Here is a 242,479-nt window from a genome sequence, read left to right on the forward strand (position 1 = left end):
CGGGCTCGTTAGGCCGGGCTCCCTGGGCCCAATTAGAGGTTCCAGGCTCACCCTGGGAACAGCTGAGTTCCTCCCACCCCACCCCAGAGGAACGTGAAAGAGCGCTACCTTGTGGGAGCTACAGCCCCACCCAACACCACCTGGTCCCCCGGGACCCCAAACCGCGCCTGGGTTTAGGACGGATGTGCAGCTCGCCTGGTGGAGACCTTCACCAGCCCTGAACTAATGCCCCCCCAGCTGTGCCCCACCCGATGCCCACCTTCTGACCCGGGGGACAGGGTCACAGAGGAAGGGGCACGGCCCCTTCTCGGCCTCTATTTAGTTCCTTTAGTTACTGCAGGGCCCCCAGGAAGTAAGAAGGGACAAAGTGGAGGAGATGAAAATGCTGGGGGGAGGGGTGGTGTTCAGGGTGCCATGGCCCCACAGAAACCCTGCCCTGAGCTAAGGCCGGCTCACCCCTGTCCCCCGGCATGGACAAGTCTCCAAAAGCAGCCCTTTCAGGCAAGGGAGTCCCCAGGCCGTATTCATCCCTGAGACAGGAGCCTGGGGCTGACAGGTGAACCCCCTCCCAGCACTTTCTCCTCTCGAGTTAAGACTTCGGGATTCCTGACTGAGGAGCCCCGCATGAAGTAAGAACAAGTACGGTGATGTCCACCATTCAACATTCCTGCTCCCCTTCCCCACGACCCCCGGCATGCAGCCCCTACCCCAGCCCGGCCCACAGCACCTGAGTTCATCGGCTCTGCTGACTCTAGCCCAGGGATCCAGTGTCCTGGACCTGCCAGCTGTCCACTGCGCCACAGGAAATGCACAACCGAACCCAAATCAGTCATGGGAAAAATAAAAAGGGTATTACTTTTTTCTTTTTTCTTTTTTTTTTTTTTGCTTTTTCAAGTCCAGTTTCCCTGAATGAACACAAATATATAGATATATATATCCTTTTCCTAGGTTTGATTCCTCCCCCAAGAATAAAATAGAATATTTACAAAACAAAACCCCCGAAACCTCTTAAAAACCCTACAGACTCTGAAGTTCACTATTTCTTTAAAAAAAAAAAAAAAGTTCCCGAAAGCAACAAGAAAAGAAATTCAACTGATCTTGGCTCAGGGGTTTCATTCAACGCAAGGAGCTGGGTGTGGTGAGTGTGTAATGAAGAGGGGAAAAAAAAAAAAGGGAAAAAAACAGATAAAAATGAAAAAACACAGTGCAGGGATGTATGAGGTAAACAGGATTGGCCTGTCCAAACTAGACACCAGTCCACGTGGGTCCACCAGGGCTGCAGGAAAGCCCTAGGAGACATCTGCCTCTCTTGTTTCTCATTTCCTTTGCTGCTCTCACAATTCGTCTCTCTGAATGTCCGAAACCTGAGTAATTCAAGTGTTCCTTGGTTTTCCCCTGTTTTATTAAATTTTCTTTATATATATATATATATATATATATATGTATATATATATTTTCTTTTCTTTTTGGCGTTAGCTGTCGCTCCTTTGTGGATACCTCCCCTCCCCACCCGTATCTCCCGCCATCCCGGCCCCTGCTTGGCCCACCTGGACCCCCTGCCCCGTCTGGTGGGCTCCCAGGGTGAGGAGTGTAGCGGTTAAGGCAATGAGTTATTTGAGGTAGAAGATGCGGGGGGTGCAGACAACCCCGCTGGCCCCGCCTGGCTGCCCGCGCTGCTGCTGGTCCCGCTGTTTGCTCCCCGGCTGCTGCCACCTCCGCCTTTGCTGGGAGCCGAGGGTGGCGTGGGGGCCGGCGGCTGGGCGAACAGCACTCCTGGTGCAAGGACAGGAGACAAGTCATGGAGAATTTAAAAGATCATGTGACAGGTGCGAGGGATTCCTGAGCGCTGACCCCTGTAAAGAGCGTGCCCGCCCCCCTACCCCCGGCTTCCAGGTCACCACCATCTCCTCAGCCTCCCCCCATGGCGGGGGGGGGGGGTCTTTACAGCAACCGAGCTGTTCTGTGTCAACATCGCCACCTGGTGGTCTATAGGAGCCATGGGTCTGATCACATTTTTTTTAGAACGAACCTGGAAACATCGTTTGCTATAAGATATATAACACAGGATATGTATTTCTGAGCACTTACTCTGTGCTGAGCTCCATGCTAAGTATAGGACACAGACTATCTCGCTTGAGTCTCATGAGGGAAGAGGTCTGGGCTCAAGAAGCCACATCCCCCCGGGGGGGGCAACCAGGACTCGGGAGAGAGAGATGTGGTCAAGGTGGGCATGGGGGCTGGGTGGTCCTACCTGTGTACATGATTCCATTAATCTCTACTGACATGCTAATACTGTTGCTGCCATTGGTGTTGGTCAGGTTTGCAGCCGAGTCCTGGCGGCTCTCGGAGCCTGCAGGAAGAAGAAAAACCACCCTTTGTAATCATAAACCCACCTATGCAATGATCTGGGTCACATGGGTCACCCACCAGACGTGAAGCTTCACGAAGCGCTGGACAGGATCTCTCAGCAGCGCACACAGTAGGTACTCAATAAATACTTATTGAATAAGAATGAATTTGTCTCAAGTTTGCTTTTTTCTTGATAACAAGTATTTTTTCTTTTTCTTTTTTATAATTTTTACTGGACTATAGTTGATTTACAGTGTGTTAGTTTCAGGTGTACAGCATGATTACAAGTCTTAAGCGGTGTCCCCACACCCAAATCATGTCATTCTTTTTTTTTTGGCTGTGCCACGTGGCTTGTGGGATCTTAGTTCCCCGACCAGGGATTGGACCCAGGCCCTCGGCAGTGAGACCATGGAGTCCTAACCACTGGACCGCCAGGGAATTCCCCATGTCATTCTTTTTAATGACCACAAAGTATTCCAGACTTGATTCATGAATTCCCCTACTGATGGACACACTAGTGACGTCATGCAAATAACTGCAGTGAACATCCTTGAAAACCTGTGTTTCCTTGTTTCCCTACATTAGTTCTGCTCTAGATACCAAGCAGAATCACCCGGTCATGGGGCAAGCACATTTTCTATTTTTAAAAGAGACTGCCAAGTTGCCACCTATTTACGTTCCCACCAGCAGGACCGATGGGGCCCATTTCCGCACATCCTGACCAACGTTTGATATTATCAAACTCTGACGGGTGAAAAATGGTATCTCCTTGTTAACTTGCAGATCCCCAACTAGATGGAGTTGAACAGTTTTTCCTATGAGTTTACGAGTCACAGCTGCCCATTTCTTCTACTGGTTTGTTTGCCTTTCTATCTTATTGATCTGTAAGCACTCTTTACACATGGTGGCTACGAGGCCCTTGTGTGCATGCAGGAAGCACAGAGGGTCTGAGCGCCAGGGTGGTACCTTGGCTGTTGATCCGGATGCTCATAGGCAGCTGGGCCGTCATGGCCAGAAAGTTCTGCTGTAGCGCTCGCTGCATGAGCCTCTGCTGTTCCTCTGCCACCAGGGCCATCTTCTTCTCAGGAGGCTCCCCAGACTCCAGCTTCTCCCGGAGCTGCTCCAGGGCGGCTGCCTGTGCCGCCACGGCCGCCTGGGCCGCTACTGCCTGGGCTGCCACCACAGGGTGACCCGCCAGGGAGACTGGCAGGCGGCCGGGGACCGTGATGGGGATGGCCGAGTCCTCCTCTGGACAGGAGAGAAGAGGGGTTGGTGGCCAGAATGGAACAGAGGTGGCCCACTCCCCACCTCCCATCCAAGGTAGGAATGTGCCCCCTTGAATACCTCCACCGATGGGGCGCTCACTTCCTTTCCAGGGAAGTGGACAGGTTTTTGAAAAGACACAAGTGCCATAAGATCCTTTCTAGTATCAGGCTGACATCAGATACCAGCATAATGGTAATATAGGTCATGGTGACAATACTAGTTACAGTGACAGTATCATAGTAGTATTTAGCATTAGTGTTATAGAGAGACCACAATAGCACATATTACATATAATACTAGTTACGACAAGAGCTCATCACATGTCTTGTCTAAAGCACTTAACGTGAACCGTCTCAACAATCCCATAACCACCTAGTCACCCTTTTCTCCACTTTACCGCTGAGGAAACCAAAGCCCAGAGAGGATGGATAATTTTCCTGAGGCCACAGACCTGGAGAGAGGTTGAGCTGAAATGAAACCCATGCAGCCCAACTCCAGAACCAGCTCCTAACCATTCCCCTGTCCTGTGGTTGAAACAAACGTCCCCGTGGGTCCCACCCACTGGTCCCACTGTCTCCTCTTCTGACTCTCCCTCCCGTGTCTATCCCTGGTGGCCTGGGGCTGCCTCTCCAGGAGGGTCCCCACTCCAAACTTTGCAGTTGCCAGGCCCTCTGCCCTGGAGTCTCTGTAGCCCTTTCTGCTTGCCTCCCTCTCAGCTGAAAAGAGCCCCTGGGACCCATCAGAACCAGCTTTTCCTGGCCCCCTTAGTAGCTCCATTAGGTCCGAACCTCTCTCTTATCCGCCCCCGTCCTCCCTAGCTCCAGCACAGGACCTCGCATGCAGCAGATGCCTAATGACACTCACGGGTATCGCTGCAACTCCCCAAGGCTGGGGGGTAAACTGAGGCTCACAGAGGCCGGAGGGAGCTGACACTGGTGAGACCCCATTCACCTTAGATCTGACCAGCCCCAAATTTTCAGGGCGCTGTGAGGATCACCTCGGATCCCCGGGCCAAGCTTGGGAAGTAGGGAGTCACAGCTCATGTGGCAAATGAGAAACGGAACCTCGGACAGGTGCACCGAACTGCTTGAGGCTGGGCCACCACATGTGCTGTTGGTGCTTCTGTGTTAGCGAGGATTCAGAGACTTGCTGGAAGAGGGGACTGTGATCGGCTGGTGATGTCTGCCATGGATGGGGACTAGGGGTGGGGGGCTGCCAGCTACCTGCAACCCCAGGCCTGTTGCACGCTGGGCATTTTACACACTGAAGGCTCCCTAACACCCCCACAGAGAAGGCATAATTTCCCCCACTTTACGTGTAAGGAAAGCTGGGCTCAGAAAGGGGCAGTGAGCTGCCCAGGGGCACCTAGCAATAGCTTCAGGGGTGGTTAAAGAGTCCATTTGATGACCCACACGACACCCTTGGTGTCTGGTGGGTCAGTGCGTTCAGGAGGATTCTAAAGCTCAAAGGGAAAAGAACACAGTGATCAGCTAGTAATGTCCGCCAAGTGCAAGGGACTAGAGAGAACGACAGCGATGAAAAGCATCAGCCTTGGACTTCCCTGGTGGCACAGTGGTTAAGAATCTGCCTTCCAATGCAGGGGGCCCAGGTTTGATCCCTGGTCAGCGAACTAAAATCCCACATGCTGTGTGGCCAAAAAATAAATAAAAAATCAAAAAAATCATAAATAAATAAATAAATAAATTAAATAAAAACACCAGCTACAGGCAAGTGGACTGGGCCAATGCTACAGTAAGACAGTGATTAATTAGTAATGTCTGCCACGGGTATAGGATAGGAAAATTGGGTTTGATTTGCCATGTCTGCCTTGGCATAGAACTGGAGGAAAAAATTATTGATTGGTGATGTCTGCCGAGGGCACAGGTTCAGGGGAAATGAATTGATTAGTGATGTCTGCCTGCTAGGGACTTGGGGCTGGAAAAATGGCAATTGATTAGTAATGTCTGCCACAGGCACAGCACTAGCAGGTTGGCCGCCCTCTTACACACCAACTTTGGGGTCTATCATCCCGGTTACCCAGGGAAGGGAGAAGGCGGCCCCCTCCCTGGGACACACTGCCAGGCTGAAGCTGAGTCAAGATCGGGCCCCAGGCCCCATGCAGCCCTCACCTTTCTTGATCTTGGGGGCTGGGGTGATGGAGCTGCCGTTGGTGCTGGCGGCCAGGCCCAGGGAGGACACAGGGAGCTTGGGCGAGGAGAGCATGCTGTGGGCCCCGCCCGGTGAGTAGGCGAAGAGGGAGCCCCCAAAGCTCTGGCGCCGGCCCTCCCTCCGGTTGCTGTCGATGGCCGCCTGGAGCTCATTGGGGTTGCTGAGGCCACGCTTCTCACACTCGTAGGGGTACAGGTACTTCATGTACCTGCGGGCAGGGGCAAGGGGACAGGATGGCACCTGGGATGTCTCTGGGGTCTGCATAAAGCCAAGCCCCGCTGCAGCACCAGCTCCCCATCCCCATCCCACAGCTCTGCCCGGAAGCACCCGGCAGCCCTCCAAGCCGTTGTCCTTGCCGTGCTGTTCCCTCTGTCTCCATGCCTGTCCTGTGACATGTCCCCATCCCTGTCCCCACATCGACTACCTGCTATTCCTTCAACACTCAATTTGCATAGCCTCAGAGCCAGGACATTCCACCCTCCACCCTGTGCTCTGGCCGCCCACTCCCCCCACTCCTCCCCGCCTTGGGTCCTTTCTGCCCAGACGCCGCGGGTGGGCACTCACTGGGTGCGCAGCGTGAAGGCGGCGCTGGTGATGGACGTGGGCAGGTTGAGGCCCTTGGTGATCTCCCGCCACAGCTTCTTGTTGATGACCTCCACCAGGCCGCCCTTCTCCGTTACCAGCACGTACAGCATGAACAGGTCGAGCACCTGCTTGGCCATGATGGGGATGCGGTTCACGGGCGTCCCTGCAGGGAGGGGGGGTGCTGTCACCTGGGGTGGTGCCGACGCGTCGGTGAGAGCGGGTCCCCTCGGCATAGCTGAGCTGGGGCGGCTCACGCTCTTGGGGGCCGTCCCGGACGCTGTGAGGGGAGGAGCAGCCTCCCTGCCCCACCCACTGGATGCCAGGAGAGAAGCCCCCAGTGTGACCTCCACAGCTGTCCCAGGCGTCACCCAGTGTCCCCTGGGGGCAGGGTCGCCCGGGTGAGACCCCTGCTTGCGAGAGCCCTGAGGAGGCAGCTCTGCCTCAGTCTCTCCATCAGTGATCTGGGCTCATGCTGCTCTCACCTGGGTGGGTGAGGGGGGAGCTGCAGGGCCAACCTGGGGGCCCAGCATGAGAAACACAGCCGTTGTTATTCCTCCTACAGACACGACAGCTGCCAAAACAACTCTGCTGCGTTGGGGGCTTTGCAGTGGGGGAGGGAGGGCTTGATTAATCCACTTTGCAGCTTAGACAGTGGGGAGGTGGGCCAGACCTGGGAGGGAGGCTGGGGGTAGCCCAGCCTCAGGAGGGGGCTCCTCCCTAAAGACAGCCCTGCTCCCATCTTACGCCCACCCTGATGCTCCAAGCCCCTGCACACGCCATCTCCCTGTCACCCAGAAGCCCCAGCCGTGGGAGCCCTTAGGTCTCAGCTCAGCCTGCCTGGCACCATCCTGGCTGAGGGTGGAGAAGCCCCCACTTAAACCTCTCTCCCTGGCAGTGAAAGTACGGGTTTACTGTCTGTGGCCCCCACCTGCTGTCCTGCTCGCATGGGGTCCCCCGGCGCCCAGCCTGGCATACAGCAGGTGCTCAATAAACAGTGAAGGTTGATGGCCCCCATCCCAGCCCTGGGGGCATGCTTGCCGCCCCTGCAGAGATGGCAAAGGGAAGCTCCAGGATGTGCTCCTGCTCCCTGCCCCCGCCCTGGACGATGCCCTGTACCCAGGACCCTGCTTCCTGGTCCCCCCTCTACAAGCTGGACATCCCGGAACCACCTCCTGCCGACCTTGACCACTGCCGGGCCCTTCCCGGGTTGCAAAATCCCCAACGAATGAAGACCTCCTGGAGTGGGTGGAGGAAGATGGGCCTCAGACCCCCACGCTACCCGCTTCATTTTCCAGCCCAGGAAGGAGAGAGAAAAGCAACGCCAGGTGTCAGCAGCACACCCAGCCCCAGAGATGCGCCCACAGCGGCCACCCAGCCCACCCAGGACGCTGGTTTAGGCTCTGCATTGGGAAAAAGAAGGAATCACACCAAAGCTCCTCCTGGGACCCTGCGCCCTGGCTCGGCAGCCAGGCGGCGGATGTTTATAGAAGGAGCGGGGCTGGGAGAGCACAGAGAGGCATTGATGGAGGCAGGCAGGGGTGGGGGGGGGGCGATAAGGAAGGGCGGAGAGGTCATCAAGGAAACTGCAGGAGGGTGGGGTGCAGGCAGGACCCCTCCTCCATGTCCAGCCCCCAGAGAATTCTGAGAGATATCCAGTTGGAGGTTTTTACTTTGTGATGTGGGGAAAAGACTACTTTATTATGGAATGCAGGACATGGTATCCAGATTCTCAGCCCCAAAGCCCCCGACTCCAATTATAGAGGGGAGGGTTCAAGAGGAAGGTAGGGAAGAGAGGGCCTTGGAGCTGGGTTTTGAGGGTTGCATAGGAGTTTGTTGCTTCCTGTCCTCCAGGAGCACCTGGCTTGGTGAGGGAGACAGGGCTGGACACAGACCCTTGAAGCCCTGTGTGGCCAGGAGCTGGGGTCCCCAGAGGACTCCAGCCTCACCACTCTGGGGCAGCTCACCATACTTTCTCTGTGCCTCCAGGACACCAGGAGCCCAGTCTGGGGCAAAATGGGTGGGCTCCGGGCCTGGGAGCTTGGAGCCCCATGGTGGGGGGGGGGTAGTGGGGGGCTCAGGTAGGTGTGGACAGGATGATAAAGGGTGGGTCGATCTCTCTGACCACATGGGGGGGTGGGGGGGAGGAGAGGGGGGGCAGCAGGCCTGGCTGGGTCTGGATTCCTCCACCCCTGGCACAGGAGGGGTTAACGTGGAGGCCGCAGCCCCCTCCCCTTTCATCTCCTTCCCTTCCGGCCTGGGCCTGGTTGGGTCTGTGTTTACAGAAGCTGCTGGCAGGGAGGGGCAGCCAGGGGCCCTGGACAAAGAAGCCGCCTGGCTGGCCCCTGCAACAGTCATAGCCCATGCAGCTCCCCTGCCCGCCCCACCCACCCCCGCCAGCCCCGCCCCGGCCCCGCCCCTTCCTGCCTCTGTGGCTCAGAGGCCCTCTCCCCTCTCCAGGCCTCAGTTTCCTTCCCTGAACAGTGGGGGTCGTGATAACCCTGCTGGGGGTGTGTGGGGGGAGGAGGTATCAAGGAAATGAGCCCCACCCGCAGTGGGTGCTCCTGGGACCCCTGGCTGGCTGGCAGCTCTGAGGGAGGGCCCTGGGGACCCTCTGGGTGCCCTCCTCCCCCATCCTCCCTGGGCCTGGCTCACCCTGAATGCCCCCGACATTCCCCAGCGTCTGGGCCATCCGTTTCCCCACCTGGACACCCACCCAGACCAGTCCCTGCTCCCCAGGCCTGGCCTCCGTCCCTGGTCGTCTCGCTGTTCTCAAGGCCGCGTCTGGCATCCGCCTCACCCCAGACCCCAGGGCGTAGGGGAATACAGGTGGCTTGGGCCTGGTACACTGTTGGCGCATAATAACTGTGGACCTGGCACTCAGCGCATCTGGGGCACTGCCACATGGGGGGGATGGTGGCCCACCTTACAGATGGGGGAACTGAGGCCCCAGGTGGGAGCAGGGAGGGGCCTGGACCCAAACCTCCCACCAGTGGCGGTAGGAAGGCCAGGCTCTAGCCTGTGGGGAGCTTCTGTCCTGCCACCCAGCGCCCGCCCGCCTGCCTGACTGGGAATCCAGCCCTGCTCCCCAAACAGGGGCAGCCCCGCTGCGGGGGATCCGGGGAGCCAGGACCCCATTGCGCCCAGGTCTCAGCAGCAAGGGAGGAAGCCTGGACTGTCAGTTCTGGGTTGGGGCCCTGAGACCCGCCCCCCCCCCCCCACCCAAGGACTTACCCCTCAGACTCTCACAGCTGTGTCTCCCCTATCAGACCCTCAGGGCTGGGCTGTGTCTCCTGTCAGATACCCATGGCAGGATGGTGCCACTTCTCTCAGACCTCCCCCGCCACCATGGCAGGGCTGTGTCTCCCCCCTCAGGCATCTCTTGGATGCCTCCGGCCACAGAGAACTCACTCACAACCTCACTGACACACCTGCCCCGGGCAGTGGCCAGCAGGGCCCCCCGTCCTGCGTGCTCACATCCGGGACTTCCCGGCGGGCAAGCCTCACCTCGCTTCTGCATGAAGCTGAACAAGTCATCCAGGAACTCCTTCCTCTTGGGGTCCCCGTCCAGTTCGTAGAGCTGCGACGGCAGGGAGGGGATGGATTAGTTGGTGCCAGAGCTTGGGTGCGGGTGCCACGTCCACATGGCACGGAGGGCCAACCGAGGGGTCCCGGCCCCAGACCCCCCGGCCCCCCACAGTCCAAACATCTCCTGAGGCCTGCCCCCGCCACTGTCAGACAAGGACCCTAAGATACCTGTCCTGGGGCGGCCGTAACAGCTGACCGCACACTTGGCTTAAACCACACAGATTTATCCTCTCCCGGCTCTGGAGGCCAGCCGTCTGAGATCAAGGTGTGGCAGGGCTGTGCTCCCTCCAGAGGCTGGGGCGGGGGGCGGCTGCGGGGGGATCCTTCCCGCCTCTTCCAGCTCCTGGGGCTCCAGGTGTCCTGGGCCTGTGGCTGCATCACCCCGGCCTCTGCCTCTGTCTTCAGGCGGCTTCTCCCTGTGTCTCTGTGTCCAAATCCCCCTTTTCTTATGAGGCATCACTCACTGGCTTTAGGGCTACCTCATCTCCACCCGTAACTAATCACATATGCAAAGACCTGATTCCCAAATCACGTCCCGTTCACAGGTACCTGGAGCTCAGACTTGAACATGTAATTTTGGGGGGCACAACTTATCCCACCTAGACCATCGCCACCACGAGGATGGGGGACGTCCGGCATGGTCCACCGAGTCACACGCGTGTGCTCCTGAGAGGCGGCCCATTTTGTAGCTGAGGCACAGAGGCAGGCCTGAGCCTGGAGTCAGGATTCTCGGGGACTCTCAGCACAGGCTCTGTCCTGCGCACCTGCTGCCTGGGTTCACCAGTCACCAGGGCGGGGAGAGGGCCTCGGTCTGGGCTATCAGCGGGGCAGGGGGTCCCCAGACTCAACCCTCAGCTCCCAGGTGCTGGCAGGCAGGGGAAGCCAGCAGAGATAATTAGAGAGCAAAGTTGGGAGGGGGATTTGCCGGGGGTGGGCAGGCTTCAAATTAAGTTTTGGGGAATGCAGTCCCCATGGCCACCTGGACACAGAGCAAGTGGGACTGTGTGGGGCCTTGAAACCACCAATTAGCCCCGGCTGGGATAATCCGTCATCAGGGCCCAGGAACACACTGATGCCCAGCTCCTGCGGTATGGGACATCCCCGGGCCTGGGGAGGCAGGGTCCTCGGGTTGGCTACCCCTCAGCCACCTCGCCCCTCTCTGGGCCTCAGTTTCCTCATCTGTGTAATGGAGAGAAAGTGGCGCCCGCAGGGTACAGGCTGGGGGGGCCAGGAGCCCAGACCTGGGTGGTCGAGGCCGGGCCTTTGTCTCCACCCTGCCAGAGCCAGGCTGGCCAGCTGCATTCCTGCACTGATTTATGGTGGCCAGGGAGGCCCCGTTTTTCCCCCTGCCTGAGGGGTGTGGGGCCTGCAGGTGGACCTTCCCATGGGCACGCACCCGCCTGGGCCGCCTCCACCGCCCCTGCCCCATCCCCATTCCCCCTGCCCGCACGGCCCCCAGCACCGTGTGCGCCCCTCGCCCCCCTCTCCCCTCAGCCCCTTCATCAGATCCCCATGGTTCACAACCTGGTCCAGTCTCCTGTCTGTCTGCCCGGCTAGAACGTCGGGGATTTTGTCTGTTCTGTTTTCAGTGTCTAAAATGGGGCTGAGCACACAGCAGCTGCTTAATAGATGCTCGTTAAGTGAACCCTGATTTTCTCGGCCGCAACGTGGGCCAGGCTGGGCAGAGAAGACCAGAGAGACTTGTGGGGAATTGCCCTCAAATTCCCATCCACCCGGAACCTCAGGATGGGACCTGATCTGGAAATAGGGTCTCTGCAAATGACATTAGTTACGATGAGGTCCCAGAGTAGGGTGACTGGTGTCCTTATGAGAGGAGGAGAGACACAGAGACACACGGGGAGATAGAGGCAGAGACTGGGGTGACGCCTGGAGCCCCCAGAAGCTGGAAGAGGCAAGAAGGACCGTCCCCTGGAGCCTGAGCAAGGCCCAGCCATCCCCTGACCCCAGACGTCAGTCCTCCAGAACTGAGAGTAAATCCCTGTTGTTCTAAGCTGCCCAGTTTGTGGTCATTTGTTATGGCCGCTCCAGGAAGCTGACAGGGGACCACCGAACCTCAAGCCCTTCCTGACGAGGGGGCGACATCTCCTTCCTTGAGATCCCGACCTTGGTGGAGGGGGATCCACCCGGCATGAACCCCTTCCTGGGCCCAGCTCCCGCAAGAGAGCCCAGTGCCCCTCCTGCCTCAGTTTCCCCATCTTTCAGAGACAGTGGGTGATAAACACAATAGCTTCACCCTGAGCTCCTGGAACCATCAGCACCTCCGTATTCCAGGTGGGGAAACTGAGGCTCAGGGCAGAGAACAGCTGCCGGGCAGAGAACAGCTGCCGGGCAGAGGCGGGCCGGCTTGGTAGGGGGCCCGTTAACTCCCAGGCCAAACGGTGGGCGGGCTGCCGTGGCACGGCCAGACCCCCGAGGGGCCAGGGCATTGTGCGAGGCCATAAAGGGGGTGGGCAGGCTGCCGACAGAGAAGGAAGCTTTAATGGCTGTTGCTGTGGGCAGTCGACAACAAAGACGGGCAGTAAAGGCCGCCCCAGCTTTATGGGGCTCTGGGCCCAAGTTCCGCACCCCTGCAGGGTGTGTCCTGCCCTGGCCAGCCGGCTAGGGCTGCCCACCAGGCCTCAGGGATGGGGGAGCTGGGGGCGGTGTCCAGGCCCCCTGTGGTGGTGTCCGGGGCCCCCCTCGTGAGCCCCTGGGCCCGGCTGCCTGTCCTCACAAGGCTCTCAAGCCACACAGCTGGGCCACAACACATCCTGAGCCACGCCCAGGCCTCGGGCCCACCTGGGCCCTCTGGCTGAAACCCTGTCCCTTTCTGGACGGACCAGGAGGCACTGTCATACCCCGAGCCGCAAACCCAGGCTGGAGGTTGGGCAAAACCTCAGGAAACACCCCCGCCTTGGGCTGAGGCCCCAGATAAACTGCCCCACTCTCCCCTCCCCAGAGCCTGATTTCCCCGGGGCCACTGCGCGCTCTGATCACGGGGCCACCTCCACCTCCCGCCAGTTCTGAGGACACCCCGCCTCTCTGCGGCCACACGTCCCAGAAGACCTGCCAGGGCCGCTCCCAGCTGACCTCTCACCAGCCTTCCCGCTGCTTCTCAAACCCGCCAGGGGCCGCGGTCCCCGCTCCAGGCCTTTGACCTGGCAGCTCCTCTCTCGGAATGCCGTCCTGGCTCTGCCCTAGCTCTGTCCCCGCGGGCTTCCCCGTCGTCGCCCAGGTCTCTGTTCCCACGTCGTCCTGGAGAGAAGCCCCGCGGCACATGCACCGATCACGGGCGACTCTCCTGTGTACCCCACTCCCCCGCACCACCAAGCCGCATGGGTTTACACACTGGTCTGATCTCCTGTCCACATGCCCTGGTAGGGTGTTCGGGATTTTGTCTGCTTGGTTCCCAGTATCTAGAATTGGGCACCCAGCAGCTGCTTCATAAATGCTCGTTAAGTGGACCTTGATTTCTCAGTGCAACGTGGGGGTGGGACCCCCTATCCTTTCCCAAGCCCGAGACGTGTCTGTGCACAACCCACGCTTCGGGCCACCTGCGTCCTGGCATCGGGCAGACAAGGGTCTTGGGGGCACTTGGAGTCTGCCCTGCTGGGTTCACATCCTGTCCTCCCCAAGCCGCATCTGTGAAGGCGGTACAGAACCCCGAGGATGTGGGTGTGGACATGCGGGCCTGGGCTGGGGGCTCCCACAGAGGCTCCCAAGCACACACCTCCCTTCCCGTTTTCCACCTGCCGGGCGGGGTCACCGGGACAGGCCCCGCGCCCCTCCGCCGGTCTCTGCTGTGGCTGGGCCCCTACCCGGCGACGGAGGGCGTGCATCCGCTAGTTACCGAGGCTGGACTGCCCGCGTGTCCATCTTCCCCCTCCCCAGCACCACCCACTTCACAGACGGGAAACTGAGGCACAGACCAAGCAGAGCCAAGCCCCCACCCCTGCTGAGCAGCCAGAGGGGCCTTCCCGGGCAGCCAGGGCGAGACTCTCCCCTGCCTTACAGTCTCCCATGGCTTCCCATTGCCCCCATCAAGGACCTCACTTCCCCTGCGGTCACTGCTGGCCTGTCACCTCCTTGCCCTCACCTCCCTCTGCTCGCCCCCGTGGGCCTTGTCACAGGCCCTCACCTCAGGGCCTTTGCACCTGCTGCTCCCTCCTCTGGAATGCAGTTTCCCGGATCTCCCCAAGGCTCCCTCCTTCCCCTCCCAGCCCCTCCTCACCCTCTGACCCCGGCCTCTGCCTCAGTTTCCTTTGCAGCAAAGGCGCAACCCAGCCTCATGCCACACATGGATTTCTCAGTGGACACTCGACCACGTTGGGAAGATGATGAGCATGAAAGGCCACCTGCCTCGCTCTGGGTCCAGCCCAGGTGGGAGGGGGAGGCTGGAGGGGAAAGGAGGGGGTCCCGCGGAGGGACCCCGTCACCCACCCTTCCGCAGAGGGTGGAGGGGCCAGCCTGCAAGGAGGAAGCAGATAAAGCAGGGCAGGCTCGGGGTCAGGTAGTGGGCGGGGGAGGGGCCAGGGAGGAAAAAGTGAGATAACCTCCCCTCCCCCAAGTGCGCAAGGGGCAAACAGGAAATTCTTGTTTGTGGCGAAAGGTGAGCATTTTCACTACCACCAGCTTCGAGGAGCTCCCAGCCAGGTCAGTGGGTTGTGCTGCTGACCAGGCCTCGATGACCCCCGGGGTGGGGCCCCCTCCCCCAAAGCCGCCCTGCGGGGACAGCAGACCCCTCGGGAGCCAGGGCACCATGCATGCCCTGGGCCCACCTGCCAGCCTGAAAGAGGAGGGCAGGCCAGTGGCCTCCATCAAACCACAAGGGGGGGACCTGGTGCAGGGGGGAGGGGCGCCCCCAGGGCCGCCCACACGCGAGAGACCCCTCCCCGGCACCGTGTCCCCAACTCCAGCCTGCACGGGGCCCAGGGCGGCAACCAGCCCAAGGCCGAGGGGCCCCAGCTGTAAAGAAAGCACCCGCTCCAGGGCCCCCAGGAGGAACTTTGCCCCCTTAACGGTGTCTGCTCAGCCCCCCTCCCGACACCCAGGCGGCTCCAAAGTCCGCGGGGCCCTACCTCGGATGCACGAGGCCACTGGGCGGCAGGGGGACTCCAGGAGTGAGGCCGTGTCCTTGGACAGCATATACAGGGACAAAATCAGGAGAAACCAGGAGCATTCGGGGGACTGGCAACCCCCAGCCCCGGAGAAGAACAACCTTGTCCCTGGCAGCCACCGATGTGGCAGGGAGAGGCCCACAGCTGGGAACAGGTGGAAAAGGCCCCCTCGTGGTTTTTTTCTTTTTTTGGCCCCACCGTGTGGCCTGTGGGATCCTAGTCCCCCGACCAGGGATTGAACCTGGGGCCCCTGCAGTGGAAGCCCCAAATCCTAACCACTGGACTGCCAGGGAAGTCCCGAAAAAGGCCCGTTTTTGCACTTGTGTCCAATACGGCTCACGGGCAACCACAGAAGGATGGCTTCCCCCACGGCCAGAACGGCAGGAACAGACACCGTCAATGTGTGGGGACCATGGGGACCCCGCTGGAACCCTGGCCCTTGGAGGGGGTCTGGGAACGGACAAGGATGAACGGTGGAGTGAGGCGTCAGGCAGGGCTGGCGCCACCCGGGAGCCTCAGGGCCTTAATCTCACCTACCTGGTCCTGGATCGTTAAAAAAAATATTTATGGAGGTGAAAGTCACGTAACACAGAATTCACTGTTTTAAGGTGAACAATTCAGTGGCCTTTGGTGCATTGAACATTGTTCTGCAACCACAACACCTATCTAGTTCCAGAACATTCCATCACCCCAAAGGAAGCCCCGTCCCCATCAGCAGTCACCCCCCTTCCCCTCCCCAGCCCCTGACAACCAGGAATCCACTCTCTGTGTCTGTGGATCTGCCTGTTCTGGACGTTTCCCATCAATGGAATCACACCCTGTGTGTCCTTCTGTGTCTGGCTTCTCTCACTGAGCACCATGTTCTCAGGGTCCGTCCACGTCGTAGGAGTGTCAGGGCTTCACCCCTTTTCATAGCTGAGTGATGTTCCCGTGTGTGGATGGACCACATTTGTTTATCCATTCACCACTGATGGGCATTTGGGTTATTTCCATTTTTTGGCTATTATTACGAATCTCACTATTTCTATATTCTTTGGGCTTTGGACAAGAACTGATTCATTGTAACTCCTGTAAGCAAAGTGAAACTGCACTGAAAGAGCAGAGAAGCCCGCACAGCTGGTTTTTATCCCTCAATGTCCCCCCACAGAACGCCCAAAAGCAATAGGATGACACTTCCTCCTTGCAGCCCCCCAGGGTGGAGAGTCCGGGGAGCTTTTAATCTTTACATCGAGATCAGCCTGTGTCTCCCCTGCTTCGAAGAGGCCCTTGGCTCCCTGTTGCTGTCAGGAGAAGCCAGACCTCCCGCCTGCCAGGCTGGGGTGTGGTCCTGGCCCCGCAGATGCCTGCACCTGGTCCCTCCCCGGCGCTGGCCCCTCGCTGCTCCCAACCTGGTCCTGCCTGGGGCCTCTGCATTGCTGGTCCCCCCACCTGGGTCCCCCTCCTCCACCCTTGCCCTCTTTGGCTCCTGCTGACCCCCAAGCCAAGGCAGTGCCCCCAGTGACATTCCCTGCCCCTCCCCCAGCATCCGTCACGGGTCACGTGGTTCTGTACTTATTTTGGGGATGGTTTCCTTCCCTTCTTTCTTCCCACCCAGATGAGAGCCCCCAGGGCAGAATAGGTAACAGTGGGTAGGCACAGTATACAGCAGGTGCTAAAGAAGGAAGGGAGGAGAAGGCACACCGGGCTCTGGCCCCTGGTTCACGCTCCATCCCAGCTCAGCCCTGGTGTCCCCCTCCTGGCGGCCCCACCCCAGCTGATAAAGCCCCTCCTCACATTATCGGGCCCTGGGAGGCCCTGCGCCCCGATGACTCAGCGCTGGCAGCCGTTGCCCAGGTGGGCAGGGGCCGGGTCCCTGGGGGCCAACCAGCCTCCCCCATTCACAGAAACGCCCACGCGCAGGGCTGGGGGGCGGGGCAGGGCACGGGTGGGGCAGGGGCGGCACCCACACCCCCCACGGCCCCTCCCCTCGTGCCCACTGAGGCGGGCAGGGGCTTCCGTGCGCACCTGGTGACCGGGTCTCGGTCCGGCACTGGTGCCGCCCCGCTGTAGCCCCGCTTAACCATCCTCTTCTGCAGCCCGGCCCAGAGGGTGCGCTCCTGCCCCTTCTCGCCCCCTCCCCAGAGACCCCGGGGCAGGGACAGACAAACGGATGGATGGATGGATGGATGGATGGATGGATGGATGGATGAAGTCTGGCGGGAGGAGGCCGGGTGGGGCGGAAGCACCCGGAGTCTGGAACCTTCCTTGTCAGCCCTCGGGGCTGTGGCCAGGTCAATCAATTTTGCATCCATGACTGAGCACCTTCTGTATGCTTTTCTTTTTTTTTCCTGGGCTGCACTACACCGTTTGCGGTGCACGGCTTGCAGGATCTTAGTTCAGGGGTTGAACCCAGGCCCACAGCAGTGAAAGCACGGAGTCCTAACCACTGGACCGCCAGGGAATTCCCATCCTTCTGTATGTTAAGGCCTGTGCTGGATGCTGGGGATGCAATGTGCCCAAGAGAGACCCAGACAACCCTTGGGAGCCCCAGGCCTGCGAGGGGCACAGCAGGAGTCACACACAGGCAGGGGGAGGTGGTGAGGGAGCGGGGGCGCCTTTGAAGCCAGCCATCCCTGCAGCAGGATGGGGGAAGGGCAGGCTTGCTTGCTGCTGCACACAGTAGGGGCTTAATCAGTGTTCACCGGGCGACCTCAGGCTCTTCCCACAAGTTGCCCTCCTGGCGCACCTGACCCCTGGGGCCACCCACCCCAGCCAGGCGCAGGGCCACATGGCCCTTTCATTTCCCGTCAGCGCTCCAGGGCTGCAGGGGCCCCCACTGGGCCTGCAGGAAATTGGGGAAGTGATTCTGGGCCAGGCAGAAACATCTGCCAGCTTGGCCACCCCCGCCCCCCCAACAACCAGCATGTGCCCCCTCTCCGAAAAGACACGGCACACCCACCCACGAAACAGATATTAATAAAAGTTCCAGAAACAAGTCATAGAGCCTGACCACGAAGCTGACGATTAAAGGCGCTTCTTTCTGGATTTCCAGATGGTGAGGTTCCGGGGAAGTGCCCTTGTCTCTGGGTCAACCTTTCATGTAATTGGGGTCTCCTGGAGCCTCAGTCTTCCCACCTGTGAAGTGGGCAGGGTGCACCTGGGTCATCCAGGTGGGGGACGAGGGAACCATGGGAGCAGATTGTGCAGAGAGAAGAGTCTGGCTCCAGGAAAATGGGCCGGGGGTTGGGGGGCAGGGAGGAGGAGCCACCTTGGTGGCAGGACAAGGCTAGTCACCCGCCAGCTCCATGTCACAGCTGGGGATGCCAGCAGGCCTGGCACTGAGGACGCACTCAGGATGGGGAACAATGAGGAGAAACTTCTAGGAAGGCAGCTGCCCCGCGGCATGCAAACGACATGCAAATCCGGGCGGGCAGCCTCCCATCCACCTGGGAGCCCCCACCCACAGGCCTGGCTCTGAGCAGACTGCTATCTGCATGGGAGCCCATTTCACAGACAGGGAAACCGAGGTGCTGAGAGAAGGCCGCAGAGCTGGACTCGAACCCAGTACTGAGCCCCTCTGGACCACCTCAAAGCCTTGTGGGGTTGGGGGTGGGACCCTGCCCGAGACCGCCTGGCACTCAGGGGGTACCGGGCAAATGCTTTGGAGTCAGACAGCCAAAAATCCAGAATCTTCTCCCTCTTCACTCCCTCCCTCCCTTCCGCCAGCAATTATGAACCCGACGTTCCATGCTGCTCTCAGGGCATTTCGTTTGGGGGTCCCAGGCCCCCAAAACCCAAGGACGATCATCTAGCTACCACTTAGCCGCTGGCTCAGGGTTCTGAGCCCTGCACCCAGGGCCTGGCGCCCGGGGATTAAAACTCCCACCATGGGGTTTCTTCTGAAAGGAAGCAGCCCTGTTTCCCTGCAGAAGAGCCGCCGGCAGCTGGGAAAGCACCAGAAGGGACTCTCCTAGCGGTCCGGCTGTTCATAAAGATCCACCTGCCCAGGGAGCGAGGTCCCCGTCACTCCCAGCCCAGGTTCGCTGAACGGAAGTGCAGTAGCATAAGAGAGATCGCTGCCCCTCCCTGGCTGTGCTGACCGGGTCCCCACTGTCCCCGGGCCTCCCCCAGACAGAGCAGGAAGGAAGGGGGGTGCTTCCCGCCTCCCACCCAGGAGTCAAGAGGAAGGGGCCCCGGACGGTTCAGGGCTGGGGGTTCCCGCCCGGCACACCTGCAGGAGCCTCTGCCAGACTCCAGGCCGACGGTAAAACAGAGCCTGCCCGTGGTGGCCAGCGGGCTCAGGGTGCCAACAAACCTACCCGCCGACTGCAAGGGGGGGACCCTGTTCCTGGAACATCCCACCTCCCAGGGAGCAGCTCCTGCAGTGAATGAGGAGGAGAGACGAGACCCACGCTGGGCGCCCGGGGGCCGAGCTGGTGCCCACCACGCCCGCTCTCCTCCACCAGGACCCTCGGTGACCGGTAACCAACAATGGTGACAAGAGAACACCAGCTCAGACACTGCCCCTGTTTTCTAGACGGGGAAATGGTGCCCAGAAGGAGGGTGTCAAGAGCAGCTGCCACCTGCACCCCAGCTTGGCTGGGCTCCCCCCAGATGGCAATGGCATCGAAGAAAAGAATAACGCTCGGGAATTCCCTGGTGGTCCAGTGGTTAGGAACCTGCACTTTCACTGCAAAGGGTGCGGGTCCAATACCTGGTCAGGGAACTAAGATCCCGCAAGCCGCGCCCCAGAGGTGCCCTCAGGCCCCACTTCTCATCCAAGAACTGGGCACCCTGTTGGCGGATGCATGGACCAGCTGGAGGACACAGGGAGGGGCCGGGCGGGCCGTCGGCCGGGCAGGGTGCCAGCTGAGGCAGGGGCCGCCAGGCCGGGAGAATGTGGCAGCCAGGCCCATGCACGCCGTCCACTGGGCACTCACGGGAAAAGGGCAGATGGGAGTAATCACAGGGTGATGGGGGCAGGTGGGCAGATGAGGGTGGAGATCGGAAAGAAGAAAGGAAAAGGACAGAGGGAGAGACAGAGAGAGATGTGAGGGAGAGAGAGAAACCAGAGACCTGGGGACAGACGGACCCGGCCAGGTTCCAGGCCCGGCTCCCCCATGCCAGGCAGGGTGGCCTGGGCGAGTCACACCGGTTCCAGCCTCCAGCAAGGCCCCAGGCCCAGCCAGAGCCCCAGGGAAGAACGTAACGGGGCTCGTCCTAAAAGGGGGGATACAGAACAGAAGGAGCGGGCGTCCCACCCCGCCCAGAGTTGGCAGCCCCTGGGGCTGGGGGCGCCCCCCTGGGTAGGGGCCTCACAAGCCCGGAAGATACACATTGGAAGCCATGGGGTGGGCTGGGGGACATAACCTAACAAGGCAGAGGCTGGGGTGGCCACGGGGACCCTCAGAGACCCCTCACGGGGCAGAAAGAGAATGTGACACAGCCCCAGGGCCCACGGCCACTCCAGCCTGGACAGAGATGCCACACCTACCCCAGGGACACTAGGAGTCACACCACCGCCTTGAGAGAACCCCCGGCCCCGCCCAGACAGACCACATGGCCCCCCGCCTGGACCTCTACGTGGCATGGACCCGGGTCTGCCCCATGGCTGCACACGGACCCTCCCAGCCCTATCTGGACGCATGCTCCCACCCCGACACGTGGACCCTCAGCCTGCCCAGACGCAGCAGGTCCCACCACCCGGAGTGGTCTCCAGGCGCACATGGACACGCCCGTCCAGCCAGACCCAGACACACAAACACAGACACACCCTCGTCCGCTGGCTGGCTCTCAGATAATGGCCCCAGACGGCCCGCCCTCGGCTGCTGCACCCACCCGGCCCCCACTGCCACGTGGCCACAAGGGTGGCCACTTCTGTCTGCTTTGTTCACAGGTGCATACCTGGTGCCCAGAATGGGGCTGGTACACAGCAGGAGCTCCACACGTCCCTGTGGAAGGCCCAGACTCAGACACACACGCACCCGGGTGCCCAGCCTGGCCTTTGCGCCGTAAAGCAGTCCCATGACCCCGTGGACCACACGGTCAGGGTCCCCTAAGGAGGCTCTATGAGAATCTGCCCGGCATTGCTGAGCCCCAAGGATCGGGGACCCAAAGCCCTCACTGGATTTTGTATTCATTTCCTGGGGCGGCAACAGGCCGGGGGGCTTGGCACAGGGATTTGTTCTTCCACGGCTCTGGAGCCCAGACGTCCAGAATCCAGGTGAGGCAGGGCTGCGCTCCCTCCAGAAGCTTGGGGGAGGGTCCTCCCTTCCTCATCCAGCTTCTCGGGGCCTCTGGGCTTGTGGCTGGCTGCATCACCCCAGTCTCTGCCCCCAACGTCACACGGCCATTTTCTGTCTCTGTGTGTCCCTCCTCTTTTTCTAAGGGCACTGGTCACCCTCCTCCACTATGGCCTCATCTTAACTGCATCACACCTGCAAAGACCCTATTTCCAAACAAGGTCCCCGTTCCGAGATTTTGGGCAGACGTGCCCATTCATGCCCCCCGATAGGTTTCTTCCTGGAATTAGGGTTTCATCTGTTCCTTGCTCATTGTCTGGAAGGCGGGGGTGGCGGCAGGCGGCGCTGACTTTGTGCCCGCCACACCCCTCGGCCCCACGAGACCCCCGCTGGCCCTGACGAGGGGCAAGGCTGCGTCCCGAGCTGGGGCCTTCAATAGGCAGATTGGTTACCGTTTAACCCCGTGACCCCCAATTGTCCTCTGGCCGAGCGCAACTGGGCGAGCAGAGGAGGGCGGTCCGGCCCCGCCCCCACGTGTGCCCACCCACAGCCCACAACCCCAGCTGCCCCCGGCCCCGCCCGGAGCAGTGGATGGCGTCTGCAAACGGGGTCGCTGGGCCTTCCAGAGGGCCTGGGATGCCCCTCGAAGTCACCGCAGGGGGTGCTGGCTCGAGATCAGAAGGCTCGGCGGGTTGAAGGGTCTTTGTGTCAGGTGGGGAAACTGAGGCACAGAGCAGGTGAGCCCTGCCCAGCATCCCCCGGCTGCACCTCTGGATCAGAGAGGGCGCACCCCTGTCCAAGATCACACAGCACGTGAGGGGAGGAAGGGATGGAACCTGGCGGTGGGACCCCCTGCAGCCCCTGAGGCCCTGGTCACACCTCGCGGCTCCCTGGGGCTGCGTCAGCAAGGCGGCTCGGGAAGCCACGCGGACGGGCGCGGGCGGCTGACCTGTGCCCGGGCCGCCGATTCAAGCCACTGACTGGGGCAACGTGACTTTCTGGCTAACGGTTAATGGGCCCCACCGCACGCTCAAGATTCCCGAGACACGGGGCCAGCGGGGGGCACGGAAGGCTCACACACGGGCACACGTGCACGCACACACGTGTGTGCTTGCAGACCCACAAGCATACAGCCACGTGCACACAAAACAGCCACGGGAAAGGGTCACCTGTCATCCACTGTACAGACGTGTGGAACAGGCACAGCGCTGGGATCGACACACACGGATACACAAGCTCAGCCACCCAGACCCCAGGACACACTCACAACACGCCCACACATGTCAGGGCCACGTCGCATGGGGGTGCACGCAGACGTACACAAACACTCCAGACACGGGGACACACAAGCAGGCGCCTGAGGTGACAGATACACACACAAGACGCTGCAGATGGGTCCACATGGCCCCAGACCGTGCACACAGACACACGGGAGAGCCACGCCAGCAAACGCATGGTCACGGACACCACAGGAGGGGGTCTCAAGATGCCCCCAGAGACCCGGCTCTGCAAACACAGACCCCGACACACACAGGGTCCCTCGAGACGGGAACCCCCAGCCCACAGGGACCCCACGTAGCCACCACGTCCCGACGTACACGCGCTCGCCCACGTCAGCGGGTTGGACCCCACGTGCGCCCCATGCCCGCCGGGCACCACGCCCTCTGGCACCATGCGTGTCATTAGAAAGCGTGGGGAGGGGCCGGGTGCTTGGCAGTGACCACCGGGGTGGGGAGCAGCGGTGGGTGTGGGGGGCCAGGCCACAGCGGCAGTGACCCCTCGGCAGTGACCGGGCAGCCGGGCGGCGGCGCCGGGGCCAGATAAGGCTCTTCCGGCTGAGTCAGTGTGGTTCCCAGGGCTGGCACGGGCGGGGGCATGGTGCCAGGGCTGCAGGCGGCATCCTCCCCGCGCCCGCCACGGCCCATCTGGCTCCATGCCAGCAGCCGCAGTAGCTTTGATGAGGTGGGCGCTGTCCCGGGCGGGCAGGGCTGGGCTCCCGGGGGGCTCCTTGGCACAGGTCCCGCCCCCAGCACGGGGCCCAGGGACCCCGGCGCCCCAGGAAGACGCCCGGCGCCAGAGGTGGCCTGCAGGACCCACGGGCCTGGGCCCAGCCCACACTGCCCCAAGCAAACTGGCTCAACGTCATTGGGCTCAGAAGCCAGTGCCTGACCTCCAGCCTGTGCCCAGAACACACTCCACCAAAAAATTCTCCTCCTCCTTCTCCCTGGTCCCGCAGGACTGGCTGTAGCGCTGGCCTCTTCCACTCCTCCCTGGACTGCAGAGCCCAGAGGGTTCTCCCAGAATCCCTCTCTCTCCCCCAGCACTAAACCATGCTAAGGCCCCCCTCTGAGCCCACCTTTGCTTTGCCCTAATGTCTGCCCACCCCTACCCCTCCCACTTTATGTTCCAGCCACGCCATTCCAAGATGCAGGCCCTAACCCTTCTCTCTCCATCTGGCCAACTCTGACATGTCCTGCAAAGCCCCAGCTCCAAAGCCCATTCCTCTGGGCAGCTTTCCCTCTAGCCCAGCCCTGACTCTTCAGGGCTGAAGTGCGTGTGTCCCTCTCTGGGCCCCCAGTATCTGGGGGCTCCCAGGTAGGATGAAGAAACCATCTGCCACCTCTTCCCGGAGTCCCGGCAATTCCTGCTCCCTAATCCCACCCCATTCAGCTCCAAGCAACTCTCATGAGCCCAGAGATGTTCACTGCAGTGTTGTTTACAACAGGGAAACAGGAAAACAGACCAGCGTGTTGGTGTCGGCTCCACAAGGGAACCCGCAACAGCTGAAAAGAACTCGGCTACTTGAAACACTCTGATAAAACAGACAGATGCAGAGTGAAAATGATGAGAAAAAATGAGAAAAGCAGTGCGTCCAGCTCAGCGTTTGGCAGATCCTGGCAGCTCCCCCACCACCACCACCACCACCCCCCCCCCCCCCCCCCCCGCCCGAGAGACCACACTTCGATACCTTATGCGTCACATTTCCGTGTAAATGGACAGAGAAAGGCCTGGGAAAACCATAGCTGCTGCCAGCTAGGTCACAGAGGGGGCTGGCAGGTCTCAGGCCTCACTGGAATCCTTCCCTTTTTATCCCCCACCGGAATGGTGTCAAGTGTCACTTCTGGCATCAAAAAAGGACTTTGAAGATGTATATACGTGTACCTCCCATAATTTAAAAAAATCGAAGTGAGGTGAAAGGAGCAGAAAAGAAAAACCAAAATGTGACCCCGGCCTCTTGCTGAGGCCCAGGGCTTCACCCCAAGTTGCTTGAACCCATTTCCAGGGCCACACACGCTAGGGTGGAGGAGGACACCCACGGGAATTCAACAGGCCCCAGGAGGCCCAGGGAGGGGAGAGGGGACAGGCGGGGTCCACAGCAAGGCCTCAGCAGCCCCGAGAGGCCTTTCCTGCCTGGGGGCCTGTGTGTCCAGGCACCGGCTCCTGACGCCCTGCTGTTGGGCCCTGGACCAACCGCCTCCGTTTCAGACGAGGAGACCGAGGCTCAGAGGGCCACCCGGGCTCCCCCGAAACCTTCAGCCAGGGGGGGCTTGCCCCCTGCCCCTCACCATCTGTCCACTCCTCCAGTACACCCTGGGGCCAAATCCCAGCTCTGACACCTCCCCCGTGTGACCGTGGGCAAAGCGGCTCGACGGCTCCGTGCCTCAGCTTCCACAACCGCACGACGGGGCAAATGCAGCGCCCCCCCACCCCACCACGAAGTGAAGGTACACGAGACACACGTGAGACGCTCCGTCTGCTGCCTCTGCATAGTTGGGCGACAAATACCAGCTAGAACTGTCACCTCTATACCTCTGAGCTCATTTACAAGTTGTGGGGAGCAGACACGACCTTGGAGAGGAGGGAGAATAAAGATCCCGACCTTTAATGCAAATCAGAACCACAGTGAGACTGCACGCCACCCCACCAGGACGGCTGGAATCAAAGTCATAACCACAAGCGTCGGCGAGGACATGGAGAAACTGGAAGCTTCGTGTGGCTGGCGGGGACGCAAAATGGAGCAGCCGCCGTGAACAGCAGCTCTTCAGAAGGTTAAACACAGGGTGACCACACGACGCAGCACCTCCACTCCTAGGTACATGCCCGTGAGAACTGAAAGCACGCGTTCACGCACCAACTTGTACACGCACGTTCATAGCAGCCAAAGGGAGAAACGACCCATTGTCCATCGGTGGACGAATGAGTAAATAAAGTGCAAGATATACGTGCGTATAATGGAATATCACTCAGCCACAAAAAGGAGAGAAGCCCTGACACTCGCTACCACGTGGACGGACCCCGAGAACACGATGCTCAGGGAGAGAAGCCAGACACGGAAGGACACACAGGGTGTGATTCCACGGATGGGAAACGTCCAGAACAGGCAGATCCACAGAGTCAGAGAGTGGATTCCTAGCTGTCAGGGGCTAGAAGAGGGGGTGGGGGTAAGAGCTAAAGGGTACATTTTAAAAGGTTTATTTTTGAGGTGATGAAAATGTTCTAAAATTGACTGCACAACCCCGTGAATGTACGAAAAACGACCAAATCGCGCTTTCAATAGGTGAGTTATGTGCTAGGTGAATCTCAAGTCAATAAAGCTGTTAATAAAAACCCCAGCGTTTGAGTCATTGAGACTAAAGATTCAAATCCTTAAGTGGCTGAAGATCTGCAATTAAAGACTCTGCTTGCTTAAAATCCCACGATGGCACAGCCCTGCTGGTAACAGGAAACCACCAGGATTTTTCACCAGGATGCCATACCTGACGGCAGCAGGCTGAGATCCTATTCGCTCCCCGTGACACACTACGATCCCAGCCAGTGCTGGCCTCCATCAGCATGAGTCCCTGGGGCCCCACGGCAGCGAGGTTCCAGGCTTTCAAGGAAAGATTCCGTGGCCCTGAGCCCGCTGCTCCCGGCCCCTCCCCAGCCTGGCTGCCCCCCAGACCCTGTAGCCGGCGGCAGAATTTCACGGCTGTCGAGGGTTTTCGGGCGGAAGTCAGGCCCAGGCCCTGCCAAGACCGGGGAGGAAGAGGCAGTGATGGTGCCAAGCAGGCGGCCGGCCGGCCCGGCTGCCACGTGCCAGGAAGGGGGTGGGGCAGGCCCCAGAGTCAACACAGCCCCCGACATCTGCTGGGCTGGCTGGGCCCGGGCCACTGTTGACACTGGCCGCACAGATGCCTGGCCAGCTGGGCGGGAGGGCAGTGCTGGCAGCTGGACCTGCCACAAACAGGCAGGCACAGGATCCTGGCGCTGTAGGGCAGCCCCCCGGCTGCCCACAACTTCCCTTAGCCCCCACCGTCTTGGAATCCAATTCCATCCCCCGCGGGGCCCAGCCGGGCGGCGGCGTCTAGCCTCCACACACAAGCCAAGCTGCATCCTACCCCGGGGCCTTTGCACGGGCTGTTTCCTCTGCCTGCCACACCACCACCCCTCAGTGTGAGGGCCCAGCTCCTTCTCCGACCAGGCCTGGAGCAAGTGCCACATCCCGAGAGGCCTCCCCACATCCCCAGTTGGATGCCAGGTCACGTTTCCTCACCCCTTCCTTCCCATTTGTTTACGGGCCTTCTCTGCGCCCAGCAGAGGAGCTGCGTATCCAGTAGGTGCTCCATAAGCATGAGACTGACTGTGTGACCTGGGTTCCCTGGGCCCCTTGGGCCTCAGTTTCCCCACCCGTGCCCTGACCCTGGGAGTCCTCGAGACATCATCATTGTGTCCAAAGACCAGCGGGACAATGGCCCCTGGAGGCCCTTTGTTCCTGATGGGCCGAGGGGGCTTTGTGGCCAGGACACCTGATCCCTGGACTCCGCCTGGCCTGGCCACCCAAGCCCCGTCTCCCGCCAGTGTTGGGCCAGTGTTGGGCCACGCAGCAGAAGCTGCTGGGCGGGGCCAGGGCTACCTGTCGACCCCCAACCCCACAGGGGCTGCGGCCCTGTCCCTTCCTCTGGCCTGGCCGTGACCCTGTGAGGCGGGGGGTGGGAGGTGTCTGGCTCTGGCCCCCAGCCTGGGGCTTCCTGAGGGTTGGACTCAGCGCAGATGGCAAATATTCGGTGAGTCCATAAATATAACTCGCCCATGAGGTTCCCGTTTGTGTTATTTTGACCCCAGCGGACGTCAAGAGCTCGGTTCTGGGAAACCCGTCCCCCACCCCCAATGCCTCGCCCCTGTTTTCTTATCTGCAGAACTAGACAGACAGCAACCCAGCCACAAGCGGCTCCTCAAGAAGAGGAGGGAAACTGAGGCAGGGAGCGGGGGTGGGGGGGGGGCCTGATCCCAGGCACTGGCTCAGGCTGGGGTCCACACGCAGAGGAAAAGCCTTCAGGCGGGAGGGGGCAGCCGGGGCCACGCGTGGGAAGCGGCCAGCCACGCCCTAAGGAGATGACGTCTGCTGGCTGTCATCCCACCCCTTGGCACTGCCACCCGCGTGCCAGGACCCAGCCGGAAGCCAGGCGGCCCCACCCAGCCCGAGATGCCTGGGCAGGGGATTAACCTTCCTGCCCATTCCTCAGGCTGGCCTCCTGCCTCGGGGCCGCTGCCCTGGCCGTGCCCACCCTGCGGGCACTGTCCCCTTCTGCCTTTATACCTGCCCCGTCACTCCCATCACAGCCCCTGGCTTGTTCGTCTCACACTGTGTGTCCAGTTTCCAGCTCTGTACTTTATCTGAGCTTTCTGAGGGTGGCCAGGGTCCCAGCGCCCTTTTCCCACATGGCGGCTGGACCTCATGCTCCTTCCAGGAGGGTCCCACTGCCCGTTCTGGAAGCCAGCATGGGGGGAGGGTGCCCCAAGGCCATACACGGCCACCTCCCGGCTCCCATGCGCCTGGCGCGTCCGTAGCCTCACATGAGGCTCGGGCGCTGGGCCTGGGAGGCTAGGTCCCCACCGTCCACTCTCGGAGGTCGGGGCAGGGCCCAGCTGGCCTCAGGCTGGAATGCAAGCCCAGCCGGCCGCCCCGGCCGCCATCTGGTTTCCATCTGCCCAGCCCAGCGAGGCCCAACTTCAAAGGATCCCCCGCCCGGCCACTTCCTCTGCCCTGGCCGCCCGCGGGGAAGGCACCAGGACGGCCCGCTTCCTCCCCACCCCTCCGGAGCCCCCAGGAGCTGCTTGGCCGTCCACACCAACGTGGCCACCCGCTGCTCAACCCCCTCTCCACAGCCACAGGCTCAACAGACCAGACTCGACGCCACGGACAAGGCCTCTGGCCCTGTGTCCCTGAGCCCCCGCCCCTGCCCGCCCGCCGGCCACACCCATGAGCCCCGTGGAGCCGCGTCCAGGCGCGCGGCCTTTCCCAGGGCCGGTCCCTCTGCTCAGAACCCCCTCCTTGCTCTCTCTCTCTGCTTGTCCTCTGGTGCAGATGGAGCCCCCTGAACTTGCCCCTCGTGTCCCCACATCCATGCATTTACCGGCCAGCCCATCCCACCCACAGGACACAATCCCACACTGTGGCTTCCACGAGATGCCCAGCACCCGGCAAGCGAATGCCTGAACATCGGGGGGCGGGTCGGAAGGACCCCGGCAGCGACTGCCCACAGCCCCGGTGAGGACGCGAGGCCCACCTGCTTGAACTGCTCCTCGTACGTCCACTCCCCGTGGTCCGGCGGCTGCAGCTGGGGCACCGCGGGGGCAGCCCCTCCGGAGAGGGCCAGGCCAGCCCCCGGGCGCTCCTGGCCACCCAGAGCCCGGGGCCCGCCGTCGCCGCGGAAGGCCTGGAGCGGCTGGGCCTTGCGCGGGAACAGGGCTGCGGGGCCCAGGCCGGCGGAGCCCGGGGGGCCGAGCCCCTCCTCGTCCTCGTAGTCTTCGTCCTCCTCGTCGTCCTCCTCGTCCCCCAGATCGTCCTCCAGCTCCTCCTCCTCCTCCTCCTCCCATTTCGGCTTCCTGGGGCAGACACAGGGCGTGGGTCAGGGGAGAAGGCAAGGCCCGCGCCTCCTCCGCCTCACTTTCCCTGTCTGGACGCGGGTGAGCAGCCCCATGTGCTCTGGCTGCCGAGAATGCCCGTGGGGAGACCAGCTTAGGTCGTGGGCCTTACTCCCCTCGTTCCCAATTAGCCCAGAGAAACTAGAGGTGCCCCTTTGGCAGAAAGCCCAGCCCCTGCCCGCCTGCTAACCCCGTCTCCCCTCCCGTCCCCTCCATCACACAGGCTTCCTTGCTGGGCCTTGAAAATGCCAACCCAGTTCCGGCCTCGGGGCCTTTGCTAAGGCTGTTCCCTCTGCCGGGCATGCTGTTCCCCGCTCCCCCTTGCCCTTCCTAGAGGCTGTCACCTCCGCAGGGAGACCTTCACCCACCACTGCCCGAAGTTGATCCCGGCCCCAGCCACCCCCCTCCCCAAGATCCCTGCTTTATTTTCTTGGCAACTCCGATCGCAGCCTGCAATCGCCCTGCTGCTTTGCTCGTTAAACGTCTTCCCAGAAGGATCCCACCGGAGTTCTGCCAGCGCCCAGCTCAGGGCCTGCATCAGACCCCGGGGAGACGCATCCGGGGGCCAATGGATGCACACTGAGCAGGTTGCACCGGGGCTACGGACTCCACCTGTCCCCGCCACTAAATCTACTACAGCCTCGCCAGGCAATGGGGGCCATTGGCCACGTGTGAGTAGCTCCATTTAAATCAAGATGAAATAAAGCTACACAAGCAGATCCCGGCCGCACTGGCCACACTTCAAGTATTTGTCAGCCTTTTGAGACGGGTGGCCCCGATCCTGGGTGGTGCAGGTGGAGAAAGGTCCACCGTCCCCCAGGAAGTTCTAAAGGATGGTACATCCTGGGTGGTCAACAGGACAGGGGTTTTGTCCTTCCTCTATGGCTGTGTCCCCAGGGCTGAGAGCCATCGGCACATGGCAAGTGCTCAGCATGGGGCGCCCACACACCCCAACTCACAGGTCATCGTCGGAGCCCTCGAAGTGGCCGTCACCTTCAGGGAGGCCAGTCGCCTCCCTGCCTCGGCCGGGTGCGGGGGGAGACCCTGGTGCCCCCTCTGGGGCCACGTCCTCGTCCTCCGAGCCGGGGGGCCCATCCTCGGAGCTGCCGGGGCTGGGCACGTGGCCGAGGCCGGCGGCGGCGGCTCGCATGGCGGCCAGCGCGGCCATCTGCGCCCGCTGCATCCGGGCGCTCTCGGGCTCCCTGTCCTCGTCCGGGGCGGCCCTGGCACGGGCCGGGGGGCCAGCCGAGGGCTCGGGGGGTGGCGGCGGTGGCTGCCGGGCCTCCAGCTCCTGGCGTGCCCGCTGCTGCCGCTGCAGGAGCGTCTCCATCACGGCCTGCAGCTTCATGGCCCTGCGGGCCGGGCCGCCCCGGGCACCAGGGCGGGGCGGCGGCGGGGGCGGCCCCTGGGGGGAGGGGGCCCGGCCGCACTGCAGTGTGGGGGCCGCGGGGGAGCCGGGGCAGTGCAGGGTGGCGGGTGGCGGGGGGCAGGGGCGGGGGCCGCCGGGCTCAGGCTCAGGGCTGGCGGGGCATGCCAGCGGCAGGCAGGCGACGCCTCCTTCTCACACCGGGCACTGGGGGGTGGCGGTTGGCGGGTGGCTCATTCACTTGTCTGCAGAAACCTGGGGGTGACAGGAGAGACCGTCAGATCACGCCTGGGCTCCTTCCCACTGAGGTCGGACCTCAGAGGCCTCTGGGAAAATCCTTTCCATCCACGTCCATCAGGGTGCAAACCTGGGGGCCTCCTTGGAGGTGGAGGAGCACGTTTGTCCCATCTGCCCCCACTCTGTCCACCCTCCAGAGGGCTGGGAAGCAGGGTCACCCCGCACTGGACTCCCGAGGGCCTTGAGTCGGCCCCCACCCGTCTGGGCCACAGAGAAACACTTAGTGGACGACAGCACCCAGGGGAAAGACCTCGGATTATGGCTTCATACACAGAAACAGGGGGACAGGGTGTTTCTGGCTTCTGATTGGCTACAGCCAGCTACTGGGCACCAGAGTCCTGGGGTTCTGGGTTCCGGTTCTGAGTTCTAGGTGCTGCTCACGGCCATGCTGGTGCAGCCTGGCCCAGGGGGCTCCGGGCATCTTACAGGCATGACGGCCGACCCAGATTGAGCACCTGCTGTATACAGACTAAAGCTCCCCCATTCATGCTCTCACCCCATCTCTAAACCTCAGTCTCTCTAGGCCTCAGTTTCCCCATCTGCAAAATGGTGCCCGAATGGCACCCACCTCGCTGCACCCAAGCAGGGATGAAGCGAGTGTGTGATGGTAAAGGCGGGAGCACAGCAGGCGCTCGCTGGACTTAGGGAAGGAGGCTGGATGGTCCCCATTTTACGGATGGGGAAAACTGAGGCTCGGAGCTGCCCTGCTGGAGGACACACAGCAGGTTCCAGGCAAGGCTGGGAGTTGAACCCGGGTCTGGGTGACGTCAGAGCCTCCCACACGGCCCCCATGTGCCTTCTGCAGGGAGTTCCCCTGCCCTTTGGGACCCCAAGTGGGGCCAAGGTCCCAGAAGGCAATGCGCTCTGCCCCCAGCCCGGGGTACCTTTGGACCACCGCCAACCCACCTTGCCAGGGCCTCGGGCGGGCTCTGGGTACAAATGTCCCAGAGCCCGGCACAGCTGGGCACCACCAAGGACAGGAGGATGCAGGTCCCACCCCAGCCCCACTCACCCAAGCCCAGGTCACACCCCCACCCGCCCAGGCCGCCAATAAAACAGACTAGGCAGAACCCAACAGGCCCGGCAGTGACACCCCAGATGGTACATCACGGGAACACAGGAGGGTCCAGGAGCCACTCCAACCAACAAATGAATCCCCAAAGGCTCCTGAGCAGCTCCTGGGGCAAAGGGGTCCCACACACAGGAGGGTCCAGCGGCCAGAGGCTCCTGGTAGCGGGCGGACACTGGGTCACCAGGCTGGCCGCCCTCCCGGCCCCTCCTGTGACCTGGTAAGAGAAGCCTGACCACCCACCCCAGGGGAGTCTTGCAGTGTAGACCCTCCCAGCCTCCCCAGTCATGGGAGGGGCCCTTTCCCCAGTGCCTGGGTCTTCCAGCAGGATAGGTGAAAGGGCAGTGGGGGGGGCAGGTGGGGGGGTCCCTGCGGGAAAGTAGGGAGGGACCCTACTTTCCCCGAAGGGCCTCAGTATCTAGCAGGGGCAGGGGTCCCAGGGCACAAAGACCCTCTCAGAGGCCATAGTGCTGAAGAATGACCAGCACAGCCTGTCCTTAGAGGCAGCAGGATAGCACCCAGCCCCCACCCCCGGGGGACAGGCGGTCACCCCCCCCCCCCACCAGCCCCAAGAAATGCTGAGGGGACACTTCTCACCCAGTGTCTAGTCTGGTCTGCTGCCCCTCCCCCACCTTTGACAACTTCAAGACAAGCCCCCCCTCCCCACGGAAACGCTCTGGGCAACGCCCCCCCTCTTTGGGGGGCAGAAGGAAGAGGCCAGAGGAAGCCACGCCCCCTCAAGCCACCACCCCCCCCCCCCCACAGGCCTGCTGGGTTTAATGACCCTTCCGGGTCCACGGGTGGGGGAGGGGAGCAGGGCAGGCCTCCACGTTGGGGCTGGTGGAGGGGGCAGGTGGGAACCCCGGAGCCCCCCTGGGCTCTAGCCTGGGCCCCCCCCCATGGCCGCCATTAACCCTAAGCTGGTGACGCCCACCCCCTCCAGACCCCTCCCCCCCAAGAGCCCTTTGTCCTCAGGCCCTACCCCCACTTTATGACAACCCTAGGGGAGAGGCATTCCCTGGCAGGGACCGGGCGGGGATGTGGGGGGGGGGGTGCTGGGTGGCCCTTGGGACCTGGAGGGGGGGGGAAGGGAGGGATCTGGGGCCACACCCTCCCCCCCCATGCCTCCCGGAGAGAGAGGTCACCCGCTCGGCCCAGGGCTTGCAAAACACGGTTATTTAAAGAGTTGTGCAAGGCTGGGGCCCACGGGTGGCGAAAGGGGGCCCTCACTTCACGAAGGGAAGAGGAGGGGGAGGGCGGGTCAGAAAGCTGGGGAGGGGGCTAGGAGAGTCCGGAGGGGGCGGCCCGGAGGAAGTGAGAAAAGAAACACTGAAGAGAGAGAAGAAATAATACGACAGAAACCCCAGTCCGATTTCAAAGGCTTCTTGGAAAGCGGCCGATTTGCATGGGGGTGGGCAACCCCTCCGGGCCGGGCGACTGAAAACGGAAGATTATTGACAAACCGGCCGCCTGGGGTCCGCGGAACGTTGGAATTGACCAACGCGCGCTCCCCGAGCTTCCTGCGCCCGCTTTTGTGTCTGGGGGGGGGCACTGAACGGGGCAGGGGGCGCTTTTCCCGGGGATCCCCGCCAGAGAGTCAGGGCCCGGGCCGAGCCCACCCCGGCCGCGGGCCCCGTGGTGTCCCCTCCAGGGGCCCCTTTCTGCCCCAGAGTCGACACTTTATAAATAAACCATCCAGGCTGGGGAGGGTCGCCAGGGAACTGCCCTCCCCACCCGGCGCTCCCACTCCCCTCGGGGCTACCGAATAAAACACCGATTCCAGCGGGAGTAGATGAAACAACCCCGACCACAGCCCCCCGCGCGCGCATAGAGACCACTTCCTTCCGCTGGGAGGGGGCACACACGCTCGCGACCCCCGGTCACCCCCGCGCTCGCCCCCGTACAATATGGCAGGGGGTGAGATCTCCAAGGGAGTCGCAGAGAAAACCACACCAACTCCGACCCACTGGGATCGCCTTTCCGGCCCTGGACCCCCACCCACGTCCCTGACCAACTTTGGGGACCCCCCTCATTGGCTTCCAGGGCGCGCGGCGCCCACCCGGGACCGAACGCGCGATTTAAAAGTCCGGCCCACCCCTGCCCCAGCCTCACCGCGCGGGGCCCGCTCGGGGGGCGCAGGGCCCACTCGGGGGGCGCATGCCCCACGCCTGGCGTCTGGCCCTGCCCCGGCCGCGCCTGGCCTCCGGCCCGGGCCGCGAGCTGCGCGCTGCTGGCTCCCGGCCACCGCCGGGTTTGTGCCGCGCGCCGACTCACCGAGTCTCCAGCCGAGTCCGCGTCTACACCCCCCACCGACCCGATTGGTAAAAGTCTCCCCGCGCGCGGCCTCCCCCGCCCCTTCCCTCCCCCCCCCCCCCCACCGGCGCGCTCACCGCCCCGCAGACAAATCACCGGGTGACAAATCGCTCTCAGATGCAAATACCTCGCCGGTGATTCAGCGCCGCGGCTCGGGACGCGGGGAGGGGTCTCGTGAGGCCCCCTCCGCCTTCCCGGACGCCCCCTCGCCCCCCGCGCTTCGTCCGACTACGCTCGACAAGCACAGGGGTGCTGGGGAAGGGGAGAGAGTGGACGGAAATTCTCAGGTCGCGGCCCCTTTAAATGATAATAAATAATAAAAGGGAAGGGGAACAGGGACGCGGTATACCCCGCCCCCTATCTAGGGACAGTGGGCAAAGTGCGCGCCGCGGGCCCGAGCGTACATGATGCCGAGGGCTCAGGCGGGGCTGGGAGCGCCCCAGGGGGAGAGGGAGGGGAGGAGGTTGGGGCTCTGTCTGGATGGGATTTGGGGACGCTAGCCTGGTCCGGGACCCCCCTCCCCATCTTACCGAGCGCCTAGGATAGACCTACCGGGCTCAGAGTTTCACCCCCGCCCCTTAGACTAAGCAACTCGAGACTTCACCCCGCCAAGAGTGGTGCCTCGGTTTCCAAGTCTGTAAAATGGGGATTAGAGACTTGATAAAGGAAGGAGCTGCGGCGACGGAAAAAGAGAGCGGGGCGGGGTCGGAGGGAGGGAGCCAGGGCCCTGCGATGGGGGCGCTACACGGTGGGGAGGGGTCTGGGAGAGGGCGGGGCTGCCAGGCGCGGGGGCACCGCACTGGCAAAGGCGTGGGGGTGGGGAAGGGCGTCCAAGATACCTAGGAGGGCTCCTCGCGAAATCCTGTTGACCCCTACCCTCCCACCCCCACCTGAGGTTCCCATGACCTCTTGGGAACCTGACTACCCACACCTTCTAGAAGGAGAGACAAGATTATCTTCTTGGTAATAATAGTTCAACAACAATTTCCACGTTTTGAGCGCTCGGTTGTGCGGCCATGTGCCCAAGGGATGAGGTTCACATTTTTGTGTAGCAGAGACTCTTAATGTCCCCATTTCAGAGAGCGGGAAACTGAGGCCCAGAGTCGGTTGGGGGAGGTGGGCTTGGGGTTGTGGACTCAGGTGGGAGGTGTGAGCCCCTGAGGCCGCGCCTGCGAGCTAATCGCAGGGGCCCAGGCTCCAGCTCAGATAAGAGCCAAGTGGAAGCATTGGGGGGCCGGCGGGGGCCACCCAGAGGGCCCTCACAGAGAGGGGCCAGAGTCCCTGATCTTTGGTGGGGGGGTTGTGTGCAGCCCCCCCCCCCCCCGCAACACACACACAGACAACGCACAGCATTGCCATCTTCTGTGGGTAGTCCCCCTCTGGACATCACCCGCCCCCATCCGCTCTCTGGGGAATTCCCAAGCCCATGGGATGGTGCAAGGGAGCCACCCCCAGCCCAGGGCCAGAGTCTGCCTGCCCCTTTCACTAACCCAGCCTTCCAGCCCCTGGGCTGCCCGTAGCCTAATGACAGCAGGTGGCAGGGAGGCCTCCACCTTGAGGCTATTAAACCACCAACCCCAGCTGCCTGCCCCGCCCCTGCCACCAGAGGGGCAACAACTGCCCTGCCCGAGGAGGGGGGAGAGTTTGGAGACCCAGGTGAGCTGGAAGAGGGAAGCCACCCTTTAAGGCCCAGGCCCCAGATCAGTTCCAACGTGCAGGAAAGCCCCCTCTCCACCAAAGAGCCAAATCTCAGAATGCAACCCCTCCCCCACCCCAGGCAGGTGCATGGGCCTCCCTGTGTCTCAGTTTCCTCCTCTCTAAAATGGGCCAATTTAAATTTATTCCTCCTACAGTGGTTTTGAGGATGACATTCCCCTCTGGTCAAAGGGAAGGGGGCAGGGAGGGGTCTCCTGAAGGGCAGGAAGTGTGCCACTCTGTCCCCCATTTCCCAGAGGGAAGTGGTTGTCTCTAAGTAGCTGGGTGCAACTTCCCAGAGGTGCCTGGCCCGGAAGGGTGAGGAGCTGCAGGATTCCCAGCTGCCTCTAGTGAAGGGGGTCCTATTTTTAGCCCAGCAGGGAGCTGGGAATTGATACCAGATTTGCTGGCTCTACCAGGGACGGGCAGAAGGCCTGGGTTGCACCTGGGTCCTGGCTGTGTGATTTTAGGTTAGTACAGACCCTGCTCTGGTCTCTGTTTCTCAAGATGGGAAATGGGTACAGCGACCCCCAGCCCTCTAAGGTTTCCTGGCCAGACCAGCTTGTGGGGGTCCTGTAAAAACTAGCCTGATTCTCACTTAGCCCCTCAGACAGTCACTCCTCCTGCCCTCCATTCAGGCTGGGGGGTGCGGCATCTTTTTAAAAGTTCTGGGACTTCCCTGGTGGCGCGATGGTTAAGAATCCGACTGCCAATGTAGAGGACAGGGGTTCAATCCCTGGTCCGGGAAGATCCCACATGCCGCGGAGCAACTAAGCCCACGCGCCACAACTACTGAGCCTGCGCTCTAGAGCCCGTGAGCCACAACTACTGAGCCTGCGAGCCACAGCTACTGAAGCCCCCACACCTAGAGCCCGTGCGCTCCACAACAAGAGAAACTACTGCAATGAGAAACCTGCGCACCTCAACGAAGAGTAGCCCCTACTCGCCCCCGCCTGCCGCAACTAGAGAAAAAAAGCCTGAGGGCAGCAACGAAGACCCAATGCAGCCAAAAATAAATTAAAAAATAAAATAAAATAAAATAAAAATTCGCCCAGATCCCAAACTGCCCTCCTTCCCACATATATTCCCCCTGAAACATATTTCTGCCTCAGGGCCTTTGCCCTGGCCATTCCCCTGCCTGGACCACCCTTCCCCAGCTGTGCCTTTTCATTCAAACTGGAACCTCACATCACCCTGTTTTATCTTCATCCGGGCTCTTCTGTTCAAAACAGCTGCAGTTGTTTAACCTCCTTAGCCTTGATCACGGCTGGTTGCATCTCCAATCCTGAGGTTGGGCCTGACACATAAATGTTGGTTGAATGAATGAATTCATGGGTTCCCTTCTGTCCTCCCTCATCCCATGGTGTTTTTGGAGTCTGTCTACACAGAGGTGGAGGGCAAGTTAACTATTCACCATCTCAATCTCAAAAAAAAAGGAAATAAAAAGAAAGACCTGGAGGGGATGCTGGGCCCAGCCCCAAATCCCAGAACCCGGACTAGCCTCCAGGTTGCCTTGTCCCTGTGAACCGGGGTCTATGAAAATGTAATTATAACTTCTTTTAAAGTAGGAAGAAAAAAGCGAGTATAATTATAAGGAATAGATAGTCATGAATCCAGCCTAAAGTAATTCGTCGTTATACCAACGCAGCTGCAAAATAGAATTTTTAATATTTTTTCATAGAAAGGGCCCAGGAGACCCAGAACATTCATAGTGCGGCTCTGCTTGACCCATTTTGCAGCAGGGACACTTTGAACCGCGGGTCCAGGTTGCGATACGCGTAAGCGACTCCCCCTAGACCCTGGGGTCCCTTTGTGGGGTGGACCCAGGGAAGCCAGGACCATCCGCGGGGTGCGCGCGCCCCCTGCCGGGCACCTGTGGACTGCAGCCGGGGGCGGGGCTTCCGCCGGAGGCCGCCAGGGGGCGCCGTCTCACCTGTAAAGGAGCTTCCCGGGTCGGACGGGGAAACTGAGGCCCGCCGAGCCCTTCCTGTGGCTCCTTAGAAATGCTCCAGGGTAGAGTTGCCTGACAAAATACAGGACTTGCAGTTACATTTGGATTTCCAATAAACAACGAATAACTTTAAATGTATCCCAAATAAATATCGCACAGGACATAATGATACTAAAATTTTTTCACTGTTTATCTGAAATTGGAATTAACACCTCTCCCGACCCGCCCGGAACCCCGGGGCTTATCCCCATGCTGTGGCTTCGGGTCCCACCCCCCACCTCACCCCCTCCCAGTTCAGCTGCACCGGCTGTGCCCTCCATCTGGTATGCTCTTCCCTCACCTCTGAGCTCAGGTCACACTTCCTGGTCGCACCTCCTCCAGGAAGCCTTGCTGGAATCACTGCCACCAAGGTCAGGCTCACAGTTACTCACAAAGGGCACACATATCTCCTTTGTAACCTTTTTCACTGCTCTTATTTGCATCTCTCTAGGTAGTTCGCCACTCACTGGCCCCTTTGCCAGCTAGACAGGGGCTCTGTGTGGGCAGGGGTCAGAGGGTGCCTCGTACACAGAGCCTGGCAAGCAGAAGGGGCTCTGAAAACTGCCCAGCTGAACAGACTTGAGGATAAACCAAGGGTCTGCAGTTTTGGAACGATGCCTCTTCCTGGATGTCCCTTTAAACACTTTAACTTCATTTTTTAAAAACTTTTTCGAGATCATTGTACATTTTTTTAAAAAATATTTCTTTATTTATTTGGCTGCGCCGGGTCTTAGTTGCGGCATGCAGGATCTTTAGTTGCGGCATGCAAATTCTGAGTTGCAGCATGCATGTGGGATCTAGTTCCCCGGCCAGGGATGGAACCCGGACCCCCTGAATTGGGAGCGCGGAGTGTTAGCCACTGGACCACCAGGGAAGTCCCAAGATCATTGTAGATTCTAATGCAGAGATATCTCCCTCATACCATTCACCAGGCTTCTCCCAACAGTGACATTTTATAAAACTGTAGTACCACATGGAGATCAGGATATTGGAATTGCTACATCCCACCCATGGATTCGTATTTCCCATTTTACTTGTACTCGTGTGTGAGTTTTCTCTGCAATTCTATCAGCTGCGTAGGTTTGTGTCTCCACCACAGTCCAGGGGCAGAGTGGCTCTGTCATAAGGGTCCCTCATGTTGCCCCTTTCCTGTCATCTCCTACCCTGGCCACCACTCATCTGCTCTCCGTTCCCATATTTTTGTCACCTCGAGGACATTACGTAGATGGAATGGTACATCATGTAACCTTTGGGGACTTCCTTCCTACACTCAGCGTCATTCCCAGAGATCCACCCCGGGTGTGCGTGTATCGACAGTGTGTTCACAACTCAGACCTGCTGAGTGGGTGTGGACGGACCACGGGTGCACCTGTCGAAGGATGGCTGGGTCACTTCCAGTTTGGGGCTATCACAAATAAAGCTGCTATGATCACATGAGTACACGTTTTTGTGTGAACAGAAGTTTTCATTTCTCTGAGATAGGTGCCCAAGAGTCCCTCTGGAACTGTGTTCGGTTGTTTTTGTTTTATTTTGTTTTTTTGGCCGCACGGCTTGTGGGATCTTAGTTCCCCAACCAGGGATCAAACATGGGCCCTCAGCAGTGAAATCATGGAGTCCTAACCACTGGACTGCCAGGGAATTCCCTGTTTTTTGTTTGTTTGTTTGTTTGTTTCAAATTCCTTTTTCACAGGAAATCCTGCCACTCATTCCCTGAGTTGAGTTTTGGGGGATGGGGCGAGGAGAGGGAGGGAGGTGGGCAGGGTCTGTGGGCAAAGGGGAGATTTCACCCTCATGCCCGGCCTGGTCCAGAGACCAGGACTTGAAGACCAGAACAAGCGAGCTTCAGGCCAATGTCTATGTCAGAATGGAATGGCCTCCCCTTCTCACATAACATCTTTGCAAATTTGGGCTCTTTGGAGACCTAGGATGGCCCCAAATAATTTGGGAGGACGGGGGCCCTCCAAGAGATGGGCGGTTGTCCTTCAGGGTGACTAAGCCTGAGGCCTGCAGGGCCTCACCCTAACCCTCCCCCTGCCCAGCAGGCACACGCAGCTCAACCCACCAAGAGGTGGGTCTGTTCCCCCCACCTTGAATCTGGGTGTGACTCTGACAGCACCCAACAATTCAACGTGGAAGGAGTGAGGCTCTGCGGCTCCCACCTCTACTTGGAAGTTTACGTCAAGGCATAAGCCTGACTTTCCCCAGACTGCCATGTTGGGAGGAAGCCCAGGCAGCCTGTGGAGGAGTGCTTGGTTGCCAGCGTGAGACCAAAGCCTTCTCCGGCCTTCCTGGTCCAGCTGCTAGGTCAGCTACTCACTCAACACCACATGGGTCACAAGAACCGCCCAGCTGAGCCCACTCACCCACCGAATCGTGAGTGGTAATACACTGATGCTGTTCTACGCCTCTCTGTTTTGGGGTGGTTTGTTACGTAGTGCTAATCCTCCGTCTCCCAGGAACAGCTCTGTGCACTGTGCTCCAGGGAGGCCTTATTTATTCAATGACACCCATTATTTTCCAGCCAGGATTCTGGACGCTCACCTGGTAGCAAGAAGAACACCTTTTTATCAATTTTAAGATGCACATCGTGTTCACTTTTTAACATCTCTGAAAATGGCATGAATCTTACAATTTTACAGTCAACTGCAAGGCAGTGTGTGAAAACGTCTATTGATGCTTCCTTGAAAGTTCCAGGAAGTGCCATCAGCAAAGCATCTTCAACTTCAGGAAACACAGAAATAATAATTACAATATCAATAGTGGCAAAGTTGTACAAGAGCGCAAAACATTTTCACTATGATGAACATGGACAAAAATAAAGACATTAATAACAGAACTACAGCAGCTGCTGTTTAAGCAGCTCCTGTTCCAGAGGGGCTCATCTTGATTCCCCCAGAGAGGGCTCAGAGGGGGGCAGCGTGCTCCCTCAGGACACAAAGCCTGCGCGGCCCCAGCCCACCGCTGCCTGGCTTCGGGGTCCTGGCGGGGGCCTGGTGGACGGTCAGGCGGTGCAGCTCCGTTTGGGGGGCGGCCGGGTCCGAGGGTTCCGACCGGCGGGGCCGCCGTGGAGCGCAGGGGCAGACGCGGCGGAAGGCCTGACGGAAGTGGGAGCCCAGGAAGGCGTAGAGCAGGGGGTTCAGCGCCGAGTTGCTGTAGGACATGCAGTGCGCCCAGATCTTGAGCGCGTAAGCTGCGTAGCTGCGCGGATGCCAGGCGCCCGCCGGGCCCAGCGCCTGCAGCACCAGGAACAGCTGGATGGGGCCCCAGCAGGCGGCGAAGAGCAAGACCACGGCCGCCACCAGCCGCGAGACCTTGGCCCGCACAGCGCCCGCTCGCTCCGCCAGCAGCTGCCCCTGGGGAGGGGGGGAGGGGGTAGGAGGGAAGGCGAAGGACCGGCGGGGGCGACACCCAGGGCTCTCCGCTCCTTGCCCCTCTTAAATTCGCTCCCCCGCGCCACCCCGCTCAGATGCACCTCACTCCCCCGCACTGTGCCATCCCCCCACCCCCTGCCCTGCCGCGCCCCCATCCACCCAGCCGCGCACCTGCAGGGCGCTGTCGCCGGGCGCGGGGCGCACGGCGGACCGGCCCAGGTGGCGCAGCATGGCCCCGTAGCAGGCGCAGGTGGCGACCAGCGGCAGCAGGTAGAGCGCCAGCAGGTTGTAGAGCGCGAAGGCGCGCTCGAAGGAGCGGCTGGGGAAGGCCTCGCTGCAGTAGGTGCGCGGTCCGGGCGAGAGGCGATGTAGGGCGAGAACCGGCGCGGACACGGCCGCGGAGCCTGCACCACAGGCCCGGCTGAAGACCTGGCCCGGGGGACGAGGGGCGCGAGGGGGCCCGGGCCCTGGTCTCCCCGGTGCCTCTTACCCTGGTTAGGGTTAGGGTTAGGGCAGCGGACATTGAGCGCCTCCTAGGCGCGCGTCTGCCCGGGTCCGCGCCCTCAGTAGCCCTCGCAGGGAACGCCATTGCGTCCATTTCCCAGATGCAGGAGCGAGGCCCGGGGAGAGGCAGTGAGTGTGTGTGTGGGGTGTGAGCCCAGGGCACGAAAACTTGTCCCCCCCTACCCCGTGCGGCCTCCGCGCTGCACTCACCCGCCCAGATGCTGAGGCTGACAGCCAGCGCCAGGCGGGGCGTGCGGCGGTGCAAGGCGCGCAGCGGGAACACAGTCACGTACCAGCGGTCCACGCTCATGGCGGTCAGGGTGGCGCACGTGGCCTGCACCGAGACCTGGGAGGGCCGGGAGCCCAGCGTTGTGCCCCCCTGCCTGGTCTGGACCTTTCCCTGTCTGCGCCCTCCTTGCGGGTCCCCCACTGTCCAGCCACTCGAATACAGGCAGGACCTGTCCCGGGAGGGTCTCCAGGGCCCACAGGTTGAAGGGGAGGAGAGAGGGGGATGTCAGAGAGGAGCCCAGGGTGGTGGGGGAGGGCGGAGTCATTAGGGGTAGGCTGAGGACCCCAAGACTTGAGACCAGGGGAGGCAGATGCATCCTAGGATCCCGAGACGGGTGGGGCAAGAAGTAGCAGGGCTCCAAGCACCCGCCACCCCACTCCCCGCCCAACCCCCATTGCCCCCGTCTTCCTCCCTCCCACCCAGTCCAGGCTCCACCTGCCCCAGCCCCACCCACCCACCTAGACTCTGTCCCTGCCCCGCCCACCTCCACGCCCAGCAGGAGGTCCGGCCTCGCCCACACCGACTCCTCCCCTGGCTCGCGAACCCCTTCCCCCAGCCCACGCACCTGCTGGATGTAGTTGAGGAACTTGCACATGAAGTCGCCCAGCACCCAGGCAGGCAGCGGGTAGAGCAGAGCGGTGAAGGGCACGCAGCACAGCAGGAACGTCAAGTCTGTGACCGCCAGGTTGGCTGCAGGGGGGGGACGTGCGGGTGCTAGATGTGGGGTGCATCTGCCTAGCCGCCCAGCGCCCTGGCCCAGCCCCCTGGGCCTCGCCTTTGTCCCAGTGACCAGCAGGGTGGCTCGGGAGGCCCCCAGAGAGGTCCCGGCATCCGTGGGCAGAGAAGTTGGGGCACCCTCCTCTCGCCCTTTTATATTTCAAACACCCCCCAGCACGGGCTTCATAGCTGTTCAAGCAGCAGTGGACCCTGCTCACCCCTGTGGGGGTTGCGAGTAGGCCCCCGCCCCTCTGAGCCTCAGTTTTCTTACCTGAAAATTGGGTAGAGTGGTGTTGCCCAACAGCCAACATAGAATGGAGAACACTGACCGAGTACTCAGCCAGGTAGGGCACCCCCATCACACAAATGTGTAAACTGAGCCTCTGGGGCAGAGGGCGCAAACTGTGGGCCCGCGGGCCACGCAGTCTTTCCCCCACTCCTTTTATTCATCGGACACCATGTTATAAGAACCACATTTCAATCGGACATCTTCCTTGAGTGGCATGGCCAGCGCTCCATGGGCCACACTCTCCAACCTCCCTTTTAACTACTCCGGCCACCGTGGAACCCTCCAACGCCAGAGTTTGCGACCTCCAGCCTAAGGTACAGGGACAATAGGGAAAGAACAGGGAGCCCTGCAGGGGAGAGATCCCTATCTGAGAGGACTCCGACGCACCGCTAGGGGCGCCCCTGGCCACTCTGCCCTCGTGGCGACCCCCGGGATGGCCCGCAGGCACCGCGCAGCGCCTCGGCGCTCACCGATGTAGAAGTTGGTCACCGTCCGCATCTGCTTCTGGCGGCAGATGACGAAGATGACAAGCGAGTTCCCTGCCAGGCCCAGCAGCATCAGCGCGCCAAAGAAGAGCGGCACTAGCCAGGCGTCCACGGGCCACGGCGCCGGGGCCGGGCCGTCCGAGTCGTTGGCGCCACAGCCGGGACAGCCGGATGCGTTGGCCAGCGCCCACCAGGACGCGTTGGGCCCGGACGTGGCCAAGGCGCGCATTGCCGCCCTCTTCCTCCCAGCCGCCCTCCGGGATTGCGCCCGGGGATGGGGCAGTGACCCTCCTCCCGGCCGCCCTCCTGGGATGCGCCACAAGGTCTGGAGCGCGGCTTCGCTGGGCTCCGTGGATCCTCCGCTGGCGCTCAGCCGCCGCGCGTTTATACCCCGCATCCCACCGTGTCCCCGCCTTCCCGCCTCTCCGGCAGCCGCTGGCCACTCCCTCCCCTGCCTGTGCCCCTGCGGTTCACCAGCGCAGCACCCTTCTCTCCCATTCCCTCCTCCTCCCACCTTTGGGGTCAGGATAAGAGCACAGGAGGAGGGAGGCTGGAGGAGGGGGTTGGGGCGGAGCAGGGGTGGGGTAGGCTTCCCAGAAGCTGCTGTGGACCCGGGAAGGACCGATCCTACCCCAGGGGAGGGAAGGGTAGAGACCCACCATCAGGAAAAGCAGGGGGACAAAGCCACAGAGTCCAGGGAATGAGGCAGAGGCCATGACTTTGACCTTTCATGGGGCTGGGGCTCCGGGTGGGTGGGCCCCGGCTGGCGGTGAGGTCAGCCCTCAGAGGTCCTCAGTATCTGCTGCCAGGGTTTGCCCCAGGACACTGGCGAGCCATGGAAGGTTCAGGGCAAAGGAGGGATGCCCAGGATCTTGTGGTTAGAAGATGCCTGTTCTTAACCTCAAACAAAACAAAAGAAAAACAAAAACGCAACCAAAACTCAACCTCCTCAGGACTTTGCTGCGAATCAAACCCCTTGAGAGTGTCCACCTCCCACCTAACGGGCACTGATTGGCAGATACCAGCACTGGGACACAGACACCTGTGCTGCTGGTAGTGGGAACCAGGTGGAGGGCAGTTTATAAAGGTTAATGTTGATCCCCAAACCCACACCCAGAAATGTACCCCAGATACTAGCCTGTGAGGCATGAAACAGGGCACTGGGATGTTCTAAGTAGCAGAAGAAAAGATGATGCCATCCGTGTAAAAAAGACTAAAAGGGGGAAAAGAAATGAATAAATATGCATGGGCATCAAAATGCATCAAATATCTCCAGAAGGAAGCACAAGGAGCCTGCGGGGGGAGACAGGCTTCAACATCATTCTTTTTTTTTTTTTAAAGCTAAGCAGTCCATTGCTAATTATTTTTCTTTTTTTTTTTAAATTTATTTTATTTATTTATTTATTTATTTTTGACTGTGTTGGGTCTTCGTCTCGGTGCGAGGGCTTTCTCTAGTTGCGGCAAGCGGGGGCCACTCTTCATCGCGGTGCGCGGGCCTCTCACTGTCGCGGCCTCTCTTGCTGCGGAGCACAGGCTCCAGACACGCAGGCTCAGTAGTTGTGGCTCACGGGCCTAGTTGCTCCACGGCATGTGGGATCTTCCCAGACCAGGGCTCGAACCCGTTTTCCCCTGCATTAGCAGGCAGATTCTCAACCACTGCGCCACCAGGGAAGCCCTCAACATCATTCTTGACAATGGCCTAAAAATTCAGAAAAGGAAAAAAAAAATCCCTTCGGGGTGGTAATGAGGGCCAGGTTAGGATAAGGAGACCCAGGGATACTCGGTGGGCATGGAGGAACTGTCCCGGGGAGGCTGCTGAGTTGAGTGGGCCTGGGAGAGAACTCAGCAGGGGGCTGGACCTTGGAGGGGGGCTTGGCGGGAGGTGGGGTGGGGTGGGGGGTGGTGATTGGCAGCAATGGCTCATGGACTGGCCCAGGGTCTGGGAGGGTGTTAGGAAGGTGAGGACAGGGACTTGGCGGTCCAGTGGTTAAGACTTCCCGCTTCCACTGCAGGGGACACAGGTTCGATCCCGGGTCGGGGATCCCACATGCCGGGCTGCGAGGCCAAAAAAAAAAAAGAAGGTGAGGACAGGAATGAGTGAGGCCCAAGAATCAGGGCAAGGCCCAGGCTGCATCCTGTAGAGTTAGCACATCTATTGAGCAGCTGGTCATCATGGGCCAGAGCCGCAGACCAAACATCCCGGCCCCTAGAGCCCCCACCCAAGCACTCTCCCCAGAGGTACCATCACCCAAGTTGTATCACCTTGATTCTTTCATATTTATCTACATGAGGCCACACACTGTGTGCTTTCTTGGGTCTTGTAATAGTTCCTCCTCCTTTTTCTTTCTTTTTTTCTTTTTTCCCCCTCTTGCTCTTTATATGTTAAAGCAACTGGGTTGTTTGTCCTGTACAATTTCCACCAGGCTGGACTCTTATCGTGGTCCTAGTTCCCCACTTTTCTTGTAGAATGAAGGGTGGATTCTAGATTCTAGAGCAGGTTTAATTCTCTGTTCTTAACCCTCGGGTCAAAAACCAGGTCTGGGGCTTCCCTGGTGGCGCAGTGGTTGAGAATCTGCCTGCCAATGCAGGGAACACGGGTTCGAGCCCTGGTCTGGGAAGATCCCACATGCCGTGGAGCAACTGGGCCCGTGAGCCACAATTACTGAGCCTGCGCGTCTGGAGCCTGTGCTCCGCAGCAAGAGAGGCCGCGACAGTGAGAGGCCTGCGCACCGCGATGAAGAGTGGCCCCCGCTTGCCACAACTGGAGAAAGCCCTTGCACAGAAACGAAGACCCAACACAGCCATAAATAAATAAAAATTAGAAAAAAAAAAACAAAAAAAAAACCCAGGTCTGTCATCAAATGCCCCCCCCGCCCCCCCCCCCACCCCGTCTCATCGGTCTGCCCCTTCTCCTCCACCTCTATTCTGCTCCTCCCCCCTTCACCCAGTACCCTGCTCTGGCCATTCTGGATGCCCCAGGGCCTTTGCACTGACAGTTCCCTCTGCCTGGCACACCCCTCCCACTTTTGCAGGCTGCCAGTCTCCTTTCCAAAGGTCTCCTCTTCCCTAGCCCATGGCGGGGAGGTCCTGTTTGATCACTGCTGGGTCCGGAGAGCACAGCCCCCATCCCAAGGAGAGTGGGCATTTGCTAAATGAATAAACTCTAAAAGGCAGAAGGAGGTGAGGTTAGCTTTGTTCTATTTTTAGAGAAGAGTAGACTGAGGCACCCAGCCAGGACTCCGGAGGCTGCACTTTACGGAGGACAGGGAGGGGTCTGGTGGAAGGAAAGCCCTGTTGGTGCTGGGTGGGGGTAGCATGGGTCATTTCATCTGTCCAAGCCTCTGAAAAGGACGTCCGCTTCCTTCCTCCCTCCCCAGGCCTCAATTTCGCCATCTGTCCCCCTAGGGATGGGTGCCGTGCCCACAGCCCCGCCTGGGCGCAGGACAGGCGCGGCCTTCTGCCCCGGTTTCCCCGGGGCTGGGTGCCCCCGCCTCAGTGTCCCTGTCCGTGCCTCGGGGCTGGGTGTCCCCCGCCTCAGTGTCCCCGTCCTTGCCCCGGGGCCGGGTGTCCCCGGCCCGCAGCTCGGGTCCGGCCGGGACGTGGCCGCGACCCCCACCCGGCGCGTCCAGCCTCCAGGCTCCGCCCCGCCCCGCCTCCGGGCGCCCGTCACTTCCTGCCCGGCCCCGAGAAGGCCTTGCCGGGCGGCGGCGACAGCGGCGGCGGCGTGCAAGCTATGGTCGCGCTGGAGAACCCGGAGGGCGGCCCGGAGGAGGCGGCGGCGGCGGCGGGGGTCGCCCCGGGCGGGCGGCGGACGCTGTGAGCGCGGCCGGCGGGCGGGCGGGGCGCGCTTCCGGGCTCCGGGGCCCCCTCCTCTTACCCCCTCCCGGGCTGCAGCCACCGGCCCGCCCCGCCCCCTTTCCTGGGGGGTACCCCACTCGGGTGGAGCGGGGTGGTGGGCTTTGTTGTCAGTGGGTGTTTCCCGGGGAAACCCCATCCCCGTACTCCCGGGTCTTTGCCGGGGCGCAGGGGGCACCCCCGTGTCCGCGTGTGCGGACCCCCGGCGCTGAAGTCCCCGAGCTTCGGGGGTCCTGGGCGCCGCGTCGGGTGAGGCAGTGCCGCTGCGCGCGGTGTACCCGGAATCCGCGCTGGTGGTGTTCTGGGTAGTTACCCACTTGCGGCTGTTCCTGTCCCCCAGCCGGGGGTTTACCCCCGAGCCAGTCCTGTGTACCCGGCGGGGTTGTGAGCCCCCCACCTCCCGGTGGACGCGCTCTTTGTTTTTCTCCGGCCCCATATGGGTATGCCCCCCTCCCCCAGGTTCGCAGATCTCTTTCTAACCCGAGTGTTGATGCAGAAACCCAGGTGGTCCACCCTGGCTGCTGGGGTTTCATTTCTGCTCCTTCGTGTGCCCGTCCGAGTGGCCCCGGGCAGGCTGTTACCCCTTCGGTGCCTCGGTTTCCCCATCTGAAAATGAAATAACAGCGGCCTTCTCTTTGAGGGGCTGGGGTCAGTGACCCTGCACTTGGAGGTGCCCAACAAAGTGGAGTGTCCATTCTTTAATAATTATCTTAAATAGTTTACTATTGTAGGTGTTTTATTATTTTAAAATAATTTTCTCATTTTGGTATTTTGTGATTGCTTTATTATTATTATATTTGTTATTACTTTATTGTTATTATTACCCAGAAGCTGTACTGGTCTCTACAGATGTGGTTATCTACCCTCTTTTAAGGGGCCTTAACCACTCAAAGTGGGTATTTACCTGCCAGGTGGGTCCCTCCAACCTGCCCCCATCCCCCCTCACCTCCATGCCCGGGGGGGGGGGGGGGGGGAGGGGGGTTGCTGCTCCTCCTGTCTGCCCACCCCAGCCTGAGTCACCTCCGCTCTGAGCCCTCCTTGGTTTCCTGCTAGAGAAAGTAGGTTCCTCTTTGGCCTGTTCCTGGGGGAGGGGCAGGTGCCAGAGAGGGGGTGTGTTTGTCTAGGGGAGTGGGTGTCAAAGGCCCCATCTCAAAACCCGCAGGGAGAATTGGGGGAGGCAAAGGAACCTGTCCTCCCCAAACTCAACCTGACTTAGCAGCTGTTTCCACTGTCGGGCCTGTCCGCCTCTGTTGGACGCTGGCCCCTGCCATGGTGCAGACATTTCCCAAGGCCTGCTGGGTCCAGGAAGCCTCCGGTGCCCCGTCTGGGCGGTCAGTTTCCCCATCTGTAAAGTGGTCTCTTTGGGTGGCTGGGGAAGCAGATGAACTGGCCCTCGTGAGTGTGTAAACAGAAGTTCGGGTATTCATTCAACAAACAGCTATTGAGCACCTGCCGTGGGCCAGGTGCTGGGGACACAGGAGCGGCCGAGAGGGACCCTGTCCTTATCGTGCGGGTTAGTGAAGGAGGTGAGAATCAGGAGTAAACAAGTATGAGGACCAGCTGGTTTCTGATGCCAATCGGTGAAGCCGGAAACGGGGCTGATTGGGCTAGTTGCGGGGTGGGGCAGTTTCTCCCAGGAGGTAACTTTTGAGCTGGGACCAGAAGGAGCCAGAGAAAGGGTTCTTCAGGCAGGAGGCTGAGCACATGCAAAGGCCCTGAGGCGGGCCGTTCCAGATTGCGATGCAGTAAAAGGGCCCTGTGCCTGGAGCAGGGGCCATGAGGCAGAGAGAGATGGGTGTTGATGTTCTGATGTGGATGTATTTTATATAAAGTTTATGCTGTCCTCCACACCTCCTCCCCAACGTTCATTACAAATCTGCTGCCCCCTCCACCTGCCCTCTCTGTGGCTCCAGGCTCTGCAGTCTGCCCCAGGCTCCTCCTGGAATCTGCTGGAATCCGAGAGGGTAGTGAGGCCCCAGGAGGCCTGTGGGACCAGGCACCAGACCTGCAATGCCAGGCCAGGGAGAGGCTGGGCGTTGTCCTGAGGGTGCTGGGGAGCCACAGGTGATGGTGGAGCAGGTCTGGGAGCAGCTGGATCTTAGTCCAGTGGGCTGTGGTCTGAGGGGTCCAGCGAGACCTGAGTTTGATCCCCTCTGACCACTGTGGCCCCAGAGGGAAGCGGGAGGCTGGATGGTTCAGGGGAGTGGTCCTGTTCAGACCAGGTTCGAATCCTGGTTCCACCCCGGGTCCCGAGGTGACAGGGAGCCCCATTTCTTGGAGCCCCACGTCCTGAGGGCCCGAGCTCTCTCACTGAGTCCCACCCTGCTCTGAGGTTCCCCGACAGCTCCCCCCGGATGTGGTCCTGTTATCTGCCCTGCCAGGCCACTGTCCTGGCCTCCGTCCAGCTGCGGGGTGGAGACACAGGCCCTGGAGCCACAGCGAGGCCACGGCTGAATCTGGAGCTTGGGGTGGGGGTGCCTGGGCCTCAGGAAGGTTGCATCCAGCCTCAGAGTTGTGGGCTCTGTGCTGACTTGAGTTGCCCTGCCCTGTCCCAGCTGCCCTCTTTGCAGCTGTGGGGTCTCGGGGTAATGACTTTGCTCCTCGGTTTGCAAATCTGTATAACAGGCATCAGAACAATAGTACTTGCCTCCTGGGGTGATGGTGAAGGCGATCGCTTAACCAGGCTATGATCAATGGTGTGGTCCAGGGGGTGAGCTCCCAGTCACAGGAGGAAACCAAACAGGTGGCAGCTTGGGGAAAGGTATGTGTCCTGGTTCCTCTTGGCTCTGAGTGCCCCTTTCCAGACCAGCAGGGGCCATTGTTATCCCCACTTTGCAGAGAAAGAGCTGAGGCTCCAGGTCACACAGTGAAGTGTCCGTCGTAGCTGGGATTCAAACTCAGGGCTGAGCTTCCAGGCTCTACCCCTGCCTGCGTGTCTCCTAGTCTCCTATTTTTTTTTTTTTTTTTTGCTGCACTACGCAGCTTGTGGGATCTTCTTTCCCCGACCAGGGATTGAACCCTGGCCCCGGCAGTGAAAACGCCGAATTCTAACCACTGGTTGTGTGTCTCCTATTGATGGGTACTTGTGCCTGCATGAGTTTACCCATCAGATAATTTTTCATAGATTTTTGCCTGAAGTGCCATCCATGGAGCCTGCCCCACTCCGACCTCAGACAGGGCTGAGGCTCATCAGCCTATTTGCTTCGTGATCAAGATGTAACAGCCTTTCTGGCCGGGGCAAAAAACTTAAGGCTGGGGACTCTTTACATATGTATAGACTTTGGTGAGTGTGGGCTTCAATCCTAACCTCTTTGAGGCACCTTGTCCCACTGTCCTAGGGCTTCATGGCGTTTTCTAGTGCCTGTTTGTGGGGCAGGGGTCATGCTTTTCTGTTTAATTTGTGTCTTGGGAACTTTGAACACTAGGAAAGTTTGGGTGGAATTCTGGACTCTGGGTTCTACTCAGTCTTGGAATCGTGAGATTTTGCTGGAGACCTGATTGGGCAGTTATTTTTTTGAGCAACTACGGTATGCCAGGCAGGGCTACAGTGGACACCAAACCCTGCCCTCATGGAGATCACGGTGGGTGGTGGGCAGGGTGGTAGAACGTGTGGCCATCAGGAGAACAGAGCAGTGAGGGGCCGGGGTCCCCCTGAGGAGGTTTGAGCAGAGGCCAAAAGGAGATGGGAGTGAGCCATTCGGAGCCTGGGGTGTGGGCACCAGGCGGGGGCGCAGCTGGTGCAGAGGCCCAGAGGCCGGGCTGCCTGGCGGGTTGGAGCAGAGGCGCAGGGTGAGGAGGGGGAATCCTGGCACCCTAGACCCTCTTAGGCTCAGAGTCCACCACTGGCTCCCCAGCGTGAGGGTTTCTGAGCCGGGTGGGACCCTCCTCTCAGCCTGTGGTCAGGGGCTGACCGGGGAGGACGCCCTGCAGCTTCTTTCCCGGAAGTTTCCATTCAATATCCCCCCCCCCCCCCCCGCGTGGCCACCTGCCGCCTGGCCCTCGGGTCCCCAGCGAGAGGCCTGCCTGGGCCGCTAATCCGTCTCCAGGATTAGTGCCCGGTGCTCGGGGTGGGGGTGGGGAGCCACTCTGTCCGCCTCCCCCATCCAGCAAGGGGGCCCCTGGGGCATGAGTCAGGTGGGCGGGGGCATCACCTTAGCTCCTGGGGGCCGTTTTCTGGGTTATCTTCTGTTGGAGGCATGGGGTTGGGGGTGAGGGAATGCTCCATCAAATGAAGTCTCGAGAAACTCCCAGAGGAGGGAGACTCTGGGCCTCACCAGCTTGCAGCTCAAACCTGGAAGCCTGGGGGAGTGGGCAGCAGCTTTCTTGGCCTCCCACCCAATGTGTGGCTCCCCTTCTCCGAGCCTTGGTTTACTAACCTGTCCTCCACGGTACCTGCTTCCCGGGTGATGTGACGATGAGACACAATGACATTTTAAGGGCTGCACATGTGATAGGGGGTGAGCTTCCCATTGTGGAGGGAGACCAAGCAGGGGATGGCTGTGAGAGAGTGGCGATGGTAGGGTTGTGCCTGGGCGTCCTGGTCTGTCTTGGCCCTGAGGACTGCCCCCCAACACCCGGCCCACAGGCCCCTTCCGGGCTGCCTGCCCGCTCTAGCTGGCTCCCAGGTGAAGAGGCTCTCGGCCTCCAAGCGGAAACAACACTTCATCAACCAGGCTGTGCGGAACTCAGACCTCGTGCCCAAGGCCAAGGGGCGGAAGAGCCTCCAGCGCCTGGAGAACAGTGAGCGGGGGCTGAGGGGCGCCTCCTGGGGGCTCCTAGGCCTCAGACAGCAATGGTGTGCATGTTCTGTTATCTGAGCCTGGCCCTGAGCTGGACAACGAGAGGGAGCTCTGGGCATTGGAGCTGGGGCTTTAAAGGAGGTGTAGGAGTTCAACAAGCCAAGCCTGGGAGAGGTAGGAGGAGTTCTGGAGGCTGGACGGTTCCTGTGCCTTCTGGGAAAGACAGCTGGAGCGTGGAGGAGGGGAGGCTGGTGAGAGTAAAGGCCCTAAATATAGAGGTGTGGGGGAGGAAACATGGTCCTCTGGACCCCATGGAGCCTGGTGGGGGGGGGGCCCGAGGGGAGGGGGCCTGAATGCAACCCCCAGCCCAGAGACCGTCTGCTTCCATCTAGCCCAGTACCTCCTGACCTTGCTGGAGACAGACGGAGGCACACCTGGCCTGGAGGATGGGGACCTGGCGCCCCCTGCAGCACCCAGCATCTTTGCAGAGGCCTGCAGCAACGAGACCTATGTCGAGGTGGGGCCCCGTTTCCTGCCCTGGGTTCCCCCGCCCACCACCAGGCACTGCCTATGCTGGACCCTGTGCCAGGAGCACCCATCCCCTCCCTGGTTCCTTGATGAACGCCCCGGGGTCTCCCTCCAGAGGCCTGAAACCCACCCACCCCAGAACCTTCCAGCACCCATGGTTCATCTGCTTATCACACTTGGAATTACTGATGTGATTGGGGGTGTGTTTGGTTCATTTCGGTTCCCCGCCCCACACAGGTGGGTCCGCAAGTGCCCCACGAACTCCTGGCCGGCCCAGTGGTCACATGTGTGCACAAGGAGTATTTCTGTGCACTTGTGGCCCCCCCAATGTGCATTAGCCAAATGGGGAAACTGAGGCTCGGGGGCTTGCAGTCATTAGTCAGGGCCTGCCTGCCTCTCTTCCAGGTCTGGAACGACTTCATGAACCGCTCTGGGGAGGAGCAGGAGCGGGTTCTCCGCTACCTGGAGAATGAGGGCAAGAGCAAGGCGCGCAGGAGGGGGCCTGCCCGCGGGGAAGACCGGCGGAGAGGTGGGCCTGGGTCGGGGTTGGGGGTGTGGGGCAGAGGTATGATGGGGGGCCCGGCCTGGTGTGGGAGGGCGGGGCCGGGGCAGGTGGGGAGGAGCCCGGTGTGTGGGTGGGGCCGGGCAGGTGGGAGGAGCCTGGTGTGTGGGCAGGGCCTGCGGCTCACTCCCATCTCTGCCCCACTGCATGGACTCTTGCAGAGGACCCGGCCTACACGCCCCGCGAGTGCTTCCAGCGTATCAGCCGGCGTCTACGAGCCGTTCTCAAGCGGAGCCGTATTCCCATGGTGAGTACCAGGCCCGGCCTTGGCCTTGTCTCTTTCCACTTGCCTGGTCTTTTTTGAAGGCCCTTTTTCTCAGCTTCTCAATCAGGGGCGGAGTGAGGGGAGACCAGTAACCCAGTGAACGTGGTGTGATGGAGCAGACAGGGCAGGATACAGACTAGTGAGATCCGAGTGCAGGACCCAGGGCTGGGCAAGGGTTCTCCTTGAGGGTGGGAGGGACAGGGACAATGAAGGTGGGTATTGAAGGATGTGTAGGAGTTCACCAGGCCAAAGACTCAGAGATTCAAAGGTGTGGATGTGTCTGAGTGCCTGGTATCCTTGGAAACGGTTAAGTAGCCTCATGTAGTGAATCAGAGGCCACATTTGGACCCAGGGCTTCGGGCTCCAGAGGCTGTCATGGATGTGGGGGGCCTGGACATCTTGGCTAGGGTGCCACAGTCGGCCTGACCCCTGGGCCTGTCTCTCCTGCAGGAGACGCTGGAGACCTGGGAGGAGCGGCTGCTGAGGTTCTTCTCTGTGTCCCCCCAGGCCGTGTACACGGCCATGCTGGACAACAGGTGACTGGGTGGGTGGGGGTGGGCGCGGTGAGCTCCCCCGGTGTCTGGCTCTGGCCACTCAGCATCCATTCCCTGCAGCTTTGAGAGGCTCCTGCTTCACGCCATCTGCCAGTACATGGACCTCATCTCAGCCAGTAAGTGCCTGGCGGCCCCTGGGACCCCAGTTGGCTGATTCAGTCTGGGGGAAACCAAGGCTGGGCTTCCCCGGGGCCTGCTTACCCGGTGGCAGGCTTTGGAAGAGGAGGGACAGCGTGAACACAGAGGCGGCAGTGCGATGCTGCCTTAATTCATCAGAAGCACCTGTACCTCTGGCCCCACGATGGATGACGCTGTGCACACAGACACCCCTCCATCTGCATCTTCAGGGCTGGGGAGAGAGGGGCCTGTGTGGGTCTGATGAAGCTGGGCCTCCAGGGACCCCGAGATGAGATGAGGGGACCCCGATGTCTGCAGAGTTCGCATTTAGCTATAGCCCCCCTCCACTGTGCCACACATGTGACTTCTGGCAAGTCCCTCCTCCAGGGGCCTGTGTGCCCCTTTTACGATGGAAGTGATCTTGGGACACAGTCCCCCCCATGGAGGGTCCTCGCAGACCCTCGCTGGCCCTCGGCATCCCATCGGGTCCTCTCTCTCCTCGCCCGTCTCTCTGCCTCCTGCCTGGAGTTGCTGAGGAGACAGTTTCCATGGCAACCCCAGGATGGTTCCTCTCAGGCTGCCTGGGAGGGAGATGCAGCCCCCACACTTGCTTTTGTTCCCACTGACTCGGGATGGAGGGGCTGCGCTGGGGGTGCCTCTCTGCGGGTGTGGAGCCGTGGCCTGAACACAGGAGGCGGGGCCTGGCAAGATGGGGAGCAGGGGAGAGGGAGCCGCCGGGCCAGAGGCTGGGAGGTGGGCCCAGCTTGGGTTGTGTATGGCTATGGTTCAGGTTTTGGGGTGACGGGAGGTGGGTGAAGGGAGGTTGGTGGGGCCTGGGCCACCGGGGGCCTAGGTGATTCCCTCTGAGGGCAGGGATGGAGGTGGGAGACCAAGGGTCAGGGCGGGACCCTCGTTCAGTCCCCCTGGCCTCGGGCCAGTGTGTCTCGGTGGTGCGTGCGTCTCTGTGCCCGTAGGACACGGGATAAGTAATGGGAGAGGAAGGAACAGCTCGAGCTGCTCTCAGCGCCTGGCCTGGCACCTGGGGGGTCGGGGCAGCCCAGCTCGTGGGGACCCGGGGCAGGACAGGCCGAGGGCTGGGCTCCTGTGTGCCACAACCCTCGCCTTCCTCCGTGTCTTGCCTGTCCCCCGGCAGGTGGTGACCTGGAGGGCAAGCGGCAGATGAAGGTCAGCAATCGGCACCTGGACTTCCTGCCTCCGGGGCTGCTCCTGTCCGCGTACCTGGAGCAGCGTAGCTGATGGCGGCCCTGCCCCCGGCCCCGCCTCCCCAGTGCCAAGACCTCCCGTACCGTCGCTAAAATATCTTTATTATTTTTAGAATTTTCCTTTGGAAACGTGCTCTCCCCCTTGGGGTGGCTCCCGCACCCCACCCCTTCCCCGCCCAGCTTTCCGGGTTAAAGCTGGCGGCTGGGCTGCCCCGCACGAGCACAATCCGCCCTACTCCCGCCCCGGGGCTTAGACTCGGGAGGAGACACCCGGCCTGGTCACTTCCCTGTCCCTTCCTGGGTCAGCGTTTTTGGCCCCGTGTGAAGCTTAAGCAAGGAGGGAGAGGCTGGGTTTTTATCATTTTTAATGAATTTGGCGTGATTTGTTGTAGATTTTTAAATTTCCCTTTTGAGAAAAAAACCCAAAAACTCGCCCCAAGTGATAAATTAGGGGGCTTCATTCCAGTCCCTGCTTGACCCTCTCCCAGTTTTGGCTTGGGTGGAGGGTCCCCTTGCCCTGGGAGCATTTCGTTTTGTGCGCGTGTGCGCGTGTGCGTGTGCATGTGTGTGCCCCGCAACCCAGGATGGAAGCTGCGTCTTAAAGGCTGGTGTCACCCTCTTTTTGGAATGTGTGTTGCCCTCCCCGCTCCCCTTTGGTGGCTGTTAGGGCCCCGTCTGCTCTACACACCCTGCTCCCTTCATACTGAGGATCTGGGACTTCCAGCCAGAAGCCTCCACCCTCAGACTGTCCTGTTCCTTTCTCCATGTCCCCTTGCCCCTGCCCCCAGCCTGGCTCTGGGGTGTCCTCGTGCTGGTCACCCCGGCCTGGCACAGGAAGCAGGGCTGGAGGCTGCACCCCTGCCCTGCACCCCCGTGTGTGTGGCTAGTTGTGCTTTGGGAAAAGTGGAGCGTTCAATAAATTTCTGGTGCTCTGGTCTGCTGCTGTGGGGTTTTCCTTTGGGGCAGGGCTGGGGGCACGATGGGCACTCACGATGCCCTTGTGTCCTGGTCATTGAGGGTTGCAGGCCTCAGGGGATGAAGCTTGGTTCTGAGTGACACCCCCCGTGGAGGCAGGTGTGTGGGGAGACTCTGCTAGGAGTGGCCCGGCCCTTGGCTCTGCTGCCCTGGCTGGTCCCCTCCCAGGTGCCCAGGCTCAAACCCCAGCTCTGCCACCTCCCAGCTGTGTGACCTCCGAAAAGGTCACTTGTGGGACTTCCCTGGAGGTGGTCCAGTGGTTAAGACGCTGCACTTCCACTGCAGGGCTGCGGGTTCGATCCCTGGTTGGGGAAATAAGATCCCATGTGCCCTGTGGCATGGCCAAAAAAAAAAAGTCACTTGTGTGAGCTTCCTGGGTGGCTGAACAAAATACACCACACTGCAGCTTAAAACCACAGGAGTTTATTGTCGCCTGGTTCTGGAGGCCAGAAATGCAAGATCAAGGTGTGGCAGGGCCATACTCCCTCTAGAGGCTCCAGGGGAGTGTCCTCCCTGCCTCTTCCAGCTTCTAGGGGCTCCGGCCTCCCCTGGCTTGTGGCTGCATCCCTCCAGCCTCTGTCTCCATCTTCACGTGGCCTCCTTCCCGTGTCTTCCTTCTGTGTGTGTCTGGGAACGGCTGTGCATCCTGCAGGATCCCCCAGCCTGGATTATCTGCTGTTCTCCTGTGATCGCGCTGAGGGAAGTTCCCTTCTCACCCGGCCACCTCAGGGGTCCCTGCTGCCCACAGGGCTCCTCTCTACTGACCTCACCCCTGATCTCCTCCACCTCTCTGAAGGCGGAGTATCTATGTTGATTACTGGAAATTCTACAGGGGAGATTTGCCTCTTCCCCTGTGTATTTGTTTATTTAACCATTTATATCAGTACGGACGCGTGGGCATTTACTTTCTAGTTTGGGTTATAATCCAATATTCCTTAATTTTATTCCTCAGGTTGTTCCAGATTCGGCTGCTGGGAGCCCTTTCAGTGGCTCCTGTGTGTCACTGAGGCACTCCCATAGTTGCGGGGTTTTATTTATTCGAGCACCCTCCAGCACCCTCCTTACTTTCTGCCGCTACAAGGTGCACAGGGCTCCTCTGCATATTCCTGCTTCGTCCTAGAACCAGCCGTTTCGCCAAGGAGCCTGGTTCCTTTCCCTGGGGCACCGTTTTAGAAACCAAGATCTGGGTGCTGGGTGTGCTGTCTTCCGTTTTAACAGGCATTTAAAAAGTTCTACACATAGATGTTAAATAACGGAAATCCCAAGGGCTCGTACGGAGGACACAAGGAGATACTTGAGTAACCCGCTTGGAGGCTCCCACCTGTGGAGCGGACCGAATTGCCGGCGCCCACAGGACGGGCTGGGGCTCCGGGCGCGGGTGTCGGGTCTCTGGGGGAGTCCACAGCCTGTCTCCAGAACCGTTCAGGCGAACTGCGTCCTGTCCTGGCCCCTGGCTGGTGCGTGGGTTTTTTCCCCCACCCCGCTACTCCAGCCGGGCCCCCCGAGAGCCCGGCCCCCCGACCTTTGCCCAGGCGGTGCCTGTCCCCCGGTGCACTCTTCCCTGCAATCCTACGAGGTCTTTCTGGAAAAGACCTTTCAAACTGGGGGGAGTCCGACACCAATAGAGCCAACTTTTGCAGGAGGAATTGCGGATGGGGGTGAAATCCAGAGAGACCCTCGATGCGTTAAGTCGCTTATAGAGCCCAGTTATAACACCGCGGATAACCAAACGAAAAAGGCAAAATATGGAACGCTTCACGAATTTGCGTGTCATCCTTGCGCAGGGGCCATGCTAATCTTCTCTGTATCGTTCCAATTTTAGTATATGTGCTGCCGAAGCAAGCACAGTACGACATTTGACCCCAGAGCTATTTAGAGTGCACAGGATATACTCTTTTACACTAAGGGCGAACTCCATTAGAAAAACCGATTCAGCAATTCGTCTCTTCTTTTATGATATTAGTGCAACAATACCTTAAACAAATGGGGTCATTCACTGAAATTGAGAAAGTGATTTTTGTTCTACCAAATATGACTCAGGTGGCTGCTGGGAATCCATGGTCGCATGCAAATTACACCGGAAGAGGGGCGGAGCCGGAGCCGCTGCCGTCCCAGAAGTCTCCGGGAAGCGGCTGCGTTGCGTGGGCGAATCTTTGCTCCTGGGAAGATGGCGGCGGCGGAGCCGGGGCATTAGGGCGAGTGCAGGCTGCGGCCACCCGCTCGGCTGGGCGCACAGGCCGGCCCGGTGAGTGCGGGGCTGGGAGCTCGGGCGGTCGGCCGGGCTCCGGACGGCGCCGCGGCAGCGGGGAGCGCCGGCCGGGGAAGGCGGTAACTAGCGGGCCCGGGGCGGGGCCTGTGGGGTCAGAGGGCGGGCCTGGAGAGCAAAGGGTGCTGGGTACGCGGCCTGAGTGCGCTGGGCGGGGTCTGGGGGTCGTGGCGGAAACTTGGGGGGACCTGAGGCGGCCCGGGGGTCGGGGCATCCGGAGCAGGGGGAAATCGGGGCGGGGCCTGGAACGATCGGGGGCGGGGCCTAAGGTTATACCTCCCCGGGGAGGGCCTGAGGTGCGTTGTGGGGAGGCTTGGGGGCGCGACCTGGAGGGCCAGGTGTATGGAGGCGGGGCCTTGGGGTTGTTTGGGAGACCCTGGGATGAAAACAGAGTTTGGGCCGGGCCTGGGGACACAAGGGGCAAATTGGGAGCGGGGTGTGGAAAGCAAATACTGTAGGGGCCGGGGCCGGAAGGCTTTGGGGGCAGAGCTTAAAGACTGTTGAAGGGGCTTGTGGGCGGGGCCTCGCTGTTCCCGGGCAGGGCTTGAAGAAGCCTGGGGCCTGGGGGTCGTGATTGAGGAAGACGGGGCCGATCGTACTCCCAGTCTCACTGCGCTTTGGTAAAGGTGAAAAGAAATAACCTTAATCGATGCCCGGCGCATGGAGCGCGCTGAGGAAACGTTCACTGTTCCCGTTGTTACAGTTACCTGTGGAAGCCCGGCACCAAGCTGCTGCCCGGCCCCCTCCCAGCCTCTGTCAAAGGCAGCCCCACCGGTGCTCTTGGATGTCCGTGGACTCCTCCTTAAGGATAGACCCGGGTCCTACCCTGTCGCTCCTCACAGGTTGCACTGTCCCCAACTTTGTTCACCTGGACCAGTGCAGTCACCCCAACCCTGTCCCCCAGCCTCGCCCTCCAGACAGTCAGAGTGGCCTGTGAAACATAAACAGGCCTCAGCCCTCCTGGGGCTGCCACCTCCCTCAGGGTGAAACCCCCCAGGCCCTGCACAACCTGTCGTGTCCCCTCCCCACCCTTACTTTGCCCCGCCCCCTCACTCACCCTTTTCCTGCCCCCGCAGGGTCCCATGCCACTCCTTGAGTGCCCAGACTCAGTCCAGCCTCTGGTTCTTTGCACTGGCTTTTCCGTCCACCTGGAATGCTCTTCCTTCAGGCTGCTTGCCTCGATCCCTCACACCTCCACCAGGGAGGCCTCCCTGGCCACCCATGAGTAAAATGCAGCTCTCCCGCCACGTGTGGGGCAGGGGTTGAGTCCACTTTGTCCCCCGCACTAGCCCAGTGTCCAGCACTGCCCTTGGGGTCCTGCAGGTGCTGCGTGAACATCGATGACAAGCCAGTCCTCCCTGCTGCAGGAGCTGGTGACTGTCCTCCGTGTGTGACCTTGGCAGGTGGGCACAATGGACCTGGCTTACATCTGCGAGTGGGAGAAATGGCCCAAGAGCACCCACTGCCCGTCGGTGCCCCTGGCCTGCACCTGGTCCTGCCGTAACCTCATCGCCTTCACCACGGACCTGCGGAGTGATGACCAGGGTGCGCCAGCTGCCCCCCCCCCCCCCGGCTCCCACAGGGTCTCCTCCTCCAAGATGAGGGGTGGCGAGGGGCTCAGAGGGCCTGGAGCCGGGGGCGCTGGGAGCACCCCGTGGGATGGCTGGGGCCGGGGGTGGGTGGCCCCATGCAGCTTGCTGAGGCTCCTGCCTGAGTTTTCCAGACCAAACGTGTCACCACCTGGCTTTGAGGTGCACTCTGCCAGCCGGGCCTGTGTTGTCTCTGCCACTGAGTGACGTGCACTCAGGAGAGGGAATTAGAAAAACACAGAAACTTAGGATGAGGGAAAGAACCAGCCGTTAGTTTCCACGGAGAGACGCCCAGTGTTAGCATTTGGGGTTTGTTTTCTTCCGGTGCCGTTTTCTACGTCTCCTTTGCCCCACTGGAGGCAGGGTCATGGGCCGCTCCATCTCTACTCGGGCCGCCGGCGTGTCAGCAGCGGCTCCTGAGTCCCCGTGGCCGGGGCTTTGCTGCTTCCTCCCCGATGCCCCCAGGGGGGGTCGTCGGGCACTCGGCTGTTGTTGCCGTGTTGACCGCACCGTCCCTCACAGACCTGACCCGCATGATCCACATCCTGGACACCGAGCACCCCTGGGATGTGCACTCCATCCGCTCGGAGCACAGCGAAGCCATCACCTGCCTCGAGTGGGACCAGTCAGGTGAGGGCAGCTCTCCTTGACCCTGACTCCCAGGGCCACCTGCTCGCTCTTTTCCTGGTCCTGGCCCCGGTGTCCAGAGCTGGGACTCTAAGCCTTGACCTGTGGCTTTGCAGGCCCTGCTCTGCCCACTCCTGCTGTCCAGAGTCCTTTCCGGACTCGCCTGTGCCCCTTCCTGCTCTACTGCCCCCAGGCCGGCCTCTCCCACCCCGGCCCCTGATGGACAGTGAGGGGGGGGCTTGTGACGCGGGTTTGCCCCCCGCCCCACCCCGCACAGGCTCGAGGCTGCTGTCGGCTGATGCCGATGGGCAAATCAAGTGCTGGAGCATGGCTGACCACCTGGCCAACAGCTGGGAGAGCCCCATGGGCAGCCTGGTGGAGGGGGACCCCATCGTGGCCTTGTCGTGGCTGCACAACGGTGTGAAGCTGGCCCTGCACGTGGAAAAGGTGGGTGTCCCACCTGGGGGCGCGGCTCCTCCTCTTGTGTCACCAACACTCTTTGGTCTGCCTCGCCCGGGCCCGGCCCACACCTGCCGTGCAGGGTCAGCACCCGTGTGGCCAGCAGCCCCCGTGTGACTGACGTTGTGAGATCTCAGAATTCCTGCCTGTACCCCACGGTTCAGCCCAGTGTCCCCTCGAGAGGGGAGCCGCCTGGGTGCAGGGTGCTGAACTCAGATCGCGATGCCACGCCTCACCCGTCGCTCTCCTTACCATCAAGTGGGGCCGCCGCTGGCCGTGGTGAGGGTTCAGCGCGAGAAGGCTTGAGAGGGCTCGGTGGAGCCGTGGGGGCGCACGTGGCTTGCTCTGCCGCTGCTCCGCAGAGCCAGGAGCCCCTCCTGGGTTGGTGCTGTGGGAAATGGCTTTTCTCCCATTCCTTCCCCGTGTCTGCTCCTTGTGCCCAGTGCAGGGCCTGGGGACAGTTAACTGTCCACATCTGGCAGCAGTGCATGCGCGCTGGCTCCAGGCCGCTGGGGGCGGGGGCGGGGGCGGGGGCGGGGGCGGGGGCGGGGGCAGGGGGTGCGTGCTGCCTTCCCTTTGTCTGCTCTCTTTTTTCATGTAACAGCTCTATTGAGATACAAGTCGCTTAGTATGGTTCACTCATCTGAAGTATACAGACTGGTGGTTTACTTAGTATCTTCACAGGCTAGTACAACCATCACCATAGTCAATTTTAGACCTTTTTTTTTTTTAGTATCTTCTTTCTTTATTTCCTTTATTCGTTTATTTCTGGTTGCGTTGGGTCTTCATTGCTGCGCGTGGGCTTTTCTCTAGTTGTGGCGAGCGGGGGCTACTCTTCGTTGCCATGTGCTGGCTTCTCACTGCGGTGGCTTCTCTTGTTGCGGAGCACGGGCTCTAGGCGCGCAGGCTTCAGTAGTTGTGGCGCACGGGCTTAGTTGTTCCGAGGACTGTGGGATCTTCCCGGACCAGGGCTCAAACCCATGTCCCCTGCATTGGCAGGCGGATTCTTAACCACTGTGCCACCAGGGAAGCCCCAGACCATTCTTTTCAACTCAAAGGAAGTCTGTCCCCATTAGCCTCACTCCCCTTCCCCACTCCAGCCCCTGGCAACCATGAACCCACTCTCTGTCTCTGTGGGCTTGCCTGTTCTGGGTGTTTCCCATCAATGGAATCACACACCATGTGTCCTTCTGTGTCTGGCTTCTCTCATTAGCGTCGTGTTCTCAAGGTCTGTCCACGCTCTTGCGAACATCAGGGTTACTGTTCTTCTTACCACATACCTTTGTCTCTAAATTATAAAAGACGTATGTGCTCATTTAAAACGCTCGGGCATGCACACGGCTCTCGAAGCCCATGATGTTGAGGTCAGGCGTCTGTCCCCTCTCCCCTTGGTAGGGATTCTAACTGCAGGCCTTGCTGCCTAACCTTCTGGACCTTTCTCTCTGTGGGACGTTGCTTTTTCAAACTGCCAGCGTCTCCCCTCGGGGGTCATCTGGGGGCTTTTGCTTCTTTCTTTCTAACACTGCCAGCACCCCCACGTCCGGAAGACTCTGTTGGGGCCGTGGTCAGCCCTGCCCTCCCTGAACGCCTGGCCCTGTGGGTCTGCTCCCCAGACAGAGAGGGCACATACTCTCCCACTGCCCAGAGAGCCCTGCTTAGTCTCCAGCTCGTGCTGATTCAGTGACAGACGTGTTGCACGGATTGAAAGGAACCCGGCGCGCAGGCTGCCCCTGGGTCCACCCGGGTGGAACGCTGGGAAAGGCACAGCCGGGGACAGAAACCAGGGCCCGGGCGGGGGTTGGCTGGGGGCCCGAGGGCCCCTCCGAGGGGAGTGGAAACGTTCCTGAGCGGTTTCCACAATGGGGTGGTTGTCAACTCCTTGAACTGAAAGCCGAGAAGAGGTGGGTTTTGCTGTACGTTAATTGTAACTTAAACCTGGTTTGGAAAGGTAAAATAGCAGTGGCAGCTGTACTTTGCAGCACAGCCGGAATGCTTTACCTCCGGGGTCTGTAAACTGCAGCCTGCTCGCTCGCCCACTTTGTAAACAGTCTCGCTGGTGGCTGCTTCTCTTTGCTGCAGACGCAGGGAAAGAGCTAAGTGGTTGCAGCAGACCACTTGGCTCACAAAACCAAAAATACTGAGTGTCTGACCCTGTGAGGAAAACATGGTGGGTCCTGTTCTGCGCGTGTTGAGCCGTGTCATCCTCACCACAGTCCTCGGATGTACAGATGAGGATACTGAGGGTCAGAGAGGCCCATGTCACACAGTGCTTGAGTGGCTGAGGCAGGATCTGAACTCAAGTTCATGTTCTCGTGGCTTCTGCCACGTGGTTCCTCCATGTTCCCAAGGGTGCGACTCCCAGAAGGGCGTCCTGGGGTCACAAAGGCAGACCCCTGAAGGCCAAGCATGTGCCTGGGGCTGGTGCTGCCCCGAGCTGACCCCTCCCCCTCCCCCCCAGTCGGGCGCCTCCAGCTTTGGCGAGAAGTTCTCCCGAGTCAAGTTCTCGCCATCGCTCACGCTGTTTGGGGGCAAGCCCATGGAGGGCTGGATTGCAGTGACGGTCAGCGGCCTGGTCACCGTGTCCCTGCTCAAGCCCAGCGGGCAAGTGCTGACCTCGACGGAGAGCCTGTGCCGGCTGCGTGGCCGTGTGGCCCTGGCCGACATCGCTTTCACGGGCGGCGGCAACATCGTGGTGGCCACGGCAGACGGCAGCAGCGCATCCCCAGTGCAGTTCTACAAGGTGTGCGTGAGCGTCGTCAATGAGAAGTGCCGCATCGACACCGAGATCCTGCCCTCGCTCTTCATGCGCTGCACCACCGACCTCAACCGCCGGGACCGGCTCCCCGCCATCACCCACCTCAAGTTCCTGGCCCGAGACATGTCAGAGCAGGTGTGCCCGCCCGGCCACCCCGTGGCAGGATAGCTCGGGGCTAAACCCACGCGTGGGCAGGGCTGGTCCTTCCGGAGGCTCCAGGGGAGCATCAGTTCCCGCCTTTCCCAGCTTCTAGAGGCGCCGCATCCCTGGCTCGCGGCCCCTCCTGCATCCTCACAGCCAGCAGCGCAGCATCTCCCGTCTCTCTGCCTCTGACCCTCCCGCCTCCCTCTTATAAGGACCCTGGGATGACGCTGGGCCCACCAGGAATCCAGGGTCATCCCCGTCTCAGGGGCCTTAACTTAATCCCACCCGCAAAGTCCCCTCTGCCCTGTGAGGCGACACATCCACAGGTCCTGGGACCAGGATGGGGACATTTCTGGGGGCGAGGTTCAGCCAGCTGCACCGGGGTCCCCTCATAACCTTGCACTGATCAGCCCCCAGCTTCACGAAGTCCCAGTATGTTTCCCCGGCCCCCTTGCTTCCCGCCGGGGGTGCCTTGAGTGACTGCCTTCCCCAGGGGAGGCGGGGTCGTGGGGGCAGGTGCGGCACCGGCTGGGTGTACCTGGGTCGGAATCAGTGGCTGTGAGGCGGGTGCCGATGTGAGCCCCGTGGAGCAGCCGGAGGCCCGGAGAGGCCGAGGGGCTGGTCCAGGCCCCTCACCGAGCCGCCCGCCCCACCCAGGTGCTGCTGTGTGCGTCCAGCCAGACCAGCAGCGTGGTGGAGTGCTGGTCTCTGCGCAAGGAGGGGCTCCCTGTGAACAACATCTTCCAGCAGCTCTCGCCCGCCGGTGAGTCCTGCTCCGGCCAGCCAGGGACACGCAGCCTCCCGAGAACCTGGGGTCCTCTGGGAGCCCTCGGGTAGAGTGGGGCGCGGGGGTGACCTGAGTTTGCCAATAACGTGCCCGCCACTCCCTTCCCTCCCTCTCTGTCCCCACACCCACGCGGAGCCCCGAGTCCCCCGCCGGGACTGGCCCCCCTCCTGACACCTGTGTGGCTGGGAAGCCAGAAAAGCTACTTCCCTGGAAGCCGGGGGTGAACCTGCAGCCACACGGGGCGTGTTCCCGCTGATGGCAGCACTTTTGGCCCTGGAGTGGCCGAGGGGCCGTGTCAAGAGGCCCCTTGAGGCTCCGTCTGCCCGCAGGTGGTTGCCTAAGCTGCTCGATGTGGCCTCAGAGGAACTAAATGTGAAGAAGGTCATGCTGCCTTTCCTGAGCGACCCCGCGGGGCGGCAGAGCCACAAGGGGTCCCAGCCCTTCCCTCGTTCTTCCTCTGTCCTAGTAGCTGTGGGCGCGGCCGTCAGGCGGGTCATGGCCCCCACGCACACCCTGGGACCTTGTCACAAGCGGGACCACATCTCATGCGAAAGGGCCGTCACCCCTGTCAGCTGGTAGAGCCTTGTCCTGATGCAGATGTCCGAGTGCCGGCAGGGTCTGTGCTGAGCTCACCCACACCTCCTCCCCCCACCCCGCCCCTCGTCCTAGCTTCGCACGGCCTGCGGGCTCTTGGATCTGCCTCTTGTCCTACCTCCCTGCCTTTGCCCTAAGCGCCCCCCGCCAGCCCATCCTCCCCCTCAGGCCCCCCGCTCTGCCAGCCACCGTCCAGCCCGTGCTCCAGGGGTCGGCCTGACTTGGGTGGACGCGTGGGTCCCGGTGGACTCGGGCAAGCAGCTCAGCCTCTGACAGCGGCCGCTCCCCCTCTGACAGCGGCCACTCCCCTCTAAGCTAGGAATGTCCGGGGCCGCCAGGCTGCGTGTGGGTGCCTGGCCCGCTCGCCCTCCCTCCCTGGGCATCGCCGCAGCTGTCGCCGTTACAGCTGTGCTCAGCGTCGTCCCTCTCTGGGCCTCGGGCTCCCAGTGGGGTGACGTTTGCCAAGAGCCCCTTTGTGCTGGGCCATCCAGGGAAGAGCTCTCAGGGCAGGTGGGTAGAGGCGTGCTGTCGCAGCCAGCTTTGCCGCGTCACACACCAGCCCCAAACTCTGGCTCAGAACCACAGCCTGGAGGGTGCTGGGCCAGGCCGCCTCCCCTGCTCCGTCCTGGTTCCCTGTGTCTGCTGTCGCCCCAGGGCAGCTGGGGTGCTGGCCGCTGGCTGGGCGCCCGGGCTCACCTCAGTGTCACCTTGGAGTCTAGGTGCACGGGCACCGTTGAGCCTCTGCTCACATCACGCCCGCAGCGCCGGGGGCCAAGCCCAGATTGACGGGAACCACCCCACCCCTTGCTGGGGGGCTTCATGATCACACCGAGGGTGTGGGCGCAGGGAGGGGCCCGTCTTGGCCACCTTTCGGTCCAGCTCATGGGGAGAGCTGGGGTTCCACCCAGGACCTCTCAGACCACAGAGACAGAACCCCGCGTAAGCCGGCCGAGTCACTAGGGAATTTTGGGGTTTGTGTGGTGGCAGGGTCGGGGGTGGGTTCCCCTTCTCAGCACGTTGGCTCCTTCGAGGGGACAAGGTGGAGCCGCCCCCGCCACCTGACAGCCTCGTGGCCCAGGCGGGTGCCTCCTCCTGTTCCTGTGAAGGCCCAGGACCGGATCCTTTGGGGTGCCCCGCCCTTCCCCCCCCAAGTCATGTGAGCTCGCTGGGTCTCCAGGAGGGGCAGGGTGCTGGGTCAGGTCCACCCTTGTCGTGTTTGTCTTGTTTTCTTTTTTTAAGTTTTTTCTGTATTTTATTTATTTTTTTATACAGCAGGTTCTCATTATCTATTTAACATATATTAGTGTATATATGTCAATCTCAATCTCCCAGTTCACCCTACCACCACCCCCCTGTCTTGTCTTCATTTTGTTGCTCTCTGTCCGTCCTCACCTCCTTTTAGTTGGTGACAAACAGCCCACAATTCTCAAATGGCGGATCCTGTCAGCCACCAACGACCTGGACCGTGTGTCCGCCGTGGCGCTGCCCAAGCTCCCCATCTCGCTCACCAACACTGACCTGAAGGTGGCCAGCGACACCCAGTTCTACCCCGGCCTCGGTATGGTGTCTCAGAGCCCCGGGGGGAAGGGGGTGGGCCCTGAGCTTGGGCTTCCATCACAGGGTCCTGGGAGCCTGGCCCCCAGCCTCACGTCAGTCCCAGTGGGGCCGAGGGTGCTGCTTTCAGGATCTGATGGGCTCAAAGGGCTGTGAGGCCACCGTCAAGCTGTGCTCTTTACTATGTAGAGGGCTGTTAGCAGTCCACAGGGGAGGCTGGGAACTTGGGGAAAACTTTCCAGATAAGCTTCCCTCCCATGCCCACCCCCACCCCTGTTGTAGTACCTCATGTGGAGGTTCTGGGTTTGGGCCCTGGCGTCTGTGACCCTGGGTGAGTCAGGCTGGCCGTGTTGGTGCCGGCCCAGGGCAGCCCCCCAGCCCCCTGCTGTGGATTACGGGCTTTGGGTTCTAGGAGCCCCTGAGCTCACTGGCCTCCGTTCCGCCCCGAGGCCCTTTGTGTACATCAGGCCCAGGCCCTTTCCATCTGCTGTCCTCTCCGCCTGCCCCTCCCACTTGTCCTCCTGGAAGTCACCTGTTGCCTCACGTTGGCCAAACTTAGTGCCGGCCGCAGGGGAGCGGGGCAGAGGTGCCCAGACAGGGTGCAGTCTGCGCCACCGATTCGGGGGCCGGTTAGCCAGGACTGGACCCCACTGGGGGGTGGTGCACCCCGGTGGCTCGGGGCTCACGCCGCTCCTTAGCACAGCCTCTGCTGGGCGTGGTGGCAGCCCCTTCCCATTGTCCAGAGCTGGGTTCGGCCGCCTGACCCTACACGTGCCCCCAGGGCTGGCCCTGGCCTTCCATGACGGCAGCGTCCACATCGTGCACCGGCTCTCGCTGCAGACCATGGCCATCTTCTATAGCTCCGCAGCCCCGCGCTCCGTGGACGAGCCGGCTATCAAGCGCCCTCGGACCACAGGCCCCGCCGTCCATTTCAAGGCCATGCAGCTCTCCTGGACTTCCCTGGCCCTCGTGGGCATCGACAACCACGGCAGGGTCAGTGCTGTCCCGGGGGGACCGAGGGTGAGGCGGGGTCCCCGTGCTGCTGTCTGTGGGGGGGGGCCGCGCTCAGGAAGTGGGGGCCCTTAGGGTGCTGCTCTGACGTCAAGGAGTCCTAGGCCCCCAGTGCGCAGCAGGTGCTCTGCGAGTTGGCCTCCTGGTTCCCAGGGGAATCTGTCTGTGGCCTGGCAGGAGGGCGGGCAGCCTCACAGCCACTCTCACACACTCACGCTTTCGCTTACACCTGCCCGTGTGTTTGCACGCTCATTCACACCCTTGTACGCTCACACCTCACATTTGTCCTACTGGCACGTTCGCACACGTGCACACGTTTGCACACTCACACCCACGTGCGCGTGCCCCCCCGCCCCCCACAGTGGGCTCCTGTGAGTTGCTGTCGGGCACCCTGTGATTTCTGTTCCGGCCCCATCCTCGGTGTCTCTGGGTGGTGGGTTGGGCTTCTCGGGAGCACGAGGTCTGTGTTCCTAGGGTTCCCCAAGTGGACCTGCAGGCCCCGTCACCCGACAGGCGCCCTGCCGGCGAGGAGGCCTTTCAGACCCTATGTGGGAATCGCCACAGCTATGGAAACCTGGGGCTTGTGGCCCCCATTCACGCCACGTGGCTGGGCTGTGGCTCTGCAGCCCTCCCGTGTGACAGGACAGCGGGCAGGCCTGGGCCCCGCGCCGGCCGTGCCCTCCCTGCCCCCAGCTGCCCCTCGGGCCCCGCCCCCTCACGCCCCGCCCTCTCCTCCACAGCTGAGCATGTTGCGCATCTCGCCCTCCATGGGCCACTCGCTGGACGCGGGGCTGGCCCTGCGGCACCTGCTCTTCCTGCTGGAGTACTGCATGGTGACCGGCTACGACTGGTGGGACATCCTGCTGCACGTGCAGCCCAGCATGGTGCAGAGCCTGGTGGAGAAGCTGCATGAGGAGTACACGCGCCAGAAGGCCGAGCTGCAGCAGGTGCCCGCCCCCCTTGGCTGCTGCCTGGTCCCTCCGTCAGGGTGACCGCAGGCCAGACGGCGCACCTCTCGCTGCTGCCTCAGCCCAGGAGTGCGTGGCTGTGGGCCTGACGCCGCCTGCCTCTGGGTGGCTTTGGAGGCCTTTGCTTGTGCGATAAGAGCAGTAAACGGGAGTTTTACAGACGGGCGAGCCAGGGAGAAGTGATCGTTCAGACGCCATGGTGGCGCGCCTGTAAAACCCAGAGCCCCCCCACCCCGATTTCAGTGGGGTAGCTGTAGAGGTCAGCGCTGCTAAGAATCTGAAGTTGTCCTCTGGGCCAGCCGTTGAGGAGAAAACAGGAAGGAGAGCTCCCATTCCCATTAGCAACCTGCTGAGATGTGAGAGTGCTGGGCCTGACCCGGGAGCATGACCCGGGGAACAGCACAGGACGGAGCTGGGCTCAGAGCCAGGGACGCCAGGAGTGATCAGATCTCTTGTTATCGGGCAGAGCTGTGTGCAAGCATTTTTGTTTTTTTTGTTTTTGGCCGCACCCCTCATGCCTTGGGGGATCTTAGTTCCCCCGCCAGGGATTGAACCTGGGCCCTCCGCAGTGAGAGCGCAGAGTCCTAACCACCGGACCACCAGGGGGTTCCCTGTATGCAAGCATCTTTATGCTTCAAGTCCTCCAGTCATCCTGGGAGACAACAGGTTTCAGGAACTGTGGGGGGTGGAGCTGCATCTGTGGCCCCACCCACTTCATGCCAGGAGCGCCCCCAGTCGTGAGGTGTCCCAGGCGTGGCCCTCGGGCCCCTGGGGCACACGCGCCCGCAGGTTGAGACCCTGCCATCCTGTGAGGAAGGTCCTCCTACCTGGTTCCGCCATGAGGAGGGCGAGGCCCAGAGAGGGTTTGCGGCTTGCCCGGCTGGCCCAGCGCCTCGCTCTCCACGGCCCCTCAGGCGCATGCCCCGCCCACTCACATCCTCCACCCCCCAGGTCCTCTCTACCCGGATCCTGGCCATGAAGGCCTCGCTCTGCAAGCTGTCGCCCTGCGCAGTGACCCGCGTGTGCGAGTACCACGCCAAGCTCTTCCTCATCGCCGCCAGCTCCACACTCAAGTCGCTGCTGCGCCCGCACGTGCTCAACACGCCCGACAAGAGTCCCGGCGACCGGCTGACGGAGATCTGCGCCAAGATCACGGACGTCGGTGGGTCCTGCCCTGTCCTGCAGGCTGCCCTGGCTGCAGAGGACCCCTCGGCCGTCGCGCGTGTGTGGGGTGTTGGGGACACACGGTGGGCGTTAATGGGAACAAAGATGACCCAGCCTGGGGATGGCATCACCAGGGGCACTGCCTGTGTGGAGGCCTGGAGGCCGGCGGGAGCTGCAGGGTGCCTGGCACAGGGGGTCCGAGGGGCGGGCAGAGCGTTCTGAAGGCCAGCGGTGGACACCCAGAGCCCCTCCCTCCAACCCCGCCCTCCAGGGTCCTAGGCTCAGCCAGGCCCATCCCTCATTTGCTTGTTCACAACGTCGGCCTGTGGGGGTGGGCCCAGCTCACCGTGCGTGCTGATGGGCACATGTGAGGTTTTGACTGCCCCTGACTGCCTGTCCCCTCCCAGACATTGACAAGGTCATGATCAACCTCAAGACGGAGGAGTTCGTCCTGGACATGAACACGCTCCAGGCGCTGCAGCAGCTCCTGCAGTGGGTGGGCGACTTCGTGCTCTACCTGCTGGCTAGTCTGCCCAACCAGGTGCGCCCGCACTCCTGCTTGGAAGCCCCACCCACCCAGGAGCCCCACCCCTGGCCTTGTCCCCTGAAGCCCCACCTCCCTGCCCCTCCCAGAAGACCCCTCCCCCCAGGCAGGACCTGCTGAGGTCCTAGGATGCTGCACACGCTGAAGGAAGCCACCTGAGCCCTTCTCCCCATAGGGCTCCCCGCTGCGGCCCGGCCACAGCTTCCTGCGGGATGGCACGTCGCTGGGCATGCTGCGGGAGCTGATGGTCGTCATCCGCATCTGGGGCCTGCTGAAGCCCAGCTGCCTGCCTGTGTACACGGCCACCTCTGACACCCAGGACAGCATGTCCCTGCTCTTCCGCCTGCTCACCAAGCTCTGGATCTGCTGTAAGACGCCCAGCTCTCTACTGTCGTTCCGCCACCAAGATACAAGCCCTGGCTGAGTCCCCCCAGCAGAATATAAGCTCCCACAGGTCAAACTGGCTCTGTCGTGGCCCCCACTGTTCCCCCAGCACCCAACACAGGTCCAGGCACAGTGTGTGTGCTCGTTAACATCAGCCACTCTTAGGCACCTGTTTGCCTGTGTCACCAGGTCGTGTGTTTCTGTGGCCAGGCTCTATCGTTGTTACATCCGTGATGCCAGGAAGGGCACCCAGTGTTTGCTACATATTTTTTAAATGAATAAGTGGGTCCCCATTTTACAGAGGAGAGGACTGAGGCCCGAGAAGGGGAAGGAGCTTCCCAGGGCCACTCAGGAAGTCGGGGCAGGGCTGGGGCCTGCGCCTGGTGCTCTGTGAGCTCTGAGGAGGCCATGATGCCTCCTGGGTGGGCAGCGCTCTGGGCAGGGCTGCTGAGCAAGATGTCCCCGTGGTCCCCTCCCCGCAGGCCGCGATGAGGGCCCCACGAGCGAGCCGGATGAGGCGCTCGTTGACGAGTGCTGCCTGCTGCCCAGCCAGCTGCTCATCCCCAGCCTGGACTGGCTGCCCGTCAGCGACGGCCTCGTCAGCCGCCTGCAGCCCAAGCAGCCGCTGCGTCTGCACTTCGGCAAGCCTCCCGCTCTGCCCGGCAGTGCCACCAGCTTGCAGCTAGACGGCCTCATCAGGTGCGTGCCCGTCTCTGCCTCGGGGCCTTTGCACGTGCTGTGTCCGCTGCTTCCTTCCAGCCTGACCTCAGTGCTGCTCCCGAGACTCCCCCACCTCCACCCTCTCTCCCCTCCTGGTCACTTCCCTCCATCCAGTCGCCTCAGCCTGTGCTGATCTGTGCCCTCGGTTGTCTGGGTGACATCATCCTCCCTCTGGTCTGTCACCGCCTGCCTGGAGGGCCCACGTGGCTGACCTTGGTTACTTGGGCTCCAGCCCTTTCAGAGCTCAAGCTGACGCCCCAGTCCCCCACCGTAAATCGCACTGTAGCCTGGACTGCCTGGTGGGGCCGAAGGCCCCAGGGAATCAGAACCCTCTCAGGCAGACCTCCCAGGGCTTAAAGGTGACCTCAGGAGCCATTCTTTGGAATGTGTGGGGTCTGGACAGCCCACCCCTGCTGAGTGAGCTCACGACTGCCCAGCAGTGCCTTGGGGTGGGGGTTTGTCCCCATTTAACAGACGAGGAAACTGAACCTCAGAGATGCAGTCAGGAGGTAGCCGGCCAGGACCCAAACCCAGCACCCCACAGGCCGCCTGCCTGAAATGGTGCTCGAGCGATGAATCCCCAAGCGGAGGTTCGCGTCCCCGCCTCCCCGGGAAGCGCTCTGGGCCTTGCTTCTCCACCTTCCGCATTTTCTTGCATGTCTCGCCCGTGGGAGGAACAGCCCGATGAATCACACGCTGTGGTTTGTGCTTGGGTTTCAGAAAAAACTTTACAAGGAGAGGTGGCTGGTTGCACAAGGGGTTTCACACTCTCAGAAGTTTTCAAACGTGTGATACGAGCATAACAGGCCGCCCCGCCCCAGCCCCAGGTCCTCTCTGACGGGCTCTGGGTGCCAGGCTCTCAGACGTCGCGGCGGTTCTGGGCCGCCACCCCGACCCCGGCCGGGGGTCTGTGGGCGGAGGGCGTATAGAAGCCCCGCTTGCGGACTCTCCCTGTTCCCCGGCGAGCGTGCGTCACGCACGCTTTGCCTTTAGGAGAGGGACCTGTGCTGGCGTGTGCGTGCGTGTGCGCGTGCGTGTGCGTGCGTGCGCATGCGTGCGTGTACGCCCTCGAGCCACTCCCATGCCCCTCTCCGTCAGGGCGCCGGGCCAGCCCAAGATGGACCACCTGCGGAGGCTGCACCTGGGTGCCTACCCGACGGAGGCCTGCAAGGCCTGCACCAGGTGAGCACTGCAGCAGACGCCGGGCCCGCTCTGACACCGGCGGTTTCCCGCCTGGGAACGGGGGTCCTGGAGTGCCTCCCTTGTGGGGCTGCTGAGCGGGTGCCCCAGGCGGTCTTCATAAAGGGCCGAGGTGGCCCAGCGGTGAGCGGCTGACCCGAGCCTGCCCTTGAGGGGCTCCCAGTGACCTGACAAGTGCAGACATGAAGGAGTGACTGCAGCAGTGCTGTGCTTTGCAAACGTGGCCCCGAGTGCTGCCAGACGACCCCAGGGTCACACCACTAGGGACGGGCTGAGCCAGGACTCAGACCCACAACCCCTCCTCTGTCCACTGAGGGAGGTGAGGGGGTGGTATCTGAACTGGGACGGAAGGATGTGGAGGAATTAGATCAGTGTGGGGGGAGTGGGGGCTGCAGGGAACAGCATTCCTGGGGTGGAACAGCATGTGCAAAGGCCCTGTGGCCACCACCCAACCCTGCCTAGTGCCCCACCCTCCCGACTCTGCCTGCAGGTGCGGCTGTGTCACCATGCTCAAGTCACCCAACAAGACCACGGCTGTCAAACAGTGGGAGCAGCGCTGGATCAAGAACTGCCTGTGTGGGGGGCTCTGGTGGCGGATGCCCCTCAGCTACCCCTGACTGCGCCCAGGCCCCTGTAAGTAGATTCTTTTTCTTTTCTTTTTTTTTTTCTTGTCTGGTGAATATGGTCTTTAATTATTAGTTGGATAACTTCTAAAAATTTCATTGTAGTTGACTTACAAGGTTGTTAGTTTTTGGTATATAACACAGTATATAAATTTATATATATACATATGTGTACACACACACGTTCTTCTTCCTACTCTTTTCCATTATGGTTTATGACAGGATATTGAATATAGTTCTCTGTGCTATACCATAGGACCTTGTCATTTATCTATTTTATATGTAGCAGTGTGTATTTTCTAATCCCACACTCCTAATTTATCCCTCTCTCCTTTGGTACCCATGAGTTTGTATTCTATGTCTGAGTCTGTTTCTGTTTGGTAAATAAGTTTATTTGTGTCATATTTTAGATTTCACATGTAAATGATATCGTATGATGTTTGTCTTTCTCTTTCTGACTTACTTCACTTAGTATGATAATCTCTGGATCCATCCATGTTGCTGCAAATGGTATTATTTCATTCTTTTTATGGCTGAGTAATGTTCTTTTGTGTGTGTGTGTGTATATATATGTACATATACCACATGTTCTTTATTCATTCATCTGTCGATGGACATTTAGGTTGTTTCCATGTCTTGGCTATTGTGAATAGTGCTGCTGTGAACATTGGGGTGCATGTGTCTTTTTGAATTATAGTTTTGTCTGGACATTTGCCCAGGAATGGATCATATGGTAGTTCTATTTTTAGTTTTTTGAGGAACTTCCATACTGTTTTCCACAGTGGCTGCACCAATTTACATTCCCACCAACAGTGCAGGAGGGTTCCCTTTTCTCCACACCCTCTCCAGCATTTGTCATTTGTAGACTTTTAAATGATGGCCATATTGACTGGTGTAAGGTGATACCTTGTTGTAGTTTCGATTTGCTCTTCTCTAATAATTAGCGATGTTGTGCATCTTTTCATGTGCCTGTTGGTCATCTGTATGTCTTCTCTGGAAAAATGTCTATTTAGATCTTCTGCCCATTTTTTTGATTGGGTTGTTTGTTTTTTTAATATTGAGTTGTATGAGCTGTGTATTTTGGAAATTAAGCCCTTGTTGGTCGCATCGTTTGCAAATATTTTCTGCTGTTCCGTAGGTTGTTTTCGTTTTGTTTATGGTTTCCTTTGCTGTGCAAAATGTCAGTGGATTCCCGATGGGTTTAAAGGAAAGGCACGCTGTCCCCTTGCTGGTCACAGAGCAGCCACGCACTCCAGACCTTCATTGGGTGCGTGAGACAATGCCACCCTTGAACTATGCTTTTGGGCCCTTATCAGCTGCGCCAGCACCTCTGTAACCGGCAGGGCAGGTGAGGACACGGCCTGAAGCCTCAAGTTGGCACCCTCGGCCCAGCGGGCCCTGCTCTTTCTTCCTCGGAGCCTACTGGCGGATCCGGGTGGAGGGCCTGGCCGCATGGCCTCCATAACAGGTGGTGACTGAGACAGGCCTGGGCCTGCCCTGAGGATCTCACTGCCCCGGGTAGAGCCACGGCTGTGTCCCGACCCCTGGGACCCCAGAGCGCAGTGACCGCCCCGGATTTCCCAGGTCCCAGCTCAGAGGGTCCAGGACAGCTCAGGCCTCTGTCCTTCAGAACATCCCACATGAACCTGCCGGGTGTCCAGTGGCCACTGTCAGTGACACCAGCCCGGGCGTCTGCTTCGGGTTCCTCACCTGTACCTGTCACTGCTGAGCCCTCGCGACCGCCGTCTCTGACCTGGGCAGACCAGTAAACGTCCCCACTGGGTGGCTGGTGTCTTGTCGGTGTCCTGGGCGCCACCCGGCAGCCCCCTCGCCCCCGGAGCCTCCCTCCCTCTCCACAGGCATGTGGTTCTGCCCCTGTGTGTGCTGCTCTCCTGCTCTGTCAGCATTTATTGAGCACCTAGTGTCTGCCAGGCACAGGGGTCCCTGCACGGGGGAAGCAGTGGGCTGGACATGGGTGGGGGCTGCTCCCCGCCGCCTGGGTTCCTGCGCACATGAGTGTCTCTGTCTCTGCTTTCCCTCTGCATCCCTCCCCCTCCCCTCTCCCCTGGGTTTCCTGAGCTCCGCGGCCCCCAGGGGTCCTGCTTCGCCAGCAGCCGCTTCCACCCGTTATGCCTGGCTCTCCGCAGGCCCCTGGCACAGCGCCTGCCTGTTAAGTGGTGATTGCGTCTCTTGTTTTCCTTCTGGAGGCCAAAGGGAGGGCAGGCCGGCCGGGCGCCCCGCGGAGGTCAACACGCGGCAGCGGTGTCTGTCGGGCTTTCAGGGGCTGGCAGCGCTCCAGGGGCCCCATTACCTGGGCCAGGGGCCGCTTCCCCGCCGGCCCGCCCACCTGCGGCAGCAGCACTTGGCGTCTAGGTCCTGCCGTCCGAGAGGTGCTTCTGCGGGGACCTGTGGGGACCCGGAGCTGCTGGCTGTGCCGGGAGGGGTGGAGACACCCTGCCTTGGACTCACCTCCCGTGCTGCTGCCACCGCCTTCTGTCCCCTTGGGGAAAGGGGACCCAGGGCTGCCTCCCTGGTCGAGGGGCATGTGGTCCACGTTCCTACATATTTTTTCTCAGCCTTCTACCCCATTTGACCATGTTTTTTTAAGCAACTTGTGTTTCTCAAGTCATTTGAAGTCTTTAAACCAGTTATTTGTCTTAGGAAAATGAGCCTGTTTCTTGCACTCATGTTTCATTGGTTAAGGTTAAATTGTGGGCATTTACACCCCGGCCACCATCTTCGGACGTTCCCTGGAAGGTGGGTCCGCATATCCTCCCCTTGGGTCTGGGGCTCACACCTGTTCCCATCTGTCCTATGCAGGGGAAGTGGCCCCGGGTGACCCTGAGGCTGGTGGGAACCGGCCTGGCTCCTGGGCCCTCATCCTGGAGCCTCCAGGCCTCTGGTCATCTAGGTGGTGGGACAGGGACATGCGCCCCTCCCCCCCCACATCCTTGTGACCCGGACCCGCACAAGCTGAGCGCAGTGAATGGCGAACGGGGATGGCTCTGCGTCGCCGAGTTTGGGGCAGTTTGTTACGCAGCAGCAGATAACCGGAATGCTCCGTGAACTGCTGTGACAAGCCCAGGGGGCATAAGCGGGCCCGGCTGTCCAGAAGCGTCGGGCTCATCTGGGGGCCATGGGGGGGCCACCTGCTGAGGGCCCTGCTGGAATGTTCCTCCAGGTTGGGAGGGGATTTGTGGGTGGGGATGTTCCCTTGCCCCCCGTCCTGCCCCCACCATGTGTCCACACGGGTCCCCCCCTCTGGGGTCAACAAGGGCAGGTGTTACTGTGACAGGAAGAGGCAGGTCAGTCCGTCGGGCTGCGTGTCCACTGTGCCCTCAGCCTCCTCAGAGCCAGGTCCACGGGTCCCAGCTGCAGGTGAGGAGGCCGAGGCCACCATCCTCTGGAAACAGAAGCGGGAAGCTGCCCTTGACTCCCCATGGCAAGTGGGCTGCCGTCTGCAGTGGGGGGGCACGGCCACGTGGGCCACCCTCCCTGTACGCTCCTCCTCCCCTGTGGCTCAGGGTTGTCCCCTCCCCCTCCCACCAGCATCTGTGGGGAAATTGCTAGAAGAGGCCCTGCAGGGTCACAGGGCTCTCAGACGGCTGTGTCACAGGGACTTCTGAGTTTTCATGTGACTGCAGAAACCCCCCATGGGGTAGAAAGCATGGAGCCTATGTCTCCTGCCTGGAGACCCACAGACCCCTCCCCCTCTGCCCGCCCCACCCACTCCATCTGGTCCTGCTCTGACCTCAGGGCCCCCGGCTCACCAACACGGACAGCCTAGTCTGGTCTGTAGCCCCCACTAGTGGAGCCAGGTAAAATGCAGGACGACAGTTAAATCTGAATTTCAGATAACAGTGAATAAATTTTTTAGTCTAAATCTGTCCCAAATATTACATGAGATATAAAAAGTATTTGTTGTTTTCCTGAAATTCCCATGTAACTGGACATGCTGTATTTTTATTTGCTAAATCTGGTAGGTAATCCTACCATGCCACCTCCTGCCACCTCCACAGTGGATCATTTCAAGGCCACTTCCTGGTGTCATCGCTTCATTCAGAAAATACCTATGGGATGAATGAGTCTGTGATGGCTGAATGACCAGCAGTTATGTTTCCCTTTCCCCACTCATTTAAATGTGAACAGCTTCTTAAATTCCACACGAAATTCCTGAGTACGCTGAGGAGAACCCCAGGCCCGTCTTCAGGGTGACTCATGAGTTCCATCCTGTGCAATGGAATATTTGACCCGGTTCCTGTGAGCAGGGCTGGGTCTCAGCTGTGTCTACACAGTAAGCACTCAACTAGTGCTTCCATATGAATGAACGCTCCACAGCAGAAAAACAAAAACTGGCCATAGGTTCCAATTCCAATCCCTGGTGGCGCACACGACCACCTCTCAGACCCTCAGTCTCCTCGACCGAAGAGAGGTCAGAGACCCCCTTTGTGGACCAGGCTTAACACCTGGGGCCTAGTAGGTGCTGGGCTTCAGTGGCCCCTCGTCCAAGTGGGAGAGAGGGCACAGGGCCTCAGGACCTGGGTTCTGCCCTGTCACCTCCCAAAAGGGTAAACAGACCCAGGAGGACAGTGAGTCCCCTGGGCCTCCAATCAATGGAGCTGCTCTGGGACACCAGTCAGCTTTGTTCAGTGAACCGCACAGCACCTGGGGATGGCCTATGAACGCAGGCCCTGTGGCTCTGGGCTCATTTCCATCCAGGCTTTGCTCAGGAGCTTGTGTGTGACCTCAGGAACTTCTGTGTGATGTCAAGAGAGTCGCACGGCCTCTCTCAGCCTGTTTTCCCATTTGGGACACGGGTCCTAAGAACACAAGTTCTCTGTGTACCTAGATCTCAGCCCAGAGCAGGGTCTGGCACACAGCAGGCCCTCACTTTCTGCTCGGGAAGCAAGGACCAAGGGAACACCCACCCCCACTCGTGCCCCTCCCTGGGTCTCCGGGCGTCTCTCCTATTTCCAGGGGAGAGTAAGGGCGCCACCGCGTGGCCGAGACGTGAATCGACTCCTGGCAGCTCCAGCCCGGCTTGAAGGGCGTGGGGTCTCCGGACTTTTGTCCCCGAAGATCCCTCCGCCAGGCACGCCGTCTCAGCCTTTGGGTCACCTCCTGGCACCGCATTACCAGGACGCTGCCGCCCCCCTCAGTCTGGCTCGCCTCCATCCACTCCCTCACGCAGCGTGCAATCTGTAAAGGCGGACCGGGCGCAGGAGTGGATGACTTTATTGCTCGGGCCCCCGTGACCGCCGCCCCTCAGGTCCTCCTCAGGCAGCTGAGCCCTCAGCCATCACTCCGTCTATCCAGGCCACGTAGCTCGCCAAGCGCGTGTAGATGCCGGGCTTCTTGCGGTTGCCACAAACACGTGAGCCCGAGGTGACCACGCCCTCGGCCACGCCGCCGCACACCAGCGGGCCTCCAGAGTCACCCTGCAGGGAACGATGTCATGAGGTCCGGTGCAGGGCCGCCGCAGGCGTCCGGCCTGCCCTTCGGCGTCCGGCCCTGCTCCACAGGCGCCTGCTGCAATCCCCCTCAGCCCGCCGGTCCCAACAGTTCCCTCGCTCGTCAATCTCAGGCCCCACCTCCGCCGGCTTTCGGTTCCGCCCCTCTCCGGGCTCCAGTCCGAACTCCGTCCCACGGAAGTGGAGCAGCCCCCTACTCCGACCCTGCCCCACTCCAAGCTCGGGCCCCAACTCGTCCGCACCCTCTTCCAAATCCCACCTCTCCTCCCAACCCTGCCTGGACCTCAGGCCAGCCACGCCCACCCAGTCTGTGTCATTGACCCTCCCATCTCAGGCCCCACACCTGCCTCAGGCCACGCCCACTCTCCTGGTGGGGGGCACTCTGCGAGCTCCCCCGCACGACCCGGCCTTTCCATCAGCCTCGCCTCCCGTATTCCCGCGCGCCCCGCCCATTCTGTTGGCTCCGCCCCCAGCAGGCCGGCCCCCCCCCCTCTGCCCCGCCCTCCCGAGGTCGCGGCTCCCACCCCTCTACTGGCCCAGCCCCGCCCTTGCACCTTGCAGCTGTCACGGCGGCTGCTCTCCGCGCACATCATGCTGTTGGTGATGGTGCCGTCATGGTACTTGCGCAGGTTGCAGGTGGCGCGGTCGAGCACCGGCAGGAGTAGGTGCTGCAGGCGGTCGGGCCGCCGGCCAGTGTGGCTGACCACGCCCCAGCCGGCCACGTCGCAGAGCGTGCCGGCCGCCACGTCGCGGTCCTCGCGCTGCCAGGGCAGGGGCTGCACAGCGGGGCCCAGCACGGCCTTCTCAGAGAGCTGGGGGTTGGGGCGGAAGGGGATGTTAGCGTCGGGGCGGGGGCGGGGCGGGGGCCCCGGGGCAGCACGGGGGACTGGGGCTAGACTCAGCAGACCTGCAGCAGGAGGAGGTCGTGGTCGATGGTGTCCGGCCGGCTGTCCGGGTGGGGCACTGCGCGTAGCACGTCGTACAGGCGCTTGGAGGGCTCCGGCTGTGACAGGGAGTGCGCGCCCAGGAGCACCTGCACCTTCCCGTCGGCCCTGGGAGTGGGGTGGACCCACATCAGAGCCACGTTCCCGCCCCACCTCACCCCATCCCGTCCCGCCCTTTGCCCCAGGCCACTCACACATCCTCCAGGCAGTGCGCTGCGCTCATCACCCACTGCTCGGCCACCAGGAAGCCTCCGCACACGTGCTTGCCCTTCACCTGCACGGATGCCATGTAGGGCCGCGAGTGGGACATGGCCTCTCGGCCGCCCAGGATCCTGCCACGGGGCTGAGCTCCTGGAGGTAGTCAGGTCAGCGTGAGGACTTCGGGGGTGACTGCAGCCCCCCGCTAGGATTCCATCTCTATCCCGAGGCGGCTCCAGCACCCCTCAGACCTGGAATTCCATCCTTACAATCCTCCCCCACAGAGTTGCAAACTCCGGGGGGCCCAGGGAGGAATGCCCGAGAAGACAGATGATAGGGAGTGACGAGTCTGGGGCAAACTCCATACCTACACATTGGGCCTGAGGCTTCAATTTAAACATAAGGAAAGCCGGACTGTCCAAACCCAGCACCCCTGCCAGCCATTTGCCCCTCAAGCTGCCGGTTTTCCAGTGTGTGGAAAGCTAGGTTCAAAGTTTTGAGAATTCCTCCTGGTGGTCCAGTGGTTAGGACTCGTTGCTTTCACTGCCGAGTGCACGGGTTCAATCCCTGGTGGGTGAACTAAGATCCCACAAGCTGCACAGCCCGGCCCCCTCCCCCCCCAAAAAAAAAACCTCACCAAAATTGTAAGAATTCCTTGGTTTTCAGAGCCTTCTGTTCACGTGAAACCTGCCCCCCTCCCTGCCCACTTAGGGGGCTGGAGGACAGTCCTGTTTGACGGAGCAGGCCCCCTGGCTGGCCGCCCTGCAGGCTGGTGGCCCCCAGCGGTCACCGCAGGCCCAGGTCCACTCACCACACACGGCCGCCCCGAGGAGGATCAGAGCCGCCAGGTGCAGGGAGCGGTCCGCCATGATGCTGCCGTGGCCTTGACACTGACCCAGGCCAGGCCCTGGGGGTGCTTTTATGAGGGTGGAAGGGGGCGGGCGCTCCCACAGGTCCTATCGGCCGGGTGAGCAGCAGCCCAGTTGGGCAAGGGGAAGCCGCCTGTCCACCCTCCCCAGGGGTGTGGTTGTCTTCCACGGACTTTGTACCAAGAGTATAGACAGGCTGCTGGGCGTGCGTCCCGCCTCTGTGAGCCTGGCCCAGGGCTGGCCCCGGTGTGGGGAGCAGCCCCTCAGGACTGGCAGCAGGCAGAGCAGAGGGATGGACCTACACCCAACCCCACGGCCCCGTCTCCCCAGAGTGCCTTTGCAGCCCCAAAGTTTCACAACAGCAGCTGGAAACCACAGTTTGTAAACAACCCACTTCCTCATTTTCTGCTTCTCTCTTCTTTGTCTTCCTCCTGCAACTTGGAGAGGAGGTCGGGTGGGGGTAGGGGAGAGGTCATCCAACACCCTTGTCCCTGTTGCTGTGGCTCTGGAGTTTGATACCCCAACATGTAGAATATTGGAAAGGTGGTGTGTATGGGGCAGCTGGAAAGACTGTTGGATACAAGTCACAGAAAAACCGAGGCAAACTGGGTGGAGCCTTCTACAAGGAAATTACGTGGAAAGTTCATGGGACTACCTTCAGGTGTAGCTTGATCCAGTTACCTGCACAAGGTCAGGTTTCTGCCTTTGGTTCCTCCTTTCCTCCTTGATAGCTTTTCTCCTCACCAGGCTCCCCTGTTGTGACTCCAGGGGCCCCAGACTCAGCCCAGGAGCTCAGTCAGCCCCTCTGCAAATTCCCCATCGCTCTAGCCAGAATCTCAAGCCTGCCTCTGACTGGCCGAGCTTGGATCTCATGCCCCTACACCGTCACTGTGGGCAGGGGATGGCAGGTTCTGAGGAGCAGAACCTGGGTCACGTGGCCCTCTGTAAGTTCGGGATGGTGGGTCAACATCTCATGAACCTACTAGGGGGAGATGCTGCGTGTGACCAGAAGGGCGGGGAGGACCTCAAGCTGTTCCCAGTGGGAACAGTGCACAATCTTTTCCCCTCTACTTCTTTTCATGGTGAAAAGAAAAATAGAAAACAACATAGCAAATGCGATTTGTTAGATCCCAACATGTTTTCTTACTCAAATCAGAAACTCTGAAACGAAAGCCCATTCGCATGTGGAGTCCAGATTATGTAAGTAAGAGTGTTGGAAATTGCAACAAAATTTGGAAATGACCCAACAAGACAAGATGGTTCAATAAATAACCCTGCATGTCCCCGGATGCTTTGTTGACATGGAAAGACCGCCAGGGTGTAGTATTAAGTGGAAAAAGTGATTGCAGGGCAGTGGGTCACCTTTCTGAGCCGCTGGCACTTGGGGGGAGGTGTGCCCCGGTGACAACCTGCGGGAAGAGCTGGCAGGCAGAGGGAACAGCAAACGTAACGACCTTGAGGTGGGACCCCCGGGGGGGGGGTGCTGCAGGGATGGGGTATTTGAGGATTTGGCACGAGGGGACAGAGAAGGAGAGATTTATCCTGGCCCCCTGGTGTGAGGTCCGGGGTGGGGTAAGGGGTGTTGCCTGATGTTACTTCTCTCATTTGCTTGCTTGGGTGATTGTTTCCCCCACCATCAGACTGTGAGCCGAGTGATGGCAGAGGCCACATGTGTTGTGGTCCCCACCTGTGGCCCCAGGAGGTTCCTTCTCAGGCTCAGAGGCAGAAGAGGGGTACAGGCTGGTCGTCTCCCCCAGGGCTGTGACTCCTTCGGGGCTGGGTGTTTCCTTGTAAAACATCTGATCGGCTTTGCCCCCCGACCCCTGCCAAGGCAGAAGGCTGGGGAGGTGGGGGAGGGATTGTCTCCCCACCCAGTGAGGCCAAGGCTGGCCTGGGACCCCAACCCCTGGCTGGGTCCTTCCCAGATAGCGCCTCACTCTTCCCCACAGGGAAACAGGCTCAGAGACAGCAAGCAAGTTGCCCAAAGTCACAGAGCTGGGACTCAAACCCAGGCTCCTGAGCGTGGCTTCACAGCTCTCTGCACCTCCACTTCCTCATCTGTAAAGTGGGGCAACTCATAGGACCTGCCTCGAGGGTGGAGAGGACCAGTTGAGTGAATACTTGCAAAGACTCAGAATGATTTCTATGCCTTGTAAGCACTCATGAACACTTGCTACAGTGCTTTTCATTACCGCCACCTGCAACATTAGTTTAATTATGCTTTATAGGAGGAAAAACCAGAAACGGCAATCAGTATCCTTTTGTAGAGGGTGGGGATGGGACTTCTTACCCCAATGCCCTGAATTAGCTGCCACCTGGTGGCAGCGTACTCGTGACATGCCCAAGACATTCTCCTGAGGACTTTCGACACTCGGTTGCACAACCAACAAACACCCAGACACATCCTACAAAACAGAATGTTTTTATTGTGCCAGGTGCCGCATGATGCTGCATGGGAAGGGCCCGGCCAGGGGCAGGTGAGGTGGGGTGACAGGAGAAGCCCCTTCTAGCAGGTCCTGCCTGCAGCATCCCTAGGGTGGAGAGAGGGGCTGTTATCGTCACCGTAGAGGTGGATGATGGAGTTGATCCAGTCTGCAAACTTGGCAACGGAGACAAAGGTGTCTGGGAAGATCCCAGAGCCGCAGCCCCCTCGGATGAAGGAATCGATCCCATGGACCAGCCCGTTGCAGACCAGGGGCCCGCCGGAGTCCCCCTGTGGAGCCAGACAAGTTCGGGAGGCTGGGCTTCCAGTCCCCACCCTCACACCCCCATCCACCCCCTTCAGGGTCGGGGATTCCTTCCACGGGTCTGGCTGTAGTCCTGGTTGCTGCAGCCTGGATGGGAGTGGGGTGGTGGCTCGAGGGGACATGGGGTACGTACAAAGCAGATGCCAGCATGCTGGCCTGGCACCAGGGTGCACACGTTGGAGGGGCGGCAGAGGGCTGTCACCACGGTCATGTTGAGCTGCTGCAGGACTCGGGGCGGTGGCCGGTTCGTGTCCAGCTGGCCCCAGCCCATGGCCACACACTGCACCCCTTCACCCACGCCTTGGTCCTGGGCGGGCAGCCGGGCCACCTGCACGTTGGTGTTGATGGTGGCCATCCCACTGAGCTGCAGCAGGTGGGACGGAGCAGTGGCATGTCACAGAGGGTGGGGAGTGACGACCCTCGCCTCTCTGGGCCCTGGTTTCCCCAACCGAGGCTCCACCATGGTCCTGGGATGTTTCAGAGCAGGACACCCGCCCTGCAGGGTGCCTCCCACTTCAAGCCTCAGTTTCCCTGTCTGTAAAGTGGGAGCAGTCACCGTGGCTCAGGGCATCCCTGGATCTGTCTTGAGTGCAATAAACAGTAGGTAATAAAGCAAACTATGGGCCACAGCAACGACCATAAAACCCTTCTTCTAGAACATTCCCTGAGAATAATCATAGCTGGGCAAACAGAGGGGAAAGGCAGGTTTCTCCTTCCAGTCTCCCACTGGCTCGAATGTGGGGAATTTTGCCCCATTTGGCAAAGAGGGAGACTGTCCCTGCCCTCCACCAGCGGGCACAAAAATACCTTTCTCTCTGTCACCTCATCTAATCTCTGACAGCCCTGCACGGCGGGAGTGAGGGGGGGGAGTATTTCTCTGTTTTACAGAGGGGGAGACTGAGGCACACAGAGATGGGGACGACACCAGGTCTGCGCCCGCCAGCCTTGTCCCCCAGGCTCCTGCCCCTCCCCCGCCCTCCCCAAGCCTCCCGCGGGCCTTTGCACCTGCCCTTCCTGCCTCGCCCCCGGCCGCGCACCTGGAGAACCGTGATGTCGTTCTTCAGGCTCAAGGGGTTGAAGCCGTTTTCAAAGACCCGCTGGACCCTGAACGTCTGCCGGGTCCGCTCTCGCCGCCGCAGGTTATGTGCCCCCAGCACCACGCGCACCGACCGGAAGTTCCTGGGGCGGGGGGACAGGAGGTGATTGGGGCGCCCCCGGGGTCGGGAGCGGCGGGGAGACCCCGCCCGAGCGCAGGAGGACCTGCAGACCCTCGCGCCTTCGCCGGAAGGCCCCACCCCGGGCCCGCAGCACGGCCCGCGCGACCCTCGCGCGGCGGGCGGACTGGAACCCGAGATGGGGACGCGCGGGGACACTCACAGGTCGCTCAGACAGTGCGCGGCCGACAGCACGAAGTTCCGCGCGATCAGGGCGGCGCCGCAGAAGTGGTGTCCGCGCCTCTGCAGGGACGCCATGAAGGGCCACGCGTGCGGCCTGGCCGGCCGGCCCCCCACGATCTCCGAGGCCAGCGCGGGGCCTGGGGGCAAGGGCGGTGGCGGCGGTGAGCGGCGCGGAGGAGCCCCGCCCCAGCCCGGGAACCGCTCCTCTCCCAGGACCCCACCGGGTCGGGTTCTTGGCGTGCTTGTCGCCCAGAGAGGGGAGGGGGCCTGCACGGTCCCCCTGCCAGGGCGCAGCTAGATCTGGACTTCACCCGCTGGGAGTCCCCAGAGACCCCGCTGTTCAGACCTCACCACTCAGGACCTCAGCGTCCTCCTTATCCCAGCTGTCACTCCCCATGAGGATGAGGGGGCCGGGAGGGTCCCCAGCAGGTGGAGAGGCAGGAATGGACCCCAGGGACAGACCCGGGCTCCGCTCACCGCCCAGCAGCACGGCCAACAGGACAGCGGCCAGGGCAGGGCTGGAGGGTCTGCAGCTTTGGATCATGGTTGGGCGGGAGCTCTGGCGTCTCTGCCCTTTGTGCCCACCTGCCCCTCTTATAGCCCCCATGGCCGGAGGCCGTTGCAGTTGCCCGTGGGGGGGCCTGGTGCCCCCGCTTCCTCTCCCCATCCTGGGACGTGGGGGATGAAGGGGTGATGGGAAGAACAGCGGGGAGAGGATGTGTGCAAGGGGCGGGGCTGGCTCCAGGAGGGTCCCCAGATCAAACTCAGGATGCACAATTAAATTGGAACATCAGATAAACTTTTTTTTTTAAGCATAAGTATATCCCAAGTATAAGCACAGGATGTACTTACGTACAAAGTTAGTCTTTGTTTATCCGACATTCAAAGTTGGCTGGGCATACTGTATTTTTGCTAAATCTGGCCACCCCGGCCCAGAGGAGTTGGCTGGGACGCCCACGTGCCTCAGTTTACCCAGGGCAACGGCAACCACCTGCACGCAGCCCTGTCCTGACATTTGGGAGGCGTGGCAGGGGCCCCCCCATGAGCTGCCTACCCAGTGACATGGTGGGGGAACCGGGCTTTGAACCCAGGTGCCCACAATGCACAGCTGGAGGGAGACTTGGTGCCTATTCCTCAGCCTTGGATCTCCCTCTTGGAGCCCGGACTTCCAACCTCTCTTTGGTTGTTGCTCCTAACGGGGAACTCACTCCCACCTGGGACCTGGTCAGTCTCTGGGGGCCCTCAGAGGTTCTGGGAAGGAATCCCTCCCACCCCCACCCCACCCGCACCCCTCTGAGCTTCTCTGAACCCCCTTCCAGCCTGAGGCAGAGGAAAAAATTCCCGCCCAGGCCTGGAGGCTGGACCATGGATCTCCAACCAAGTTTGAGAACTTCAGCCTGGACCTTGGAAGAACTCAAGCCGAACAATGGAGATGGGGTCCACCAGGGCCAGTTCCCAGCCCCGTGGCCCCCGTTCACCTTCCCACTCCCCACCCCCCAGCCCTGTCCCAGGCTGTTCCAGCTGCAACGGCCGTAGCCAAGGCTGTCGCAAGAAGCAACGTTCCCCTGGCTCGGAGCAGGGTTCAGGGGAGGGAACCAACGGATCCATCTGCAGGAACAGGCGGGCGGGGGCCCTCAGGGACACCCAGAGGTGGGCTGGGGCTGGAGTCCAGTTTGTCCCTGGGCTCCTCCCTGGTCTGTGGCCACAGGCAAGCAAACCCCCATCTCTCCCCTCTCAGTGGGGTCCCCACCCTGTTGAGTTAAAGTTACCATAGAGCACTTGGTAAGCACCTGCTGTATACACAACACTGTTTCCAGTGGGGGTGGGAAGAATGGAGGAGACCATGCCTCAGGCAGGGAGACCGGATTTAAACAAAAGCTGCATCTATATTGAGCACCACCTGTATGCTGATTCCTCGCAGGTCATGGGGGCTAAGCTTGTGGACTCTGGGTTCAGATCCTGGAGTGGCCACTTGCCCACTATGACTTCAGGCTATGGATGTAACCCCTCCATGCCTCAGTTTCCTCGTCTGTAAAATGGAAGTTATAGGCTCCCATCTCACATTTAATCCCGAGGATTAAATGAATGAACTTTTGTAAAGTTCTCAGATGAGAAAGTGCCGTCCTTGAGGGCTTGTTAACCATTAACCGGCTCCCGAAGGGCACGGTGGTGATTGGCTTGGGGAGCAGGGCTGGGCATCTGGGGGAATTCTGATTCACAATCAGAGCCGTGATGCCACGGGGAGTCTCTCGCTTGATCCCTGTCACACCGCAACAGGAAAATGATGCTTTGCGTGTCCTTCCCACGGCTGGAGGCTGGGGGACCCCTGCGCTGTTGGGAGCCGCCCTGCTCTCCCCGAGGTCCCCCAGGTCGTATCTGCCCAACATCCTGTTTATGATTCCTGTGGGTCTGTCCCCTGAATCTCAACAACCCCGGCCAACCTCCAGCAAATCAACCCAGGCCCCTATATCCCCCAGCCTCACCTCCCCTTCTTGGATCTGATCTTTGCTGTGCAGAACTTTCCTCTGTCACACACACATGTACACAAGCTCATAGAAAATAAAAAACGGGCTTCCCTGGTGGCGCAATGGTTAAGAATCCGCCTGCCAGTGCAGGGGACACGGGTTCGAGCCCTGATCTGGGAAGATCCCACATGCCGCGGAACAACTAAGCCCGTGCGCCACAACTACTGAGCCTGCGCTCTAGAGCCCGTGAGCCACAACTACTGAAGCCCGTGAGCCACAACTACTGAGCCTGTGCGCCTAGAGCCTGTGCTCCACAAGAGAAGCCACCGCAGTGAGAAGCCCGCGCACCCCAACGAAGAGTAGCCCCCGCTCGGCAACTAGAGAAAGCCCGCGCGCAGCAACAAAGGCCCAAGGCAGCCAAAAAAAAAAAAAGTTTAAAAAAAGAAAGTAGAAAACACCTGGGGCTGTTTTTTTCTGGGTCTTTCTGTTCCCATCAATGGGCTCAATCCAACATTCCCTCCAGCAAACCTCATTTACCCCCAGTGCTGGGCACCAAAATCCCTCTGGGCTTTTTATAGAAACCACTTCCCTGCCGCTGGCCCGTGGGAAATGCGGAAAATTCCCTGCGTTCCCACAACACTTATCAGCGTGCGTTTGCCAGGATTTCGGCTTTGTCCCAGGTCTCAGCACACCCTTGCTCCTGCTGAAGCGGAAAACCAGTCTCATCTCCTCCCCTGGGTGGTCGGCTGAGGTGTGAAACAGTTAAAAAGGGGGCAGCCCTGGGGGTTCTGGCTCCAGCTTGAATTCGCATGCTGCCACCAGATGGCGGCAGAGTAAATCAATAACAAAAGAGCTGCCTTCCAACTCTGGTGTGTCCGGTGAGCTGGTTGGCCCCTCTCTCTGAGCCTCCACTGCCTCATTGCCATGGCCACGTGCCCTCTCCACGGCTGGCCAGTGACCCCTACCTCTGCCTGGCCTCAGGCCTCTCCTCTAGACCCCAGTTCATTCTGTGGCCCTGCATGCTCCAGCCCTGCCCCCTCCCTGACCTGCTCTCCTTCCCCCACACGTCATGCCTTGCTGTTCCTCACACCCCCAAGCTTGTCCTGATACAGGGCCCTTACACTGTCTGTGCCTTGCCTGGCGACACTTCTCCTTTTGTTCGTATTCAGGCATTGCTGCCTCCTTCAAGAAGCCTCCCTAATAGCCCTTCTGCCTGCCCCTGACTGGTCAGGAGCCCCACAGGCCCTGGGCACCCCATGTTATGAGAGCTTGGTCCTCAAGTGGCCCCGGAGCTGGGAGACACAGAACTGGACAGGACACCCCTAGCCCTGAGGGCCAGGGTAGGGCTCCTTGGACACTTGGGAAATGTCTGGAGTGAGTCCGTTTTCCAGATGAGGAAACTGAGGCACAGAGAGGGGCGGCAACTTGCCCCGGGTCACACTGGCGGGGCTGGGTTAGAACCCACATCTGCGGGCATCTGGGGAGTGGGATCCGCTGTGACATGCGCCCTCCTCCGACTTCCAGGCCTCTGTTCCCACCCCCACCCCGAGCTCGGGGTTTGGGGACTTGGACGCTGAGGACCCTGGGCCACTCTCCCCCACATCTCCCCGTGGGAAGGACACACAGGAGCCAGGGGGATGGTTCAGCTTTTATTGACGCACCGTGGGTCTGCCTGGCTCCCAAGAGCCGGGGGGGCAGGAAGGGGGGCACGGGCGCAGAAGCAGACCCGCCGCGTCTGTCCACAGCATGGCCTCAGTGCCCGGGGGTGCTCAGGGGCTGTCCTCACCCCCCGCGTTGCTCAGCACCGAGCGGATCCAGTCTACGTAGAGGGAGACGCGAGCAAAGAAGTCGGGGTACTGGTTGGTGGCGCATCCCCGGATCACAAAGGAGTCCACGCCCTGGATGACACCGTCGCAGACCAAGGGGCCGCCCGAGTCCCCCTGGGGAGGGGGCAGGTCGGTCAGTCACTCAGGCCAGGCCAGCAGCCAGACGAGGCTACCTCAGGGGAAGGGGCCACGTAGGGGTGAGATGTTTCCAGCCTAGAATTTTCTTTAAAGTATGTGGGTGAGACAGGGAGGGGAGGCCCCTCTGGAGGAGAGCGGACATTTATTGGCCCCCTGCTATATACCTGGACCCCAGAATTCTGGGTGTGGCCCCCGGAGTGGGGCTAGGGCACCCACCCAAGGTGGGCTGCGGGGTGGAAAAGCCCCCAGACCCATGAAGGCCCCGTCACCCCCTCACGATGGGTGTGCTCACCTTCCAGATGGTGTGACAGAGGCACCCGCCTGCCTGCCCTCCCTCCCTCTCCCGGCTGTCCCTGCAGCCACTGAGCTGCAGCCCCCAGTACATACAAAACAGATGCCAGCGCTGCGTTGGGGCACAAAGGTGCACACGTTCTGTGGCTGGCACAGGAAAGTGACCACGGTGACGTTGAGCTCCTGCAGGACCTGGGACGGTGGCTCAAAGGTGCCCAGGCGGCCCCAGCCCATGGCCAGGCACTGGGTGCCATGGGGCAGCAGCTGGTTCTGCTGAGGGAGCTGGGCCACTGCAACCTGGGCGTTGAGGGTGGCCGGGCGGTCCAGCTGGGGCAGAGGGCGGTTGGTGGGCAGTGAGTCTCCAGGACCCGCAGCCACCCATGGACGATTATCTCAAAGTGCCTCCTTCAGGCCTTTGCACATGCTGTTCCCTCCGCCTGGCTCTACCTCAGGGGTCGCCTCCTCCAGGGAGGCTGCCCTGATCCCCCTCCAAACCTGCCAGGGCTCAGTTTCACATTCCCCGAGGCCAAGAGACTCCCCTTTGCAGCATTGGTCACTGTTGCATTCATTCACTTACAAAGCACTTATTGAGCACCAACTGTATGCTTGATCCTGGGCTAAGCCCTGGGGATCCTACCTCTGCCTTCTGGGAGCTGATCTTTGGGGCTGGGAGGGGCCAAGAAGAGAATGGCAGGTGGCACAGTCAAGGGAAACATAGCCCAGTGATGAACAGTGTATGGGGGAGGGGTGGCTGTCACTCAAGTAGGGTGAGGGGAGGCTTCCCTGAGGAGGGGAGGCTGGTGCCAAGGCTGAGGGTATCTGGGAACAGCGCAGGGAGCAGGGAGGGGACGCAGCCGGGCAAAGGCTGGGGGCGGGGCATGGGGGCATCCCGCGTGCTCAGAAGGTGGTGACTGGCTCTCTCCCCACCAGGCCGTGTCCCACGCCCGCCGGGGCTCCTGTACAGTAGGTGCTGGAAAATGAATGAACAGGGGTCCCTGGGCCCTGCTGGCCCCGCCCACCCACCTGCAGGAGGAGGACGTCGTTCAGCTTCTCCTGTGGGTCGTAATTGTTCTCAAACAGGCGGCTGATGCCGAACCTCTGCTCGGTGGGCTCGGAGGTCTGCAGGCGGTGGGCCCCGAGCACCACGCTCACCCGCAACGGGTTCCTGAGGGTCAGGGCGTTCATCGCTGGGACCCCGACCCCCCCCCCCCCACGTGCCCCCCACCCCCGTCCTGAGGCCCAGGGTGCAGCCCCTCGGAGACTGCCCACCGTCCCAGGAGACCCCCCCCCGTCTGCATCTTGCCCCCGAGGGTTGAACCCCTGGCTTGAGCTAATCCTCCTGGGGTATCAGGGGGTCACGTCGGGCTGGGGAGCAGGGCAGGTGCGCGCCTAGTTTGGGATGAGAGGGTTGGGCCGATAGACGGAGGGGCTGAGACCAGGCAAGCGGAGGCAGGCCGTGCCTCGCCCCCTCGGACCCCCGGGGCAGCCCCGCGCCCCCTCCCTCGGAGCACCGCCCCCTCCCCAGGCAGGCCCGCACCGCGCAGGCGCACTCACTCACAAGTTGCTCAGGCAGTGGGCTGCGGTCAGCACGAAGCGCGGGTGGATCAAGGTCCCCCCGCAGAAGTGGTTGCTGGGGAACAGCTGCAGCGACGCCATGTAGGGGCGCGAGTGGGGCTGGGCTTCCCGCCCGCCCACTATCTCCACGGCCCGGGCTGCACCTGGGGACGCCGGGGGTCAGCGGCCGTCGCCTTGCCTAACGCCCTCCACGGCTCCCTGGACGGGAGACCGACCCCACCCCACCGCCCCATCCCCCGCCCAGGGAGCCCAGACGGGGGTCGGGGGACGAGGGCAGAGCCACTGTGTGGCCTCCACCAGGCCTGGGACCCCTCAGAGCCTCCGTTTCCCCATGTGCAAACTGGGGGTCCCATAGCAGCACAGGGGGGCTGGGGGCTGTGGAGGGAAGAGGCCTGGGCCCGGGACAGTTAGCGCTGGGGAGATCCCGGTGGTCATTGTCATTATTATTTCTGAAGGCTCCCAGGAAGCAGCGGCGCCCAGTCCTGAAGGTCAGGAGGGGGAAGAAGCTGGCAAGATGACCCGTCTTGCAGATGGACAAACTGAGGCATGAAAAAGCCTCATCAGGATGAGGGCGGAGGGGTTCCCTCACTCCGGTTTTTCCTCTGACACGTGCGTCATTCACCCAGTGACACATTCGTTCGTGCGTGCACACTTACTTACTGAGTGCTTGCTGGGTGCCAGGTGCTGTCCAGGGATTCTGGTTATATTGAGTCCCTAGGACACCTCCCTGGGCAGGAGGCACTAGGTTTTGCCCATTTTACAGATGCGGAAACAGAGCTGCATATCCCAGGCCCCCCCTTTCTCTCCTCCTCCCCTCCCCTTGAGGCATTCATCCCAAGCAGCCAGTCGAGCCGGGTCCTGCTTCACTTTCCCCATCTGAGCCGTGAGGGCGTGGGACAGGCAGACGGACGGACGGACGGACGGACTTGGGCCCCACTCACCACCCAGCAGCACAGCCAACAGCACTGGGGTGAGGGCAGGCCTGGAGGGTCTGCAGCTTCGGGTCATGGTTGGGCCGTGCCCCCTGCCTGCCTGCCCCCTCTTATAGCCCCAATTCAGAGAGGCCATTAGGGTTGCCCCATACCCGGGCTGGGCGTCCCCACTTCCTCCTTCCAGCTCGAGGGCTCGGGAGCTTGGGGGTCAAAGCTGCACCCCAGGAAGCCTGCAGGGGCTTCAGGCTCATGCTCGGGGTCCCGGCACCCCAAGAGATGTAGGAAGCTGGCTCCCACCCACCCCATGCTGGGGGTCCTCTGGACAAGGGGGCTTGTGGCCACAGCCCTCACAGTGACACACACCCCAGCTTCCACACCCCCAAGGGGGCACTGCCTGCCCCCAGAGGGTCCCTGTAGCCCCAGCAAGGTGAGATGTGGCCGACGTGTGCAGGGGTGGGATGAGTCCCACTCAGCGGGACAGAAAAGGGGGTGAGGGTCTCAGAGCCCTGCGCCTCCTGAGACCCACAGTTTCATCTCCCGGCCCTCACTTTGTCTGGGGGATTCACTCTTCCCTCTAAGGCAGAGCTCTCACCTGGGGCGATTCCTCCCCCAGGGACACCTGTGGTCATCACGACTGGGGAGCTCCTGGCATGCAGTGGCTGGGACCAGGGATGCTGCCCGACACGGGAGGGGGCAGGGGGAGACCCTGGTGCCGGGGAGACATTTATTTATGTATCTATTTATAACTGACTCATTATTATGAAAAACTTAAACCTACAGAAGCATAGATAGAGGAGCTCACGGAATTTGGGGGCCAAAAAGAAAGTTTTTAAGCTTTTCATTTTGAAATCATTTCACGCTTACAGCAGTCCGCAGAATTCCCGGATGTGCCGCCCCAGCTTCCCCGGGGGCCACGTCTTGCACAAAGTTTGCCCCCTCACAGGCCGCCTGGATTTCACAATCAGCCAGTCTCTGGTCCAGGATCCACCCCCCCGCCTCCCCGAGTCTCCTGGGCTCTGGGGCAGCCCCTCAGCCTCTCCTGGCCCTCGTGCCGTGTCCTTGGTGGCAACCTGGCGGGTTTTGGGGGGAACGTCCCTCCGAATGGGCTTGTGCGGGGTCCCCACACGGAGATGGGGTCTGTATACCGAGTGGCGGTCCCCAGGACGTGGGGTATCATCTCTGAGGTGCCTGCGTGTCCCTCCTGCCGAGTCACACTTTCCTCTTTGGAATGAATGAACGTCTCTGAGGCAGAAACACCTGCTCTGAGTTTTGCCCACCAATGACTCCTGGTGCAGCCTGCGTGCCTCACTGCTTCCCGCCCCTCCTCCTGCAGGCAGTTGCCCCTCTGCCGATGCGTTTTTATTTTTTATCTTTTAAATTTTATTGAAGTAGAGTTGATTTACAATGTTGTGTTAATTTCTACTGAACAGCAAGGTGACTCAGTTATACATATATATATATTCTTTCCCCCCACCCAGGCTCTGTTTTTTAAATTAATTAATTTATTTTTTATATTCTTTTCCATATTCTTTTCCGTTATGGTTTATCCCAGGATAGTGAATATAGTTCCCTGTGCTATACAGTAGGACCTTGCTGTTTATCCATCCTATATATAATAGTTTGCATCTGCTAACCGCAAACTCCCAATCCATCCCTCCCCCACCCCTCTCCCCCTTGGCAACCATAACTCTGTTCTCTATGTCCGTGAGTCTGTTTCTGTTTTGAAGATAAGTTCATTTGTGTCATATTTTAGATTCCACGTATAAGTGATATCATATGATATTTGTCTTTCTCTTTCTGACTTACTTCACTTAGTATGATCATACCTAGGTTCATCCATGTTGCTGCAAATGGCATTATTTCATTCTTTTTTATGGCTGAGTAATATTCCATTGTATAAATGCACCACATCTTATTTATCCATTCCTCTGTCGATGGACATTTAGGTTGTTTCCATGTCTTGGCTATTGTGAACAGTGCTGTTATGAATATAAGGGTGCATGTATCTTTTCAAATTATACTTTTGTCTGGGTATATGCCCAGGAGTGGGGTTGCTGGATCATATGGCAACTCTACTTTTAGTTTTTTGAGGAACCTCCACACTGTTTTTCCACAGTGGCTGCACCAACTTACATTCCCACCAACAGTGTAGGAGGGTTCCCTTTTCTCCACACCCTCTCCAGCATTTGTAATTTGTAGATTTTTTGATGGTGGCCATTCTGAGCGGTGTGAGGTCAGAATTCACACCTCATTGTATTTTTGATTTCCTCTTCTCTAATCATTAGTGATCTTTTCATGTGCCTGTTGGCCATCTGTATTGCCAACGTGTTTTTAAGTCACACATCACAGCCCAGTCACTCGGGAAAGGCCGCAGCCCTGGGTGTGGCCCTGACATGTCTCCACAGAAACCCGGGGCTGCTGTGCCTTTTGCTTTCAGAACTGGTTTTTCTCGTTTGACAAGAACATCTCTGCGGACTGGCACTGTCCGGTCCAGCGGGGCAGGCTGCTTGGTGCCTCGGTTTCCCCACCTGTACAGTGGGGTGATCGTACTAATAGTCCCTCCCCCGGGGCGACAGCAGGAGGATTTGATAAGTTGGAGTATTGGAGTGTGTGGGCGCGCAGTGAGGTGAGGTGAGCACAGGTGCCAGCCCTGTCGCTGCCACCCCACCACTCCCTTCCTTTTTCTGCTGTGCTTCTCCCCGTCTCAGCCCATCCTCTCGGCGGCTGGGCCGGGTCAGCATGTGCCTCTCTCAGATCCAGGCTCTTCTGGGAGCAGACGCGGGGCGGGTACACCCCAGGGTCCGGAGCCCCTCGCCTGGGTTCACATTCTGCTGTGCTTTGTGATTCTGGGCTAGAAACGCCACCTCTCTGGGCCTCGGTTTCCCCATCTGTTAATGATGGGGAGTCATGAGAACAACCCCACCTCAGGGACTGACTTCCCTAATACAGATAAGAGCTTGATGAACCATCAGCTGATGAAAGGGGGTACGCACAGGGGAGCATCACTCAGCCCTGAAAAGTAGAGAGACACTGACACTCGCTACAGCGTGGACGGACCCTGAGAGCACGATGCTCAGTGAGAGAAGCCAGACACAGAAGGACACACAGGGTGTGATTCCATTGGCGGGAAACGTCCAGAACAGGCAGATCCACAGAGACAGAGAGTGGGTTCCTGGTTGTCAGGGGCTGGGGGAGAGCATGGGGGTGAGTGCCCTTGGGGACAGGGCTTCTTTTCAGGGTGGCGAGAATGTTCTGGAATTAGAGGTGGTGGTTGCACAACCCTGTGACTATACTAAACGCCGCTGAACTGTTAAGCGGGTGGGTTGTATGGTAGGAGAAGTACATTTCGATAAAGCTTTAACTGAAAAAGAAAAAGAAACACACACACACAACCTTGCTAGGTAACTGCCCACGGGGTCCTGGCCAGAAGCTCTCACCCCCCAGGGAGCCTCCCGGGGTGGGGGTGGGGTGGGGAGGGGAGTCACAGCATCAGATGAGACAGGGGGATGGCCCGGGGTCCTCCTCTCTGCTCCAGGCCTGGGGTGGGGGCAGGCAGGTGAGTGCAGGGCTGGGGGGCTGCCTGAAGGCAGAGGCTTGGGAAGGCATGGGACTGGGTGGGGAGCTGGGGACACCGGGAGCCCTGGGGGTTGTAACTGGGAGGGAGGGAACCATCGGGGGCCTCTGGGGGTCGGGCCGGCAGGTGGAGGGGAAGTGGGGCTGGAAGCTGTGGCCTCGGCCCCTTCCCGCTCCAACTGTGGCTGGTGCAACAGGCAACGGCCTCGCCGGGAACGCGGGCTGGGGCGGGGTGAGGGGGCAAGCGGACCCGAGCCGACCCACCCAGGATCGAGGGAAGGAGGGCGGGAGAGGCTCAGTCTCTGTGTCTCTGCCTCTTTTTCCTCTTCTCTCCTGAAAAAAGAAAAACACTCCTTTCTTGAGGGGGCCAGTGTTGGGGGCTCCAAGCTGGGACCATATGCTCTTGGACCCCAACGCCCTAGGGCCTCAGTTTCCCCATCTGAACAATCATCAGGCGGGGCCCCTGGGACCATTCTGGGCTCCTGAGCCGCTGACATTCCTCTCTGGGCCTCAGTTTCCCCTTCTATAAAGCAGGACCAATTCTGAACCCCCAATTCCACTCCTGGGTACAAACCCATAGCATTGAATATCGATGTTCAAACAAAACGTGTACACAAATGTCCACAGCGACGTGATTCACAATAGCCAGGGTGGAACCAACCCAGATGACCATCGACAGACGATGGATATACATCCCTCCACACCTGGGAACATCACTCAGCCGTGAAAAGGGGTGAAGCGCTGACACTCACTACAGCGTGGATGGACCCTGAGGACACGATGCTCAGTGAGAGAAGCCAGACACAGAAGGACACACAGTGTGTGATTCCATTGATGGGAAACGTCCAGAACAGGCCAGTCCACAGGGACAGAGAGTTAGTGGTTAGTGGTTGTCAGGGGCTGGGGGAGGGGGAGGAGAGGTGACTGCTGATGGGGACGGAGCTTCTTTTGGGGGTGATGGAATGTTCTGGAACTGGACAGCGGTGAGGGTTGCACAACCTAGTGAAATACACTAAAAACCACTGAATTGTTCCCTTTAAAAGAGTGAATTTTATGTTATGTGACTTTCACTGCAATAAATTATGAAAAACAAATAAACAGACCCGGGACCCACAGACCAGGCCTGTAGGATGGGATGAGGGCCTGGCATGCAGCTGGTGCCTAATAAGCGCCAGCAACGCCAGTGGTGATTGGAGCTCCCTGGGCCTCGGGCTCCCCATCTGTAAAATGGCTTAATGGCAACACAACTAACCTCGGTGGCTGGTGTGTGTGGGCCATCTCTGGGGGCTTCTGGGGCAGTGAGGGGGTGGAGGGCGCGCGGTCAGGGCAGGGGGCTCGGGACCGCACAGACCCCAACACCACCCGGCTCAGGGCACAGCGCCGCCCCTTCGAGCCCCTCCCCTCCCCTGCGTGTTGGGGCGTCAGCAGGGCCCCCAGGAGAAAGGGCAGAGCTGGGCATCTCCATTTTGGCCCCGACGCCGGCTGGGCTGAGCCTCTTCCACAGCTGTGTGCTACCCGCCCGCCCCGGGCTTCTGTGGTCTCCCCACCGCCAGCCCGGAACACTGGATCCTTTGCAGCCTCTTTCTCTCGAGCCACATGGCAGGACCTGTTCCCATCTCGTGCAAGGTGACACGTGGGCAACCCCCAGGGCGGCACCTGGTTCGGATGCCCGACCCGTCCCTGCCACCCCGCCCCCCGCCAGACGAGACACCGCAGATGGCAGGCTTTGTGATCACCCCCCTGGGTGAAAAGCCCACCTCCCAGGAGGCCAGCGGGCATTTCTCACGCACTGGGTGAGGGGCAGTGTTCCCACATCGTCAAGAGCCTCCTGTGTTTCTTTGCTGTGAACTGTTTACATCCTTGACCCACTTTTTTACTACTGGGCTCTAATTTTTTTCCTTACTGATTTTAGGTGCACATTATATGTATTATATTATAAATTTATAAGATAAATATATTATAAATATATACTATAAATATTAATGTATAATATTTACACAATGGATTTATTATATTTTATTATGTGTTATTAAGTATATATTTTTAAAAATACAAGTATAATATGTAATAAGTACTAATATATAATGTAATGTATGGTTTAATTTTTATTTTTTATTTTTTAAAAATTTTTATTTATTTATTTATGGCTGTGTTGGGTCTTCGTTTCTGTGCGAGGGCTTTCTCTAGTTGCGGCGAGTGGGGGCCACTCTTCATCGCGGCGCGCGGGCCTCTCACTGTCGCGGCCTCTCCCGTTGCGGAGCACAGGCTCCAGACGCGCAGGCTCAGTAGTTGTGGCTCACGGGCTTAGTTGCTCCGCGGCATGTGGGATCTTCCCAGACCAGGGCTCGAACCCGTGTCCCCTGCATTGGCAGGCAGATTCTCAACCACTGCGCCACCAGGGAAGCCCTAATTTTTATTTTAACGAAACAATTTTATTTAGTTTAATAAACTATATTATGTGTATTGTTTTATATATCATTTATGTAATTATTTTTATTATGTTTTGTATGTTATACGATTATGTTTGTCATGTTTTATATATCATTTATATAAATATATAAATACATATATATATAGTTTGGCTGCACCACGGGGCATGTGGGATCTTATTTCCCCCACTAGGGATCCAACCCGTGCCCCTTGTGGTGGAAGCGTGGAGTCTTAACCTCTGGACCTCCAGGGAAGTCCCTATAAAATTATATTTATTATTTAACATTTATATTTTAGTTCCTTTCATATTAGGCTCTTTAACCGATTCAAGTGGCAAATAGTCTAAGCCAGTTTCTCGTGTGTCTCTTGACTTTGCTGCATAATATGCAGCCGGGCCTCCGTATCCGCGGGTTCCACACCCGCGGACTGAACCAACCTCGGATTCAACCAACCACAGATCAAAAATATTTGGGAAAAAAATTTCCAGAAAGTTCTAAAAAGCAAAACTTGAATTTGCTGTAGGCGGGCAACTATATTTCCACAGCATTTACATTTTATCAGGTATTTTAAGTCATATAGAGATGATTTTAAGTGCACTGAAGGATGTGCGTAGGTTACTTGCAAATATTACGGCATTTGATATAAGGGACTTGAGCATCCGCGGATTTGGGTATCCACCAGGGTCCTGGAGCCCAGCCCCTGCAGATACTAAGGGGTGACTGTATTCTCGACCAAAATGAGAGACGTTCAAGGGGGCCTGGAATCTCACAGATGTGGGTTCAGAGCCCACTCTGGCTGTGTGGCCTCAGGGTAGTCACCCAACCTCTCTGAGCCTCGGCGCCGCCTCAGGTGGAGATAACAAGAGCCCCTGGTCCTCAGGGCTGCGAGCGGATTCCGTGAGTGGAGGCCCCTGGGGTGGATGCCACTCTTGCCGGAAGATGTCCCTGCGCTCGGCACCCAGCCCCTTCCCGCCCCCGCAAAGCAGAAATCAGGTGCTGTGGACAGAATGGGAACAGATCTTTTATTAGTCACAACCGCGCGGGCCAGGGTGGGGCTGCGGGATGGGACAGAGGCGTGGGGGGCTGGGCTCCGTGGCAGCTCACACGCCCCCCACCGGCTGGGCTGGGGGTCCGTCAGGCTGGCGCACGTCCGCCTGGCTGGTTTATAACCGAGTCAATCCAGTCCCTGAAGAGTGCCACGCGAGCGAAGAAGTCGGGGCCCCTGCCGCAGGGCCCCCGGGACCAGGAGGCCACGCCGTGCGCCAGGCCGTTGCAGATGAGGGGGGTGCCCCCGTCCCCCTGCAGGGCGGCAGGAGAGTCAGGGCATCCCAGGCCCAGCCCCCCTACTCTGCTCCCACCCAGAACCACTGCTCATGCCACCCGCAAATCCTGTCCCCGCCCCTGGCCCTTGGCACGTGCTGTCCCGCTGCCTGCACGCTTTTCCCTCAACTTTGCTGGGTTAACTCCTACCTGCAACTCAGGTCTCAGATGCCCCCCAGGAACTCCCTGCTGCCCCGGGCTGGGCCTGTCCCGTGCACGCCCTTGTCTTGACACCTGACTCCCCCACCCACAAGGTCTGGGAGCCCCTGGCTCCAAAAGGGCAGACCCTACCCTGTCCTGTTCCCTGTCGTGTCTCCAGCCCCCAGCCCAGAGCTTGGCACTTGTCCTTGCTTTTCCCACCACCTGGAGCCCACCCCAGGTCACGCCCAGCCCGTACCTGGCAGATGCCGCCCCGGCGGGTAAGGACGCCGGTGCACACATTGTTGGGGCGACACTGGTCCGACGGGGTCACAGTGACGTTCACGACCCTTGGGACTCGGGAGAGACGCCCTGTATGCTGTCGGGTGCCCCAGCCTGCGACCTGGCAGTTGGTGCCAGCTTCCACCGTGGCATTCTGTGGGGGCAGTGGTACAACTGCCACGGCGCTGCTGGTGAGGTTGGCCTGACGGTCCAGCTGGGGAGGGAAACTGAGTCAGGAGAGGGCGGAGCTGGGGACCAGAGCCTCACGGGGCCCAGCTGGGAGCCAGAGCGGCAGCGACGTGAGTTTTGGTCTGTAAAGTGGTTTGGGTCCTGGCCAGTTTAGGCAGTAACTAGCCGTGGGGGGTCCTGGCCAAGTGACTTTACCTCTCTGGGCCTCTGGTTCCTCCAGAGAAGGAATCAATCGTTCTTATCGCAAAGGTGGTTGAGAGACCCTGAAGGTGAAGAGCTTGCCCAGGAAATGCAGATAAAACAAGGTACCATCCCCCATCACAATTGACAGAAAATTTTTAAAAATCATATTATGCAGTGTCAGTAATGATGTAGAGAAATGGGCAGTTGTAAATTCTGCTGGTGGGAGGGAAAGTTGGCCCAGCTCCTGTGTCCAGGATCCGGAGGATAGGTAAATGGATTGTGCACTTGGCTGTACGATGTAACCACAGGCTCCGTACACGTGGCTCGTCCCTCCTTAGCCCCCCAGGCCGTCATCAGCCCCCCCACCCCTCTCCCCACCTGCAGCAGCAGCACATCGTTCAGGTTCTCTTGGGGGTCATAGCCATTCTCACTGATGCTCCTGATGGAGAACGTCTGCCGGGACCTCTCCCGCCGCCTCAGGTTGTAGGCCCCCAGCACCACAGTGGCAATCCCGGTGTTGCTAAGAGCAGGTGGGGGCAGACACCAGGCTGGGGCAGTCCTGGGGGCTTGTGGGGAAGTCCCCAACCTTCCACACCCACCCCAGGGCCCGGGCATTGATTGGGAGCAGGCTTGCAAATAAGGCAGGGAATTACTAGCCCACTGAACCACAGCCCAGGAGCCAAAGGAAGGACAGCGGTGATGGTCAAGCCTCTTTCCTTCCTTCTGCAGCCGTATCTCCCCTCCGTTGCCAGATCGAGACCCTCCTGGGCCCCCTTCCTATCCTGGGTCCCCCATTTCCCTCTCCAAGCCCCTCAACCCTTCCTAAGGCCCCTCCCCCTTGCCAAGCCCCTCCCCTTCTCACCTACCAGGCACCGTCCCCCCAGGAATCGCCAGAGCTCTCTCCCTCTCCGAGCCCCCCTCCCCACCCTGTGGCTCCCTCCTCACCGGCTTTGGAAGCAGCTGGCGGCTGTCAGGATGAAGCCGGGATGGATCAGGGCGCCCCCGCAGAAGTGCCGCCCTTGAGTCTGAATGGAGGCCAGAAATGGGAACTCCTGTGGCCGGGCCTTCCTGCCACCCACGATGTCCGCCAGGGGTGCCGAGCCTGGGGAGAGGGTGCATTGCAGCTCCCCCAGTTTCAGCCCCATCCCTGGGGAGACCCCGGCCTCCCGCCCCCTTGTTCCCCAAAAGGACAGGGGCCCACCCTCCCAGGGCTAGTCAGGGCCAGCCTGGCTGTGCGACCTGGGCTAGGTCGCTTTCCCTCCCTGAGCCTTGAGTCCAGGGAAGCAGGGGCTGGCGCCCGCTGGTCCCTCCCACCAGGGCCCGTCCCCTGCAGCTGGACCCCTGCATAGATGGGGACATCTGGCCTGGGGCAGGCACTCACCGGCCCTGGAGGTCGCCAGCAGGCCGGCCAGCAGGCCCAGGAGTCTGAGTGCCGTCATGACGGGGCCGCTGGGGGTGGCTGGGATGGTGGCGCCCTTATACCCGGGGCCTTGGCCATCGGCACACCCCCGACCCAGGGCCTGGCCCCTCCCGTCAGGAGCAGGGGAAGTTGCCCAAGGCCTCCAGAGCCAACCGCTCCTGGGGCCTGCCTGGGCCCTCCAACTGCCCACCCTGTGCCCCGTCCTCCCCTCTGTACGGTAGGTGACCCCTCAGATGTGGGTGAGGCTGACACCCAGCCGTGCCACTCACGATGGGGCCTCCACTCAGCTTTCCAGCCTGAGTGCTGGGCGTTCCACCACTGCCCACCTGGCCTGGGATTGAGTCCTGCTGGCTTTTGCATGTGTGTGTGTTTTACTGCTCTTTATTTTTTTTAAACAGCTTTATTGAGATATATAATTCGAGTGCCACACAATTCATCTGTTGAAAGCGTGCTATTCCATCGTTTTTAGTATCTTCAGAGTTACGCAGCCATCACCCCAATTTTAGAACATTCCATCACCTCAAAAGAAGCCCCGTCCCCATCAGCAGTCACTCCCCCTCCCATCCCCCAGCCCCTGACAATCATGAACCCACTCTCCATCTGTGGATTTGCCTGTTCTGGACATTTCCCATCAACGGAATCACACACTGTGTGTCTTCTGTGTCCAGCTTTTCACTTACAGGGTTTTTATCTGTGGGCACCTGGCCGGGTCACTCGCCCGCCCTCAGTCTGTGCATCTCTAAAGTGGGCAGGTGCGGCCATGGAGTCCCCAGAGCCAGGTGGTCCTGGAGAGGTTGTCTCCCCTTCCCTGTCCTCAAAGCAGGGTCTTCAGAGGTTTCAGGCACTCAGAACCTGGGCAACAGATGAGGCCAAGGGGAGAGAAAGACAGGGTTGAGTATCCAGAATATATAAAGAACTCTCACAACTCAACAACAAAAAGACAAACAATCCACTTAAAAATGGACAAAGGATTTGAATAGACATTTCTCCCAAGATACACAAATGGCCAACATGCCATGAAAAGATGCTCAAAATTATTAGTCATCAGGGAAATGCACAAATCAAAACCACAGTGAGACACCACTTCACACCCACTAGGATGGCTGGAATGAAAAAGGCAGAAAAAATACAGCGTTGGCGAGGAGGTGGGAAATTGGAACCTCAGACAGGTTGGCAGGGATGTAAAATAGTGCCGCGGCTGGGGAAGGTCTGGCAGCTCCTCAAAACGTTAATCACCGAATTATCATATTACTCAGCAGTTCCACTCCTAGGTGCGTGCCCAAGAGAACCAAAGACAGGGCCTCAGAAACCTGCACACGTGTGTTCACAGTGGCCAAATGGTGGACGCAACACAAATGCCCTTCAACAGACAGACGTGTCCCTCCACACATGGGAGCATCACTCAGCCGTGAAAAGGGGTGAAGCACTGACACTCGCTACCACGTGCATGGACCCTGAGGACACGATGCTCAGTGAGAGAAGCCAGACACAGAAGGACCCAGAGTGTGTGATTCCACTGATGGGAAACATCCAGAACAGGCAGATCCACAGAGACAGTGAGTGGGTTCCTGGTTGTCAGGGGCTGGGGGGTTAGGGGGTTAGGGGAATAATAGCTGAAGGAAATGGGGTTTCTTTGGGGGAGATAGAATGTTCTAGAATTAGCTGGCTGCACAACTCTGTGAATGTTCCTTCCAAAAAACAGTGGATGTGATACTTTAAGATGGCTGATCTTATGTCATGTGAATTTCACCTCAGTTTTTTATTTTTATTTTTACTTATTTTTGACACCTAAATTTAAAAAAAATAGGATTTATTTCCAAGATGACACCAAGAGGTTGGGGCTGGTGGTGGACCCCACGTCTCAGGACACTAGGACACCAGTTTCTGTCTGGGGCCCTGGGGGGGCTCTTCCAGGGCAGGACTGGGGAGGGTGGCGGGAGCAGGGGTCAGGGTGGACTTGTGGTCCTCCACCCAGCCCGAATGGTGGGGTCCTGGGGCTCAGGCCTGGTCCCTGCCGAGTCTCACGGTCCCACCGCCCAGCCGTGCCCCCCGCATGGCCTCTGCCTCAGACCAGCGTCCCCCCAAGTTTGCCTCCCGTCTCCACTCTCCCTGGATCCCACCCGCGCATCCTTCCTCCTGAGGCCCCAACTTGCCGCCCACCCTGTCCTTGCCCGTGAACCAGGCTGCTGTCTTGCACAGAGCACAGCTGGAGAGATGGGTGACTCCAGAGCCCACAGGTCCATCCCTTCCTACTTGGGTGACCTCAAGGGCCCCTCTCTGGCCCTGTTTCCCTGTCTGGGTACCAGGACGTGAACAGTTCCCCCCCACCCCCAGTAGAGCTGTGGTGAGCATCGAGTGGGTTAATATGTGCAAGAGTCTTTGAGCAGCACCTGGCGTGCTCAATCCCTCTTGCCTGCTCTAAACTCTGCCATGGCTCCCTAGTGCCCCAGAAGCAAGTCCAGGCCCCGCTGCTGGGCCATGTGCCATCACAGCCGGGCCTGGCTCCTCCACCACAGGGGATCGACAGGAAGAAGACCCCCACCCCTGCTCCTGATATTCCCCCAGACCCTCTCCTGGTGCCCTGAGCTGTCAGGAGGGTCCCCCAGGACACCCCTTCCTGCTCCTGCCCCCCAGGATGCCCCCAAGAGCGATTGCCCCATTTTCCCCTCCTCCCACCTCCTGAGGGCTGTTTGTGGTCACCTTTCAACACCAGGATTCCCAACGGCTGCCCAGCCCAGGCTCCACCCCTGGCTGGCAGGGAAACCGAGGCCCAGTGGGCATCAGGCCTGGGGAGGCAGGACAGACAGCTCCGGTGTGCCCCATGCGCAAAACGGCCTTGTTATGCCCATTTCCAGGTGAGCAAATGGAGGCCCCAGTGGGATTCAAACCCTCTGGGCCCCACCCTTAACCGCACATACAGTCATCTTTGAAGACACATGCAGCTGAGTCTCTTAAAACAAGAAGGGCCACGGCCAGGACCAGGTTGGAGTGTGAACGGCTGCGTGGAAATAAAGCCCAGTGGCTGCACACACCGGGTTATCCGTTCGTGCAGCCCTCACCCCCGACCTTAACTGGACGCTTAACTGCGGGATTGATTTTTGGGGGTCTGTCCCAGTTGTCAGCGGCTCCTCCGTGACTGTACAGGGCCAGGTATACAGGAGGTGCTCAGGAGACGGTGAAAAAATGAACCGAATAAAATCCTGCCGTTTGGGGCCTGGAGACCGTGGACAGAGACTTAAGTTCCCGGGGCCCTCAGTTTCCCCACTTGTCAAATGACGGTCAGCTGGTCCCCACCCCACATGGCTGTGTGTGGAAAAGAAGAAACACCTGCAAAGAGCAAGCGCTGCCTAAGTGAGCCTCACGTGAATTCACCACGAGGGCCCTACCGCCGCCCGCGCATCCCGGGGCATCCAGGGCGGTGCGTCCTGGATGCTGTGGGCCCGGCGAGGGGCCGGGTTTGGACGAGCGGAGGGAGGACCCCGGCGGGGCGCAGGGGGCAGGTGGGCGGGGCGCGGTGCGGGGGCCCGGGAATGAGGGCGGCCCCCCCCCCACCCAGCTTCTTTTGTCTCCCGAAGGCCCGGGCGCCCGGGAGCTCGCCATGGAAACGCGCGCCGGGGAGGGGGGCAGAGACGCGAGAAACCCGGAGACCAGGACACTCTCCCCGCGTCCGGCCTCGATGGGGCTCCCCGGGCCCATCCGAGAGGTCCGGGAGGGGAGGAGCCCGCAAACCCTGGCCCATACCCGCCCCCGCGGGAGACCGAAACCCTGGAGACCCAGAGTCGGAGGGCGCGGGAGCAGCGGGGGCGGGGACGGCGACGGACGCGCGCGGCGCCCCCGACGCGCCGAGACAAAGAGCCCCCGCCCCTAGCGCCGCCTGTAGGCCGCCGGGCGCGGGGTCTCGGGCCGGGCGGGGCCCCTCCCTCCCCGCCTCCCCTCCGCCCCCGCGGGGGAGGGGCTGGCTTTGTGCTCGCCGCGCCGCAGCCCCCGCCGCCGCCAGCTCCGCCCTCAGAGCGCCGGCGCGCCAGGTGAGGGGCCTGCGGGCTGAGCGAGGACCCCACCGTTCCTCCGGTCCCGAAGGCCCCCGCCCTGACGCGCGGGACGGACCCCGGCCCGGAGGCCCCTCGGTCAGGCCGTCCCCGCCCTCTCTGCCGAGCCCCCTCCCGGCCCCCCATCCGGATTGGCAGCCGGAGCGTCGGGCAGGGCCGCAGTGCGCGGGGGGAGGCCGCGGGCTCCCCTCTCCCCGGCCTCAGTTTCCCTGGGCGGTTCCTGTGCATCCTGGCCCGCCCTTCCTCCGCGGGCGCCGGGCACCGCGTTTCCCCAGGGCTCAGTCTGCGCCCCTCCCTCCTCTAGCGCGGCTTTGTCCCCTCCCACCAAGGCCTGTGGCGCCCCCGGCACCATGATCTCGACCAAGGAGAAGAATAAAAGCCCGAAGGACAGCATGACGCTTCTGCCCTGCTTCTACTTCGTAGAGGTGAGTGGGGGGGTGGTCGCGCTGGTGGGGGCGGGGCAGAGGCATCAGTTCCGCCGGCCCTCGGGGACCCCCACGCCGAGGGACGGGCACAGGTCGCGTCAGCCTCGGGTCCAGGCACAGCTAGGGTGCCTGGGGGTGGGGGTGGGTCAGAACACTTGGGCTCTGCAGGATGAGTAGGAGTTGCAGAGACGCAGAAGGATGTTCTGCAGGAGCTGGGCAAATGCTGGGAGGCGGGACCTTCAGTCTGGGGTACGGGTCAGCAGCTCAGATGAAGGGGCTGGAGCAAGGTGCTGGGGGCCATGGGTGGGGGGGGGCGCGGGGTATGGATGCAGTGTCTTCCTCCAGCGTGAGGGCCGGAGGCCTGAAGGTCTGAATTGAAATCCCTCCTCTGCTAATGGTGGAGGCTCCTGCACTTCGCCAAGCTCTGATAGGACAGGCTGGGCACATAGTGAAGGCCTCGTGAGTGTTTAAGAAGTAAAAGATGGTAAATGCAGCCACCGGGCACATACTAAGCGCTAATGAGTGCAGACAACGTGTAGCCACACTTAGATGGTTAGCACCTGGGTTGCCCACAGTGCACCCTGCTTGCCGTGCTGGGAAGCGCAGCTCCAGCGAGGGGCCCAGATAAGGTGTGGGTGGAGAGGGGGAGCCACCAGACCTGAGCAAACAGCATCCCCCGCCACCCTGTGCAGGGTCACCCAGGCTGGTGGGTACCTCCCCAACGGGCAGGAAATCTGATGATTCTTCAGATTTGCATTTGAATCCTCATTACAGTAGGTTGTACCTTCTCAGTGTTCTCCAGGCCTCACGGAGGCAGCACTCCCCGGCTCCCCAGGCGCCTTCCCCCCTCCACTTCCCACTACTCTCCCCTGTGTCCCCTCCCAGAAAACCTTTCACACCCATTTAAGTCCACCAGATATGCAGCCTCCCCCCACCACCTTTGCAAGCACAAGTTCCTGCCCTTGGCTTTTTTCTAGCGGAGATCGTTGCTTACCATCGTCCCAGGAAATGGTACCCCATCCTTTTTCACTGCCACGTAGTACTCCAGCGCTGGGCCCCAGCCCCAGGGAGTTGGGCACTCGGGTGCTTCCTAGCCTTTGTGTCTCACAGACATTCCTAGAAGGAGACTCTTTAAGCCCTTTGGCCTGTGTCACCCCGCACAAGTGTGCAGAGCTTATCTGCAGGGTACCTCCCTGGGGAGCAGGGTGTGGTCACTCGGGAAAGACCCCAAAGTCCTCCCACGGAGGCCCCCACGTGTGTGCCTGTTTTCCCGCAGTTGCGTCTGCCCCGAGCGTTAGGGGCGTCTGGATTTTGACCCACCCAGGGGGCACAAAACCATATCCCAGACCCGGTCTGCATTTCCTTTACGGCCAGTGTTCCATTCATTTTTTTTTTCTTTTTTTTTAAACGCACACGCCCCCAAAGCCAGCAAGTTGGCTCGACATCGTGGGTGTGTGTGAGTGATCTTCCTTTGGTGCGGAGATATGCACTGAGGGGTTCCTGGTTTTCAGCCGAGGGTCTCAGGAAGCGGTGAGAGGCCGGTGGTGGGATTCCGGAGGCACTTACAGACCCTCAGGTGGTGGCAGGCTCCGGCGGGGGACCTCCAACCTGCCACCAGGGGCCGCCGGTTCTCCCTCCAGTCTGGTCCGGCGGGCAGATGCAGGCAGAGGCTGGAGGAGAAGCAGGGGAGCCGGCCAGGCGTTATAGCCAACACCGCCTGGGGCTTGGAAAGTCGGGGGGGGGGGGGTCTTCAGCACGACCCTGTCGCGGAAAGATTTGGTGCTTTTAAGGCGCTTCCCAGTCCCCACCTAAACCCTCTTTGTGGCCTGACGCTGTCTGCCCGCCGAGCCAGATGACACTGACCGTGTAATCACGGAGGCAGCCGCTAACTGCTGCTAATACCGCTACAGGCTCCACGTGCGTCAGACTCTAAGCGCTTTCAGTGTATTTGCTTATCCAGTCCTGCATTGAAGCCCTGGGTGGTGGCCACTTTATTGGTCCTGTTTTCAGCTGGGGAAACTGAGGCACCGGGAAGAGGTGGAGCCAGGATGCAAGCCCAGGCAGGTGGCTTCATTTAACTGCCTTGGGCCTCATGCCTGCATGCAGCAGGCACTCAATAAACGCTCCTTGCACACCAGCCCAGCTCCTGCAATCCCACCTTTGGCACTTCCCCTCTGGGAGCCCCCGGCCAGGGCTGCAGGGAGGGCCGAGACCCCTCTCAAGGCGCCGTACAAATCGAGTGGAGGTGGGGGCTTCCCAAGGCAGCTGGGCGCCGTTAGGGGCCCGCCTACTCTCTGGTCCCCAGATGTGCCAGCCCCACCTGGGCCTGGTGGGGGTTTGAGTTTGAGATCCTTGGACCAGAAGGGGAGGCAGAGGACACCGGGAGGTTCTGCTTGCATAAGAAGGTTCCACTGGAATCTGCTCAGTAGCTTTGCAGCACGAGTGGGTGAGTGAGTGAGGTGTAGATCCTGCCCCCTGCCCTCCTCGGGCGCCATGTCTGCGACTTGGTCAAACGCAGCTCAGTTTTCCTGAACCTCAGCCTCCTGCCCGTTCATCACGGCTGCTGTGAGCAGGAGGAGCGTCATGTGTGCTGTGTGCCTATCACCTGAGGACACATGATCAGGGTGTGCAGAAGGACAGTTGCACAAATGAGTGATTCAAAGAATTCGTTCATTTATTCAGCACCTGCCATGGACCAGATGCCCATCTTCTCAGGGCTGAGTGTGAAGTTGGCACATAGAGGTACAGGGTGCAGAGGAAATAAAGCAGCGCAAGGGATGGAGAGACTGGTGCCAGGAAGGGGGTCTCCGAGCAGGGCCAGACACCCCAGAGGAGTGTCTAAGTGCATCCTTCTATCCCTGAGAGGAAAGGCCCAGAGGCAGGAACCTGTCTGTTGTTTCTAGGTTGTTCAAGACAGCACGGGTAGCTGGAGGAGAGAGATGAATGAAGTGGTGAGTGGGTGGATGGATGGACTGATGGATGGGTGGGTGGAATGATGGGTGGATGGATGGATGGATGGATGGAAGAAGGCAAGCATGAGTGGGTGGATGAATGGATGGTGGATTGGTAGATGGATGATGGAAGATGATGTATGGAGGATGGATGGAGGATGGGTGCTCGGATGGATGGATGGAAGGAAGGGAGGATGGATGGATGGATGATAGTTGGATGGGGGAAATGGGTGGGTTGATGGATGGATGGGTGGGTGGAAGAAAGGAAGGAAGGAAGTATAGGTGGATGGATGGATGATGGGTAGATAGATGGATGGGTGGGTGGGTGGGTGCACTGATGGATGGATGGATGAATGGATGATTGATGGATGAGTGGAAGGGTGGGTGGGTTGATGGATGGATGGGTAAGTGAAGCAAGTATGAGTGGACGGATGATGGCAGATGATGGATGGATGATGGATGGGAGGATGGATAGGTGGATGGCTAGATGAATGGAAGGAAGGGTGGGTGGATGAACAGATGGATGGGTGGATATTGGATGAATGGATGCTTGATGGATGAGTGGATGGGTGGGTTAATGGATGGATGAGTAAGTGGATGGATGGATGGTGGATTTATGGATGGATGATGGCTGGCTGGCTGGCTGGGTGGTTGGCTGGATGGGAAATGAATAAATGGATAGAAGCATATTGGAAGTTGATGGACAGAGGGATGGGTGTTTGAATGAATGGATGATTGATGGATGAGTGGATGGTTGGGTTGATAGATGGGTAAGTGGATGGATAGTTGATTTATGGATGGATGGATGGGTGGGTGGATGGAAGGAAGGCTGGGTGGATGGATGAGTGGTTGGGTGGAAAGATGAATGGATGCATGGGTGGGTGAGTGGATAGAAGGAAGGAAGGAAGGAAGCACGAATGGGTGGATAGATGGATGGATGATGGAAGATGATGGATGGATAGAGGTGGACTGATGGATGGATGATGGAAATTAATGGAGGGTTGGATGATGGATGGGTGGATGGATGAACAGATGGGTGGGTGGGCGAGTGGTCAGATGGATGTAAAATGAATAAATGGTTAGATGTTGGAAGTTGATGGATGGAAGGATGGGTATTTGGATGCATGGATGATTGATGGATGAGTGGATGAATAGGTGATGGATGGATGGTGGATTTATGGATGGATGATGGTTGGGAGGAAGGATGGATGAGTGGATGCATGAATGGTGGATTGATGGATGGATAGGTGGGTGGAAGAAAGGAAGGGGGAAAGGAAGGAAGTGTAGATGGATGGATGGATGAATAAGTGGATGGATGGTTGGATGAATAGGTGATGGATGGATGGATGGGTCGATGGGTGTGTGGGTGGATGGATTAATGGATGAAAGGAAGGAAGGATAGGTGAATGGATGGATGGATGTTGATTGATGGATGGGTGGGTTGATGGATGGATGATGGAAGATGATGGATCAATGGGTGATGGATGGATGGGAGAATGGATGGGTGGGTGGGTGGATGGATGGATGATGGGTGGATGGGTGGACAGATGGGTGGTTGGTTGGATGGATGGAATAAGAATAAATGGATAGATGGATATTGAAATTGATGATGGATGGGTGTTTGGATGAATGGATGATCGATCGATGAGTGGATGGCTGGATAGACGGACGAGTAGGTGGATGGATGGTGGACTTATGGATGGATGGATAATGGATGAGTGGGTTGATGAATGGATGATGGATGGATGAGAGGATGGGTGGGCTGATGAATGGATGGATGAATGGGTAGGTTGATAGATGGATGCACAGATAGATGAGTGGATGGGTGGGTGGGTGGGTTGATGGATGGATGGGTGAGTAAGTGAATGGATTTATGGGTAGATAGATGGAAGGAAGCAAGCAAGCAGGAGTGGATGGATGAATGGATGGTGGATTGATGGATGGATGATGGAAAATGATGGATGGATGGGTGAATTATGAAAAGGAAGGAAGGAAGGAAAGGTGGATGGATGGTGGATTGATGGATGGATGATGGAAGATGATGGATAGATGACAGGTGGGTGGGTAGATGGATGGACAGAAGGACGGAAGCAAGCAAACAAGGGTTCATGGATGGGTGGGTGAAAGAAAGGAAGAAGGGAAGGGAGGAAGGAAGTGTAGGTGGATGGATGGTTCGGTAGGTGGGTGGATGGATGGATAGATGGGTGGGTGGGCAGATGGATGGATAGAAGGAAGGATGGATGAGTTGATGGTAGTTTGATGGATGGATGATGGAAGATGATAGTTGGATGGTTGATATATGAATGGGTGGGTGGATGGGTGGGTGTATTGATGGATGGGTAAGTGGATGGGTGGGTGGGTGAGTGGAAGTAGGAAGTGTGGATGGATGGATGGATGATGGATGGTTGGGTGAGTGGATGGAGGTGGATTGATAGCTGATGGAAGATGATGGAAGGATGGATGATGAATGGATGGATGATGGATGGATGAATGGGTGGGTGAGTGATGGACAGATGGGTGGGTGGGTGGGTCGATGAATGGGTGGGTGAATCTGTGGATGGGTTGATGGATGGATGAAGGGGAAAAAGGAAGCAAGCATAGGTGGATGGTTGGACGTTGGATAGAAAATTGGGTAGATGGATGGATGGGTGGGTGGGTAGATTGTGGATTCATGTATGGATGATGGAAGATGATGGATTGATGGATGACAGATGAATGGTTGGGTAATGAGTGAAAGGAAGGAAAGAAGGAGTGAAGGAAGGAGGTGTAGGTGGATGGATGTATCTATGGATGGGTGGGTGGTAGGATGGAATGATGGATGGAAGGAAGGAAGGATGAGTGGGTGGATGGATGGATGGAAGGAAGGAAGCATAAGTAGGTGAATGAATGGACAGTGGATTGATGAATGAATGATGGAAGATGATTGATGGATGAATGGATGGATGGAAGGAAGGATGAGTGGATGGATGGATGGTGGTTTGATGTATGGATGATGATGGAAGATGATGGACAGATGATAGATGCGTGGGTAGATAGATGGAAGGAAGCAAGCAAGCAAGCATGGGTGGAAAGATTGGTGGGTGGAAGAAAGGAAGAAGGGAAGGGTGGAAGGAAGTGTAGGTGGGTGGACAGATGATGGATGGGTAGGTGGAGGGAAGGATAGGTAGATGGGTGGGTGGGTGGATGCATAGGTGGATGGGTGGGTTGGAGGAAGAATGAGTAGATAGATGGATGGTGGATTGAGGGGTGGATGATGGGAGAGGACGGATGAATGACAAATGAATAGATGGATGAACAGGTGGATGGATGGGTAGTGTATGGATGGATGGAAGGAAGGATTCAAGCAGCATGAATGGGTGGGTGAATGGATGTAGGATTGATGCATGATGGATGGGAGGATGGATGCGTGGATGGATGGATAAATGGATGGGTGGGTGGATGGTTTGATGGGTGTGTGGGTGGGTGGATGGATGGGTGTGTGGGTGGGTGGATTGATGGCAGGCTGGATGTATGATGGATGGATGGAAGGAAGGGAGGATGGGTGGATGGATGGTCAGATGGGTAGGAGGGTGGTCTGATGGAAAATGAATAACTGGATAGATGGATGTTGGAAGTTGATGGACAGGATAGGTGTTTGGATGAATGGATGATTGATGAATGAGTGGGATGGTGGATGGATGGAAGGAAGGATGAGTGGATGGATGGTGGATTGATGGATGGATGATGGAAGATGATGGATGGATGGGTGGGTGGATGGGTGGGTGGAAGGGTGGGTGGGTGTGTGGTTGGATGGGTGGATGGAATATGGATGAGTAAGTGGGTGGATGGATGACTGATGGGAGGAAAGATGGGTGGTCAGATGTATAATGAATAAATGGATGGATAGATGTTGGAAGTTGATGGACAGAGGGATGGGTGTTTGGATGAAAGGATGATTGTTGAATGGGTAGATAGGTGGTGGTTGGATGGATGAGTGGGAGGGTGGGCTGATGGATGAATGGGTGAGTAAGTGGATGGATATACGGATAGATGGATGGGTCGATGGAAGGAAGGAAGCAAGCATGAGTAGATGGATGAATGGATGGTGGATTGATGGATGGATGTGCATGGATGGATGGATGGATGGATGGATGGGAGAAAGGAAGGACAAGTGGATGGATGGATGGTGGATTGATAGATATTGGAAGATGATGGGTGAATGGAGGGATGATGGGTGGGTGGGTTGCTGAATGGATGGATAGGTGGGTGGAAGAAAGGAAGGAAGGAAGTGTAGATGGATGGATGGATGATGGATGGGTAGATGGATGGATGATGGGTTGGAGGCTGAATGGGTGGGTGGATGGGTGTTCAGATAGATGGATAATGAATAAATGAATGGATAGATGTTGGAAGCTGATGGATAGGTGTTTGTGGATGAATGGATGATGGGTGGATGAATGGATGGATGGGTGGACGGGTTGATGGGTGTGTGGGTGGGTAGATTGATGGATGCAAGGAAGGATGAAGGGATGGATGGGCGGATCAAAGGAAGGAAGCATGAGTGGATGGATAGATGGATAGAGGTGGATGGATGGATGATGGATGGGTGGGTGGGTGGGTGGATTGATGGATGGATGAGTGGGTTGATGGATAGATGGTTGGGTGGACTGGTGGGTAGATGTATGGATGGGTGAGTAAATGGATGGATAGATGGATGGAAGGAAGGAAGGAAGCATAAGTGGATGAATGAATGGATGGTTGATTGATGAATTGATGTTGGAAGATGATGGATGGATGGAAGGAAGAATGAGTGGGTGTATGGATGGTGGATTGATGTATGGATGATGGAAGATGATGGATGGATGGGTGAGTAGGTGGATGTATGTATGAATAAATGGATGGAAGGAAGAAAGGAAGCAAGCAAGCATGAATGGTAGATGTATGGACGGTAAATTGATGGATGGATGGCTAGATGGAAGGATGAGTGGATGGATGGATGGATGGTGGATTTAGGTTAGGAATAGGTGATGGAAGATGATGAATGGATGGTGGGTGGATGCTGGATGTATGGATGATGGCTGGATGGATGAATGGAAGGAAGGATGAGTTGATGGATGGTTGGTGGATTGATGGAAGATGATGGGTGGTTGATGGATGGGTGGGTTGGTTGATGGATGTGTGAATAGATGGATGAAAGGAAGGAGGAAAGCAAGCAAACAAGCATGAGTAGATGGATGAGTGGATGGTGGATTGATGGATGGATGAATTGGTTAATGGATAGATGGAAGAAGGAAGGATAAGTAGATGGATGGTGAATTCATGGCTACATGATGGATGGATGGATGAATGATGGATGGGAGGGATGGATGGATGAATGATGGATGGGGGTGAAGGATGGATGGGTATGTGGGTTGAATGGATGGGTAAGTGGATGGATGGGGTGGGTGGGTTGGTAAGTGGAGGGTAGTAAGTGTGGGTGGATGGATGGATGATGCATGGATGGGTGGGTGGATGGATGGAAGGAAACATGAATGGATGGATGAATGGAGGTGGATTGATGGATGGATGATGGAAGATAATTGAAGAATGGATGATGAATGGATGGATAATGGATGGATGAATGGGTGGATGGATTATGGATGGATAGATGGGTGGGTGGGTGGATGGGTGGTGAGTGAAGCAAGCATGAATGGATGGATGAATGGATGGTGGATTGATGGATGGATAATTGAAGATGATGGATTGATGGATGGGAGGATTGGTGGATGGATGGAAGGATGGGTGGGTAGGTGGGTGGGTGGCCAGATGGATTGAAACTGAATAAATGGATAGATGGATGTTGGAAGTTGATGGATGGAGGGATGGGTGTTTGGATGAATGGATGACTGATGGATGAGTGGATGGGTGGGTTGATGAGTGGATGGGTGGGTTGATGGATGGATGGATGGATGGGAGGATGGATTGGTGGGTGGGTAGGATGGCCGGCTGGAAGGAAGGAAGGGTGGAAGGGTGGATCAATGTGTGGGTGGATGGGTGAGTGGTTGGGTGGAAGCATGAGTGGATGATGGATGAATGGGGGTGTGGATGATGGATAGATGGTTGGGTGGTTGGGTTGATGGATGGATGCCTGATGGGTAGGTGTGATGATGGATGGGTGAAAGGAAAAAAGGAAGCAAGCATGGGTTGATGGATGGATGATGAATAGATGGGTGGATGGATGGATGGGTGGGTGGATGGACAGAAGGAAGCATGGGTGGATGGTTGGATGATGGATAGATGAGTGGGTGGATGGATAGATGGGTGGTTGGATTGATGGTGGATTGATGGATGGATGATGGATGGATGGGTGGGTAGGTGAGTGGAAGGGAAGAAGGAGGGAAGGATGGAAATGTAGGTGGATGGACATACCTATGGATGGATGGATGGGTGGGTGGGTGGGTGGGTGGATGAATGGAAGGAAGGAAGGAAGCATGAGTGGGTGAGTGGATGGGTGGGTGGGTGGGTGGATGGATGAATGGAAGGAAGGAAGGAAGCATGAGTGGGTGAGTGGATGGATGGGTGGGTGGGTGGGTGGTCAGATGGATGGATAATAAATAAATGGATGAATGGATGTTGGAAGTTGGATGGATGGATGGGTGTTTGGATAAATGAATGATGGATGGATGAGGGGATGGGTGGGCTGATGAATGGATGGATAGATGGATGGATGGGTGGGTGGGTAGATGGATGGATGGGTGAGTAAATGGATGGATAGGTAGATGGAAGGAAGGAAGCATAAGTGGATGAATGGAGGTGGATTGATGGATGGATGATGGAAGATGATTGATGGATGGATGGATGGGTGGGTAGGGTTGATGGTCGGATGATGGACTGAGGGATGAATAGATGGGTGGGTGGATGGGTGTGTGGGTTGATTGATGGATGGATGGATAAGTGGATGGATGGATAGATGGAAGGAAGGAAGCACGCGTGAACAGATGGATGACGGATGGATGGATGGATGGAAGGAATGTTGACGGATCGGGTGATTAGCGGATTGATGAGTGAGTTATGGGTGCAGGAATGGCTCTGTTGGATGGACGGATCTGTGGATGTTACACAGATGGGTGGTGGGTCGCTGGATTGCTGAATGAGCTGATCCGTGGGTGAACGGCAGCACGGACATATGGATGGCTGGATGAATCAGCGAAGGGACTGAATTCATGGGCGGATGACTCCGTCAACGAGCGTGGCGTGACCCTGGCCAGTCCCGTTTCTGCAGCTGCCCATAGTGGCGTCCTCCGTCGTGTCTCTGTACTTTCTGGAGCTGACCGACCTCTTCAAGCCGGCCAAGGTGGGCTTCCAGTGCTACGACCGCACGCTCTCCATGCCCTACGTGGAGACCAGCGAGGAGCTCATCCCGCTGCTCATGCTCCTCAGCTTGGCCTTCGCTGCGCCCGCGGCCTCGGTGAGTCCTGGTGCGGGGCGGGGCCAGCTGTGGGCTCCGCGGCCGCGAGCCCGACTGAGCGCCTCCCTGTCTGGCAGATCATGGTGGGCGAGGGCCTGCTGTACTGCTTGCAGTCCCGGCTGTGGGGCCGCAGCGGGGGCCCGGGCGGGCCCGAGGGCAGCATCCACGCCGGCGGCTGCAACTTCAACTCCTTCCTTCGGCGGACGGTGCGCTTTGTAGGTGAGTCCCCCACGGCGTCCGCACGCCGAGGGTGGCGGGTCTGGCCCCAGCTCCCGCGCCCGGCCCTCACCCTCCCACCCCGCAGGCGTCCACGTGTTCGGCCTGTGTGCCACAGCCCTGGTGACCGACGTCATCCAGCTGGCCACGGGCTACCACGCACCCTTCTTCCTGACGGTCTGCAAACCCAACTACACCCTGCTGGGCACGTCGTGTGAGGCCAACCCCTACATCACGCAGGACATCTGCTCCGGCCGCGACACCCACGCCATCCTGTCTGCACGGTGAGCGTGTCCAGTCCCCGTCCCATGGAGCATGCAGGGAAACTGAGGCAGGGGCCCGGAGCTGGCGGGGCTCACCCGGGTGCCTCTTGCAGGAAGACCTTCCCATCCCAGCACGCCACTCTGTCCGCCTTCGCTGCTGTCTACGTGTCGGTGAGTCCCGGCCGGCCCAGCCCCATGCCCTGGACACCCCACCGGGACCGGCTGCCCTGACCGCCCGGCCTGCCCCGCTGCAGATGTACTTCAACTCGGTCATCTCGGACGCCACCAAGCTGCTGAAGCCCATTCTGGTGTTCTCCTTTGCCATCGCGGCGGGCGTCTGTGGCCTCACCCAGATCACGCAGTACCGCAGCCACCCCGTGGACGTCTACGCCGGCTTCCTCATTGGTGCTGGCATTGCTGCCTACCTGGTGAGGGGCTGAGGGGAGAGGCCCGGGTGCCAGGGGGAGGTCTGAGGGGGGAGGCCAGCCCCACCCTGGGGGACTCTGCTGAGTTTTGTCCCTTGGTAGCTAGAGGCAGAATCTCATGGGCCCAGACCTGCCAAATGTGCAGCGTGAGCGACCTGAGGCCAGAATTTGTCCCATTGGGAGAAAGGCGGACTTCCCCTCTCGGACCCCCATGGCAAGTCTGTGGCTTGGTGGGGACCCTGGTCTCTGGCTGCCAGCCCCACGCCCAGCCCGTGTCTCATCCGTAGGCCTGCCACGCTGTGGGCAACTTCCAGGCCCCGCCGGCAGAGAGACCAGCGGCCCCGGCGCCTGCCAAAGATGCGCTGCGGGCGCTGACCCAGCGGGGCCACGACTCGGTGTACCAGCAGAATAAGTCCGTGAGCACCGATGAGCTGGGCCCCCCCGGGCGGCTGGAGGGTGTGCCCCGGCCTGTGGCCCGCGACAAGACCTCACTGGGCAGCCTGAAGCGGGCCAGCGTGGACGTGGACCTGCTGGCCCCACGCAGCCCCATGGGCAAGGAGAACATGGTGACCTTCAGCCACACGCTGCCCCGCGTCAGCACGCCCTCGCTGGATGACCCCGCCCGCCGCCACATGACCATCCACGTGCCCCTCGATGCCTCGCGATCCAAGCAGCTCATCAGCGAGTGGAAGCAGAAGTCTCTGGAGGGCCGCGGCCTGCGGCTGCCGGACGAGGCCAGCCCTGCGCACCTGCGGGCGCCAGCGGAGCCCATGGCCGAGGAGGAAGAGGAGGAGGACGAGGAGGAGGAGGCGGAGGAGGAGGAGGAGGAGGAGGGGGAGGAAGGGTGTCCAGCCCCGCCTTCACTGTACCCCACAGTCCAGGCGCGGCCGGGGCTTGGGCCACGGGTCATCCTCCCACCGCGGGCTGGCCCACAGCCGCTGGTGCACATCCCCGAGGAGGGGGTCCAGGCGGCGGCAGGCCTGTCCCCCAAGAGCAGCGCGGCCGTGCGGGCCAAGTGGCTCACGATGGCAGAGAAGAGCGGCGCCGTGGTGGCCGCGGCCTCCACGCAGCCCCGCGTGGCCAACCCGCCGCGGCTGCTGCAGGTCATCGCCATGTCCAAGGCCCCAGGCGGGCCGGGCCCCAAGGCGGCTGAGACAGCCTCATCCTCCAGCGCCAGCTCCGACTCGTCCCAGTACAGGTCGCCGTCAGACCGTGACTCAGCCAGCATCGTCACCATTGACGCGCACGCGCCCCACCACCCCGTGGTCCACCTGTCTGCGGGTAACGGGCCCTGGGAGTGGAAGGCGGCGGGCGGCGGGGCCAAGGAGGCCGAGGGGGAGGGTGGCTACGAGCTGGGGGACCTGGCTCGCGGCTTCCGTGGGGGACCGAAGCCCCGGGCTGTGTCCCCAGGCTCCTCTGTTAGTGACGTGGACCAGGAGGAGCCGCGGTTCGGGCCCGTGGCCACCGTCAACCTGGCCACAGGCGAGGGGCTGCCCCCACTGGGTGCAGCCGACGGGGCCCTGGGGCCGGCCAGCCGGGAGTCAACGCTGCGGCGCAAAGCGGGCGGCCTGGTGCTGGGCGAGCGGGAGGCTGCGGAGGCGGAGGCGGAGAGCTACTACCGCAAGATGCAGGCAGCCCGCAGGTTCAAGGACTGAGGGGGGGGGGGAGGGGGGGTCTGGCTGAACGCAGACGTGGGGCCCCATCAGACAATAAAAGGCGATCGTGGAGCGGGGTGCGGCTTTTTGGAGTGAGTGAGTCATTTCGGTCACAGGACCCAGCAGGCAGACCCGGCCTCCGGGGACCGTGCGTGCGCGCCTGAGGGTGGGGGTCTGTCTGGTGGAATGCAGATGTGGGGCCCCATCTCCAGGCCCCCTGAAACCCCCAAGCCAGAAGTGAGGGGAACAACACGGCTGAGTTTACACAGAGGAGGAAACAGCAGTGAAACGAACAGGCCCAATAAAGAGGGAAATCAAGTGCAGGATACAGAGAATTTATTCAGAGTCCAGTACAGACTGGCCAGACCACCTCCTACATGTGGACAGGAAAAAAGAGCCTACAGAAAAGGTAGGAGTTGTTATAAAATTGCTTTAATTCAGTTCTCTCCGCATTACAAGCCGGCAGCGGGCAGTGGCCTGCCATGCTCCTTACAATACTGAGCCTGTAATTGCTGTTATCAAAATATACATCTGTGTCACCATAAAAAAACCGCAATTGCTGCCCCTCACGTCTTACAACAGGTATAAAAAATTATAAATATTTACACCCTTGTTCCACCCCGACATGGAAACTTGAGGCCCAGGCCCTAAGGAGGGCCGGCCAGCACAGGGCCTGCGCGGGGAGCCCCTTGGACCCGTGAGTGCAGGACAAGGCGGTGAAGACCGGAAGGTAGGGCTGCTGTCCCACCTCCTGGGGTCCCAGCATTAGAGGCAGACAAAAAACAGAAACAAAACTTTGGTCCAAAATTTGCAGGAAAAAAGAAACCCTGAAAGTTTAAGAGCACTTGTCCTCCGGGACAGAGGACAGTTGTGAGTAAGGCATCGGCAGGTCGCAGACGCGCCGGCCCCATTGTGTCTGCCCTGGAAACTAGATCCTGCCCTGCGACTCAATGACAAGGAATAAAATAAAAGTACAGTATACAAAAAGTCATACCACGAGGAGAAAATTTAGGTTACACTCATACCATTTTTATCATCTTGCTATATAAAAAGTTACTTAAAACTATTTTTTGCATATAAATGAAAAAGATTAGAATATTTGGTCAACTGGAAATATTGCTAGGCACAGGTGTCTGCAGCTGCATCGAAGCATAATACAGAGATTACAGTGGAAACAAAGCTGGAGAAGCGACAGGGAGGGGCCCTGGGGCTGGGGGGGGCAAATCATACACATGATACAAGGATTGGGGGGCGGCCACACCCAGCCACCCATGGTCTACCACCGCGGCAGGCACACGATCCCATGGGAGGCTGACCCCCCCAGGCCCCCAAACCCCTACACGTCTGCTACCCCAAGAAGGCCCTGCCAGAGCAGCGGGTTTAAGGCACAAGAAAGCCAAGTGGAGGTTTGGGAGCGCCCGCCACGCAGGTTGCAGAAGGCACGGGCGAGGGGCCGGGCTGGGCCTCCACGGTCACCAAGAGCCTGAGGGTGGCACCCCACCTCCCCCAGGTGAGCAAGTGAATTCGATTTAATTTCTTTTAAAAACAGGTAAACTGATTTCTCTTTAAAAAAATAAAATCTCTGGTCTTTTTTTAAGGTCACTTCAGCTGCTTTTTAAAGTGGCTTTTTTTCTGGAATGATGGAAGTTGTCGCCGGGTGCCCGGCAGGCTGGTCCTTGGTGGCGGCCTAGATGGTGGACTTGGAGAAGGACACCCGCAGGTGGTGGTTCTCACCCAGGTCGTGGTTGTGCAGGTCGATGAGCGCCTGGATGGCCTCCTCCACGGAGCCCATCTGGATCAGCGCCATTTTGCGGTCCTTCCTGCAGGGAAAACGGGAGGGACACAAGGAGCCGTGAAGGGCCGGGTGGGGCAGGGCAGGCCCAGGTAGGGCAGGGCAGGCCCAGGGGCAGCGGGGCGAGGGGGTGGGGCCGGGCTCACTGGAAGAACTTGAACCCTTTCACGATCCCGCCGTTGCTGGAGAAGAGAATCTTGAGGTCGTCCTCGGAGATGGAGGGCCTGCAGGGGGAGAGGAGGACCTGAGCCAGTCTGTGGAATGTCAAGGCCATTCCCTCAATACAGCTGCTGAGTGTCCAGGGAAGGGTGGGGTCTCCAGGAGCTTTTTAGAGGCCCCAGAAATAGGTTATCAGAAAATGACCGTGAGCATCTGAAAGGTGCGCTGGAAGCAGAGAACTCACTCCCCTGGGCCTCCAGCAAGGCCTCCCTAGGGTCTGTGGAAGCCCCTGGAGATGGGAGCGTCACAGGAGACCTTTACAGGCACTCACGGGATATTGGAGAGGTGCAGGGTGGCCGAGGGTGGGAAGATGTTCTGGAAGTTCTTGGAGCCGGGCTTCTTGAAGCGGTGCAGGGGCGAGTTGCCGTAGTCCTTGGTCAGGCCCTGGTCCTCCTGGCCCTCACGGGGCAGCTGCACGTTCTGGTGCTTGGAGAGTGTGATGCGCACCGGCTTCCCGTGCAGCTTGTGCCCGTTGAGGTGGCTCATGGCTGGGGGGAAGACACGACAACACAAGACCCATGTGACCCAAGGCCCCTGGGCACCGGCCCCGCAGCCCCCGCAGCCCCCGCGGCCCAGCGGCCCCGCAGCCCTCACCCAGCTGGGCCTGGCTCCCGTCGGCCATCTGCACCAGGGCGTTCTCCTTCTTGTTGAACAGGATCTTCACCCGCTGCACGTCGCCGTACACGCCTTCAAGGGCACAGGGACAGACTGCTGAGCCGCCCGGGCCCCGCGGCCGCCTCCCCGCCGGCCCCGCGACCCGCACTCCCGCACAGGGCTGGCTCTCCCCGCAGCTCTGCTTATTCTGCCTCTGAGAAGCTGTCTAGTCACAGGGAGTGTTACCGGGAGGGCTACCTTCAGCAAAGAAGCCCTGAAATCCAGGAAAGGCCAATTGCCAAGAACCATCCTGCGGCTGCTACCGACACATCTACTCTGCCAATAGCATGCGGGGCCGTAAACCATGCTCTGGAGTCCAAATCAGTACGCAAAGCGCAGCCCGGACCGCACGCTCGGACATCTCAGAGCGTGACAACCACCTCAATTACACGAAAACAAGATAATAAAAGTGGGAACGATAACATACCGAAAAGAATAAAGAGGCTTTGGGGTGTGACTCTCTTTAGAGGACAGCAGAGCAAGGCAGCGAGGGACAGGGAAAGGGAGAGGTCAGGGGGCGAGTTGGAATCGTCCACCACGAGGAGGCAGCCCCGCAGGCGTGCAGGTTGATGGATGATGAAGTTGTCAGGATGTTAATATTCAAGGGCAGGTTGGTTTCCGGAGAGCAGGGTTTGAGGGGAAATTTTGTTTTTATTTATTTATGGTTTTGTTTTGTTTCAAGCAACAACAGGAAGCAGAAGTACCGTGCAGTCAGTTGGCAAAGAAATTCCGGATCAGGGCAAGAAAAAAAATTGGGAAAGGGGAAGGGGAGAAAAGAAAAAAAGTAGCAAAAACACAGGTCAGTAAATACATAAGAAAACACGCGGCGTCCCATCAGTCAAGACCACACACACTACGAGCCACGCACCGGGCGGACAGCAGGAGCGCCCCCCGCGGGGAGGAGACGGCGCCCACCCCCACCCCTCACTCCCCCAACCAGGCCCTCCAGGAACTGTCTCCCCGGGGCCCACACCAGGGCCTCCAGTCAGGCTCGCTGGGGTGGCTGTTAGCGGAGAGCTTGGCTAGAGGAGCTGGGACAGGGCTTGAGAGGCCGCGAGTCACACGTGCTCAGACAGGCAAGAGAGCAGCTCGTTAAAATAAACAGGAACCCCGTCTCTCAAGAATCAAAGTATCTCGAGCCTTTATCATTTCATCCCAGCTCCCTGAGCTGAACTTGGCCACCGAGACAAGCACAGGCCCGGCTGCCACCTCAGGGACCATGGCTGGTGGCCTTGGCTTGCACCCCCTCCCCAGAGGCGCCCCGCAGGCCCCTGCAGACCGAGGTTGGTTGGGCTCGAAATTGCAAGACTGCTCTCGTGGACACAATACTTCAACTCTCAGCATCATGGAATTAGGAACGTACATTGAGATGTTAAGGAAAACAGGAGGACTCCAAGCGCTGCGGAAAGGACGCAGCAGTGAGTGACGTCAGTGCAGAGAGGAGGACAGCATGACACCTGCAGGCACTGGCCGGGCCAGGGGACCCGGCTCCAGGGGCCCCAGTGCCTTGGGGGAGGGGCTCAGTCTGCACTAGGACCTGAGAGCAAACTCCCGACTCCTACTTCCGGAAGGACAGCCTGGAAGAGCCACGTACCTCGGGGTTGAGGTTGCTGACCAGCAGGACAGCGTTTCCTGCCCCTGCCAGGCCCGGGATGGCGATCCGGCCTGCTGCTGCCGCTGCCGCTGCCGCCGACGGGATGGCCAGAGGAGCCAGGGCCCCGTGCACGTTAGGGACGGAGAGGCCTGGAGGGAAGAGGCGGTCAGATAAGCAGCGGCGCCCACCTTCTCCACTGAGACAGAAATATGGGTCCTGCCCATCCTCATGCAAACGGAGACACGTGGGGGGGTAGGGTGGGGGGGGAGGGGGGAAGCGGCTGGCCCAGCAGCACGCCTGCAGCTCCTCCACGCTTCTCGTGGCACAGACCGTGCTGGCTTAACCATCTACATGCGCCAAACAGCACAGAAAGCTCCGGCTCCTCGGATGCAGGATCGAGCCCAGCGGCCTCGGCCGTGCTGACATGCAGGTGCCCGTCACCATGCAAATGGCACGCCGGGCAGGACAACAGGCTCAGAACTGTCACGTAGGTGGGCGCCTGGCCCCCGGGAGGGATGCTCAGGTGTGCCCGCCCAGCTCACGCCGCTCCGCTTACCAGGCCACTTAAATGCATCTACTAGGGGCACATCCCTCCAACCACTGTGCGCTGGTCCTCACTGGGCGCTTGAAGGGAACCAGACCAGAGACTGTGGGGTTAGCGGGCTCTCTGCACGGCCCTGCCCTACAACTGCCCTGTCCAAGCTCCGTGGGGAACCTGGAGGCCTGCGCCCAGGAAGGTGGGCTCCCCCCGTGACTGCGCCACGTTGGCTGCCGTGGAAGCAGAGCTACGGGAGAGGTGTGGGCATGCAGAGTCGGTGGTAGGGACGAGTGTTTGAATACCTGCGGCTTGAGGAATTGCAAAGGTGGGAGGGAAACCAGCTCCTGCATACGGAGAGGCTGACATTATACCAGGCGCACCTAGAAACAAATGAGACACTAATCATCGCACCCATGGGTGCGAGCCGGCTGCCAGTGCCCCACCCGGCGGGTTCTGGGCTGGTGCTGTGTGGGCATCCGGGAGACAGGTGCTGACCTCCCCAGGTGCAGAGCCGGGCGCCTGGGACTGAGCTACGTGTCCTGCCCCCCACCCCACCCCGCCCCGCCGCCGCTGTCCTGCCACCGGGCATCTTACCGAAGGCTGCAGCCATGGTCTGGTCCAGCGAGGGCTGACTGTCGCCGGAGGGCAGATCGGGGCGCGTGTAGTCGCGGCTCTTGTCGTTGTTGTACTTGACGTTGAGGCTGGTGAGCTTGGAGAAGTCGATGCGCAGGGTGCAGCAGGCGTTGTAGATGTTCTGGCCGTCCAGCGACTGCGGGGACAGCGAGAGGGCTGTGAGTGGAGGCCTGGCGGCCGGCGGCGCAGCTGCCCCGGGGACCACTCACCAGCTTGGCGTGCTGGGCGCTCACGGGGTCGGCGTACTGCAGCAGCGCCTGGAACTGATTGTTCTTGGTGAAAGTGATGATCTTCAGGACGGTGCCGAACTTGGAAAAGATCTACAGGAGGAGGGCGGCCGGGTGGGGTTGGCCTCAGCCCGGGAACCGGCCCCCACCCACAGGCCAGCACTGCCCCGCCACACCCCGCCTCACCTGGTGAAGCACGTCCAGGGTCACCGGGTAGAAGAGGTTCTCCACGATGATCCTGAGCACCGGGCTCTGGCCGGCCATCGCCATCCCCGCGTCCACCGCCGCAGCTGAGGCGGCCAGGGCCAGGTTTCCCGACTGGACTGAGTTCACCGCCTGCAGGGCCGCCTGGGCCCGCTGTGGGGGCAGAGCCGTGAGTCCCACAGGCCCCAAGGCCACCACCCGCCCCCGCCCCGCCCCCCAGGACACACACCGCCTGGTTGGGCGAGCTGTCCGTCTTGAGCTCCTTGTGGTTGGAGAACTGGATGTAGATGGGCTGGCCACGCAGTACGGGCGTCACCGACGTATAGTAGTTCACCATGGTGTTGGCAGCCTCCTCTGTGTTCATCTCGATGAAGGCCTGGGGGCGGGGGTCGCGTGTGAGCCAGGCCCGGACCCAGGAGGCCCAGTGACCACCCCAGAGAAGGCCTAGGCCTTGTACCTGGTTCTTCCCTTTCAGCATCAGGAGATTGGTGACCTTCCCGAAGGGCAGCCCCAAGGAGATGACCTCCCCCTCAGTGACGTCACTGGGCAGCTTTCGGATGTGGATCACCCTGGAGGGCACGCCTGTGCTCCTGTTGTCCCCCTTGAATTTCTTGCTGTCGTTTCCATTTGCTGCAAAAGGATGGTGTGCGTGGCACAGAGCACTTCCCGGCTCCCCTAGAGCAAGGGATCCCTCTCCTGGCATCGGCTTCCTCCCAGCTCTGGGAGGCTGCTGGGACGGGGAGATCTCCACACCTGGCTCCCAGGGAAGTGAGGCTCAAGGTCACCAAGGCCAGGCCCAACCAACCCCAAGTGCGCTCCTCAGAGCCACAGAGAAAGTGCTCCCAGGTAGGGCCGCGGTTAGGGTTACCTGTGGAGGCCGAGTTGCTGCTCATGATAAAGGGTCCGTTAGTGACACAGGCAGAGAAGAGCTCGTCAGATCCCCGCTGGAAGAGAGGGGCTGGTTGGAACCGAGCAGCGTCTATGCTGCAGCGCCCCCCAACCCTCCCTACGGGGGCCCAGTGGTTCTGCACCCAAGACACAGCTCCTTTCCCCACCTGCGGAGCCCCTGGGGGTCTTTCCCCAGGCAGGGCCAGCGTCTTGTCCCCTACAGGGGCTCAGCGTGTCCCGTCCCCCCCCCGCCCCGTGTCTGGGGTCTGCACGGGCTCAGGCTGGCTACCCCGAGGCTCGGCCGTCGTGCTCTCCATCACGGCAGAACCACTCAAGGCCCACGAGGACAAAGCCCCCTTGTCACACACACTGCAGCCACCCGCTCAGCCACAGGAGTCTGTCCTACTTTCCAGTCTGAGGAAACCGGAGCCCAATGACCAGAAAGGCCACCTCTCCAGGCAGCGGGCACCTTGGTGACAAACAAGCAAGAAGCTCCCAAAGTGCCCAGCCCATTCTCTTTCCAGAAACGACTAGTTGACTCATTAATCTCAATCTAATTGAATCAACTCCCAGAACCAGGTAAGACTGAACCCAGGGTGAAGAAGCAGACAGGGAGCCCTCCTGCCGGGCGAGGACAAAACCCCACCCGAGGAGCAGGGAGCCCCCACTGGGACCAGGAGGCTACCCTCTAACAACTTCTGGACACGAAACCGGTGGCCTGAGAAGAGCTTCCCTGCCCTAGGTGCCCCACAGCCTCCCGGCAGGAACAGCAAACACCAGCCGTTCTCACGGCCAGACCCTCCAACTGCCATTTTCGCCAGCTCGTCCCTCCTCAAGGACACCTTATCTCTGCCCTTCCCTCAAACCAGCTTAACTGCCACTTACACAAACAAGCACGCCGGACACCCAGGGGCCTCCCCACCTTCCGGCGGTCTAGCCCTAGAGCTCTAGGTGCCCTAGAGCCCCTTCGGGACACTCACACCCCACCCTGCCCCTCGAGACAAGCTGAAGGAAGTCAAGGAGGTTCAAGGTCTGCCTCTCAGGACAGGAATCGGGCACATGCCAACACTGCTAGGCGCAAACAGGATGCTCTGGGCCGCCCTGGCTGCTAGGCCACCTGCTATGGGCATGACCCTGAACCCAGACCCCACGCCAGGCGGGCATCTGCAGGGGCCTCCCCACCCCATGGCTCCCCAGGGCTCAGGGCTGAGATGGATGCGCAGAGGGCCAGCACCTGAGCCCGTGAAGAAACTGCAAAGGCTCAGACCCCTGCCTGGTCTTAGAGTCCAGAAAAGGACCCAGAACCGCAGACCGCTTACGGGCTGGAATTTGTCATAATGAAGCAAAATGTTAAAAACCCCAAGCACTCCAGGCTGACCTGACCCGTCATGCCCCAGCTCACTTTCCCCAAGTGGACCTGGGCGCTTCAAGGCTCAGAGCAGTAGACCAGCCCCAGCCGTGAACGAAGGGCCACATGAGAACCCAGGCAGAATGCCCCTGAGCCACCGAGGACGGAGTCCCCCGGCCTAAGTGGTAGGAACGTGGACTTGGAGCCCTGACCCGCACCCCCGGCACACAAAGGCCCCCCGTCCAGAGCTGGACAGGAACGGGGCACCCGGGCGGCTCCCACACGCCGGCTGCACAACCTTAAAAAGAGCATCTCGCCTCCCATCTTTGACAGGTGACAAGCAGGGCCGGGATTCCCTCAGGAATGGGGCGTCCTTGGCCCCAACCATGTTCTCACAGCAGACGGCCTGGCACACCTACATCTGCAGGGTCTGTGGGGCAAGCCCTGCCCACCTGGCCGCCCATCTCCCCCAGGCCTCCCTCCCGGACACCGCCCCCTCCCCCAGCACGGGGGGCGGGGGGGGGGGGGGGCAGGTGCACGTGGTGACCAGTGGCTCCACATGAGACAGCCCACTGGGGCACAGCCACTCTGTGGGGTAGAAGCCTGGGGGGACGTGGGCCAGTCCACGCCACGGGGGAGCTCTTCCCAGCTGCTGCCGCAGGCCCCTGCCCTAAAAGTCAACTCAGCACCGACAGCAAACAACCACCTAAGCGCGCTCGCTGCCAGAAACAGTGCCTAGAGCCCCCCTCGCTTCTTCATCGATAGCTTACGCACCAACACTCCTGATGCCTCACTTGGGGCCCAACTTATCCTGAACCTGAGGGGGAGGACCAGGCTGCCCTCACGGTGGGCCCCCCGGTGCACGCCCCCTACAGGCTCAGGGCCTCCGTCCTGTGCAGCTGATTCTAGCAGCCAAAACCCCCCGGGCACGGGACGGAGGAGACAGCCCCTGGAAGAGGTGCTCCGGCTGAAGTGGCCCCCAGAGAGGCAGGGGGAGGGTCCCCGTGCCAGTCACAGCACTCCGGATGAAGTCCCTCTCCCTCCTCCCGCCACCAAACAAACAGGTTTTATCTGCAGGAAGATCGGGACAGGCGGCGTGCGAAGACGAGTCCACCTGGGAAAACCGAAACCAGCCACCAGACCAGAAACCAGCTGCTGCCTGCTCCTCAGGACACCCGGCCACCTGCGGGGCTCAGGACACACGGCCCAAGGGGGGACACTCTGCCCCCGACGTCCCGTTTCTCTGAGCAAAAATTATCTGAACGAGGACAGCCTCAGGAGCAGCCTGGAACCACCCCAGAGCCCCAAGGAATTCTCTGGTCCCGCCCCCACCCAACAAGCTGCTTAAGTTGCAAACAAACTTCAACTTTACCCACACGAAACTGAGGACAGACATCCTGTCACCCCGCCATGCATCCCACCTCCAACCGTAAGCCGTTTTGAGCTCGAGGGCAGGGCAGGGGGTCCCGAAATCAGACTGCTGAGGGGCCACCCACCCCCCGCCCGAGGCAGGCTGTCCACCCCAGGAGCACCGAGCCGGGCAGCCCATGGTGGGAGCGGGCGGAAGGAGAAAGCAACGTCACAAGTGCCTACCTTTGTACCAACTGCTATGTCTGGGACGATGCTGCGGAGAGAAAAAAGGAGACGTCAGCCAGGGCGCCCGCCACATCCCGGCGCACGAGCCCCCGCTTGAGGCCTTCGTCAGCTAGAAGGCTGGGGCAGGGAAGCGAGCCGTCCGCCCTTTAATCGCCACTTGAAAAGGAGCCATCATTGTCCTCCGGCTCCCTCCCGGCAGGACCCCGGCCCCGCCTCTCGACCCGTCCAAACACAAAGACACCCCCTCCACAGGCCCTGGGAGAGACATTTGATGCTGGTTAAGGTTCAGGTGCTGCTGTTTGCTTTCTAGAAACTGGTAGTGCTTGGGGGACGTTTCCAGCAGAAGGCAAGCCGATAAAAAAGCAACTCAAGGGCCCGAGATTAGAGCTCCGGCCCTACGGAGCCGAGAAGGGGGCAGCTCGGTGGAAAGGATCAGATAGAGCTGACACGAGTTACTCATCAACCGGGCTCCACGTGAGCGGACTTTCTCCCCCCCCACCCCCCCCCGCCCCGCAGAGCAGGCCCCGCTAGGAAAGGCGGGGCCGGGGGAGAGCACAGCTGTCCCGGACTCCTGGGTCCTGCAGCCCAAGCCCCCCGGGAAAACAGAACCCTCCGAGGGCATCTATGTAATAAACAGAAACCGGCAACAAACTAACGACTCCTGAAATATCAGTTCAGGACACAACTCAGCCAGCAACGCCCCTCACAAGGTCACCTGGCCGCCAAGGCCTGGCGGTCCCGTGACAAGAGCCTCTCATGATGTCACACAACATGTCCCCCGGCCCAGCCTCGGGCCCGGCAGAGGGCACCGGAGCCGCCGCCTGCAGGATCCCCCTCGGGCTCTCAGGGAGGTGGCTCCCACCACAGCCTCGGCTCAGGCCCTGCCCCATCCTCACCCACCGCCTCTGCGGCGGAACCCCCACCTCTTCCCCGCAAAAACCTCACGGGCCAGCGACAACGACTTTTAAAAATCTTAATGAGTCAAAAAAAACTTCCCAGAAAAACAAATAATGAAAAGCACGCAGTTTCCCAACTGCTAACCCAGGCCGCCTGGCGGCTTCCTACTCCCAGGGAGGGCTTCGGACACAGGAAGTGTTTTACGTAAAATGGCCTTTCTGGGAAAGGTTTTCCGACCTTCCAAAAAGACGGCAGGCCAAACAGGAGCTGCACCCGGAGGCCAGGCCCGGCGGCCTAGGTAACCACACCACCGACGAGAAGCTGCAGATGCGCCCCCAAACCACATTACGGGGGACAATGGAGGAGACAAAACTCGAGAACTTGACCAGACGGCCAAGAAAACCGAGCACACGGCCCGCTGGCTCGGGAATGGGTTCTCTGGGCAAGTCCACCCCAGCCAAAGCGGAAGGCAGACCAGGAGGAGATCAAGTTCCTCTTGCTGCAGCAATTTTTCTAAAAGGTTGGCCTCAATTCAGGTTGAAACCTATCATTTCAAGCCCGAGACACCAAAGACACGTGACCCTCCGGGCACTTTTAACCGCCCGCCCCGCCTGGTCAAGCCAAGAGAGAAAGGAGAGCTGGTTCGAAGCTCCCCACCACAAAATTCCCGCAACTGCCCCTGAACGCTTCCCAAGGGGTGCCAGACGGGAGAGCGCAGCTCCACCGACTCCCACCCCTTCCCGAGAACCTAGGCCCCGCCGCCGCGCGGCCCGGTCCTCCCCCACCCCGACACCTCGGCACGCTGGGAGCGGGCTCGGGTCCCGAGCCGCCCCGCCCCCACCGCGCCAGGGGCGCCACCCCGGGACGCCGGGCTGGAACAAAGGGGGCGGCGGAGGGCCCGCGCCCTTCCGGGCGGGAGGGCGGCGTCTCCGGCCGCGCCCGGGCCCGCGGCGGGCGGGGCAGGCCGGGGCAGTCCGCGCGGCGGGAAAGCCCGCGCACGCGCGCCAGAGCCGCCGGGAGCGCGCGAGGCCGCGCACGCGCGCGGAGACCATACACGGCGCGCGGAGACCATACGGGGCGCCGGAAGGGCCAGAAGACTCTCCAAGGGCGGCGCGTGCGCGCAAAACCCGGACGGGAAGCGAGAAGGGCCGCGCGGCCGCCGCGTGCGCACGGGACAGGCCTCGTGGGCACCGGAAACGGGCAGGGCTCGGCCCGGCCGCCCCCTCCCCCAGACCCCCGCCGCCTCGCGCCCCCAGCGGCCCCCTCCAGGGCCGCACCCGCGCCCCAGGCCGGGGGGAAGGGAGGGAACCGGGCGGCGCCCCGGGGCCCGGAGTGGAGGCGGAGCGGCGCGCCAAGACCGTCGCCCCGAGGAGGCCGGGGCGGCGACGAGAAAGAGACCGGAGCGCGAGAAGGACTGGGGGTAGAGCGAATGAGTACTACTCACCCGTCCATTGCACACACAGGAGACCCGCGGGGGACGGAGTGGAGGCGCCGGAATAGCAGGAACCGACCCAACGGCTCTGAGTTATAGACTCACAAAATGGCGGAGACGCCCGAACACGTCCCCCGCGCGCTCTGCCCATTGGCTCCTGCCGCGCAGATGGGCGGGGCGAGCGCCGCGGGACCCCGCCAGCACCTCCCAATGGATAGGAAGTCGCTCGAGGGGTGGGGCCAAAAACAGTGGCAGGCGGCCATTGGGGAAGATGGCCGTCCTTCAGGGCTCGAGGCGGAAACGACCGGTGGAGTCGGGGAAGGGGCGAAGAGGTGAGGCCACGTGATTGCGCCAGAGCCAGTGAGTGAGCTGCCCTCCTGCGTGGGGCTTTGCTGGAGAAGCCATCTTAGGAGTGGGTACGTGGCGGGTCAGGCGGTGGGAAGCGTGCTTCCCCCTGGCTGTCGCCATCTTGCAAACGGGCAGAGTCCACCTCCACCTCGGGCGTGAGAGCAAAGGGAGGCGCGTCGCCATCTTGAAGTAGGGCAGGAAACCTCCAGGGCGCCACCTTGCTTGTGGGCACCTGGCCGAAGTCCATTTCGAACTCAGACGTTACGCTTAGGTTAGCACGCGGAGCAGTGGCGGCGGCCTAACGCGTCCCAGAGGCGCCGGGGCTGTTTCCACTGCTGGCCAGCAAGCCTGTGGCACGATGTGGCCACGGGTCGCCCCTGACTGTCCTTTGTTTGCCCCAGAGCAGCGAAGCCCGACCACGGTCTCCTTGCCTGATTGCAGGAATGGGAAAACTGAAGCCCGGGGGGCACGGCTGACGCCGCCCGGCCTGCCTGCAATGGGGGGAAAATGAGGCCGGGGGCGCACGGACAACCCCGTCGTGCCTGCCTGCAATGGGGGGGAACTGAGGCCCGGGGGCGCACAGAGCAGACTTCGCTGTCAAAGGACGTTCAGGACTGGACGGGCCTCCATCCCAGCAGCAGAACACCCCAAACTTATCCCGGAGAATGCTGATTCCAAAGACAGTTAAACAGGGTTGTGGGTGATAGGGGAACCCCGGGAAAGGTGCCGGAAAACAGGGCCAGCTGGGTGGGGCGAGTGGGGGTAGGGGCAGACGGAGTCAGGGAGGCCGCGGCAGTCCGGTACCCCAGGCTTTTGGAAGCATCCAGGAGATGATGGGCATCCCGGGCTTGCGCAGTTCCCAGCGTGGAGCAGACGTTCAATAAATAGAAGAAATTATCCTGAATATTGTTTGCTATACGTCTCGTGCAGAAAAAAGGATTTTTTTTTTTTTTTTTTTTTAGAAAAAAGGATTTTTAATTGGCACAAGCCTAGAGAGGGAGAATGACACTTGTCGTTTCCCTAAGTCGAGGTCAGGCTTTTGCTCCCGCCTCTCCGGTCGGTTTTAGCTTGGGCGGAGTCATGGCAACAGCGTCCATTTTAGGGCCGCGCGGGCCTGGACGGGGCCCAGAGACCGGGGCTCCCGAGCCAGAGGGCTTTCTCGGATTAGGGGCGGCTGCCGATTTTCACGGAGGCCTCCGCCCTGCGGTCCTTGGCCCTCTCTTTCGCCGAAGGCCACCTGAAGCCCAGGAATGGCTGGCTAATCAGGAGTGTCCTGGTGGATTTAGGAGAATCCCCAACGCATTCCTGTGGATTTGCTCCCTCTAGGACTCCCGTCGCGCTCCGCTCTGGGTACCACCAGGGGCAGTTGCTCATCTCTGTTGCCTCGGTTACTGGTGCCAGGGATGGGCCCCCTTGACAGCAGGGAGGATGGTTGGAGACATGGGAGTGTCGCAGCCCAGAGGGAGAGGAGGGGGCAGCGACGTTGGTGGACCCTCCACCAGGTTCCTAGCACGGATCTAAATGGTCGCAATCTATTAAAAGCCATTTCTGCTCACCGCCCTCCGGGCTTTGCTCAGAGTCAAAGCCCAAGTCGACCTCGTGGCCCCACAGACCTCACACTCTCTGCCGCCTTTCTGGTTTCTGACCGCATTTACACAAGCCTCCTTTACGAGGCTGTTCCCTTCTGGAAGGTTCCTCCCTAAACCCACTCCCTCCTTTACTCCCTGCCCTGGGGCCTTCGCGCAGAGGCCCCCTCATCAGAACAGTCTCCCCGACCTCTCCCTTAAAACGGTTGAGGATTTCTTTCTCGCCTTCCACTGGAACACGAGGGAGAGAAGACAGCCCCTGCCCGGATCGGAATCCACGCTGTTACCACCCTAACAAGGGCCACAAACCAGGCGGCGTGAAACAACACAGATTTATTCTCGCTCGGTTGTGGAGGCCGGAAGTCAGAAATTGAGGTGTCAACAAGGCCGAGCTCCCTCCAGAGGCTCCGGGGGAGGGTCCTTCCTGCCTCTTCCGGCTCTGGGGGCCCAGGTGTCCTTGGCTTGCAGACAGGTCCCTCCAGTCCCTGCCTCTGTTGTCACATGGTTCTCTTCTGTTTCTCTGTCTTCCTGTGTGTGTCTCTAAAAAGGACCCTTGTCCTTGGATTTAGAGACCACCGGGATAATCTCATCTCAAGGCCCTTAATCTCACCTGCAAACACCCTTTTCCCAAACAAAGTCATGCTCACGGGTTAGGGGATTAGGATGTGGACACACCGTTTTGGGAGCTGCTCGTCAGCCCAGGACCCCACCTGGACCCTGGACCAGCCATGAAAGACTGCTGGCAGGCCTTCCATGTCTGCGGGGTGGGGGGGGGGGGGGTCCAGGGAGCCCCCAGGCCCTGCATCTCAGTTGGATGGATGCCCTGGTTTATTGGAGCAACCCGGCTCCCCTGTCTGTCTGCTCCCTGCTCAACCCTTCTGCCTGCCGGCCAGCTGGCTCCCTCATCAATGATTTAGGGTGAACGTGGGTGTGTGATCCCCTTGCAACTGAGAATTTTGAAAAGGATATCTTCTGTGGCAGGGGCAGGGGAGGTGGGTGGCAGCCAGATGGGGGTGAAGGGCCAGCATCCCAGGCCCTGGCAGGGGCGGGTGGGGGGGAAGGCCGCTGGGTCTTATTTCTCTTTACAGATCTGATGGGGCTGCCTCAGTATACCCCTTGGTCAAAATAAGGGGCAAGTTTAGGCCAGTGCCCCCTTCCTTCCCATGGGCTTTCCCTAGTGTTTCAAATGAAAATGGCTTAATAGTTTCGGAATACTTGTTCCCTGTGTTTGTTTATTCATTGCCTTGATTACAACAGCCGTAGGGCCTGGGTCCAGGGTGGGTGGGGGCCTGGGTTCCACATCTCCCCTCCCCTCAGAGGCCTCCTAGCCTCTCTGACCCATTTTCCAGATTTCTGTGGGACTGAGCTGGGGGTAGGGGGTGCCAAAGAGGCTACCCGGCAGCCCCTCCAAGCTGGAGCCCCCCACCCCAGTCCCCAGCTGAGGGACAGAACGGAAACGGTTGGCTCAGTCCTGGGAATATTCACGTCGGAATCTGTCTCCCGCCCCCTGATGGGGTCCTTGGGCAACAGCTGACTCCCCAGCCCCAAGCCCTCAGGCCAAGGTGCAAACCTTAGCTGCCCAAACCAGCAAGCCAGCCTCTCCCCCCAGGACCCACTGTGTCCCCAGGCCCTGCCCGGAGAGGGAGCTGTCTCTCTGCCCTAAGCGCCTCCACACCCCCTGCCCGTCCACACCCTTGGGAGCTCAGCCTGGGCTGGGTACCTCCCTCCAGGCTCCTGTTTTAACTCTTGGATCCTCTGAGTAGGAAATACTATGTCTCCTTTTCCCAGAGAGCCCAGAGAGGCTGGGTGAGCTGCCTGGGCCTCTCAGCCAGGAAGAGGCCCCCCCTGTGCTTTACCCAGGCTGCTCCGCCTTTACGGGGGCACCAAGGAGGGTGGGCAACAGTCTGGCCGGTCCTCAAATGGTCAATGTAGAGTTACCACCTGACCCAGCAATTCTCCTCCTTGGTATCTGCCCAGCAGAAATGAAAACACATGTCCACACAAAACCTGAACATGCACGTCCGCAGCAGCACAATTCACAACAGCCCAAAAGTGGAAACAACCCAGGTGACCATCGACAGATGAAGGATAAACACCACGTGTCCCTCCACACATGGAAAAGTCACTCAGCCACGCAAAGGGGTGAAACACTGACACTCGCTGCAACGTGGACGGACCCTGAGAACACGACGCTCAGTGAGAGAAGCCAGACACAGAAGGACACACAGAGTGTGTGATTCCATTGACGGGAAACGTCCAGAACAGGCAGATCCACAGGGACAGAGAGTGGATTCCTGGTTGTCAGGGGCTGGGAAGTGGTTGCCAACGGCTGGCGTTTCTACCCCCGTGATGAAATGTTCTAAAATTGATCGTGATGATGGTTGCACAACTCTGTGAATAAACTGAAAAACCACTGAATTGTGCACTTAAAAACTGGATGGGCAGTGTGGTTATGTGAATTATATCTAATAAAGCTGTTTTTAAGAAATCATTAGGATGAAGACCGGAAATGCCAGCTTTGGCAAGGATGGGGCAGGGGGAACTCTAAACGCCGCTGGGGAGGGGGAAGCCGTGCAGCCGCTTTGCAAAACAGCTTGGCAGTTTCTTAAAAAGTTGCCAGTATGCCTCCCCTAAGGCCAGGCACTCACGCTCCTGCGTGTTTACACAAGAGAAACGTGTAGAAATAGTCAACAAAAGCCTGGACGAGAATCTCCATAGCAGCTTTTTTTAAAAAGTACGGAACAGACAAACACTGGAAAGAACGGAAGTGAGCGCTGCGCAAAGGATGGAGACGTGCTGTGTGGAGGGTCTCCGGCACAGGGGAATCCACGCGGCAACGGAGAAGCACAGAGACCAGCCGGGTAGACCTCTGTTCCAAGTACACAAATGAAGTCCAACAGCAGGCAAAATGCACCGACAGTGCCAGAAATTGGGATAGGGCGCTCTTGGGGGTCAGTGGCTGAGAAGGGCAGGTGGGGGGACCTGGGGACTCACAGGAGTTCAGTTCGCAAAATGCTTTGTGATTGGGGTGCTTTCCTGCATGTAAATTGCAGCTCAGTAGAAAGTCTGCTTAGAAAATCCTGTTGAGTCTCATCATTCTCACACTCAGGGTCTGTGAAATCACAGCAAACGCTGGGTTGGGGAGCACGGAACCCCGGCTCCTGGGGGAAATGCGGGTGAGAGTCCTGCCAGCCTTTGGTCACAACAGTGTCACCAACCCGTCACATGTATCTTGTGTCCCGCCAGTTTCTGTTTGCAGACTCCTTATTTAACATATATTGATTCAGTAGGCAGCAGGGCTGTAGAACAACTTATGGCAAATACTCGTATTTTATCCAAAAGGCACATCACAGCCTTCTTGTGCTCAGGGACACTTGGGGACCAAAATCACCCACAAAAAGCACTAAATGTAAAAACTTTTAGTGCCCACCTTCTCACCGGCCAGAGGACATCGCTGTGGTCACAGGAGGGGCCAGTGGGCCAGCCTGGGGGACAGCTGTCTCTGGGCACTTCTTTCTGCTGCACCTCTTTGCAGGGCCAGAGCCCCCCCTTCCCAAATGCCCCTCGCGGCTTCTCGAGCCCCACACATGCTGTGGCCGGCGCTGGGCACAGAGCTGAGATCCAGCCACACTGCGGGTCATCTCCCCGCTTCTGGATGTGACTGTAGGGAGAGGCGGTGGAGGACGGAGCAGGGCCCTGCAGGGACCGGAGGGGGATCCGGGAGGGCTTCCTGGGGGAGGTGTGTCAGATGTGGTGAGCAGAGGGAATGGCACTGAGGGAGTAGAGGGTCTTAGGGTGAGGCGGGGGCTGGCTGGGCTGCACATGGATTCGGGGAGGGCAGCCACGCAGCAGGGGTGAAACACCCAGACACGAATTTACAACTTGGCAACAGACAGTAAAACTCTGGAGCCACCCTGTGTCCCCGCCGTGCACCCCTGACCAAGGGAGTGTCCCTGGGGGTCGCCAGGCACTGAAACTGCCCCAGTGCAGTAACAGGTGGGGATGGGGCCTGGACCACCCTCCCAGGCTCTCTACCTCTGCGGAGCAGCCAGGAAAACCGCAAACATTAAAACAATTTTTTAATTGAGATAAAATTCATACTATAAAACTGTACATTTGAAGAGTCCAATTCAGTGGCATTGAGTGGCCACTGAATGGCCATTGTTGTCTAACCATCACCTCTATCTAATTCCAGAACATTCCATCACCCCAAAAACAATCCCATCCCCATCAGCAGTCACCCCCACCCCCTCCTCCAGCCCCTGACAACGAGGAGCCCACTGTCTGTTCTCTTCAGACTTGCCCGTTCTGGATGTTTTCCATCAATGGAATCACACCCTGTGTGTCCTTCTGTGTCTGGCTCCTCTCACTGAGCATCGTGTTCTCAAGGTCTATCCACGTTGCAGCAAGTGTCAGTGCTTCACCCCTTTTCACGGCTGAGTAATATTCCTGTGTGTGCATATGTGTATATACCACATTTATTATTCATACATCAACGGAGAGTCGTTTTTTCCCCCCACTTTTATGCAGTTGTGAGCGTGTGTGTACAGGTTTTTGCATAGACGTACGTTTTCGTTTCTCTTGGATAAATCTGTACTGGTTTCCAGCAGCTGCCGTAATGAATGATGCAAATGGGGGCCTGAAACCACCAAAGTTTATCCCCCTGCAGTTCTGGAGGCCAGGAGTCCAAGATCAAGGAGTCAGCAGGGCTGGTTCCCCAGGCCTCTGTCCTGGGTCTGTCAATGGCCATCCTCTCCCTGTGTCCTCATGTGGTCGTCCCTAATCTCTCCTTTTTATAAGGACACCAGGAATTAGGTATCATGTTGGATTAGGACCCAACCTAATGATCTCATTTTAATTCAATCACCTCTGTAAAGACCCTATTTCCAATAAGATCTCATTTACAGGTACTGGAGGTTAGGGCTCCAGGATATCTTATTTTGGGGAGGGGGTGGAGAGCACGACACAATCAGCCAACTATAGACCCCCCGGAGTGGAGTTGCTGGGTCGTATGTATGATGATTCTGAACTTAACCTTTGGAGGAAGCATCAGACTGTCCAGAGTGGCTGCCCCAGCCTACGTGTCCAGGGCTCTGATTTCCCACGTTCTCGCCATGTCTGTCTTTATCGGTGAATTTCCTCAGTTTGTCTCCACGTCGTCTCTGTCCAGGACCCCCGCGGTACCAGGCCCCCCCGGGCTGTGCCGGTCTCACCAGCTCTCCTGGAGGGGGGCCCTGGGCAGTCGTGGGGAGCCCGGGCTGGGAGTCCTGCAGGATGTCCCCAGTCTGGGTTTGTTCAGTGTTTTCTTGTGGTTGCACCGGGGCCAGGGGTTCCCCGGGGGGAGACGTTGGAAGGGAGGTGCCCTTCTCATCCATCACCCCAGGGGTCCCTTCTGCCGACCTTGACCTGACCTCCTGGCTGCTCTATGGAGGGGAGGGGGGGTTCTTTCCCCTGTATGCTGTCCTCCTAGGAAGTGTCTCTGTGTGCAGCCCTCACACAGGGTGGGCCCGGGGTCTCTCTATCAAGTGATTGGTGGTGGAGACACAAGCCACAGCCCAAAAGGCCCGAGGGCCACTGCTGGGCACCAGGTGTGCCGAAAGCCCGGGCCTCCGGGAAGGTGAACGACAAACCCATGACTGAGGGCAGCAGCAGGAAACGGGGTGGGGGGTGGGGGGCGGGCAGGAAGGGGCTGGGACTTCACTCAGGGGCCACATCTAACGGGGCGGGGGGAAGGGAGGGCGGTACTATGAGGGCTGGGCCCAAGTGTGGAGGAGGGACCCACAGAGACCCCGTCAGAGGCTGAATCGTGGTCCCCAAAAGCTGTCTACATCCTGACCGCCAGCACCCGTGAACACGACCTTATTTGGAACCAGGGTCTTTGCGGATGTCATTTGCTGAGTCACCCCAGAGTAGGGCGGCCCTCGTGCAAGGGCTGGTGCCCTTCTAAGAAGAGGGGACACAGAGACACGGGGCGAGGCCATGTGACATGGGGGCAGAGATGGGGTGATGTGGTCACCGAGGTGGCCAGCTGACGCAGGAAGATGGTCCGTCAGAGCCTGCAGAAGGATCCGGCCCGCCGGCACCTTGACCTCAGACTTCCGGCCCCCAAACTGTGAGGGAAGAAATGTGTGTTGTTTTAGGTCACCCGCTGTGGCTCTCGGTGGCGGCAGCCACAGGAAACTCACTCTGCCTCAGGGAGGTGGGGGCCGGGCGGGCAGGGAGGGCGGCTGGCTTCCACGGGCTTGCAAAATTCATGACAGGGGCGATGTCTCGATACGGAGGGAACGTGAGCCGGGCTGTAAGCGATCCCGAGGCCGCCTCTTCACCCGCTACCCGCCTGTCCTCGGGGTCATGGAGCCGCAGGCACCGGCTGGGTCAGGGCTGCCCGGGGGGGTCCCGGCCAGGTGCGGGCACAGGGGGAGCTGCAGACCCACCTCCTCGCTCACCCAGGACCAGAGACCCCAGACCCAGCCTGGCAACCCCTGGGGCTGCCTCGTCCGGAGCCTGTTCTGGGAAAGTCCGTCCCCGCCTTGTCCAGACCTTGGCCTCTGACCCTGGGCAGGTGTGAGGCGGCTCAAAAGGCCCAACCAAGTTGAAGTCCAGAATTAACTACAGGAAAGCAGCCACAGAGGATGCTCGGAGCCGAGGAGACTGGCCCAGACCCTTTGGCGCTTTTGCATGTTCTCTGGGGCCACGGGGACCTGCAGGGGGATGTCGGCTCAGATAAACGAAATGCTCTGGGGTCTCTGCAGTCCTGCTCCCTGGGGGCAGGGGGTATTCTGGTAAGAAGTTAATTCTGGAAGGATCCAGTAGGGGGGAAGGACTGTGCCCCCCCCAGGCAGGCCGTGGGACTCCAGGACAGAGGAGCAGCAGCCCTCGGGTTTCATAGTAGGTAACACACGAGACCTGTGAACCTCGCGGGAGTGACATCACTGGCATCAATAGTTTATAGCGGGCAACGGACACTTGATCCCGTGTTGTGGCCAGCTGGCTCAGGTGCCTCAGGGCCGCCTGCCGGGGAGGCCCCTGATGACCCACCCGGGGGACAGGATGGGCCCCTTCTCAGTCTGAACACACTAGCAGGCGTTTGGTGCCATGGTTTTCAAAGAAGGCTCCCCTTCCTGGAGTGGAGACATTATGTCACCAATTTGTTCTCGTTTTGACAGGCCACAGGGTGGGGGCTGCTTGGTGCTCACCCAAAGGGGTTGGAGCAAAAGCACTGGCCCCAAATTCCTCTGCATCTCTGCACGGACATTTCTGCAAAGAAGACGGACAACCAACCAACAAGCACATGAAAAGATGCTCAACATCATGAGGGAAACGCAAGTCAGACCACAGTGACACGGCACCTCCCGTCCACGAGGGTGGCCACCACCCACACAGCAATCACCACCCACCCACGAGGATGACCGCTGTCCACACGGCGGTCACCTCCGGCCCACGAGGGCGGCCAATGTCCCCACGGCAGTTACAAGTGTGGGCCAGGGTGTGGGGAGGCTGGAACCCCTGTCCACAGCTGGTGGGAGGTGAAACGGTGCAGCTGCTGTGGATGACAGTGGCCGTTCCTCCAAAGGGTAAAAATAGAGTTACTGTATGGCCAGCAATCCCATCGTAGGAATTCCACTCCAGGAAAATGAAAACAAGTCCACATAAATACCGTACACAAATGTTCACGGGAACGAGATGAACGGCAGACAAAAGGTGGACCCAACCCGAGTGTCCATCATGGGACAGATGTGTCCCTCCACACACGGGAACATCACTCAGCCATGCACGAAAAGGGGTGAAGCCCTGACACTCCCTACCATGTGGATGGACCCTGAGAACACGATGCTCAGTGAGAGAAGCCGGACACAGAAGGACACACAGTGTGTGATTCCACTGATGGGAAACATCCAGAACAGGCAAGTCCACAGTGACAACGAGTTAGTGGTTGTCAGGGGCTGGCGAGGGGATGTGGTGACTGCTGATGGGCACGGGGCTTCTTTTTGTTCCTGAGCATTTTGTATGTATTTTTTCTTACTGACTTTAAAATTTATGTATGTTAAATACTCATTCTACACAATTAGACAACCAAACAGAAGAAAACTAAAAATCGCCTGTAATAGCCGCCCCCGCCCCAAGTCAGCAATAATTGCCTTTAACATCAGAGGTTTGGGGCTTCCCTGGTGGCGCAGCGGTTGAGAATCTGCCTGCCAATGCAGGGAACACGGGTTCGAGCCCTGGTCCGGGAAGATCCCACATGCCACGGAGCAACTAGGCCCGTGAGCCACAATTACTGAGCTTGCACGTCTGGAGCCTGTGCTCCGCAACAAGAGAGGCCGCGATAGTGAGAGGCCCGCGCACCGCGATGAAGAGTGGCCCCCGCTTGCCGCAACTGCAGAAAGCCCTCGCACAGAAACGAAGACCCAACACAGCCATAAGTAAATAAATAAATAAATAAAATTAAACAAAAAAAAAATCAGAGGTTTTCCCTTCAGAATACTTCCTGGATCTATTTATGCTGTACGGGAAACGTGTACGTGTGTAAACATAGATGTGCATATACTTACATATCTGTACATATGTATGTATATATATAATACATATACATCGTATACATATTTTTATATATATGCATATATATATATATATATATATATAATTGGGATCACGCTAATATTTTCCAAAGCTTGCCTAAAAATTACTAAGTGTCATTGTAGCAAGTTCACACAACCCTGGAAGAATAAAAAATAAGCGTGCAAAGCTCTTCTTCTCTCCTGGTCCTGGCAGATTCCTGCTGCTCCAAGCTCACGCTGTTCACTTCCAGGCATTTTCCACATCCCAGAATCTGGGGGAATCATACGATCATTTTTCTATTTTATAAGGTGGCACCATGTTCCTGGCTGTTAGGCAGTTTCTCTCCTGTGGTCTTTAAATGGTCCTCAAGTCTTTTGTATCCATTTTTCATTGAAACATTTAAAAACCAGCTCGGGGAGGGGGTCTCCCAAGCTTAGGCAGGAAAACATTTAAAAATAGAGTTGATGCAGAGAGGGAAACAAGTATCCCAGGAATCCGGAGGTAAAACTGTTAACTGTTGTTACATGGAGCAGGTTTTTAAGTTCTTACTTTAGTTTTATTCTGTTAACCAAGGAGAGAGATATATCTCCTTGTTAAGACGGTTCCCCTTCGTTTTCCTTTCCACTTATTTGATATCCTGAAACTTTCCGGATGATACTAACATTTCTTCTGAAACATCGTTTTTGTTGTTGTTTTAATGGTGGTAAAAGAGACAGAACATGAAATTCACCATCTTAACCATCATTAAGCGCACAGTTCAGTGGCACTAAGCATATTCACATCGTTGGGGAGCCATCCCCACCATCCATCCCCAGAACTTTCCGGAAACATCTTTTTTTTTTTTTTGCCGCACCCTGTGGCTTGCAGGATCTCAGTTCCCCGACCGGGGATTGAACCCAGGCCATGGCACTGAAAGTGCCGAATCCTAACCACTAGGCTGCCAGGGAATTCCCTGGAAACATCATATCTAACTAGAGCTGGATCATGGTTGAGATGCCGCACGACCTTGGCCAGCCGTCGATGTGGGAGCCCCTGCCGAGGCCACGTCCCTCACGTCCTTCCCTGGCCCCTCACGTGGGTGGCTGAGCTGGTTACCCTGAACTCACTCGGGACTTGTGGGTGCGCCCAGGTCTGCACACTCTGGCTCTGTGCCCCCCAGTCCCCCAGCCTGATGTCCGGGAGCCCCGCCCCAGCCCTGCTGACCTGGGACCTGCTGCCTCCCCCAGGGTCCTCAGCAGGACCCTGCAGCCAGCCCGCTGCCCCTGGGCCTTCCTATCAGAGCATCAGAGCTGGACAAACAACCAGAAAAACCCAGAAAGCCTGGGGTGATCACCTTTCCTTCCCTACGATCCAACATACTTAGCTTTTTTTTTTTTTTTTTTTAAACAAATTCACATTTTGCAACCCACCCCCACCCCAAGCTTCTCTGTGGAGCCAACAGGGTTTAAATTCCCGCCCATTATCCTGGAGGAACATTCTAGAAGCAGTTGGGCCAAGGAAAGCCCCACCAGCTTCCATCACCCCTGTTTTCTTGGCGATTTCCTTTTTGCTGAAGATAAAATAGGTCCCAATAATAAAAACAAACGTACCGAGAGGCTTGTATTTATCTCCAAAGCACGGCCTCTGGGCTCCGGAATGTTCTTGTGTCATTTCCAGATATTGTATAGGGTTCCGGCAGAGACACGGGGACACAGCCGGGACAGACCAGGCCAAGGCTCTAATAGAAACACAGCTTTTAAATCCCTGTATGCCACTGACAACCTGCGAAGTTCACGGTTATTTCTCCCTGTGAAAATTTGTCTCTGGAACCTTCCACGGGGGTTCTCCTACGCCCCAGACCTTGAAGAATTCCAACCACCAAGGACTCCCCGCCCAGACCCCCAGGTCCCTTTACAGGGAGGCCGGCAGGATCACAGAGACCTTGACCCCAGACAAGGAAGGAAAAGTCCTTTGGTTCCCCAGCACTGTCTTTGATAATTTTCCCCTTTTTACTTCCGGCTGAGGAATGAGGTATTAAGCCAAAGAATGAAAGAAAACCAGGGGGAGGGTTTGGGGCAGTTTTAATTGCTTTTCCAAGGTTGCTAATAATTGTATCTGTTGCCTCGTGGAGCGCAGAGGCTGGGGGGAGCCGGGGTGGGCCGGGGGTGGCCTCCATCCCTCAGCGGGTCCTGGACTGAAGGCTGCAGGCCCAGGGCCCCACCCGCGAGCGGGAATGGCCGCATTCCTAGCATTCCTTCTCTCCTTCCCACATTGTTTGTTTGTTTGTTTTAAATTAGACGCCGCCAGGAACTCCTTCTGCCTTTTGGATTCTACTGTCCTAGAACCACCGCCTGGCCGAGCCACAGAACCTTCCAGCACCCTCCCAGGCCCACCCCCCCAGAGACACCCACGCTGTGGGTTATTCTGCATCTCAGTGTGTGCGGGGGCCCGCAGGACCTCAGGCCCACGGAGCAAGCGGCCTCCCCTGCCCGCCCCGACCTCCCCGTCAGGACCTCCGTCCCCCCCACCCTTTACGCCCCCCACGTGGCTGTGGGCGGGAGGAGGGTGGAAAGGAGATTCTGCCGCTTGCAGAGCAGGCTGGGTCACGGAGGACACCGAGGCCTGGACACAGGGAGGGGGCAGAATTTCAGACGCCAGGTAGTCAGCTGACATCCAGCTTGCCTGCGAGAAAACCCGAAGCAGGGGTTACCACCCTCAGTCCGGCGGCCCCTGCAGCCCCTCCACTGAGTCCAGGCTCTGTCCCCAGCACCCACTGGGCACCTAAAGAGGGCCAGGCTGACGGCGGTGGGGCCGTGGGGCCGGCGGGCGGTTTGGGAAGCTGTTTCACTGCCCTGAGCCTCAGTGGTGTCACCTCTAAAACGGGGGCAAGGTTCGCCCCTCGTGGAGCTGCGGTGCTCTTGTCTGCAGACTCCGGCCCTTGCAGTGAGCAGAAACCCCGCCTGTGTGACCTTGCCCTCCTCTTGGAAGGAACAGTAAGACCAAACCGGGTAACACCTGTCAGGCCTCAGGGGGCTCCGGCACTCAGGTGGGACACCAGCAGAGTCAGCGACTGCTGTTGTAGAAATGGGATTGTTTCCAGGAAATTGGAGAATTCTGGGCAGGTTCACGCGCACAGCAGGTGCTCATGCTTGGGGCCTTTATTATTGCCCCGAGCCTATCACCTCTGCCCAGCACAGGGCGGGCACACAGCCAACGGAACTCTGACACCGAACAAAGGAAACCTCATTTACAGTGGAGGTTTCCCTGCCCCTGCCCCTCACCCCCACCCCTGCAGACTCCAAACATGAGGAAGGTTATTGCTTCTCACCAGCAGAAGGAAGCGTTTCTCCCTGCACGGCAACAGCCCAGCCCAGCCAGCCAGAAACTTCACACCCCAGCCAATGAGAGACCATCACAACTCAGCCAATGAGAGACCACCACAGCCCAGCCAATGAGAGACCATCAGAGATCAGCCAATGAAAAGCCACCACACTCCCAGCTCCGCGTTTCCTCCAATGGGCTCTCTGTTTACAACAGCCCCGCCCAACTCCCTATTCTCTATAAAAGTTTCCTCAGCTTTCTTCTCCAGACTTGCCTGTGGCTTCCTGGATCGGGTATTCGGAATTGTACCTGTTTGCAGTTCCCGAATAAACTCGTTTTGCTGATAAGATATCTGGTTGTTTTAGATTTAAGGTCAAGTTTATGATCAGGGAGATCCCATCTGGGGGTAAAGTTGTTTTGGGCATTTTTAGTCTTTTTTTTTTTTTTTGCCACTCCGTGCTTCTTGTAGGATCCTAGTTCCCTGACCAGGGATCAAACCCAGGCCGCGGCAGTGAAAGCTAACCTAACCACAGGACCTGGCGGTCCTAACCACTGGACCGCCAGGGAATTCCCAGAATTGACCATTTTTAAGTGCACAATTCAGTGGCAGTACATTTGCAATGCTGTACAATCATTACCTCTATTTAATTCCAAAACATTCCATCACCCCAAAAGGAACCTGGTCCCCATCAGCAGTCTCTCTCTACCCGCTCCCCAGCCCCTGACAACCACCAACCCACTCTCTGTGGATTGGCCTGTTCTGGACGTTTCCCATCAATGGAATCACACCCTGTGTGTCCTGTCTCTGGCTTCTCTCACTGAGCATCGTGTTCTCAAGGTCCATCCACGTGGTAAGGGGTGTCAGGGCTTCACCCCTTTACATGGCTGAGGGACACTCCCGTGTGTGGAGGGACCACATTTGTGTACCTGTTTATCCATCAATGGACACTTGGGTTGTTTCCACTTTGGGGCTGCTGTGAACAGTTGTGAACACATCTTTGTTGGAACACCTGTTTTCAGTTATTTGGGGTAAAGGCCTAGGACTGGCATAACTGGAATGGATGGTAACTCTGTCTGACTTCTTGAGGAAGTGCTGTTTTCCACAGCGGCTGCCCCGCTTTACTTCATTCCCACCAGTGAGCAGGATTCTTCATCTTGTGGACAGAACATGAGCCCCGGGGCTCAAAACAGCAGACTCTGGCTTCTCCCAGTGGCCCCCGAGGCTGCGCTGGGGTGGGGTGGCGTCAGGACATGGGAAGGTACGTGTCAGACCACATGGGAGTTTCCATCATTTGAGGGCTGTGTGCACAGGAGGGAAATTGGGAAATTTGGACAAGTTCAGGCAGCCCGACGGTGAGTTACCACCTTGGACTCCGTGGGCCAGAAAAACCTGCTGGGGACGTTTGGTGCCCCACTTTCCCGAGTCTGGAGGCTCCCGTCTCCGAGAAGCAAGGATTCGGGGGGCACTGGCTGTCCACCGTGGCTGCCCCGCTGGCTGCTCCCTAGCATTTTCTGCCTGGAGCAGGGGAAGATGAAGGGGGGAGAGGGGAGAGGGCGGGGACGGGGGAGGGGAGGCCCCGTGCCGGCAAACCCCTTGGCGACCTCCCTCCAGGCCTCATGAAGCTCAGGGCAGCCTCTGAGGTCACTCAGCTTGGTGGGACTTGGAGCGGAGTCTGCCTAGCCCCGGCCTCCAGCCGCCCCCAGGCTCAGCTCCGGGGCCAGCAGGAGCAGTAGGCCATCGTCCCTGCCCTCACGCGGTTGCTGGTGGCGGTGGACATCGGTCCAGAGCTCCAGAATTCAACGAGACCGTTGCATCGCGTGGCCTGAGCTCTGAAGAGGTAAAATCAGGTGATGCCATCCACACAGAAACTTGCACACCGGTGTTTATAGCAGCTTCATCCGTAACTGCCCAGACAGAAAGCAACCAACATGCCGTCCAGCAGGTGGATGGATGGATAAACGCTGGACGTCCAGACAATGGAATGTGACTTGGCGTTAAGAAGAAATGAGCTATGAAGCCACGAAAAGACTCGGAGGAACCTTCAATGCACACGACTAAGTGGAAGAAGCCAGTCTGAAAAGGCTACACACACACTGTGATTCCAACTCTGGGACATTCTGGAAAAGACAGGACTCTGGAGCCGGGAGAAGGATCAGTGGTACGGGGCTTGGGGGGAGGAGGGATGGATAGGAGGAGACCAGAGGGGTTTAGGGCAGTGAAACTACGCTGTGTGATGCTGTAACGGTGGATACGGGTCAGTGTACATTTGTCCAAACCCACAGAACATCCAACACCAAGAGTGAACCTGAGTGTCACTACGGCCTTTAATTAATAATAAAGTATTGATATTGCTCATGGATTGAAACTCTTGTAGCACACCAACACCAGACGTTCATAGCCAGGCAGGAAACAGCAGGGAAACGAGGGTGAGGGTGTGTACGCAGGAACTCTCTGCAATTTCTGCTCAATTTTTCTGTAAACCTAAACCTGCTCAAAAACTGAAATCTATTTTTTAAAAAGGGGTGGATGCTTGTAAGGGCAGGGCAAGGGAGGTCCAGATGCGACAACAGAATAACAAACAGCCTGGTTTTTTAAAAAAATGGGCAGAGGATCTGAATAGACATTTTTCCAACAGGTACATAAAAAGATGCTCAACATCGCTAATCATCAGATAAATGCAAACCAAAACCACAGTGAGATATCACTTCACACCACTCAGAATGGCCATCATGAAAAAGACAACAAATAATAAGTGCTGGTGAGGATGTGAAAAAAGGGAGCCCTTGTGCACTGTCAGTGGGAATGTAAACTGGTGCAGCTACTGTGGAAAACAGCATGGAGTTTCCTCAAAAAATTAAAAATAGAATTATCATATCATCCTGCAATTCTACTGCTGGGTATTTATCTGAAGAAAACAAAAACACTAATTCAAAAAGATATCTGCACCCCCACGTTCATTGCAGCATTATTTACAATAGCCAAGACATGGAAACAACCTAAGTGTCTGTCGACACTTAGGTTTAATGCATAAAGAAGATGTGGTACCTATATATACAATGAAATATTATTCAACCTTAAAAAAGAAGGAAATCCTGCCATTTGTGACAACGTGGATGGACACAGAGGCCATTATACTAGGAGACAGAGGTCAGATGGGGAAAGACATACTGCGTGATCTCACTTAAATGTGTACTCTAAAAAAAAATCAAGCTCATAGAAGCAGAGAGCAGAACGGTGGTTACCAGGGGCTGGGGGGTGTGGGTGGTGGGAAGTGGGGAGATGCTCGTCAAAGGGAAAAAGCTTTCAGTTATAAGATGAATAGGTCCTGGGGGTCTAAAGTGCAGCACGGTGATTATAGTTAATAATATTGCATTGTGTACTTGACAGTTGCTAAGAAAGTAGATGGTAAAAATGTTCTCATCACAAAAGCATAGGTAACCACTTGAGGCGATGGCTGTGTTAATTAGCCTGATTGGGGTCATCATTTCACAATGTAAACATATATCAAACCATCACATGCTGCACCTTAAATGTACACAGTTTTTATTTGCCAATCACACCTCAGTGAAGCTGAGGGAAAAAAGTGTTTGCTCCTAGAGAAATGGCTTGATGGAATTACGTGAAATGATGAGTTGGGACAGGCTTTTAGAAAAAATTATGCCCTGCTGTATTGTATAAATTAATTTGTGCAAAAAACTAGTAAAGATATTTTTACATTATGCACAGAAAAATTAATTATACAATTCAATGCTTTCTTGTATATTCAGAGTTGTGTGACCATCACCTCTATCCAATTCCAGAACATTCCATCACCCTAAAAGGAAGCCCCATACCCATCAGCAGTCACCCCATCCCCCTCCCCAGGCCCTGACAACCAGGAACCCACTCTCTGTCTGTGGATCTGCCTGTTCTGGACGTTTCCCATCGATGGAGTCACACCCTGTGTGTCCTTCTGTGTCTGGCTTCTCTCTCTGAGCATCGTGTTCTCAGGGTCCGTCCACGTTGCAGCGAGTGTCAGGGCTTCTGTCCTTTTCATGGCTGAGTGATGCTCCCGTGTGTGGAGGGACCACGTCGCAATCACCTGTCGTTGGTGGATGGGCATCTGGGTGCGACCACCTCTTCCTGTAGTGAATGATGTTGCTCTGGATGTGGGTGAATTTGTGTGGACTCATGTTTTCACTTTATTTCCACCCAGGAGGGAGACTTCCGGGTCACATGGAAATTCCACATTTGACCTTTTGAGGAACAGCTGGCCAGCAGTTTTCACGTCCAAGGGCCGTTCAGGGCTTGGAGGGGGTGAGGCGGCGCCTCCTGGCTGCTCCCTGGGGTGCAGTCTTCATCCTGGCAACGACTTATTGATGAGAGTAGCTCGGTGAAGCCAGGAGAACTTTCCATGGGTTCCCATTATAAATAGGGCTGGTGTGCCGGCCGGCCACCCTCTCCCGAGGCTCAGAACCGGGCATCCCGCTCAGACCAGCCACCTGGGTGTGGTCAGGGCCACTTTGGTCCCCAGCGCCCAGCCTCCCCAGCACCAGTCCCTCTGAGGGGCCGGGGTCAGCCACCGGCCTCTGGACAGATGCCCTGTGGGATGCTGCCCACCTGTTCCCCCCCCCCCAACGCCCCTTCGGGCCCCTCGCCGTCCTGCTCTTCCCTCTTTCCTTGTCCTGAACCGTCCGTCCCCAAGCTCAGGGCGGGGCCTCCATCCTGGCAGGGCGTCCCTCACCGGAGCCCCCAGCACAGCCCTGTCCCTCCCAGCCCCGACCCCCTGGGGGCCGCGGGCATCCGGGTCCCCCTGGGTCTCCTCCCGGCCTGGGGGACCTGTCCTGTCTGCCTTCTAGGGAGGTTTATAAAGACCAGAGCCCACGGTGAGACCCCCCCCCCCCCAACACACAAACATGATGGTCACCACCACGGTCAGAGTGTCTGTTCTCTCAGGTCAGACTCTACCTCCATTGCCCTGTGCCCACCTGGTCCCTTCCCTCCTGGCTCCTCACCGCAGCGGAGATGGGACCCCAGCTCAGCTCCGCCCCGTCCATTTCACAGGCAGACACACTGAGGCCACGGGGGGTGGGGGCGGGGTGCTCCTGGGGGGCTGCATCTGCGGGGAGGGGTCAGGCAGACTGGGGGACGCCCCCCACCCCGGGGAGACTGGCCTTTCCACAACACTCTTAGGCAGCAGCCACGGTGTCTGTGGGGCGACTGGGCAGCCCTGGGGGAGAGGGCAGGGATGCGGAGTGGATGCCCCGTGCTCGGGGTTGGGGGGCGGCATTGAGGCCATGAGGCCGGGGGTGCCCGCAGGGACCCATTGAACGCTCGGTGGCCGCTGGCCAGGGGGACCGAGGTCCTGCGGCGACTCTTGCCCACCGGTGACTCTACCACCGTCCAAGGGGCCAGACTGTCACCCACCTCCCTACATGGACAGTCTCGTGAGGATTCAGCGCCCTAAGGCGCCCGCTCCCCCTCCTCGGTTTCCCCGGCGCGTCCCGGGAAGGGCAGGTGGAGGTCCAGTTTCAGCAGGGCTCTGAGCCCCAAGGCAGCCAGCGGAGCCACCAGAACCAAAGCAGGTCATAGCTGCACATCCATAGTTACATCCATCCAAACCCTCGCGTGTGTACGATGCGTAATTACTTCTCGAAGGATCCCGAGGTCCGCGGTGGGTCCTGGGGATGAGGGCCCCGAGGCGGGCGGGAGGGGGGGAGACACTGCAGATTCTGGGCTGGTTAAGCCATGTGTGTGGCAGTTTTATCCTACGACGCATTGCAAAATCCCGATTCTAAGCACAGGGACCTATACTCAATACCTTGTAATAACCTAAATGCAAAGTAATCTGAAAAAAAAAATATATATATATATGTATATATATATATGTGTATGTGTATATATATATATATATATATATATATATATATATATATATATATATATATATATATATATATATATATATAAAACTGAATGACTTTGCTGTACACCTGAAGCTAACACAGTATTGTCAATCAACTAAACTTGCAAAAAAAAAAAAAAAAAAAAAAAAGTCCTGATTCTGCTCTGCTGTTGTGACCACGATGTCACGGGCAGGCCCATGGGAACATCGCAGGGCCGCTTCCAATGTGGGCGCCCAGCTGAAGTCACTCACACCCGACAAAGCAGCTTAAAAATACCTATAAGAACTCCAAATAAAAAAGAGAGAGAGAGAGAAAGAAAGGAAAGAAAAGGAGGAAAAACCGGTGTCCTGCGGGGGTGTGGGGATGTGTCCGGCTGGGAAGCACCTGGGCTGAGGCTGAGGCTTGGGGTGGGGCCTGGACCGCCCTCCCAGGCTTTCTACGCCTGCGGAGTTGACCTGACACTAACACAACCTTGTAAATCAACTATACTCCAATATAAAATTAAAATTAAAATTAAAAAAATACTAATTGAGATAAAATTCACATAAAACTGTACATTTAAAGTGTACTATTCAGTGGCATTTAGTGCATTCACACTGTTGTACAACCATCACTTCTAATTCCAGAACATTCCATCACCCCAAAAAGAAGCCCCATCCTCATCAGCAGTCACTCCCCATCCCCCTCCCCAGCCCCTGACAACCATGAACCCACTCTCGCTCTCTCTGTGGATTTGCCTGTTCTGAACGTTTCACATAAATGGAATCACACACTCTGTGGCCTTTGGTGTCCGGCTTCTCTCACTGAGCATCGTGTTCTCAGGGTCCACCCACGTGGCAGCGAGTGCCAGTGCTTCACACCTTTTCGTGGCTGAGTGATGTTCCCATGTGTGGAGGGACCACAGTGTGTTTATCCATCACCTGTGGATGGATATTTGGGTTGTTTCCACCTTTTGGCTGTTGTGAATGGTGCTGCTGTGAACGTATGTGTACAAGTTTTTCTTTGAATACCTATTTTCAATTATTTTGGGTAGGGCTTCCCTGGTGGCGCAGTGGTTAAGAATCCGCCTGCCAATGCAGGGGACACGGGTTCGAGCCCTGCTCTGGGAAGATCCCACATGCCGCAGAGCAACTAAGCCCGTGTGCCACAACTACTGAGCCTGCGCTCTAGAGCCCGCGATCCACAACTACTGAGCCCACGTGCCACAACTACTGAAGCCCACGCGCCTAGAGCCCGTGCTCCGCAACAAGAGAAGCCACCGCAATGAGAAGCCCGCGCACCGCAAAGAAGAGTAGCCCCCGCTCGCCGCAACTAGAGAAAGCCCGCGCGCAGCAACGAGGACCCAACGCAGCCAAAAATAAATAAATAAATAGATAAATTTTAAAAAAAAAATTATTTTGGGTATATATATCCAGGAGCAGGCTTTCCAGACCCCAAATGTTTAATGCCCAGAAAGGCAGGGCGCCCATCACTCAGTGGCTCCTGGCTGCCCACTCTGGCTCCTCCCAGCACAGCCCCCCACCAAGGGAGGAGCAAAGAGGACCCAGCGGTGGACATGGAGGCCCCATGCGGGGGATGGGCCCCAGCAGCAGCGTCCAGCTCAGGCCAGGTGACCCAGGTCCTCCACAACCCCTACGGGTGGCCACGTCCTCACTCCACACCATGTAGTTGCATGACTGACCTATGAGGGTGGCCAGCCAGAGTGGATGAGACATAAACAGTGGCCCCTCCGTCCCCAGCCTTTTCCATTTGCCTTGGCAGGAAATGAGGTTTTGTAACTTGAAATTGAGGGTTTCATGCCAAACCTGCAAATCTGCTCAGAAATACCCTCATGTGGGCCAAGAGGTGTGTCTTCTGGAAACATCCCTCCCAAAGCAAGGGCAGGAGCGGAGAGCTGGGGCTGCTGCCCCAGGTGACCCAGGACGAGTCAGGGTGCTTCTGGGAACCTCTGTCTCTTCATCTGTGAATGAAGCCAATATCATTCCCTCTTCCCTCCGCGTGGAAAAGCTGATGCTACTGTTGGTAAACTCTCTCCCCAGTGACTCATGCGCTAAGCCTCCTTGCCTATAAAATTTATTTCTAATTAAAACATTTAGTCTTTTATTTTAAACAAGTGAGTCTGTCCAAATACACCATTAGGAGAGTCAAAAGGCAAAGCGCAGAGTGGGGGAAGATGCTTGCAGTGTATAATCCAGCAAAGGACCAGGGTCTACAATATGTAAAGAACTCTCGCAAATCAATGACAAAAACCAAACTACCCAATTGAAGAAAAATGGGCCAAAGGCCTCAAAGGTCAGGTCCTGAAGGACACCCCAATGGCCAATGAGTTTGAACCCCATGTGGCCTGTCTGCAGCGTAAGACCTCAGTGAGGGGCCGTCTCACTCCATGAGAACCACTGAAACCAAAAATATGGACAATGCCGAGTGTTGGCCAGGACCAAGAGCAATAGGAACTTCCTGATACCTCCGACAGGAAGGTGAGAGGGGGCAGCCGCTCTTGAAAAACCTCTGGAAGCATCTTCTTTTAATTGAGATGTAATCACATAACATAAAATTCATTATTTTAAAGTGGACCATCCAGGGATGTGTAGTACATTCTGTAGAGTTGTGTGATCATCACCACGGTCTGAGTCCTGAGCACTTTCATCACCTCAGAAGGAAGCCCCGTTCCCATTAGCAGTCACCCCACCCCCTCTCCTGCAGCCCCTGGTGACCGCTATTTACTTTCTTCCTCTGTGAATTTGCCTATTCTAGGGACTTCATATAAATTGACTCATAATATTTGTCCTTCTGTGTCTCGTTTCTTTCAGTCAACATTATGTTTTCAAGGTTCACCCACACCGTAGCAAGAATCAGTGTTTCAATTTTTCAATGGCCAAATAATATTCCATTGTACAGATGGACCACATTGTGTGTATCCATTCATCAGCTGATGGATATCTGAGTTGTGTCCACTCTGTTGTGCATCGTGCTGCTGTGAACATGTGTGTACAAGGGTTTGTCTACATACTTGTTCCAGTTCTTTGGGGCACGTACCCAGGAGTGGAAGTGCTGGATCACATGATAATTTTTTTTTAAGAACATCCAGACTCTTTTCCTCTTGTCCCATTTTACAGATGAGGAAACTGCAGCTCAGAGAAGCTAAGCTACAAGCCACACAGCCAGGGTGACCCTGGGACCCCAGACTCCTCCCTCTCCATCTCTCCTCCTCTCCATACTAATTCCTGCCTCATCCACGAGATACTAGACAATGGGGCAGGCTCATGGCGTGGCCCACATGTGGAGCCTGAGGGCGAGAGAAGAGACCGGGCCTGGGGACCCACAGTCAGCCTGTGGGGCAGGAAGAGTCCTCACGAGCTCCAGGCCACCTCTTGAGCCACTCACCTCCCCAGCCGGGTGCTTTGTTTTATAAGAAGCTCCCAGTGGGCTTCCCTGGTGGCATAGTGGTTAAGAATCTGTCAGCCAATGCAGGAGACACGGGTTCGATCCCTGGTCTGGGAAGATCCCACATGTCACGGAGCAACTAAGCCCATGCGTCACAACTACTGAGCCCGTGTGCTGCAACTACTGAAGCCCGTGCTCTGCAACAAAGAGAAGCCACGGCAACGAGAAGCCCGCACACCACAACAAACAGTAGCCCCCGCTCGCCACAACTGGAGAAAGCCCACGTGCAACAACAAAGACCCAACGCGGCCAAAAATAAATAAATCTATTAAAAAAAAGAAGAAGAAGCTCCCAGTGGAGAAATCAGACACTTGTCCATGGCTGGTGGTATGTAAAATGGTGCAACAGCTGTGGAAAATAGGCAGCGGTTCCTCAAAAAGTTAAACATAAAATTACTGTATGATCCAGCAATTCCACTCCTAGGTATATGCCCAAATGTATACATACATACACACACACACACACACAAAACTACATGCATGTTCACAGGAGAACGATTCATAACAGTCAGAATGGAAACAACCCAAATGTCCATCAACAGATGATGGATACACAAATGTGGTCCCTCCACACACGGGAACATCACTCAGCCATGAAAAGGAGAGAAGCACTGACACTCACTACAATGTGGATGGACCTTGAGAACACGATGCTCAGTGAGAGAAACCAGATGGAGAAGGACACGGTGTGTGATTCCATTGATGGGAAACGTCCAGAACAGGCAAATCCCCAGGTACAGAGAGGGTTCAGGGTTGTCAGGGGCTGGTGGAGGGGGTGGGGGTGAATGCTGATGGGGACGGGGTCTCCTTTTGGGGTGATGGAATGTTCTGGAATTAGATAGAGGTGGTGGTTATGCAACCTTGTGAATGCACTAAAAAAACACTGAATTGTATACTTTAAGGTGGTGAGTGGTTAGTTTTATGTGAATTTTACCTCAATTTTTAAACAATGGGGACAGTGAAAGCGCTTTGCTGATAATTGTGAGGACCCCGAGAGCTGGGGTTTGTACACCGAGAAGCACGGTGCCCAGATCACAGTGAGTCCTTCCCAAGGGCTGGCCCATATCTGCCACCATCCTGTGCGTTATTTTCAGCACCAAAGCTCTGGGAGTCTATGGCACACTGTCACCTCATGACCACCCGTCCACTTTCCAGATGAGGAGACTGAGGCACAGAGGGGGTGAGCAAGGTGCCCACAGTGACCAGCTTAGCAGGAGGGAGTCTGGGCTGGAACCCAAGCCTGGGGGCAGGGTGTGACAGCGCCTCTCTTTTCCAGCGGCTTCCAGGCCTCCCCTTGGTCTGCCCCTGGGACCAGCGCTGTGTCACCTGGACTCCACATCAGAACCCGCCACCGCTGGCCTGCGCCACTGGGGTGCCCCCGCTGCCCAGCCCCCCGCTGCGGGCTGGAAACCCGACTCCCGTAAACAGACGAGGGGGCGACCCAGGCCAGGCAGGTGGCAGCCCTAGGGAGCCCCCTCCTCCGGGCATCAGCCAGCAGACATTTATTCAGCACCTACTGTGTGCCGGGACCTGGGCACTTGACCAGGTGGCCTCATTTCGCCCCGTGAGGTCGGCGCAGGAGGGGACCTGAGCCCAGAGAGGAGCCCTCCCCTCCCCACCCCAGTCCCCGGCCCGTGGCCGCCTGGCACCCCCCCCCAGGGGCCTCGGACAGCCAGGCTGCGTGACCGGGTCCTGTCGGCGCTTCCCGCTGGGCCTGGGAGTCCTCGTCTGTTCCTGCCTCACAGGCTCAGGGCGCAGCCTCCGTGGGCGCAGTTGTTCACCCAGTAGTTACTGAGCAAATACCACGTGGCGGGGGGCAAGACGCGCAGCGGGGAGGAACCGCGTGCAGGGGCATTTGAGGACGAGTGTACCTGGGGTCCCGGCATGTGCAAAGGCGCCGGGACGGGTGTGTTGGGCACACACCCAAAAGGAGGCCCACGCGGCTGGAGCTCAGGTCAGGCCGTGCAGGATCCGGGGGCGCGGATGGCTCGGCTCTCACCCGCAGGGACGCGGGAGCCCCCAGGGCGCGGGCAGAGCAGGTACGCACCCCGCTCGCTGCTCACAGGCGCCCTCTGGCGGCTTCGGGGAGAACAGGCCGTGGGCGGCACCGGGAGACGGGGGCGGCGGGGGGGGGGGGGTGGACTGCGGGGGTCCGGGAGGGGTGGGTGGGGTGGGGTATATGTTGGAGGAATGGCGGGGGGATGGGGGGATGGGGAGAGGGAAGGTTTCGGGGGGAAGGTGGGGGAAACGGTGGAGGATGTGGGGTGGGGGATGGTGGGGGATGGGGGAGGGGTGCTGGAATCCAGCCTGGGTGGGGGTCGCGGAGGGCGAGCAGTGGGTGGGTTCTGTTTCCGAGGCCTAAAGCCCGCAATGATTTAGAACGGTTTCCCTAAGCGCATCCAAAGGTGGGCTGCTGTGATTTCCTGCCGCTGGTCTGACCAGCACTTGGAGACTTGAATGAATGAACGAGCGAATGGCTTGGAGACTGTGCTGTCTGAGGACTTTGGCCTTCGGCCACGTGGAGCCCCAGCAGGTTGTGGAGGGAGAGAGGAGTGCATGGGGTCTCTCTCAGAAGCCCCTGGGCCCCACCCCACCCTGCCTCGCTCCGAATCCCACCTGACAACGTGCCCATAGTGGGGACCTGGCCAACGAGCCCCCCAAATATTACCTCGACGTCTCTAGAATTCTCTCGAGATGCCAGAGGCTCTTTGCCAGATGAACTTTCTATCCAGACACTCAGCTGGTCCCAAGCAGGAAACCAAGGCAGGAAACACCATTTGCAGGGACAGGACTGTGGACAAAAGCATAAATTCTGTTTGGAGTATAAATAAAATGTACGTATTTAAGCCTAAAATAACGCCGTTTCAATATACCCACTTTTCAATTTTTCGACTTTTTTCAACTACTTTAGTGTTCCAGGAAAAAAATAAATAAAAAAATTTTAAATACATAGAAACACATATAGAAGGCAACTGTTTTCCTCTAATAGGGCTCCGTGCTGCTTTGCCCACGCCCCTCTTTCTTACCTCCACCAGCTTAGGGCGTTCTCTGGGTCGGGGGCTGCGTTTTCTCCAGTCTGGGCCCTCGGGGGTTCTGGGAAAACGCCAGCCAATTACAGAGGAGTGGGAAGCAGGTTTCTCGTGCTGGGTGAAAGCTGGTGCTGCGTTGTTGGTGTTTTTCCGCCCTCTGGTGGCAGCGTGCATTTGCTCCCCTCGGCCTTGATAACAAGAAGTTGCATCTGAGTCCCTAATTATCTGGTGAGGATTCCTTTATTTACTTGGTCAATAGCAACAAGAGCTAACATTTATGCAGCCCTGACTGTGTGCCAGAAGCCTGGTAACCCTCATAACCACCCACCTTGGGGTCACTGAGACTACCTCTCCTTACAGGTGAGGAAACTGAGGCCGGCAGAGCTGGGACTTGAACCTGGGGCTCTCAACAGTGAAGAGGGACCCAAATACCCTGTTTGGGGGCTGGAACCAACTGAGCCTGAAGCTGTCCTACTTTGACTGTTCAGTTACATGAACCAGTAGATCCCAGTATTACCAAAGCCAATTTGAGTTGACTTTGCTTCAGCCTTTTTTTTTCTTGCAATCCAAAGACCCTTAGTCAATCGACCCAGTCCCCAGGTGAGGTCACATTCTGAGCTTTCATTGGACATGAATTTTTGGGGGGACCTTATTTAACCCACAACAGCACCTGCCTTGTGGGGTGCTGGGGCCCTGCAAACAGCCTCAGAGCTCAGACCCTGCTTTTACCCCAAAATTCAGTCCCGCTGGAAGGCACTGCCTGGAAATTTGCCGCTGGGTATAGGCATAGCCCTGTGTGAGAGGCAGATGGAGTGGGGGAGCGTGGCAGGGACTGGAAAGTTAAAAAAGATGTAAAGGAAGATTTATTTTTAAAGAAACTTCTCTCAGCAAGGCCCTCGCTAATTTTTATCCAATTATAGTTTCTTCTCTTGTGGAAGAGAGATGTGGTGAAACACGGTGGGAGGGGTTCTCCCCACAGGATCTGCTTGTAGCTGCCCATCCACAGCCATGCACAGCTTTCTCAAGAAAAGCAAGAAATCCAGATTTTTATTAAAATTTCCTGATTTTTAAATATTGGCAAATTCTTTAAAAGAGAAAAAATTTTTTTAATGTTGATGGCCAAGAGAGACCTGTGTTCTGAATCCAGCCCCCTGCCGCCCATCTGAGATGTCCAGGGCAAAGATGAGGAGCTGGGGATGAGATTCGGACCCAACTTCTCCCACCAGAGCCCGTGCCCTAAACCCCATGCTAGGTCCCCCCAGAATGGCCAGAATTCTGAGTTGTCCCCGTGTACACACCGTGCGTAACCCCCTTGAGTGTGGGTGAGACATTATTTGGTAAAGGTGAAGGGCTTTTTCAGATGTAATTAAGGTCCCCAAATCAGCTGACTTTGAGTTGATTGAAAGAGAGATCTTCCTGGGTGGGCCTGGCCTAATCAGATGAGGCTTTCATAAAAGTCTGGGGAGCAGCAAACAGCCATGTGCTGAACTGCTGGTGGAGGGGGCCGTGTGGCAGGGACCTGGGGTGGCCAGCAAGGAAACTGGACCTTAGTCCTACAAATGTAGAAAAATAAATCTGCCAACACCCGAAGGGGCCTGGAAGCAGATGCCTACAGATGAGAATGCAACCCAGCCAACACCTTGATTGCAGCCCGGTGGGACCCTGAGCAGAGGACCCAGCCACACTGTGCTGGCCTTCTGACCCTCAGAAACTGTGGGGAAATACATAACTGTTTTTAAAGCAGCTAAGTTGGTTCGTTTGTTCCACAGCAAATGCTAAGTAATACAGCCAATCTGCCCAAAGTTCCTTTTCTGCGGTAATCAATACCCAGTCTCTAAGCTACCCACTCACACATCCTAGTGATTGAAAATTAAATTTCCACACAAGGCCAAAGAGCCCCCTTCATCCTTCCCTGCATGCCAGCTCACTGCTGTGCTGACTCACATGTGCTTTTTTTTTTTTTTTAAGTTCTATTTTTTTTTTTTTAATTTATTAATTTATTTATTTTTGGCCGTGTTGGGTCTTCGTTTCTGTGCGAGGGCTTTCTCCAGTTGCGGCAAGTGGGGGTCACTCTTCATCGCGGTGCGCGGGCCTCTCACCATCGCGGCCCCTCTTGTTGCGGAGCACAGGCTCCAGATGCGCAGGCTCAGCAGTTGTGGCTCACAGGCCCAGCCGCTCCGCGGCATGTGGGATCCTCCCAGACCAGGGCTTGAACCCGTGTCCCCTGCATTGGCAGGCGGATTCTCAACCACTGCGCCACCAGGGAAGCCCTTAAGTTCTATTTTTTTTTAAAAATTATTTATTTTATTTTTGGCTGTGTTGGGTCTTCATTGCTGCACGCAGGCTTTCTCTAGTTGCGGTGAGCAGGGGCTACTCTTCGTTGCGGTGCGCAGGCTTCTCATTGCGGTGGCTTCTCTTGTTGTGGAGCACAGGCTCTAGGCACGTGGGCTTCAGTAGTTGTGGCACGCAGGCTTCCGTAGTTGTGGCACGCGGGCTCAGTAATTGTGGCTTGCGGGCTATAGAGCACAGGCTCAGTAGTTGTGACGCACGGGCCTAGTTGCTCCGTGGCATGTGGGATCTTCCCGGACCAGGGCTTGAACCCGTGTCCCCTGCATTGGCAGGCAGATTCTTAACCACTGTGCCACCAGAGAAGTCCACATGTGCTACTTTTGACCTGCCTTTATGAACGTGGGCACATCTGTGACCTAAGACAGTAGGTGGGATTCTCTGACTTTTGTCTTGGACATTGTCCCCTCAACAATCAGGGCCTTAGATGGATATCCCCTATACTAGGGCAGGACCTGCCTCTTTCCCGGGAGGGCACTGGGTGCCCCATACACTGTGAGGACACTTCCTCTGGATGTCAGGCACGGAGGCGCTGCCGCTTTCTCCCTCATACACGAGCCTGCTTGTCCAGGAGCACCGGTGGGGCCCCAAGCGCCACAGCTGGCCCTGTAGCCGCTGAGTGGGTGTCTGCACATCTTCCAGCACAGTACAAACAGCCCGTCACCTCCAAGGGGCAGCGTGACTGATGTAAGGTCCACCTGCCCCTCCAGGTGGAGGGAGTGCCCGTTGCCCCCCAGCCTTGCAGTCCCCATCTGTCCTGACTCAGGGCTGGTCACACCCCTGGCGTCGCCAGAGGGACAGCGGCCAGTGTGACACAAGCATCACGCTAATGCTGGTGCTTTGGAACCTGCCTCTCCTGCTGTGCCCGGGGCTCCTGTGAGCACCTCGGGGATGCGCCCGCCAGTCTGAGCGAGATCCGGCCGTGGCGCCCTTTCCAGGGCGGCCAGATTCAGCAAATACAAACCCAGGACCCAAATCCACTTACATTTGACCTTCAGAGAGACAATGAGTGATTTTTATTTAGCATAAATATGTCCCAAATATTGCACGGGATACACTTATACTGGAAAAGTCATTCATCGTTGGCCTGATTTTCAAATGGAACTGGGTGTCTGAATGTTATCTCCCATCCCTCCCCCTGCCACCCTGGCCGATAGACGTGTGGGTCGGTGTTCCGTCAGACCAGGCAGCACCTCCATAGCTGACCACAGGATCGTGAGCTCGTAGCAGCTGCTGTTGGAGCAGTGAGGGCTGGGATGGTTGTCACTCAGCAGAAGCTGACGGATACGCACGGGGAGTGAGCACCAGAGCCCGGAGTGGCAGCCCGGCTCCTGGATCCTGATCCCCACGTGGTCCCGCAGGAGTTAATTAAATAAGAGCGATGCTGCCAGAGAAGGTGAAAAACGCTGAGAGCGAGGAAGGGTTCTGGCTTTTCAGTTGGAAACTCGGCTTGTGTTTCAGCCTTTCTAATGGCCTTCGAGAAAACTCCCTCCCTCCCCGGATCATATACCCCAAGCTGGGAGGAAACCAGGAAAGACTGAGCGGCCGTGGGACCCACAGACCCAGGCTCTGTCTCCACTTTGGCCCCCATCCTGACAGACCCTCCCTCCCTTGGGAATTGCGCTAAGAATTCATTTAAACCTCTCGCCCAGAGCCTTGTGGGACGGCAGCCTGGCAGGTGGATAGAATTCTCTCTTCGTTCCTTAAGGGCAGAGGCCGGTGAGAAGAATTAAACGAAAAGTGAATCATCAAAACAAGACCTTCCCACCAGCCTCATGGAATCAAGAATTTCAAGGACACTGCACTTTTCAGGACACTCCTCATGTTTTTAAGCCAGTAAGTGGATAGTTCCTGGATTGTTCCCAAGGGCCTTCTGAGGTCTTCAAGCAAAAGAATACTTTTCTCTCTCTTTTTTCAAAAACTTGTGGTAAAATACACAGAACATAAAATTCACCATCTTAACCATTTTCAAGCGCACAGCTCGGTGGCATTAAGCACATTCACGCTGTGCAACCATCCCCACCATCATCTCCAGAACTTTCTCATCTTCCCAAACTGAAGCTCTGTCCCCATGAAACCCTGACTCCCCACCCCTCCCCCGGCCCCTGGCCCCCACCATCTACTTCCTGTCTCTGTGGATTTGACTCCCCCAGGGCCCCCCTGTGAGTGGAACCACACACTGTGTGTCCTTCTGTGTCTGGTCAGCAGAATAACGGCCCCATGACGTCCCCGTCCTGGTCCCGGGAACTGCAGACGTGTCATGGGGCAGAGGAGACTTTGCAGGTGGGATTGAGTTAAGACCCCTGAGATGAGGAGGACCCTGGATTCCCCAGGGGTCCTAGTGTCATCCCAGGGTCCTTGTAAGAGGGAGGCGGGAGGGTCAGAGGCAGAGAGACGGGAGATGCTGCGCTGCTGGCTGTGAGGATGCAGGAGGGGCCGCGAGCCAGGGATGCGGCGCCTGTAGACGCTGGAAGAGGCGGGAACCGCTGCTCCCCTGGAGCCTCCGGAAGGACCGGCCCTGCCCACACCTGGATTCAGCCCCGTGAGACCCGAGTCGGACTCCTGACCTCCAGGACTGTCAGAGAACCAATCTGTGCTGGTTTAAGCCCCCTGTTCATGATGACTTATTCCAGTCACCCCAGGAGACTCACATCCTCAGAGCAGGGGGACCAGGGGGACCGGCCCATGGACACCAGGGTGAGGATGTGGTGGGACATGGGGGAGGACCCGGCGAGACTCAGGCAGGTTGTATCTAAAGCCCCAAAACTGCTTTCCTGAAGGGCAGGGGCCCACATTTGGTTCCTGGGGCTGGAACAGAGCTGCTGGAACCCCAGAGAAGAGCTGACCTTGGCCACCAAGGGGCACACCGCCGGGCCCAGGCGCTCCCCCTGAGGACAGATGCCCTCCTTCCTCAGATGGCCTGTTCTGCCCGACGCAGCCCCCCTCGACCTCAGCTACCCCTGCCCCAGGCGCCCTTGGAGACCCGCAGCCTCAGCTATTTCAGGCCATACAGCCTCCCTGGCCCGCGTGGGCCGCTTTCAAGATGCAGCTCTTAGAATAGCTGTGGCTGTTTTCCCTGCGGCGGCTGCAGGGGAAGGAGCTGTAAGGAGGGAAGGGGCCGGGGGCAGCAGGAGGGGACAGGCCCTGCTGGCTGGGTGTCACCAGTTGCTCCTAGCCTCTGGAGGCCCAGGCTGGTGGGAGGAGGGGGCTGCCGTCGGGGTCATTCTGGGGTCAAGGCTAGGGGTCCCATCACCATCCCCACGGGTTGGGGGGAAACAGAGGCAGGGCAGGTGGAGGGGCCCCTTGGCCACACAGAGGGGCAGCAGAGCCAGGTTTGAGTCTGCTGCCTATGGCCTTGCCCAGAATGATCTTCTCTGCGGGGGTTGTGCCCCTGGTACACACGCGGAGCCTAACTAAAGACCCCTCCAACTGCCCCTGAAGCCAGAAGGGCTGGGGACTCAGCAAGCGCTTAATAAGTGCTCCGAGCATGACTGACGGGGCCACGTGGGAGAACTGAGACGGTCACTCGCTCACTGAACAAGCACTGCTTGAGCACCTTCTGTATGCCACACTCAGGGATGTGGGGGACAGCCTGGGTGGGGCAGGGGCAGAGGCAGGAAGCAGCAGCCCTGGGGGCAGTGACATCACCCAGAGAAGTGAAGCAGGCAGAGGGGGAGGGAGAGGGTCAGGGTGGCCACCCACACCAGGCGGAGGGCGGGCCCGCAGCTGCTTTATTTCATGGGGGGACAGAAGGACCCCCTTCAGAACCCAAATCGAGCCCTTTTCTCTGCCCGGGGCTGGCCCTCAGACGGGAGGTTTCCCAGGGCTGGAGCAAGGGCAGGTCTCCCCTGTTAGATTGGGATGTCCCAGAGGAAGGAGCCGAGCGTCTCCCCTCTCAGGCTAGCGGGAACAATTACATCTGGAGGTGGGGGAGCTGGTCTCCTTCCTCCCTGGACCCAAGAGCGTTTGGCAACATCATAGGAACAGAAGGAGTCATCCCCAGCTTTAGACCCAGAAAGCACAACGATTTCTGCAGGAAAATAAAAGCGGAAAAGAAAACCCTCAAGCCCAAAAGTGCATCCACCCTTGGGCTTGGCAGCATGAGATTTGTGGTTCTTGGATCTGGATTTAAACAGGAACCTATGTCCTAAGGCGAGGGCTCAGGACGGTCCGCTGTTCCCATGGGGCCACGGCAGGGCAGGGCAGGGGGTGGGCGCCTGGCCCCAGGCTCAATCCTCATCCTCGCTGGTGTGGATCCGGGCCTCCCAGCGCTCCACCATGGCGTTCTTGTGGCGGGTTACCCGTGTGGCCTCCAAGACCTGCAAGAGGAGGCACGAAGTCCCCATCAGGGTCCTGACGCCCCCAAAACAGCTCCCCTCACTGCTAACGCATAGGAGAGGCCTAGAGCAGGGGTAAAGCAGGACCATCCCCTCCTCTGTTCCAGACCCTCTACTCCTAGTAATAGTGCCAAGGAATGTGTTAACACACGCTGAGCTCCACAGTAGGGAAATGCCCGGGTCTGGCATTTTGGACTCAGCTCAAAGAGGGTCACAAATGTATTCCACAAATCCACTGAGGTAGCTGGCCTTCTACACATCTCAGATGAACCCCTCCCTCAAAGAAAATGCCCCTGTCTCGGGCCAAGTCAGCCCCAAAGCCATATGGTAAAGAGGCGGCACATGGAACCTCTTTCCACAATCTATGCCCATGACAGGCATCAAAAGCAGCTCACAGAAAAATCCACCTCAGGCAGGCACTATCACTCAAGAAGATATCCAGGGAAGTCCCCACACCCAGAAGAAAGGCTTCTGACGGCCCTGATACAATAGGGCAGGGGGCACAAATGTGGGAGGGAAAGGCTCAGGTCCTCGCCCCCAGGGGCACACTCACCTCCGAGTTGACATGGTCCGAGGGGTTGATGCCGGCATACTACAAGAAAGGAACATATGTCAGCCCCCAGGGCCCTCTAGCCCTGCCCACCCCAGAGCACCCCTGGACTCAATGCACAGCCCCCTCAGCCACCACTGGGGGCAGAAGGGAAGGTCTTCTCTGCCCACCGTCGTCCCCCCAAGTGCCCCTCAATCACCCCAAACTCAAAGCCATCCACCATGCTTTCCCTCATGCTGTTCTCCTCAGTGAAGCCTTGGTCCATCATTTGCAACTGTTTTCTCTTTGTAAACGTCATCGTAATAAAGACAGTTGACATTTATGGAGCTCTTGCCGTGGCCAGGCCCTGCTCTGAGGTTGGAAGGGGGCTGTTCTTATTATCATGCTCATTTTACAGAGGAGGAGACTGAGAGTCAGAGAGGAGTAGGGTCTTGCCCATCACACAGCTGGCAAGCAGCAGGGCTGGGACTTGAACCCAGGTCCCTGGGCTCTACTCTGCCCCAAACCTCCAGGCCAGTCTGTGAGCACCAGATTGGCGAGGCTGGAGTTGGTGTTATTCTCCGTGGTGTCAACAATACCCGCCCAGGGATGAGAGGGCCTCATGGTTATGAATGTGGGGTTTGGAGTCAGGCTTGGGTTCAAGTCCTGGCTTGGGAGCTCAGACTGTATGACCCTGGGCATAGGAGACTACAGCTTTCTCCAAAAAATGGGCCACAAAACATCCCTCCAGGGTGTTAAAAGCACAGTGCGTGCAGAGCTCTGAGACATCCCTCATGAGGTGTGGATAATAAACAGAAATAACAATGATGGTAATAAATGCATGAAAATAATAAGGATGATTTTGATAGATTGCCACAGCTCTCCTCCTCCAAGCAGAGCTGGCTCTCAGCCTTTGGCTCAGGGGGACAACCTCATGGTGGGGACCCTGTTTATGTGGCCCAGACATGAAGAGAGGCCCAGTTTACCCATTGTGCACCACACGTGTGGGGGACACAGGGGCACAGTCACTGGCAGGGCAGTGAGGGAGGCAGGTGTCAAACCCAGGTCACACCTGAGCCTTGCCTGACCTTCCCTGGCCCTAATGGGGAGTGTCAGACCTTGGCCAGGCCTCCAAGTGCATGGCAGGGCTCGAGACTCACCCACTGCTCATTCTTCTTTCTCTGCCTGGGAGCATCCTCAGCTGAGGCCTCTGCCGTCCACACCAGGCCCGAGTGCAGGTGGATGGGGGTGAAAAACTGTGACTCAGACACCGAGTAGCTGCCCGTGATGCCTGGGGTGGGGGAGGAAGGAAAGGGCATCAGGGAGGATCCCAGAGTCTCCTGAGGGCAGAAAATTTGTCAGACCCCAGCCCAAGAGACACAGAGTCTGGCTAAGAGGCTGGACTAGTTAAGGAGATGCGTGAATGGACAGACAGAGCAGACAGCAGGTTGCAAAAAGTGATAGACAGATTGACCAAAATAGCCAGTCAGGAGAAACTGGATCCACAGATGAGCTGACCAGACAAGGAGAAAAACATTAAAAGTCACACGGGGGATATTTTGCATTGACAAAAAGGAGCAATTGACCAAGAGGCTAGGACATCTGTAAACCTTTATGCACCTAACAACAAAGTGTCCAAACGCATAAAGCAAAGAACCCAAGGCAAAGTTACTTCTCCAAAAGCTACTGCTTAAGCAGACAGACCAGCCACCCGGGGTAGTAGACAAAGTCCCCCAGATGTCCCCCCACCCCTAGCCTCTCCTGGCATCCTCATACCCCTCATGCCACCCTCCTCTGCTCCAACCTTTGAGACTCTGAGCAAAGAAGCCCTTCCCAGGACCCTGCCTCACCAGATGCGCGGGAGGAGCTCCTGGAGTCTTGGTCACAGCACTCGTCCGGCGGCGGCGGGGAGAAGACCTCGGGGTACAGAGCGCTCCGCCGCTCCTCAGCCACCTCCCGCTCCCGCCGCAGGACACTCTCCACCTCCCTCTCCAGCAGCTCTGATGACTGGGACTTCTGTAGCCTCAGTGCCGGGGCCCCAGCCACCTCCCAGCCCCAAACTCGGGGGGCCTCAGCTTTCTCAGGCTCTTCCGGGACCCCGAACCTCAGGGGACGCAGGCGGAAGTACTCCCATCGCACGACACCCCTGTTGGCGCGCAGGGGTCCCCGGGGAGGCTCTTGCTTTGTGCTTGATGGTTTTGCAGAGGATCCCGAGGGATGCCTCTGGGACCCCGTGGCCTTTGGAGAGCCCGCAGGCCTGGCCTCATCTGCGGAGAGACCGCTGGGCTTGCGGTAGGTGTGGGAGGCTGGGGGTTCTCCCGGGGGCATCCGGGGGCTCAGGTATGGCTGGTAGGCATCAGGTGGGATGCGGTTCACCTTCCTCACCTCTGGTGTGGGGCTGGCTGCGCTGGCGTCTGGGGTCGGGCTGAGGATGGAGTCTGAGCTGTGGACTCTCCTGAGAATGGGCCGGGGGTCTTCGGAGAACCAGTCGGATATGGACGCCCGGCCCACCTGCAGGCCCTCCCGCCGGTGGTCCTCCTCACGCTGCGACTCCTGAGCAATGTCCCGCTGCACATAGAGCGATGGGCGCCCCCTGTGCGGCCGCGGGGCTGCGGCCAGGCTCACCTTGCTCAGCAGCGGCCTGGCCGGGATCTCCAGCAGCTCCTGGTGGCTGGCCGCCCGTCGCAGCCCCCTCTGCTCCCGGAGCTCTGCCTCCCGCTTCTGGGCTAGCCGGATCTCCCGCTCAATGGGCGTCTCCTTGGCGGGTTCCGGGGACCCCTCTTGGGACCAGGAACCAGAGTCGTCCAAGGCTTGGGCACCAGAGCTGGCGGGCAAACCGTGGACCCTCTTCTCTTCCGTGACCACTTCCTTCGCCTCAGGCTTGACTGGGACGACATACCCATTGACCAGGGGTGGTTCGTTCAGGGCCTTGGAGGCCTGGCTGGCCCCAGGTGAGGGGTCCCGAGGAACCCCCGCACGGGCGTGGGCCACCCCGGGTGAGGGGTCCCGAGGAACCCCCGCACGGGCGTGGGTCACCCCGGGTGGGGGGTCCCGAGGAACTCCCGCACGGGCATGGACCACCCCGGGTGGAGGGTTCGTCTGCTCCAGGCTCATGAACTGCCGCCTGGCTGCCAGGAAGTCGATCTGCTCCGTGTCGATCATGTTCTCCTCCAGGGGCGTGGACTGCGGTCGGCCGGGGCTCCCGGGCTCCCCGTGGTCAGGGGTGCCATGGAGCATGGCCACCGTGCCGCTCTTCCTGACCGCCTGGTCCTGAATGACCACCCGGCGCTCCCACTCCAGGTCACGTGGCCACCAGGGCGGGGTGTCCCTGGCCTCCAGATGGTAGGCCTTCACTTCCTCCTCCTCATTGTCCTCTGGGCAGGGCAGCCGTGGGGCCAGCTGGCCGGGGAAGACACGCAGGCTGAGGGATGTCCCCGTCTGCGCCATTTCCAGAGAGGCCTTGTGGTCAGCAGGCCATGCCAGTGGCTCATCCTGGCCCCAGTCGCTGGCCACGGACCCCACGCCCACCAGCTCAAACGTGTAGCTGGTGTCGCCTTTCAAGGCCATGCCGGCCACACGGGGTGAGTGGGGGATGCTGAAGATGGGGTATCTGGTCACTCGGTCCATGTTCTGGGGGTCTCTGCCCGGCAGAGGATCCCAGGGTATAGACGATCTAGGCTCACTGAGGGAAGAGAAAGACATGTCAGTCACCAGGTCAGAGCACTTGGGGGGAAGTGCAATCCCTCTCCCTTCAAGGGCAAAGTCCTGGCCAAGTGGCCTCTGTGACTGGTTCAGGGAAGGGTAGGTGACCCAGCCTGCCAATCAGAACATTCCACCCTTTGGCCTCTGTGATTGCTTCAGGGATGGACATGTGACCCAACCTGGCCAATGATGTGAAATCCTGGGACTTTGCAATTAATGTGGAAAATTGGACCCTCTTCCTGCTGGGCTTATGAGGCTGGCTGGATGAGGCTGAGAGCTGTTGGGGGGCCATATGTGTCCTCTTGTGTATGCACCTTGCTTAAAAGCACCCCCAATCCCAACACAGCATCCTAAAAACATTGAGCTCCTGGATCCAGCCACACCTGAATCCCCGTACTGACCCAACAACTCGGCCCCTGTGTGTCTAACATTTGCAGACACCCCTCCCACCTCCTCTGCCGGACACTGCACACCCTGCCGGGTGAGCCTCCCACCCAGTTCACCGCTTCCAGACCCAGGGCCACCCCTGGACAGCCTCTCTCCCAGGGCACACACACCCTGAGCTTCCTTCTGTGATTTTTTCCATCTGACATTTACAGATGAGCCCAGTGGGCCTGCCCCTCTCTGGGGTATGTCAAGTGGGGAAACTGAGACCCAGAGAGAGGTGGTGGTGGGCAGACTCCCACATCTTGGTTCTCTCCCCTGCACCTGTCCAGCAGGACACCTTGTCCCATCCCAGACAATCCTCCTCCTCAGCACCATAAAACCAGGCTGGGCTAAGGAGCGCCTTGGACCTTGTCCTGCTGGGCTGGGCGACACCCTGACCCAGTGCTCCAGGGGGCCCAGCCCCCCTCCCAAGAGTCCCAGCTCCCTCTGAGCACAGCTCCAGGAGCCGTCGTGAAGGCCCGGCACCTGCTCTCACACCTCTGTGACTCCTGGCATCCTCACACCCTTCCCAGGGCTCTCAAGACCGCCATCCGGCCTCAGGCCAAACCCCCAAACTCTGCAGGCACCAGACCCCAAGGTCGACACTCTTCCTCCTCTCTCTGCCAGAAGGACCCTTATTTCTGCTTCTCCACAGCCTCCTTAGCTACAGCCTACAGGACACCTCCTCCAGGGAGCCCCCCCAGATTGTCCCCACCCTCAGACCCTGTGGCCTGATCATCCTTTGTGTACCCAGCCCGGCACAGTGTGGCGCCACCTTTTTACAGCTGAGGAAAGGAAGACAGGCTGTCCTCAACTCCTCAAGCAACCATGGTCCCCGGCCTTGGCCCCCTGGTGCCACCAGAGCTATTGGGTCCATCGCTGCATTTTTACACCAACTTGCTTGTAAAAGCTAAACATGGTTTTAAAAAGAAAAATGCAGACCCTCCCTGAACTGGAAAAGGGGCATCAAGCACATAAAATCGATCATGGGGAACCATGTTACACCTAACGCAGTATCACGCCATCTTTCAAATATTGAAACTATAATTAAGAAAAAACAATATTAAAAAACAAGCAGGCTTGGGTAATAAATCCCAGCCAAGCGGGCTGAGCCTCTGTCCCAATGACGAAAGTGGCTGGGGGTGCACATGTCTTTGAAGGGAGAAGGTTGTATTTAAGGCCTGTCACCTCCCACCTGAAGCCATCAGCCAGGACCCTCTCTCCCTCCCAGTGGTCCAGGTGAGCATATCCTCCCGCAGCCCGGAGTCTGGTACACAGCAAGTACACAGTGGCTGACTCTCACTCTGGGTGCTCAGGGCCCAGGGTTTGGGCTCATTCTAGCCCAGACCCGGCTGCCCCTCCAGGCCACCCCTCCAGCCCCAGCCCACCCTGGACAGCAGGTCTGGTCCCCGTGCCCTGCAGCTCCCCTCGGAGGGCAGGTGTGGCAGGACTGACGCAGAACCATTTGCCCAGTGCGTGGCCAGAGGCTCACCCAGCAGGATTTATAAGCCACATTCCGGGAAAAAGAACCGCACGCCCAGAGGGTGTCAAGTCTCCCGGTGGGTGGGGCAGTGTGGGGGACTGCTCCTTCCTCAGCCCATTCCTTCTGGGTGATTCACTGAGGTCAGTGAGGTGGGGTCCCCCTCGCCTGCGTCCTTGGGCAAGTCTCCCTTCCGACCTCAGTGCCCACACCTGGGCAGTAGGTAGAGTCCAGAGCACGCAGCTGCCACCACGAAGGGCTGCCATGCAGACTCGGCACCCTGTCCCTGGTATACAGTAGGCGCGCGATAAATGCTTTCACGGCAGTGGCTGATGTTATTATTTATACCCTGGATCCACCACTGATCTCAAAGTGACCTTGGGGCAGGCATTCCCTCTCCAAAAGTCTCAGTCTCCCTGTCTGTAAAGTGGGATGTTGCTGACCCCACCGCCGGGTGTGGGGAGGAGCAAGGAGGCCTGAGTGGGTGCCTGGCGCAGAGAAACCCTCGGGGAGAAACGCCCTCTTGGAGGCCTCGTGGACCCTGTGCAAATGAGTAGTAATAGAGCTCAGAGCCTCCCAGCTCCTGGTGGGGCTCCTCGTAATTGGGCATCTCACACCGGCAGTTTTTTTGCCTCTCATAAGAGCCTGTGACGAGGGGACCATTCTTGTCCCCAACATATAGCAGAGGGAACCGAGGCCCAGAGAGGGGTCACATCAGGGAGTGACAGAGCAACAGGTTCTGAAGCCAGGTAGTCGCCACCGACTTCCCTCCAGGAAGCCCTCCTGGATGGCTCCTCCCCAGCCCCAACTCTGTACCCTGTTGATACCAAAACCGAAACTGGGTTTATGGTCCCTGGTGCCACACACCTGCTTCCTCATCACCGCAACTGGCCTCCCGCCCTGGGGCAAAGGCCTGCTGGAGGGGCCTGGGGCTCAGACAGGGCAGGCCACACAGCAGGGATGGCCTCCTGGACTTCTTCTTCCGTCACTCGGGGCTACAGTCTCCGGGACCCTGGCTGGCAGAGCCCCAACCCCTGGACACACCTGGACACTGGGCCAAGTCTCTGAACCGGCCCCACAGGATCCCAGCTGCCCTCCCAGAGGCTGGACACCTCCCCACGCTGACTGCCCCACCCCCGTCCTATGAGCCCCCTCCTATGAGCCCTCCGATCCCACGGGAGGGTTGTAGGCTGCTCAAGGCCTCCCCAAGCAGGGCTCTGGCTGGTGCTAAGCGTCTCCCCAGAAACCTCCAGAATTCCCAGAACCAGTGGGGGGCCCTGTGCCTCTGGCCCTGGGGGTGCCGATCAGGCCCCTCACTTAGAGGGTCAGGGCTCAAGGCCCCTTGGATTTGGGGTCCTGAAGCCCGGGGTGGAGACTGGGGACCTGGCAAGGTTCAGGGATGGGCCTCTGCTCTCCTGGGCGGGTGCAGCGTGGGAAGGGCACAGACCTGGCCTCAGAGCCAGCCAGAGGGTACAGAGCGAGGGGAGGCCCCCGCCAGCCCCTGGGACCCCACTGAGTCCGGAGGGGGCTGAGGGTGGGGCTGGGGGCTCCCTCCCTGTACCCTGAAGGCCCCGCCGGTGAGCTGATGGTGCCGCTGGCACACAAACCCCCATGCCAAAATCAGAGCCCACCCCACTCAGGACCCCCGCCCGCCCAAGCCTTGCGCCCATCCGACCCCTCCATTTCCCCAGACTCACCTCTCGGCTCTCAGCCCCAGCAGCCTCCAAGCCTGGCTCTGACTCTGTGGACGGCACAGGGGCCTCCCAGCCCCGCCCTGCCCCAGGTTGCCAGGGGACAGAGCCCCGCCCTGTGAAGCAGGTGCACCCCCTCCTCCCAGGCCCCACCTGGGCTCAAGAAACAAAGTCCAGAGGAGGAGAAAGACGACACCACAGAGTGGAGGGCAGGCACCACGCCCACGGTGCACGGCCCCTCGGCCCCCAGGGGCCCCCAGCCCACAAAGTTGCAGCCAGAACTCACCCAGAAACCTTCCAGCTGCCGTCTGGCTTTCCCATCACCTCTCAGCATAGCTCAGAGAGGGGCTGTCCCTTGCCCGGGGTCACATGACTGGTCCACGAACCAGAGGTGGGGGTTCAAGTCCAAACCCCCACTGTGCCACCTGGCTTAACCCACCCTTTGGGGCCATTTCCCCAGAGAGTTCCTTTCTGGGACCAGCCCAGCTTCCTAGTCTCTGGGGGTGGTTCAGCTGGGCCTGGGTTCAAATCCCCCTTAACCACTCTGAGCCTCTGTTTCCTCCTCCGGGAAATGGGACATCACAGGGCTGGGAGATGCCCCCAGCCCACTTCTACATAAAGGGCCAAATGAGGACATAGAGGCGCCAGAAAGCATTGGGATGGGCAGGGCCCGGGCCCCACTGACAGAGGTAGGCACGGAGGCTTGAGAAGGGTGGTGGGTGTCCCAGGTGCTCGGCTGTCCTCACTGATTCTTGGTCGAGGTGCAGAGGACCTGCCAGAGCCATGGGAGCCCAGTGTCTGCGGGAAAGTCAGGCCACTGGGCACAGTGGTCAGTCTATGGGGGAGGGGACACAGTGGATGGGGCTTCCGTTCCCCGGGCTAGGGCTCTGTCCTGACCTGCCCCTTGGCTGACTGTGGGACCCCCTCTGAACCTCAGTGTCTTCTTCCATCCAATGGGCCCCCAGCTCCGAATCTGGCAGGGCTGCTCATGGGGGGAAAGGGCAGAGACTGGGTCATCCAGCATGTTGGGGGGCACTATGAAGGTGAGGACTCACTCTCCTGCTCCCAGACTGGGGTGGCCTCCCCCTCAGGGTTCACACAGCCCACTATACAGGTGGGCAAACCAAGGCCCAGAGGGAGCAGCCACTCCTCCCACCCAGATCACATAGTGAGATAGAAGCAGGGGTGGCAGCCCGCATAAATGCTTCCTCCCCGTGTCCCCACCCATTTCCCGGGGACTGACTTCTCGGCAGAGCTTAGGGGTGTCTGTCCCCCGGGGGCTGTGAGCCCAGCAAGGGGCAGCCTCACAGCCAAAGGATGGAGTGGACCAGGTGTGGAACCCAAGGGCTCCACGGGAAACAGAAAGGAAGGCCTGCCACCGGAAGCTGCCCCCTTACCTCCAGGCCTTACCTGCCCAGGTGCAGCTCAGATGCCCACAGGTGCAGGTGGGGACCCCACCAACTCCCTCACCCACAGCACTGGGGTGAGTCTGAGGGCTGCGCGGGCCGCAGACGGGAGAAACCAGCTCCCTGGGCTCTGTGAGCCTTACACCGGTGGCGCCCCACCCCCTGGCCTGGCTGTACCCTCCCCACGCAGGTGAAATCCAAGAACTCCAGGCCCTGGGGCTGTTCACACTGTTTATTTGCGTCTCTGGGAAAGTCAAGAACATTGGGGCCTCATCACACATCGAAAGCAGAGCGGGCAGCAAGGGCACTTCAGCGGAGGCTCACAGCTCGAGGACTCAGGTGGACTCGAGGAGTAAGGGGGGGGGGGTTCCATGGCCACTGCACAGGGTCACCTCAGAGAGGGCCTCTCATCCCAGCCACCCGGGGGCAGAGCCGAGACGGTGACCCAGGCTGCGGTCCAGGGCGGCCCCTGCACCCACCCTGCTGAGGTGGGGGACGGCCTGGGCCCTGGGCACCAGGCTGCAGGCCCCTAGGGGAGGGGCCGAGATGGGGCCTGGTCATCCACAGCCCACACGAGAGGGCCTGTGAGCATGTGCACTAACGTGCCTCTGGGGACGAGTGTGGCTGCAACCAGGGAGATGTGTGTGTACATCTAGGTGTCAGCTGCCCCCAGGTGGGGAGCCCCTCACCCCTCACCCCTTCCAGTGAGAGGGGGGCAAGCGCCCATCAGGCTGGGCAGCAAATGGGGGTCTCCAGCTGCAACCCAGGGGAAGCTCCCTGTCCCAGGTGGTGTGCCCCCCTCCACTGCCCAGAATGAGCCAAGCCCAGCAGAGCTGGCGGTGGGCCTGATCTCTGGGGTATGGGTGTGGAGACCCAGGACCCTGGTCCAAGCAGGCTGGAGAAAGGGCCAGGCCAGGGGCAGTCCCCCAGGGTCCCTGAATTAGCACCAGGAGGAAGGAGGGCCCAGAGGGGGTGGGAGCTCAGGACATAAAGGGGCTCACGTGGCCCTGCCTTGTGCAGGAGGCAGCTCGAAGACCCCCGGCCCAGCCCGGCCAGAAGACAGCACAGCGGTCACGCCCCTCCTGAGTGGGTGGCATATCCTCAGGGCTCCCCCTTCCCAGGTTGCATCGTCCACTGGCTGCGCCCACATAGAGCATTGGGGGGAGGGGCACATCAGGCTGGGGTGTCCAGCGGGGCCCCGTACTCCATTCCAAGACCTCGAGCTTGGGCTCCCCAAAGAGGCACAGCCTCACCCTAACTGCCCGAGGTCTGGACCCAGCGCCTTGGCCAGGGAACCCCCCCTTCCAGAGGCCGAGTGGAGACAGAGCGGGCCCCCAGAACCCCTGGCTCCCGGGACCCCTCTCCGGCAGGGTGTCCCCTCAGGGACCTCATTGGAGGTGGCAGGAAGGCACAGGCAGGAGGCCCAGAGGGAGGTGGGCTGGCCTGGGGCTGCTTTGAGGCTCCAGGTCACACCAGCCAGGACCGCTGTGGGCAAGAGCCGCACCTGTGGAGCTGCCGTGACATGGGGGGGCCCTCGTTTGGGGAGAAGCGGGTGTGTCCGTGTCTCTCCTACCAGGCATGGGTACACGGCTCAGTGGTTTAGGGTGTGTGGGGGGGGGGGGTGACGGGAGGGGGGAACCCCTGTCCCTCTCTTCCCGGTGAAAGAAAACTCAGAAGGAACGTGTGAAAACACGGCATGTCCTGGCCCCGTGACTGTGGGTGGAGGGTGGACGGGCGCCAGGAGGGCCGGGCCGTGTGGGTGTCTGGTATGGAGGGTGGGGCCGGGGTCTGGGGGGCCGGGTGGGTCACATGATGGAGCAGCATTTACAGCGCTGCTTCTTCACGTCGAGGTCCTGGGGGTCGCTGGCAGGGGCCTCGAGCCCCACCTGGTTCTCTTCCCTGGAGCCCTCGGTGGCAGGGGGCTCAGCCGCACTGCCGTTGGGCGGGGCAGGCTCCTTGGGCTCGGCCGCGTCCTCGATGACCACCAGCTCTGCGGTGATGGTGTCCTGCAAGCCCAGCACCTTCTGGGTCTCGGCCTCATCCTCCACATTCTGGTAGCCCATGAAGATCATGGTGACTGGGGGCTCCTGGCCCGGCTGGATGCCGGGAGGGCCTGACGTGGCCTCGCCGGGCTGGGCCTGAACTCCAGTGATCTCCCGCCTGGACGGCGTGGTCCGGACGGCCTCCTCCGACGGCCCCCGGGGCTCTGCTGACCCGGCCACAGACCCTGCCTCGCTCAGCGTGACCTCGTCCGCCTTGTGGATGAGTTCGTCCACCTCAGAGGAGCTCAGCGGGTGAATCCCATTCTCCGCCGTGCCGTCCACGGCGTGGACCACTGGCATGGGGGGAGAGAGAGAGAGTGAGCTGGTTCCCAGACAGGAGGGGAGGCCTGGCAAGGCTAAGAGCCATCTCTAGGCTAAAGGGGAATCATAAACTAAATTACACCTTTAGAACCAATTGACAATGAAAGCTCCTATGGGAATCTGTGGGCACAGGCAAATTGGTGCACAGAGGAAAACTTATAGGCACAAAAGCATGTGTTAGAAACCAAGAAAGAATAAATGAATTGGGATTTTATTGTCTCGCAGTTTGAAGCATTTCCATATTCCCCAGTCAACTTGCTCCCAGGTGATTACCTTGCAAAGTAGGTCTGTTTTTTTCCATTGCAAAGACGGAGAAAATGGAGTTCAGAGAAGGGAAGTTAACCAGCCCAAGGTCACACAGCTGGCTGCGGCTGGACCCTGCTCTTTCTCCCAGTCTAGGCATTCCTTTCATGAGGATTTGCAGGGATTCTGATTTCCTCCTTCCTTGAGCTCATGTGGATGATCTTGAATTAAAGTTTAGTTCATTCACCCATCTTTCTTGTTTTCTAGTAAATGCCCCAAAGGCTATACATTTTCCTCTGAGTTCTGTTTCGGCTGTAGTTCATGGATTACATTATGTCATTCTGTTTCAAGTGTAAATATCTTATAATTTCCATTTTGATTGATTGCCTCTTTAAGCCAAGATTCATTCAGAAGAGTGTTTTTAAATTTGGGGGAGTGGGGGACTGTGGTCCAGGAAAACAAGAGTGTAAGATACAACCCTGTTAACAGGACATGGTCACTTTCTGAAAATGCTCCACCCTTGTTTGAAAAGAATGTGTATTCTCCATTGGGTAGAGTTTTATATGTGCAGTCAAGCTTGGTAAGTGTATTTTCCAATCTCTCAAGCTTTTGTCATCCGTGTCCCTCTGATGTGTCATTTTCTAACCTGTGTTACAGTCTCTAAGGACCGGACTTCAGCACCCGGGAGGAGTCCCAGCTGTGGTCTGACGCCAGCCCCAGATCACAGCCCTTCTAGAAACACAGCTGCTTAGCACGGAGGGAGGGACACACTGGACACCCCAGGGACTCGCCTCCTCCCGGGCCAAGGGTCAGGGTTGGCCAGTTTCTGGCTTCTGGCCAGAAGGAAAGTGCTTTCCACTCTCAGTTTCCAAATCCCTGGGGAGGGGCGTCCATGCATCAAGGCCTTGCAGTGACTTTGGGCTGGAGGCACAGAGGGTGGGGTGTGCCCAGGTCACACAGACCCAAGCTAGGTATTTCCCACTGGCCACTGCCCCAAGGTAGGAATCCGAGCCCTTGGCTGCCATGGAAATGGATCACCTTCCCATTGCTAAGCAACCAGAGTCCAGTCTGGCGGGTCCTGAATCCCCAGGGCTTGGGCCAGGCAGGGCTCAGTGGCCAAGGTGAGGACCTTCTGTGAGCACAGACATCTCTGCCCCTTGGCCCTGTGCGGTCTCATCCTTGTCCAGGAAATGGGGCAGCTGGTACATGCCCAGAACCACAAAGCTCGTGAGAACTGGAGCTGGGATTCCACTTGAGTCGATGCCCCCAAATTACAGCAGAGCTGGGCTGTGACAAGACCCCTTTAATAGCATCCTGGATGTCCCAGAGGCCTGAACCTCTAAGAACACGAGGCTTTGGGAATCAAAACCACAGTGAGATACCACTTCATACCCACGAGGACGGCAATAATGACAATTTAAAAATGGTCAATAATAAGGGTTGTTGAGGATGTAGAGAAATTGGAACCCTAATGCACAGCTGGTGGGAAAGTAAAATGGTGCAGCCACTGTGGAAAACACCCCAGCAGTTCCTCAAATGGTTAAACCTAGAGTCCCCACATGACCCAGCAATTCCACGCCTAGGTATCACCCAAGAGAAGTGAAAACATATGCCCACACAAAAACTTGTATAGCATAAAACCAAAAGGTGGAAACATTCCAAACGTCCATCAACTGATGACTGGATAAACAAAATGGGGTCCATCCATACGCTGGAATATTACTCGGTCATAAAATATAAACATGGATGAACCCTGAAAACGTGATGCTCAATAAGAGAAGCCAGACACAAAAGGCCACACAGTGTGTGATTCCATAGATGGGAAACGTCCAGAACAGGCAAATCCATAGATGGAGAGTGGATTTGTGGTTGTCATGGTGGGGATGGGGCAGGGATGGGGTTTCTATTTGGGGAACAGAAATGTTCTGGAATCAGCTAGCGAGGGTGTACAACATGGTGAATATTCCAAAACCCACTGAGTTGTACACTGAATTGTATGGGTGTCCTGCATCCTCTGTCTCCAAATTCCATATTCTCATGAGGGCAGCATTTACAGACTCACTAATGGACCCTGAGGCTGAGCTGTGCTAATTTTATACTTGACTCAAGGGATCAGCTCTGGGGACCCCATGTCCTGAAGAAAGCAAATGTTTGCCTTGACTTCAAATGTACTTTTAACATCTTCTTAAAATGTTATCTTTACTAAGGTAGGTTTGCTTCTATTCCTGGCATCATAGCAAACGTTGCCCCAAATTTCCCCTCCCCAATCAGGTCATGCCGAAAATGAACAAAAGTTTAAATGCCAAGGTGTTTATGAGATGGCTGTCTAAATTCTGACAGATTTCACAGTTTAAAGGAAAGTTTTCCTTAGTTAAAAAAAAAAAAAAAAGTAAATTTTACGTTCTGTCAATTATATATAGAGAGAGGCAGGCACTCAGGAGCTTTTGCGTAAGGCTGCCCTCTCCTGCCGTTCCCAGCTTCCTTGTGGGTATTTCCCACAGCCTGCTCCCCTCCCAGCCGCTAGAGGGAACCCTAAAAACCAAACCAGATCTCAGCGCCGTGGCCCCTGCCACCTCCACCAAGGCTCACCATCCCCCACACACTCCGTATCAGCCACATGGGCTCCTCTCGATTCCCCAGCCCAGCAAACTCCAGCCCACCTCAGGGCCTTTGCACATGCTGTGTCCTCACCAGGCGCGCTGCTCCCCCACGCCCACTGTGCACCTTCTCACCTCCTCTGCCCCCTCCCCGCACTGCTGGACCCTCACTCGGCCCCCTCTGCATCTCTGGGGTTTTTTTTGTAGCCTTTATTACACTAGTAATTATTTAAATGAGTTATCTGTGAAATCGGGGTTGAAGGGCTGGGCCCTCTGGCTGGCCCAGGACAGCAGGCGCCACTCAGGATTCGCCTCCCCAGTCCAGCCTGGCACTGGCCACGCCTCCAGGTGGGTTCTTGGATGGAGGGAGGACTGGGTCGCAGGCTCTGCGGGGCAGTGGCGGGGCGGGGGAGGGGCGCGTACCTTTGGTCTCGTCCTCGTAGACCTTGATGCCCTGAGGGAGGCGCTCCCGGGGGAGCACGGTGGTGCTGGACAGCACCCGGGTCTCCCCCGTCACCTTGTCCTTCTCCACCGTGATCTCCACCGAGTACATGGCTGGCACGAGAGGCACGGGTCATGCCGCGGCCCACCTGCCCATGTGCCCCCCGCCGGGCTGCAGCCAAGCCAGGGAGGGGAGCCGGCAGCGCAGAGCCAAGCAGCGGGTGCCCTCGACGCGGCCCCCCCCCCCCAGCTCAGCATCCTTCCCTAGCTCCCCAGTCCCGTGGACGAGGGGTCTGAATTCGTGTGCTCGGGATCCGAGGACACCCTGGCCACCCCGCCCCGTCTGCAAAGCCTTGAACTGTCCCAGTGACTCAAAGGCGTCCCTGGCCCACTCCAGCCAGGACTGGAACGCGGGTGAGCAAGCTCGCGCCCCCCAGTGTTCTGGATTGCCGTGTTCTCGGTGTTGCACGTCTAAGTCGACTACTGATATATCGATATTCTCATCTGCTCCACTGTGTAGAGGGGATGATTCCCTCTGGAAATGAATGCAGTCACAACCCGTTAAGGCCATCGCTCAACAGCCAGCATCTGCCCCCGTTCTGCAGACATCGTCTGCCTGGGGTCCCCAGCCCTCCTCTATGGAGGGTCCCACATCACCACGGCCAAGACCCCTCCCGACCTGCTCCTCCCGGGTCTTCCCATTTCTCACTAGGACACCTCCGTTCTCCCTCCTCCCTCTCTCACCACTCCCACACCCCCTCCTCGGTCCATCTGCAAATTCCCAGGTGCTGCCTTCAGGACTCCCAGAAACCGCCCACTGCTCGTGCATCCGCAGCCCCTGCCGGCGGAGGGGGGGGGGGGGAGCTGCATCCGCCCGCACTATTCCTCACCACCTCCACCCCACCATTCCCCAGCCCTCCCCCATCTCCCCACTGTCCCCCACAGCATGCCCCCACCGTCCTCCTGGACCGTCTGCCCCATTTCCCCCTTCATCCCCCCACCACCCTTCCCCCTCCCCCCACCCCTACCATTTCCCCCCACCATCCCTCGCCATCATCCCCCCATCCCCCACACAATAACCCGCCATCCTCCACCATTTACGCCCCCCAACCCCGCCCGGACCCCCGCCGTCCCCTCCGCCGTGTCTCCCGCCGCCGCCCGCGGCCTGTTCTCCCCGAAGCCGCCAGGGGGCGCCTGTGAGAACCCAGCGGGGCGCGTCCCTGCTCTGCCAGCCGCCCTGGGGGCTCCCACGCCACCCCCCACCCCCACCCCCACCCCCACCCCTGGCCCTGCACGGTCTGACCCGCCCCGTCCCCTCCTCGCCCTCATCTCCTCTCCCTCCCCGCCTCACTCATGCTGCTCCAACCAGCACTGGCCTCCCCGCAGTCCCTCCCACCCGCCAGGCGCAGTGCTGTCCCAGGGCCTTTGCACTGGCGGTGCCCCCTCCTGGTGTGACCTCCGCCCCACCTGCATGCCCCGTCCCCTCACTTCGAGTCCTTGTTCAAATGTCACCTCCTAAGTTAGGCCTCCCCTGAGCCCTTTAATTCAAATTGTCCCCTCTCCAGCTCCCCGTGCTCTGCCGTATCCTCTCTGTAAGTTAACCATACAGGCTCTCACTCCCATCAGAACCCCTGCTCTCCTGGCTGCGTCTCTCCTGCCTGGCTCACAGCAGGTGCTCAGCGAGCACTGTAGAATGAGTAAGTGGGTAAAGGATGCTCTGTAACCCCACATCCCTCTGAAGCCTGACATCCCACCATCAGACATACAGTTGGGCAGGTTGTGCACTGCTCAAGGTCACCGGCTGGGGGCCTCTGGCTTTGCGCTTGGGCAGGGCTGCTCTAACTGGCACGGGGGCCCTGAAGGCACCCCCCCTTCTGTCGGCCGCCCCCAGTGTCGTCACGCCCTGGTCTTCACTGCGCCCCTTGGTTCTGTGCCTCCAAACTAACTTCGGGGACAGCAGCAACAAGGTTCTGCCGTTCATCGTGACTTCCGGTCACTCTTGGGACTGGGTTTGTGCTGGGTCCTGGGCACGAGGTCACTACAATCCCCCCGCAACCCGGTGCCAGCCGTCACGTGATCAAGCAGGGATGTGAACCTGACCTTGTAGAGCACTGAGCACTAATTCTGACTCTGCCCTGATTGGTTACTTCCAGGGACAGGGTGCTCACTCCCTCTCCCAAGGTGGCCCGAGGATGATGAAGGAGGGAAGGTTTGCAGTGAGCGTGCGAGCCTGTGCCCGCCTCCCCACTCCCGGGCCCCAGGAGCGAGCGGCGAGGTTGGGGGATGGAAGCCAGGAGGGGCGTCAGGTTAGAAACGCCATGCGAGGGGGCCCATCTTCTCGGGGAAGCTGAGCTGGCTTGTGACGGACGTGCCAAAGCAGAGGGGGCGCCCGGCCCCACCCAGGCTCAGAGCTGCAGCCTTGGTCCAGCCGCCCCCCCATAACCACAGCCCCCACCAGGTACTGCTGAGGGCGCATCTGCATCCAAGCTGGCCCCTTGACCTGGCCCCCCAGGCCCCCCAGGGCTGATACTCAGCCCAGGACAGTGGCTGGACATGGGTCTGAGCCTGGGGCCAACCCACCTGCCTTCATCATGGTGGAGCCATCAACCGTCCTCAGGGGGGTGTTGGAGATTCGCTTCTCTGCTCGGGGGGCAAAGGGGAGAGAGAGAGACAGATTCAGATGAGAAAACACACAGATTTCCCCCCCCCCCAAGACATGTGGACACCCCCCAGATACATGGACTCCCCCCAGGCACGTGAACACTCTCAGGCATGTGGAGACACCCCCAGACACTTAGACCGCCCTCCCACACACTCGCCCAGATACCTGGATCCTCCCCCTAACACGTGCATGCACCTGGACCCCTCCGCACACGTGTGCGTGCCCAGAACCCCCGAACACACATGGAATCGCTCCCCCAAAAGAAAACACACTTCAGCCCCACAGTCCGTTGCCCATCTCTTGACCCAAATGATTTTCACAAAATCCCTGAGAGGCCTGCACGGATTTATTTTTTTAATTATTAATTTTTAATTCCACAGTAAGACAAGGAGACATTCTCTCCTCATGAATAATTAACTCATGACAAATCAGGCCAAAGACACTTCTGGCTACCACCTCCAATCCTGGCTGGTGGCGCTCTTTCCATGCTTTACACACAGAAATAGAGACATTCAATATATATTTTAAAATATAACATGTTAAAGAAATTTAATATACTTAGTAATATAGTTAATAAACTGTTACAGCTAACTGTATATATTTAAATGTCATGTGTACGTGTGAAGTGTTTGTAAATGTGTACACTATATACCTGTAGTAAATCTGGGGGCCAGAGTTCAAACTTTGGGCTTTTTTCTTTGTTTCCTGGACGGCAGTCCTCCGCATCTGTGTGTGTGGGACCCTTGTCTTTTTATTTTATTTTACATTTTATTTTATTTTATTTTTTTTAAGGCCGTGCCACGCAGCTTGCAGGATCTTAGTTCCCTGACCAGGGACTGAACCCGGGCTCCATCAGTGAAAGTGCCGAGTCCTAACCACTGGACCGCTAGGGAAGTCGCAGGACCCTTGTCCTTTTAAGTAGTGCACTATCTCCAGGACAGCCAGGACCTTGATGTCTCAGCCCCACCAATCCCGTTTTACAGATGCGAAAAGTGAAGCCCGCCCACCTGCCCTGGAGCCCAGAGCAAGTGGGTGTGGAACAGGGGCAGGGCCGGCCAAGGCCAGGCACCCCGTGGGGACAGGATGGACCCACCACAGGGCTAAGACCTCAGCCAGACACGCCCCGGCAAAGCCAGCTTCCTCACCTGTAACACAGGTGCTGCAGCAGCCCCACCCAGGGATGTTGTGAAAATTCGATGAAATGATATTAAGGGGCACCGGGCCGGCTCAAAGTCGGGGCTCCCTGAGAACAATGACAATGCGAGTCATTGTGCTATTATTTTTACTTTTTAGCAACAATAGCACCTTAAAGTCACCCTCCCCTGCCTGCCATTCCGCATCTGGCCAGCAGAGGGCGCCGGGGCCCGGCCTGCCCCTTCCCGAAGACGTACCTTTGGGCGTGCCCACCGGGGCCTGCAAGAAAGAACGGAGAGGTCAGGGGTGCCGGCGCCCCCTCCCACATGACCAGGGTCCCACCCGCCGAGGCCAGAGCCTGGGGAGGGCCTGGCTGAGCGGTGACCCCATCAGAGGGGCTGTCTCCTCCTGGACCGATCCCCCACCCTGCCCTAGCCTGTGACAGCCAGAAAGGTCCCAGCCTGCTCAGAAGCCTCCTGGGGCTCCCAGAGCTCCAAGAACAAAGTCCAACCCTTCCTGGTGAGCCCCAGGGCTTGTGCCGGCGGAGACCTACCTACCGGCCTCTCCTGCCTCCTCCCATCCCTGGCCAGCCTCCCTGGCCTCCTCGCTGTTCCATGAGCCGTGTCCCTCCGCTTCGAAGGCCCTTCCCAGATTTCCACTTGGCGGGCTGCTCGCTCAGCCCCCTGACCACCCAACCTACAGGTGGCGCCCCACCCCCATCCTGGACTGTCCCTCAGGTTACCATGTTACTTACCTAGCCAGGAGGTGGGCAGCGTGAGGGCAGAGACCACTCCAGCACGCAGTCTGTGCTCAATCAACCTCACGGAAAGCCCCCTCTCCACTTGAGTCCGAGCCTGGAGAACTCCTACTCAACTTTCAAAACCCATCTCTGGGAAGCCTGCCCAGCCCTCCCATGAATCAGACACCTCACTGGGGACTCCACAGCACTCCATGCTCCCCCACAATAGGTCCGACCACCTTCCTGTGTTTGCAGTTGCCTGATCATGCCCATCTGCCCACTCAGCAACAGCTCAGGGAGGCCAGGGCCTGGGTCTACATCCTCTTGGTCTGCCTCAACCAAGCCTTGGGAAGCAGTGAGGGCAGGTCTGTAGGCTCCAGACTGAAGTTATCAGAGCAGCAGCTGGAGAAGGACTGGGGCACACAGCAGGGATGTCTCCCCAGCTGCAGCTCATCTGGGGTGGGGGTAACAAGGGTGGATGGGGGGAGAGGAGGCGTGTCCCACAGCCCCGAGTCCTGAAGACAACAAAGGTTGTTGGGAGACTTCTGCATTTGCCTTAACATACTGTGGCAACCACGAGCTCGGGGTCCAGAGTTCCAGGGTCTGGTTTCACCTGAACCTGGTTGGACGTCACACCCTAGAATCAATGGCTGAGCCCAGTGAAGACCACTCCTCAGCTGTGCGGCCTTGAGCCAGTCTCTCAAACCCTCTGGGCCTCAGTCTTTTATTTTTTTATTTTATTTTTTTTGGCTGCACCACGTGGCATGCGGGATTTTAGTTCCCTGACCAGGGATCGAACCCGTGCCCCCTGCAGTGGAAGCGCTGCACTGGACCGCCAGGGAATTCCCTGGGCCTCAGTCTTTGTCTTCCATCTAATGGGGACGCTGCTCGCACCTGAAAGGGCTGTTGTGGGGATTAGGCAGCTGATGCCTGCTGTGCTCATGAACGTGAGAAGGATGACAAGCAGGGAAAGACCCTTTACCCGTGAAACACCGGTTTTCCACTGACTCACTGACCCCCCATGATGCCCCTGCACGGCGGGGAAACCGAGGCCCAGGGAGGCAAAGCAAAGCATGCAGGTCACACAGCTGGGAAGTGGCCAGGCTGGGATTTGGATGCGCCACTGGCCACAGCCCTGGAGGTGGTGAGGGCGTCTGGATCTGGGCCAGCAGGGCGGTGCCCCGGGAACCTCTTACCTGCTGAGAATTCAGCACAGCCTCGGCCCTCTGGTCCTCCTGGGCGGGGCGTGGGGCCGGGGCAGGGGCGGGGGTGCGGGCAGGGCTCGGGGCTGCCGGGCTCTCCTTGGCAGCGGCCGGCAGCGCATCCGCATTCTCCAGCTCCTCGATCTCCTGCTCCAGCCTGGGGAGGGTGCACGAGGTGACCACCCTGCCGGGCACTTACGGTGCCCAGCACGGCCCGGCATGGCCCAGGAGGGCTTCCTTAACTTGGATGTTTTCTAACGACCCTGAGAGGTGTTCTTCCCGTGCATAGGAGGGGAAATGGAGGCCTGGAGCAGTGCCAGCAGGCCGCAGAGCGGGGACCCGAACCCAGGGGCCGGCCGGTCCCCGGATCCCTGCACCGCCCGTGCCACTGGTTACTCCTCTCTTTGCTTCCAACAGACTCTCCTTTTTTCCACTCAAATACATTTATTTTTACAGGAATCTTCATCTCTCCAGGAAAACTGGAAAAACCATGTCACTTTCCAAGTATTAGAAAATAATGGTGCACATAAACCCAGTAAAAACAAGACAGGCATATTCAATCCTGCCTGAAGAGTCACCTGCCTGAGCCTTTGGGCTGCAGACGTTAAAGGCACTCAGCACCCGGGGACACGTTCTCCTTGAAGACTCAGGACAGACCGCGGGTGAGTCTGCAGCCCCCTAACAAAGTGAGTCCAGGTTGGCAGGCTGGACACAGCTGGGGTCAGCCTGGAGGGCTTCCGGGAGGAGGTGTCCAGTGGGGACACTGAGCGGGCAAAATGCAGGTGATGGAACCACCTGAGGAGTGGGTTGCCCTGGCAGGAAGAAAACCAAGGCCCCCGAAAGCCAGCCACACAGTGGGGCTCAAGGGGAGGCCCTCCCCTGGCACAGGGCTGTACCCAGCAGGGTGGGAGGAGCAGGAGCCCACCTGGCCCAGCCCCCGGTGGCCGGTGATTCCCATCGACCTTCCATCCCACCCGCAAGTGCCTTCGGCCTGCTCAGTCCCTACCATCTCTCCCGGGCCCATTTCAGCCCCGCCTCCATCTGGGCACACAGGTCACAGGTGGGAAAACTGAGGCCTGGGGAGGGGAATCCCAGCCAATACTCTCCCACTTTCTTCCAAATCAAACACATCCAGACAGGATCCCGAGGTCCCCACAGCGGGGCCTGCCTCAGCGTCTGCTGGCTGGCGGGCTGGCCCATGCCTCTAGGGCCTTCCCTGGCCCAGCGGACACTGGAATTTTGGCCACTGGAATTTTGGCCGTCACTTCCCTCCGCCTGACCCCGCTGCCCCGGGAGCTGAGCCTGGGCCTCCCGCCCGCCTGCCCGGAAACTCCTCCGGGCCTTTTGTCCCAGCCCAGGGCGATGGTCACTTTCCCCGGCCTGCCCCCTCCCCCGGCTTCCTGCAGGCCCAGCTGCGGTGCCTCCAAGGCTCCAACAGCGCCGGGAAGAGCCAGCTGGGCTGGCGCCAGGAAGCCCCCGGGGAGTCCGCATCTCCCACGCTCAGAGACGCACCATCGCCCTGCCTCCGCGCGCCTCTCACACTTGCCCGCTGCGGGGTGGGGAGGAGGAGGGGTCACACGGGCAGCACCCCCCCTCCCCGAGCCTGGGCGGGAGGCTCCACCCCCAGCGCCCCCTCCCCCCAGGCACAGGGGCCCGCGGGTGGATCCCACTCCTCGGGCCTCTCACCTAGCCCCCCCCCGCGGCTGCCGCGGCCCCACCCACCTGGAGATGGATTCCTCCAGCAGCCGCGCCTTTTGCTCGTCTTCCTGCATCTGTCTCCTCAAGTCCTCATCCCCCTCCGAGGCTGAGGACGGCGTCCCCGCCAGCAGCCAGCGTTCCCGCAGCGCCTTGGACTGGGACAGTGGGGACCAAGGTCAAAGTCAGGGTCGGGGCTGGGGTCAGGTGGAGGTGGGGGTCAGGGTCAGGTTGGGGTCTGAGTCAGGACTGGGATCAGGGTTGGGGTCACCTCAGCCTTCCTGCCCCCCTGCTCCGGCCGAGGCCGGGGTCCCTGGACGCTGCCGCCCCCTCCCTGGCCGAGGCTCCGCCCGCACCTTCAGGTGCTGCAGCTGCCGCCGGTCGTCCTCCAGCTGCCGGCGCCTGTTCTCGATCTCCGCCTGCCTCCGCCGCTTCTCCTGCCGGACGGACCACGCGGTCAGGACGGGCGTGGGGCGCGGAGACCCCACAAATGCCCAGGCTTTGCCCACACGGATCCCGCTTTTTCTGTAAATGGCACCCCACTGGCCCCCCCACCTATGCCCCAGCCTGTACCTGCCCCCCTCCTGTCCCCCTCCACCTCCCCCCAGCTTGTCCCCCCCACCTTCCCCCCCCCTGGCCTTGGCATAAGGTTGAGGTCCTACCACATGCCAGCTCGGTCTCCCCCCCTGCAGGTGGGCTGCCCAGGGGCTCTGAGAGGGCTCTCGGCCTAAGAGTCCACATTCTGAGGACTAAGGGGATCTCGACATTTTCATTTTGTGGGGAAGTGCCAGCAGGCACTCAAGTTTCCCACTCCATGCTGGGGTTCTGCGTCCTGGAGCCCCAGGCTGGTGTGGGGAGCCCCTGAGACCCCAGGTCCTCCCAGCCTCTCCCCACTGGCCACACCATCCTCGGGACCAGGAAAAACTCACTGCAATGGCCTGGAGCCGCTCCTGCTGGGACGTGGTCTCTGCCGCCAGGACCCTGGGGGGACAGAAAAGGTCAAGTGAGGGAGGGGGTCCACCCCAGCCCTGCTTTCGGCAGATCCAGTTACAATCCCCATCCTGTGTCTTCCTGCTGGGTGAGCCAGAGTTTCCCATCCGCGGAGTGGGGCCATTCCCCGCCCCCTTCAGAGGCACCAGCCTCCTCTCCCTGCAGCCTTTTTTTTTTTTTTTTTTTTAAGTCTTTATTGAATTTGTTACAATAATGCTTCTGTTTTATGTTTTGGTTTTTTGGCCAGGAGGCATGTGGGATCTTACTTCCCCAACCAGGGATGGAACCCTCACCCCCTGCATCGTGTTGACTTAAAAAAATATATATGCACAACGTGAGAGTTGCGACTTAAGTTTTATTTGGGGCAAAATAAGGACTGCAGCCCGGGAGACAGTGCTTCAGATAACTCTGAGAAACGGCTCCGAGGAGGCGAGGGGGGAGCCAGGACATATAGGAGTTTTACAACAAAGGGCAGGTAGTTGGGAATGTCAAAAGATTATAGTTAATTACAGAAAACCAGGACTTCCCTGGTGACACAGTGGTTAAGAACCCACCTGCCAATGCAGGGGTCACGGGTTCAAGCCCTAGTCCAGGAAGATCCCACATGCCGCGGAGCAACTTAGCCTGTGCACCACAACTACTGAGCCTGCGCTCCAGAGCCCGCAAGCCAGAACTACTGAGCCCGCGCACCTAGAGCGCGCGCACCGCAACGAAGAGTAGCCCCCGCTCACGCAACTAGAGAAAGCCTGCGCGCAGCAACGAAGACCCAACCCAGCCAAAAATAAATTAATTTAAAAAAAACCTATATGTCATAAAATAACCTTTAAAAAAATAAAAAATAAAGAAAACCAGATATCTCAAGTTAAGGAATTTAGCGCTTTTCCATGTATGGGAAGATGCAAGAGTCTGGGCTCACTGAAATCATGCCTTTGATATGCACCTCAGCTATCTGGGGCCAGTATCCTGACACATCCTGAGTTTCCTCAGGGCTCACTGCAGGGAATGGCTGCAGTCTGATGGCTGCTAGATGGCAGGTATTCTTTTTAGCCCTCAGTTTCCTGAGGGCTCACCGGCTCACGTTAGAGGGTGGCAATCATTGATGACTGTGACATCCTTTGTTTATTGATATGGCAGGAAATATTCCATTTATAAATATTCCACTTATCAATTGGAAGAGGGAGTCCCAACCACCGGACCACCAGGGAAGTCCCCTCCAAGCAGCCTTATTCCCACACTAATTCTCCCAACAAACCCTCCTGCCACCCCTCGGGGTAGGGCGAAGGGACAGGAGGAGTGAGGCCCAGTCTAGAGACCTAGGAAGGGCTTGAGAAGGAGAAGGCATTGAAGCTGGGCTTCTGAGGATGCATACGAGTTCCCTGGGAATCAAAGCCTGGAGAAGAGTGTCTCAGGAAGAGCTGTATCACCTTTCTGCCTAGACGGAGAGCCTGACCAAGACCGCCCCCTCCTCAGCCTCAGCATTCTCCAACCCTGGGAGGGACACTTGGGGGAGGAAGGACCCTGGAGCCCCACCCCACAACCCTTGGCTGGCAAAGTCCTCGAAGCTGTCCTGGGATTCCTGGTGCTTCTCACACTCGCCTCGCCTGGAGTCTCCCAGGACCCCAAAGGCCCAGAGAGAGCTGTGAGCCTCCCAAGAACACACAGCAAAAAAAGTAGCAAAGCTGAAATTCAACCCCAGCCTCCCTTCTCATCCCATCCATGTTTTGTTTGTTTGATTTTTTGCCGCGCCACACAGCTCGCGGGATCTTAGTTCCCTGACCATGCATTGAACCTGGACCCTGGCAGTGAAAGCGCTGAGTCCTAACCACCGGACCACCAGGGAATTGCCCCATCCATGTTTTCTGAGAGCCCACCCAGTGCAGTTGTAGCCTTAAACTGGTATGCAGTAGGAGCTGGATAAATGTCAGTGTTGCCAGGTGCTCTTAAAGGGACAGGACTTCATGCTGTTGAGGATCTGGGGCCTTCTGTGGGGGCACGGGGCCAGCAGGAGGCCCAGGACCTGGAGGATGAGTCATCCCTGCCCCTCCTCCCTGCTGTCCTGCATCCCCCCTCCCCACCTGGTGGGGGAAGAGGAGCTTTCAGAACCTGACACCTCCCTTCCCAGTCTCCGGTCTGGAAGCTGCACACAGTAGGTGCAGTGAAATGCTCGGACCACTGAAGCCCAGAACATCCTCTACAACGGGCCTCAGAATAACCTCACGCTTCCAGGGCCGCTGTGACAATGCAAAAGGGGGCGGGGGGCGGAGGGTCTCGAGCCCAAGCGGGGGGCTTTGGGACCGTCTGCCTCAAATCCCCAATGACCACAGGGCCACTCTTGGAGGCACCGACGGGAGGCCCCGTCTCATGGGGGAGGGCCTGGCGGGCACGAAGGGGTTCTGAGCAGTGGGAGCCACAACCCCCCCACCTGTCCCCCCATTTGCCCCGAGCCCCTTATCTTCACGGGCACTGAAATTACAGACCGTGCTTTGGGCCCCGCCCACTCCTTGGCCTTGTATCAGGGCCACCCCGAGGCCTCCACAGACCCTGTGGGTCTGGGCCTCGGTTTCTCCATCTGCACACCCCAGCTCCGGACGCTCCTGTATGTCCCCCGCCCCCTGCGGCTCGGAAGGGAAACAGGCCCCAAGTCGCAGAGCGCTCGGGGTCTACCCCGACCCAAGCCCCCGCCCCCGCCCCCCCAGGCGGCTGCCCGGTGGACATCCATCCCAGGCTGCAGTGCCCAGCTGCCCGCCCCACTCGGGGTTTGGTGGTTTCCTGGCCTTGCTGAGACCGGTGAAGTCATCGGGCTCCCACGCCCCAGCCAGGTGACCCCACCCAGCTCCTCCCTCCCGAGGCGGCACCTTCTCCCCTCCCAGGGGCCCAGCAGCACCAGCTGCACCCTCTGCAGCTTCCCCCGTCCTTCCTCAGGGAGGCTGGGTTCAGCTGGGTGGAGTTCAAGAAAGGCTTGATCCAGCTATCTGGCTCAGATGCCCTTCCTGAAGGGCCAGACCAGCTGGATTTCTGGGTCTGCCTCTTCACCCTGTGTGATGCCGGCAGGGTGCCACCCCCTGAGCTCCCCACACAGGCCTGTTTCCTCAATTCTTGCAGAGGCCACACTTCCCACCCCAGCCCAGGCCTCCACCATCACCTGCCACCGCCCTGTCCCCTGACAGCCCACAGCCAGAGGCAGATTCTCCAAACGAGAATCCAAACCAGTAGCTCTCCTGCTCTCAACTCCCCCAGGCTCCCACCACCCTTTGCAAAACACCACAAGGCCCAGCCCGCACCCAATTCCCTGCCCTGGCGCCCTCCACTCTCCCTCCTGCTCACTCTGTTCCAGCCACCAGGACCTGCTGGCTGTGCCTGCCCTGCACCAAGTTCATCCCTACCTCAGGGCCTTTGCACTTGATGATCCCTCTGCCTGCTATACTCTTCCCATAGCTGGAAACTGAGGCCCACAGAGGGCGAGTCACTTGCCCAAAGTCACACAGCTAGGAAGTGAGAGCTGGGATTCGAAATACAACTGCCCAGCTCCAGGCCACACCACAGGGCTTCCCCTTTCCTAGCCCCAGAGCGGCCTCCAGGGACCCACTCAAGCAGGAGGCAGAGTTGGGGGAGGGGGCATAGCAGCTGAGACCCCAGTGCAAATAGGGCCATGTCGGGCAGAGGGACCAAGCCGCCTAATGCCAGGTCCCCACCCTGACAGGCAGGTGGCCATTCAGGCCAGACACAGGGACACAGGGATGGCTGTGAGGCCAGCTCTCCAGGCTGGAGACAAGGCGGGCAGTGTCCTCGCTAGGGCGGCCAGTCCCTGCCGGGCCAAGCCAGGGCAGGGGAAGGTCAGGCGGGCACACTAAGAAGAGGCAGTGGACCAGGCAGAGAATTTCTATCCCTCCCCATCCGCCTGGCTGTCTCAGCCCAGACAGCCCGAGGGACGCAGGCTGTGAGCCCCACTCAGGTGCCCTTCCCCAGGCCTGGGGGCGCCAGAGCCGCCCCGGGCGCGGCCGCCGCCTCGGGTGATGGATGGCGGGGCCCACGGGAGGCGGTCGCCCTGGCAACCGCGCCATCCCCATGGCAACGCGGAGGCCTGCAGGCGCGCGGGGGTGGGCCCGGCGCCAAGCATCTCCCGGCCCCAGCCCAGCGCTGGGGGGCTGAGGGGCTTCTGGCCTTGGGCGTCAGGGCCTGCCTAAACAGGGTGGGACTTGGATGGGTAACAGGGTCTACCCAACCCCTGCTGCAGGGGGGAGGGCTCCCCGTTCTGATTTTAGGGGCATCTGCCCAGGGAGGGGCTTCTACCCGGGAAGGGTCTGAACCCGCCCTCGGCATGAGGCAGCCAAGGTCAAGCGAAGATAATACTCAGCATTATAAATCCGAAAAATAAAACAAAATAGGACGATGGAACCCTAATAAAACAGCAATACAATAGGAACACCTTCCCCAGCGCTGACCATCTTCCGCGGGCGGGTCTCAGCCCCACTTTACAGATGGGGAAACTGAGTATGGGGAGGAGCGGGGTCTGTACACATTTGCTAAGCGTCCCATCTCCTGAAGATCCTGTGAGGCACGTGGGATAATTATGGCTGTTTTATCAATGAATGGACTAAAGCATCTAAATGGTGAAGTGGGGACCTGGACCCAGGCGGGGTCGGGCACACGGAGCGCAGGGTCTCCCTGAGGTCTGGCGGCGGTAGGGGTGGTCAGTGGGATGGTTGAGATGCTCACTTGGGCTCAGTGAGGGAAGCAGAGGCCAGATTACAAAAGATTCTACGAGCTGGGGGCAGAAGCTGAGTTTTGGCTAAAACGCCATGTGGAGGGTTTAGAGCAGCATGGCGGCTGCCTCCGCTGGCTGTGTGACCCGGGGCAAGTCACGAGCGTCTCTGAGCCTCCACTGGCTCCTCTGGGCGATGGGCCACAGCTCGCAGCTGCTGGTGGAGGGACATGCCCTCCGTCAGGACGCCCACCATCAGCGCGCGCAGGTGTCTGGTCCTTGCGCGATTATTTTTATGGCGCATGGAGAAAATTCTGGGCTCGAGCAGCGTTGTGGGCGGCTCAGGACTCGGCGAGGGCGTCGGCTGGGAGCGAGTGAGATTTTTCTGCTCCAGGAGATGAGCTAATGAGACCCAAACCCAGCGAGCCAGGCAGAGGCCTCAGCTTTGCGGGCGTTTATTTTTTAAAGGCCCAGAGAGGTTACACAACCGGCTCAAGGTCACCCAGCGGGCAGGAGGGACCTGGGCGGGAGGTGGGAGGCCGGTGTGTGTGTGTGTGTGTGGGTCACACTTGTCTTTCCAGAGCCCACTCCTGGGCAGCTCCAGCGGGAATGAGGGGGTCCCAGCCCAGGCAGGCGAGGAGCCCAGCGCTGGAACATTCCTGTGCTGATTGAAAGGAAACAGCTGACAACGACCTTGGCCACAGGTGGGGGGGTTGGGGGGAGGCAGAGTCACGCGGTGCCAGGGGTGGGGGGTGAGAGGGAACCCAGCGGCCCCTTCCCCCATTGGGTGGGGGATGGAGTGGGGGGAGGCTGGTTCCCAGCCCCAGCCTGAGTTCCTCCTAAGGGCCAGCACCTTCCTCGCTCCAGACCCTCCCGCAGTCCTGTCACCCCGAGTGAACCTCAGCCTCTCAGCACGCAGTTCAAGCCCCTGTGTTTGTCCCTCACCCTTCCCCAGTTCCCTGCCTTCCCCTTTCTCTCCTCCACCTCCAATCTCAGCTCAAACGCAGCTGCCTCTTTCAGGAAGACTTCCTAGGTCTCTCCCCTCATCAGGAAGGAATTCCCCTTCTCGAAGCCCCTCGGCACTCAGCACAGGTGGGCCCCCGGGACCACTGCTGTCATTGGTGAGGTGAACAGCCCATGAGGCATGGTCTTTCTAGAAGCTTCAAGGCAGAAAGACATCTACACCCCCATGGTGGAGACCAAGGCCAGAGCAGGTCCCAGACCCAGGGGGGCAAATCTGTTGCCTATTAACCTGGGATGGGATGGGGAGGGGGGAGCTGGACCCTGCCCTGGGCCCTCACAACAGGATGGGGCAGCAGGGAATGAATGCGGGCCCTTCTCTGGCTTCAGGCAAATCCAGCGGCAGAGACCAGCCCCAAAGACCCAAGGTCCCTCCCACCCTCACTCCGCTGCTCCCACCACCTCAAAAATTCCAGGCGCGATCCCACCTCAGGGCCTTTGCACTGACCGTGTCCCCGGGCCTGGGGCACTTCTCTGCCAGGTCTCCAAGGGGCTCACTGACTCCCTCGGGCCTGTCTTCAGATGTCACCTCCTCACAGGCCTCCTCTGACCCTAATTAACCCCAGCACCTCCCAACACCGCCCCCCAGCCCTCACCATCAGGAAACACCTAATCATTTAACTTATTTTGTTGATTTCTCCACAATGACAGTGACTGTCTCTTTTGTCCCTGGCGTGTCCCCAGCAGTTGGTACACAAGTACTCAATAAATGTCCACTGGGCCAGCGCATCAATTAGGGTCCTTCCATTTCCAGTGGAGGCCCCCACCTAGGGGTTCCCCACCCTTGTCACACTCCTGCCACCCCCGGGGACCATCTGTCCTGTGATCACTTCCTTTTTTTAAAGAAACTCACTGTCACATCTTACATTTATCTAAAGCAGGACCTGGGCGCCTCACATCCAAGAAAGGACAGAGGACAGGCCCCAACCACCTCGGACGTGACTTACAAATTAACATATAAAGCGACCCAAATGCCCATCAACGGATGATGGATAAACACAATGTGGCCCCTCCACACATGGGAGCATCACTCAGCCCTGAAAACGGGTGAAGCCCCGACACTCGCTACCACGTGGATGGACCCTGAGAACACGATGCTCAGTGAGAGAAGCCAGACACAGAAGGACAGACAGTGTGTGATTCCATTGATGGGAAACGTCCAGAACAGGCAGATCCACAGACACAGAGTGGATTCGTGGTTGTCAGGGGCTGGGGAGGGGGTGGGGAGTGACTGCTGATGGGGATGGGGTTTTCTGGGGGTGATGGAACATTCTGGAATTAGAAGTGATGGCTGTACAACTCTGTGAATGTACTGAAAAACACTGAATTGTACACTTTAAATAGGTGGATTGTGTGGTGTGTGAATGATATCTCAAAAAAGCTGGTAAGAATAAAAATATACATAGATACAGCAGAAATGCTGGCCCTCTCACCAAGGGCCTTGCTGGGGCCAGAGCTGGGGTCCTGCCCACCCCACGGGGCATTGTAAGGCCCTGCCAGCCATACCCTGAGGCTCTCCAGGGTCAGAAGGATCTGAACACAAACTGACCTGGTCATCACCTGCCCGCTCCCTGACAAGTGTTACTAGAAGCCTCCCGCCAAGCCAGCTGCCCTCCCCCCACCACCCAGGCTGGGCTCCCAGGCCTGCCCTCACTCTGGTCCTCATGTGTCTTGCCCACCACGGGGCCTGGCTTGGGCTTCGCCTCCCAATACCTGGCCCAGTCCGGACTGTTCCAGTGATGGAATCTGACTTGCCCTGAGTTTCTGCTTCAAACCCGTCAGGCAGGAAACAGATAGCACAGCCCAGTTCTCCACTCCTCAGACACCATGACCTCCACCCAGCCATCTCGTGCTGCATGGAGACCCCTCTGAAGCATGGCCAGGGTGCACTCTAGCCTCCCAGCACATACAGGGGCTGGGCCATCTTGCCCTGACCAGGCCACCGTCCCTGTAGGCAGCTCTGACCACCACAAAGTTCTGAAGCCAGTCTACGCCGACCCAGACATCAGGTCCTGCCACCCCCTCCCCGGCTCTGGCTTTTCTCCCCAAGCTGCTCCCACTGTCCCTGTCCAGGCTGAGTCCTGACTTGCTTCTCCCTGCTCTGGCCCCTCTGCTGCCAGAGCTTCTTTCTGGTGCCTGGGTAAGAACCTCACTCCTCCCCTGCTCAGATACCATCCATGGCTCCTTGTGGCTCCCCAGCTGGGCACTGTAGGCCCAGGAGGACCTAGCCCCAAGAGCACAAACCAAAGAACACTGCCTTCTCCCAAGGCACGTTCCCACCTCTGGTCCTTTGCACAGACCAGTCTCTCCACCAGGAACAACCTTCTGCCTGCCTGGGTAAGCCCTTAAATATATTTTTCAGAAAAGGTCCATGACAGAATGGACAGGAAACCTTCCTCACACCTCAGAGAAGACCCTCCATGGGCTCCTCCAGACCCAGACCCCTCTGATCCTGCACAGGGCTAGGGTGATCAGCAGGGAGTGTTTCTTAAATGAACAGATGAGGAAATTCCCTTGTGGGACAGTGGTGAGGACTCGGCCCTTTCACTGCCGGGCCCCAGGTTTGATCCCTGGTCGAGGAACTAAGATCCTGCAAGCTGCACGTTGTGGCCAAAACCAAACAAACAAAAACCCAAAACAGATGACAGGCTTCCTGGGTAGAGATAGGATGGAGAGAATAGGGTCCCAGACTTGGAAAAAGGTGATGTGATACTCTTTAAGAAAATCAACCCATTTTCCTGCATCAAAAACCTGAAGCCCTTGGGGCTTCCCTGGTGGCGCAGTGGTTGAGAATCTTGGGGCTTCCTTGGTGGCGCAGTGGTTGAGAATCTGCCTGCCAATGCAGGGGACACGGGTTCGAGCCCTGGTCTGGGAAGATCCCACATGCCACGGAGCAACTAGGCCCGTGAGCCACAATTGCTGAGCCTGCGCGTCTGGAGCCTGTGCTCCGCAACAAGAGAGGCCGCGATAGTGAGAGGCCCGCGCACCGTGATGAAGAGTGGCCCCCACTTGCCACAACTACAGAAAGCCCTCGCACAGAAATGAAGACCCAACACAGCCATAAATAAATAAAAATAAATAAATAAAATTTAAAAAAAAAATACTGGCTTTGGTCCTGATGTGGGACCTTTAAAACAAAAAAAACAAGACAAAACAAAAAAACCTGAAGCCCTTTAACATGGGCCCTCCCCATGGGGCTGGGACAGAGCTGTAAGTGGTCCTTACAGGGCCCAATCCCTACAGCACCCACCCTCCCCTAGCTGCACCCCGCCCAGGAGGGGCCTGGGTGGGCTCGTGTCTCCATTCACCAGATGAGAAAAGTGAGGCCCAGAGAAGGGGGGTGGTAGGACCGAGGCCCCATGGGGGGTGAGAAACCCCCTCTCCATGCCCCACTGCCAAGTCAGCAGTCACAGAAGGGGTCCCTGGGGTGGATGCAAGGGCAGATGGCCCCAGGAGCCCAGACCACAACAAAGGCCACCTTCTGTGTAGCCCAGCCAGCCAACCAGGCTGAAAAGCCGATGTCAGGATACCCGGGAGCCCCCCAGCCCACAGCCCCTCGATACAGGAATGTGCAAAGACCCCCCTCCCCAGCCTTCCCTGGCACCTAAGAGGATGGCCCAGTAGCAAATGCCAACATCACCCCTTTCCGGCTGTGTGGCCTCAGGCATGTCGTGTCACCTCTCTGTGCCTCAGTTTCCCTACCTCACAGGGCTGCTATAAGGACCAAGTGCGTCCACGTGGACAAAGCACTCAGAACAGGGCCTGGTATACAGCAAGCGCTCAATGACTGTTAAGTAAATAAATCACAGCTGCACTTCTCAGACCACCTTCCCGCATTCCTGCCACCACCTCTAGTGTTAGCTGCTTGTCCCTTCCCTTCAAATCCACTCACTGTTTAAATCCAACCCCTTTGTTTTCAAAGGAAACAAAGTTACATCGTTACCCAGACTGAGAAAACCAGAAGCCACTGCCACACACATCAGAGTAAAAACATAAAAAAAAAAAAAAAAAAGATACGATGAAAATAAAAACTTGTTATTAAGTTCAATTATCACTGGATACTTCTGCCTTTTAACTGGTTCTGCTGCTCGTTAAAGGGAGACTCACAAGTGTGAAAGCAGCGTTAAGAACCCACTTAGCACCCAATTGAGACGTTCTGCTTGAAACTGTCCAGGCCTCAGGGTGGGCAGGGCTCTGGGAAGGTCCCGACCCAACTCTGCTCTCCGGGGTCCGAGCCTTCCCCTCACCCAGGAGAGGGGTTTGGACATCTGAGATGGCTGCTCCCAGCTAAAATATCTTTATTTTACCAGCCGGGGCCTGAGGGTCCCAGAGGCGCAGCACCTCACCCTCACCTGGGGCCACACAGCAAATCCTCCCCATAGCACGATGCACCCAGCTCCGGATCCCCCCACTCAGGCCCCACCCTTGTCCCACCTTCAGAGCACCACCCAGCGCCCACACCGCCTCGTAAGAATCCTTTCATTCTTAAGTTTATGAAAATTCGTTTAATCCTTAAATTAACGAAAGATTGTCAAAGTCGTAAATGTCTTTTTAAAAGAAACTTTCCAGCACCACCATAAACTGCCACCATCTCCCGTGATGGCAAAATCCATGGAAACGGAAGGAGGTGGACAATTACGTCCTAGCGGCTGCTGCCTCCATGCCTGGAGCCTGCTCTGCCCTCGTGGAGAAGGACGAGGAGCCTGGGCAGGTGTTCACGTAGGGCGGCACCAGATGGAGCCTCTCCCCACCCATCGTCACCCCGAGTGCTGGGGACAGGCGATCTCACACGGCTATTTAGGCGGTTAACGCCAAGTCCTGTCCCACGCCTGCACCCAGAAAAGCCAGTGTTCCGCCTATTGGGGGACCCACAGCACCATATCTGACCCATGACCAAGAAGGCCTGGGGGCAGGGCAGCAAGCACCCGGGGGCCCTCCGTGTGCTGTGTGACCGTGGGCCAGGGGCTGCCCCTCTCTGGGCCTCCATAACCTCATCGAGAATGAAAGGGGGGGCTGGAAAGGAAACAATGGGGTCCATCCGGAATATCTCACTCCTCTGCTCTGAGTGGGCGTTTCCTCCCTCTCCACCCCTCCTCCCCCAGGCAGCCCCCTCCCCGGGGCCACACCCTGCCTAGGGCCTGCTGTGGGCAGGCCCACAGGCTCCCCTTGGGCCCCAAGAGCAGATAAACAAGTGAGGGGAACGCAGCAGACTGGTCTGGGCCCCGGCTCCCCTGAGCCCCTGGCTGGGCTCCCGGGGCCGGCTGGGCCTTTGTCTGGGTTTTCAAAAGCAGAGGACATAGGGTGTCGCCTTCCTGGGAGGGGGGCGGGCAGGACGCTGCGGCTCCCACCCAGCTGAGGGTGTGGTGGGTCACGGGTGAATCCCTGGAGGAAAGTTGCAGGCTCAGAAAACACACCCAGTGGGAAGGGCAGAGGAGCCGGGCCGGGTGGGCTGGCTGGACCTCCATGTCCGGCCCCAGGCAGGGTGGGGACCTGGCCCACAGTGGGGCAGCTGCTGGCCCTGGGACAGGGTAGGTGGGCTGCGGGACACCAGACACCCCCTTCCCAGCCCCCTGCTCACGTAAACGCACCCCACAAACCCCCTGCATCCACCTGTGGGAGTGGGGGTGTGGGGGGATGCCCTGACGCCAGGAAGAGAGGACCTGCGTGGGAAGCGACCAGGCACACTCACTGGGCACCTGCTGGTGCAGGACCGGCTGCCCGGCAGCTCCTCATCCAAGCCCCCAGACCCAGGCTTCCCACCCCATTCGCACCCGGGCCAGCGGGCTCTTGGCTACATCATTTGGGGCCCCACCTCGGGGGACACTTTCCCCAGGAAGACATGAGACCCAAGCTCCCCTGTTGGAAAGCACCTGGACCTCTGGTCTCACACACATCCCAGACCCGGAAGCCTGGAGAAAAGCCCCCTACAAGCCGGGACTTCGGGCGGGTGGATCCCCGTCTTAGCAGGGGCTCCGGACAGCACTTGAGGCCCTTGGGGAGGGCAGCCAGGCGAGGGAGGACCGGCCGGTGCGCATCCAGGGTGCAGGGCACAGCGAGCTCAGGCTGGGGGTGGGGGAGTGAGCTCACGGCCGGCCGGGGCAGTGGGGAGGGATCGCCCCAAGTGGACGAGGGCCTGCCCCGGGGGCGCGGGCCGAGCGCGGGCGGAGACACAGCGCATCCCCTCCCCACCCGCGCGCGCGTCCCGGGCCGCCCCCAGCCGCTGCCGCCCGAGTCCTCAGGAACCCGTGGGCCGCCGGGGCCGAATCGTGGGGAGGCCTGGGGCGGGCACGGCCCAGTCCGAGTCCCTCCCGGGCTGAGCGGGGATCCCAGAAGCCCCGTGCCACCTCCCTGCCCGCGCGGTGGGGGCGGGAGTGGGGGCCTCAGCCTCCCCGGCGCCCCCGGCCCGAGCGCGCTACTCACTCCATCTCCCCGCCGAGGTCCGTGGGTCCGCGAGGCCGGGCGGCGGGGGCGCGCGGGGAGAGCCGGCGGGCCGGCGGGCTAAGGCCTGGCGGCCTGTGCAGAACGGCGCGGGGGCGGCGGCACCGGCGCGGGCATCGCCCCGCGCGCTGCTGTTTATTGTCCGCGCGGCGGCGGGCGCGGGGGGCGGGCTGGGCGCGCGCGCCGCCGCCGCCGCCGCCGCGTTTCGCTCGCGCCCCCTCCCGCCGGCTCCCGCCTCCCGCCGCCGCCCGCCTGCGCCTCCTGCCGGCCGCCGCCGCCGCCGCCGCCGCGCCCCGGTCGCCGGGCGCCATCCCGCCCGGCCCGCCGGAACCTCCGGCCGCTCCGACCCATTCATTCCATCTGGGCGCGGGACTGATTCTCCGGCCGAGCCAGTCCGAGTCGGCCTGGGACGCAGCCTGGCCGCCATCCATCCCACCCCTCCCCGGCTCCTGGTCCGGAGGGGGAGCGAATGGGGACAAATAGCCCGGGGGAAGTCCAGGAGGCCGCTCCGAGGACCACGGCCCTGCTGCGGGCGGAAGGTCCCGCAGACTGTCTGCGGGAGTATCTGGGGAAGAGCATCCGGGTAGCGGGCACTGCAAGCGCAAAAGGCCGGCGGTGGGACCGAGCCAGGCCCGTTTGAGGAGAAATAATCATAACAGAGCAATTGCTGGTCTTCTGAGCACTGGCTGGGCTCTGGGGTTGGCCCTACAGTTGAATGAGGGTTAAGGAATTGAATCTGCTCCCACGGGGCAAACAGGCCTGCGTGCTCAGAGTGAGAGGGGTCCGTAGAGGGGGCAGGGAGAACTTAGACTTTGTCTTGAGGGCACTGGGGAGCCACAGCAGAGTTTAGAGCAGGAGAGGGGTCACCCCGGTTTATGTTTGTGAAGGCCGCTCGGACTGCCAGGTGGGGAGTGGATGAAAAGGGGCTAAGGGGGCCGGGGGGGGCTTGGGGGCCAGAAAAGGCTGAACTGGGGCCCCCAGGGACATGGCAGAGGCTGGACCAGGGTGAGAACCAGGTGGATTCTGCATGGATCTTGAAGGGGGAGGATGCAGGATTGCTACGGGGTGGGATGAGGGATGACAGGCATCGGGGTTCCCCTCTCCAGCCTGAGCTCCTAGAAGGACATGCAGACATGAACGGGGCCTGGGAGATGACAAGGGGGCCTTGGTCGGGCAGCTGGATGCCCAGGTTGGAGTTTGGGGTGAGGCCCAGCCTGGGCTAGAGGGGGTCTCCCCAGGGTGGGGAGCAGGTGCAGGCAGCAGAAAGAGCCGACTCGCTCGCCTGCCGTCCCCTCGATTCCCTGTAGTCCATCTTGGATCCTTCATCTGTGCAGACCCCACAGAGCAGGAGGGAGGCAGGATCTGTCCCCACCAATGTGTTCTTAGAAGGACACTAGCCACCGGGTCCCAAACACGCTCACTCCAAGGGGGGGTGGGTGCAGAGAGGGAGGTTCTTCCAAAGCCCTTAGGGTTCTTGTAAAACTGTTCTGCTCAGCTGGTGCTCAGTAAATGGGTGTGTAAAGGGAAAGAGGCTTGGATGAGCTCTGGAGAAAGATGGGGCACGATGCACCCCAGACTGGGGGGAGGGCGTGTCTGCCTTTCCTCTCACAGGCCTTTGCACCCTCCTTTTACAATGAACATGTACCCATTTAGCGGGAAAACGATGAGATAAATTAGCAAACAGAACAAAGAAAAAGACTCAGAAACATCCGGGGGCCTGGGTTCCAGTTCCAGCTCAGCTCTGTAGGTGCTGTGTGACGCTGGGTCTGTTTCTTAACCTCTCTGAGCCTCACTTCCCTACCTCCTAGGGCTGCTGGAAGGGTTGATGGAGCGAACATACACGAAGGACTTGAAACAGGGCCCAGCACACACTCGCTCAGGGGTTGGCAAACTTTTTCTGTAAAGGGCCAGATAGTAAATATTTTCAACATCGCGGGCCGGCTGCTCTCTGTGGCAAGGACTCAGCTCTGCCATTGCAGCGCAAAAGCGGCCAGAGGCAGAAGGTGGCCACATCGTGTGGCCATGTGCAATAAAACTTTAGTTATAGGGACTTCCCTGGTGGCGCAGTGGTTAAGAATCCGCCTGCCAATGTAGGAGACACCGGTTCGATCCCTGGTGCAGGAAGATCCCACATGCCGCGGAGCAACTAATCCTGTGCACCACAACTACTGAGCCTGCGCTCTAGAGCCCGCGAGCCACAACTACTGAGCCCGCGTGCTGCAACCACTGAAACCCGCGTGCCTAGAGCCCGTGCTCTGCAACAAGAGAAGCCACTGCACCGCGATGAAGAGTAGCCCCTGCTCACTGCAACTAGAGAAAGCCCGCGCGCAGCAACGAAGACCCAACGCAGTCAAAAGTAAATGTAAGGGCTTCCCTCGTGGCGCAGTGCTTGAGAATCTGCTTGCAAATGCAGGGGACACGGGTTCGAGCCCTGGTCTGGGAGGATCCCACATGCCGCGGAGCAACTGGGCCCGTGAGCCACAGCTACTGAGCCTGCGCGTCTGGAGCCTGTGCTCCGCAACAGGAGAGGCCGCGATAGTGAAGGGGCCCGCGCACCGCGATGATGAGTGGCCCCCGCTTGCCGCAACTGGAGAAAGCCCTTGCACAGAAACGAAGACCCAACACAACTAAAATAAATAAATAAATAAATAATTTTTAAAAAAGTAAATATAAAACAAATAAATAAAATTTATTAAAAAAAAAAAAAAAACCTTTATTTACAGCAGCTCCGGCTGCTCCCAGACATCATCTGGGCGCTTGGACTCCAGGGGGGTCTGACACTGGACTCTGTGTGGGCCCCAAGAGCCCACTCCTCCCCTGTCCCTGAGTCGGAAACCCCCTCACCTCTCCCAGCCCTGACTCTAGCTCAGGCCTTGTGTCCCCCACCCCAGCTCAACTACAGCCTCCCCATCTCCCCACCTCCTCTCTCCTCTCCACTCTCACCAGAGGATCCACCCCCACCTGCCCTGCTCAAGCACCTTCTATGGCTCCCCAGTGCTCTGCAGTCTGGCTCTCGAGGCCCAGGTGAACACTGGAAGCACCCTTCCTTCCCCTGCCCCTGCCGCACACCCCGCTGGGCAGTCCAGACACCTTCTCCGCACCCACCCGCTGGGCGCTCCTCCTGGATTCCCCTCCTCACTCTCCCAGGGTTCCTGGGTTTCCTTCTTGCCCTAAAATCCTACCCCCTCCCTATGCTTCTTGCCGACTCCGGTCACTCTTTCCCCACTTAATTCTGCTGCAGACGATGTCAACTCACTGTCTCTCCGCCAGGGCAGTGGTCTGTGTCCTCCTGCTGCTGTGTCCCCTGCCCCCCACCCCCCGCACGCATGCAGTGCCCGCACACAGCAGGCACTCAATAAACACTCATGGAATGAAGGGCTGCACACCTCCCTCCATCTCCTTTGACGTTCCCCGCAGGAAGGGTGGCACTGGCGTCCAGTTTGCAGACAAGGGGCGCCCAGGGCACCCAGCCCCACGCTGAGCTCTCGCCACAACCTCAGAGATGCTCTGGGGTCACCTGTTTCCCAGAGGAGGAGACCGAGGCCCAGACAACAGTGGCCAAGCCACATCCCCACACCCATCCTCCCTCTGCGGAAATCCTGGAGGCTGCAAGGACAGACGAGGTGGACAGCAGTGGTGACACTCTGCCCGCCACCTCAGTTCACCCATCCGTGGAATGGGCTTGCTCAGGGCCCCCACGTGCCAGCCACTCACACCTACTTGTCTCTTCCTCCATTCTCTGCCAGGCCTTTGGATGCGGGTCCAGGAGAAAGTCTGTGAAGGGCAGTGGTGTCTGTCACCACACCACACTGGCCAGGGCTGGCATCCAGAGGGAACCTGGCTGGGATGCAGGATGCTGTTGGATTGGGCTGTTTATTCTTTTTTTTTTTTTTTTTAGAGATTTATTTGCTTCCTTTGTTTTTTGTTTTTTTTTTTTGGTTTGTTTTTTGTTTTTTTTAAAATTTTTGGCTGCATTGGGTCTTCGCTGCTGCATGTGAGCTTTCTCTAGTTGTGGCGAGCGGGGGTACTCTTTGTTGCAGTGCATGGGTTTCCCATTGCAATGGCCTCTCTTGTTGCAGAGCACGGGCTCTAGGCACGCAGGCTCAGTATTTGTGGCGCACGGGCTCAGTTGCTCCGCGGCATGTGGGATCTTCTTGCACCAGGGATCAAACCCGTGTTCCCTGCATTGGCAGGTGGATTCTTTTTTTTTTTTTTTTAACATCTTTATTGGAGTATAATTGCTTTACAATGTTGTGTTAGTTTCTGCTGTATAACAAAGTGAATCAGCTATACGTATGGCAGGCGGATTCTTAACCACTATGCCACCAGGGAAGTCCCGGACTGTTTACTCTTAAGGCAGTGCCGTCCACTCAAGAAATAAGAAGCTGGGACTTCCCTGGGGGTCCAGTGGTTAAGACTCTGTGCTTCCATTGCAGGGGGCACAGGTTTGATACCTGGTCGGGGAACTAAGATCACACATGCTGTGCAGCGCAGCCAAAAAATAATAAAAAATAAAAAATAAAAGAAAGAAAGAAAGAAGTGATTTCCTTGGAATGTGAGTTAAAGAGGTTAAAAAGTAAAGTGTGGGGTGTAAGGGAAAGCGTCACCAGCTGACACCTGCCGGGCCTGTGCCCCATTCCAAGGACCAACCCTATTCACAGATGAGGAAACTGAGGCACACAGGGGCCAAGTGGGGGGGGGGGGTCCCTGGGCTCCAACACGGAGTCTGGGGGGTTTCCTGGGAAGATTTTGAGCCTTGCTCAAATTCTCAGGGGCTCCTGACCAAGCCCCATACCTCTCCTGACTTCTTGAACCTCTGCTGCTGCTTTGGGCTAGGGAAAAGGCTGTGCACTTACTGAGCGCCGACTGCATGCCCCACTCAGGGCTGGGTGATGAACACCGACTGCATGCATACCCCACTCAGATGCTCAGGAACTGTGAGCTAATCTCCTCAATATGTAAAGAGCTCCAACAAATCAATAACAAAAGTAAGAGTTCAGTAAAGGGAGCTATTATTATCATCATTAGCAGCAGCAGCATTATTATTGTTGAGTTGCTCTGACTTGGAAAGCCACCCAAATCCTCCATAGAAAGACCCTTCAAGGATGACAGTCCCGGAGTTCTGGGTTCAAGACCATCTGCTGTGCAGCCCCAGACCAGCCAAGCTCCCCTCTCTGGGCTTCAGTTTGGAAGTGGAAACACTGAGCTCCACACAGTCCATTCCTCAGCACTTGGTAATTTGGGTCCATGAAGGACAGTTGCTGGTTTCACAACTGCTCACCAGACAAGAAGGAAATGCAACAGGCTGTGGGAAGAATCGGCCCCCGGCAGAGGCAACAGGAGCTGGCCTGAGGCTGCAACCCAGGCCCCATTTCTCCCTCGCTGTGCAGCCTTAGTCAAGGTACTTAAACTTTCTGTGCCTCTGTTCCCCCATGAGTAATATGGGGACAGAAACAGTACCGACAGCCTTGGTTTGCTCTAGGACTGCATGAGTTCCACACATCTGCAGCTTCGGGTAATACCAACCCCCAGGGGCGTGTGGCTGGGGGAAGTGACTGAGGCCTTGGGGCGCAGACGAGACAGGACAGCCCCAGGGAGCCAGAGTGGACAGGAGCCACCAAAGTCTCCCAAAGAATCATCTGCTACCGCCTGCATTGACTTCTGAGGGAAATGCGGGGTCCAGCTCTGGCCGAGACCCCAGAAACGACTTTCGCATGGACGTTTCCCACTTTCCTCCATGTTCAGGGCCTGATGGTTTCCTGCAGCTGCAGTAATACATCACTGCAAACTTAGTGGCTTAGAATGACGTTCTCTTACCTGATCAGTGGGCCTCGCTGGGCTGAGATCTAGGAGTCTGCATGCCAGCATGGCCGGTTCCTTCCAAACCAGCTGGTTCTACCCCCACCCGGCCGCTTTCAAGGCTGTGCCTCAGTTTCCTTGTCTGTGAAATGGGTGTGATAACAACACAGCAAACTAATTAACACAGGGGACTGAGGTTGGCTAAATACGGCCCCACAACCTCCCCGTCCTGGTCCTGGGACCTGTAGGCATGTCACCTGATGGGGCAGAAGGGACTTCGCAGGTGGGATTGGGTTAAGAGAGATGGGGATGACTGGATTCCCGGGGGCCCAGCGGGAGGCGGGAGGGTCAGAGGCAGAGAGACGGGAGATGCTGCACTGCTGGCTGTGAGGATGCAGGAGGGGCCGCGAGCCAGGGATGCGGCGCCTCTAGAAGCTGGAAAAGGCGGGAACCGCTGCTCCCCTGGAGCCTCCGGAAGGACCAGCCCTGCCCAGGCCTGGATTTAGCCCCATGAGACCCATGTTGGAGTCCTGTCCTGCCTCTATCTCTCTGTCTCCCTCTGTCTCTGTGTCTATCTCTCTGTCTCTGTCTCTCTTCCCGTGTCTCTGCCACTGGGTCTCTCCCACCTCCAGCTCCACCTCACCCTCTCCGTCCACCCCACGCCCTCACACCCTTGTCGCAATGCTGAGTGACGGGCTGGGAGGACCACCCTCCCCCCGCCCGGCACTGATGGAGGCCACCCTGGTCCTCCGGGCTGGGCACTGCGTTCTGGCGAGGGGCCCTCTGTGCCTCCGAGGCGTGTGCGGGGTGAGCCTACCGTGAGCAGCGGCCACTGAAGCTCCGTTCCCCCTCCCATGACACTGGCCCCCTCTCTGCGCAGGGCTACCCCCAGCCCCAATCGCTCTCCTCCATGCTGTGCGGGGTCCCCTGCCTCCTAGATGTCCCTCTGCGTCTCCACCTTAGTGACTGATGGCGGGCGGGTGCGGGGTCTCAGCAAAGCCTCCGCAAGGCAGCACAGGGCCTCTGACCTGTGTGTCCCCTGTGTGTGGCCCCTCACCAAGGCCCTGCTGCCCCTTCCCTGCTCTGATGCCTCCATGGCTCCCCGGTACCCACAGGAGAAGCCTCTGCCTTCAAGGCCCTGAACTGACCTGACAAGCTCGCTGTTCTCTGGGCACCAGAGCCTGTGCTTCAGCCATGAACCCAGATCACCTCATCTATACCCCCAACCCTGAGAAACGCCAGCACCGTGAGGGTGGGTGCCTTTGTCACATCGCGCTCCATCTCCAGCACTTACCAGAGGCTGGTAATACCGTAGATACTCAATACTTCAATACACGTAACAAAGGCAGCAGCAGTCACAAGGCTTTCCGGAGACTGGGGTTGCAGATGGGGAAACTGAGGTTTGAGGCAGTGACGGGCAGGGCTGGGCCCGGACCCCCTTCAGCTGGAGAGCTGGTCCCCGGCCCTGAGGGGCAACGAGGGCTGTCGTGCTGCCGACTGCGTACCTGGGAGATGCTGGGTAAACCGGGGCATGGCACGCATAAGGGACCTCTGGGGTCACGTGTCTTGGCAGAGCCAGGAGCTCCCCAGAGCCCCCGTGCCCACTCCACTGCCCTGGCTCCTGGCTTCCCATGCCATTATGATTATCATCAACGGCCCCGATGCAGGAGAATCATCAGGCTTTCCGAAGCACTGGCTCAGAACTGGGGCTGGCGGGGCCTCTGACCACAGGCCACAGCCCAGTTCCCCATTTCTGGGCCGCTGGGCGGTGGGTGGACCACGGCCCGCAGAGCTCTCCAGGGAGAGGCCGACCTGCAGCAGCCATGAGGCCCGGGGAGGCGAGCTGGGACTGCCTGCTGCTGACTGTGACCGCCATCCTGATGCTGCCCATGAGGCCCCCAGGTGAGGACCCCCGAGTAGCCCAACCAAGCCCATCAGAGCCCCATACAGGGGCCCCACCCAGGAAGCTCCAGGTAGTGCCACGTGGTCAGTTACTCAGCCCCCTGCATGGCTGTTCCTCTCGGGCCTCAGCTGGGAGGCGGGCAGGAGGCCCAGCTGGGGTCTCGGCCAGGCCCGGGCCCAGGTTTTAGTGCACCCGGCCCCTCTCCCGGCAAACTCCACAGCCTTCTCTGGGCATCTCTGTGTCTCTCTGTCTATCTCTGCCCTCTTTCCCCGCCCAGCCTGACCCCTACCCCACCCTGCCCCCTCCCTGACCCGCTGCCCACACTGCCTGCAGGCTCCTGGGCGTCCCGCATCATCGGGGGCCACAAGGTGACCCCCCACTCCCGGCCCTACATGGCGTCCGTGCGTTTCCAGGGCCAGCACCACTGTGGGGGCTTCCTGCTGCGGACCCGCTGGGTTGTGTCGGCCGCCCACTGCTTCAGCGACAGGTGAGCCAGGATGAGGGGGTGCCGTTGTGTGGGCGGGGCGAGGGCTCGTGCAGACAGGCCTCTCAGCTGGGGGAGTTTACCAGGGAAGGGGGGGCGGCAGAAGTAGGGAAGGAGCAGCAGCCGTGACCATAAGCCGATGTTATAACCGTTATGTTTGTCCCGAGTATATTGTTATAACGATTACTAACATTCATATTGAAATTATTGGAGGCAATACTATAATCGAGGTGGGAATTAGAATAAATATATAATGAGTATTATATTCATTCTAAGTATATTTTTATAATAAGTATTAAAATTAATATTGCAGGGGCTTCCCTGGTGGTGCAGTGGTTAAGAATCTGCCTACCAATGCAGGGGACACGGGTTCAAGCCCTGGTCCGGGAAGATCCCACATGCCGCGGAGCAACTAAGCCCGTGCGCCACAACTGAGCCTGCGCTCTAGAGCCGGCGAGCCACAATTACTGAGCCCGCGTGCCTAGAGCCCGTGCTCCGCAACAAGAGAAGCCACCGCAGTGAGAAGCCCGCGGGCACCGCAACGAAGTGTAGACCCTGCTTGCCGAAACTAGAGAAAGCCCGAGCGCAGCAACGAAGACCCAATGCAGCCAAAAATAAATAAATTTAAAAAATAAATTTTTTAAAAAAAGTACAGCAGCGGGAATTCCCTGGCGGTCCCGTCGTTAGGACTTCATGCTCTCTCTGCAGGGGGAGCGAGTTCAATCCCTGGTCGGGGAACTAGGATCCTGCAGGTCACGCGGCGTGGCCAAAAAAAAAATTAAATTAATATTGCTGCGATTGGAGTTAATACCATAATTGAGGTGGAACGGTAATAAACGTGACGCTTATTATCACGGGCTGGCGTGAGGATGACATGGATTTGCTTGGCAGGTGGGGAGAGACCCAGCCCCGTGCCGGGCGGCCCTTACCCCAGCCTCGCTCACAACCGCCTTCCCCAACCCACAGAGACCCCCGAACGGGCCTGGTGGTGCTAGGGGCCCACGACCTGCACACCGCAGAGGCCACGCAGCAGGTGTTCAGCATCTCGGCTATCTTCATGCACCCCGACTACCATCCGGCCACCCACACCAGTGACATCTGTCTGCTGCAGGTGAGACGCTGCGTGGGGGACGAGGACCAGACGCGGGTCCCCGGCCCCCCAAGATGGCCTGATTTGTTTAAAATCAGCTGTTGGGATCCTGTGAGCACCAGTGCTCAGAGCAGGGAAGGAGAGCCTCGTTCGAAAGACCCTTTGGGCAGCTGAGGAGGTGAGACTGGAGGCCTGGAGGCTGGGGAAGACCAGAGTCCTGGTCTGAGGCAGTTGAGGCCTGATGGGTTGTGGCGCGTGGTGGTGAAAACGGCAGGGCCTTCTGACAGCCTAATGACGGCTGCCACTGACTTCTCTCCATGAGGCCAAGAAGAAACTCAGAAAGGTAAACAGGCAGGAGCAGTGGTGGGTGGCTGCGGTGGGGGGGCCTAACCTCAGTGCTCCCCTTACAGCTGAACAGCTCTGCCATCCTGGGTCCTGCAGTGCGGCTGCTGGGGCTGCCACGGAGGCCACCCAGGGCCGGGGCACGGTGCAAGGTGGCCGGCTGGGGGTCCGTGTCCGACTTCGGGGAGCTGCCGCCTGTGTTGATGGAGGCTGAGGTCCGCGTGCTGGGCCTGGACGTCTGCAACAGCTCCTGGAGGGGGCTGCTGAGCCCTGCCATGCTCTGCACCTGCAGTGGGGACCGCCAGCGACGTGGCTTCTGCTCGGTGAGACACTCAGTCTCTGTCCTGCCTGCTTACCACGTGGGGAAACTGAGGCCCATAGAGAGGGTCAGAGCTGGGCAGAGCCTTGGGAACTAAGTCCCAGCTCACCTTTGCCCAGATGGGCCTCGCCTAAGGCCCTAGAAGGGCACGGAGTTGCCCAGGGTCACAGGGCTGCCACGTATGGCTGTGCAGGTTGCGCACTGCACAAAGAGCTACAGATTTGTGTCTTTAAAAGCAGTGTCAAAAAAAAAAGCAGGGTCCAGATCTCAAGGAAGAAGCTCCTGCTCCTAAGCCCTTGTATGGATTAATGGCAAATTTGGCCCCGGTGCCAAGGAAGAAACTCAGCCCAGGTGTGTGTGTGGGGGGGGGCGGGCGGTGTCTTTTGTTCCAGCCATGAGAGTGCAGTGGTTCAGATTCTGGAGCCCAACTGCCTGGGTCCACGTCCAGACTGAGCCACTTCCCAGATGTGTGGTCTTGGAAAAGTCACCTCACTTCTCGGGACCTCACTTTCTCCATCTGTAAAACTGTCACACAAATAGGACCTACTTCTTAGGGTCAGAGCTGATTCCAGGTGACAATTAGGGTGATAGGTCTGGGGAGGTGAGGGGAGAGGAGGAAGCAGGAGTTTTAGGGTGAGTATTCCGGGAGGTCTCTCTGAGGAAAGTACTTTTGAGAGTTGGAGGGGCCTTGAGAAGATCTGAGGGGAGGCATGCCAGGCAGAGAGACCAGTCACAGGGCTGCTGTGTACAGCTGCGCAAGTCGTGCACTGCACAAGGTTAGACTTGTGTATTTATACAAGCAGTGTCCAGCAGGGGGCAGTAACGGGTCTCAAGAATATGCAAAAGCCTAGAGGTTGGAGCTTGGTTTGCTGCAGGAAGAGCAAGGCAGGCTGGCATGGCTGGAACCAAGTGAGTCGGGGGAGAGGAGGGCAGACAGGTGGGTGGGGGCTGGATCCTCCAGGCCTTAAAGGCTGAGGTGAGGAGCTTAGTCTTTGCTGTAAAAGCTCTAGGGAGCCATGGAAGGATTTTGAGGCAGGGAGGGTCCTTCTCAGATTCACCCGTATGAGCTCCTTTAAGGAAAGTGAGGCCCAGAGAGGGACCCCTGGCCTCACCTTTGCCTCCACCTCCAGGCAGACTCTGGGGGGCCCCTGGTTTGCAGAAATCGGGCCCATGGCCTCGTCTCCTTCTCTGGCCTCTGGTGTGGTGACCCCAAGACCCCCGACGTGTACACACTGGTGTCCGCCTTCGTGACCTGGATCTGGGACGTGGTTCGTCGGGGCCCGCACGGCCCCCAGCCCAGCCCCCCACCCAGGACCACTGGGAGCCCTGCAGGAGTTGCCTGAACCACTGCACAAGATGAGGTTAGCTCCGGCCTGGAAAATTCCATGGCTGGGGCAGAGGGTCCATGGGTCCCCAAACCCCAGGAAGCCTGGTGTGTGTGGGGTGGCAGTTGGGGTAGGGGGGCATCAGTTCCGAAAAGGGCAAAATAACACAATAAAGTGTTAACTGGCTCACCAGACACGATGGTCTGCCTCCAGGGCCCACCCACGTCTTTGAGCTTCTCCTTGGCCTCAGCGTGGCGGGGGGTCCAGTTCCACCACTCCCTCCCGGAGGGACCTTGAGCCATAGGACCTGGGCCCCTCTCCACCCTCCCACACCCTCATCGTGCTGACCCCTCTGGAGTTTCCCACCCCACCTCACAGCCCGAGCTTGGGACGGTCTCCCCGCCTTGGCCCCTACCTGAACCGCCACTCCTCTGCCCTCCAGCCAACCCCACCCACAGATGGGGAAACCGAGGCCGGGAGAGGGTAGGGTCTCTGGCCCTCAGGGTGGGGTCTCAGGTTGGCCTGGCTCACCTTCTGAAAAGCGCTTTGAGCGAACGGTGCCCGGCTGGCGGCAAGGCTGGGCGAGTCCCAGCTGGTACTTTTACTAATCGTGTTAGTGTCACTATGGTACCTCCAACCCTTCCAGGCCACGCCTCCGTTTCTGGACCCTAAACCAGGTGGCCTCTTGGGGCTGCCCTAAGCCATCTTGACCCCCCTCTTCCCCTCCCCTGACCCATAAAGACCAAGACTCTCCCACCCACCCTCACCCCACCTGCCCCAGTTCTACCTCGGCTGCTGCCCACTGCCTGAAGGTGGACACTGAGGCCCCGAGTCGGGCAGCGGCCGCCCCAAGGACATACACCTGTGTCTCTGCTCTGGTTGCTTCCAGAACACCCTGTGCACCAGCATCACAGCACCCCAGGACCCAGGCTGGTAACCCCCTACCAAAGTGGAGGCACAGAGGCTCAGAGAGGTGGTGGGCAAACCAAGGCCTGGACATCCAAAGTGGCTTTTTCAGTGTTTATTTCTTTGGCAGGCGAGGCAGGACCCCAGGGCAGGGGAGGTTGCCTTGTCGGGGGCTCGGGCGAACCCACTGCTCAAGGACACTTTTCCAGGTGTCACAGGTAAGGCACTTCCTGGAGGCTGGGAAGGACACGGACGAGCACCACTGCCCTGTGCTCCTCGCTCCAAACTCGGGGAGCTGGGCTCCTGCCCCGCTGGGCCCCCACCCTGGTCTGAATCTCCAGTCTACACACAGGCACAGGGAGGTGACAAAGAGCAACAGCCCAGGAAGATGGAGGGAACCCAGCTGGCAGGCAGGGAGGGTTCAGCTGGGAACTGGGCCTAGAGGCGTGGCCAGGGCAGGATGCGGGGGACATAGGGTCCCGGGTCTGGACCTCACCTGTGCACGGGGCAGCAGGCACTGGGGTGCCCCTCAGACACACGGCTCCAGGATGCCAGGTGTGCAGTGGGTCTTGGTGTCTATACTCCATCCTGGGCCAGTGGGTGAGCAGGGACCCCAGCAGGTCCCACCCTAAGTGGACTGGGCACCACTGGACATGGTGCCCTGTTCTGGGCAGATACGGCCTCTCCATGCCCAAGTCCTGTGTCCAGAGGCCCAGATGGCACCCTGTCCCTGGGGACAAGCTGGGCTTTTCTCAGGGGCCTTCACAGAACACACTGGAAGCTGGAGGGAGAGGGAAGGTAAGCCCCTTGGTTACCCTGGGGCTGGTGGGGGACACTGGTTGCTTCCTTGGCCTGTCTGGGGTCTGGGCATGTTCTGAGACTCATCTATACACACCCAGGCCGTGGATCCTTTCTCAGCCCCTGGTCCCTGTTCTATCAATAGAGGCCAGGATGCCTCTTAATTAATTGCTGGCAGGAAATCCCCAGCCCTCTCGGTGGCAGCAACAATTAATAGAGTTATCCCCGAGGAAGCAGAAGCGTGGGGTCCTCCTCGGCAGTAGGGTACCTAGGCCTGGGGTGGCACCCCACCCACCAGCCCTGCTCCCAGGCCTCCTTCCCCCAGTCCTTCCAAGATATCGTCGGGGGGCAACAGGGCTCCCAAAATGGTCCCGGTCCAGGCTCTGAGGAGTGTCCGTGGGACATAAATTAGACTCTGCTGTGGCAATAAATAAAACGGGGAAGCCTTGAACGCCAGGCCCAGGCCGGTCCCTCAGGCTCACACAAAGTTCTCCTCCTCCTCCTCCTCCTCCTCCTCCGACTCAGCATCTAACGGCTCGGGGGTGCCTGCAGAGCGGGAGGGACCAAAAGAGAAATGCGGGCGCGGAGAGGGGCTGGGGGCTAGACCCCGCCGCTGCTCCCCGCCCCTCGCCGCACCTGCACAACTGCCCGGGTGGCGCACGCCGATGGAGCGGCCCAGGAAGCAGGTAGCCTGGCGGAGGTGGCACGAGGACATGTAGGTGACGTTGTTGTTGCCACAGAGCTCCTGGCCGGGGCTGGAGGGCGCGGGGCAGGGCGCCGCGCGGCACACCACGCAGTGCGCGCTGCCGGTCTGGTCCACCACGCATGACTGCGGCCGCAGGCACACAACGTGCGCGCACGATTCTGCAGGTCGGGTGTCGGGGAGGGTCAGGGGCGCTCCTCCTAACCTGGGGCACGGGCCCTGCCCCCGCCGCGAGTCCGCCCTCAGGGTCCCACCCTCAGACGCGGCCCCCTTGTTGCACCAGAAGCCACACCCCTCCCACGAACCGCGCCCACACTCCAGATCCACCCTCAATCCCTCCCCCCTTTGATTGCACCAGTAAGCTTCTCTGACTCACACCCTCGTATCTCTCACCCCATATGAGCCCCAGAACCCCCCTTTCCAAACCTGCACCCAACTCTTTCTCATTCATGACCCCACAAAAGTCCTAATCCAGGGACACTCTCGCGGGACAATAGACTCCCTTCACTAGGCCCCGCCCACGAGCTCCCATCTAAGCCCCGCCTAGCACAAGCCACGCCCAAATCCGTAAGATAATAGGACACCCTGGATTGCAGACCCCGCCCCTTCCTGCCAAGACCCCGCCCCCACGCGCTGCGGCAGCGGCCTCTTACAGGATGCTCAGGCCCTGTGGCCCCGCCCCTCCCTCAGGCCCCGCCCCTACGTACTGCGGCAGCGGCCCCGGTACATGACGCGCAGGTCTGGGTGGCCGCGGCAGCGGGCGGAGCGCAATTCGCACTCATCGCGGTAGGTGGCGCCGTCCGAGCCGCAGACCTGAAGGCGCGCTGGAAGCCCCGAGCAGTCGGGCGCGCACTCGCAGCGCGGACGGCCCCCCAGCATGCGGCAGGCCTTGCCTGGGCCGCACTCCACGCCCTCGCACGAATCTGTGGACAGAGGACACACACGTGTGGGCTGGGGCGCGTGGCCGAGGCCGGAGGTCCTCAGAGCCCCCCGCGCCCTCGCCCCCTGTTCCGAGGGATAGAGGCCGGGCCGGAGTGAGGGGCGGTCCGGAGTCGGGGCCTACGGGGGAGGGGACTGATTTGGGGGTCTGGGGGCGGGACTGTTAGGGGCGAGATTCAGCCACGGCCCGGGTGGACCCGGACTCGACGCTGCTCCTGGGGCGGGCTTCTGTCGGGGGGCGGGGCTCAGTGTGGGCGGGAGGGGGGTCTCTGCCCGGAATCTGGGGGTCCGGGAGGAACGGGCTTCCGCCCCCGGTCCAGCTCTCGCTCCGCAGCTGGGCCACCCGCTCGGGCTGACGTCTGTTCCCTGATTTACGCGCGTTTCTGGGAAGGCCGGCGGGGGACCGGCTGCGTCAGCCCGCGGGGGGGGGGGTGGGGCGGGGGGCTCCACCCCGTCCAGGCGCGGGTATGGGGAGGACGGGCAGCGTCTGTTCCCCGTGCCTGCCAGGACCTCCCCGGAGGAGGTGTCAGGGAGGGCGGGGAGTCGGCCTGGTCTGAGGCTCATTTCCTGAGGAGGGGGCCTCCCACAGCCCGAGCCCTCCGAACCAGGGGTTACCGCCCCCCGCAGCCCCATTTCTCAGGTAGGGAAACAAGTCTCTCGCTGAGATCCCCGCCCCCACTCAGGCCCGGCTAACGGCTGCTTCTGGCCTCCCAGGCCCAGTGCAGCCTCCCATCTGCCCCCACAAGGTGGTGCCGTTTTGTCGTCATTTTACAAAAGGGGCAAACGGTTACAGCTGTGAGTTGGAGACAGCCAGGGCACTTTGGCGTGAGAACTCCAGGCCGGACCCGATGGACCCCCCAGCTCTGTGGCTTGTGGGTCTGGAGGGCCGTCTCTGAGCTCGAGTTGACGTTTCAGCCTCAGTTTCCCTGTGTGTAAAGTGGGGCTGATGGGGAAACCCACCTTACAGGGTGAGCAGAAAATGATGGATGCTCCTAAGAGACTAGCTGGCGCCCCCCATGTCCCCCTGCCAGGGCATGTGGGCTGCACCTGGGCGCCTCCCATGCTGCCCGCCCACACGCACATCTGGAAACGCTCCCCGGGGTGGCTTCACGCAAGCAAGAACAGAAGTGGCAGGGCTGACTTCCTGTCCCCAAGGCCAGACAAGGTGGGGGGGGAGGGGGTCCTGGACCATCTCATGCCCAGGCCAGGCACTTTTTGAAGTCTGTCCTCCTCCCAGAAGCCAGAGGGGCTTCTGGAGGGAGCCAGGGCACATGGCAGTTGAGTCTAGGACCACCCAGCCAGGCTGATCTGGGATTAATCACATCCCAGCGGCCAGTCAGGCTCCTCAGTTTGGCCTGCAGGTCTGCAGCCCTCAGCTCCAGCCTCCTCCCTGTGCCCCTGTCCTGACCCCACCCACCAGGGTCTGATCCCAGGCCACGGTCTCTGCTGATGCTCTCCCCCATGCTTTCTCCAGCTGGCGAACTCCTAATCATCCACCAGCACCCTGGCTCTAGAGCCCACCTCCTTCAAGTCATGCTCCCCTGTGCCCTCTGGGTCCTTGCAGGTTCAGCCTTGCACAGGGGGCTGGGAAGGTCCCCAACCCCTTCTCCAGGGCAGAGACGATGTCTTGACTTAGTCATTCACTCATTCTGCCTTCAAAGAGCCCCTAGTCTGATGGGGGAGGCAGCATTTCGCAGAGCATGGTGCAGAGGCACATGCTTGTTAAACATGCAGCTGTTTAACCACAGCTAAGCCCAACCCCAGACCCTGGAATCTGCGGGGTCAAGGGCAGATAAGTGTTTGGGAACACTGAGTGTGGGGTCACAAACCCTACTGGCCAGTCAGGGAGAATCCACCTTCCTAGGAGGTAGGTGTGAGCACATCCACCAGGTGCAGTGCAGGTGGGAAAGGCCACCCTGGCAGAGGGCTCCTCGTGAGCAAGGGCCTAGAGGCTGGAATCCAAACTGGGGACTCCTTGGAGCTTCCTGAATCCTCACCTGCAGGAGCCTAAGCTGGGAGCCTGAAGGCCCACAACCCCTCTCTGAGCCTGGGATCCCCGTGCCGGCAGCCTCAAGCTTCTGCCTGCCCCCAAGACGGGGGGCTCACTCCTGGCTGTCCCGCCTCTGACCACAGTGATCCTGGCCTGCGGCCGACACCCAGGGTCTCACCTTTGCAGGGGAGGCAGTGGACGAGGCCCAGGAAGCCCAGGAGGCTGATCTTGTTCCCCGGGTGCGTGAAGTTGGACCAGGCGGTGTCGATGTTACCAGACGCACAGCACTCAGCCTGGCTCACGTCCGTCCTCAGCACCAGGCTGCAGGTGGCCTCTCGGCCCTGCTGGAGCCAGCAGACACCACCTGCGGACAAGCGGGCCAGTTCCCACGTGGACAGAGGTGCCCTCCGGTGCCCCCACACACACCCAGGCCTTGGCCTTCCAGCCAGCTGCCGGCCCATGGTGATGCATACAGTCGGTGCTCAGTAATTATGGAGGGGATAATCTGCCCCTGACCTGGGAAGGAGGGGCAGAGAACCGCACAGGTGTCCCCACCCTGGCTGCAGATTCTTTGGGGACCCTTCCTCTCTGGGCTCCAGCCCCAACACTGCTGCAGCACCCACCCCAACCCCTCCTGGGAACCTCTCCCCCCAGGGTCCAGGCCCCCAGCCCGGGCCTGGCATCCTGCCCGAGCAGGCAAACACCCGGAGCTGGACGTGTCAGGGTCAGTGGGCCCTGGAGCCGCCTCTCCCGCCTCTGCCCTCTGTCTAGACAGCGCCCGAGGGCACGCGGAGCCCCCTCGCCCAGCAGCCCCCCCTCGCCTGGCCCGCCTCTTACTCACTCCAACTCGGGAACATTCCCCTCGCATGAGCTCACTGTCTCCCCGGGGACGCGGCCTTCGGCGAGGGGGCTTGGCTCTCCCCTCACTGCGGGGCTGGGGTGGGGCTGCAGGGTGGGGTGGGGGGCAGATGGCCCTCGGTTTCTGCACCGTTAAGTGGGGGCGGGGGTGGCCACGGCCCCCATTCCGTGGAGCTCCCAGGCTCTGTGCTGAGCGCCTCCCAGGGACCAGCTCTGGGAGCCCAGCACATTGGCACCCCGTATAAAAGGGGAAACTGAGGCCAGGAGTGGGGATGTGACTTCCCTGGCACCTCCGCAAGTGGCAGGTGAGATTCCAATGACCTGTCTGCCTGAACCAGACCCAGGGAAAATCTGAGACCCCAGCTGGAGGTCCTGAGTCCAGCCACCCAGCCCTGCCTTTCTGGGGCATCGGGACCCGGATGGTCCAGGTTCAAATCCCCGCTTTGCCACTTACAAGCTGTGTGACCCTGTGCCTCAGTTTCCCCACCTGGAAACCGGGCAGAAGAGTGCCCACACTACTGGGCTGTTGCGTGGATTCCAGGACGGAAGAGGCAGACACTAGGCGCCCAATAACTGTCAGCAGCTCTTGTGACTAGATTCTTGATAAATAAATTGGGAAGGAGTCACATCTTCTCTCCTGACCTCCTGGTGACCCTCCTTTGGGCCTTTTGGGGCTGGGGGAGGGGAGTCTCAAGCCCTCCCAGATTCAACCTGCAGCGGCCACGGGTCACCACGGGTCACCACGGGTCACGGCTCTCTGCCCCCAGCTGCCACCGCCGCCGCGCCCCCCGACCTCGCCCCCAGGCCCGCATTCCGGGCAGGCCCACGTGGGTGGCCCGCCCCACCCGCCCCTTCCGGCCGCCCCACTCACCGGGCGCGGGGTCCCCCGAGCCCACGGAGCCAACGAAGCCCACGGCCCACGCCAGGGCCCCCCAGGGCAGCGGCCACAGTAGCCCCGGCGCCCCGGGACGCATGGCGGACGCAGACACGGCGGCGGCCCCCGCGTCGGACGCGCGGGCGGCGGGCGGGCAGGCGGGCGGGCGGCGGGGAGGGCGGCGGCGGCACCACTTCCAGCGCGCGGCCGGCGCGCCCTATAAAGGTCCCGCGGGCTGCGGGCGGGGCGGGGCGGGGCGGGCCGGCCGGGGCGGGGCGCGGGGACGGCGGGGCGCGGGGCAGTGTCGCGCGCGATGTGGGCGGCAGCTGGTGGGGGGCGGGGGCACGACCCGGGAGCCGGGCTGGTGGCTGTGAATTCGAGGTGTCGCCGTGCGTTTGGGGGACTGGCCGGTGACCCAAGGGGAGCGCGTCTGTGGATCCGTGAGCGTCGTGGTCTGCATGTGGTCGCTGGGGTGGCCCCAGTGTGCTCTGGACTCCTGGCCTGTCCTCCCCGTCCCTACACGCCCACACACCCGGGGACCTCAGCCCCAGCCAGTTCCCTAATCACACCCCCCGGCCACCCGCCTGGCCACTTGGCCGCTGGAGCCGGTGGGCACGGCTGGGTGTGAGCGCGTGGGGGGATGGGGAGGCTGGCGGGGTGGGAAACAGAGGCAAAGAGGTGTGGCAGAGAGAGACCCCAGAGACACGATGGTCCCGAAAACATCGCTGACAGCAATAATCATACCACAAGATTTCCACAGTGCCCACTGTGCCTGGCCTTTGCCCCTCACACCTGAGATTGCACCAAACACCCCAGGCCTTTGCAAACCGTGCCCCCAGGCCACATCAACAACCTGCTGGCTTCTCTCCTCTAAGGGTCAGTGCTCCCTGTCCTGGGACACCCTGGAATCCTGGGTTTCCCACAATTTATGATGGCCACATCAGCGTGGGCCTGGGAAGCCCTGAGTCCGCTGGGGCCTCAGTGCAGCAGGATGCTTTTCCTATTTTGGAGCTGATCCCTTCGATCTTGGGGGCCTCCCAAATTGTTAGGGCACCCCAACAGGCTCATGGGTCCTGTGCAGCACCTCTGTGTTTGTGCTTCTGGGAAATAATTAGTGACAATCTGCTGGTAGCAGGGAACTTTGGGGGGTGCTGGAGCCTCAGGTTGACCAAGGCAGACCCAGTCCCATCCTTGCTGAGCTCATGGTTTGTTGGAGTCATAAACAAGAAAATACATAGAAAAACAAACTAATATATAACTTTAAAGAGTGGAAAATGCTTTTAGGAAAAAACAAAAATGATTGAGAGCAATTGGTTAGCTCCCAGGGCCACCTATGCCTCATTGCCCCCCATCCCTGCATCTGCCCCCACCCCGGGTGTAGAAACAGGATCCCTGAAGGCACAGCCCTTCCTCTGCATGCACGAGATCTGCTGCTGGCCGACACCATGCCCAGACCACTTACTCCACCTTAGCTGCCCAGCCTGACCCGTGTCCCCAGCCAGTGCCAAGGGCCACATTACTTCCTAGCAGCACTGAGGGAGGGCACCCAGCTGTCTCGACCTGGCCTTGGCCTCTGACAGTCCAAGGAGATTCTCCCCTGGTTGGGAAATGGGGCAGGAATGAGACCCTGTGTTCTCAGCAAGGGTGTGCGGGGGCTGGACAGGGTGACCTTGGCCGAGACCTGACCCTGCCATGGCTCGGCCACCCCGTCCTGGGCTGTGCAAATAAAAGGGCCATTGTCGGCCTGGCGTGGGTTCGAAACCAAGGCCAGTGGCCAGTGGCCTTCTGCTCCCCAGCCTGGCGTGTCTCCCTAACCCAGAGGCTCTGCACTGGGTGACCTCAAACAAGTCATGGCCCTCTTTGGGGAGCCCTCTTCTGAGTATCTCCCATTTGTGCCCTCCTCACCACCCCGACCCAGCCTGCAGCCTGCTTCCTACCCCAGACGCCTGCCATAAGGCTCCTCCCTAGCCCATACCCATCATGACTCCCCAAGGTCCCTGCTCACCACCCCAGGGAAACCGACAGTGACAGTCCAACATAAACAGAGCTGTGATGGAGGATGCTGTACCTGACCCCGCCTGGGGAGATCAAGGCAGACTTCTCAGAAGAGAAGGACATTTACATTGTTAGATTGAACAGTGGGGGAGGCAAGGGGGGATGGGAAAAGAAGTCATGGGATGTGCGTGCTACAAGTAAGAGAAAGCCTGAATACAGCCCCCTGAGACATGTGGGTCCCTGGACCCTGTGAATATGTCACCTCCCATGGCAAAAGGACTTTGCAGATAGGATTAAGTTGAGGCCCTTGGGATGGGAGATGATCCTGGGTTATCCATTTGGGCCCAGTGTCATCACAGGATCCTTGAAAGTGGAGACCTTCCCCACTGTGGTTGGAGAGATGCAACATGAGAAGGACTTGATCTGCCATTTTTGGCTTTAACGAGGGAGGAGGGGGCCTCCGGCCAAGGAATGTGGGCAGCCTCTAGAAGCTGGAAAAGGCAAGGAACAGATTCTCCCCTGGAGTCTCCAGAAAGGAATGCAGCTCTGTCTGTACCTTGATTTTAGCTCAGAGAAACCCATGTTGGACTTCTGACCTCCAGAACTAGAAGAGAAAAATTTGTGTTGTTTTAAGGCCCCAAGTTTGTGTCGATTTGTGACAGCAGCTAATACAAAGGGGTTCAGTGTCGCAGTGATATGGTCCCTGCCTGGCTGAAGACAAACGAGGGAGTGAGCACTGGTGGAAAACGGTCGCAGGACAGAGACCCTAGGAGCAGGAAGGTTTCCGAGGAGGTGACTGAGGCCTGGAGGGAGAAGGAGGCATCTGGTGGAAGCCCAGTCCAGTCTGTGCCACCCTGGCCAAGCCACATGTGACATCTCCATGCCTCCATTCTCTCATCTGTAAAATGGGCACAGATCCCAGTACTGCAGATTTCAGCCAGGACACCAGGGACAGTGCCTGGTGCATGGTAGGGACATGACATGGTGCAGAGATTCTTATTAATTAAGAATGGGTAAGTATTTTGCCATTCCCCACAATGCTGTGAGGCAGGCATCCATTTTACAGAGGGGGAAACTGAGGCTGGAGGAAGGAAAGAGACTTTCGGCGGGGGGGCATTACAAAGCCCCGCAAGGTCGGGAATGGAGTCAGTACCAGGTAAGCAATGTTCCAGGACCCATGTGCTGAGCCCTGAGCAATCAGGGTGAGCCCGCAGGTTGTGGCTGGCATCCCTGCTCCGGTTCCAGCACCAGATTTTCCTTTGGGGGATCATCTCCTGCACTCCCAGCTCAAATGTCCCCAAGAGTGGGCACCAACCAAGGCCCAAACACTTAGAATCATCGGACATTCAGCAGACCAGGAAGAGTCAGCTCTCAGACTTTTGCTGGGAAAGGGACACCCACTTCTTGCCTGAGCTAGAGGGGTGTGAGCCTGGAGCTGCAGGTGGCTCCTGCCAATGGCCAGGGAGAGGCCGGCGCAGTGGGACACTGAGCCAAGAGAGGCAGCAGCAATGCCCTGTGTTGTTTTTGGAGGTCCTGGATCCAGCTGTGCCTGAACTCCGCCTCCCCAATAAGATAAAGCTGGTTTAAGAGGCGTTTCTGTCACTTGCTGCGGACAAAACCAGCTTACAATAAGCCCATTTACATTTTATTCAAGCAGAGACTTTAGAATCCAGAGCAGCGGGTTCTGCAGGGGCTGTAGGAATCACACACACCCTGATGTGCCACTGCGTCCAGGATGCAGGTCATGGCCTGGTCCGGAACGCTCAGGGTCACCCGATCCCATATTACTCAAGCCAGAAGAATGCTTGTGATAGACTCCACATGAACTTAGCATCTGCAGCCCTTGGACTAGACGTGAAACGCTCCAGGCTGTGGGAAGCAAGGCCTTGCTTGTTCCCTAATGGGGCATATGATGATAACCAAGGCAGCACTGAAGATTCGGCCATGGCAGATAGCATGGGAGATCTCTGAACAGAGCTGGGCATTATAACGCCCCCATCGTACGTACGGTCCCTGCTCCAAACGCCACCCATGGCTCCCCATAGCCCCTGGATGTAGTCCAGGTTTGCCGGCCTGGGTTTGAAGCACTTGCTTCGGAGCCTGCTCAATTCATGCCCCTTCCCGCAGCTACTTTACCACGTTACTCCCGAATGTCCCCACCCCATCCCCTTCCCTACAGGAGACAAAGGGATTTTACGCAGGAATCTGGCGGCCACGTTTGCTGCAGAAGGTAGAGCCCGCCCTCAGCCCAGAGGTGAATTCTGATTGGTTGAACAGAGTTGACGAGCTGTCAGGCACAACCATGTGATCCAGCTCTGGCCAATGGCCTGTTGGGGGTGGGGCTTCAAGGAAACTCACAAATGCCCAGGCGGACTGTGTCTGGAGGTGACCCAGTATAGCTTGACGTATGAGTTTCCTGTTTGCTGCTTTAACAAAGTACCGTAAATTTAGCTGCTGAAAATAGCACACATTTATTACTTCTGGAGATCAGGAGTCCGACAGGAGTCTTACTGGGCTGAAATCAGACGTATTTGGGGGCCTTTATTCTGCGCATCACGGCGCTCAGTATTGTTGAGTGCGTGGCTCGTTTCGCAGACATTTGTTGCTGCATCCCGGCTGTGTTCTTGCTCCTGGCACACAGTCGATCCTCCACCAGCATCTGTGATTGAGGGATTGCATGGTGGTCTCTGTCTCTGCCAGGCTGAGAGGTGGAGGGACCCCACCCACTTTTACGGGGGTGGGGGTGGGGGTGGGGCAGCCTTGGTAAAGCCCTGAAAGCTGATTACCCAATTTGTTAAATGTGCTACTGGTTCAGGTAAGAGAGAGGCCTGCTTTTGGAAGTACGCCTGGTCGTGTTTGGGATAAAGGGGCGTGGGGGCAGTAACGTTGCCTGAAATTCCACACAGACACAGAGAGAGAGCGAAAAATGTTAACCACCGGGGCGTCTGGGTCAAGGACGCGCGGGGCCCTTTGTATTATTCTTGAAACTTTTCTGCAAGTTAGAAATTGTTTAAAATAACAGCTTTTGAGCAGCACTCAAGGGACATTCATCAGGAGAGAGAGAATGGAGGCATCCATCTCCCCCACTGGCTTCCCCGTCCCTGTTCTGACAGCTTATTCCTGAAAGATTCTTTGAGCAGGTAGAAATGAAGGAAGTTTGATCGAACATGATGGTGACTACCCTCCTGGGGAATAGCTTGGGGAATATCGGATGTTCTGGAGCTGCAGGATCCTGGGTCCTGGTCTGGGTATGGGTGACTCAGGGGTCCACGTCAGGCCATTTGAACAGAACTCTGAGGAGTTACTGTGTCTGTTTATATCTCCAAACCAACAAATCAAAAACAAAGTTAAAAAACAAACCCATTCCACAAACTAAAACATATGAATTAAAAAGTGAAAAAAAGAGGAAAAAGCACAACTCAAAAAGTATCAACAGAAATCACAGACAAACAAACACAAAAGCAAATGGGGTTTCCCTGGTGGCGCAGTGGTTAAGAATCCGCCTGCCAATGCAGGGAACACGGGTTCACGCCCTGGTCTGGGAAGATCCCACATGCCGGGGACCAACTAAGCCCGTGCGCCACAACTACTGAGCCTGCACTCTAGAGCCTGTGAGCCACAACTACTGAGCCCACGTGCCACAACTACTGAAGCCCGCGCACCTAGAGCCTGTGCTCTGCAACAAGAGAAGCCACCGCAATGAGAAGCCTGCGCACCGCAACAAAGAGTACCCCCGCTCGCCACAACTAGAGAAAGCCCGCGCGCAGCAACGAAGACCCAATGCAGCCAAAAATAAATAAATAAATTTTAAAAAAGCAAATGAGAAAATAGAAATAAAAAACACAAACCAACAAATATAAATAAAAAGAAAAAAAAGGGGCTTCCCTGGTGGCGCAGTGGTTGAGAATCTGCCCGCCAATGCAGGGGACACGGGTTCGAGCCCTGGTCTGGGAAGATCCCATATGCCGCGGAGCGGCTAGGCCCATGAGCCACAATTGCTGAGCCTGCGCGTCTGGAGCCTGTGCTCCGCAATGAGAGAGGCCGCGATAATGAGAGGCCCGCGCACCGCGATGAAGAGTGGCCCCCACTTGCCACAACTAGAGAAAGCCCTCGCACAGAAACGAAGACCCAACACAGCCATAAATAATAAATAAATAAATTTAAAAAAAAAAAAAGAAAAAAAAGGACATAAGAAAATATTTAAATAAAAGAATAAAAAGCAAACCCAAAAATGCATGAGCAGATAGCAGTGTACTCATACCTGTTGAAATAATGCCTGGTGGGGCGGTGGCCTGCCTGCAAGGTGGGTAACAGCACTGCTTTCTCCAGCTCCAAAGCCTCCAAAGGTCCCTCCCAGAGGCTTGATTTGAACCCAAGTCAGTGACTTGGGGGGGGTGTGTGTGACATGGTCCTGTCCTGAGGGGTTACCTCATAATCCACTTTCAAATACTTTTCAAGAAAATGCTGAGAACCCATCAGGAGGCACCTGTGTCTCGCTGCACCCCGCAATCAGAGAGCCCTGGAGTGGCCAGGGCACCCCTCACAAGTCTGTCCCATCAGTGACAGCAGTAAGGTGGCCACCAGTCACAAACGGATGCCTGAGGCCCGAGAACCTCAGGAACACTGGATCACATGCAGACAGTGACCCGATTTCTTGAATTCAGATGCCCCAGTCCCAGGGTGACCAGCGGGGCAAGTAGCCCAGACCCAGAAGTCCAATGGTGGAGTCTGCTATATGACCATGTTTGAGCCTCAGTCTCCTCATCTGTAAAATGGGAGTCTTCATTTTTCCCACATCATGGTGCTTGTGTGAGGATTAAACTTCAGGCCTGGCACATCCTGAGCTCTTAGTTTTATAATATACAAAACCCCATATTCTTGTTCCCACTGTATCCCCAGCACCCTGCGCGGGCCTGGCGCTGAGGTGCTATTGAGCACCTACTATATGCAGGGTATTGGCTTCACATATTGGGAGACACCACTGATAACTCCTGGATCCAGGGGTGCCTGTGGCGGGGAGAGAGGGAAGAAGGCACTGGGCAGCCGGGTGCAGCAGGAGATGTGGGCTCCCCCAGGACAGGGTCGGGGAAGCCTCCTGAGAAGCAGGGAAGGAGAAGGGAAGGTAGGAATGGCACTCCCAGCAGAGGGCATGACCAGGCAAATGCCCTGAGGTGGGATACAGATTGGCCCATCCATGGGGGCCAATGAGACTGGGCTGGGGAGGGGTGGGAGAGGGGCAGATAAACTCAGGGCAGGCAGCAGGGCCCAGTGAGGAGGTGTTTTGGGTACCCACAGGTGCCCCAAGCCTAATCCAATCTCACAACCCTGAGAGGCAGTTTCTGCCACCTGCCCAGAGAGGTTAAGCGAGTTGCCCAGGGCCACAGAGCCAGTGTGACTTGGTGGGATTTGAACGCATGCCCGCTGACTCCAAGGCCTCTTGGGCAGTACCTCATAAACTTCTGCAGGATGGGGAATTCCCTGGCAGTCTAGTGGTTAGGACTATGTGCTCTCACTGCCGAGGGCCCAGGGTTCAATCCCTGGTTGGGGAGTTAAGACCCCACAGGCTGCGCGGCAAAACAAACACAAACAAACAAAAAAACCCACACAAAAAAACAGAAACAAACTTCTGCAGGATGAATGAATGAATATATGTCTTTGGTGTGAAACAAGCCCAGGGCTAGGCATTAACGGCCTGAGGCAAAAGGTCCATCCTGGGGGGCGGGGCGGGGGTGGGTGGGTGTTGCCTGGTTTCCCAGCAACAGGGTTGGGGCGCCCTCTGGTGGTCAGAGCAGGAATGGCTTGGAATCACTGAGCCTTGAGGGGTACAAAATGGTGGCTGGCAGACAAGTCCCTGTTCCTAGTCTCTTGACATTCAAGATCGTTTATACACAGGCTCCAACCTGTAATTCCTTGACACTCGTGCTCCAATGCTCCCTTCAGCAGGAAGCGCAACTCCAACCAACTCCTATTCGCTCTTCAAAGCCCTGACTCCAATGTCCTCTCCCCTGGGAAGTCCTGTCTGTCTCCCCAGGCTGAACCAAGGCTACCCTAGGGACTCATCCTCCGGCTCAACCTCACGGGGCTGGGGGGTATCTGCAACCAGCTCTGTCTCCTCTAGACATGGAGTACTTCAGAAAACCACTTTTATTGCCTGTTGAGTCTGTGATTGCCCCTGCTGTGTCCTTGCACCCAGCAAAGGGTCTGGCATACTACAGGAGCTCAATGAAAGTTTGTCGAGTGGATAAAGAAATAAGTGCATGATTGGCCTGGAACTAACCTCAGAAATGACCCTGGCCTGCTGATTAATTTTTTGGGGGGTTTAGGTTTTCTGCCCTCTTCTCACCCGAAGGCATCATGGAAACAAGGCCACACCTGGCAGGCCTCAGACTCTCTTATCCCATGTGCCACACTGAGGCATGGGAGGGCAGCCCTCCCTGATCCAGAAATGGGTCTCCTGTCTGTATGCATTCAACGAATGTTTATGGATTGCCTGTGTGCCAGGCACTGTTCTGAGTCCAGCCGGGAACAAGATACAAAAATCCCTTCTGTTGTGGAGCTGACCCTACAGTTTATCAGGCGGAAATAAGTGCTATTGCGGAGGGCGCCTCAATAGATGGACATTAGAGCAAAGACTTGAAACGCGCGGGTTAGGAAGCCACGCAGGTGTCTTGGGAACGGTGCACCGGGTAGGGGCAGAGCCAGTGCAAAGGCCCGGAGGTGAGAGCGCTCAGGAGCGTCCCAGGAACAGTGAGGACAGAAAGGTAAGAGAAAGGTGGGACTTGGCAATAAGAGCAATAACGAGGGAAGCGGGGACCTTTGTAGATTTGTATAAGAGGAGGGGCTCGGCCCCGCCCAAGACCCGCCTTCGGCCTTCCCCGCAGCCTTCGGGCTTCCCCACAGCCTTCGGCCCCGCCCCCAACCCCACCCCGGGCCCTGATCCAGGTTTGCCAAGGGTACTCGGCCTCGCCCCCTCAGGACCCGCCCCCCTCTGCCATCCCCACGGCCTGGCCCCGCCCCGGCACTGCGCCCGCTTCTAGTTTGCCCCTCGGCAGCCACCGTCGCCCGAGCCACCGCCCGCCTCGTGCGCCGCCTGCCCCGCTTCCGCCGCCCTTCCCTGTCTCACGCCGTGCGTGCCCTGCGTGCCTTGCGTGAGCGTGCGCGGGAGCGTCGGCCGGCGAGGGAGCTGCAAACGGCCGGCGGCGGGCGGCGGGTGCCGCGCGGGGGGCGGGCGGCGCGGAGGAGGCGGCGGTGGCCATGGCCGAGGCGTCACCGCAGCCCGGACGGTACTTCTGCCACTGCTGCTCGGTCGAGATCGTGCCGCGCCTGCCGGTGAGGCCCAGGCCGGGCGGGCGGGGGCCTTTACCTCAGGCTGAGGCTAGCTGGCTCGGACGGGGAAACTGAGGTCCTCGCGGAGAGCCTGGAAGCGGGCGGCCCTGGTGGCGCAGCGGGGCCGGCGGCCGGGAGGGAACGGGGCCGGCCCCGAACGCGGTCGGCGCCGCGGGCGCCTCGTGGGAGGGAGTCGCCGCTCTCTCGGGCCCGACGGCGGCCCGAGCCTGCGTTCTTCTGCCTCCCGGGGGTGGGGGCCTGCACCCAGGTGGGCCCTGCGCCCTCGCCCGGGTGGAGGCCGCGGGAGGGCTGCTCGTGAAAGGCTCGGTTTCCAGACCCGTCAGCCCGGAAGTTCCGAGTCGGTAGGTCTAGGATGGGATCAGTGCCCCCGCTCCCGGCCGACCCTCCCCCGCTGCACGGGTGGAAGACTGAAGGCACGGCGCCCCAGGGCGGCCCCGCTCCCGGCATTTGCCGCTCGGCTAGCTCCCGGGGAGCAAGAAGCGGGCGGTGCGGTTGACCAGGGGAAGGAGCTGCAGGTGGCAACGATTGATAGAGTACCAGCTCTCCTTGGTCACCTGGTTGATTATAGAGCCAGACTCTTAGTTCTGCCTTTGCAGCTGTGGGCTTCCCTGGGGGAGGCAGGAGAAGGAGTTGGTGGACATTATCCCAGCTTCAGAGGAGAGTGAGCCAGAGTCAGGGTTTGGAGCGGAGAGGAGTGCCTGGGCCCAGGAGGAGAGAAAGGGTAGAGGTGGTGTGACTTCCAGAGGCAAGGGGCTTGGCGGGGGGGCATAAATCGAAACCCTGGGTGCATGAGCAGACTTGAGGAGCTGAGACTTGCCCCACTCCCCCACTCCAGCGTCCCGGAAGAAGTCCTCCTGCCTCTTCCGGCTTTCTGCGCGCCCCAGCAATGGGTCTGGTTTTCTCGACTGGCAGGAAGGGGCTGGTCGCAGGACAGCCCCCAGCCTGGAGGAGCTGCACGCAGCCCCTCGCAACTGTTGTGAGCCACAGACAGGCCCTGGCTCTCAGGCTCACCCCAGAGTGGCCTGTCCAGAGCCATCGGGAAGCCTGGGGCCGAGCAGTCTGTGTTGCTAGCTGTTCTGGCCTCCCTTCCCGGGGCCAGCCTGGGGCCCGGGTCCTGGCCCAGAAGGACCCTGACCTTTTCCGACTGTCACTGGTCTAGCGAGGTCCCTCCTAGTCACAGGATCCAGTGGTGACAAGGTAGCCATGACCTTTGCCCTCCCAGTTTATAGGGAGCCAACGCTGAACAAGCGATTGGCAAATATTTGATTGGGAATGTTGGTAAATTCTGTTAAGCGCAAATAATGGCAGGGAGGGGACCGGCGTGGGGTTTGGGACGGGATTCGATGAGGCCCAGTAGAGTGGGTGTCTGTTTATGAGTAAGGGGCGCACTTGGTGTTCTCGGGGGCAGGAAGGTGGGCTCTTAACGTGGTGACAGTGGGAGGTCCCCGCCAGCACTTGTGCTCCCCGCTAGCCCCCCCCGCCAGCACGGACTTCTGTTCACGGGAAACTGGCCCCGAGGTTGGTGTGCAGTGAGACGCCGGCTGGTGTTGAGCTGCTCCTCCTGACTTGCTGTCGCGGCACTCTGCCCACAGGCTTCTTCCCAGCAGCCCAGACGCCCTGGGCCTCGGTCTCCTCGCCTGTCAGACGGGTTGGCGAGGGCACCCCTGTGCTTGACGGGCGCGCGTGGGCAGGGGAGGCCCGGGAAGCCGGGGAGGGGCCGGTGCCTGCCTGGAGCGGGCGTGTGGGAGCAGGAACCGGACCGGCTGGCCGACCCGGAGGCCTCTGCGCAGGTGCGCAGGCCCAGACTCGATCCCCCCAGGAAACGGGAGCACCGGGGACGAGGTGGATGTGGGGCGTCCGTGGGCGGGGCCCGCGGGTGGGCGGACCAGGTGGCATTTGGGGTTCGGCCCACCACCACGGGTGGCCTTGTTGAGGCCTGCTGTCCTGTGGATGGCCCCTGCCTTGCTCTCAGAAGTGTCCCTGAGCAGAGTCGGAGGACGAGGACAGGACCTGGCGGCTGCCTCAGAGGGCCATCAGGGTGAGGAGAGAAGGCCCGTGTGTGTCCCCAGGCTTACGCACCCGCACCTTGTCGTCCACACAGAGCCGCTGGGGAGCAGGCTGGGCCCCCGCCCGCCCGGCGGCGTGCTGTGCAGCTGCCGAGGGCACCCATTTCCCCTGCTGCTGCCGAGGCCCAGGGGGGCTCAGCCCCGTGCCTGGAGTTGAGACCCAGGGGCCCAGAGATGAGGGCTGCCCCACGGGGCCGACCCGACGGCTGCTCCAGAGACAGCTGGTGTGGCACAGGGCGGGAGTCTGGGGGGACAGCAGGGGGCTGAGCCCCGGAGGGGTGGTTGGACAAGGGGCACCAGACAGAGCCACACCGTGGGGCTCCCCGGCTGCATCTCCGAGCCTCCCGGCGCCGTTGGAGGCTGAAGTGAGGCGCACCCCCGGCAGGGTGGGCCCACGTGTCACGACGATGGGAGATTGCCGGCACTCAGCGGGCCCCAGGTGACGCGAGGCCCCGGGACGGTGCTGCACCCCGTCATGCGTGGGGCTCACAGACACTGTGGGGGGACAGAGGGGCGTGAATGCGCTTTGCAGGGCAGCTGCTAAGACGCAGAAGAGAGTGCTGCGGGGTGGGGGCACTTGCCCACGGGGTCTGGGTGGGCCCCTGGGCCCAGTGACATCTGAGGAGGGTTGCCCCTGGGGTCTGTGGGCTGGTGAGCCCAGGCTGGGAGCACGAGGGGCTGCAGGGGCGTGGGGAGTCTCGTCACGTCTGTGTCTGGACCTAAGCTCACATACCCCCGGCAGCTCTGCGCCCCAACCCTTTCTGGGGGGCCTGGGCCTGCCGAGGCCAGCGTCTCTCCAGCTCCCACCTCAGTGTCCTCGGCTTCACCACACGCGCCTGGCCGGGGAGCCTGGGTCTGCACGTGGTGTGAAGGGGCGCGTGAAGGGTGAGGCCTGTCTCTGAGGGCCCCAGCTGGCCGAGCACAGGGAGCAAACGCTCAGTAAATGTAGCGCTTGCTCTCTCGCCGTCTGCCGGTCGGCCGCTGTTGCTGTGGTGTGATGACAGGATGGCCCCCTTGCCGGCCATCTCCTCAAGATGAGGAGTCTTCGGCTAGGAACAGGTGCTCACGAGCTGGGGTCCTGCCGAGGGAGACAGGCCCTGCCCTGTGGGGGGCTAGCACTCCATCCCAGGGTTTCCACCGCTTTTATTACACAGTGATGTAATAAAAATCTCAGGGACACGCCCTTGGAGGAGAGCATTGGAAGACCAGGGTCTGGGCCTTCCCCCACCGCCTTCGAGCAGAGCCCGGGGCCCTGCCTGAATCCCTGGGTGTGGAGCGAGCACTGCTCAGCCAGGCCACTCAGTCTCAGGGCATGGGGCTCTCCGAGGACGGAGGGCGCAGAGCAGGGCCTGACCACAGCCAGCACTGAGCCGCAGGACGGCCGCAGCTGCCGGATTCCAGAGCCTGGGGTTGAGGCCACCCTCCATTTGCAGATGGGGAGACCGAGGCTTGCAGCCGGGAGGTGATGTTTGAGCAGACCCAGCTTCCGACAGGGAGCAAGCCAGGTAGATATCTGCTCGGATCGAGGGGACACAGGGGACAGGGGATGGCAGAGGCCCAGAGATGGGCGGAGCTGGGAGTGGGCGTGGCCGGGCTGGGTTGTTCTGGGGCTGCAAGGTGAGGTGGGGAGCACTTGGGCTCAGGGAGACACAGGGACCCCAGAGAATGGCGAGGTGACAGGCTCTCAGGCACCCAGGAGCAGTGGCGAGCCTCAAGAGTGGAAGAGGGGGTGCCCAGTCTCCAGGAGGGTGTGGCGCCAGCCCCGCCCTGGCTCTTCCAGGCTCACCCCGGGGCAGGGTGCGGGCCTGGGGCAGGCAGGGTCCCCAGGAGGGAGAGAGACGCTTCTCACGGGGGTTCTGCCAGGCTCCAGTGAGGTTCTGGACCTGCCTGCTGACCCGGGTCAGACCCTGGTGGTGTGGGCAGGCCAGAGTCCCAGCTTGTCTGTGAGCTTGTGTTCAGGAGCCGTCTGGTTCCCAGCTTCCTAAGCTCGGTCACCACAGACTCACCTGCAGCCACGTTTGCCCGTGTCCATTGCCCTCCCCCCGGGGGCTCCCGGAGTGGGTGAGAACCCTGGTCACCGGGTCATCCATCACAAAGCCTCCTGTGGCCACGTTTTGCACCCTGTGAAACGTTGAAATAAACAACAGGTTGAGGGCTGGCTGGGGGGCCTTAGGAGGAGCCCCTGAGTGATGCCCCCGCCACAACTGGCGTGGCCACTCACTGTGTAGGGGAGCCTCCCCTGGGCCCCTCGCCCCTGCTCAGGAGGGCAGAGCGCTGCCATCCCTGTCGTTTCTGGCTCAGCGTTATTGCGATACACTCCACCCACTTAAAGCGTACACGTTGGTGTGTTCAGTCCACTCAGAGTCCTGAAGCCAGCAGTCACCTCTGTCCAAGTCCAGAATATGCCGTCACCCCAAACAGAAGCCCTGTGCCCATCAGCTGTCACCCCAGCCCCTGATAACCACTAGTCCACTCTCTGTGTTTGTGGATTGGCCTGTTCTGGACGTTTCCCATCAATGGAATCACACCCTGTGTGTCCTTCTGCGTCTTGCTTCTCTCACTGAGCATCGTGTTCTCGGGGTCCATCCACATTGTAGTGAGCGTCGAGGCTTCACTCCTTTACGTGGCTGAGTGATGTTCCTGTGTGTGGAGGGACCATGTCGTGTTTATCCGTCATCCGCTGCTGGACACTTAGGTTGTGTCCACCTTTGGCTGCTGTGGACGTGTGTCTCCGTTGCCCCTGGTGGGCGCCTGGCAGTGGAATCAGGGTCGTGGGGTGACTGTGACTGTTTTTTCGAGGACGCTGCCCTGTTTCACGCCCCCACCGGCCGTGTAGGGGTTCCGATTTCTCCACCTCCTCCCCACACTGGTCCCTGCTGGCTTTGTGGGTCCAGCCATCCGGGCGGGTGTGAAGTGTGTCCCACTGGTTTCGGGTTGCGTTTCCCTGTTGCCTGTGTTGTGTGTCTGTTCTTGGCTTGTTGCCACTTGTCTATCTAGGGAGAAACGTCTGTTCTGATCCTCTGTCCTTTTTTTTTTTTTTTTTAAGTTTTGAATTTTATTTATTTTTTTTATGTAGCAAGTTCTTATTAGTTATCCATTTTATACATATTAGTGTATGTATGTCAATCCCAATCTTCCAATTCATCACAGTACCATTCTCTCTGGCCGTTTTTTAACCAGGGTGTTTGTCTTTTTGTTGTTGAATTGTGAGAGTTCTGTAGGTATTCTGGATACAAGTCCCCATCACCTGTGGAGCTCCAGCCGCCCTCCCCGTGGCTCAGACAGTGTCCTCTGATCCTCGACCTCGCTTTGCTTTCTGGAGCGGGGCAGGTGGGGGGACACAGTATGCACCGTGGTGGTCCCGCCGTCCACAGGGTGGGCCGTGCCCGCCACACCCCGGCGTCGCTCCCTGCAGAGGGTGGCAAGGCCAGCGGTGCCCTCTGCTCCCGGGAACCGCGCCTCTCCCCGTGGGTACGCGGGTGGCCTCGGGTGGAAGCACGTCCCGCTTGCGGCTCAGCTCCCTGTTTGCATGGCTTTGGGACACGTGGGGCCTGGGCCCGGTTCTGGGCCTGAGTGGTGGCTTTGGTGCTCAGACGTCTTGCCGTCCCTGGGGCGGGTCCCCTTCTCCGCTCCCTTGGAACATCATGGTCTCTGCCCGCTGGCTGTCCGGCCTGGGGAAAGTGAGGGCTGGGAGGGCAGGTGGCCGGTGTGGATGGAGTTGAGCTCCAGCCTGGTGTCATGGGCTGCGTGCTGGGGCTGCCAAAATGTTCCGCAGGCCGGTCCCTCTGCCTGGGTGGTGCCTCCCACCCTCGGCGGCCACCTTCCTGGGAGCGGATCTGCTCTGAGGCCCAGATAGTCCTGGAGCCCCGCTAGTCACTCTCCCAGCCCTCCTTTATGTGCGTGTGTGGGCGAGGGTGTCACAGAACATTCTCGTGTCTCCCAAGTTGGGAGAGTTCGCTGAACCCACGTCAACTAGCCTGTTGACGGATGCGGCTGACTGGAGGCCCCCAAACTGTGACTTGTGTCACTGTGGGGAACACAGGCTGATGGACTCGGGGACATGGGAGGTCGAGGAGGCCACTGGGGAGCTCGGAGCCCACCTGCGAGGGGAGCATCGGAGGCTGTAGCCACGGACGGGCAAGGGCGTCTGTGCGCCAGCCCTGCCCGGGGCGGCCCGACCAGACCTGGCGGGTTCATACCCAGGGCCTTGAGATGACGCCCATCCTGGCCCTACCGCAGCCCAGAGATCATGCTCGCTGCCCTCTCCTCCCGCAGGATTACATCTGCCCAAGATGCGAGTCTGGCTTTATCGAGGAGCTTCCGGAAGAGACCAGGTAAGGCTGGCCCCAGTACAGACCCTCGGCCCGAGGGTGCGCTGGCCGAACCTGGTAGGGGGGATGGGGGGGCCGTGACGAGGGCCGGCGGCTGGACCTGGGTGGGGGGTGGGCTGGACCTCCGCCCTTAGGCTCCTCAGCCTCCTGCCTCGGGCCCTGGGCAGGGGCTGCGGAAGGCGGCCTGAGGCCCATGGGTACGGGGGGTCCCGCCTTTGCCCCGCTGCTGACGGCGCCTGTCCTCCCAGGAGTGCAGAGAACGGCTCAGCCCCCTCCACAGCCCCCGCGGACCAGAGCCGGCAGCCGTTCGAGGTGAGCGGTGAGCGGTGGCCTCCCTCCCCGCCCCCGCCCCCTCCACGTCCCCATCCACGCGGTCACGGCCCTCCTCTCTGCAGAACGTGGACCAGCCCCTGTTCACGCTGCCGCAGGGCTACGGGCACTTTGCTTTCGGCATCTTTGACGACAGCTTCGAGATTCCCACCTTCCCCCCCGGGGCACAGGCCGACGACGGCAGGGACCCCGAGAGCCGGCGGGAGAGAGAGCAGCACTCCCGGCACCGGTATGGCGCCCGGCAGCCCCGCGCCCGCCTCACCGCGAGGCGGACCACCGGCCGGCACGAAGGCGTCCCCACGCTGGAAGGGTGAGGGGGCCCGGGGGCGGCCGCGGGCGGGACGCTCGGGGCTTCGAGCCCGCCCCACCCCGCTCAGGCAGAGCAGCCAGCTATCCTTCCAGGAGGTTCTGTGGGCACGGAGGTGTGGGTGCTGGCTCAGGGGCCGTCCTCTGGGCAGGGCGGTTCCCCGGTGGGTCCGGCTGGCCCAAGGAGCTGTGTGCCCACCGCCTGCCTGCCCCCCCCCACGCCCCCCATCGTCCTTCTCAGGGGGGCCTCCGCCCCGTGGGCATCTTCATCTGCTGAGATGTGCTGGTCCACGCCCAGACGAGCCGTCCCGGGTGCAGGCGAGCAGCGGTGTGCGGTGTCCGGTGTCCCTGCTCCCTCCTGTGTGCGGGGTCGTGAGGACAGGAGGACCTAGTAGGCCCGTCCCAGCTCTGCAGGAGATGGGGCTGAGCTTTCGTGGGTCTTTGTAGATGGAACTTGACTGCAGGTAGGCCGAGGCCTGTCCAGCTCAGGACACAGCCTGGCTCACTGTGACCTCAGCCGGCACGTTTCAGGGCTGCCGCGAACAGCTGGGCTGACCCCACAGTTCCTTAAGCCCCTGGGATCACCCACGGTGCTTTCCCCAGGTTGCAAAATGAGAGTTGGATGTAGTCGTGCATTGACAGGCGCCATGCAGGCCTCAAGGAGACCCTGCCTTGGGGCGCCTTTCGTGTTTGGTTCTTATTATTACCAGTTGAAAAGCCAACCCCTTGACGCTGGCCCCTCCCTGGGAGGGCGCTAACCTTGGGCCTGGCTGTTCTGTTCCAGGATCATCCAGCAGCTGGTCAACGGCATCATCACCCCGGCCACCATCCCCAACCTGGGCCTGGGCCCCTGGTGAGTAGGTGGGGGGGTCCCCCTGCGCCCTGTCCGGCTCCTCTGCCACTTGAACCCCAGACTTCTTTGCCCAGGGGCGTCCTGCATTCAAACCCAATGGACTACGCCTGGGGGGCCAACGGCCTGGATGCGATCATCACGCAGGTACAGGGGCCTCCCTGGGGCTGGTACTGGGCACGACGACTTTACAGGCCCGTGCTCCCTGGAGGACGGGGTGTCGTCTCCCACGTCCACGTCCCTGGTGGCACTTGTGAGGTGGGGACGTGACCACCTTGGGGCCTTCCACTGAGTATTTTGTCACTGGCGCCCGGCCCCCTGGTTGTAGCCGCGCGAGGATTCGGGGAGGTGCCTCGGCCCTGGGAGGTGCCCGCCGGCCCCGGCTGTGCAGTGACGCTCACTAGATGAGCAGAAGAGTGGGCAGAAGCCCGGGGCTGGTCCTCCTGGGGGCAGCTGACCTCTGACCCCTGAGGGGGTCGGGCCAGGACAAACGGGGCCTCGGTGCTTTTGCAGGTAACCCAGCCTTGCATTTCAGAGCCCCGTGGGGCGAGGGCCCTGCCCGCCCGCCAACAAGCTCCCAGCACTCTGGCCTCTTGTCTTTCAGCTCCTCAATCAGTTTGAAAACACGGGTCCCCCGCCCGCAGACAAAGAGAAAATCCAGGCCCTCCCCACCATCCCCGTGACCGAGGAGCACGTAGGTACGCCCCCACGCCCAGCCTTCTCGGTGGTCCTGAGGCCAGTGTGCCCTCCATCCCCTGGGACACCTTTGGTGGGGGCTGCAGAGAAGCCCCCCTGAGAGCCCCGCGGGCCCGCCCGCTCCCACAGGCTCCGGGCTGGAGTGCCCCGTGTGCAAGGACGACTACGGGTTGGGCGAGCGCGTGCGGCAGCTGCCCTGCAACCACCTCTTCCACGACGGCTGCATCGTGCCCTGGCTGGAGCAGGTGAGCAGCGGGCCAGCCCGGGACCCTCCCTGCCCTGCCCGCCTCTGAACGGCTCCCCTCTCCCCTCTGTCCCCGCAAAGCACGACAGCTGCCCCGTCTGCCGAAAAAGCCTCACAGGACAGAACACGGCCACCGACCCCCCAGGCCTGGCGGGCGTGAGCTTCTCCTCCTCCTCGTCCTCCTCCTCCAGCTCGCCCGGTAACGAGAACCCAGCCAGCAGCTCCTGAGCGTCCCGGCCGGCCCCCAGGGCGAGCACCGGGCCGCGGGCCGGGACTGCGGACGCCGCGGCCCCCCTGCACCCCTCGCGCTCACGGACTGTGGTGCCGCCGGGCCCACCGCGGCACAGGCTTGGAGGACCCGCCCCTCCCGGCTGCGGAGGGAGCCCGGCCTCCCCAGGGATGGGCCGGGCCGGGCTGGGCACATGCCGCCCGGGGCGTCTGACTCCCTTCCTGTTTGTCTCTGACCTCACCCTCTACGTGTTCGGCGGCAGAAAGGTTTTTATAATTTTAAATTATTACTGCTTTGAAATAAATGGACGTTTGAGCTCACTCGCGGCCCTGCATGATCTGTGGAGAGACAGGGTGGAGTCGCTTGGCTGGGGTCCCAACCGCGTGGACAGGCCGCTGCACCCCACCCCAAGCTCGGGGGCCCGGGACCACCAGGATGACCAGCAAAACAAGGACGAAACTGCTCTGACAGACGTTTTTTAAAGGAGAAAATATGTGTATCTTGAAAGCTATTTAAAAATACACCTACTTAGAAAGAAAAGCAGGTGGTTGGCGTGTTACTTGTGTGCGTCGGGGGGCGCAGCCCCGGGTCAGGGAGGTGAGCCGGCCGAGCCCCCGCAGCTGGCGTGTCATCCACAGGCTGTCCCCCATCCGGGTCACACGGCTGCCTTGGCCGGTGAGTGTCCAGCCTGCGCCCTGGGAAGTGCCCCCCATATTGGTCTTCCGTCTCTGAAGTGGAAGGTGGCTGCTGGGAGGGGTGGGAGCCTCCCCTGCACCCTCTTGGCTCCACCCCTGCCCCTCAGAGGAAGATCAACCCCCAGGAGGCTGATCGTGCCCCACCCCCACCCCAGCCTGTACACCCTGCTGGATCTGAGGGGCTCTGTGTTCGCGTCTCCAAGGGCAGCTGCGACAAGTCACCAAAACTTGGTGGCTTAAGACAACACGCTTATCATCTCAGTCCTGGGGTCACAATTTGCATCCTAGGGGCTAAATGCAGGCGTGGGCAGGGCGGGTCCTTCCGGAGGCTCCAGGAGAGCATCGGTTCCCGCCTTTTCCAGCTTCTAGAGGCGCCGCATCCCTGGCTCGCGGCCCCTCCTGCATCCTCACAGCCAGCAGCGCAGCATCTCCCGTCTCTCTGCCTCTGACCCTCCCGCCTCCCTCTTATAAGGACCCTGGGATTGACGCTGGGCCCCTCGGGGAATCCAGGGTCATCCCTGTCTCAGGGGCCTTAACAATCCCACCTGCGAAGTTCCCTCTGCCCCGTGAGGTGACACGTGCTCAGAGGCCCAGGACCAGGCCCTGCCAGTCTATGGCGGGTCGGTGTCCCCCAGCCTCCCTCACCTCCTCGCTGCCTCAGGCACCCCAATGAGTTCCCAGGTCCGAGCCTTTGCTTGGCTGTGCCCGGCCTGGAGTGCCCTCCCAGACCTGGCCCCCACGTGGCCGAGTCCCCGTCTCCAAACTGGCAGGTGCTTTTGTCGAAGCCTCCCTGCTCCCCAGCTTGTGACTGGACTCCTATGAACCCTGCTCAGCTCACTGTCCCCTAGACTCAGGGGCTCCCTGAGGGCTGGCCGCGTCTGTGGGGTCCGGCGGTGTCCCCAGTGCCCAGCACAGCAGGCGCTCAACGCATGTGAAACCAGTGAGTCACCAGACACGGGCTCGTCCGGACCGGGCCTTCCCCGGCCTCGGTCTTCAGCCGCCCGCCCGGCTCGCGCGCCTCCTGGAATCTCGGTCCAGCCGTCACTCATGGATCCTGGGCCTCAGGAGACCAGGACGGGCAGGAAGTGCGTGGGCGGGTGGTGTCGCTGCGTGCGGACCCCGCGCCTCCGGGCCCCCGCGCCGCACCCCCCCGCCCCCCCAACCCCGCGTCCAACGCCAGGAACATGGGCCGGCCGCGGTGGCGCCAGCGCACGGACGCGTAGGTGTTGTAGCCGTTCTCGTCGATGCGCTCCCGGAACCTAGCGCAGACCCGCTGCGGGGCGGGCTGTAAGCGGCCCTGGGCACGCCCCTGGACACGCCCCCGCCGGGCGCGCCCCACGCACCCCAGCCCACCCCGCGCACTTGCACTCACCGACCAGGAGAGGCGGCCGCGGCGGTTCATGGCCACGTAAAAGCCGGTGTTCATGGCCTTCAGCGCCACGACGCTCACGCGGATAGAGCGCAACTCGAAGAAGACGCCTGCGGGGAGGGGCTGGGTCAGGGCCCGCCCACCACCCACTCGCCCACCCACCCCGCTCTTCATTCATTCATTCGTGTGGGGAACATTCCCCAAGTACCTACCGTGCTCCTGGCCCTGTGCTGGGCGTGGGGACGCACCAGGGACCACGCAGGTCCTGCCCGCATCTGCCCCGAGGCCGGGGGCGGGGGAGGAAGGACACCAGGCCAGGGGGAAGGCCTGAGGCAGGACTGGCCCGGATGGGTCGGGGGAAGTCAGTGGGGAGGGCTCAGGCTTTTCTCTGGAGGGCAATGGGGAGCCCAGGGGAGGGCCCCGTTAGTCAGGGATGAGAAAACCAAGCCAGAGGAGGTGAGTGCCTGCCAGGTGAGCTGCTGCTGTCAGATGTAGACCGCCGGCAGTGACCATGACAGCTCGGCTAGCCGCGGCCGTGTCCGGTTATGGGGGAGACAATTCCAGACAATTCCAGACAGACGGCCCAGGCAACGGCCTGGGGGTGGGACACAGGGTGTTTAAAGCACAGTGTGTTCACATCAGTGATACCCGCTAACACTGCTTGAGTGCCAACTGTATGCCAGGCATTGTATCCCACCAAGCCCACACAGCAGCCCCAGGAGGGAGGTGTGGACCGTGCCCACTTCCCACAGGGGAAAACTGAGGCCTGAGAAGTGGCAGAGCCAGTTCCTCGGGCCCTGTCTGTGGATGGATGACCCTGGGCGAGCCCTGCCCCATTTGAGCTGATGTTTCCTGTCCAGTGAAGCAGAGCTGGGGGACAAGCCCCAGCCCACACTCGCTGAGCCACACCCAGGCACTGGGGCCTAATCTGGAGTCAAGGCCTTGCCCTCTGGTGTTCAGTCTGGACTTGGATGCCTCAGGTAATGGGCAGCTCACCTCATGTCCCATAGGACATTTGCACCTGCTATTTCCTGGGTCAGGCACTCAGCTCCTCTTGTGCACGGCCCGCTCCTTCTTTCTATATGAGGCTCAACTCAAGCCCACCTCCTCATTGTCACACTTATCGCTGCCCAGATGGGGAAACCGAGGCTCAGAGAGAAGCAGTGACTGTCCCAGGTCACCCAGCAGAGCCAGACCTCACCCCCAGCCCGAGGCCACCCTTCTTGGCCAGGCCCACCACTGAGCAACTGGCCCAGCCCCCTGTCTTGCCCTCGTCCAGTTAGCCTAATGAGGGCCTTGAGAGCCCCAGATGAAAGCAGGTGGGAAGGGCAGGGGTGATTATCTGCCCTAATGGTGGTGATTCAGGCAGTGGCCGGCAATGGCTCGGCTCCCCCGCTCCCCTGCCCGGCCTCAAAAATGTGGGGAGACTGAGACAGGCCTGGGGTCACCGACCACCCTGGTCTCCCACTTATCACCAACCTCCTCCTTCTCTTTCTTTGTCCCTTCATCTCCTCTTGCCTCATACATTCCACAAACACATATTGAGCACCTACTGTTTGCTGGGCAGGGCAGCAGGGATATGACTCCAATTCGATGAGGTTCTGGGCACTTTGGAGCCCCAGCTCCATGCCCCCACCTCCCACCTCAGGCAGGTCATTTGCCCTCCCTGTGCCTCAGTTTCCTCATCTGCCAAATGGGTGTCTAGGAAGACATAGAGGGGTCCCCAACTCCGGCAGGTCCTGAGTTTTGTTTTGCAGGGTGGGGAGTTCAGAGTTCAGACCCAGCTCTGCCCCCATCTCATTATGTACTGGGCCCACGGGGGCCCTTCTGGGAGCCTCAGCTTCCCCTCTGTAAATGGGCCCCGTGACCCCAACCTCAACTATCTCACAAAGACCCTTCTGCTGAGCCAGGCCCGGAGCTGGGAGCTTCCCCTGTGACCTTCACCCCAACTGTCCAACCCTCCTTCCAAGTGGGTTGGACCCCATTTTACAGTTGAGGAAACTGAGGCCCCAGTCAGAAAATGACTTGGCTGACGCCACGCAGCCAGAGAAGCCTCCGGACCCTCCCTCAAGTGAGAGAGGATCCCAGCTCACTGCTGCTACTACTGCTGCCTTTGCTGTTATTGTCCGCCTATCGGCCCTGTACCCCTGCCCCCGCGCAGCGCCCCCGGCTACTCACTGTCAGGGCTGTCGCGCCAGCGGGTGCCCTGCACGCGGCCGCTGGGGTCCACACACAGGAAGAAGTGGGTGGAGGAGAAGAGGCGCCGCCAGCGCACGTCGCCCTCCGGATGCGTGTAGCTGCGCGGTCTCCGCGGACTGTTCGGGGTCCCCGCGGCGCCGGGCGCCCGTGCCAGCAGTAGCCACGCCAGGCCCAGCCACAGGCGGCCGCGTAGAGCCCCGCACCCCGCTCGCCGCCGCCTGCTCTTGTCTCCCCGCGCGCGTCCGCGGCTCTGCCATTGCGAGATGGGGGGCGGAGTGCTTGACGGGGCCAATGGGGGCCTCGGGGGCGGGGCCAGAGCCACAGTGGGTGGGCCGGGATGCGGGGCGGGGCCGTGGTCAGGGCGGCCTGACCGCCCTGCAAAGTCTGGGACAGGCCAATGCGGCCCCTGGGGGGCGGGGCCAGAGCCGCAGGGGGCGGGATGACTCCCCACGGGGGGCGGGGCCAGTACAAGGGCGGGGCCCATTCGGGAAAACACTCCGGCCTCCACGCGTGTTTATTTGTCTTGCGGGGCGGGGAGGGCGGTGCTTCTCCGTGAGTAGCCAGATTGGCCTGCAGGGGCTGCGGGGGTGTGAGTGTGAGAGAGGCGGGCCACAGAGAAACGGCGGGAGTCAGAGCCAGAGAGAGGGAGAGACAGAGCCAGAGACAGAGAGATATAAAGATGTAAAGATGCCAGGTGTACAGCACAGGTCTTGTAATAACCTATGATGGAAAAGAATCCGAAAAAGAAGAGATATATACGTATAACTGAATCATTTTGCGGTACGCCTGAAGATAACACAACATTGTAAATTAACTACACATCAATTTTTTAACAGGGTAAAAAAAAAAAAGACAGAGCCAGACACAGAGAAAGACAAAGACAAAGAGACAAGAGACTGAGAGGCAGAGATAGACAGAGACTAAGATGGAGGGACAGAGACTATGAGACTGCACAGGCGGAGATGGCTGAGACAGAGACAGAGACAGACAGATGTGTGAGAGACAGAGAGACAGGGAGAGACGGAGCTGCCCAGGGGTCAGAGGTTGGGACGGAAGTTCTGGCCCGAGTGCCTGTCCCTGCCAGTCAGGCCCCTGGGCAGGGAATGCCCCGGGGGGCTTGTCTACCCGTCCAACTGGCGCTTCCTGAGAGCCAGGCCCAGGGGGCATGCGGCTTCGCTGAGGGGTGGGCCTGGGGGACAGTGTGGGTGGAGGAGCAGGTGAACTGTTGGAGCATGCTGTGCACACAGGTGTTGGGCAGGAAGGTGGCCGAGGGGAGGATGGACAGTTGGGCATGTCCGCGGCCAGCTGATGGGGACCGGGATGATGACCAAGGCCAGCACCCCGTCCCCAGCATCCGTCTCTGCATGTCCAAGGTGGTAGGAATGGGGCCGCACTGTTTATACCCACACCTGCTCATCATTTACAGACACACCCACCCAGTGCCCAGGGCCCTGCGAGGTGAATGCAGTAAACCTTCACAGACTCAGAGCCAAGCGACATCATTGACAGGTGGGGAAGCCAAGGCCCAAGAGGGGCAGGGATTTCCCCAAGGCCCCACACAGGACACATCCCAGGGCTCCCTGCGTTTTGGCT

The 242,479-nt window shown here is 59.4% G+C and overlaps 16 protein-coding genes and 1 non-coding gene across 31 annotated transcripts; 5 read left to right on the forward strand and 12 right to left on the reverse strand.

Annotated features, from left to right (window-relative positions):
• Positions 1–755: 755 nt before the first annotated feature.
• Positions 756–34,453, reverse strand: ARID3A (AT-rich interaction domain 3A). Of its 3 annotated transcripts, none has more exons than XM_068537438.1 (10): positions 34,370–34,453; positions 30,157–30,818; positions 28,840–29,158; positions 9,874–9,946; positions 6,349–6,532; positions 5,745–5,992; positions 3,316–3,597; positions 2,252–2,350; positions 1,548–1,773; positions 756–792 (listed from the first exon to the last, which is right to left on the reverse strand). In XM_068537438.1, the coding sequence occupies exons 2-9, from the start codon at positions 30,543–30,545 to the stop codon at positions 1,598–1,600; spliced, it is 1,770 nt and encodes a 589-aa protein (XP_068393539.1). In that variant the 5' UTR covers positions 30,546–30,818; positions 34,370–34,453; the 3' UTR covers positions 756–792; positions 1,548–1,597. The 3 variants fall into 3 exon arrangements, with proteins under 3 accessions (XP_068393539.1, XP_068393538.1, XP_068393537.1); XM_068537437.1 differs by lacking the exon at positions 34,370–34,453 and adding an exon at positions 34,204–34,283; XM_068537436.1 differs by lacking the exon at positions 34,370–34,453 and adding an exon at positions 34,042–34,165.
• A 6,094-nt stretch (positions 34,454–40,547) lies between these two features.
• On the reverse strand, positions 40,548–43,811 carry KISS1R (KISS1 receptor). Its single transcript, XM_068535076.1, has 5 exons — positions 43,568–43,811; positions 42,657–42,781; positions 42,013–42,148; positions 41,470–41,702; positions 40,548–41,280 (listed from the first exon to the last, which is right to left on the reverse strand). Exons 1-5 carry the CDS (start codon positions 43,809–43,811, stop codon positions 40,831–40,833), a joined length of 1,188 nt encoding a protein of 395 aa, XP_068391177.1. The 3' UTR covers positions 40,548–40,830.
• Positions 43,812–47,270: 3,459 nt separating this feature from the next.
• On the forward strand, positions 47,271–56,360 carry R3HDM4 (R3H domain containing 4). 3 transcript variants are annotated; one of them, XM_068537439.1, is made up of 8 exons: positions 47,271–47,398; positions 52,023–52,177; positions 52,569–52,693; positions 53,110–53,233; positions 53,428–53,513; positions 53,982–54,067; positions 54,146–54,201; positions 55,356–56,360. In XM_068537439.1, the coding sequence occupies exons 1-8, from the start codon at positions 47,316–47,318 to the stop codon at positions 55,457–55,459; spliced, it is 819 nt and encodes a 272-aa protein (XP_068393540.1). In that variant the 5' UTR covers positions 47,271–47,315; the 3' UTR covers positions 55,460–56,360. The 3 variants fall into 3 exon arrangements, with proteins under 3 accessions (XP_068393540.1, XP_068393542.1, XP_068393541.1); XM_068537440.1 differs by lacking the exon at positions 47,271–47,398 and adding an exon at positions 47,437–50,720; XM_068537441.1 differs by lacking the exon at positions 54,146–54,201 and having other exon boundaries at positions 55,356–55,446.
• Positions 56,361–58,139: 1,779 nt separating this feature from the next.
• LOC137760390 (U6 spliceosomal RNA) lies at positions 58,140–58,246 on the reverse strand. Its single transcript, XR_011073336.1, has one exon. It is a non-coding gene; the product is annotated as a U6 spliceosomal RNA (small nuclear RNA).
• Positions 58,247–58,502: 256 nt separating this feature from the next.
• MED16 (mediator complex subunit 16) lies at positions 58,503–76,455 on the forward strand. 2 transcript variants are annotated; one of them, XM_068537442.1, is made up of 17 exons: positions 58,503–58,645; positions 59,370–59,508; positions 60,034–60,211; positions 60,778–60,885; positions 61,160–61,329; positions 63,800–64,231; positions 64,898–65,003; positions 67,024–67,179; positions 67,957–68,168; positions 68,927–69,133; positions 70,106–70,316; positions 70,726–70,859; positions 71,038–71,230; positions 71,729–71,945; positions 73,065–73,148; positions 73,657–73,799; positions 74,928–76,455. In XM_068537442.1, exons 3-16 carry the CDS (start codon positions 60,079–60,081, stop codon positions 73,781–73,783), a joined length of 2,490 nt encoding a protein of 829 aa, XP_068393543.1. In that variant the 5' UTR covers positions 58,503–58,645; positions 59,370–59,508; positions 60,034–60,078; the 3' UTR covers positions 73,784–73,799; positions 74,928–76,455. The 2 variants fall into 2 exon arrangements, with proteins under 2 accessions (XP_068393543.1, XP_068393545.1); XM_068537444.1 differs by lacking the exon at positions 63,800–64,231.
• A 2,552-nt stretch (positions 76,456–79,007) lies between these two features.
• Positions 79,008–81,586, reverse strand: CFD (complement factor D). Its single transcript, XM_068535077.1, has 5 exons — positions 81,214–81,586; positions 80,399–80,555; positions 80,168–80,312; positions 79,815–80,072; positions 79,008–79,227 (listed from the first exon to the last, which is right to left on the reverse strand). The coding sequence occupies exons 1-5, from the start codon at positions 81,269–81,271 to the stop codon at positions 79,066–79,068; spliced, it is 780 nt and encodes a 259-aa protein (XP_068391178.1). The 5' UTR covers positions 81,272–81,586; the 3' UTR covers positions 79,008–79,065.
• A 2,129-nt stretch (positions 81,587–83,715) lies between these two features.
• Positions 83,716–86,479, reverse strand: ELANE (elastase, neutrophil expressed). 2 transcript variants are annotated; one of them, XM_068535079.1, is made up of 6 exons: positions 86,466–86,479; positions 85,893–85,942; positions 85,396–85,552; positions 85,056–85,197; positions 84,152–84,382; positions 83,716–83,984 (listed from the first exon to the last, which is right to left on the reverse strand). In XM_068535079.1, the coding sequence occupies exons 1-6, from the start codon at positions 86,477–86,479 to the stop codon at positions 83,778–83,780; spliced, it is 801 nt and encodes a 266-aa protein (XP_068391180.1). In that variant the 3' UTR covers positions 83,716–83,777. The 2 variants fall into 2 exon arrangements, with proteins under 2 accessions (XP_068391180.1, XP_068391179.1); XM_068535078.1 differs by lacking the exon at positions 86,466–86,479 and having other exon boundaries at positions 85,893–85,959.
• Positions 86,480–89,649: 3,170 nt separating this feature from the next.
• Positions 89,650–92,718, reverse strand: PRTN3 (proteinase 3). The gene is made up of 5 exons (XM_068535012.1): positions 92,652–92,718; positions 91,694–91,853; positions 91,159–91,300; positions 90,232–90,462; positions 89,650–89,820 (listed from the first exon to the last, which is right to left on the reverse strand). Exons 1-5 carry the CDS (start codon positions 92,716–92,718, stop codon positions 89,650–89,652), a joined length of 771 nt encoding a protein of 256 aa, XP_068391113.1.
• Positions 92,719–99,778: 7,060 nt separating this feature from the next.
• On the reverse strand, positions 99,779–102,195 carry AZU1 (azurocidin 1). Its single transcript, XM_068535013.1, has 5 exons — positions 102,138–102,195; positions 101,702–101,858; positions 101,135–101,276; positions 100,362–100,598; positions 99,779–99,943 (listed from the first exon to the last, which is right to left on the reverse strand). The coding sequence occupies exons 1-5, from the start codon at positions 102,193–102,195 to the stop codon at positions 99,779–99,781; spliced, it is 759 nt and encodes a 252-aa protein (XP_068391114.1).
• Positions 102,196–106,572: 4,377 nt separating this feature from the next.
• PLPPR3 (phospholipid phosphatase related 3) lies at positions 106,573–119,583 on the forward strand. Its single transcript, XM_068535080.1, has 7 exons — positions 106,573–106,647; positions 116,839–117,024; positions 117,102–117,243; positions 117,329–117,524; positions 117,617–117,674; positions 117,758–117,931; positions 118,216–119,583. Exons 1-7 carry the CDS (start codon positions 106,573–106,575, stop codon positions 119,581–119,583), a joined length of 2,199 nt encoding a protein of 732 aa, XP_068391181.1.
• A 319-nt stretch (positions 119,584–119,902) lies between these two features.
• Positions 119,903–131,726, reverse strand: PTBP1 (polypyrimidine tract binding protein 1). Of its 4 annotated transcripts, none has more exons than XM_068537445.1 (15): positions 131,618–131,726; positions 129,274–129,304; positions 126,313–126,388; positions 125,902–126,074; positions 125,674–125,820; positions 125,427–125,597; positions 125,223–125,333; positions 124,975–125,149; positions 124,683–124,760; positions 123,843–123,991; positions 122,676–122,709; positions 122,189–122,281; positions 121,866–122,082; positions 121,522–121,599; positions 119,903–121,403 (listed from the first exon to the last, which is right to left on the reverse strand). In XM_068537445.1, the coding sequence occupies exons 1-15, from the start codon at positions 131,623–131,625 to the stop codon at positions 121,271–121,273; spliced, it is 1,674 nt and encodes a 557-aa protein (XP_068393546.1). In that variant the 5' UTR covers positions 131,626–131,726; the 3' UTR covers positions 119,903–121,270. The 4 variants fall into 4 exon arrangements, with proteins under 4 accessions (XP_068393546.1, XP_068393549.1, XP_068393548.1 ...); XM_068537448.1 differs by lacking the exon at positions 131,618–131,726 and adding an exon at positions 130,967–131,018; XM_068537447.1 differs by lacking the exon at positions 131,618–131,726 and adding an exon at positions 130,411–130,435.
• A 32,605-nt stretch (positions 131,727–164,331) lies between these two features.
• On the reverse strand, positions 164,332–168,595 carry MISP (mitotic spindle positioning). The gene is made up of 4 exons (XM_068535081.1): positions 166,819–168,595; positions 166,129–166,259; positions 164,993–165,031; positions 164,332–164,421 (listed from the first exon to the last, which is right to left on the reverse strand). The coding sequence occupies exons 1-4, from the start codon at positions 168,593–168,595 to the stop codon at positions 164,332–164,334; spliced, it is 2,037 nt and encodes a 678-aa protein (XP_068391182.1).
• A 5,292-nt stretch (positions 168,596–173,887) lies between these two features.
• Positions 173,888–200,254, reverse strand: PALM (paralemmin). Its single transcript, XM_068537449.1, is given in 10 exon segments — positions 173,888–176,008; positions 179,300–179,431; positions 181,898–181,957; positions 183,371–183,392; positions 185,049–185,211; positions 186,777–186,907; positions 187,106–187,186; positions 187,679–187,730; positions 199,882–200,174; positions 200,177–200,254. Coding segments are annotated over 10 exon segments (1,542 nt in total). The 3' UTR covers positions 173,888–175,478.
• A 7,267-nt stretch (positions 200,255–207,521) lies between these two features.
• Positions 207,522–211,193, forward strand: PRSS57 (serine protease 57). Its single transcript, XM_068535083.1, has 5 exons — positions 207,522–207,600; positions 207,935–208,088; positions 209,052–209,196; positions 209,586–209,840; positions 210,967–211,193. The coding sequence occupies exons 1-5, from the start codon at positions 207,522–207,524 to the stop codon at positions 211,177–211,179; spliced, it is 846 nt and encodes a 281-aa protein (XP_068391184.1). The 3' UTR covers positions 211,180–211,193.
• A 974-nt stretch (positions 211,194–212,167) lies between these two features.
• On the reverse strand, positions 212,168–218,397 carry FSTL3 (follistatin like 3). The gene is made up of 5 exons (XM_068537450.1): positions 218,227–218,397; positions 216,676–216,861; positions 214,276–214,491; positions 213,502–213,729; positions 212,168–213,411 (listed from the first exon to the last, which is right to left on the reverse strand). The coding sequence occupies exons 1-5, from the start codon at positions 218,327–218,329 to the stop codon at positions 213,344–213,346; spliced, it is 801 nt and encodes a 266-aa protein (XP_068393551.1). The 5' UTR covers positions 218,330–218,397; the 3' UTR covers positions 212,168–213,343.
• An 8,999-nt stretch (positions 218,398–227,396) lies between these two features.
• RNF126 (ring finger protein 126) lies at positions 227,397–237,163 on the forward strand. Of its 6 annotated transcripts, none has more exons than XM_068537453.1 (9): positions 227,397–227,553; positions 233,913–233,971; positions 234,217–234,280; positions 234,364–234,608; positions 235,389–235,457; positions 235,532–235,601; positions 236,059–236,148; positions 236,280–236,395; positions 236,476–237,163. In XM_068537453.1, exons 1-9 carry the CDS (start codon positions 227,479–227,481, stop codon positions 236,552–236,554), a joined length of 867 nt encoding a protein of 288 aa, XP_068393554.1. In that variant the 5' UTR covers positions 227,397–227,478; the 3' UTR covers positions 236,555–237,163. The 6 variants fall into 6 exon arrangements, with proteins under 6 accessions (XP_068393554.1, XP_068393555.1, XP_068393553.1 ...); XM_068537454.1 differs by having other exon boundaries at positions 234,364–234,527; positions 236,059–236,152; XM_068537452.1 differs by having other exon boundaries at positions 234,397–234,608; positions 236,059–236,152.
• A 1,216-nt stretch (positions 237,164–238,379) lies between these two features.
• Positions 238,380–241,370, reverse strand: FGF22 (fibroblast growth factor 22). The gene is given in 4 exon segments (XM_068535014.1): positions 238,380–238,460; positions 238,463–238,591; positions 238,691–238,797; positions 240,866–241,370. Coding segments are annotated over 4 exon segments (822 nt in total).
• Between the last annotated feature and the right edge of the window lie 1,109 nt (positions 241,371–242,479).

This window comes from Eschrichtius robustus, chromosome 2, assembly GCF_028021215.1.
Source record: "Eschrichtius robustus isolate mEscRob2 chromosome 2, mEscRob2.pri, whole genome shotgun sequence".
Lineage (NCBI taxonomy): Eukaryota > Metazoa > Chordata > Mammalia > Artiodactyla > Eschrichtiidae > Eschrichtius > Eschrichtius robustus.

What these genes read in the sequence shown, in the direction of transcription:
- ARID3A (XM_068537438.1), bottom strand. Translation starts at nt 30,545, where the DNA reads ATGAAGCTGCAGGCCGTGATGGAGACGCTCCTGCAGCGGCAGCAGCGG. An exon ending in ACGAGGAGCAGTTCAAGCAG is followed by an intron (nt 9,947 to 28,839) that starts GTGGGCCTCGCG and finishes CTGCCGTCGCAG; the next exon opens with CTCTACGAACTGGACGGGGA. An exon ending in AGCCCCCAAGATCAAGAAAG is followed by an intron (nt 3,598 to 5,744) that starts GTGAGGGCTGCA and finishes TCTCCTGTCCAG; the next exon opens with AGGAGGACTCGGCCATCCCC.
- KISS1R (XM_068535076.1), bottom strand. Translation starts at nt 43,811, where the DNA reads ATGCGCGCCTTGGCCACGTCCGGGCCCAACGCGTCCTGGTGGGCGCTG. An exon ending in TCCTCAACTACATCCAGCAG is followed by an intron (nt 42,149 to 42,656) that starts GTGCGTGGGCTG and finishes CGGCCCTCCCAG; the next exon opens with GTCTCGGTGCAGGCCACGTG. An exon ending in CAGCCTCAGCATCTGGGCGG is followed by an intron (nt 41,703 to 42,012) that starts GTGAGTGCAGCG and finishes CCTGTGGTGCAG; the next exon opens with GCTCCGCGGCCGTGTCCGCG.
- R3HDM4 (XM_068537439.1), top strand. Translation starts at nt 47,316, where the DNA reads ATGGTCGCGCTGGAGAACCCGGAGGGCGGCCCGGAGGAGGCGGCGGCG. An exon ending in CCGGGCGGGCGGCGGACGCT is followed by an intron (nt 47,399 to 52,022) that starts GTGAGCGCGGCC and finishes CCCGGCCCACAG; the next exon opens with GCCCCTTCCGGGCTGCCTGC. An exon ending in GCAACGAGACCTATGTCGAG is followed by an intron (nt 52,694 to 53,109) that starts GTGGGGCCCCGT and finishes CCTCTCTTCCAG; the next exon opens with GTCTGGAACGACTTCATGAA.
- MED16 (XM_068537442.1), top strand. Translation starts at nt 60,079, where the DNA reads ATGGACCTGGCTTACATCTGCGAGTGGGAGAAATGGCCCAAGAGCACC. An exon ending in CCAGTTCTACCCCGGCCTCG is followed by an intron (nt 67,180 to 67,956) that starts GTATGGTGTCTC and finishes ACGTGCCCCCAG; the next exon opens with GGCTGGCCCTGGCCTTCCAT. An exon ending in AGAAGGCCGAGCTGCAGCAG is followed by an intron (nt 69,134 to 70,105) that starts GTGCCCGCCCCC and finishes TCCACCCCCCAG; the next exon opens with GTCCTCTCTACCCGGATCCT.
- CFD (XM_068535077.1), bottom strand. Translation starts at nt 81,271, where the DNA reads ATGGCGGACCGCTCCCTGCACCTGGCGGCTCTGATCCTCCTCGGGGCG. An exon ending in GCGCACTGCCTGGAGGATGT is followed by an intron (nt 80,313 to 80,398) that starts GTGAGTGGCCTG and finishes CCCCACTCCCAG; the next exon opens with GGCCGACGGGAAGGTGCAGG. An exon ending in GCCGCCGTGACAGCTGCAAG is followed by an intron (nt 79,228 to 79,814) that starts GTGCAAGGGCGG and finishes CGTTCCCTGCAG; the next exon opens with GGTGACTCTGGAGGCCCGCT.
- ELANE (XM_068535078.1), bottom strand. Translation starts at nt 85,959, where the DNA reads ATGATCCAAAGCTGCAGACCCTCCAGCCCTGCCCTGGCCGCTGTCCTG. An exon ending in GTTGGCCGTGCTGCTGGGCG is followed by an intron (nt 85,553 to 85,892) that starts GTGAGCGGAGCC and finishes CCTTGCCCCCAG; the next exon opens with GCCCCGCGCTGGCCTCGGAG. An exon ending in AGCATGCTGGCATCTGCTTT is followed by an intron (nt 83,985 to 84,151) that starts GTACGTACCCCA and finishes CTGGCTCCACAG; the next exon opens with GGGGACTCCGGCGGGCCCCT.
- PRTN3 (XM_068535012.1), bottom strand. Translation starts at nt 92,718, where the DNA reads ATGACCCGAAGCTGCAGACCCTCCAGGCCTGCCCTCACCCCAGTGCTG. An exon ending in GTTGGCTGTGCTGCTGGGTG is followed by an intron (nt 91,854 to 92,651) that starts GTGAGTGGGGCC and finishes CGGCGTCCCCAG; the next exon opens with GTGCAGCCCGGGCCGTGGAG. An exon ending in ACGACGTCCTCCTCCTGCAG is followed by an intron (nt 90,463 to 91,158) that starts GTGGGTGGGCGG and finishes CCTCTGCCCCAG; the next exon opens with CTGGACCGCCCGGCCACCCT.
- AZU1 (XM_068535013.1), bottom strand. Translation starts at nt 102,195, where the DNA reads ATGACGGCACTCAGACTCCTGGGCCTGCTGGCCGGCCTGCTGGCGACC. An exon ending in GCCAGCTGCTTCCAAAGCCG is followed by an intron (nt 101,277 to 101,701) that starts GTGAGGAGGGAG and finishes ACCTGCTCTTAG; the next exon opens with CAACACCGGGATTGCCACTG. An exon ending in GCCGGGGCGGCATCTGCCAG is followed by an intron (nt 99,944 to 100,361) that starts GTACGGGCTGGG and finishes GCCGCCCTGCAG; the next exon opens with GGGGACGGGGGCACCCCCCT.
- PLPPR3 (XM_068535080.1), top strand. Translation starts at nt 106,573, where the DNA reads ATGATCTCGACCAAGGAGAAGAATAAAAGCCCGAAGGACAGCATGACG. An exon ending in CCTGCTTCTACTTCGTAGAG is followed by an intron (nt 106,648 to 116,838) that starts GTGAGTGGGGGG and finishes CCGTTTCTGCAG; the next exon opens with CTGCCCATAGTGGCGTCCTC. An exon ending in TCGCTGCTGTCTACGTGTCG is followed by an intron (nt 117,675 to 117,757) that starts GTGAGTCCCGGC and finishes GCCCCGCTGCAG; the next exon opens with ATGTACTTCAACTCGGTCAT.
- PTBP1 (XM_068537445.1), bottom strand. An exon ending in ACATAGCAGTTGGTACAAAG is followed by an intron (nt 126,389 to 129,273) that starts GTAGGCACTTGT and finishes CCTCTCTTCCAG; the next exon opens with CGGGGATCTGACGAGCTCTT. An exon ending in ACAGCTCGCCCAACCAGGCG is followed by an intron (nt 125,598 to 125,673) that starts GTGTGTGTCCTG and finishes CTGCCCCCACAG; the next exon opens with CGGGCCCAGGCGGCCCTGCA.
- MISP (XM_068535081.1), bottom strand. Translation starts at nt 168,595, where the DNA reads ATGGACCGAGTGACCAGATACCCCATCTTCAGCATCCCCCACTCACCC. An exon ending in GAGCTCCTCCCGCGCATCTG is followed by an intron (nt 166,260 to 166,818) that starts GTGAGGCAGGGT and finishes CCCCCACCCCAG; the next exon opens with GCATCACGGGCAGCTACTCG. An exon ending in GAAAGAAGAATGAGCAGTGG is followed by an intron (nt 165,032 to 166,128) that starts GTGAGTCTCGAG and finishes CCTTTCTTGTAG; the next exon opens with TATGCCGGCATCAACCCCTC.
- PRSS57 (XM_068535083.1), top strand. Translation starts at nt 207,522, where the DNA reads ATGAGGCCCGGGGAGGCGAGCTGGGACTGCCTGCTGCTGACTGTGACC. An exon ending in GCTGCCCATGAGGCCCCCAG is followed by an intron (nt 207,601 to 207,934) that starts GTGAGGACCCCC and finishes CACTGCCTGCAG; the next exon opens with GCTCCTGGGCGTCCCGCATC. An exon ending in AGCGACGTGGCTTCTGCTCG is followed by an intron (nt 209,841 to 210,966) that starts GTGAGACACTCA and finishes CTCCACCTCCAG; the next exon opens with GCAGACTCTGGGGGGCCCCT.
- FSTL3 (XM_068537450.1), bottom strand. Translation starts at nt 218,329, where the DNA reads ATGCGTCCCGGGGCGCCGGGGCTACTGTGGCCGCTGCCCTGGGGGGCC. An exon ending in CTCGGGGGACCCCGCGCCCG is followed by an intron (nt 216,862 to 218,226) that starts GTGAGTGGGGCG and finishes GCTTGTCCGCAG; the next exon opens with GTGGTGTCTGCTGGCTCCAG. An exon ending in GTACCGGGGCCGCTGCCGCA is followed by an intron (nt 213,730 to 214,275) that starts GTACGTAGGGGC and finishes CCCGACCTGCAG; the next exon opens with AATCGTGCGCGCACGTTGTG.
- RNF126 (XM_068537451.1), top strand. Translation starts at nt 227,479, where the DNA reads ATGGCCGAGGCGTCACCGCAGCCCGGACGGTACTTCTGCCACTGCTGC. An exon ending in AGAGCCGGCAGCCGTTCGAG is followed by an intron (nt 234,281 to 234,363) that starts GTGAGCGGTGAG and finishes TCCTCTCTGCAG; the next exon opens with AACGTGGACCAGCCCCTGTT. An exon ending in GGCGTCCCCACGCTGGAAGG is followed by an intron (nt 234,609 to 235,388) that starts GTGAGGGGGCCC and finishes GTTCTGTTCCAG; the next exon opens with GATCATCCAGCAGCTGGTCA.